This window comes from Giraffa tippelskirchi, chromosome 7, assembly GCF_054371585.1.
Source record: "Giraffa tippelskirchi isolate mGirTip1 chromosome 7, T2T-mGirTip1v1.2.pri, whole genome shotgun sequence".
Taxonomy (NCBI): domain Eukaryota; kingdom Metazoa; phylum Chordata; class Mammalia; order Artiodactyla; family Giraffidae; genus Giraffa; species Giraffa tippelskirchi.
In genome coordinates this window covers 15,786,332-16,039,577 of record NC_137281.1, presented here as the reverse complement: position 1 = coordinate 16,039,577, position 253,246 = coordinate 15,786,332, and the positions used below count along the sequence as shown (strand labels likewise).

General features: G+C 50.5%; 16 protein-coding genes, 2 long non-coding RNA genes, 2 other non-coding genes and 3 pseudogenes across 47 annotated transcripts; 13 read left to right on the top strand and 10 right to left on the bottom strand.

Annotated features, from left to right (window-relative positions):
• Positions 1–629: 629 nt before the first annotated feature.
• Positions 630–19,512, bottom strand: NPHS1 (NPHS1 adhesion molecule, nephrin). The gene is made up of 29 exons (XM_081516685.1): positions 19,455–19,512; positions 19,132–19,347; positions 18,933–19,055; positions 18,635–18,763; positions 18,054–18,135; positions 17,570–17,673; positions 17,255–17,382; positions 16,996–17,167; positions 16,651–16,808; positions 16,243–16,387; positions 16,017–16,141; positions 14,324–14,510; positions 13,971–14,100; positions 13,647–13,819; positions 13,067–13,207; positions 12,829–12,969; positions 12,216–12,337; positions 11,069–11,237; positions 10,817–10,973; positions 10,570–10,721; positions 8,913–9,024; positions 8,648–8,829; positions 6,857–6,913; positions 4,529–4,648; positions 4,368–4,392; positions 4,184–4,259; positions 3,929–4,022; positions 3,713–3,828; positions 630–1,285 (listed from the first exon to the last, which is right to left on the bottom strand). Exons 1-29 carry the CDS (start codon positions 19,510–19,512, stop codon positions 1,154–1,156), a joined length of 3,726 nt encoding a protein of 1,241 aa, XP_081372811.1. The 3' UTR covers positions 630–1,153.
• LOC145515920 (U6 spliceosomal RNA) lies at positions 1,638–1,739 on the bottom strand. The gene has a single exon (XR_014061126.1). It is a non-coding gene; the product is annotated as a U6 spliceosomal RNA (small nuclear RNA).
• A 3,681-nt stretch (positions 19,513–23,193) lies between the features above and the next one.
• Positions 23,194–32,325, top strand: KIRREL2 (kirre like nephrin family adhesion molecule 2). Its single transcript, XM_081517200.1, has 15 exons — positions 23,194–23,693; positions 23,919–24,068; positions 24,657–24,806; positions 24,975–25,135; positions 25,752–25,902; positions 26,174–26,279; positions 26,400–26,548; positions 26,880–27,007; positions 27,105–27,237; positions 27,523–27,623; positions 27,782–28,001; positions 28,490–28,594; positions 28,914–29,014; positions 29,356–29,421; positions 31,346–32,325. The coding sequence occupies exons 1-15, from the start codon at positions 23,642–23,644 to the stop codon at positions 31,679–31,681; spliced, it is 2,109 nt and encodes a 702-aa protein (XP_081373326.1). The 5' UTR covers positions 23,194–23,641; the 3' UTR covers positions 31,682–32,325.
• A 1,188-nt stretch (positions 32,326–33,513) lies between these two features.
• APLP1 (amyloid beta precursor like protein 1) lies at positions 33,514–43,163 on the top strand. Of its 6 annotated transcripts, none has more exons than XM_081517197.1 (17): positions 33,514–33,759; positions 34,604–34,747; positions 35,561–35,693; positions 35,924–36,036; positions 36,239–36,372; positions 36,485–36,669; positions 37,128–37,258; positions 37,631–37,705; positions 38,581–38,739; positions 38,834–38,962; positions 40,365–40,464; positions 41,399–41,506; positions 41,768–41,791; positions 41,989–42,050; positions 42,280–42,342; positions 42,474–42,617; positions 42,708–43,163. In XM_081517197.1, exons 1-17 carry the CDS (start codon positions 33,631–33,633, stop codon positions 42,804–42,806), a joined length of 1,932 nt encoding a protein of 643 aa, XP_081373323.1. In that variant the 5' UTR covers positions 33,514–33,630; the 3' UTR covers positions 42,807–43,163. The 6 variants fall into 6 exon arrangements, 5 of the variants coding, with proteins under 5 accessions (XP_081373323.1, XP_081373321.1, XP_081373322.1 ...); XM_081517195.1 differs by having other exon boundaries at positions 41,768–41,795; positions 41,966–42,050; XM_081517196.1 differs by having other exon boundaries at positions 41,765–41,791.
• A 3,564-nt stretch (positions 43,164–46,727) lies between these two features.
• On the bottom strand, positions 46,728–54,555 carry NFKBID (NFKB inhibitor delta). Of its 4 annotated transcripts, none has more exons than XM_081505780.1 (12): positions 54,458–54,555; positions 52,959–53,059; positions 52,702–52,762; positions 52,110–52,327; positions 51,666–51,856; positions 51,479–51,584; positions 51,213–51,359; positions 51,047–51,098; positions 50,806–50,954; positions 48,558–48,674; positions 48,103–48,267; positions 46,728–47,389 (listed from the first exon to the last, which is right to left on the bottom strand). In XM_081505780.1, the coding sequence occupies exons 4-12, from the start codon at positions 52,113–52,115 to the stop codon at positions 47,336–47,338; spliced, it is 987 nt and encodes a 328-aa protein (XP_081361906.1). In that variant the 5' UTR covers positions 52,116–52,327; positions 52,702–52,762; positions 52,959–53,059; positions 54,458–54,555; the 3' UTR covers positions 46,728–47,335. The 4 variants fall into 4 exon arrangements, with proteins under 4 accessions (XP_081361906.1, XP_081361905.1, XP_081361907.1 ...); XM_081505779.1 differs by lacking the exon at positions 54,458–54,555 and adding an exon at positions 53,172–53,766; XM_081505781.1 differs by lacking the exon at positions 54,458–54,555 and adding an exon at positions 53,443–53,766.
• A 115-nt stretch (positions 54,556–54,670) lies between these two features.
• Positions 54,671–57,518, top strand: HCST (hematopoietic cell signal transducer). The gene is made up of 6 exons (XM_081505788.1): positions 54,671–54,833; positions 55,028–55,213; positions 56,004–56,180; positions 56,570–56,593; positions 57,008–57,139; positions 57,369–57,518. Exons 3-6 carry the CDS (start codon positions 56,138–56,140, stop codon positions 57,407–57,409), a joined length of 240 nt encoding a protein of 79 aa, XP_081361914.1. The 5' UTR covers positions 54,671–54,833; positions 55,028–55,213; positions 56,004–56,137; the 3' UTR covers positions 57,410–57,518.
• A 140-nt stretch (positions 57,519–57,658) lies between these two features.
• TYROBP (transmembrane immune signaling adaptor TYROBP) lies at positions 57,659–60,574 on the bottom strand. Of its 4 annotated transcripts, none has more exons than XM_081505783.1 (5): positions 60,450–60,574; positions 60,034–60,060; positions 59,737–59,871; positions 59,536–59,582; positions 57,659–57,891 (listed from the first exon to the last, which is right to left on the bottom strand). In XM_081505783.1, the coding sequence occupies exons 1-5, from the start codon at positions 60,502–60,504 to the stop codon at positions 57,826–57,828; spliced, it is 330 nt and encodes a 109-aa protein (XP_081361909.1). In that variant the 5' UTR covers positions 60,505–60,574; the 3' UTR covers positions 57,659–57,825. The 4 variants fall into 4 exon arrangements, with proteins under 4 accessions (XP_081361909.1, XP_081361911.1, XP_081361912.1 ...); XM_081505785.1 differs by having other exon boundaries at positions 59,536–59,579; positions 60,450–60,570; XM_081505786.1 differs by lacking the exon at positions 60,034–60,060 and having other exon boundaries at positions 60,450–60,531.
• Positions 60,575–77,333: 16,759 nt separating this feature from the next.
• Positions 77,334–77,406, top strand: TRNAG-CCC (transfer RNA glycine (anticodon CCC)). Its single transcript has one exon. It is a non-coding gene; the product is annotated as a tRNA-Gly (tRNA).
• Positions 77,407–78,072: 666 nt separating this feature from the next.
• On the top strand, positions 78,073–80,131 carry LOC145513718 (ubiquinol-cytochrome c reductase complex assembly factor 2 pseudogene; annotated as a pseudogene).
• A 5,955-nt stretch (positions 80,132–86,086) lies between these two features.
• On the top strand, positions 86,087–86,190 carry LOC145516026 (U2 spliceosomal RNA; annotated as a pseudogene).
• Positions 86,191–96,407: 10,217 nt separating this feature from the next.
• Positions 96,408–106,576, bottom strand: LOC145512261 (uncharacterized). Its single transcript, XR_014058436.1, has 3 exons — positions 105,827–106,576; positions 102,189–105,122; positions 96,408–96,694 (listed from the first exon to the last, which is right to left on the bottom strand). It is a non-coding gene; the product is annotated as an uncharacterized LOC145512261 (long non-coding RNA).
• On the top strand, positions 98,791–106,479 carry LRFN3 (leucine rich repeat and fibronectin type III domain containing 3). 4 transcript variants are annotated; one of them, XM_081505872.1, is made up of 4 exons: positions 98,791–99,945; positions 100,056–100,157; positions 101,461–102,897; positions 105,843–106,479. In XM_081505872.1, exons 2-4 carry the CDS (start codon positions 100,063–100,065, stop codon positions 106,306–106,308), a joined length of 1,998 nt encoding a protein of 665 aa, XP_081361998.1. In that variant the 5' UTR covers positions 98,791–99,945; positions 100,056–100,062; the 3' UTR covers positions 106,309–106,479. The 4 variants fall into 4 exon arrangements, with proteins under 4 accessions (XP_081361998.1, XP_081361997.1, XP_081362000.1 ...); XM_081505871.1 differs by having other exon boundaries at positions 101,458–102,897; XM_081505874.1 differs by lacking the exon at positions 100,056–100,157.
• Positions 106,577–131,567: 24,991 nt separating the features above from the next.
• Positions 131,568–137,927, top strand: SDHAF1 (succinate dehydrogenase complex assembly factor 1). The gene has a single exon (XM_081517127.1). It carries the CDS (start codon positions 136,914–136,916, stop codon positions 137,268–137,270), a length of 357 nt encoding a protein of 118 aa, XP_081373253.1. The 5' UTR covers positions 131,568–136,913; the 3' UTR covers positions 137,271–137,927.
• A 6,213-nt stretch (positions 137,928–144,140) lies between these two features.
• SYNE4 (spectrin repeat containing nuclear envelope family member 4) lies at positions 144,141–149,359 on the bottom strand. Its single transcript, XM_081517046.1, has 8 exons — positions 149,232–149,359; positions 148,704–148,854; positions 147,773–147,916; positions 146,551–146,745; positions 146,221–146,479; positions 145,190–145,293; positions 144,458–144,516; positions 144,141–144,365 (listed from the first exon to the last, which is right to left on the bottom strand). Exons 1-8 carry the CDS (start codon positions 149,357–149,359, stop codon positions 144,185–144,187), a joined length of 1,221 nt encoding a protein of 406 aa, XP_081373172.1. The 3' UTR covers positions 144,141–144,184.
• A 674-nt stretch (positions 149,360–150,033) lies between these two features.
• Positions 150,034–155,832, bottom strand: ALKBH6 (alkB homolog 6, nucleotide demethylase). 8 transcript variants are annotated; one of them, XM_081517084.1, is made up of 7 exons: positions 155,764–155,832; positions 154,887–154,949; positions 154,503–154,571; positions 152,596–152,656; positions 152,039–152,190; positions 151,713–151,829; positions 150,034–150,468 (listed from the first exon to the last, which is right to left on the bottom strand). In XM_081517084.1, exons 2-7 carry the CDS (start codon positions 154,938–154,940, stop codon positions 150,205–150,207), a joined length of 717 nt encoding a protein of 238 aa, XP_081373210.1. In that variant the 5' UTR covers positions 154,941–154,949; positions 155,764–155,832; the 3' UTR covers positions 150,034–150,204. The 8 variants fall into 8 exon arrangements, with proteins under 8 accessions (XP_081373210.1, XP_081373209.1, XP_081373208.1 ...); XM_081517083.1 differs by having other exon boundaries at positions 154,887–154,956; positions 155,771–155,832; XM_081517082.1 differs by having other exon boundaries at positions 152,596–152,736; positions 154,887–154,969; positions 155,780–155,832.
• A 175-nt stretch (positions 155,833–156,007) lies between these two features.
• On the top strand, positions 156,008–159,993 carry LOC145515791 (uncharacterized). Its single transcript, XR_014061013.1, has 3 exons — positions 156,008–156,145; positions 158,302–158,494; positions 159,836–159,993. It is a non-coding gene; the product is annotated as an uncharacterized LOC145515791 (long non-coding RNA).
• Positions 156,275–173,681, bottom strand: CLIP3 (CAP-Gly domain containing linker protein 3). Of its 3 annotated transcripts, none has more exons than XM_081516977.1 (15): positions 173,428–173,681; positions 169,492–169,557; positions 168,952–169,131; positions 165,075–165,214; positions 164,897–164,990; positions 164,531–164,692; positions 164,030–164,148; positions 163,304–163,540; positions 160,597–160,732; positions 160,341–160,469; positions 159,305–159,448; positions 159,113–159,236; positions 158,841–158,905; positions 158,398–158,470; positions 156,275–157,818 (listed from the first exon to the last, which is right to left on the bottom strand). In XM_081516977.1, the coding sequence occupies exons 3-15, from the start codon at positions 169,115–169,117 to the stop codon at positions 157,764–157,766; spliced, it is 1,644 nt and encodes a 547-aa protein (XP_081373103.1). In that variant the 5' UTR covers positions 169,118–169,131; positions 169,492–169,557; positions 173,428–173,681; the 3' UTR covers positions 156,275–157,763. The 3 variants fall into 3 exon arrangements, with proteins under 3 accessions (XP_081373103.1, XP_081373104.1, XP_081373102.1); XM_081516978.1 differs by having other exon boundaries at positions 168,952–169,121; positions 173,428–173,601; XM_081516976.1 differs by lacking the exon at positions 173,428–173,681 and having other exon boundaries at positions 168,952–169,175; positions 169,492–169,842.
• THAP8 (THAP domain containing 8) lies at positions 171,155–188,666 on the bottom strand. Of its 2 annotated transcripts, none has more exons than XM_081517085.1 (4): positions 188,448–188,666; positions 173,917–174,109; positions 173,422–173,805; positions 171,155–171,746 (listed from the first exon to the last, which is right to left on the bottom strand). In XM_081517085.1, the coding sequence occupies exons 1-4, from the start codon at positions 188,528–188,530 to the stop codon at positions 171,606–171,608; spliced, it is 801 nt and encodes a 266-aa protein (XP_081373211.1). In that variant the 5' UTR covers positions 188,531–188,666; the 3' UTR covers positions 171,155–171,605. The 2 variants fall into 2 exon arrangements, with proteins under 2 accessions (XP_081373211.1, XP_081373212.1); XM_081517086.1 differs by having other exon boundaries at positions 171,155–171,756; positions 173,534–173,805.
• On the top strand, positions 175,096–183,693 carry LOC145515760 (large ribosomal subunit protein uL10m pseudogene; annotated as a pseudogene). Its single transcript, XR_014060994.1, has one exon. The product of XR_014060994.1 is annotated as a large ribosomal subunit protein uL10m pseudogene (transcript).
• A 536-nt stretch (positions 188,667–189,202) lies between the features above and the next one.
• Positions 189,203–233,801, top strand: WDR62 (WD repeat domain 62). Of its 3 annotated transcripts, none has more exons than XM_081516673.1 (32): positions 189,203–189,414; positions 196,005–196,096; positions 197,733–197,795; positions 200,163–200,220; positions 200,472–200,642; positions 201,801–201,938; positions 202,342–202,524; positions 204,886–205,046; positions 206,541–206,715; positions 209,132–209,269; positions 210,751–210,929; positions 212,820–212,911; positions 214,956–215,081; positions 218,479–218,546; positions 218,628–218,749; positions 219,483–219,558; positions 220,853–220,964; positions 221,225–221,288; positions 222,006–222,128; positions 223,663–223,796; positions 226,087–226,139; positions 227,347–227,565; positions 229,346–229,473; positions 229,771–229,874; positions 230,232–230,339; positions 230,613–230,747; positions 231,125–231,239; positions 231,348–231,474; positions 231,557–231,608; positions 231,768–232,388; positions 233,175–233,332; positions 233,427–233,801. In XM_081516673.1, exons 1-32 carry the CDS (start codon positions 189,238–189,240, stop codon positions 233,688–233,690), a joined length of 4,536 nt encoding a protein of 1,511 aa, XP_081372799.1. In that variant the 5' UTR covers positions 189,203–189,237; the 3' UTR covers positions 233,691–233,801. The 3 variants fall into 3 exon arrangements, with proteins under 3 accessions (XP_081372799.1, XP_081372798.1, XP_081372800.1); XM_081516672.1 differs by having other exon boundaries at positions 206,526–206,715; XM_081516674.1 differs by lacking the exons at positions 204,886–205,046; positions 206,541–206,715.
• A 5,149-nt stretch (positions 233,802–238,950) lies between these two features.
• OVOL3 (ovo like zinc finger 3) lies at positions 238,951–240,878 on the top strand. Its single transcript, XM_081517102.1, has 4 exons — positions 238,951–239,044; positions 239,119–239,181; positions 239,917–240,123; positions 240,618–240,878. Exons 1-4 carry the CDS (start codon positions 238,951–238,953, stop codon positions 240,824–240,826), a joined length of 573 nt encoding a protein of 190 aa, XP_081373228.1. The 3' UTR covers positions 240,827–240,878.
• A 1-nt stretch (position 240,879) lies between these two features.
• Positions 240,880–242,111, bottom strand: POLR2I (RNA polymerase II subunit I). The gene is made up of 6 exons (XM_081517125.1): positions 242,034–242,111; positions 241,900–241,954; positions 241,533–241,606; positions 241,372–241,446; positions 241,217–241,268; positions 240,880–240,982 (listed from the first exon to the last, which is right to left on the bottom strand). The coding sequence occupies exons 1-6, from the start codon at positions 242,090–242,092 to the stop codon at positions 240,920–240,922; spliced, it is 378 nt and encodes a 125-aa protein (XP_081373251.1). The 5' UTR covers positions 242,093–242,111; the 3' UTR covers positions 240,880–240,919.
• Positions 242,112–242,698: 587 nt separating this feature from the next.
• Positions 242,699–250,928, top strand: TBCB (tubulin folding cofactor B). The gene is made up of 6 exons (XM_081517098.1): positions 242,699–242,884; positions 243,289–243,432; positions 246,647–246,743; positions 247,426–247,617; positions 250,426–250,498; positions 250,654–250,928. The coding sequence occupies exons 1-6, from the start codon at positions 242,771–242,773 to the stop codon at positions 250,766–250,768; spliced, it is 735 nt and encodes a 244-aa protein (XP_081373224.1). The 5' UTR covers positions 242,699–242,770; the 3' UTR covers positions 250,769–250,928.
• The last annotated feature ends 2,318 nt before the right edge of the window (positions 250,929–253,246 follow it).

The following is a 253,246-nucleotide window of genomic DNA, read 5'->3' as shown; positions in this document are numbered from 1 at the left end:
GTCTAACTCAATGAAACTATGAGCCATGCCGTGTAGGGCCACCCAAGACAGACGGGTCATGGTGGAGCGTTCTGACAAAACGTGGTCCACTGGAGAAGGAAATGGGAAACCACTTCAGTATTCTTGTCTTGAGAATCCCATGAACAGTATGAACAGTATGAAAAGGCTTTATTATAGTGCATTTTAAAAAGTATTTATTTATTTGACTGCACTGGGTCTGGGACATAGGATTTTTGATCTTCATTGCAGCATGTGGGATCTTTAATTGTGGCCTTGTGGAGTGTCCTTCCATGACCAGGGATCGAACCCGGGCCCGCTGCATTGGGAGCACAGAGTCTTAGCCACCGAACCACCAGGAAAGACCCTATGGTGCCTGTTTTTAAGGTCATTTTTGTTGAGGTAAATTTATGTACCATAAAACGCACCCATCTTAAGCATAGAGCTCAGTGAGTTTTGACCACCACAGTGATCATATAGAACATTTCTATCACGCCCTCAAAAGTTTCCTCATACTGTTTTGTAGTCAGTTCCTTCTCATAGCCCCAGGCAAACCACTAATTGCTCTATCACTGTAGATTAGCTTTGCCTGTTCTAGAATTTCTATGACCAAAACCATACAGTATGAGTTCTTTTGTGTACATCCTTTTCAATAAAGTCTGTTTATTTTCTATAGAGTCTATTTATGTATACATGTGGGTCATAGTTTATACATTGTGTTGTAGATAACTGTGGAAAAGCATAAAACAAGTAGGATATAATAATGGTTCATAAATTCCACTTATTAGCTTCTTCAGATTTAGTTGAACTCAAAATGAATGGAGTTTTTAGTATGTCTTTTCCTGCTTCTAAAATTTTTACTTTAAAAAGCATAAAGACACCCAGAGTAGCTTTTCATTATTGAGATGTCTTTTACAATTCACCGTGTCTCTACAGAGAACTCTAAAACCAAGCCTAAGAGGAGCCTTGTTGATACTTGAACCAGCTTGAACCATCTTCTTTCACTTACACACACCCCTTCACCTCTCCTCCTGAAAAAGTCTAGTCCTTTTGTGTCCAATGGAGCTCACTTAACAAGCTCAGCCTAGCCCAGAATAAAAAGGACAGTGGGCATATTGTGTCTTGCAGCTGTAGGAAAAGGGTGTTGAGGAGGTTCTCACACCAGATGTCCCCTCAGCTCAAAGGGTATAGCATCAGGTTCCATAGGGTCCAGATCTCCTGCCACCTGATCATAGATTCCTCTTGCATCCTCATATCTGTTCTCAGGCCAGTGGAAATCACAGGAGTCCTGACAAGCAAAGGTGGAGTTAGAACCACAGAGAGATGCTATGGGTGAGTCATGATTGCAGCTCTGGGGGATACACCTTCCTGCTCTACTTCACAGGAAAGAAAAATCTTTTAGCTTCTAATTATAGAGGCAATTCCAACATATACAAAGAGGACAGTGATTATAATAAACCCCCGTGAGCCTATCACCTAATTTCAGCAGTATCAACCTTTGGTCAATCTTGATTTATCTTTATCTATATCTTCTCATCCCTTTCCCCCACTAACTGGAATTCTTTTAAAGCAAATACAAGATAGCTCGTGATTTCATGTCAAAAAGCAATTTAAATGTCAGACATGTGAAACTTTTCTTTTTGAATATGGAACGCATCACAAATTTGCATGTCATCCTCACACAGGGCCATGCTAATCTTCTCTGTATCATTCCAATTTTAGTATATGTGCTGCTGAAGCAAGTATGTGAAACTTTTAATCAGCCCACGATATCATCCTAAAGGAAATCAACACTAAATATTCACTGGAAGGACTGATTCTGAGGCTGAAGCTCCAATACGTTGGCCACCTGATGTGAAGAGCCAACTCATTGGAAAAGACCCTGATGCTGGGAAATATTGACAGCAGGAGGAGAAGACAGAGACAGAGGATGAGATGTTTGAATGGCATCATCAACTCAATGGACATGAGTTTGAGCAAACCCCGGGAGATGGTGACAGACAGGGAAGCCTGGCGTGCTGCAGTCCATGGGGTCTCAAAGACTCAGACACAACTTAGCGACTGAACAACAACATTAGTTATGGGAATTGTGGCATGTGAGTCTTGATTCTGTTGGTCTTATGAATGTCCAAAACACTACCTCATCAAAATGGAAGAGATAAAAGACCATGTTGTGTGGCCCTTACTGAGGATGTGCTTTGCCTTAGATTTGGGAGAAAATGGTTGTTTTTGATCAGCAAACTTTAGAGCAAGGGGCCAAATATGGCCCGTTGCATGTTTTTGTATTGCCCAAGAATATTTTTTACATTTTTTAATTGCTGAGAAATATTTTTAATAAAAGAGTGATACTTGTGACATGTGAGAATAATATGAAATTCAAATTTCAGTGTCCAAAAATAAGTTTTATTGGAAGTTGGTCATAATTATTTGTGTATTCTCTATGGCTATTTTTATGGCAGAGTTGAGTAGTTTTTAGGAAGATACTATATCCTGCAAAGCCCAAAATATTTACTATCTAGCCCTTTACAGAAAAAGTATGCAGGCTCTATCTTTGCTTTAGAGGGCATGTATGGTTCAGCACCATGGACAGCATCGCGTTCTTTCCACAGTGGTGGGGAGGACGGTGCCCCATTGGGAACCAAGTTACAGAGGGAAGTCTTTGGCTCACAGGTGCCAGAGCATTAGTCAAGGCCACAGATAAAGTCAGGGGTTCTGCCCTATCTCTTTCTGTGAACCAGTAGGTGGGGCTTAGTTAGTGGTCAATGCGCCTGTTTGCTGTTTGTGCCTGCCCAGCCAGCATCTTCACTTCCCTCTGGGTTCTCCATCTCTCTCCCACTCTCAGTTCAGTGGATTGAATGGGGCTCTAATCTCAGATGCCATGCGTGGACACTGCCCCAGGTTTGTCCAATTAGTATATATTCTATCTCCTGCCTCAGTGAACCAGCAACATTCAGCAACAACTATGTGAACCAAGCTAAACTACTAAGTGTCCGAGTTGGGGCTTTGGAGCAATTGGATAAGAGGCATTCTCTTCCTCTGAAGGTTTCTAATCTAATAAGATAGAAACCTGGATTTGCTAGGGATTGTCTTTAGAGAGGAAATTCTGGGTGGGCCTGAAGACAGTTCTATCCCTTGACTTTTCCACTGAGTAGGTCAAAAAAGTATTTCTCCCTATCTCTCTGCTTTAACCAGTATAGTGGAGATGGCTAGTTATCCAATCAAATACACACTCTCCTTCTTCCACAGTAACAGAATCTTAGTAGGGCAAAGAGCTGCCAAGTAGACTGCATTTCTCAACCTCCTTTGCAGTTAAGGTGTGGCCATGTCCATATTCTCACCAGTGTGGTAAGAGCAGTGTGTACATTTCTGGGCCTGGACCATAAGTCAGGGTCGTGCCTCTACCATGCTGTCTTTTTCTCTTTCCCACAAGCTGAAACCCCCAGTGGACTGGCCCATCCATGTAAACTTGTTAAACTCACTAGAGGATAGCAGAGGAACACAATGGAAAGAACATGGGTTGCAGAATAACCATGTGCAGCACGGCCCTCATCTCTGACTGCTACGTGAGAAAGAAATAGACTGTCTTGTTTTGGCCACTGGATTATAGCCAGGCCTCTTTGCTACAGTGGCTAGCTTACCTGAACTAATACAGGCAGTAGGAGGGGGATCTCTGGCACTAACTAGGAAATATTTCTGTGGATATAAATCTCCTCACCATCTGTACTTCATCGTAGAGGGGTCCCCAGGCTCGAGATGGAGCATACACTCTTTCCACCTCATCATACAGGTGCCCAGGAAAGGCCATATTCTCCTCCTCAAGAGCCTTGAGACCTAGAATTGGAGTTGGGGGAAGTGATGATCAGACAGCTAGGTCCAGATGTCAGGAGTATCAAAGTGGGGGAGGGGGTGTTCCACCGTGCACACCACTCACCTCGGGGATAAGACACCTCCTCCATCGTGGGAGGCAGCTGGGGGCTGAAGTCCCTCATGGAATGGTAATATGGCTCCACATCTGTTGTGCTAACCTGTTCACACACACAGACCCCCAAATAAAAACAAATTAAGTGTTTTCCATCCTCTGACTCCATCATTGCTGGAAAGGACAATGATTAACCTAAAGCTAATGGTGGGATTTTAGTCACAGTCAGTTCCCTGTCAGTGGGGTGTCAGGACCACCCCCACTTACCGTGGAGCTTCGAGTGTCCCTATCTCCAGTCCACTGGCTCTCCTCATATTCATTCTTGACTCGGTCCTCCTCCGACCTTCCAGGATGGAGGCATGGGGAGGCAGTTGGGCGTTGACCCTCTGACAGCTGTCACCCTCAAACCTTCACCCCAGACTCTTCCTTACAGACAAATATCCCCACTTACCCTGTCTCTGTCTTCTCTGAAATGCCTGAGGGAAGTAGGGGAAAACAGGTCAGAGATACACCCCTTGAGCCCACTTGGCCCTGGGAGACCTTCAGTATGCAGCAAACCCAGGGTTCCCATCACCCTTGGACCTCTGTCCCAGGAGAAGGGTCTCTTCTCACCCTCAGCAAGATGCTTCAGTCTCCGCTGCCAGAGGAATCCCCCAACACAGGAGGCATTAGAAAGCAGCAAAAGACCTCCAACTGCAAGCAGCACAGGCAGCAAGGGCATCTCCCAGGGTCCTGGGGGGTGGAAGTTACCCCTTAATGAGCCCAAACAATTGGTTTCAGTCTTCAATTGAGGTTGTCTGAAAAAGCCTGTCCCTGACCAAGCAAAGCCCTCTTCTAGGTCAGGGAAGCAGATGGGCAGGGGTTTCTATGTCCACTCCTTTTTTTTTTTTTTAGTTTTCACTGCAGGGCATGTGGGTTCATAGTTCCCTGACCAGGGATCGAACCCACACCCCTTGCATTGGAAACACAGAGTCTTAACCACTGGACCACCATAAAGATCCCATGTTCACTCCTTTTGCCACCCCAGGGCAGGTGGCTCCTTTCTCAAATTAAGCCATTAGCAGTGCATCCTACCTTTGTCCAAGCCCCATGTATGGACTCAAGCAGGAACTTCAGGTCCTTAGCTGGGCATTCAAGATCTTCTATGATCTGGCTTCTTCCCACATCTTCACTCTTGCCCACCAACTATTGACCCTCCAGCCACAGAAAAACTAACCACTGGCTGTTTCCAGAATCACTGAGGCAAACATACACATCTAAGTCTTTGAACAGTAGAGTGTCTGTCTTTAAATGTCCTTTCATCTCAAGCAAGCTTCTACTCTTTCAAACTTCATCTCGAATGACTTCCTCTTTGCACAAACTTCCATCTCAGACAACATCAGAATCCTCTGCTATATCCCTGAGGACAAGACTAAGTACCTCTCAGCAGCCATCTGCTCAGGACCCATTTCCCCACCTCCTGCTAACAGGACTCATTTTCCTTTGCCAGTCGTTACTCCCTGTTCTCAGTCTGGTTGGCTCCACAGGACTTTGTGGAGGACACATGGCCTGACTAGGCCATTAAGAGTTCCCATCCCCATTCCCACGGTGATCAGTTCAGAGACTGGCATTTGACCCAAGGTAGATTTTTGGCAGAACACCTAGGACACGCTTCTGCTAGTTCCTAAGAAGTGAAATATAAGTTTAAGGTGTGGGAGGACTTCTTTGCCTTCTTAAGAGAAAGATCTGAGAAAGAAGTCATCAGAGTTGAAGGCAAAGTTGAGAGAGTGAGAAACTCATCCTTGGTGAACATTTTGAGTGCCTGAATCCAGCCACGATTGGAGGTTTCAATTTCATGAGTCAAGCCATTCTTTTTCTTGTCAACAGCAACTGAATTTCTGTCATTTACAACTTTCTCAGACTCTAAAGGGGATTGATTATTTGCAAAATGGTCATGATCGTCTCACTATATGCATAGTCTGAGGGCTTTCCTGGTGGGCCAGATGGTAAAGAATCCACCTGCAATACAAGAGACCCGGGTTCAATCCCTGGATCAGGAAGATCCCTTGGAGAAGGGAATGGTTATCTACTCCAGTATTCTTGCCTGGAGAATCCCATGGACAAAGGGGCCTGATGATGTACTGTCCATGGGGGTCACAAATAGTTGGACATAACTGAGCAACTAACATGCATAGTCTTAACACTTCCCCTCTACACTAACTCTGAGTTGAGCCATATCACTTGCTTCAGCCAATAAGACACAATGAGAAGCTCAAGGGGAAATCCCTCATGGTCCAATGGTTAAGACACCACACTTGAAATGCAGAGGGTATGGGTTCAATCCCTGACCGAGGAGCTAAAATCCCACATGCCACATCGTCTGGCCCAGGTTTTTTTTGATAATTAATTTAAAAATTAAAAAAAGAATCTGAAGCTTGAAAGGTGCCTATAAATTGGAACTTGTGCTCTCTTGCTGCCTTTAGGACTCCAGTGACTACCTCCATGTGAACGAGCCAAGGAGACACATGTGACCCAGTGATCTCCAATGTCCCAACTATGAGTCAGATTGCCAGATGAATGAGAAGAGGCCATCCTAGATCAACAGGTCCCAGCATAGCTGCCAGCGGACCACAGCCCAGAGCAGAACTGTTCACCCACTCATAGAATCATGAGGAATCATGTTTGTTGCTATAAGTGCCCATGTTTGGGATAGTTTGTTATGCAGCAAAAGCCGATTGACACAGGCTCTGCACAGGGAAGAGAGAAATTTTATCGCATCCAGGTAAATTAGGAAGAAAGAAAATTTGTCACACTCAAGAGGAAGAGCTAAGGATATGAGTGAGGGCCTATGGGGCTGACTTAAGTCTTAAGGGACTATTGTCACAAGACAGGGGAGGTAGGGTTAGAGACCAGAAAGTTGTTTTCAAGAAGGAGAGGGCTATTTGGGGATTGAGGACTTACCTGCAGGCTGCTCTGTGGGTAGCTGGTAGTCGGGTTCTCGAGAAGGTTGGTCTAGACCTGGGAGGTGGAGATAGAAAATGAAAATTAACACCAACAAACTGAGATAAGCCTTAAATATTTCTATGTCTCCTATTAGGCTTTGCAACCCAGTTTTGAGACTTATAGGAACTAATTACTGACTTTAGGAATATTTCAAAGAGAACTGGAAATTGCTGATGATAATGATGATACTATAAATAGCCATTCTAAAGCTAATGCTAATAATAAAATAATAATAATATGTTGTTGATGAGTGCTTTATGGTGTGGAAGGCTCCTTTAACTTGAATTGTCAATTTGGGGGATTAATTTTTAAAAATGCAGGGTTCTCTGGATGCCTTAATATAGGTATAAGTTTTAGAGCAAGGGAGGTGAATATAGTACTACTTTATGCTTTAGTGCTTAAAGGGAAAACTGGAACAGGGAAAGAGAAGGCAACATTGTAGGGATGGGAAAGAGTCCTTATTTCCATGAGGAAAAAGTCTGCCCAATCAGAAAGAAAAAGGGGGAAAAAAGCAGGAGGAGAAGGGGACGACAGAGGTTGAGATGGTTGGATGGCATCACCGACTCGATGGACATGAGTTTGAGCAAGCTCCAGGAGTTGCTATGGATAGGGAAGCCTGGCATGCTGCTGTCCATGGGGTCGCAGAGTCGGACATGACTGAGCAACTGAACTGAACTGATCAGAAAGGAAAAGATAGAAAAAGGGAACTTTTATGGGGCAAAGTAAACAAAAAGTGAGTGGGGGCATTTCTTTAAATTAGCATCTACATAGCACTTGCTTTGTACAGGGCTCTGTTCTAAGAGCTTTAAATATATTAATTTATCTATTTCTTACAATTGTCTAAATTAGACCTTACTTTCAGAAACTGAGGTACAGAGACTGGAGACACACTTTATCTTTACAGACTGAGGCTCAAACTTGCCTAAGGTCTCACACCTAGGAAGTTGCAGAGCTGGGACTTGAACCCAGGTTTGTTGGAACCAGGCTCTGTGTGATTGACCACTGCACCACAGTAGTCTACCAGAATCCAGATGTTCTCGTTCATAGTCAAGGAATTTATCCGTGTCATCAAAGTTGCTGAATTTATTGACATAAAGTTATTTGTAATACTTCCTAATTTCCCCTTAATATCTGTAGGATCAGTAGTAATGTTCCCTTTTTCATCCCTTATATTGGTTAAGAGTGGTGTCTTCTCTCTCTTTTGTCTTGATTAGCTCTATAAACATTGATCTTTTCAAAGAATCAGCTTTTAATTTCATTATTTTCTTCTATTGTTTTTCAATTTTCTAGTTCATTAATTTCTGTTCTTTATTATTTCCTTCCTTTTATCTACTTTGGGTATAATTTGCCCTTCTTTTTCTAGTCTTTTTAGGATAGAAACCTAGAGAGTCAATTTGAAGACTTAAAAAATCTAATATGAGAACTTAATGCTATAAATTTCTTGCTAAGCACTGCTGTAGCTGCACCTCACAATTTTCATTTTCATTCAATTCAAATCTCTTCTAATTTCCCTTGTGTCACTAATCACATTCAGACAGTATAGTCTAGTGGCAAAAACTAATCTCTGGACTTCATCTGCCTGAGTTTAAATTTCATCTGTAGCTCCTTCTACCTGTGTGAGCTTTAACAAGTTGATTACCCTCTCTGGACCTCAGTTTCTCCATCTGCAAAAAGGGAATAACAGTATCGACTCCACCCTATAAGTCCTCTGAGTAATTCTGCAAACTGTGCAAGGATGTCCCTTCCCACCTGGGGTGGTGATCGAGATCTGGGACCCTTTGTCAGCTAGTCCGCTGTCACCCAGGGCATTGCTGGCCAGCACCCAGACCCTGTATCGAGTAGAAGGCTGCAGCCCCGTCACTGTGAAGGTGGTGGCCTGGGGTGGTAGGACATCCATGTAGAGGAACCCTGGAGTCCCCAGAGCCTCATACCTGCATAAAAGGGATGGCAGCCATTCAGGAAGGTACCCCAGCCCTATTGGCTACAACCCTTTTCTTTCATAATAGAGACCTACCTGATTTGGAACCTTTGTGGCAAGCCCCCATCAAATCCAGGCTTCCACTCCAACCCCACTGAATATGGGGTCATGCTCACAGCCTTCAGTCCCGATGGTGGATCAGGGCGGCCTTTGAGGTAAGAGATGGGGACATAGAAGATTCAGAAAGATTCTGGAAGATTCCTTCCAGATTCTTGCTAAGAATGATTTCGAATATACAGTTGAGTCTCATTATTCATGGTGGTTATGTTCTCTAACATCACTGAGAACATTCAATTAGCAAATACCAAGCCATTGCTTCCAAGGGAAATGCAGGCTTAGACTCCCACGAGCCTCCAGTCACAACATTTTCATCAACCAATTAATGCATGATATTGTATTATGCATGTTTCTGCAATATACCTTGTTGATTCATTAACATCGAATGAATTGCTGGAACTCAACACCTGTACGAAGCTTACCAAACACAAGTATTTTCTCCAAATGGAAATCTCAGCCTTCCTGAGCTTAGGAACACCAGACAGCACTTTAGCACTGTGCTTGAGGGCCATTTTATATAGCAAAACGATTAACAAAAAGCACAAAGGTGCAAAAAATGAGAGCTGTAAGAAGGCAGAGAGTCGCCTTGTTCCACCTCTGCTGAGAATGTACTCATTGGGTGACTCAAATTTTTCATCCACTCTTACCAGTCCCCTGAATGTCTGAGAAAGCAGAATGAATATTGATTTGGGAGTTATGAATAAATTCTAACAAGAAGGCAAAATTGCAAATACAGACTCTGCCAATGATGAGGATTGACTGTATGACACATGTTTCTTATAGTGGACTTTTGTGTCAATCTCATATCCATTTCCTTCATTTCTTCTGGTTACAGAACACTCAATACCCACTGGAGAGTCACTTGCCCACATTCTCAGGCCACGTGCATCTGATGGAAGTGACTCCACTCCTTGTAGGATGGATACATGACTGGGTCTGGCCAACAAGAACAACAATCAAGTTGTCTTCCTTTCACCACCTGATTGGTTCAGAAACGGGCTGGGAGTCAAGGGGAGCCAGTGGATCTTAATTCTAGTACTTTCATACCACTGTTAGGAAGTCTTATTTTATTGTAAGGCTTCTTACAGTTGTCTGTTAGACATCTAACAGTCCACTATGAGAAGCCTTACAAGAAAGCCAACACAGAGAAAAGTAGTCCAGAGAGATGGAGAGTTTTTGGATGCAGCGACTCCTGAAAATCTACTTTTCAGCTGCATTGCATTCAGTCACTCAGTCATGTCTGACTCTTTGCAACCCCATGGACTGTAGCATGCCAGGCTCTTCTGTCCATGGGGTTCTCCAGGCAAGAATACTGGAGTAGGTTTTCATTTCCTTCTCCAAGCGTTCTTCCCAGACCAGGGTTTGAACCTGTGTCTCCTGCACTGGCAAGTGGGTTCTTTACCACTGAGCCACCAGGCTTGGGGCAATAAGAAATCCCTTCCATTTTTTCCTTTGTTGTCAGTTTCTCTAAAAATCCAGTCTCCATTGGGACTTTTGGAGCAGGCAAAAACTCCATCCTCATTCAAAAACACTTCTCAGGTTTCAGGAACATTGTCATTCTGGGACCAACCAGAGACTGGGGGATTGACCTAGGGGATTACCCTCTCAGCAACCTCCCAGCCCTCTCCCACCGTACTGATGCTGACGAGCTGAATGTTGGTGTGGTCGGAGCCGAGTGGGTTGGTGGCTATGCACGTGAAGAGAGCATAGTCCTGGGCTGCAGATACGTTGGTAATGGTCAGAAGGCTGCTGTGGACGCCACCCTGGTGGTATGTGTGCTCTGTGTACCTGGAGAGGAGATGCAGCATGGACTCAGGTAGGATGACTGGGGCTGAGGGATCAAAGTTAGGGCTGGAGTGCTACCTGGTTGGGCCTGGGCTCACCTGGGATCCTGGAGATCCAGAGGGACCCCATTTTTGGTCCAAGTGAAGACGATGTTGGGGACGCCTCGGGCACGACAGTGAAGGGTGGCAGAACTAGTGCTGTCCCCGGCTGCAGCCACTTTCGTTAGGGGAGCGGGATGCTCCACGTGGGGGGCAACTAGAGGGGTTGGAGGTCAACATGAGGTGTATGGAAGGACATGATATGTGGATTTAGTGGCAGGCCTTGAAGTTAGGGCTTTGGTTGTTACTCACATCTGACAACAAGACGAACCAGCCCTCGGGCTGGAGGTGCCACCCCATTGTCCACAATGCATTGGTAAGCACCAGCCTGGGTCAGCTTGGCATGGTGAATACGAAGACGCCCTGTGGATCCCTTTGACATCTTCTCCATATCATCCAGACTCTGGTCCTCCTCTTCTCCCTGGAGTTCCAAGACTCAGGATATGGTCCCCAGGTCCAGCCCCAGCTCCATTAGCCCTCAAACTGGGTCCCCATCTGTAGCCTCTATCTCCCAGCCACAATCACCCTTCCTAGCAAAGAAAAAATTCCCCTGTCATTCCACCCAATCATTCATTTATTTATCCAACCATTCATGCATGGATCCATCCATTCAGCCACCAATCCAGTCAACTACTCATCCATCCATTTACTCAACCACTCTTGCTTGGAACCTTCTATCCACTCATCCATCAATGTATTTAACCATCCACCAATCCATCAATTCATTCATTTATCCATATATCCATCAATCTCCCCTTCCATTCATTCATCCATTCACCCATTCATTCATCCAACTATTTGCTTCCTTCCACCTATCCATTCACCCTTCTATTTCTCTACTTATCCACTCCATCTTTTCACTCAAACACATGCACATCAATACATACATGCATCTGTTCATCAATTCATCTAGCTGCCTATTTATCCATCTCTCCATTGGCCTGTGCACCCACCCGTCCATCCATCCATTTATCCATTTTCCTTCCATAGACATCTTTTCCACTGATGGTGTATCTACCCATCCATCTACTCTCCAATCTAATCAATCTACTCATTTCTCTCATTCAATCATCTAATTGCCCATTTACTGATCCATTTATCCACTCATTCACTTGCTCATTTGTCCATCTGTTCTTCCATCCACTCATTCATCCATCTACTTACTCATCCACCCATTTACGTATCCATCCATATATCCACCCATGTACCCGCCACTCACCTGGTTATCTATTCACCCATTCACCTATCCATCTACCATTCAACAGTTCCTGGAGCATGTCCTGACAACTACAAAGTTATATAGGGTCCTAAAAATTTGACCCCTCCTCCCAAGGAGCTCACAATCAAGAAATCACATCTCCCAGCCCACACCTCTATTAACTAAAGGTTAGATCCTCACCAGCCTTTCCCAGCTGAACATCCCAGGAAGCATGGGATTGGCATCCACAGTGCAGACTATGTCCACAGAATCCCCAACATTCACCTCAGTGGGGTCTTGGAGAGCTCGGATGGTGGGAGCATCTAGGGAAGGCAGGAGCTTGGGGAAGGCATTTGGGCCCAGACAGGTCATGGGGGAAGAGGGCCCCAGGTGGGAGAGGTGTCTTAGAGGTGCCCAGGAAAGTTATGGGTGTGATCAAGTCTGCCTTTAGAATAAAGTTCTCGATGTTAGTGAGGTTGTCCCCACGGTCTCCTATGCCACTGTAGTGACAAGAGTAGGTCGGATGGACTTCCAGAATTGTGTGGAGTGGGCTTGGCTTCCTGACCGGAGTAGGTGGGCAGAGATTCTACAAAGGGTCTCTCTAATGGGCACGTTTCCCAAAGTGGGCGTGGCTCCGTCACGGTAGGGTCTCCCAGAATGGGGAGGTTTCCAGGATGGGTATATCCCTTGGGTGAGCGGAGCTTCCACAATGAGGAAACTGCGCAGCCGGCAAGATTCCCTGGGTGGGCGGGGCTTCCGTGATGGGCGGGGCTCCCAGAGCTCCTTAGTTTCCTACAGTGATGAGGGGGCTCACAGTGTACATCCAGTCTCACGAGAGCTTCCGCCGTGCCCTCCGAGTTCTGACAGTGCAACTGGTAGAGGCCATCGTCAGCGCGGGTCACATTCCATAGCTGCAGCGCTCCACCAGACAGGATACGATGCCGAGGGCCGCCGGCTGTGGGAAGTAAAGGTGAGGAGCTTGTCAAATTCGTCCTCAACCCCGTCTGGGAGTCCTGGAGACCTGCGCCCCTCTCCATGCCCCCTCCGTGCACCTGGGCTGAGTCGGTAGCCGCGGAAGGTCCAGTTGAAGGCCTCCGGGGCGGGGTTGGCAGACACGGAGACGGGCAGCAGTGCCTCGCCCTGCTCCACCGCGGTCACCACAAGCACCTGCTCCCCCAGGAACTCTGGAGGGTCTGTAGACGAGGAGGCCCCGCGGGGAGTCAAGATTGTTAAGGTTCGGGCCCGGGGGTGGATTTGCGATCAGGTGCAGGTATAAAGGGTCTCGCCGAAATTTTAAGCTTGTGGACAAGGCAGCAATTAAGTTCAGAGCTGAGATGGGGGATTGGGTTCAGAGAGACCAGAGTCAGACTGAAGGATGGAAACAAGGTTCGGGATACGGGTCAAGGTCAGGGGTTAGGATATAGGACAAAAAAGGGAGATGGGGGATGGGCAGGATAGGAATCGGTGCAGGGTCGAGTGTCAGGATAAAGAGCAGGGAAGTTTCTGAAGTTAAGAATGGAAGTCAAAGACAGTATCCAGGTATTGTAGTATATTGTATTGTATATTGTAACCCAAGTATTGTAGTATAGGGTCAAATAGGAATCAAGAGGGATGCCAGGCCTGCGCACATACACAGCACGTTGAGGCGGTAGAAGGCGCTCACGGTTTCCAGCAGCTCGGTGCTGTGGGCGCTACAGGTCACGCGATGGCCGTGGTCGCGGGATGAGAGTCTCAGAAGGACGCTCCTAGCGGCGGCGGAACCTTTGAATGGAGCCCGGCGGGGCTGGGCGGCCACATCTTCCAGCCTGCGGACCGGGCGGGGAGCCGGACCAGAGCTAGAGTCTGGGTACTGGGTGCCGGGCACCGGGCAGGACGGCAAGTCGGGAGGGGGCAGGTTTCTGACTGTAAAGGAATGCGATCAGAACCGGGGAGGGACGGGTGTTGTCGCACTCTCACCTCTCCCCCTCCTTGTCCCACGACAAGTTGACTGGAGGGTTGCTGCTAACACTGACGCACGTCAAGTTTAAGGCATCCCCGGGGCGTAGCGTCGACGCGTTGGCCAGGATTGTCACATTAGTCGGGGGGACTTCGGGAACGGGGGGGAGGAGCGAGGCTCAGGTGAAGAGGAGACCCGGCCGGCTCCCGCCCCGCTGGGACCCAGGCCCCGCGCAGCCGCGAGCCCTCCCGGGGCTCTTCGGCATCCACCCCTCCCCCAGCCGCTCCCACCCCCACCCCACCAGCCAAGGCTTCCGCTCAGTTCCCCGCAGCAGCCAAGTCCTCCTTCCCAGCCCCGCAGCGCGCCCCCTCACACTGCACCACGAGCTGCGTGGACGCGCTGAGCTGGCCAGCTTTGCACGTGAACTTGGCCTGGTTGTCCGACGGACCCGTGATCAGCACCAGCTCTCGGGAGAAGATACTCCCTGACTTCTCCACACTTCCCAGCTGCACCCGCCGTGGTTCCTGGGGCGGCCGCGGTTCGGTCACGGTGCGCGAGTCCTGAGGGCCGAGACTGGCTGGGGGACCACGGGGAGCCCTGCCATCCCCGCCCCCCGAGACGTCCCCAGTAGGTGGGCTGCCGCCAGCCCAGATAAATAAAACCGTTGTTTGATGAGGAAAAGGCGCCCCCTTCGGCGAGCATCGGCTAAGGCAGAGGAATGGGGACTGGAATTGAGCAGCCCCGCCCGGCATCTCTCCCGCCTACTGGGCCCCTGGAGCCCCGATATTTTGCAGTCTGAACCCGCCTCCACTCCCACGCTTTACCCCCCACTCCCGCCCCGCTCCTCTGCTCTCTGGAGGCCTACAATTGTCAGTGCCCTCGGCCGATCCTCAGCCCCACTCCTCGAAATTCATTCCAGCTATATTTACCAAACCTCCTACACCGGGAAACTCCCTTGGAAATCCCAAACCTTTCCCAGAATCCCTTCATTTTTGCCTCTTCTTAACTCTTCTTCTTAAAATCCCCACCTTCCTCAAAGATTTCCTTTGATCTTTCCCTTAATTCCATTCCCTGGTCACAGATTTCTGAATCCCCTAATGGCCTCTTATTATCCTAGTCCTTTACTAGAATCCTTTGTGTTGCCCCAATTCTTGGCATTTCCCCATCCAATCAAATGAGAGTCCCTTGGACAGAGATCAAACCAGTCAATCCTAAAGGAAATCAACCTTGAATGTTCAGTGGAAGGACTGATGCTGAAGCTCCAATACTTTGGCCACCAGATGCAAAAAGCCAGCTCATTGGAAAAGACTCTGATAATGGGAAAGATTGAGGGCAGGAGGAGAAGGGGGTGACAAAGGATGAAGTGGCTGGATGGCATCACCGACTCAATGGACATGAGTTTTCACAAACTCTGGGAGATAATGAAGGACAGGGAAGCTTGGTGTGCTGCCATCCATGGAGTTGCAAAGAGTCAGACACAACTGAGCGGCTGAACAACAACAAAATGAAATTGAATTTCATTCCAAAATTCCTAGTCTTTCCCCTAGAATTTCCACTAGATTCCTACTTTCCCAAGATTCTCCAAGAATTCAGTCAGAATTCTTATATTTTAATGAAATTTCATTTTCTTACTCCCAATCCCAAGAATTCAACTTAATATTAGTGATTTTTCAAATGTTCTGTAGAATTACTAGTCTTTCCCTCCCTAATTTCTAGCCTTTATCCACCTTTGTCTTTGTTTCGATCCAGCCATTTTATCTGAATTCCAAGGTTTCGCCAGAATTTCCTTTAATTGTAATGAAATTTATTGCCTTTTCTCTAGAATTCCCATTTCTGATCCAGAATTCTTTAATTCTAGAATTCTTACTGTTTTCCCAGAATTTCCTAGTTTTCCTAAGATTGCATTTAATTTTCACGGCATTTGTCTTTTCAATTCCCTGCTGAAACTCAAAATCTCCAGTATTTTTCAAGAAACTCAGGTTTCCCTAGACTCTGGAGGAGAGAAGGAGCTTCATCTTTCCCCCATGTTCCTGACCACTCCACAACCCTTCTTGCTGGGCACCAACCTTGTACCAGGTGAGAGAAGGGTCTGGGTTGCCTCCAATGGCCAAACACACCAGTCTCACCCGGTTCCCAGCCCGGAGGCGCTGCCCCTCTGGGGGGCCCTCAATCCACAGCTTCTGGGCAGGATCTGTGGGGAAAGCCGGGTAGAGTGACTTTTCTCTCTGGGCTAGGGCCTGAGGTTGAGGGTCTCGAAGGCTTGGGGTACCCCGGACAAGGGTGGAGGCTCACATTTCACATTTAGGGTGAGCGACTTCTTGAAGGTCTCTTTGGTGAAGGCCTCGCTAAAGGCCTCACAGGTGAGGGTCAGACCGTTGTCCTCCCGTCGTACCAGGAATGTCAGGTTAGACATGGAGATGTGGCCACCATGCAGGCCCTGGCAGGAATCGGGCTTCAGATTTGGGGGACTAGGGCACGCCCATCCATGATACCAGTGACCTGGGTCCACCCCAGACCACAACAGGGACCCATGAATCATCTCCACCGTCTTGTCTGTTAGACCCAGGGGGCCCCGGACCCCAGTCCAGGCTCCCCAGGGATCAGAGCATCCCAGATGCCAGACCTCTCCTCTGCCAGATCCAGGAGATGTGCCCTCAATTCCCTCCACCCTCAGACCCAGGAGCCTGACCCCTGCCTCACATCCATGACCGTCTCCTCACTGGGCTGCAGCTGCCGCCAGCCCAGCCACCATCGCAGGAGGACCCGCGGGCGACTAGACTTGGTGATGCATGAGAGTGTCACGTTCTTGTTCTCAGACTGGGACGCAGATCCCAGGATGGTAATGGCGCTGGGGGGAACTGCAGGGATGAGCAGAGGAGAGACACTCAGCTGGGCTGGACGGCTCCCAGGTCAGCCCAGACAGACAGGAGACTGGGGACAGATGATGAGGTCTTTGGCATCCAACTGGCATGGTTTGGGGGCACAAACAGATGGTTCCCGGGGGCACAGACTGACGACAGATGGGCAGCTGGCACCAGGACTCACAGGTGACCTGCAGCGTGACCCCGCGTTCCTGGATCCCTGAAGATACGCTGTTGTAGGCCTCGCAGCTGAGCCTCGCCCCATGGTCTTCCGGCCTCACGATCATCACTAAAAGGCTGCGGGCCACCGCCTGAGCATGTTCTGTGCCCCACGCTGTGGACACGGGCTGGCCATTCTGGAGACAAGAACAGGCCTGGGCCAGCTCAGGGCCAGCTCCTGGCCCCCACCCTTCCCCCCACCTCCATGCCGCCTCTTCCCTCACCTTCAGCCACTGCAGTGTGGCTAGCGGATTCCCCCCTCGGGCCGTGCACAACAGCTCCAAGCTCTGCCCTGCCCGCACCTGCCCCTCGTCCAGGCCTGGCCATTCGATGACAGGGGGCCCTGGGGGGACTGGGGAGCAACTGTCACTCAGTAGGCCTGGGGAGTCCATCCATCCTTTCCAAGCCCCACAACCTGCCTCTGAACCCCCATGTTTCCCCCTTGAGAACCTGAGCCTTCCATATCCCTGTGCTGCCCGGGCCCCCCATTTCCTATTCCCCATCCCTAGTGCCAACAGCCGACTCAGTTCTCCACTTACACAGAACATTCATGGTGACTGAAGCCTTGATAGGGGTATCCAAAGCTGGACTGGATCCCTCACAGACCAGTAACTGCCCATTATCCGAGCTCTGGGGTGTCACCCTAAGGTGGGAAGTTGGGGTTCTTAAGTCAGTTATCATCTGAAATTTGGGGAGTCAAGGTAGAGAGGTGGGGATCCCAGGTTCCCACACCTAGTTTAAGTCTCTATGGTGATTTCCTTTAGGATTTAGAGCTCCATGGAAGAGAGCTGAGGGTCAGCAGTGAGAATGGAGGTCCCAGAGACCCACACCTGGCCAAAACCTTTGTACTTGATACTCTGGAACTAGGGTTCCATGAAGAAGTTTTAGAGCATCCAGGTGGGGAATTGGGTCCCAGATGTACCTACCTGACCCAAGTTCCCATGCATGAATCCCTGGGATATGGGGTTTTCATGGAGAAACTTGGGGGATCAGGCTGAGCGGGGGGCATCCCAGTTTCCATACCTGGCTGTGGCCTCCGTGGTGAAGAGTTTCTGCTGGGACCCCTCATTCACATTAGCAGAGATACCGGAAATTGTTTGTCCACCTTGGGGTTAACAAGAAGGCTGGAGGAGTGGCAGGTTTCCCCCAGGGTAGATCCTGGAGGCCTGGCCTGAAAGCCTGCAGGATGGACATACAGCCCCCTCCCTCCTGGTTCTGGAGGAGAAACACCAGCTTTGTTCCCTCTGCACATTCTGGCTTCCTTGAATCCTGGAGGCCCCAGGACTGGGTCCTGGGCCTCTCCTGTCCCCTCCCCTCCTTGCCAGGTTGTATCACCCACCCCTAGCTTCTCGTGTCTGCACCAAAAAGACACACATATCTCTGTCCGGAGCCTCAGCCTCTTCCCTGAGTCATGGTCCAGCAATTACACAAAATTCTCAGTGCCTTTCCCTGGATGTCCCCTCCCACTCACTGGGTCCCACACCAGCCTCAGCATCTCCCCACGTCTGCTCCTGCATCCCATCTCAGGAGGGCCCTGGGCAGGGATACACCCCCTCCCCACTCCAGGGGCTTCACGCTGCCCCCACCAGTTCACCCACACTCACTCAAGAGGAAGGTGATGTCAGGTGCTGGCTTGGCGTCCCCAGACACACAGCTGACCGTGTACTCCTGCCCAGCTACCCATGTGACTGTGCTCCCTGCCTCAGGGGTCAGCTGAAGCACCTTGGGGGGCACTGGTGAGAAAGGGTCTGAGGTGAGCTGGAACCACCCAGAGGGATATGAGGATTTGGGCTTTGAGTCTGAGGAAGGGGGGTGGGGTTGGGGGCTTGGACTCCCCTACTTTGGAGATGGTGAGGGCGGAAGTCCAGACTCATGGGTCCCGGGGGGGTCTCTCATTCATACCCAGGATGGAGAGGATCACTCTGGGAGACACGAGCTCAGGGCCTGTCTCTGAGCGGCCGACCTGACACTCATACTCTGCATCGTCGCTGAGGTCACATGCTTCAATACGCAGGTGGAATTCACCTGTAGGTAGGACCCAAGGTCAGGGCTGAGGTCAGCCTCGGCTGGTGGCTCAGGATCTCACGATCTGTTCCCTTACCTTTAGCAGGGTCTCCCTCTAGGCGATACCGCGGGAAACTGGGGATCCTAGGATCGGGGCCGAGGAGCAGCCCATCTTTGGCCCATTGCACCGCGCTGCCAGGGGCGCGGACCCCGCACCGCAGTTCAGCAACAGCCCCCTCCACCACCGTCAAGTTTTCGGGCAGAGCCCAGAAGCCTCGGGGAGCTGAGGTCGGTATTGGCACCTGGGTCAGGCCTGGGGACACAGAGGTGTCAGTAGGAGAGGGCAGAGGGTCTGTCTGGAGAAGGAGCCATGGGAATGAGGGCCACCTGGCTCTGGTCACAGCCCAGGACCCCACTCACCTGTTGTCAGAAGCCCCAGGAGCAGTAGTGCAGCCTTGATGCGGGTCCTCAGGGCCATCCCAGGTCCTCTGTCTTTGGAGTCCGCGGTGTCCACGCCCACCTCCTGTGTCTGCCTGCCTTTCTCTGGGTCCCTCTTTCTGTCTGCCCTTTACTTTTCTCTTTGTTTCTCTTTTTCTATTTGTCTCCTTCTTTTTCTCTTTTTCTATTTCTCTCTTCCTGCCCTAGGTCCCCTCTGCTCTCCCTCCTGTATCCTATCTCACGCTCCTTCCTGCTCTGTTTCTCTTTCTCTCTCTCAGTCTCTATCTCCTTCCCCAAAGTCAGTCTCTGTTGCTCTTTTTTTCTCATGCCACTCTCACCCCTGGTCTCCACTCACAGCCCCTCAGGGAGGACCCACTGCTGAACCTGGCAGGCCCCGTGAGCCCAGGAGAGCGATGATGCAGTTAGTGGCAGAACTGGGCCCGTTCTCAGTCGATCTCGTCCTCACACTGCTCGTCCTCACCTCCCCCAGGCACACTCTTGAGTCTCCAGCTTCAGGCCTCTGCCCAAGGGCTCCTCCCGACACAGCTGGAGCAAGAAATCCCCTGTCAGCACATGCCAGGCACATTCCTCGGTCCCTCCCCAGCCCCCATGACCCCAGGGGCCTCTGTTGGCCAGGGGTAAATGGGAGCAGGTCAGACTTAGGAGGTCCCAACAAAGCGTGGGGAGCAGAGAGCTGGGCCCAGCCTGGGGGTAAGACTCCCCCACTTTTCCTACCCTGGTACCTGACCTTCAAGTCCCTTCCTTCCTTTTTTTTTAATTAAAAAACTGTAAAAAATAATTTTATTTGTATATTTTTTGGCTGTGCTGGGTCTTCGTTACTGGACAGCTTTTTTCTAGTTGCAGACAGTGGGGGCTACTCTCTAGTTATGGCTTCTCATTATGGTGGCTTCTCTTGTTGTGGAGCACAGGCACTAGGGCATTCAGGCTTCAGTAGTTGTGGCCTGTGGGCTCGGTAGTTGCCTCTCCCGGGCTCTAGAGCACAGGCTCAGTAGTTGTGGCACAGGGGCTTAGTTGCTCCGAAGTATGTGGGATATTCCTGGATCAGGGATCAAACTTGTGTCTCCTGCATCGGCAGGTGGATTCTTTACCACTGAGTCACCAGGGAAGCCCCTCTTCCTTCCTTGAATAGACATCTCCCTCTCAATGAGATCATGAATCTCTGCTGAGGAGTGTGCAAGTGTGTGTGTGAGAGACTGGGAGAGTGCATATATCTGTGTACACACATGTGTGAAATGCACGTAAGTGAACATGCCTGGGGAAGTTGATAATGAACTGTGATCTGTGAAAATCTGTGCAGTGTGTGTGTGTGTGTGTGTGTGTGTGTGTGTGTGTGTGAATGTCTCAGGTGTAAATGTGCTGGGCAATCAGAGTGGGTGGGAATGAAAGGTAGGGTCCAAGCCCACCAGCACTGAGCCCAATGTGCAAACGCTTTGGCAAGGGTCTTGTGAGTTCTAGTTCACATAGCTTCCCTCGGTCTCTTTCTGTCTCTTCTTTCCTTCTGGAAGTCTCTGTCTCTCTCCCTCCCTCAGTTCATCTCCAGTTATTTTCTTTTCTCCACCACTTTGAGACTGTCCCTCTCTGACTCGGTGTCTTTCTCCCCATCTCTCTCCGTTAGGTGGTTACCTCTCAGTCAGCCTTTAACTCTGTCACTGTCTGTGCCTGTACACGTCTCCGTTTTTCTCTTAAATATTAATTTATTTGGCTGTACTGGGTCTTAGTTGTGGCGGGCAGGATCTTTAGTTGTGGCATATAAGCTCTAGTTCCCTGACCAGGAATCAAACCCAGGCCCCCTGCATTGGGAGCAAAGAGTCCCAGTCACTGGACCACCAGGAAGTACCGTTGTTTTTCTCTTTCTGTTCTCATCTCTACCTCTCTCCCACCCGATGCTCTGTCTCTCTCACACACCAGGAGCTCAATAAATATTTGTTCTCAGTCACCCTTGGACTATGCCTCTTTCTTTTATTTGTTTCTCCATCTTTGAGTCTTCCTGATTGTCACGTATTTGAATTTTATAACCATATGCTGGTTGGCCTACCCTCCCCACCCCAGTGTGTGCCTATACACCCACATGGGATAAGCTTCTTCTGCTTGCTGATCTCCTGCAGGAATTGGATCTGCTCGCTTTCTCTCTCTCTCTCTCCCCTCCTCGACCCCCATCTGGTCCTTCTCCCTACCCAAGATGAAGCATCTGGGCTGAGCCCCCACAGCTCCATCCTTGACTCTAGTCTGTTTTCTTCCCTCCATTATTAACTCCTTGCCCTCCTCCCACATTTCGTCTCCCAACTGGCCCCACGCCTCCTGGGGAATGGGCTGGGTGCACAGCTGGAGGTTCTGTCATAGGGCCATCACCAGATGGTGTCCCTCAGGGCCCGGGCATAGGGCTGTCCATTGCTGGGACCTTTAATTACCACAAACCTTCCACCCACCACCTAGGATGTTTTCCTTCTCTAGATGCTCCTGGGACCTCAAACTCTTCATCTTTCCATGCCTGTGGCCCCCAGAGAGCCAGGAAGGGGAAGTGATATCAGGTGCCTGGAAAAACAGCCCTTCTACCTGACTTCCACCCCAAGACTCAGGAGTCCTGGCCACAAACCCATCCTATTTCAAAATCCAGGGGCTGAATCCCCAAAACAGAAGCCACTCAGACTCCAGAGTCCAGGTCCCTCCTTCCCAAGGACCTGGGGGTTCAGGCTTCTAGTCTTTCCCCCCAACCCCATACACACACATACAGGACTTAGGGCAGATGTTCACTGTCGGCTGATTTTCAAATCCTCCTGGGCCTGTGAGGGGGTGGGAGAGAGATTTGGTGGTTAAATCCACTGACTCTAAGACTTAAGACCAGATTTTCTGACCTCAGGTCATCCTTTCCCAACTGCACTCTGCTTCAGGCAGGGGCCCTAGTTGAGTCCCCAACGCCTCAGAAACTCGGGGTTCGGACCATTAACTTCTCGGTCATCAGAGGTCTGAACCCCTAGTCTTAGTATTGGGAAGGGGGGGCGTCCACGTCCCTGCTATTTAGGGACACAAGAATCTGAGCTCAGAACAACGGAGTGTAGATCCCCAGTCCCTACAGGTTTAAGAATGTCATACCCAGGGTCCCAGGCCCCCAGTCCCCGCTCTGTCGGCTTCGGGTTCCACCCACCTGCCCCGCCAGCTGCGCAGCGCACCGCCGGCCGGCAGCGTGGGAACGCCCCAGCTGGGCGACATGCAGCCGTCAGGACAAGCTGCGCGGTTCCCAGCCTCCCTGCCTGACTCAGCCCGGGCACCGCCGCCTCCCAGCCGTCGCCCGGCAACCACTGCTGAGTGGGGCGAGGGGGTGGTCCCGAACTGCAGGGTCCTGGGAAAGGAGGGGCCCGCGGGGGGGGGGGCCTGGATTCCTGGATCTTAGGACGAGCTGTGATTTGCAGCAGTAAAAAGGCAGGCATTGAAGGCGTTTTGAGGTGGGGAGAACTGAACCCCCTCTTCTCGAGGGTCCCAGCAGCCCTCCAGGCAAACATGGTGCCCTCTTCTTGACCCACAGGCCCAGAGGAGCCCCGGGCCCCGCCTCCCCAGGGCGCGGAAACTAGCGAGTCCCCAAGGGTTCCCATTTATAGCTGCGTTTCCACTCAGCGCGGTCCCTCCAGGACCCGCGTCGAACAAGTTTCTTCCACTCCCTCCCCTCCCTCCTCACCCCGAGCCAGGCCCCAACCCCGGCAGGGTGCAGGTGTCCAACCTGGCCGGTACCCCCGCCTTCGCCCCAGGTGTTCCAGCTCCCAGATCGTAAGGGGGCTGGAGTGTCCACCCGCTGGCGGGGACGCCGCCCTGCGTGCCCCCATTCAACAGCGTCGGGGCCGCGGAAGTTTCTCAATGGAAAGAGGGCGGGTCTCCCAGGGGGCGGGCCGGGGCGTGGCGAGTGGGAACCGGCCCTCCGGGGTCTCTCCGAGACCTGGCGCGCCAAACTGGCCGGCGTTTCAGAGCGGCGGAGCCTGCGGCGGAGCAGACTAGGGAACCTCCAGGTCAGAGAGAGGGGAGCTTCTAGCCTGGGGCGAAGAGTCAGGAGCGGAGGGGACTCTAGGCCAGAGTGGTGGGAAGTGTGCTCCGAGAAAGGAACTGGCAGGGAAGCCAGTGCAACAGCAAGTCTGCTGGATCTTGGAGGACGCACGCTCAGGATGCTCGTGACCGTATTCCTCCTCGTCCTCTTCTGCCTCAGGGGGCGTGCAGGTACCGCGAGGGGCCGGGGCAGATACATACAGGGCAGGGTCGTTTGCCAGCTGTCGCTTTGCTGGGATAGATGGGGCTGAGGGTCCAGACTCCTGGGTCTGACAGAAGAGAATTCTGGAAGCCTGGGCTTCTGGGTCTGAGGGCAGAGGGGATTGGGGACTGGATTCCATCAGGAGCTCCTGAATATGCTAAGCTCGGCTCTGCTCCCTCGCCCCACTCTCCTAGGCCTGGCACCCCACTTCCTGCAACAGCCAGAGGACCTGGTAGTTCTGTTGGGAGATGAGGCCCGGCTGCCCTGTGCCCTGGGCGCCTACCGGGGACTGGTTCAGTGGACTAAGGACGGGCTGGCTCTAGGGGGCGAAAGGGACCTGCCAGGTGAGGTTTTACTATCTCTTCAGGGAGGGGCTGGCTCCAGGGTGAGGATGCTGGGCTTGAGCTATAACTGAAGTTTCTAGTTTGACATTTTCAAGTTTAGGATATTAATGGGCTTAGGGAAACATTTGGGGGTCCTGAATTTTCAGGATCTTCTTTGGAGGTGACCCATAGGGTTTGGAAATTTTTATTTTGATTGTAAAATAATGCATAAGTGCCGAGAAGCATATAAAACATAAATGGAAGATTTGTCAAATAATTCTAAAATAGATATCCATGTAACGAATACCCAGCCCCGTTGCCAGCTCCTCAGAAGCCCTCCTTATTTCCTTCTCTCATAGCCCACTCCCTTCCTACTACTTACAGGTAGTTTCTACTCTGATTTTTATGGCAATTGTTTTCTTGCTTTTTCTCCCCCTGAATTTATCATCCCCCCAAGTCTGTAGCAACTCTGGACTGGGAAAGGATTAGTGTCTCTCTGGCCCAGCACCCACTTTTGGTAGTGTCTTTCCTGTGTGAGATGCCTGGGGATGGAGGCCTGGGACCAGGAACTCAGAACCATGGTGTGGCTGCCTCTGTCCCTGACTCCAGGCTGGTCCCGGTACTGGATATCAGGGAATGCAGCAAGTGGTCAGCACGACCTCCACATTAGGCCTGTGGAGCTAGAGGATCAAGCCTCCTATGAATGTCAAGCGACACAAGCCGGCCTCCGCTCTCGACCAGCCCAACTGCATGTGCTGGGTGAGGATTCAGCCCACTTGTCCCTGGGGAGCCGGTGGGGAGGGGGGTCCACCAGTTCAAGCCGGGAATATCAGATTCCGGGGAGAACGGAGGAGAGGGCAGTTAGAGCTGGGAAGATCAGGGTCTTTAGGACCCAGATCCAGCTCTGACCCCAGATCCACCCTACAGTGCCTCCAGAACCCCCCCAGGTGCTGGGCGGCCCCTCTGTGTCTCTGGTTGCTGGGGTTCCTGCGAATCTGACCTGTCGTAGCCGTGGTGATGCCCACCCCACCCCTGAGCTGCTGTGGTTTCGAGATGGAGTCCGGCTGGATGGGGCCATCTTCCGCCAGGTTAGGTCCAAGTCTCTGTGCAGACCTTCCTTGCTTATTCAGGGAAATTCGGGGGTCCACTGAGGCCACAGGCTCATGCAGAGGAGAAGGGCATGAGAAGGCAGAGATTCAAGGCTTGGGATCCTTGGTATGTACTTAAGCATTAGGGACTCTAAGGCTAGACTGTGGGTGTGTGCTAAGTCGCTTCAGTCGTTTCTGACTCTTTGTGACCTCATGGTCTGCCAGGCCGCTCTATCCATGGGATTCTCCAGGCAAGAATACTGGAGTAGGTTGCCATGCCCTCCTCCAGCGGATCTTTCTGACCCAGAAATCAAATCTGCATCTCTTATGTCTCTTGCATTGGCAGGCGGATTCTTTACCACTAGCGCCACCTGGGAAGCCCTCATAGGGCTAGACTACCTAGGTTCAAACCCTGGCTCAGTCACTTGTTAGTTGATTGATCTTAACCTCTCTGCCCTTAATTTACTTATCTGTACAGTGGAGTTAATAGTAGTATGCACGTCTGGGATTATTGGAAGATTAAATAAAGCAATATTTATAAATGCCTGGAAGAGTGACTGACATTAAGTACTACCTAAGGGTAGATGAACTCATCATTATTATTCACAACCTACAGACCCCACTGAAGGAAGGATCCACTGGGTCAGTGGAGAGCATCTTATCTTTGACCCCTTCCAGCCATGATGATGGAGCCACCTTGGTTTGCCGGGCCCGGAGCCAGGCCCTGCCTGCAGGGAAGGACACAGCGGTCACACTGAGCCTGCAGTGTGAGTGCAATCAGACACTGGGCTTTGAGCCTGAAGTCCTTGGAGAAAGAAGAGCCTGAGATCTGGATTTCAGGGCATGATAAAGGAGGGGGCTGTGTACTTCAGTTCCCTGGGGGAATTGGGAACTGGAAGCCTAGACTGCTAGCTGAAAGGGAAGAGGGGACTGGGGATTAGACTCCTGAGGTGGAGGAGCTGAGAACTGGACTCCTAGGTCATCACTGGAGGTGTTCCATGTCCTTGCCCACCACTGACCATTGACTCACCTCTACAGACCCCCCAGTGGTGACTCTGTCTGCAGAACCACAGACAGTGCAGGAGGGAGAGAAGGTCACTTTCCTATGCCAGGCCACAGCCCAGCCTCCTGTCACCGGCTATAGGTGAGGACCCAGGTCATTTCTCCCCAGCCTGGAGGACCAGCTTGGGGAGGACTGTGGCTAGGACCTGAGTAGGTGTGCCTGAGGAGCAAGGACAACACTAACACCCCACTATCTTCGCAGATGGGCAAAGGGGGGCTCCCCGGTGCTCGGGGCCCGCGGGCCAATGTTGGAGGTAGTAGCCGACGCTTCATACCTGACTGCGCCGGTGTCCTGCGAGGTCAGCAACGCAGTGGGTAGCGCCAACCGCAGCACCGCGCTGGACGTGCAGTGTGAGCTGGGGCGGGGCCGTGGGTGGGGCCAAAGTGGGGCGAGCAGAATGGGGCAGGGGCTACCGTGAGGCGTGGCCACCGGACGGGCTGCGGGGGATGGGGGGGCCCACTGTAGAATTTAGGCGGGATTTGGCTGTGCTGGATCAGTGCCAAAGTGGAGCAGAGGCGGGGCGAGAGTGGGGTTGAGGCTTGTGGGCCGGACGTGTGCCCCGAGTTGAGAACTGGGGCTCCAACCCAATGGGTCCTTGTGGGTGTCGTTTCTGAGTGTCTGCTCCGGAGTCAGAAGTTGCATCCCTCCCTGGTCATGTGGTCCCTCTTCGGTCTCCTCCAGTCGGGCCGATTCTGCAGGCAAAGCCGAAACCCTTGTCGGTGGACGTAGGAGAAGACGCCTCCTTCAGCTGTGTCTGGCGCGGGAATCCGCTCCCACGGGTAACCTGGACCCGCCGCGGGGACGCACAGGTGAAGCCAGATCTGGGGCTTATGGCCGCGGCTGGCAGTTGGAGGAGAGGGGGCTTCCTCCCAAGGTCGTGTCCTTGACGGCCCTTCCCTTTCTCAGGTGCTGGCCTCCGGGTCCACGCTGCGTCTTCCCGCGGTGAGGCCCGAGGATGCCGGCGACTATGTGTGCAGGGCCGAGCCGGGGCTCTCGGGCCGGGGCGGTGGCGCTGCGGAAGCTAGGCTGACTGTGAACGGTGAGAAAGAGGTGCTTCCTAGTGGACCCGGCAGGTTCTGGGATAAGAAGTGGACAGAGGGAGAAGGCGTGGCCATTAGAAGGGGAACTCAACAGATGGCAGGAGCCTGGGGATTGCAGCGGGACCTACAAAAGGCTAGCCTCAGTAGGGTTCACGTTTGTTGAGAGGAGTGGGATGGTAGGTTGAGATTAGTAGGGAGAGCCCAGGCCTGACCCCGCCAGCTTGAGAATGGACTTTGGGGAGGGCGAGGCCTCTTCTCTGACTGACCCACAATCTCCAAACCAGCTCCCCCAGTAGTGACCGCTCTTCACTCTGCGCCCGCCTTCCTGAGGGGCCCAGCCCGCCTCCAGTGTCGAGTCTTCGCTTCCCCCGCCCCAGAAGCCGTGGTAAGGAAAGTCCCCGTTCTCATGACCCATCCGGCCACCCGGACTTCCTAGACAGACTCCCCAAACCTCTGTGATTACCTCTGACTTTCCCCGCACCCTGCCCACACCTTCCTGCCCTGCCGAGTCTCCTCAGTGACCTTCCTCTTTCGTGCCCCCAGGTCTGGTCTTGGAATGAGGGCTTCCTGACGGCGGGGTCACGGGGTAGGTTCCTGGTGGAGACCTTCCCAGCTCCAGAGGGCCTCGGGGGACAGGGTCCAGGCCTGATCTCTGTGCTACACATTTCGGGGACCCAGGAGTCCGACTTTCACCAGGGCTTCAACTGTAGTGCCCGGAACCGACTGGGCGAGGGAGGCACCCAGGTCAGCCTGGGCCGTAGAGGTGAGAGTCTGGGCCTGAAGACCCCAAATCTGAGGTTTTCAAGCCCTCAAAATGCCACAATTTCCAAACAGAAGACCTTCAAAGGCAGAGCCCTCAAACCTTGGGAGTCTCAAAACTAGGAGTCCCTTGAATCCTGAGACACCCCCCCACCCCCCGCCAACAATAATTTCTGTCAAAGACAGAATCCTAAACTGAAAGACCTCTCACACTTAGGGACTCCAAAGAAGGCAATCTCCAAATATAGAGAATTGCAAAGTAAAATACCTTCAAACTTTATGCCTTCTTAAAGTCAGGGAATCTAAACTTATGAAACCCCTGGTTCATGTGCTCTTAAACCCAGAGACCCCAAGCTAGGGGACTACAAAACTTGGCAATCCCCAAACTTGATGAATTTTGACCAGAGGTTCCCTTACTCAAGCCCTGTTCCCCAGTTCCTGCTCAGTCAGCTGCTCAGCCTCCTCAGGAACCCCCTCCCCTTCTTCCCACAGACTTGCTGCCCACTGTGAGGATTGTGGCCGGAGTGGCCACCATGGCCATGACTCTCCTCATGATCTTCACTGGGGTGGCCCTCTGCTGCTGGCGCCACAGCAAGGGTCAGTGTCTGAGCCCCACCCCAGACCCCCACACAGGGCCTGTACACTGGCTGCTCTGGCCTTGGGGCTTGTCCCAGTCCTGCCTCTCCAGACCCTCTTTGGGCTTGGCTCCCATTCAAAGCCTGGTTCCCAGCTCAAGCTCTAGCTCCATCTCCTCAGGGTCACACCCCTTGCCCTCCTAGGCCAATGGTCTCTTTGATTCCCAGCCTTCCAGCCTGATTTGCCCCAGTCCTCTCTCCTCCTGCTCACTGGTCTCCACAAACCGTGACCCAGCCCCATCACTTACCTTTGCCCCCACCTCTAATGTCCCTGGCCTCAGCCTCTTTCTCCCAGCAAAAGAACCTGGTGCGAATCCCAGGGAGCGGTGATGGCTCCAGTTCCAGGGGCCCTGAGGAGGAGACAGGCAGCAGCAAAGACCAGGTAGGATGTGAGGGTCCCCAGACCTGATGGTACCTCAAAACCCAAATAGTAACCCAGTCCCAGTTGTGATCCCTGTCCCAATCAGGCCCCCCAAACTCAAATAGAGCCCTAGTCCCAACAGTAACCCCCAGATCCAAATGTCCCCCAAATTCAAGTATGCCCCATCCCAGTTATTCCCTAGCCCTGTCCCTAGGGCTCCTTGTTGTCCTGTGTCCAGGACCCAGCTCCCATGTGCCCTTCGTCCTTCCTCCCTGGCCTCAGATGTTCAACCAAGGGTCTCTGGGGTCTGACATCCCCTGCAGTGTAGTCTACACTCCCTCTCACTAAGTACTCTACTCCAGGGCCCCATTGTGCACACGGACCACAGCGACCTGGTTCTGGATGAGGAGGGGGCTCTGGAGACCAAGGTGAGTGTTGGGAAAAGAGGGGCTCTCTTCACTGTGTCTCCAACTCTCTCTCCACTTCTATTCCCTCCTTTTTCATTCTGGCCCCTAGGTCCCTCCACCCACTTCTTTTTTTTAATATTATCTATTTATTTGGTTGTCCCAGGTCTTAGTTGTGGCACGCAGGATCTTCGATCTTTGCTGCCATATGCAGGATTTTTTTTTAGTTGTGACATGTGAGATCTAGTTCTCTGATCAGGGATCTAACACTGCATTAGAACTCTGCCTTGGCCTGCATCGGGAATAGGGAGTCTTAGCCCCTGGACCAGCAGGGAAGTCCCCCTCCACCCATTTCTTCCTGCCTCCTGAACTGTCTCACCCACCTCCATAGTCTTAGTTGGTTTGTCTGCTGACTATGCCCACATATCTGCCCCAGCCTTGGCCTGCATCTTGAGCCCCAGATCAAGGTTCACCCTGTCTGTGCTTTCCCCATCAGAGGCCCACAATCCCACATCAGGCCTCCTAGATGCCTCTCCCTGGTTGCTTCACCCAGGCCCCTTCTGCCTACCAGGTTCCACACTGGCTTCACATTTCCCCAAACTTGTCCCTCCTTTGGGGCCCCATTTTTTTGGGGGCCCACTGACCCCAGTCCCCAGTCCAGAGCCCTTCTCTCTCTCTACCTAGCAGATGCTAGTCTCTTGGCCTGAAACACTCTTTTCTTCATGTGTGCATCCATGCTAAGTGGCTTCAGTCCTGTCCAACTCTTTGCGACCCTATGGACTGCAGCCTGCCAGGCTCCTCTGTCCATGGGATTCTCCAGGCAAGAATACTGAAATGGGTTGCATGCCCTCCTCCAAGGGATCTTCCTGATCCAGGGATCGAACCCACATCTCTTATGTCTCCTGCATTAGCATGCAGGTTCTTTACCTCTACCACTACTTGGGAAGCCTCTTTTCTTCACATACCTACCTAATTCTCTCCATTATTCCTCTGATGTCAGTTCAAACATTTCTTCTTCTTTTGTTTTTAAGATTTATTTATTTATTTATTGGCTGTGATGGGCCTTTTGTTGCTTCCTGCAGGCTTTTCTCTAGTTGCAGAGAGCAGAGGCTACTCTTTAGTTGTGGTGTGTGGGCTTCGCATCTCGGTGGCTTCTTATATTGCAAAGTACGGGCTCTAGGGTGCATTGCAACACATGGATCCATGTGTTGTGAAGCACGGGCTTGGTTGCTTCATGACATGTGGGATCTTCCTGGACCAGGGATCAAACCAGTGTCCCTTGCACTGACAGGCAGATTCTTAACCACTGGACCACCAGGAAAGCCCTCAAACATTTTTTGTGCTGGAAAACTTTTGCTTCTTTCCTCCTAGCCCTGATCATTCTGTGTTTCATCTGTCACAGCCATGACCACTGTGATCTAGGCTTTCCCACCACAGTCTGAAGGTTCTCCCATCACTGTTACAGTCACTCTGCCTGAATTTCCTCCATCAGATTCCTGACCCTTCCTGGTTCTGTCTGGTAACTCATCATTTCTCCTTTGACCTGCAATCTCCATGAAGATGGAACTAGGTCTATCCTAGAGAGGGATGTCTCCAGCCGCAGCACAGGGCATGACATAGAATCAAAGCCTCGGGGCTGTTGGGCAAATGCATGAATGGATGTCTTCATCTCTATTTCTCTCTCTTGTTCCCTCTGCCTCTTCTTCCATACCACCATCCCTGGGCAGACCTCTGTCTCTGCCTTTCTCTGTCCATCCTTTCTGTCCTTTCATCTCTTGTTAAGGTTTTTCTGTCTCACTTTGCCCTTCTACCAGTCTATATGTCTCTGGATTCTCTGCCTTCTCCTCCTTCTATCTTTTCATCTCTCCCTAGGTCTGGTTCTACCTCAGTGTGTCTCTCTATTCACTTACCCTCACATACCTTACCAAGTCCCATTTTGTCCCCTCAGGACCCAACCAATGGTTACTACAAGGTCCGAGGAGTCAGCGTGAGCCTGAGCCTTGGAGAAGCCCCTGGAGGAGGTCTCTTCCTGCCACCCTCCTCCCCTCTTGGCCCTCCGGGAACCCCTACCTTCTATGACTTCAATCCACATCTAGGCATGGTCCCCCCCTGCAGACTATATAGAGCCCGGGCAGGCTATCTCACCACACCCCATCCTCGAGCTTTTACCAGCTACATCAAACCCACATCCTTTGGACCCCCAGATCTGGCCCCCAGCACTCCCTCCTTCCCATATGCTGCCTTCCCCACGCCCAGCCACCCACGTCTCCAGACTCATGTGTGACATCTCTCCAGCTGAAGAGTCCTGGGATCTTCAATTTGCATAATGGATTGTCCTGATTTCTGAGTAACCAGAACAAACTGACAACTCTACCCTTCCAAAATTGAACCATGAGGGGAGGGAAAGATCATTACAATTGCCTGGGTCATTGATGTACAGTCAACTCAGCCAAAGGGGATGCCCCGAGTGGAAGCAAGGCCACTGGGCCTGCCTCTTGCTCTGTATAAAAGAGATTCAAGAGGGCAGATGGGTCCTTTGTAGAGGGATGGGGACGGGGTGATGGGAATTAGGGACAGAGAAGGAAATTCTTCCAAACGTTGAAAGAAGAGATTTCAAGATGGCCACCCACATTAAGAAGAAAGGCAACATAAAGCAGATCAAGATAGAGGACCTGTCCTTGCTATCCCCGAGTGGTACTTTGCTTCACCCATGGAATTGCTGCCAAAATGGCCACTCAGTCCCTGGGGATCCAAGATGGCCACCATTTTGATTCTTTCTACCTTCCTTAAAGGCCCTGGAAGAACCGGACCCAAGGAGTAAGGACAGGGTGAGAGCTGTTGTGGTGGTGGGAAGAGGGGAAGGAGTGGTGTTGGAATCTGGGAATGAGAATATTTATGCTCAATTAAAAAAAAAAGTTGCAAAGTGAATATCTTAGAAATCCCCTGGCATTATTACTGTCTATCAAGGAAGGGATCCATCGAACCTGCCCCAACACCCTTCCTTTTACCCTAGACTACAAAGTGGCTGTAGAAAAAAAGCATGAGCCACCCCACAGCCCTTTACTATCCACTGAGCACTCATGCTGCAGTCTATGGGGTTGTAAAGAGTTGGACATGATTGAGTGACTGAACTGAACTGAACTAAGCACTCTAAGCTCTTTTAAGATACACCTAGACAAACAAACGTGTGCAGATGCACACACATGACGACTGCCCCAGTGTGTTTGGGGAAGACAATTCTATACTGTATTTTGGGAAGAGAAGGACGTGAACCCTGAAGGGGAGGCAGTGAAGGAGAGGCTAGGGGTGGGAAAATAGAACTGTCCTGATCCTCAGAGCAAGAATGGGAGTTGACCCTTATCTTTGAGATGACGGGTACCTGACTCGGTTCATCCTTAAAGAAAGGGTCTGGGGGCTTTGGTTCATGCATCCTTGATCTAGGAATTAAAGGTCTATGTGACTAGGGCCCCTGGAAAGCAGAGCAGAAGGCCTGGACTCATTGATCTTAGGGAGAAAGGGCCGAGGGCTTGGTCTCTGGTTCAGAGAGGGAAGGTACCTGGGACCCAGACTCTTGGATCTGAGGGAGAAGAGGACTGGGTGTCAACTGCTGTGGGGATTTGTTTGACTGTTTGTTTTTTTAAATCAAGCCATTTTATTGAAGGGCTTCAGAGGAGGGTCGAAAGGCTGGGAGAACAATGAGATCCGACCTCCTTTTCCTGGCCAGAATCTCCCCAGCTTCACAGTCGTTTAAAGCTCAACTGCTGTGTTCTTGACTGGGGAAATTTTGAGGCCTGGGGCCTCAAGAGGGGACCTCAAGAGGATTTGGGGGTGGAGTCCCTGAAAGAGAAGGAAGACATTTAGTGAGGGTCTGGGTCCGAGGGAGGAGAAAACTGGAGGTGATGGTCTTGGAGAACTCAAAATCCACAACTACGAAGCCTGTGACCCATACTCTTGGGTAGGCCCTTCCATAGGTGGGCCGCCTGGAATCTCAAGGGGGCGGGGGCCTGGTGCAGGCTCCCACCCGGGGGTTCCAGGTTGCTCAGCTGTGCGCAAAGCTGCCACGCTATTGTCCCGGCCGGGAAGGCGGAGCCGGCGCGGGGCGGGGCTGGCGGCGCCGGCGCAGCTCGGGGGCGTCGGCGGAGGAGGCGGCGGCCGTGGCGCTGGGAGCTCCTGTCACCGCTGGGGCCCGGCTGGGCGGGAGTGCTGGAGACGTGAGGGCGCGAGGGCCCGGACATGGGGCCCGCCAGCCCCACCGCTCGTGGTCTGGGCCCGCTCCTGCGGTTGCTGCCACTGTTGCTGCTGCTTCTGCGTGTGCAGCTCGCCGAAGGGAACCTGGCCGGTGGGAGCCCCAGCGCGGCCGAGGTGAGCCCCGGCTGGGCCCTAGGGGGTGGGGGAAGGGGCGGGACCGGGCCTCTGGACCCCGGGGCGGATAGGTCCGGAGCAGAAAGCGCAGACTTTTCAGCCAGGTGGCCAGCCGCCAGGCGCCCCTAATAGCACTAGGCATTCAGAAACCCTTAAGTCCAGGCCCCAGCGTCGTCCCGAAGTCTAGCCCCTTCAGACCCTCTCGACCTAGGTGACTCAGCCCCAGCCCCTGCCCATCTGAATAGGACCCGCCGGGCAGCAAGGCACCTAGAGCCAAGAATCTGGGCCCCTTTTATCCTCGGGACCCATATGAAGGCTCCCGCAAGGCTCCCAGAACGCAGGAGGCTAGACCTCCAGCCACCGCCCCCCCAACCCAGGATGTAGCTCTCCATCCCCCAAGGACTTAGTGTCCAGGCCTGCAGGGCCCTGAAGCCAGGCCTTGTGGTCTTTCCACTCGAGAATGCGAGCGTGAGCTAGGGACGGAGGGAGGAGGGGGCAGAACGCCTGGGTTCTGGCCTCCTCCCCCGCCATTCAAGTTTAACCCCTTCGAGCTCCAGTGCGGCTGCGCTGGGGTGGGGGGCGGGGCTTGCCTCCGCGGCAACAAGGCCTTGAGAATCCCGGGAGACCCCGAGTCGCCATAGCAACGACAGAGCTGGGGCGGCCCCCGGCCCAGTGGGAGCTGTTTCCCAGGGAACCGAACCTCCACAGAGGCGGGTGCGCCGTGGTTGATGGAGGGGGCTGGTACTGGGGATGTGACCATCTGGGTCCTAGGGAGCAAAGGACCGGAGGACTCACATGTCAGCGTCCCCTGTACACTCGCTGACCCCTCCGCCCCCACCCCCAGGCCCCAGGGTCTGCCCAGGTGGCTGGACTATGCGGGCGCCCAACCCTTCACCGGGACCTGCGCACCGGCCGCTGGGAACCAGACCCACAGCTCTCACGACGCTGTCTCCGGGACCCGCAGCGCGTGCTGGAGTACTGCAGACAGGTAGGCGGGACCGACTGGGAGGGGCGTGGCCAGCAAAAAAGCGGGTCCAAGTTGGGGCCAGGTTGCCCTTAAGAAGCTAGCCGTGCAAAGCAAGGTACGGGGAGGTTGAGGGGTTCAAGAAGGCATGGGAAGCTAGGGGACATGGCCAACAAAGAGGGGAAGTTAGGATAGGACAGGACCTGTTTTTGAGAAACTAGGTCAAGAAAAGGGAAGAACCGTGCAAACACGGCCAGCTGAGGACAGTGTCCAATGATGAGATGGAATTTAACAATGTGGTGGACACTTTAAAGAGCAGGTGTAGGTGGGCGTGGCAAAGAAGAGGCGGGGCTAAGACAAAAAGACCTCGTGGATTCGAGTGACTGGGAAAGGGGTGGAACCCAGTGGGAGAGTGGAAAGCTAGGAGGTGTGGCTGTGAAAAAGCAGGTCTAACACAAAGAGAAAGGATCCTGAGAGGCCAGAGGCGAGGCTTAAAAAAGGGTGGAATCTATGGGGAGATGAACTTGATTGGGGGAAGGGGCAGAGGCTACTAGAAAAGAGGTGGGCTTAAAGGGACAGCTTTGGGGTAATGGAGGGACCTTCGTAAAGAAACACGACAGGCAAAGGGGCGGAGCCTAAGGATGGCAGGGAGAGGTACTAAGGGGCGTGGCCAATGGCTTGTGGAGCTTAGATATCTAAGTCCTGTTCTACAGAGAAGCCCACCTAGGGAAGAAAAGTTCTTTCGAATACTAGAGCCTTGAAAAGGGACATGCCAGCGCAGGAACGCACCTGGCAGGGGCGGGGCAGAGGGCTGATTGCCCGACTTGGTGCCCCCAGATGTACCCGGAGCTGCAGATTGCACGTGTGGAGCAGGCGACGCAGGCCATCCCCATGGAACAATGGTGCGGGGGTGCCCGGGGAGGCCACTGTGCCCACCCCCACCACCAAGTTGTGCCTTTCCACTGCCTGCGTGAGTCACAGGCTGGGGGGTTGGGGAACGGAAGGTGGGGGGTTGGGTGGTAGTCTCCAAGGGGTGAGAGTCTGGCCCTGGTCTCAGGTTCACATTAGGGAGCTAGGTGCCTGGATCCACAGTGGGACAGAAGCCTCTGAGGATAAAAGATCTGGATTCTGGGGTGGGGGGGAGTGGGTAGGGCTAGTGGCTGTGGGAGTGTCTCACACCGATGCCCTCCGATTTTCCAGCCGGTGAATTCGTGAGCGAGGCCCTGCTGGTGCCTGAAGGCTGCCGGTTCTTGCACCAGGAGCGCATGGACCAGTGCGAGAGTTCAACCCGGAGGCAGCAGGAGGCGCAGGAGGTAAGTCCTCACCACCCCTCCCCAAGAACCCAGAATTCCAATCCCCTAACACCCTCCTCCTCCACAACCCCCTCTTCCCAGTGGGACAGAACCAGGAATCCAGGCTCCAAGCCCCATCAGCTCCTAAGACTCAGGCATCCAGGCTCCCCCTCTACCCTTCCTTACCCCTTAGTCCTGGTATCTGTGCCCACTCTTCCCACAGGCCTGCAGCTCCCAGGGCCTCATCCTGCATGGCTCAGGCATGCTTTTGCCCTGTGGCGCGGATCGGTTCCGAGGTGTGGAATATGTGTGCTGCCCGCCTCCAGCAACCCCCAACCCATCTGGGACAGCAGTCGGGTGAGTGAGAGGGAACCTTCCAGGCCTAACCCTCCAGGCTCCTGAGGCAGGAGATGGAAGCCTGGGGGCCTGGGCCCAGGTTCTTATTTCCTTGCATCTTCTGCTCCCTCAGTGACCCCTCCACCCGGTCCTGGCCCCCGGGAGGCAGAGTTGAGAGGGGCGATGACGAGGAAGAGGAGGAATCCTTCCTGCAGCCAGTAGATGATTACTTTGTGGAGCCCCCACGGGCTGACGAGGAAGAGGAGGAGGAGAGAGTCCCATCCTCAAGCTCCCAGACCCCTGCAGGGGTCAGCAAAGGTGAAGCCATCTCTAAACCCCACCCTCTCCACCCTAGAAAGAGGAAGATTTAAGAGAGCTTTGGTGTAGGGGCATTTGAGGAGGGACCTGCTGGGGAGAAGCCCTGTAGGGGGAAATGGGAGGGATGGTAATGGCTTTGGATAAAGTAGAGGTGGAAGGGCTACCCTGTGAGGAATGCAAAGAGTAAGGGTGGTTTGGGGGTACCCAGAAGTGGAGGAGCCATTTGGTAGGTCTGAAGGATTATTTGGAGGAAAGCTTGATTGTTAGTGTGATAGATTCCTAAGCTTTGCAAGAACAGGTCCAATTCAGAACCACATCTTGTGTGATGCCAGGCAGCAGCTGTGGTTGAAGTGAACACACAGGGGTCTCCACTGCACTCTAGGAAATGCAGTTCTCTGGAAAGGGAAGCTGACCTGGAGCTAGGCTTCAGGCTGACTCCCAGATTCCCGGCCTTGCAGTGACTCCCACCCCAAGGCCCACAGATGGTGTGGACGTGTACTTTGGCATGCCTGGAGAAATCAGTGAGCATGAAGGCTTCCTGAGGGCCAAGATGGACCTGGAGGAGCGCAGGATGCGCCAGATTAATGAGGTGATGGTACTGGTGGCCCCAGGATCCCCCATAACACAGAGCTCCCTAATTACCAGGGAATTCCTCAGAAACACATTGAGACTACCTCTCAAGGCTCCCCAAGCCTCCATCATCCCCTAGCCCTCAACCCACCCCTAAGATGACCAAGGATCCCCAACCCACCTAGAGTCCCACTGAGACACCACCAGATTCCATGGCAACTCTGAAGCATGGTACTCTTCCACCTTAAATTCCTTCTGAATCCTCTCTCTCGGCGATCCAAGAGGCCATGGGACTCAAGGGATCTGGCGACTCTGAGGAAGGATGGGATGTGGGGACTTACTGGGTACAGCAGAGTGGCTTCTAGGATCCTGAAGCTCCCCTTGTCCCCAGGTGATGCGTGAGTGGGCCATGGCAGACAACCAGTCCAAGAACCTGCCTAAAGCTGACAGACAGGCCCTGAATGAGGTAGGACAGCCTCCAGAGTGTCCTACTTGGGTACTTGGGCCTGTCCACTACCTGGGGCATAATGGGCTTCAGCTTGGCTTAGGCTTTTTCTGACTTCATCCAGTTTCACCCCTTCCTACTGATATGGGCTTCTCCTGGTCCCACCCCTACACTTGGCTCCGCCCCTCTTGGCCTACATCCAATCTGACTTTGCTTTCCTCTTCTTCCTCCTCCCACTGGCCATATTTTACCTTGTCTTAACTTGATCCTAACCTCTGAGGGCTGACTCTGGAGGCCTCTCCCAAGCCAGGACACTGCAGACACAGCCAAGTCCTTCTCAGCCTCTCTTTGATGCTCAGCCCTGCCCCCCCCACTCTGGTCCTGCCACTCTCATTTCACTTTTACCCAATCCCTCCTCAGTAGACCCAGCCTCATCACTCTCCCACCCACCTCTCTCAGCCTCACCTTGGCACAGCCCTACCCTGTGTAGACCTGGCTCAGCTTAGCCCCATTCCCTGACTCCCGCTTCCACCCTACTCAGGCTTATTTAGGTATAGCCTGTCTCCAGTGGGCCCTGCCCAGGCCTAAGCCCCACCTTTCCTGCAATACTTGGTCCCTTTCAGCTTCACACAGGCCAGCACTCTTCACTCTTCCTACCCATTCAGTGGACACCTTCACCTGGGCTCCCAGTAGAGCTGATCCTGCCCCTACTCTACCCGGCCCCTCCAGCCAGTCTCTTGTCTTCTAGTCCCACCCCAGGTCAACTCTGTCCAGGCCTGGATCCATGGTGCCCCACCCTGCTTGTGGTCCAATAGCCCTCCCTTTCCAGACTCTCTTTGACCTGGGTTTCATCTGGCTATGCCTCTCTCCTGACCCTGTGCCCACCCCGTCACCAGCATTTCCAGTCCATCCTGCAGACCCTGGAGGAGCAGGTGTCTGGTGAGCGACAGCGCCTGGTGGAGACCCATGCCACCCGAGTCATCGCCCTGATCAATGACCAGCGCCGCGCCGCCTTGGAAGGTTTCCTGGCGGCGCTGCAGGGGGATCCGCCTCAGGTACAGGAGCCATGGGGGGCGGGGGGGGGGCGCGCAGAGGGTAGAGGGTGGAGAGGGCTGGGACGGGCCTGGGCAGCATCCATCCCTTCCACAGCCAGAGCGGGTCCTGCTGGCCCTGCGGCGCTACCTGCGAGCTGAGCAGAAGGAGCAGAGGCACACACTGAGACATTACCAGCATGTGGCTGCCGTGGACCCCGAGAAGGCCCAGCAGATGCGCTTCCAGGTGCTCAGTTCTTCCAGCTCCCAAATACTCTGCCATCCCTCGGACCTTGGTCTCTCAGACCCCGTCCCTCAGACTCTTCTCTTGCCCCTCAGATCCTCTTTCTTTTTTTAACAATTCATTTATTTATCTATTTCTTTGGGGCTGCACTGGGTCTTTGTTGCTGTGCAAGGGCTTTCTCTGGTTGCGGCAAGTGGGGGCTGCTCTTCCTCGTGGTGCTCGGGCTTCTCACGGCAGTGGTTTCTCTTGTGGAGCACAGGCTCTAGGCATACAGGCTTCAGTAATTATAGCCCGGGGGCTCAGTAGTTGTGGTGCATCAGCCCAGTTCCCTCGTGGCATGTGGGATCTTCCCGGACCAGGGATCAAACCTGTGTCCCCTGCATGAGCAGATGGATTCTTAACCACTGGACCACTGGGAAATCCCTCAGACCTTCTATCTGCCCTGTGGACCTCCTTCCTCTCCCTCGATCCCCCCTTCGGTGCCTGGGATCCATTCTGATCCCTCAGATCCTTACTTCCTGACCCTGGAACACTGCCTCCATCACCCGCTGTGCCTCTGACCCCTTTCTTGTTCTTGAATTCCCACTTCCTGTCCTTTGGATTCTTATTTCCTGTCCTAGAATCCCCCTCCTGTGCCTGGAACCCTGTTCCTGTCCCTCAACGCTCCTTCTTCCATAACCTTGCTTGTTTCTCCCCAAAACCCTTGTTCAGTGCCTTTAGACCCTAATTCTTATTTTTTGGATGCTCTCTTCCTGTCCAAGAATACTGATTCTGTGCTCTTGAGCTCCAAACCTTGCCCTTGAACCACATCGTTTCCAACGTTTTTAACAAGCTATATTTATTTATTTTTAATTTTTGGCCACACTCTGTAGCACATGGGGTCTTAGTTTCCTAACCAGGGATTGAACCCACACCTCCTGCATTGGAAGGCAGAGTTTAACCATTCGACCACCAAGAAAGTCCCCACATGACTCTCCAATTCTACTTCCTTCTCCAGAACCCCCTCAAACCTTGCTTCCTACTCCTCAGACCCTACTTTCTACCTCTTCCCCGACTCATCTACATTTCCTGACTTCTATACTATAGTCCTTGTACCCTAGACTTACCTTACTTCCTGTGCCCAACTTTTCCTAGCAGCTACTCCTTTTCCTTCTTCCTTACTTTCCTTCCGAAGACTCTCACATCCTGTCTTCCATACATCTTTTCCTTTTCATTGTATTTTGCTTCTCCTCCTCTAGTTTCCTGCCCTCCATGGCCCAATTCCTGGCCCCTGTACCCTCCTTCCTGTCCATTGTAGGTGCTACTTGTCCTGGGACCCTCCTAACCTTCCTCCTTCACCCTGCCTCAGTTTCCCCTTCTGTAGCCCACATGGCTCAGTTCATCCCTCACACTCACTCCCCAACAGGTGCAGACCCACCTTCAAGTAATTGAGGAAAGGATGAATCAGAGCCTGGGGCTGCTTGACCAGAACCCCCGCCTGGCTCAGGAGTTGCGGCCCCAGATCCGTGAGTGCCCGACCATGACCCCCCAACCTTTGACTCCCCTGCCATTTCAGTTATCTATTCCTATGTAACAACACCACCCACCCACCCACACACACAAACTTAGTGGCTTAAATCAATCATTTTCACTGCTCGTGATTCCACCATCTGGGTTTTGCTGGATGCTTCTTCTGCAGGTCTTGTCAGTAGGCAAGCGTGTAGCTACCTTGGACTAACAGGTCAGCTAGAGGCTGGAACTCTGGCACGAATGAGCCTCTCCCCCTCCAGAGAGGTCTCTCTTCTCCATGGAACCCCTCCATGCAGTCTCTCTAGCAAGGCACGTGGACTTCCGTGGTGGTTCAAGCTCCCCAAAGCACCAAAGTAGAAACTGCCAGGTCTTCTTAAGACCTGGGCCCACTTGGTTAAAGCAAGTCACACCCAACCCAGATTTACACTGTGAGGTCTATTCAAAAGCATGAGTATCAGGAAGTGTAACACACCCCCCCACCCCAGAGCCCCCAGATCGATTGTAACTTCCTCCTGGATGTCGCATGCCTAACCCTTATTCTTCTGCTCTGTAAGGAGGCCATTCTCTTATTTATCTATTTGGCTACACCCTGTCTTTAGTTGCGGCATGCAGGATCTTTAGTTACGGCATGTGGGCTCTTGGTTGCGGCTTGTGGATTTTAGTTCTCTGACCAAGGATCGAAACTGGGCTCCTGCATTGGGAGTGTAGAGTCTTAGCCCCAAACCACCAGCGAAGTCCTGAGGAGGCCATTCTCTTGAACTTCAATCTCCCTCCTCCAACATTCAGCTCGCTACTTTCCCACATCTCATGTACGGCTCCCCCCCATCATGCTTATTGTTAGGGTGCCATTCATTCACCCTAACAGGCACCATCCTGTTCTGTGAATCCCTGTGCTCATGAAATCACCCCCTTTCTGCATGTTCCACTCAGAGGAACTCCTTCACTCTGAACACCTGGGCCCCAGTGAGCTGGAAGCCCCTGCCCCAGGGGGCAGCAGTGAGGACAAGAGTGGGCTACAGCCCCTGGATTCCAAGGATGGTGAGTTAACCCAAATATACATAATCCCAGACTTTGGGGGACAGGCCCTCAACCTCAATTCTCATCCCCTAAAGTCTGGAGGTGTCTTAGCCACTGGGTGAGCGGTAGAGGGTGGGAAGGAGTGTCTGGGTTGTGGAGGCCTCTGGAGGGTCCTCGATCCTCCTACCTCGGCCCCTGGGAGGGGGTGTCCCCACACTTTCTTCAGTGATGCTCTCCTCTCTTCACGGTTCCACCTGTCTTGTCTCCTCTGGCTGCCAGCAGACACCCCCATGGGCCTTCCCAAAGGTGAGTAGCTCGCAGAGTAGCCCCTGGTCACCACATCCCTCTGAGTCCTTGAGCCCAGAGTGGAAGAGGGCCCACACACTGGGAACCCCAGGCCTCCTGGGGTGGGATCTTGTGCCCCTCCGACCCTTCCTCAGGCGGGGTTATCACCATTCTGGACTCTCAGGAATGAGATAGGATTTGGGGGTTATGGTCCACAGAACAAGATGCCGCGTCCTCTGGGAAAGACAAGGTGACCCCCCTGGAGCAGTATGAACGGAAGGTAAGCCAGTCAGACCTGTGGGCACCTGAGGCAGGGTAGGAGGGGGCCTGGACTCTTAGGTCTGCAGGAGGAACGCGCGGGGGGCTTGGATTCCTTGGCCTCGGAGGGAAGAAGGGGCTGAGGACATGGACTCAGGGTCCTAGGGGAGAAGAGGGCTGGGGGATGCCCTCCTGGGCCCAGGGGAGGAGGGGGGTGGAGCCCAGACTCCTGACACCTCCTACTCCCCCAGGTGAATGCGTCTCTTCCAAGGGGCTTTCCTTTCCACTCATCGGAGATTCAGAGGGACGAGCTGGTAAGAGGAGGAATATTCAGGGCACTTAGGGGGAGAGATCAGAGGTCAGTGGCTAGACTGTGACTCCCAAAGGCACACAGGGCCCTGGTCAGCCTCAAAGATGACCCTGGTGCCCTCTCCTCCCACTGCAGGCCCCAGCTGGCACAGGTGTGTCCCGAGAGGCCGTGTCCGGTCTGCTGATCATGGGAGTCGGCGGGGGCTCCCTCATCATCCTCTCCCTGCTGCTCTTGCGCCGGAAGAAGCCCTACGGGGCTATCAGTCACGGAGTGGTGGAGGTAAGGGGCACAAAGACCTGGAGTGGGGAGGAGCCCCAGAGCCCAGATCTGTCCCTACGGCCCATTCTCCCACCCCTGCCCCCGTTGCAGGTGGACCCCATGCTGACCCTGGAGGAGCAGCAGCTCCGTGAACTGCAGCGTCATGGCTATGAGAACCCCACCTACCGCTTCCTGGAGGAACGACCCTGAACCAACCCCCTTCACCCCTTCAGCTGAGCCCAGGCCTTCCCCCTTCCTGGAACCCCTGAACCCTAACTCCCAGCCTGGGGGAGAGGGTGAGAAAGTTCATTTCAGACCCTTTGTGAGGGGGTTGGAAATTCTTATTTCCCCTTTCCAATTCCAAATTCCATCCCTAAGAAATCCCTGGGTATTCCCAGCTGCCCTCCCCGCCTCCTTGAGACCTCCTCACTTTAATTTATTTTGTACATTAATTTATTGTTCCTTAAGGTGACCAGCAGCTTGGTCCTAGTGTCTGTTGTTCCCTGAAACTCATCCTCCCATGTGTCCTCCACTAATATCCCAATAAAGTCCTCTTCCCCACCAGGCCATCTTTTGTCTTTCTGGGGGAATCAGGGTGTAATCAGTTCTGGACATTGGTGCAACCCCGCCCAGACCTCCTTCACATTTTTAAACAGTGTGTGCTCAGTTGCTCAGTCATGTTGAACTCTTTGCAACCCCATGGACTGCAGCCTGCCAGGCTCCTCTGTCCATGGGATTTTTTAGGCAAGAATAGTGGAGTAGGTAGCCATTTCCTCCTCCAGTGGATCTTCCCAACCCAGGAATGAAACCTGCCTCTCCTGTGTCTCCTGCATTGGCAGGTGGATTCATTACCAAAGCTTTAAATCCGGGTGGGACCTTGGAAGAGGGCGGGGTCCAGAGATCTAGGATAGGCTCTCCCGCCCACCCAGGAGCTTTCCGTGGTACTGAACGGACTGCCCTTTCTAGGCCAGTATCAGCTAGGTTTCAGGCTGGACTCCAAGGAGACTTTGCAAATTCCCCCTGCCTTCTACTCATACACAGTCACATACAACATCCATCCCTGACCTGTGAGCTCAATGAGGGACAGGGAATCTTGAGCCATACTTCCTATCCCTGAGTCTTCATCCCTTCTTGGGGAGGTGATAGGAATCCCCGTGGGATGTGGAAATTCACCCACGTGTCCCAGTAAGGGTTATGTGTTGTCTGCAACTGCATCCCATTTTGTAATGTGCCAGAGCTATCCCTCCATACATTACTTGTTTCAGGAGGGTTGTTATGAGGATTAAAAGGAGTAATATTTATTGAGACATTGGAATTGTGCCTGGCATTTCATATTTGTTGAATAAATTCTAAAATGACATGGGAGCAAACTCATATAGCACCCCGTGGCAGGCACTGATCCAAGGGCTTTACATGCAATGGCACACTTAATCACCCCATGAAGTAGGTACTACAACTATCCTCATTAATAGATTAGGAAATGGAGGCAAAGAGACGTTTCATCACATTCTCAAGGTTGCCATCTAGGAAGCGTTGGAGCTAGAAATTCAACCCAGAAAACCTGGCTCCAGTGCCCACACTCTTGGCCATTTTGCTAACCTCCTGGCTAATAACCCATGGATGTCCCATATGGTGTTCAGGTTGCTCACTGCAAAATTTCATCTCCTAGACATTGCAGATCGCATTTTTACCACAGCTTCCCAGCAGATGGCAGTAATGTGTTGTGTCCCAGTATCAGGCTAGCACAATTTTCTGACAGACTACTAAGGGAGGGAGCTGCTGCTGCTGCTGCTAAGCCGCTTCAGGGAGCAACATTTCTATTTTTGCCGAAGGACCAGTGAGCTCACCGTGGTGAGCTCTACATAATATATACATATAAATATAGGTCATGTATGTTAAATATAGACATGATAAGTATTGGGAGAAAGATGTCTACATGATGCAAGTTGGATACAATGTTACAGTTTTATTAAGAACCCAGTTTCTGGGACTTCCCTGGCGGCCCAGTAGTTAAGACACCACGCTTCAACTTCTGGGGGCACGAGTTCGATCCCTGGTTGAAGAACTAAGATCCCACATTCCTTGCAGTGTGGTCAAAAAAAAGAACCCAGTTAGTGACATCATTCTGATCTGGTTTTAACATCAGTTCAGAAATATGTAACTAGCACTACAAGCAGGGGAAAACCTGCCTTTCTATTTACACAGCCAAGGGTGATTAACAGGCTAACAATCGGTAAGGAGCTCTGAGCAGGTGGGATAGAAAATGAAAGGCCATTTTGCTCAATATGCTCAGTGCATGATTCCTTAAGAATATTTGCATTTTAATGGCCATACTTAGAGTAATTAGTTTAAAAACACTGTTTTATTGAAATTCCAGCAGGAAAAATAACTTTACTACTGCTTATTTGATGTTCTTGTGCCCCTAAGCCACTCTTATTTTCCCACTGAAAGCAATTTAATTATTCTTTTAGCAAAGCAGTTTTTCAGAGATATGTTGGGCTTCCCAGGTGGCTCAGTGGTAAAGAATCTGCCTGCCAATGCAGGTGACTCAAGAGAGGTGGGTTCAATCCTTGGGTCAGAAAGATTCCCTGGAGAAGAAAATGGCAACCCAGTCCAGTATTCTTGACTGGAAAATTCCATGGACTGAGGAACCTGGTGGGCCAGAGTCCATAGGGTCATGAAGTCGGACACAACAGAGCGCACACAAACACACATGCAGACATATTATCATGTTAGTGGTGTGTGTGTGAATGTGTGTGTTTTGATACACGTTGGGATACACATATGTCAACAGAATCTAAGATACTATCAAAAATAAATACCATTATTTTGTGTACCACAAAGGAAAAATATGCTGACATTAAACTAGGTCACATAATTGACTGTAAGATGAATTCCTATTAAGTTCTTCCTAGAATTGATGAAATATGACATATTTCCATGAATTTTTCATGGGTCGGCTGCCAGTATGTGAGTACACACAGAGGAGCACACACGTGCTGGTCCAAGGCAGCTGATGTGGGAGACTTGCGCTGGTACCACCAGTGACCCCACCTCCCAGCCTTCTTGTCCTTGGGTAGTACCCTCCTCCCCACAGATTCTGGGCTTGGCCACATGACGGACTTTGACCAATGTGGTGTCAGCAAGCATAATGTGAGCAAGGGCTTGTTCTCTTGAAGCTACCACGTGAAGGGATCCTCCTTCCCTCCTGGAGGGACCAGAGAGGGATGTTTGGTTCACTCTCGGGGGTTTCAGCCATCTTGACCGAACTCTCAGACATGTGAATGCCATCGTCTAGCCCAAGCAGGCCTCCAGCTGACTGCAGCCACAGGAGTGACCAAAGCAAGACAGCAGAACTGCCCAGCTCAGCCCAGCCCAGATTGCAAAATCATGACCAAAAAAAGTGGTGGTTGTTTTAAGCCTTAGTTCTTGAGGTAGAGACACTGGTTTGCACCCTCAAGTGTGCTTAGTTTGCTGTCCGTGAGAGGCTCCAAGCAGTGGGGGCTGACACGGCTCAGAGGGCTTTCTGGAGGGATGAGATTGGAATGGAGGCCAGAACAGAGGCTGTGGGGCAGATATGAGAAGGGGGCATTGCGGAGGCCTTCTGTCTTTAGTTAAGGTTTCTCCAGAAGCAGAGGCTGAGGCAGGGATTTGAGGACATGATTACCTGGAAGGGGTGGAAAACACTGGTGGGGGAAGCAAGAAGTGACACAGAAAAGGGAAAAAGCTGCCACGAAAGGGCATGTTAGCAAGCCAGAACCTCTGGGTAGAGAGCTGGAGGTTCATTCCGTCGGGGAACTTTGAGAGCCTGTGTAGAACAGCACAGTCATCCCCACTGATGGCGTGGGCCTGGAGCATTTACATACCATCTCCCTTCAGTCAATCACTGGTTGAGGGCTACTGGAGTGGGAAGAGGCAAAGTGGGCACCAGTGGTCTGAGAAGGCCCACAGGCAAAGACTCACATGCTGGCCCTGGCAGTTAGACCACCAGGTGTTGAGCGCGGAGGGTGACAGGATGTGGACTTGGCCCCCCAACAATGTCTGCTACAACACCCCACCCAGACACATTCACCCAAACACAGCTCCTCAGTCGCTTCCCTGCACCAATGATGAGCGATTAGATAGTAACGGTTCCAGTCCAGGTTGAGTTTAATTGGGAGTTTCAGAGAGGGGAGGGGATTCACTGGAAATACCGAGGTCTGGGACAGGGGCCTGGTTGAGTTCTGACTTAAAAAGACCTAGGGGACTCTAACTTAGGAGAGTCCTTCCTATGTCTCAGGGTTAGGGACCTGAAGGGGGTGGGTCCCAGGGAGGTCACTGGGTCATCTTGGAGCTCTACTGGGATGGTACCAGAAGCTGTTTTGGGGGGTTCCAAGTACCATGTAAGGGAGTTATAACTGCGGTTCCAGGTGTAAAGAGCTGAGTTAGCGGAAGGGACCCCGAAAGATCCTGCAGGGGAAAAGGTTGGGGGGTCTACGGTGTTTCACAGAAACAATCAAGGGGCCTCGATTTCACAGAAATCATCAAGGGGGCTCCTTGTGGGTGGGGGAGGGGTATCATACCACCCCAAATATTGGGGACTGTTTACCCCCTAGCAGCCATTTTGGGGTTTTAATGTAAGACCCCAAAGGCTGGACACTGTCCACATACATTATCACGGATTTGCAACATTAGCATACGCTGGTTGTCCCACAGGACGGTGGGGACTGGAAAATCAGTCCAGGTTCTGGGTTTGCGTCCTAAGAGGACAGGCCTGGGGGTGCCACTCGGCTCCTCTTCAATAGCTGCCGGAGCTGTGGACAAGACAAGACAGGAGAGAAGTTTGAGAGGCTGCAAGGAGAGATGGGGCAAGCGCACCCTGTGAAGTTGGGGGTTAGAGAGAAGTGAATCGAGTCAGATGGGTTTGAAGGTCAAACGTGTGGGAATGGGGGTGAAGCCTTGTGCACACAATGAATCAAGGCTCCTGAGCAAAGGTGTTGCTGGCTGGGAGTTCCCACCTTGGGATTAGCATTGAGGACTGGGAGTCCAAGGGGAGAAGCTAGGAGTCAGAGTCACATTTGAGGGTCAGAAGTCCCACTCTGGGGTCAGGACTAAAAGTCAGGGGGCCAGAGGTCATCCTGGGGATCAAAGGTCACACCTTAAGGTCAGGATTCAGGGTTAAAAGTAGAGGTCATACTGAGGTCAAGGTTGAAATAGAGGTCAGGAGGCGTCACCCTTATCAGGCAAGGGAGCAGACACTGAGGTCCAAGGTCACTTTTGTTTTTTGGCTGTGCTGCGTGGCATGTGGGATCTTAGTTCCCAGACCAGGGATCAAACCCATGCCCCTTGCAGTGGAATTGGGAAGTATTAACCATTGGACTGCCAGGGAAGTCCCTCAAGGTCACATTTTGAAGTCAGGGTCGGAGAAGGGTCAAGGTCACCTTCTGAGACTACAAGTCACCCTCTAAAGTCAGGAATGGATGGAGTCAGAGGTTCTCCCTGCAGTCAGGGATAGCTCAGTGCTCACCCCCTCGGGGCCCGGCCCAGGCCGTAGCAGGTGGACAGGCTGCTCATTCTCCAGATTGCGCAGTGTTGGATCCGCTCCAGCTGCGAGCAGGCGCCGCACAATGGCCTCCTGGGCTGGCCCAGGGGGCAGGGCGGCCGCCATGTGGAGGGCAGTGTTCCCATGGGCCTGGAGACAGTGAGGGGAGGACTGCTAAGGAAGCAGACTCAGCTGGCCTGGGCTCTCGACCTCATACTCTATTCTGCCACATTCACGTCCCACATGTCCCCTCTCACGTCCCAGAGCCCTGCTCCACACCACATCCCACACAGCCCTCTATGCCCAACACATGCCCCAGGTCTAGGTCCACATCCTATACATCGTCCCCTCCACAGCCACAGCCCACAGAACCCCCAGCATCCAGCTGCCCATCTCTGCCACATCTCACCCAATCTGCACATTCCAGCCCAGGCCCCTACCTTCAGGTTGACAAAGGCCCGCAGGTCTCCCCGTGGCAGCGACAGTAGCAGCTGAACCAGGGTCGGGTTGGCGGCCTGCACAGCCAAGTGCAGAACAGTCTTGTTGCTCTTGATCTCCTGTGGAGAGGGGAACGGCAGAGGTCAGGCCGGTCCTCATACCCAGGCCTCCACCCATGGAACCCAAGAGCCTTTAGAGACTCTGCTCCTCTTTTGCAAGCACCCATATGTGCATTATACAGTTGTATGCACTGTGCACTCTACAAGAATACCAAATTTAAGGGGTGCCATTCAGATCATGGAGCAGTGGTAAAGACTTTGCCTGCCAATGCAGGAGACACAAGAGACATGGTTTCGAGCCCTGGGTTGGGAAGATCCCCTGGAGGAGGAAATGGCAACCCACTCCAGTATTCTTGCCGGGAAAATCCCACAGACAGAGGAGCCTTGCGGGCTACAGCCCATTGGGTTGTAGAGTCGGACACAACTGAGCAATTGAGTGAACACAAGCACACATTCAGATCATAAGCACCACTGAACTGTATATTCATGAAGACAGTTTTCCAGCCCAGGTATCATTGAGAAAAAGACTCCTGTTCTAGTCCTCCAACGGAGCTCTCTGGATCTCTGGACTAGCAGCTGCCCTGGCCAGCCCATGTTCTATTGAACACAGTAAAATGCACCCACATCCCACATGGACTATTTTATCTACAAGGATGGGAGCTGAGAAGCATTTATCAGTGGACTACCTAACCCTGTATCTACTTCCATATTAAGTAGCTCTCTTCATGTTTTGAAGCAAATAAAGACATTTTCCACAATGAAACTTTATTATGTGCCTTCAAAGAATCCCTAATGATAATAAACATGAAAAATTGTGTGTTTAGACATAGGAAACATACTTACTAAAAGGGAAAGGGGGTGGGGGAGGATAAATTAGGAGTTTGGGATTAGCAGAAACAAACTACTACATATAAAATAGACAAACAAGGTCCTACTATGTAGCACAGGGAACTAGACTTAATATCCTGTAATAAACCATAATGGAAAAGAATATGAAATATAATATGTATATATATGTACAAATAAATCACTGTTGTATACCCGAAATTAACACAATGTTGTAAATCAACTATACTTTAATAAAAATTTTTTTAAAAAGGACATATCATTGCAATGTGTGAGCTTTATTTGGATCATAGTTTTTTTGGTTTTTTTTTAATGAAAAAAATAAATGTATGTTACTGTGCTTGCATGCTCAGTCACTAAGTTATGTCCGACTCTTTGTGACCCCATGGACTACAGCCTCCCAGGCTCCTTTGTCCATGGGATTTTCCAGGCAAGAATACTGGAGTGGGTTGCCATTTCCTTCTTGAGGGGATCTTCCCAACCCAGGGATTGAACCCTCGTCTCCTGCTTAGCAGGCAGATTCTCTACTGCTGCGCCACCTGGGAAGCTCGTATGTTACTTTAGAGCCAAAAAAAAATTTGAACACAAGATATTTGATATTATGAGATTGTTAAATTTTTTAAGGTGGAATAATGGTACTGAGGTTAGAAAGAATTCTTATCTTTTAAGACAAATATTTATGGGTATAATTTTACCCATAAAATTATAAGCTTGGATTTACTTAAAAATAATACAGGGAAGTGGAGAAACGAATGGGATAGGACTAGCTATGAGTTACTGGTTATTTATATTGGGTAGGTGGAGTTTATTATATCAATATTATTTTCTGTACTTTATCTGTGTTCAAAGTTCTTTAACTAAAACAAAAAAAATCCAAAACAATGAGTGGATGTGTAATTCTTTCAGCCAGCCTTTGAAGGAGCTACTGTCAGGAAGGAGGAGAATATATGTATTAAGAGCTGGATTCTAGGGTCAGGCCACCTGGGCTTGAATCCCCTCTCTGACACTTACAAGGTACAAGATTTTTGAGCCCTTGAGCCTCAGTTTCATTACCATTAAAATGGAGAAGGCAATAACGGCACACACATCAAAGCATGTTTGTGAGGATTCAATTAGCTAATTGGTGAAACTCAGTGTTTAATAATAGTTAAGTGCTTGATAAATATAAGCTAAGATCATTAATATTATTCCCAGTTGACAACTGGGGCACAGAGAAGTGAAGTAACACGTTTAAGTTCATGCCACTGACAAGGGGCAAGTCAGCATTTATTTAGCCTTCTTGAACATTCAACAACTCCCATGACACATGCCCTCCTTGGGGCTAGCTGTCCATTGCCCAGCTCACCTGGCTGGTGTGATCAGCACCCATGTGCAGCAACATCTTGACGCAAGCCAGCCTGTCCTGGGCCTGGGTACTCAGTACTGGGGGATATAGGTCAGGTGGGTGCATAGCCACGTTGAGGGCCAGGATGGCTGTGTGGAGTGGGGTGAGACCTGCAGAGCAGAGACAGTGAGGACTCTACATCTGGAGCACTCCCCCGGCCCAGCCCCACCTGCCACAACACCCTGCTCACCATTCAACTTACCCTCAAAGTCTCTGGCTTCTATGTCAACTCGAACCCCTGAGTTAATTACAGCCTGGAGGAGAAGGCAGAGAGCTGGCTTAGAGTCTCTCCAGGCCATGTAGCCCTGAAAGTCAGGATCTAGGCAACTTAGTCCATCCCACTCATCCCACCTGCCAAACGGACATACCAAGAGGACTCTTGGGAGCCCATACGTAGCGGCCACGTGTAAGACGGAACGTCCTTGATGGTCAGTGGCGTTGGGTTCCGCTCCTAGGTTCAGCAGATCCTCCACAATCAGGGGTTGGTTGGCAGCAGCAGCCACCAGAAGAGGGGTCTGCAGGTGTCAGGAAAGGTCAGGCTGGGTACCCCCGTCCCCTACCCTCTGAAAACCAGGGACCCAGGCCCCCAGCCCTTTTGTCCTCAGATCCAGGAGACCAAGCCTCTAGCCCTCACCTTGCCCTTATGCTCACGAATGTCCAGATGTCTGTACGCTTGGAGCATCTCAGCTGCGGCGTATGCTGCCCAGCGCAACCCCCGTGCCGCAAACAGGTGCAGGAGCCTGGGGACAGGTGGGGGGCAGCAATGAGCACAGCACCCCAGCTCAGCAGGCAGCCCGCAGACTCCACTCCCCGGTACTCACGTGTCTCCCTCCTCATCCTGTGCCAGCAGCTTCTGGGGCCCCAGAGCCAGCATGTGAGCACGGGCAGCGTCCAGGGATGGTCCAGTGACCACAGGAGGCAACTGTGGAGGTCCTGAGGGGGGCCCAGAAGCCCTCCAGGATCCTGCCTGTGGCAGGGAAGGGTCTGCATAGAGCCGAGTGTCCAGGGGGTCCTGAAGGGTACAGGGGGTGGGGAGAGCCAGTCAGCTGAGAATTCCCTCTTTCCACCACACACATATACATACAGAGTGCTAGGCAGAATGGCTGGGTGTTCCATCTGCGGCCAGAACCCTGGACCTTTGGGCCTCAGTTTTGCCCATCTGAGGAATGGGCTCCTAACTCAGGCATCTCAGAATGCTGTGCTGCATACGGGCAACTGGGCATCTCAGGGACCCTTCAGCATTCAGTTCCCGTTGTCGGTCTCACCTCCATCCCCAGGGGAAACGAACACGGCCGCCCGGGGTCCGAGGGTGAGTAGAAGTCAGGAGTCAGAAAACTTTCAGCAGCAGAAGCAGGATAAGAGTAGAGGCTGTCTGTGCAGGCAGCATGCGTGTTGGAGTCCCAGTCTACAAAGCCAGTGGGGGGCGCCAGGCTGCCAAGTCCAGAACCCACAGTCTCCTGGTGTGCTGGGAAGTGAGTATGGCCTGTGTGTGAGAGGAGGAGCAGGGGCAGGCCCGGTTACCAGAGTCAGGGAAGTAGCAGCCCAGACAGGAGCTGTATGAGGGCCAGCGTCCCCAGGATACAGAAAGCTAGTATTTCTGGGGCACTAAAGGGCTGGAAGTTTGTACTTTGGGGGCCTAAATGCCTGAACACTGAGTGGGTGAGGGCCTAGACTCCAGGCTGGGAGCCTGGGCCCCTGAAGGACTACATGCATAAACTACTGAGCTCCAGAGAATCTGGGAGATCAAACTTCTACCAGGTCTCAGCAAGAATGAGGGCCTAACACCTGAGTTCTGGAAAGTTCTAAGAGCGGGGATGTCTGAGTCCCTGAGGGAACCAAGTGAGATTCCAGACTTACCAGCTTCACCCTCATTCACAGATGGAGTCAGGGGCTGGGCCAGGGGAGGTGGGAACTGTCCCTGTAGAGGCCGAAACAAAAAGAAACGAGGGGGAATTTATCCAGCAGACTTCTCGGCACCCATTCCCCACCTACAGGGCACCTAAGTCAGGACTACATCTCTCATCAGCCCTGAGGGCCCAGCAAGGCAGCAAGTCCTTGCCCACCAGGACACGGCCTCATGGGAGTTGTAGTTTACAGGGCTTTCTGGGGCTCACCGGTAGCCCACCGGCGTCTGGCTGCTGCTGGCGGCGCCTCTGTTCTTCTAGCAGTTTCTTCACCGTCTGTGACGGACAATGGCTGCGCTCATTCCGGCTCACTGCGGGGTGAGGAGGGAGGGAAGTTATCAGGGGTCTTTAAATCACCCAAGGGCGCGGGGGAGTGGATCTGAGCATCCTCCTCGCCCTCCCGCGCGGAAAAAAATGGCATACTGCTGTCGCCTGAGAACTCCAAAGCCAATCTAAGATTTCGGGTGCGGCGCCGCCGCCGCCTCCGCCGTTTCCTTCCTTTTGCTCCGCACTTCCCCTCTGACCCAACTTTCCACCAGCGTCGTGGAAACTAAGGAAGGGGGTGGAGGGCGCCTCTGCAGCCCCCCTCCCCCTGCCCGCCACTTCCGTGAAAAATTCCACCGCACCCCACCCCCAGATCTCCCAGTCCTGAGGAATTCGGGGCGATGCCGGGCTTCCCTCCACAGAGACGCACATCCAGGTTCCCAAATCTCTCTGCCCTAGAAGCTGCCCTGATACTTTTCCTCGGGAAACCAGATATCCGAGTCCCCAGCCCCTCTCCCTGAGGAACCACGAAGTCAACAGCCCGCTGGCTCTTCAAGGATCCAAAAGTTCGGTCCTTGCCCACTTCTTCAGACCCAGGAGTCCAAGCCCCACCCCACAGGAGTCTGGGAGACTCGCAACCGCTATCCCAGGACCCAGGAGTCCGGGCCTCAGCCTACTCCCCTCTAGGACCTAGGAGTCCCAGTTTCCAGACTCCTTGTTCGCAGGACCCTAGAAGACTGAGCCCTCAGCCCTCACCCGGTTCGGGCGGAGAAAGGGTTAAGCGCGGGAGGGCGGACTCGGAAACAGCCCAGACGCGACGCGCTGACGTCACGGCGCTCACGCAAGGGAATCTTCCACCTCCCTCTTCCTCTCTGCCCTATACACCAGGTGTCCGACCCCGAAACGCGATGCGTGGCCAAGCGTGGCGCTCGTGGAATCCCCGCACATGGGGAATTCCTGCTCAGCCCGAGGACCCGGGCCGGGTGGCGACTCGGGAAATCCCAGGGTGGGGGCACGGTCACGGGCAGAGAGCATCCCTGCGGCCAAGCCTCGGACCTTGCCTATCCAGACCTTGGCCAATTTCAAACGCCCCCAAGAACTCAATCCAGCCTCTTTCTAGAGTAGGGCGGCTGGGTCGCCAGACCCTCCTCCTAGGACCCAGGCAGGGCTCTGGGTTTCCCAGCACTTTCACCTCCAGGACCTAAGACTCCGGATCCCCAGTACTTTGGCTCTCCGGACTCGGCGCCCAGAATCCCAGCCGCTCCGGCATCACGACCCAGGACTCTGCACCCTCTGCCCCCTGCACACATGGGGTTCTCACGCTCAGCTTGATGCTAGACCCCTCACTCTTGATGTCCATCTCCGTCCCTCAGAACTTCAGGAGTCCGTCCCCCAGCCCCTCTCTTAGGGGCCGAGCGTACCTCACCTCCCCGTCTCCCAGTTACCTCGGGGATTCCGTGGTGCTGATTGCGGGCCCCCAGGGCCCCGGCCTCGGCGCTGCGCCAGCCTCGCTGCTTTCCCGCGGAGCCGCCGCCGGGTCCCCGATCTTGGACCGGGTCCCCCCGCGAGATTTTAAACGGAGATTCTGCCCCCGCCCAGTCCTGGGCAGGGCCCCGCCCACAAGCCCGGGAGTCCCCGCGGTGCGCTCGAGCGAATCTGGTGTCTGAATGGGCGGAGCTTATTTTGAAGGCCCGACTCCGAGGTCTCCTGGGAAAGAGGAATTGGGAACCCTAACTTTGGTCTGAGGGAGAAGGTGCCTGGGGTGGCGGACTCTTGAAGAAGGAGGGAACTGGGGACCCGAATTTCTGGATCTTTATCCAAGTGGGTGTTGGAGGCCTTGACTTCAAGGCCCTGGGCTGGCAGAGGGTGGGAGGACCCTGCCAGTAATACCAGGTCCAAGGAGAAGGGGGCTGGGGTTCTGGACTCCCTGGTCTCAAGGGAGGAAAGGTCTGTAGGTAAGAGTGATATAGGTGGACTCAAATTTCCCCTCTTCCCCACATCACCTTCTTTTTCAGAGGCCAGTTCTCATTTGTTCATTCGTCATTAAAAAGAATTTATTACTGCAAGGGAGGCACTTTGCTGGGTGCTGTGGTGTAGCTGTGAACTACTGGGAATACTGGGAAGTCGCTCAGTCGTGTCCGACTCTTTGCGACCCCGTGGACTGTAGCCTACCAGGCTCCTCCGTCCATGGGATTCTCCAGGCAAGAATACTGGAGTGGGTTGCCATTTCCTTCTCCAGTGGAACTTCCCGACCCAGGGATCGAACCCAGGCAGGAATTCCCAGCCCTCAAGCAGACTGTCATTCCAGTGGGAGGCTCATTTCTCAGTTCCCATCTTGGTGACCATGTAAATCACATTTCTCCCCTGCTTTCAAGACTGTGCTCTCCTGGTTCTTCTCCCTCGCTTGCTGCTCCTTCCGTTTTCCTGCCTGTTTACTCCTCTTCACCCTTTCTTGGTGTTGGGGGATGTGGTGTTGCTCCTCTGTCTCTACTCACTTCCTTGATGATCTCATCCAGTCTTATGGCTTTAAATAACATCCATGAGCCATCAGTCCCCAAATTTACATCTCCAGACCAGACATCCCATGAACTCAAAAGAGGCCGCTGTGGTCATTCAGCTTCTCCACAGGGAGCTCTATCAGGCATTTCCAACGCAGTTTGCCAAACCTGGGCACTTTTTCCCCTAAACCTGCTTCCCCTCCTTCTCCATCCTGTCAAAGGATTCTCTGTCCTTCTTCTTAGTTGCTCAGACCAGAATCTTTGGTCATCCTAGATCCCTCTCTCTCATACACACTCATATCCACTCTATCACCAAATTTTGTCGTCTCTACTTTAAAAATCTTGCCAAAATCTCCCCAGTGCCCGCACCCTGGTCTACCTGTTATGTCTCACCTAGACAATCATAGCAGCCTCCCTGGTCTCTCTGACCCTCCCCCTGGTTTGTCCCTGAAGGCAGTCAGAGAGATCCATCACCTCTCCCCCTCCCACACAGACACACAGGAAGCAGGTGGCCTTGTCACCAGCAGGGTGACATCCGCTATTGCTGCCTCTCCACTCCCCCATTGTTCCTCAAGACTTCTCTGGACCAAAGCCCTTTGAGAGGTCCCTTCCAGCCCCCAGCCCACCATGGTCCCACCAGGCAACCTCCTGTTCCTGCTTTTGCTCCCAGGTGAAGCCAGTGTTTACGGGGGCTGGGGGGGGGATGTTAGAGTTTTGTGAACAGGACAGTTTGGGGTGGCATCTGAAGGGAGGGGTGCTGAGGGCGGGTCCTTCTCTCAGTGCCCTTTCCTTTCCAGAAATAAACTTCTGGGCCGCTTCTTTGGGAAGGGAAGCTGAATTTGGATGGCTGCCTGTCCATCCCCTTCTACTGCTGGGTCTCTGCCTCTACTTCTGATTTCCTGTCTCTCTCTGGGTCTTTAGGCACTCCCCTCCCACTTGGCCCCTCTTCTCATTTGATCTCTCCGGAATGGAGGTTATTTCTCAGGGCATCTCCTTTCCCTGCACCTTGTTTTGAGAATCACCTCTGCCCACTGATCTGCCTTCCCTCTCCTTCCACAGTGGCTGCAGCTCAGATGACCCCAGGTGAGAAACCAACACCCCCTCCCCTTCGCAGCATCACTTCAGGTCCTGCTTCCATTCCTAAAGTGTGGCCTGTGAGTCCTGAATCTCACTTCTCATCCTCGAGTTGGAGCCGCCAGAGGATCTGCAGCCCTCTCTGGGTCCCCACGTCACCATCTTCATCACCAAACTGAAGGCCCAACAATGCGCCAACCCCCTGACCTGTCTTCAGGGGTACTCACTGTGCCCAAAGCACAGTCCTGGGAGCCCTAGGACATCCCCAGCTTCTCTCCGAATCTCCATCACCCCTCTCCTTCCCCAGGAATTCTGGGACACCCACCACCAAAGTGATTTCCTTTGCATCATATGCCTGAAGCCCAGCCCTGAGTGTCTGGAACCCCCCTCAGCCGCCTTCTTGTCTTGGTCCCCACCCTTCAGGTTCCTGTTCCGGATGTGGGCCCCTCTCTCTGCCACTCCTGGCAGGCCTTGTGGCTGCGGATGCTGTTGTGTCACTGCTAATTGTGGTGGTGGTGTTTGTGTGTGCGCGCCTACGCAGCAGGCCCACCCAAGGTGAGAACAGGGACAGGGCTGGGTCTAAAGGGACAAGATGTCCCCAGAGAGGGGGGTCCCCAGGGCGGGGACCCCCCTTGGGCAAGCCCTCGAGGTTCTGGGGAAACCCTGGGGGCGGTGCTTGGGGGAACTCCTGAGAAAACCCCTGAGGCTGGGGGCCCCCAAGGGGGTGGAGGTGTGGGTGGGAGGTGGGTGGTCAGGCCTCATGCTTTCTCTCCCCCACCCCCAGAAGATGGCAAAATCTACATCAACATGCCTGGCAGGGGTTGACTTCCCTGTAACTGCGAGTTTTGACTTCTGACCCTCTCATCCTGCATGTGGGTGGTGGCACAAGAAAATCCACCCTGCTTTGGGGCTGGAATAAAGCCATTGAAATACCTCTTGTTCTAATTCTTTCTCAAAGAACCTAGGTTCCCCAAAGGCTCTTTCTCATTTATCTGTTTTCTGGGTCCTTGATCCCCCCAGGACCCCATATATCCCCACCCCATCAGCCCAGGGATCTGGAATAACTCAGCATTGTTTGTGTGCTCCAATGTTTACTTGGGGGCAGTAGTAGGGAGAGGTCTGACACCTCATGGAGGCCACATTGTGGATCCATGTCTTGATGGGATTAGGAGTAGAGTGCTGAGCAGGTATCAAGAATGACTGGATCCAGGCATCAGGTTGTTCACTGCCCTGCTTTGGACTCATTTGTAATACGGCCTCTGTGTGTTGAGGTCGCTGTAGACATCTGTCCTCTGGCCTTGGAGCTCCTAAGGGATGGACAGGGTGTGGACCATCAGTGAAAGGACCACCAGGGTATGGACCAGATAAACTGAAAATCTAGCTTTCTCCCAGGGGCTGGCAGGGCCCCTGGCAGCTTCTTCAACTTTGTAGCCATGAAAGAGATCTGGATTTTATTCAAGGGCATTCAAGGTTCCCCTCTTCCCTCTGCCTCACCATTATGCCCCAGGCAAGGGGCCTTTGGGTGCGCTTTTCACTCTGCCTGGAACACCATTCCCCCAGATATTCCCATGGGAGATTCCTTCTCCCCCTTCTAGTCTTAGCTCATGGCATTTTCTCAGAGAGGCATTTCTTTTTTCCTTTGACCACATGGCATGTGGAATCCTAGTTCCCTGAGACCAGAGATCAAACCTGGGCCCCCTGCATTGGAAGCACAGAGTCTTAACCACTGGACCACCAGGGAATTCCCTGAGAGGCATTTCTTGATTTCCTCATCTCTAGTTTCTCCTCCCCACACCCCAGTCATTGTCACATCAACCTGCTTTATTTTCTTCATACTGCCTCCCCAAGTGATCTTGTTAATTTGCTTCAAGTCTGTCTCCCCAACTAGGATGTAAGCTCACCAGCATCCAGCCTATACAGGCCCTCAACAAATTTCACCAAAGGAATGAATAAATTGGGGCTTTGCCCTAAAATGTCACTACCTCCCAGTAACTGGAAATCTCCCTGAGTCTTCTGGTCCTCATGGAGCCAAACTTGAGATTCTTATACTTTACAGAGAGACTTTCAAGCCACAAGTAAGGCAAACCAGAGCTGGTTGCAGACAAGTAAAACAGACTTCACAGAGCAGGGTTCACAGTGGGGGTGGAGTAAGGGTCTGTGGCTCCAAGATGCCTGCCTCAGATAGAATACCTAAAATCACAGACAAATGCCTGGTCTGGGAGTTCATCTTTCTGGAGAGGATCTGTTTGTCTTCCATTAGATTCTCAGAGGAACTCATGACCCCATAAAGGGTTAAGAATAACACTGACAGGAGGTGGGAGATGGAAAGAGGACATTTGCATCGTGATTCTTAGTTGTGGCATGCGGGATCTAGTTCCCTGACCAGGGATCGAACCTGAGCTCCCTGCATTGGGAGTGCAGAGTCTCAGCCACTGGACCACCAGGGAAGTCTCTATATCATGGTTCTTAAGGAGAGTTTCAAGGATACTTGCACCGCCCGTAGATTATATGCACAATTTTGTATTTTTCATATGGATTTTTCTGAGGAGTCTCTGGCTTTTGTCAGTTTCTCAAAAGGAGACAAAATCCGCTCCCTGCCCCCCACTATTAATTCTAAAACTCCTCATTTTAAAGTTAGCAAATTAGGGTTGAATTATATCCTCTGCTCTTCGGAGGACTTCTCTGAGAAATCAGCATGTCCTGGGCTGGGCTTTTCCTGCCTTCTGGCTGAGGCAAACCATTCCTGAATTTCCCCTCTGTACATTTTAAGCTGAGCGTAAGGTCATGATTGATCACTGAAAGCAGTTTTGGATGCTTCATCTTCAATGTTTGAGGAGCTCTTGAGAAAGTGGCTTCAGGGTCTGGGTTCTGCGGGGACTGGGGGAGGGGCATTTCGGACAGACAGCCACAGGGCCGGAGTGAGAGATGAAGCAAGAACTTGGTTTCCTTACCTGATAAGGCGACTCTGTCTCCGTGATGTGCTGTTTCCGGGTCACTGCTTGGGGGTGAGGTTAGAATTGGGGCTATTTTCTTGTTCCAAAGTCAGCCCCTCCATCACCTCCCTTTGGGTGGTTATGACTTGGGAGCTTACCCTTCCCTTGCCAGGCAAGTCCTCAGAGGGTCCCAACCCATCCCCAGCCAGCCCCACTCACCGTCTGCAGCCCCTCGCCCCCGAGGGACTAGCCGACCCAGGTAGTACACGGCCAGGGCGATGAGGAGGGTCAGCATCAGGTCCCCCAGCACGATCCCTGCCAGCACACCAGGGCTCACCGAGGAGCAGTTGCATTCTGGGAATGGATGTGGTACAGGAGTCAGGGGAGACCAGTGGGAGTGGGAATTGGGAGGAGGTGTCAGTCATCCGGGGGGGAGGTGTGGAGAGACTGGGAGAGGGTCCAGAGGTGGGGTGGTCTTTGGGATGTAGGGTGGGGGATTGCAGGGTCTAGACTTACCACTCTGGGCCTGGACGAGGCTGAGACCTGAGGAGAGGAAAAAAAGGTAAACTGAGACACGGGGCTGTGACTGCAGAGTGGGCATAGAAGCTGGGGAGGGTGTCTCCTGATCCCCGGCGGGCACGAGTGGGACCTGTGGGCCGTCATCAAGGCCTCTGGACTGTGTTCCTTCTACATGACTTGTCCTGTCGCAACACCCTTAGAGTCCCCTTCCTCTGCTTCTCCCTGAGGCTAAATCTTGGGCGGGGGTGGTGGGGGTGGTGGTGGCGCAGGCTCTGGGAGAGACTCATAGGGTTTGGGGGCTGGGGATCTGCTGCGGTCCCAACACTCCCCCACCCCACTTCGATTCTCTCTTCCGCCCAGCTCCCTGCCCTGCCCCGTGCTGAGCCCAGAAGCTGCAGAAGCCCCCAACTCACCACCCACAGTCAGAAGGAGAGATAGGAGCCTGTCAGAGGGTCTAAGGCCCCCCATGATGCAGGCAACGCTGCTGGACACCAAGACAGTCCAAGGCGGATGGGATGTGGCGTAGTGTCCAACCAAGTAAAGGAGGAAGTCTGAGGTGGGTGGTGGCAGGAGGGAGGAGGGGACATGGGGAGGAGGAACAGAGACAGACAACACCAAAGAAAGTCAGGCCCAGACACCCCAGGCTGCAGCCTCCATTGGTTAGAATGAAGGGCAACGGAGGATGTGTCAATTCAACCTTCACCCCCAGACAGAGGTCCGCCATCATTGTCACAGGAGGATCTCTGGCTGTGATTGGACCTGATCTCTGCCTTTTCCTGGCTGGACAACCTTGAGCAAGTCACTCAACCTCTCTGGGCCTCAATTTCCTCACCTGTAAAACAAGGAGTAAAATAGTACCTACTTTGAAGGGTGTTGTAGGGGTTGAATGAATTTGTATCTCTAGAACTGGGTCTGACCCTTGTCAGCTTTTTATAAGCACCAGTTATATTTATTTGACAATCAGAACCTTGTAGTGTTCGTAGGATATTAAAAGAGACCACCAGGATATGGGTTTTAGTAATGTACAGGCACCCTGTCCAAGTGTTAATGCATTTAAACCCAAGCACACCATTCTGAGGCGGATTCCCTGGTAGCTCAGTAAAGAATCCGCCTGTAATTCAGGAGACCCTGGTTCAATTCCTGGGCTGGGAAGATCCCCTGGAGAAGGGATAGGCTATCCACTCCAGTATTCTTGGGCTTCCCTGGTGGCTCAGACGGTAAAGAATCCACCTGGAATGTGGGAGACCTGGGTTTGATCCCTGGGTTGGAAAGATCCCCTGGAGGAAGGATAGGCTACCCACTCCAGTATTCTTGCCTGGAGAATCTGCATGGACAGAGGAGCCTGGTGGGCTACAGTCCATGGGGTCGCGAAGAGTCAGATATGACTGAATGATGAAGCACAGCACACCCTTCTGAGGTAGATGCTTTTATCCCATTTTCGAGAAGGATAAAGACACTCGCCCAAAGTGACACAGCAAATAAAGGTGGACATAGAACCCAGGACCCAAAGACCGATATCTGACCCTTAGAGAAAAAGAGAGAAGAACCAAGATGGAGGCGAGGGAAGGAGAAAATGGTGATCAGGCAGAGAAAGAGGGAGAAGACTAGGCAGTCACACAGATGCACACAGCACAGACCCAGGCCTAGGGCTTTGGGGTGAGGCAGGTGGGGGGCGATGGGTGACACTGGGCCAGGCTGGGCTGCCCCCACCAAATGAGGAAGTGGCTGGAAGCCCACACTGAGGGAGGCCACCCAGGAGATGACAAGGACTTTTAGCCCCAACAGGAGAGGAGCCAGAGCTGGGGAAGGAGGAACCTGAGGTTAGGGGCTATAGGGGGATGGGCCAGTGACAGGAAGCTCCGTCCAGGCGGCACTCCCACAGCTCCCTGGGCCTGGGCTCACGAGAGAAAAAGGGGAAACTGGATGCCAGTCATGGGACAGAGCCTGAGGGACCTGTTGGAGTCGGGGGTGGGTATTTGGAGTCTGGAAGAGGGTCACAGCCAAGCTCCAGGCGGCACTGGCTATTAAACACTGCCACTGCCCAGGCCTGGCCGAGTCCTGTCACGGAAGAAGCAACATGCCGCCGCCACCACCATGCCTGGAGTGAGCAGGGCCTGCCTGCTCAGGCGTCTCAAGGTGGTTGAAGCCCAGTGAGCCAGGGGCAATCAGAGACCAGAGGAAGCTCTGAGCCAGGAGGGCCCTGATCTGACTCAGGAGTCAACAGGCTCCCTCTGGCTGGGCGTGGGGACCTGACTGTTGGAGGCAGGGGTGGGAGCAGGGGGCCAGGATGCGGCAGCAGTGGTCCAGTTCTTGTGAGGATTTTGTGAGGTCCGTGAGAATCAGGCCTGCCTGGCACACAGTAAATGCTCAGTGAATGTTAATCATTATCAATATCACTGTTATTGTTACTAGCATTTCAAGGCTTCCCAGGTGACTCAGTGGTAAAGAATCCGCAGACACGGGTTCAATCCCTGGGTCAGGAAGATCCCCTGGAGAAGCAAATGACAACCCACTCCAGTATTCTTGCCTTGAGAACCCCATGGACAGAGGAGACTGGCGGGCTATAGTCCATGGAGTCGCTAAAGAGTCGGACACGCCATAGTGACTAAACAACAACTCATGTCTCCAGTTCTGGGCTCCCCTTCAGAAAAAAGTCCTCCTCCTACCTCTCAGCCTCAGCCTCCTGATCTGATTCTTCCAATTCCAGCCAGGCCTGGACTGTCCCCAGTCTAACAGCCCACACCCAAGCACCCTCCAATCAGATGCGGCCACAGGGCTGGGTCTGAGTTTCGGGGTCCCCCTTTGCTGCTGAGATGTGGGGAAGTCCGAGGTGTTCCAAGGGAATGGGCCGAGGTGGTGGCAATGTGAAGCATTCCAATATTTTAGCCACGGGTACAGCTGTACTCCCCGGAAATGGAAATGGCAGCCCACTCCAGTGTTCTTGCCTGGAGAATTCCATGGACAGAGAAGCCTGGTGGGCTGCAGTCCATACAGCCCCATGGGGTCGCAAAGAGTTGGACACAACTGAGCGACTAAGCACAAGCATAGCTGTACTGGTACAGACCCTAATATGCCAGCTGGTCTCCAGTCCAGGGTCTCCATCCCACTGGGTGAAGGAAGAGACAGAAATGGAGGGCAGACCCCTCCCCCCAGTGCCTGACTCCAGGAAGCAGGGCTGCCCCGAACCCCACGAGATCTGTAAAGTGTCTCAGACTCTCTTGGTAGCAGCCCAAGCATTGGGGAAGGTCAAAGTTGACTTTCCCAGAAAACAGGCCATGGGTTGAGTCTGTGACAAGCTTGCCTCTCTGGAAGCTACAGTCCCTTCCCCCACTCCCTGCTTCCATTCCCCCGACCCTCACCAGCGTTCACCCTCCCCCCAGCAGCCAGGCAAATCACTGACTTTTTTTAATGGCAGAAGGTTTTGAACAGACACGTCAGCAAAGAAGAGATGTGACTAGCCGAATAACACGTGAAAAAGCGTTCAACATCATTAGTCATGAGGGAAATACAAGCTAAAACCACAGTGAAACACCACTACACGCCCACTAGAGTGACGAAAATTAAAAAGACTGACCCTGTCAAGTGTCAGCAGAGATGAGGGGCAATTGGAAATGTGGAATAGAACCACCACCTCGGAAAAGAGCTTGGTAGTTTCTTATAAATTTAAGTAGTCACCGAGACTTCTATGCTGGCCCAGTGGTTAAGAATCTGCCCTGCAGTGCAAGGGACGTGCGTTCAGTCCCTGACTGGGGAACTAGGATTCCACATGCCTCGGAGCAACTAAGCTGGTGCAACTGCCATAGAATATCCTGAGTGCTGCAACTAAGACCTGACATTGCCAAAAAAATAAATACATATATTTTTTAAATTTAAATAGTCACCTACACATAGATCCAGCAATTCCACAAAGAAGGCATTTACTGCAGAGAACTGCAAACACACATTCAGGGACTTGCCTGGTGGTCCAGTAGATAACACTCTGCACTCTCAACGCGACCAGGCTGGTGGGGATGTGGCACCCGGGTTCAATCCCTGGTTGGGGAACCCAGGGTTTGAGCTCCCAGATACTGCAACTAAGCCTACAAGCGTCAACTAAAGAACCCTACATGTCCCAACTAAGGGCCCACATGCCTTGGTGAGCACCCAGTGCAGCCAAAATAACTAATGAAATTTTAAAAATTAAAAAAGAAAATGTATGTTCATATAAAGACCTGTCCATCTCTCTGTCTTCCCCTCCTTCCTCTCTTCCCCTCACTTCCCCTACTGGAGCTGCACTGGTCTTGCTGTTTCTTGAGTAAGTCAAGCTCATTCTCACCTCAGGACCTTTATACCTGCTGTCCCCCATGTAGAATTTTCCTCTGGGCCTCTGGGCACTAGACTAAAGACTGTTATCTCCTGGCTTCATTTGCATTTAAAAGGCTATATGACTTCACTCTGGCTGATGGGCCACGTTGGAAGTGAATGAGCAACATATAGGCCATGGCTTTCATGGAAGAGTATACTCTATCCTTCTTCAATTTTCTCATTTGCTGGAATTTCAATAAGGGAGGGATCACATTAAAACAAGTAGATAAGGGCAACATAATAAGCACAAAAGAGCAATAGGATAGGAGGAGCCTCTGTACCCATCACACTGGAGGAGCCCTGGACTCATGAGAGAGAGAAACTTCTACCTCATTTAAGCCACCCATGGTAGGTAGTCTCCAAAAACAGTCACCAAGATTTTCTTCATCTCAATATGCACATACTATCCCTCTCATCAAGAATTATAGAGGGGGAACTTCTCTGGTGGTCCAGTAGTTGGGACTCCACGCTTCCACTGCAGGGGTGGTGAGAGGCACAGGTTCGATCCCTGGTCAGGGAACTAAGATCTCACATGCCGTGTGGCATGGCCAAAAATAAATAAATTGAAAAAAAAAAAAAAACTTCCCTGGTAGGGAACTCAAACCAGGGCTCTGTGACAATCTAGAAGGGTGGTATAGGGAGGGAGGCAGCAGGAAGGTTCAAGAGGGAGGGGACATATGTACCCCTATGGCTGATTCATGTTGATGTATGGCAGAAATCAACATAATATTGTAAAGCAATTATTCTTCAATTAATATAAATAAATAAATTTTAAAAAAACCTTCTGCGGTGGTCTAGTGACTAAGTCTCCATGCTCCCAATGCAGGGGGCCCAGGTTTGATCCCTGGTCAGGGAACTACATCCCACATGCCACAACTGAAAGTTCCTTTGGGCCACAACTAAGACCAATCACAGCCAAATACACACACACACACGCACACACATATTTAAATTCAGTTCAGTTCAGTCGCTCAGTCATGTCCGACTCTTTGCAATCCCATGAACCGCAGCACGCCAGGCCTCCCTGTCCATCACCAACTCCCTGAGTCCACCCAAACCCATGTCCATCGAGTCGATGATGCCATCCAACCATCTCATCCTCTGTCGTCACCTTCTCATCCTGCCCTCAATCTTTCCCAGCATCAGGGTCTTTTCCAATGAGTCAGCTCTTCGCATCAGGTGGCCAAAGTATCGGAGTTTCAGCTTCAACATCCGTCCTTCCAATGAACACCCAGGACTGATCTCCTTTAGGATGGACTGGTTGGAACTCCTTGCAGTCCAAGGGACTATCAAGAGTCTTCTCCAACACCACAGTTCAAAAGCATCAATTCTTTGGCGCTCAGCTTTCTTTATAGTCCAACGCTGATATCCATACATGACCACTGGAAAAACCATAGCCTTGACTAGACGGACCTTTGTTGGCAGAGTAATGTCTCTGCTTTTTAATATGCTGTCTAGGTTGGTCATAACTTTCCTTCCAAGGAGTAAGCGTCTTTTAATTTCATGGCTGCAGTCACCATCTGCAGTGATTTTGGAGCCCAGAAAAATAAAGTCAGCCACTATTGCCACTGTTTCCCCATCTATCTGCCATGAAGTGATGGGACCGGATGCCATGATCTTAGTTTTCCGAATGTTGAGCTTTAAGCCAACTTTTTGACTCTCCTCTTTCACTTTCATCAAGAGGCTCTTTAGTTCTTCTTCACTTTCTGCCGTAAGGGTGGTGTCATCTGCATATCTGAGGTTATTGATATTTCTCCCGGCAATCTTGATTCCAGCTTGTGTTTTTTCCAGCCCAGCGTTTCTCATGATATACTCTGCATATAAGATAAATAAGCAGGGTGACAATATACAGCCTTAACATACTCCTTTTCCTATTTGGAACCAGTCTGTTGTTCCATGTCCAGTTCTAACTGTTGCTTCTTGACCTGCATACAGGTTTCTCAAGAGGCAGGTCAGGTGGTCTGGTATTCCCATCTCTTTCAGAATTTTCCACAGTTTATTGTGATCCACACAGTCAAAGACTTTGGCATAGTCAATAAAGTAGAAGTAGACGTTTTTCTGGAACTCTCTTGCTTTTTCGATGATCCAGCAGATGTTGGCAATTTGATCTCTGGTTCCTCTGCCTTTTCTAAAACCAGCTTGAACATCTGCAAGTTCACGGTTCACGTATTGCTGAAACCTGGCTTGGAGAATTTTAAGCATTATCTTACTAGTGTGTGAGATGACTTGAATTACAGAGTCCATTTTCCCTTCCCTTGAATCTGAGCCAAATTCATGATTTGCTTTGACTTAGAACACAGTGAAAGTGATGCTGTGCCCGTCTGAGCCTGGGCTGTAAGAAACCTTACAGCTTTTGCTCTTACTCTCTTGGAACCCAGCTGGCATGCTGTAAGGAAGTCCAAGCTCCCTTCCTGGAGAGTGAAGTCATACAAAGAGGCCCTAGAGGATGAGATACCATGAGGAGAGAGAGGCCACATGGATAAGATCCAAGACACCCTGGCCGACAGGAAGTGCCCAGGGCCCCAGAAGATCCAGTCATCTTGGATCTTCTTTGCCCTTCCAGACACCAGCTAAATGCAAAGCCCCTTGAATGACCCCCAGGCAACAGCACTTGAAGCAGAAGAATCATCCGGTCAGCTCACAGAATAGAATCATGAGAAACAATGTTGTTTTAAGCCACTACATGTTGGGATGGTGTGTTACAAAGCAGACAATGGAAACAGCCCTGTTACTTTGGGGGACCTTGTTCATGTGTGTGCATTAAGTCCCTTCAGTTGTGTCCGACTCTGTGACCCCACGGACTGTAGCCTGCCAGGCTCCTCAGTCCACGGGATTCTCCAGGCAAGAATACTGGAGTGGGTTGCCATGCCCTCCTCCAGGGATTCTTCCCTACCCAGGAATCAAACCAGTGTCTCTTATGTCTCTGGCATTGGCAGGCGAGTTCTTTACCACTAGCACCACCTAGGAAGCCCGGGGGGCAGGGGACCATGCAATAACAGCCAAGTCTGTAGTTTCAAATGCTCTGCTTGAACTAGCGGAGTTTACAGGGTGAAGTTTGTGAAGATTTGGAGGTTAGTGCACCCATGATCTAAGGGGAAAGCTGAGCACCCAAACATCAGAGGGACGGAAGTGATGGAATTTTGGATGAATCTGGATGGACACACCGCTGTATCACAGCTGCAAGGAAAAGTGGGAAAATGGATTTCTGAGGAGGTTGAATTCATAAGGTAAGAAATTCCTAAAAAGTAGAAGACAGACCAAAAAAAAAAAAAAATAGAGATGATGTTCAGAGGGCTCTGGACGTCTGGGATAGAAAGCATGAGAACTGTCCAAAATACCAGGAGAACCAATCCATCCAGCCTGCCTTACTCTTCCTAGGTAAGATAATAGTTTGATTCTTTGGTTAAAACAAAAAGAAAAACCATAATGAGATACCACTACACGTCTATTAGAATGGCAAACAACAACAATAAATTGACAATATCTAGAGCTGCCAAGGGTGTGAACGGTTGGAACCCTCATGCATTGTTGATGGGAGTGCAAAACAGTACAGATACTTTAGAAAACAGTTCAGTTGTTTCTTATAAAGTTAAACATATTCTTACTGTATGATCAACAATCCCAGTCCTAGGTATTTATCCAAGAGAAATGAAAACAATTTACATAAAAAGCAGTTTGCGGTAGGAATAGTGGCTTTAGTCATAATGTCCAAACTAGAAACAACCCAAGTGTTCTTCAACAGATGAATGGACAAACTGTGGTACATCCATGCAATGGAATACTATTTGGGATGCATGCTAAATTGCTTCAGTTGTGTCTGACTCTTTGTGAGTCGGACACAACTTAGCGACTGAACAACAACAGTGCATTTGTCAGACCCATAGAGCAATACACTAAAAAGGATGAATTTTGCTCTATGTAAGTTCTATGTGCATTCATGCTTGGTTGCTCAGTCGTGTCTGACTCTTTGAGACCCCTTGGACTGTAGCCCCACCAGGCTCCTCTGTCCATGGGATTTCCCAGGCAAGAATACTAGAGGGAGTTACCATCCCCTCCTCCAGGGGATTTTCCCGACCCAGGGATTGAATTTGAGTCTCCTGCATTGGCAGGAGGATTCTTTACCACTGAGCCACCAGGGAAGCAAGGTTGAATGCCCCTGATCAGCAGACTTTGTTCTTTCCCCTTCTACTGGAATAGCATTTGGAATCAGACATCTGGTCCCCTGGCCAAGACTATGTTTCTCAGTCTCTTTGGAGCCAGATGAGGCCTCATAACTGTCTTCTGGATGATGGAATGAGGGGAGAAACAAAGCAGGCAACTTCAGGTTGTGTTTCTAAAGGGAAAAGTATGCCCTCCCTGTCTCTGCCCTTCCTCTTGTCCGGAATGTGGCCCTGATGCTGGCAGTAGGCATGCATCTTAGACCACAGTGGCTGAGTTTTCATTCATAAAATGAAGGTCTTTTAAATATAATTAAGATAATGCTTGATGGATTTATCAATTGTGGTTCACCCATATCATCAATGCAGTCATTACGAATGAATTAGAACTCTACAAGCTGATTTGAATGGATTTTAACTGAGAAAAGCAAGATGCAGAGAAGTGATTCTATTGGTGGTACGATTGCAAACAATGACTAAAATGAATCCCTTATAAATATATATATATATATATGTTTGCATATTTGAGTGACAGTGGAGAAAACTACCGAAGGATACACTCAGGCTATACGTTGGCAACACTGGTGACCTTGGTCAGGATAGGAGATGGGGAAGGGTAAACACAAAATAGGGTTGAACGTAAAGGAACTATATGAAAACAACAGTGTGTATAACATGATGCCGTTATATAAAGCGATATATGTAAAACTGTGTATATCTGAATAGAAAGAAGCATGAATGTGTAGTCAAGTGAATGTCAACAGTGATATCTCTGGGCAATGGGATTTAGATCATTTATATTTTCTTATTTTTAAAAATTTGGTTGTCTTTTTTTTATAGGGGATTTTTTAGTATATATAATTGGGGGAAAAGATATTTTAATTTCAGAAAGCATGACAAATAAATTCAATTTTGCAGAAGAAAAAATAACAGGACTTCTTCTGCCAGGAATGGTGTTCTAAAGAAACCAAAAACCATCTCCACTGAAGAACAGATAAAAATGCAGGATGAAATCTATGGGGAAAAAAATTATTAAAAGCAGCAAAACACTAGTTAGAGGGAGGGCTTCCTAGGTGGTGCAGTGGTAAAGAATCCATCTGCCAATACAGGAGACGCAAGAGACTCGGGTTTGACACCTGTGTTGGGAAGATCACCTGGAGAAGAAGATGGCAACTCACTCCAGTATTCTTGCCTGGGAAATCCCATGGACAGAGGAGCCTGGCGGGTTACAGTCCATGGGGTCACAAAGAGTCGGACACGGCTGAGCACACACACTAAGAAGAGGGTAAGGAAATAGTATTGAAAACTCTGAATAAAACAAGAGAGGAGTTCAAAACTCAAATGCCTTTGGGACAAATGCCTTCTTCCATGCAAAAGATGGTTTGAGCAAAAGTAAAGGCCCAGATCCACCCGGACTGGAGAGTCTGAACCTCAGCTCTTCATTTTAAGCTGATACCTGAAGGTCATCAAGGTAAGAATGAACCAGGAAGGACTTCCCTGGTGGTCCAGTGGCTAAGACTCTGCACTCCCAATGCACAGGGCCCGGATTCAATTCCTGGTCAGGAAACTAGATCCTACATGCCACAACTAAGAGTTCGTATACTGCAGCTAAAGACCCTGCAGGACAGAACTAAGACTGATGATCCCAAGTGTCACAACTAAGACCTGGTGCAGCCAAATAAATATTTCAAAAAATCACCTGATAAAGAGCACTACCGAAAAACCTACAGCTAACATCATTTATGGTGAAGTACTAAAGTATTTGGGCTTCCCAAGTGGCACTAGCGGTAAAGAACCTGCCTGCCAATGCAGGAGACTTAAGGGACGTGGGTTCAAGACTTAAGAGATGTGGGTTTGATCCCTGGGTCGGGAAGATCCCCTGGATGAGGGCATGGTAACCCACTCCAGTATTCTTGCCTGTAGAATTCCATGGACAGAGGAGCCTGGCAGGCTATAGTCCATAGGGTCACAAAGAGTCAGACATGACTGAAGCAACTTAGCACACATGCATTTAAATATTTAATGGTTAAATATTAAAAGTTTTCCTTCTAAGTGTGGAATAAGACAAAGAAAGATGCCTGTTGTTATTGCTTCTGTTCAATTTTGTCCTGGAGATCTTAACTGTGAAGTAAAGCAGGAAAATGAATAAAAAGTTATTGGCGTCATTATTAATAGATTATGTGATTCTGGCTAAAGAATGTTCAGAAGACTCTACAGACTAATTTATTAGAATTCATAACAGAACTTAGCTAGGAAACTGGATATAAAATCAATGTGTAAAAATCAATTTTATTGCCACATACCAGTCATAAACCAAACAAAGTTGGAGAAAAGTAACCATCTATATTAATGTAAATGATCAAGTGACTGGTAATAAATCTAACAAACTGTATGAAAAGCCTGTATAAGGAAACTTTGTAAAAGACTTTTTAAAAAATCTAGATAATGGTTTGATATACCATGTTATTGGATTTGGATAGCAGTTTCCCTTGAATTTACCTATATGTTCCATCCATTCATAATCTAGATTTTAAAAGCTTTTTTCTGTGGAACTTGCAGGTGGGTTCTAAATTTTATACTAAAATACAAAGAGCCAATTATAACAAAGATACTCTTAGTGAAAAACAAAGTGATAGTTTCCACCTTAGCTCATATCAAGACTTTTTATAAAGCCAGACTTCTCTGGTGGTCCGGTGGCTAAGACTCCGTGCTCCCAGTGCAGGGGCCAGGGTTCGATCCTTGGCCAGGGAACAAGATCCCAAATGCTACAACTAAAGATCCCACTGCTGCAACTGAGACTCAGTGCAGCCAAATAAATAAATAAAAATAAATATTTTTAAAAAGACTTGTTGTAAAGCTATGGAAATTAATTCAGTGACTGGTGAACTAGAGCAGAGATTCTAGAAGTATACCTATGTACATATGGCCCCCTGACTTGTGATAGAGGTTTTTACTGCAAAAAAAAAGAAAAAGATGATCTTTTCAATAAGTATACTGAGTTTGCTATCTAACTGGATGAAAATTACATTAGACTCCTACCTTATACTAAGCACAATAATCAACTTTAGGTAGATCACAGACCCAAGTTGAAAAACAAAACAAAAAGGTTTTTAAAAGATAATGTAGCATAACTGCAAGGAAGAGAAAAGATTTCTCCATTTTTAATTTTCAAAAATTGGAGTATCGTTGTTTTGAAATGCGTTAATTTCTGCTGCACAGCTAAGTTATTCAGTTATACATATACATATATATATACTTTTAAAATATTCTTTTCCATTATGGTTTATCACAAGATATCAAATACAGTTTCCTGTGCTATACAGTAGGACATTGTTGTTTATCCATTCTATATATAATAGCTAACATCTGCTAAGATTTCTTAATCAAGACTCAAAAAGCACTAACTACAAAAGACGAGATTGTTACATTTGGCTAATCAATGTTAATAATTTGTATTCATCAAAAGATGTCTTAGAGTGATATGGTTATATATTTATATTTTATAAAGGCTTTATTGCTTGGAGATACATACTTACTAAATTTTTTCGGATAAAATAATAAGATTTTTAGAATTTGTATAAAATAATCCAAGGGGGAAGAAGTGTAGGTAGAGAGGAAATGAGATTGGCTCTACACTGACAGGCTTCTCTGGTAGCTCAGTTGCAAAGAATCTGCCTGCCAATGCAGAGGCGCAGATTCGATCCCTGGATCGGAAAGATCCCTGGGAGAAGGAAATGGCAACTTACTCCAGTATTCTTGCCTAGGAAATCCCATGGACAGAGGAGCCTGGCAGGCTATAGTTCATGAGGTCACAAAAAAGTCAGACATGACTCAGCAACTAAACAACAACAAATACACTGACAATTGTTGAAGCTGGTGATAAGTCTATGGGAATTCATTACACTGTTCTCTCCACTTTTGTGTATGTTTTGAGATTTTCCATTAAAAAGATACCATTACCAAATGGTCAGAGTGGGAGAAGATATTTCCAACATATAATGTAGACTAAGGATTTGAGTAGGGCATATAGAAGTAACTCCTTCAAAAACAAACAGCCAACCTCAAAAGAAAGATGAGCAAAACTCTTAAGCAGACCCTTTACACAGGAGGAAATCCAAATGGCAGTAAAGGTATCAACAGGTTCTGAAGTTCAGTGGGAAATGTGAATTAAAACTCCTTCCCCTCAGGACTTTCTGAGCGGTCCAGAGGTTAAGACTCTGCACTTTCAAAGTAGGGGATACAGGTTTGATCCCTGGTAAGGGAACTAAGATCCCACATACCATGCGGTGAGGCCAAAAAAGGACACTTTCCCCTCTATACCTAGAAATGACAAAAATGGCAAAATCTGACAATACCAGGTGTGGGTGGTAAAAGATAGGGAGCAACCAAAACTCCCACACACTGCGGAAGGGGTGAGTGGCAGTGGTTTAACCACTTTGAGAACAATTTGGCATTGTTATTCCCAGTGACTCAGAACTTCTGCCTCTCTATCTGTATCGTAAAGAGACTGGTGGATGGACACCAGGAAGCCTGTGTAAACCTCTTTGAAGCTGCCCTACTTGCAAAGCCCTTCAAGGGAATCAACACAAATGTCCATCAGAGGAAGATGGATACGTACTTTGTAGTAGATTCACACCATGGGACACTATGTGATAAAGAGAATAAATATCCTGACTTCGTAGAATAAACACAGAAGGTACTAATACTTGTCACAACATGGATTTATTTCACAAACAGAATGTTGAGTGAAAGGAAAAAACCATATACGTAAGAGTATATGCAATATGGTTCCCATTTACGTAGAGTTTTAAAATGGTCCGGATTAGACTATAGTGTTTAAGAAGCACATGTCGGTGGCAAGACTACTAAGAAAAGCAAAGAAAGCCCTGGAGAAGGAAATGGCAACCCGCTCCAGTACTCTTGCCTGGAAAATCCCATGGATGAAGGAGCCTGGTAGGCTACAGTCAATGGGGTCACAAAGAGTTGGACATGACTGAGTGACTTCACATTTAATTCATTGGAAGGATTGATGCTGAAGCTGAAGCTCCAATACTTTGGCTACCTGTTGGGAAGAACTAACTCACTGGAAAAGACCCTAACGCTGGGGAAGATTGAAAGCAGGAGGAGAAGGGGACGACAGAGGATGAGATGGTGGGATGGCATCACCGATTTGATGGACATGAGTTTGAGCAAGCTCCGGGAGTTGGTGATAGACAGGGAAGCCTGGCATGCTGCAGTCCATTGGGTCGCAAAGAGTCAGACATGACTGAGTGACTGAACTGCAACGATGACAAATCTATGTTTAACTTTTGGAGAAATTTCCAAATGTCATTGCTTAAGTGGCTGCTCCATTTTTCATTTCCACCAGCAGTAAGCGAGTGGTCTAATTTTTGTACATCCTTGCAAGTACTTACTATTTCTTGTTTACACTATTGTCATCCTAGAGAGTGTTTATTTTAATCTCCTTATGAAGAGTATAATAAATGAGAGTAGCTGTAGAAAGTTGAGTTATGTTCATCGAGCTTAGTTGCTCAGTTAAAGTGTTTTTAAATTGTAGATAGCTTTCAATTATGTGCTCCCAGTTTGCTCTGGAGAATAGAAATTACTTTGATAAAAGTTGTAAGAAAAGTTATAACCATACAAATGTCTGAGCTGTAACGATCGCAATAGTGACAAAATGTGTACACAGATTCGTTTTGTCCTAAGTGAAGTGCCAGATTGTCCCAGAATATGTAAGAGTACAGTTAAGGTTAAAATGTGAGGAAAATAATTTATTTTTCTTTCTTTATGGTATTTATACATAAGAAAAAATTATGAAAGTTATAAACATTTTGGCAAATTTTACTTTTATTGTTAAATTTTTATGTTATTAATGTTTTTGCTAAACTGTGAAAGTTTAATGTAATTTGCCACAGAAAATTTTATGTCTCACCAGAATAGTTTTTTTGTGCTTTAGGTCGACTAATCATATGCTTTATGCCAAAAAAAAACACAACAAAATGTTTTAATTTATGAAAGATCTAAGTTTTCCTAAAAACACAGTGCCTTCTATATTTATTTTAAACATGCTTATTATCATAGGTAAAAATTATAAATATATATGTTTTCAAGCCGTCTGATCCTATCTTAATCAAGCATTTAAACCTCCTCTATTTTTTTTTATTTTCTCTCATAAAAATCTTAAATCTATAAAAAATAACCTAAAAAAAAAAGAAAAGCAAAGAAAGGATTCCATCAAGTCAAAATGGTGGTAACCTGTCAGAAAGGAGGAAGTTTTATGAATAAAATAGGACAAAACATTTTCTAGGATGCATCAATGACATCTATTTTTTTTTTTCATGTGGATGTGTATGACTGAGTGTTCACTCAGTGATTCATTATCCTGTGCTTTTGCTTTTTGTTTGGGGGTTTTATGGGCTTTTTTTTGATAGGTGTTCAATATGTCACAATAAATAAAATTTATTTATCAAATTTATCAAATTTATCATTATGAAACTTTTGAAAAATACAGCAAGATATAAAAGGAAAAATGAAAAAAAACACTTCACCTACATCTGAGAGACAACCTCATTACAATATTCTGTTGTATTTCCTTCCTGTCATTTTACTGAATATATTTTTATATATTTCTGACCATATCATATATGCAAATCTGCATCCTGCCCATCTTTGCAAACAGCTTGTATTAACCAGAAACAAGGAGCTATATTCTCTTTGACTGCTCATTAGGGACCTGACCTCGCTGTTACACATCTGCTCTTTGCCCTGGGAAAAGAGCAAAGAGATGACCCTCAATAAATTAGACACCAAAGCTAAGATTTTACTTCTCAATTCACCTATGCTTAAGAAGAACCATAGGATGAGTCTCCATTCTCCCTTTCCCCTTCCCACAGCACAGAACATGGATGTGATGGGAGCAACCTCGGACCACTCAGGCCAGGGCACTCCCCTAGGAATGGGAGAGCCATTGGTCAAAGTAGCTTGCCTCTCTGATGCCATGAAGCCTCCATACTGACACCATGAAGCCTTGGACTGTTTATGCTTGGTCTATTGGTTCAGTTCAGTTCAGTTCAGTCACTCAGTCGTGTCTGACTCTTTGCGACCCCATGGACCACAGCACGCCAGGCCTCCCTGTCCATCAGCAACTCCCAGAGTTTACCCAAATTCATGTCCATCGAATTGGTGATGCCATCCAACCATCTCATCCTCTGTCGTCACCTTCTCATCCTGCCCTCAATCTTTCTCAGCATCAGGGTCTTTTCCAATGAGTCAGCTCTTCGCATCAGGTGGCCAAAGTATCGGAGTTTCAGCTTCAACATCCGTCCTTCCAAAGAACACCCAGGACTGATCTCCTTTAGGATGGACTGGTTGGACCTCCTTGCACTCCAAGGGACTATCAAGAGTCTTCTCCAACACCACAGTTCAAAAGCATCAATTCTTTGGCACTCAGCTTTCTTTATAGTACAACTCTCACATCCATACATGACCACTGGAAAAACCATAGCCTTGACTAGATGGACTTTTGTTGGCAAAGTAATGTCTCTGCTTTTTAATATGCTGTCTAGGTTGGTCATAACTTTCCTTCCAAGAAGCAAGTGTCTTTTAATTTCATGGCTGCAGTCACCATCAGCAGTGATTTTGGAGCCCAGAAAAATGAAGTCAGCCACTGTTGCCACTGTTTTCCCATCTATCTGCCGTAAAGGGATGGGACCGGATGCCATGATCTTAGTTTTCTGAATGTTGAGCTTTAAGCCAACATTTTCACTCTCCTCTTTCACTTTCTTCAAGAGGCTCTTTAGTTCTTCTTCACTTTCTGCCTTAAGGGTGGTGTCATCTGCATATCTGAGGTTATTGATATTTCTATTGGAAAGTTCTCCTTTGTTTAAGCTACTGCTATATTGTGTTCTGTTACGGATTCGTATCCTACCTAACCTGAGAGTGAAAGTGTGAGTCCCTCAGTCATGTCAGACTCTTTGCGACCCCCTGGACTGTAGCCATCCAGGCTCCTCTGTCCAAGGAATTCTCCAGGCAAACATACTGGAGTGGGTTGCCATTTCCTCCTGCAGGGGGTCTATCATACCTAACCTAGACCCTACCTAAATGTTCACATGTAAAAAATTTTTCGTGTTCCCCAAATCTTAGACGTATCAGTCTTAATTGGTTCATAATATTGTATTATGTGAAGTTGCTGAATTTTTCATTCACTCATGCATTCATTCATTTATTCCACATATATTTGTTGAGTGCTTACTGGGCCCCTAGTTGATGAAACGGTGAACAAAACTGCCCTCCTGGAGCTTACAACCTAGAGGAGGAAGACAGATGATATACATGAAAACAAATAAATAAACACAATAACCCTTCTCTACTTTCAGATACAGCATGTTCCCAAACACGTTGCAGAGACTAATTGTTCACTAACACTACTCTCCTTTGCCTCTTTGGGACTGGACTACATTTCCCATCCTCCCTTGCAATCGGAAATGTGAACCAAAGAGCTAGTGGAGCAGATGTGTGTCTGACCTCCAGATGTGATCCCCAAAACCTCCCACTTATGCCCCTCCTCTCTTTCAACACTCACTGATGGAGAGGATGAGGGGCAGGAGCAGGGGAGCTAAAGGAGCCCAGAGCTGCCAGATGGGAGAAGCCTGAGTCCCCAAGTGACTCTGAGAAGTCGAGCTACCCCACTGAATGCATAATGCTATCCTGTGGGGGGCAGGGGGGTGGGGAGAAAGGTTGTATCAAGCCACTGAGACTTGGGGATTCTTCAAGTAAAAACTGCTGTTAATTTGGACTTCCCTGGTGGTCCAGTGGCTAAGACTCTGTGCTCCCAACCCAGGGGGCCCAGGTTTGATTCCTGGTCAGGGAACTATATTCCACATGCTGAAACTAAGACCTGGTACACTCAAATAAGTATATTTTTTAACTGCTAGTAATTTACCTTTCCTCATGCACATGAAGAAAGGGCTCCGGTAGACTGCAAAAATGGCTCCAGTTTTTCACCCCTTCCTGTCTCCTTGCCCTTTGCCATCTGATTCCACAGCAACTTCCATCAAGGGGAGGAATCTATTTCCCCACCCCTTGATCTGAGTAGGTCTTGGGCCATGAGGTGATTAATAGAATGAGGTGGAAGAGATGACTTGATAGTTGACAACAACTGCTGAAAAAACTGAAAATAAAGTGATACATAAATTTGTTTAGAAAAAAATACCTAGGAGGGCCCTTCTTATTACAGTTATCATGGACACTAGCGTGTTAATTAAAGCTCCTGCATCTCACTTAGCTTCATTCAAGTCAGCATTTCCCACATTCATTTTATCAAGGAGACTTTTATTCTCAAATACCAATTAATCTCCCATGGACCTTTGTCAAATGCTAGTAGGTCATAGTCAAATTATTCCCAATTTAGTTTTGTTTGTTTTGCTTTATTAAAAAATGGTGCCATGGAGACTTCCCTGGTGGTCCAGTGGTTAAGAATCCACCTTGCGATGCAGCGAATGCAGGTTCAATTCCTGGTCTGGGAACTAAGATCCCCATGCCACAGGGTAACTGAGCCCCCCGCACCACAATGACTCAAGCCCATGCACCCTAGAACCCATGTTCCACAAAAAGTGAAGCCACTGCAAGGAGAAGTCAAAGATCCAGCATAGCCAAAAATAAATATATAAATAAATTAAAAAAAATTTTTTTAATGATGCCATAAAAATCCTTGGGGTGAAATCCTTTTCCACTTTCCAGATTCTTTCCAGTAGTGTAAATAATGAATTAACAGATATGAGCATTTTCCAGCTTTAGTCTTGGGGCCTAATCCTTCTCTATAAAAGTCACTCCCCTTCACATCCCAATCATGGTGAATGTGAACAGGGTCTCCCATTTCCCCAAACTCTCCTCACCAAAGGGAACCACATTTCAAACATCATTGCTGATTTGACAGGCAAAGGGCTGTCTCTCAGTATTTCAAAGGGCAAATTATTTGAATATTACCAGGGATAAATTTGGCTTTTATCTTTTTTAGCTCTTTGTATTTCTTCTTTAAATTGTCATTTCATATTAATTGCCCATCTTTCTTTTGGGTATTGGCTTTTCCTGTTAATTCCACATTAATTTATTAATATGTTTATTATGTTTATCACTTTTCTATTATACCTGTTGCAAATACTTTACTAGTTCACTTCAACTTTAGTAATGCCCTTTTTAAAATAATTATTTTTGTTTGTTTTTAGTCAGTATGTGGGGTCTTAGTTCCATAACAGGGATTGAACCAGCACCCACTGCATTAGGGAGCAAGGAGCCTTTACCACTGGAATGCCAGGAAAGTTCCTAGTCATGCCCTTTTCAAACATATGGGATATTCAACTTTTTATACAGTCAAATCTATCAATCTTTTCCTTTATGATTTATTCTCTCTCTCTCTCTTTTTTAAACAGGATTTTTTCTCAGCCAGGCATGTGGGATCTCCAGGGATCAAACTCACGCCTCCTGCAGTAGGAGCATGGAGTCTTAACCACAGGACCACCAGGGAAGTCCCTGTGATTTGCTCTCTTAAAGTTCAGAAAGTCTTTCTCATCCCAGAGGTTATTAAATATTTATTGCATCTTCAAGATTTTTATTGTGTAATTTTCTTCCCACATTTTACTCTAGTCCATCTGGAATTTATTTTCATTTATCATGCAAGATGAGGCTCCAAATTGATATTTTCCCCCAAATGGCTGAGACATAAACCCAACTGGTGTGACATTATGCTTCTGTTCAATAATAGTCTTGCTTTCTCTACTCTGTCTTTAGCCAGTCATTCTGGTACATTACCCAGGATGATTGCTCTTACACTGACATCATACTTCATATTATATGAGTTCTATTATTTTGTCAATCTTGTCACCGGTGTATCCACAGCACCTAGAACAGAGCTTGGCACATGGCAGGATCTCCATAAATATCTAGTGAAAGAATAAATGAGTGAATGAATGAATGAGTGAGTGAGCAAATAAATGAATGTATACAATACACCAGCCCGAATCTGGGCAGTGAGTGTATTTATGTTGGTGATAACATTCTGCCCCTTCCTCTGTGAGGCCCAAGGAGGAATAGAAAACAGTTTACTCAGCCTGTATCAGGTAGCCATTGCTGCATAATGAAATTCCTCACAACTAATGGCTTAAAACCACAACCAAGGGCCAACTGTTTCCTTGGGGGCAGAGTCAAGCGGGGGCCTAAAACGGCAGCCAGCAGCTAAGGGCGTTTTCTTAAGCTCTGTGAGGAATGGCTAGGGACGAGACCAAACAGACAGGAACTTGCGCGCTTATTTATGGCAGTGGGTAGCACAGGCCTTTCAGGAGGGAGAGAACACCCAGATTGCAGAGCCTGAGGCCTGTCATCAGGTGTACAAGAGCTTAGCCTGGCTCCATTCAAACTACTGCAAATACAAGTACCCTCACCCCAGAGACACAAGCTTCAGTCGCCTGTCCTTGGAAGAGTACAAACTGATCCTGTCCACAGATACGTTGGACGAGTTTAAGGAGATGAATAAAGGCATGTGGAAGAAACTTTAGGAGAAGTTTGTCCCCAGGAAGCCCAAGGAGAAGCACAAAGCTTAGGCTCAGGCCCTATAGCCCCGCCTACCTAACCATGAGGTCATGTACATTACCATTATCAATAAAACACCCTGATTTCCCCATTAAAAAAAGAAGAAGAAGAACAGCAACTTTATTTGCTCACTGTCCTGCGTTTCAAGAATCTGAAAAGGACACAGCAGAGATAGTTTGTCTCTGTTCCACATGATGTCAGCTCTGGTTAGGACACCCAAGGGGAAAAAGAACATCCAAGGGGCTTCTTCACTTGTGAGCCTGGTGCTTTGGGAAAAGCTCGAACGGTTAAGGGATAACACAAACAGCCGCACTGGGGTCATACATCAGGGGCATCTATTCTCACTGCCACCTGGCTTCCTTAGGTCTCCACGTGGCCTTTCCATGTGGTCTCCCCAGTGTGGAGCTCAGAGCTCCTGAGTACACAAAAGCAAAAGCTCCCAGTCTTAAGGTTTAGGCCAGCACTGGGTAGCGGGGGCGGTGACTTCTGTCATACTCCATTAGTTAAAGCAAGTCACATGTCCAAGGCAGGTTCAAAGGGAGAGGATTACATGAGTATGAATAGGGAGGTATAGCTCTTTGGGAATCTTCGTATAAAACTGCCTTCCACTATCCAGTAAATGGCTCCTTATTGACCATTCACAAGGGCCAGGCTGGAAGCAGGTGCTACTGACAGGCCTCACAGATACAGGCTCCTGAAATGCAGTGAATGTGGGGGCCCAGGCCATTACTGGGCCCTTAGGCAGGTACCTCTCCCAGTCTGAGAGAGGGAGTGGACTCCATTGGACATAATCGCAGGGATGTATCTTAAAAGTGAGGAGGTCACCTAAGGTACCTAGGAGAGAAACCACTTAGAGACTGTCTTGGTGAATCCCTAAAATCTAAAGGCAGAGAGATGAGGCTGAGGCCAAATCAGAACCTATACAACGGGAGGTGATGGGGTTCCTGGGTGTCACTGTAAGAAATCTAACATTCATCTTTGGAAATATTTGTTTATTATTTATTTGGCTGCATGTGGTCTTAGTTGCCTCTTGGCATGTAGGATTTTAGTTCCCTGACCAGGGATCGAACCTGCATCCCCTGCACTGCAGGGCAGATTCTTAACCACTGGACCACCAGGGAAGTTTTTAGCACCCATCTTGACGAATAGTGATTCCCAACCAGCAATTGGGTATCAGAATTACCTGAGTTTAGCTATTTTGAGGTATTTAAACAACACCTCTAGGTATCTCTTGACTTCCTACTTTTGTATTTCGGTCTCCTGTAATGAAAATTACTTCTTTTCAGGGTGTTAGTTCTAGAAGGTCTTGTAGGTCTTGTAGGTCTTCATAGAACTGTTCAACTTCAGCTTCTTCAGCATTACTGGTTGGGGCATAGACTTGGATTACTGTGATATTGAATGGCTTGCCTTGGAAATGAACAGAGATCATTCTGTCATTTTTGAGATTGCATCCAAGTGCTACATTTTGGACTTTTGTTTACTATGATGGCTACTCCATTTCTTCTAAGGGATTCTTGCCCACAGTAGTAGATATAATGGTCATCTGAGTTAAATTCACCCATTCCAGTCCAGTTTAGTTCTCTGATACCTAAAATGTCGACGTTCACTCTTGCCATCTCCTGTTTGACCACTTCCAATTTGCCTTGATTCATGGACCTAACATTCCAGGTTCCTATGCAATATTGCTGTTTACAGCATTGGACTTGACTTCCATCACCAGTCACATCCACAACTGGGCATTGTTTTTGCTTTGGCTCTGTCTCTTCATTCTTTCTGGAGCTATTTCTCCATTGATCTCCAGTAGCATATTGGGCACCTACCAACCTGGGGAGTTCATCTTTCAGTATTCTATCTTTCCGCCTTTTCATACTATCCACGGGGTTCTTAAGGCAAGAATACTGAAGTGGTCTGTCATTTCCTTCTCCAGTCTATCACATTTTGTCAGAACTCTCCACCATGACCTGTCCATCTTGCAAAAGTAGGAAGTCAAGAGATACCTGGAGTAACAGGCAAATTTGGCGTTGGAGTACAATATGAAGCAGGTCAGAGGCTAACAGAGTTTTGCCAAGAGAATGCACTGGTCATAGCAAACACCCTCTTCCAACAACACAAGAAAAGACTCTACACATAGACATCACCAGATGGTCAATACTGAAATCAGATTGATTATATTCTTTGCAGCCAAAGATGGAGAAGCTATACACAGTCAGCAAAAACAAGACCAGGCGCTGACTGTGGCTCAGATCATGAACTCCTTAGTGCCAAATTCAGACTTAAATTGAAGAAAGTAGGGAAAAACACTAGACCATTCAGGTATGACCTAAATCAAATCCCTTACGATTATCAGTGGAAATGACAAATAGATTCAAGGGATTAGATCTGATAGACAAAGAGTGCTTGACGAACTATGGACAGAGGTTCATGGCAGTGATCAAAACCATCCCCAAGAAAAAGAAACGTAAAAAGGCAAAATGGTTGTTCGAGGAGGTCTTACAAATAGCTGAGAAAAGAAAAAACGCAAAAGGCAAAGGAGAAAACGAAAGATATACCCATTCGAATGCAGAGTTCCAAAGAATAGCAAGGAGAGATAAGAAAGCCTTCCTCAGTGATCAATGCAAAGAAATAGAGGAAAACCATGGAATGGGAAAGGCTAGAGATCTCTTCAAGAAAATTAGAGGTACTAAGGGAACATTTCATGCACAGATGGGCACAATAAAGGACAGAAACGGTATGGACTTAACAGAAGCAGAAGATATTAAGAAGAGGTGGCAAGAATACACAGAAGAACTATACAAAAAAGATCTTCACGACCCAGATAATCATGATGGTGTGATCCCTCACCTAGAGCCAGACATCCTGGAATGTGAAGTCAAGTGGCCTGCAGGAAGCATCACTATGAACAAAGCTAGAGGAGGTGATGGAATTCCAGTTGAGCTATTTCAAATCCTAAAAGATGATGCTGTGAAAGTGCTGCACTCAATATGCCAGCAAACTGGGAAAACTCAGCAGTGGCCACAGGACTGGAAGAGGTCAGTTTTCATTCCAATCCCAAAGAAAGGCAATGCCAAAGAATGCTCAAACTACCACATAATTGCACTCATCTCACACACTAGCAAAGTAATGCTCAAAATTCTCCAAGCCAGGATTCAGCAATACGTGAACCATCAACTTCCAGATGTTCAAGCTGGATTTATAAAAGGCAGAAGAACCAGAGATCAAATTGCCGACATCTGCTGGATCATAGAAAAAGCAAAAGAGTTCCAGAAAAATGTCTGCTTCTGCTTTATTGACTATGCCAAAGCCTTTGACTGTGTGGATCACAACAAACTGAGGAAAACTCTTCAAGAGATGGGAATACCAGACCACCTGACATGCCTCCTAAGAAATCTGTATGCAGGTCAAGAAGCAACAGTTAGAACTGGACGTGGAACAACAGACTGGTTCCAAACTGGGAAAGGAGTACATTAAGGCTGTATATTGTCACCCTGCTTATTTAACTTACATGCAGAGCACATCATGAGAAACGCTGGGCTAGAGGAAGCACAAACTGGAATCAAGACTGCTGGGAGAAATATCAATAAACTGAGATATGCAGATGACACCATCCTTACGGCAGAAAATGAAGAAGAACTAAAAAGCCTCTTGATGAAAGTGAGAGAGGAGAGTGAAAAAGTTGGCTTAAAGCTCTCAACATTGAGAAAACTAAGATCATGGCATCCAGTCTCATCACTTCATGGGAAATAGATGGGGAAACAGTGGAAACAGTGTCAGACTTTATTTTGGGGGGCTCCAAAATCACTGCAGATGGTGACTGCAGCCATGAAATTAAAAGATTCTTACTCCTTGGGAGAAAAGTTATGACCAACCTAGACAGCATATTAAAAAGCAGAGACATTACTTTGCCAACAAAGGTCCATCCAGTCAAAGCTATGGTTTTTCCAGTAGTCATGTATGGATGTGAGAGTTGGACTGTAAAGAAAGCTGAGTGCCGAAGAATTGATGCTTTTGAGCTGTGGTGTTGGAGAAGACTCTTGAGAGTCCCTTGGACTGCAAGGAGGTCCAATCAGTCCATCCTAAAGGAAATCAGTCCTGAATATTCATCGAAAGGACTGATGCTGAAGCTGAAACTCCAATACTTTGGCCACCTCCTGAGAAGAACTGACTTCTTCAAAAAGACCCTGATGCTGGGAAGGATTGGGGGCAGGAGAAGAAGGGGACAACAGAGGATGAGATGGCTGGATGGCATCACCAATTCGATGGACATGAGTTGGGTAAACTCCGGGAGTTGGTGATGGACAGGGAGGCCTGGCGTGCTGCAGTCCATGGAGTCACAAAGAGTCGGACTCGACTGAGCAACTGAACTGAACTGAAACAACACGTGGGGGGAGGGATGTCCAGTTAGGACCCATTCTGTAGATCAAGAGAGGGGCTGGGCTGCATCTAAGGCTTGGAAACGTAGCCATGTAGTTAGTCATCAAAACCCCCAGAATATAATGAAGATGTTCATCTGAGGAGACTGTCTAGAGTCAGGACAGAAAAGAACTCATATCAGTGCCTCAAATAACATTCTTTGGAGCAAGATGTGGCCATCAATTCCTTACATCAAAATTGAGCAAACTTCGGGAGATAGTGAAGGACAAGGAAGCCTGACATGCTGCAGTCCATGGGGTTGCAAAGAGTGGGATACGACTTAGCGACTGAACACAACAATGCAAGGCCTAGTGTGGGATGACCAGGTGGGCTCTTTGGTGCACAGAGGAAACCATGCTGTGCTGCTTTGGGCTGTGTTTGCCCCGATCTGTTCCTCGCCCTCCCCTTTCTGCTGCATCCCAGGCCACAGTTCATCTCCCCTTCATCTGGATTTACCTTGGGTTCTGCCAATGGAAAGCAGTGTCAGGAGCCTGGAGGGGAGGAGGAAGAGGCCAGGGCAATTCTCCCCTTGCATGGTAAGCTCGCCTCTCTCCCTGTGGCTGTGCCCTCTCCACCACTCCAGCCAGCTAGACAATCCTACTGGGTTTCCAACTTCCATCAGGTGACTTTGTCTCCAGGCCCTGGTGACCCCACCTCCTCGCTTCATTCCTCCAGCCTGGAGCAGTGGTGGCTTCCCACTGCTGTTAATTTCCACTGGCTTTACTGGCTTTTGTCGGCCCCTCAGCTCCTCTATCTGCTGCATAACCACCCCAGTGTGTTAACATCCCTCTGTTCTAATACTGGAGTGGTTTCTGTATCCTCATCAAGCCCTCACAGGCATAGCAGCTCCAGCCTGCCGATTCCAAATCAGAAAGTGGGCTCTGTGTTGTCAGATATCCCAGCGTGGCAGAAGCCAGAGATGAGGAGGTCATGGGGAAGGTTCCGAGAGTTCAAACACCATGGATGACAATGGTCCTCTGACTTCAGAGTGGATAGAGGCAGCGAGAGAGACTGAAGAGGAGCAGCTGCAGCAGTTCACATGCTGGGTCAATGAACAGACTTTTTAAAAGCACCTACTGTGTGCAGGCACTGTGGGAGGAGCTGGGGTCAAAGTGGTGAGCTAGAGAGATGAGTTCCTGCCCTTGTAGGCATACCTGATAGTGGCAGAGACAGACAAATGACAAGGAGAACAGTGGATGTTATGTATGTACCATGCAGAGAATGAAAGGTGGTTGACATTGTGTGAATATGGATATGGGCTTGGCTTTAGTGACAATTGAGGTGGGGGCATCTAAGCTGAGGCCCAAAGGAAAAGAGAAAGCCAGTCCTACAAAGAATCACATTCTTAGAAGGGGGAATGGCTATCACAAAGTCCCCGAGGCAGGGACGAGCTGGGAGTGTGTGAGCAAAGCAAGAAGGATGGCAAGGCTGGGGCAGAAAGAGTGAAGGTGGAGGCAGGGGACTATGTGAAGATGGGGATGCTGCAAGAGCCACAGGAAGGGGTTCAGATTTTACACTAAGTGCAATATGAAGGCATTGGAAGTTTTTAAGAAAAAATCGCTTCTCGGCCTTTTGGCTAAGATCAAGTGTAGTATCTGTTCTTATCAGTTTAAGAAAGAAAGTAATATGATCTGATTTATGTTTTTGGAGGAGGCCCAAAATGAGTGTGAGGGATACAAGTGGGGCACAAGATTAGATGCTGGGAAACCAGTTTGTAAGCGACTGCAGCGGTCCAGGTAGGACCAAGAGATGCTCAGACCAAGGTGTTAACAGTGAAGGGGTGAGAAGTAGGTGGGTTTGGGAGGGTACTGTGTCACACAAACAGGGAAGGGAGTTTTCAGACAGGAATGATCTGGAGGACATAATCAAATGCAGACTGCTGGGCCCCAATCCCCTGGGACTTGGGTTCAGTAAGCCCAGGGCAACATAGAATTTGCATTTCTAACATGTTGTCATATGATGTTGATGCTGATGCTGATGCTGCTGGTCCGGAGATCACACTTTGAAAACCACTGTTCTGGAACAACACCTTCTGCTAGAAATATAACTCGGAGCCACATATGTGATTTTAACATTTCTAGTAGCCACATTTAAAAGGTAAAAAGCAACAGTTCAGTTCAGTCACTCAGTCGTGTCCAACTCTTTGCGACCCCATGAATCACAGCACGCCAGGCCTCCCTGTCCATCACCAGCTTCCGGAGTTTACCCAACTCATGTCCATCGAATCGGTGATGCCATCCAGCCATCTCATCCTCTGTCGTCCCCTTCTCCTCCCGCCCCCAATCCTTCCCAGCATCAGGGTCTTTTCCAATGGGTCAACTCTTCGTATGAGGTGGCCAAAGTATTGGAGTTTCAGCTTCAACATCAGTCCTTCCAATGAACACCCAGGGCTGATCTCCTTTAGGATGGACTGGTTGGACCTCCTTGCAGTCCAAGGGACTCTCAAGAGTCTTCTCCAACACCACAGTTCAAAAGCATCAATTCTTCGGCGCTCAGCTTTCTTCACAGTCCAACTCTCACATCCATATATGACTACTAGAAAAACCATAGCCTTGACTACATGGACATTTGTGGGCAAAGTAATGTCTCTGCTTTTAAATATGATATCTAGGCTGGCCATAACTTTTCTTCCAAGGAGTAAACATCTTTTAATTTCGTGGTTGCAATCACCATGAGCAGTGATTTTGGAGCCCCCAAAAATAAAGGCTGACACTGTTTCCACTGTTTCCACTGTTTCCCCATCTATTTCCCATGAAGAGATGGGACCAGATGCCATGATCTTAGTTTTCTGAATGTTGAGCTTTAAGCCAACTTTTCACTCTCCTCTCTCACTTTCATCAAGAGGCTTTTTAGTTCTTCTTCGTTTTCTGCCATAAGTGTGGTGTCATCTGCATATCTGAGGTTATTGATATTTCTCCCGGCAATCTTGATTCCAGCTTGTGCTTCCTCTAGCCCAAAGTTTCTCATGATGTACTCTGCATATAAGTTAAATAAGCAGAGTGACAATATACAGCCTTGACATACTCATTTTTTTATTTGGAACCAGTCTGTTGTTCCATGTCCAGTTCTAACTGTTGCTTCCTGATCTGCATACAGGTTTCTCAAGAGGCAGGTCAGGTGGTCTGGTATTCCCATCTCTTTCAGAATTTTCCACAGTTTATTGTGATCCACACAGTCAAAGGCTTTGGCATAGTCAATAAAGCAGAAATAGATGTTTTTCTGGAGCTCTCTTGCTTTTTTGATGATCCAGCGGGTGTTGGCAATTTGATCTCTGGTTCCTCTGCCTTTTCTAAAACCAGCTTGAACATCTGGAAGTTCACGGTTCACGTAATGCTGAAGCCTGGCTTGGAGAATTTTGAGCATTACTTTACTAGCATGTGAGATGAGTGCAATTGTGCAGTAGTTTGAGCATTCTTTGGCATTGCCTTTCTTTGGGATTGGGATGAAAACTGACCTCTTCCAGTCCTGTGGCCACTGCTGAGTTTTCCAAATTTGCTGGCATATTGAGTGCAGCACTTTCACAGCATCATCTTTTAGGATTTGAAATAGCTCAACTGGAATTCCTCAAAGGTGATGCTGTGAAAGTGCTGCACTTGATATGCCAGCAAATTTGGAAAACTCAGCAGTGGCCACAGGACTGGAAGAGGTCAGTTTTCGTTCCAATCCCAAAGAAAGGCAATGCCAAAGAATGCTCAAACTACCACACAATTGCACTCATCTCACATGCTAGTAAAGTAATGCTGAAAATTCTCCAAGCCAGGCTTCAGCAATACGTGAACCATCAACTTCCAGATGTTCAAGCTGGTTTTAGAAAAGGCAGAGGAACCAGAGATCAAATTGCCAATATCCGCTGGATCATCGAAAAAGCAAGAGAGCTCCAGAAAAACATCTATTTCTGCTTTATTGACTATGCCAAAGCCTTTGACTGTGTGGAACACAATAAACTGTGGAAAATTCTGAAAGAGATGGGAATACCAGACCACCTGACCTGCCTCTTGAGAAACCTGTATGCAGGTCAGGAAGCAACAGTTAGAACTGGACATGGAACAACAGACTGGTTCCAAATAGGACAAGGAGTACGTCAAGGCTCTATATTGTCACCCTGCTTATTTAACTTACATGCAGAGTACATCATGAGAAACGCTGGGCTGGAAAAAACACAAGCTGGAATCAAGATTGCCGGGAGAAATATCAATAACCTCAGATATGCGGATGACACCACCCTTATGGCAGAAAGTGAAGAAGAACTAAAGAGCCTCTTGATGAAGGTGAAAGAGGAGAGGGAAAAAGTTGGCTTAAAGCTCAACGTTCAGAAAACTAAGATCATGGCATCTGGTCCCATCTCTTCATGGGAAATAGATGGGGAAACAGTGGAAACAGTGTCAGACTTTACTTTTTTGGGCTCCGGAATCACTGCTGATGGTGACTGCTGCCATGAAATTAAAAGACACTTACTCCTTGCAAGGAAGGTTATGGCCAACCTAGATAGCATATTGAAAAGCAGAGACATTACTTTGCCAACAAAAGTCCGTCTAGTCAAGGCTATGGTTTTTCCAGTGGTCATGTATGGATGTGAGAGTTGGATGGTGAAGAAAGCTGAGCGCTGAAGAATTGATGCTTTTGAACTATGGTGCTGGAGAAGACTCTTGAGAGTCCCTTGGACTGCAAGGAGATCCAAGCAATCCATCCTAAAAGAGATCAATCCTGGGTGTTCATTGGAAGGACTGATGTTGAAGCTGAAACTCCAATACTTTGGCCACCTCATGCGAAGAGTTGACTCATTGGAAAAGACCCTAATGCTGGGTAGGACTGGGGGCGGGAGGAGAAGGGGACGACAGAGGATGAGATGGTTGGATGGCAATACCGACTCGATGGACATGGGTTTGGGTAGACTCCGGGAGTTGGTGATGGACAGAGGGGCCTGGCGTGCTGCAATTCATGGGGTCGCAAAGACTCGGACACGACTGAGCGACTGAACTGAACTGAACTGGAATTCCATCACCTCCACTAGCTTTGTTCGTGGTGATGCTTCCTAAGGCCCACTTGACTTCACATTCCAGGATGTCTGGCTCTAGGTGAGTGATCACACCATCATGATTATCTGGGTCGTGAAGATCTTTTTTGTACAGCTCTTCTGTGTATTCTTGCCACCTCTTCTTAATATCTTCTGCTTCTGTTAAGTCCATACCATTTCTGTCCTTTATCAAGCCCATCTTTGCACGAAATGTTCCCTTGGTATCTCTAATTTTCTTGAACAGGTGAAAGTAATTTTAATAAGGTAGCACATGCATGTATTTTATTGTTACTATCTACCAAAGACAATCATTTCAATGTTATCCATGTTTTTTAATGTCTTGAGTTACTTCACACTCTTTTTTTAAAAAATTATTTACTTATTTATTTTGGTTGCACCGGGTCTTCAGTGCTGCACATAGGCTTTCTCTGCTTGTTGTGAGCAGGCCCTACTCTTTGTTGCAGAGCACGGGCTTCTCATCATTAAATTCTTTTTTTTTTGGTACTCTTTGAAATCCCAGTGTGTATTTTATACTTACAGCACACATCTTCATTAGGACTAGTTAAGCTCTCAAAAGGGCTTCCCAGGTGGTGCTAGCGGTAAAGAACCTGCATAGGAGACACATAAGAGGTGTGGGTTCGAGCCCTAGATCAAAAAGAGCCCCTGGAGGAGAGTATGATAACCCACCCCAGTATTCTAGCCTGGAGAATCCCATGGGTAGAGGAACCTGGCGGAAAGAGTTGAACACGACTGTAGTGACTTATTGTGTGCCCCGAATGCTCACAGGCACAAGCTCTCAGTAGCCACTTGTGTGGCCAGTGGCTACCCTATTGAACAGCACAGGACAGGCCTGTTAGTACAGGACCAGCGAGCTGAGGATGGAGGATTGCTTCCTGAGTTTAGCAACAAGGAAGAGCTGTAGCAATAGGCCACACTTGTGAAACAGGGGGAGAGAGCTGGAAGGGAGAGCATGGACACACTTCCTTCCTGAAGTTTGGCCGGGCTTTTATAATGGATGAATTAGGGTGATAGCACTCAGCCCCAACAGTGAAGATTAACATCACACACAAAAAAGAAGCAACTGGGCATTATCACATGCTAAATGATGGAAGAAGGGGACATCATCCATGAAGTGGAGTTGAGCTTGGTTGCTCAGTCGTGTCCGACTCTTTGCAACCCCGTGGATTGTAGCCTGCCAGGTTCTTCTGTCCATAGAATTCTCTGGGCAAGAATACTGAGTGGGTTGCCATTTCCTTCTGCATAGGATCTTCCCAACCCAGGGATCAAACCCAGGTCTCCTGCACTGCAGGTGGATTCTTTACCATCTGAGCCACCAGGGAAGCCATGAAGTATCAGTTCAGTTCAGTTCAGTCGCTGTCGTGTCCGAGTCTTTGCGACCCCATGAATTGCAGCACACCAGGCCTCTCTGTCCATCACCAACTCCCGGAGTCTACCCAAACCCATGTCCATTGAGTCGGTGATGCCATCCAACCATCTCATCCTCTGTCGTCCCCTTCTCCTCCCGCCCCCAATCCTATCCAGCATTAGGGTCTTTTCCAATGAGTCAACCCTTCGCATGAGGTGGCCAAAGTATTGGAGTTTCAGCTTCAACATCAGACCTTCCAATGAACACCCATGAAGTATACTTACCCCTAAATTGAATCTGAATCTGACCCAGCCTCTAGATTTACCAGTTTACAGGGCATACATGCGACAGAACATATTAAAGGACACCAAGAAGCACAACCTGCCAGATCAGACTGTGAAACAAATGAGAGTAAGAGGGAACTGTCATCAAATGAGCCTTAAAGAGGTGTCAACAAAATGGAATACACTACCTTGTTTGGAGTCTGATTTGAACAAGCCAACAGTTAGAAGACACTTACAAGATGATCAGGAAAACTTGGAGATGGGTTGGATATTAGATAACATTATGGAATTATTATTCATTTTTAGGTGTTATAAAAGTATTATGTTTTTTAAGAACCTTCTATTTTAGAGATACATACAGAAGTGTTTATGGATGAAATCATATGTCTGAGATTTGCTTTAAATGAATTCGCCTGGGGAGGGAAGCGGAAAAAATAAAATAAGATCATATGTTGATAACTATTGAAGAAAGGTGATGAGTAGCTGGAGGATCATTATACTATTCTATATTTGTGCTTGGTTGAACATTACCATAAGGGGTTTGTGTGTTTTAAGGGGGTGTGTGCCTGTGAAGAAAAGAAAAAAGAAGGGAAAGGATTTTATTTTTTTTTTTTCCTCTTAAGACTGGAGCGCCAAGAAAATACTAGGGACAGTGGAGATGCAGGAGAGTAGGAAGGCGGGAGAGCAGGCTGCAGTGCACACAACGGGCGTAAGGGTAGAGGGGAGGGTATTAAGTTCTTCCACGAGCCAGGGACTACGTAGAAGCCTGGCGTGCTGCAGTCCATGGGGTCGCAAAGAGTCGGACACGATTTAGCGACTGAAAACAAGCCTCCACAGCTGCTTCAACTTCGGCTCCGGCGTCTGAGGCTCCAGGGTCACCGGCCTCCTATTCCAGACACAGGCTGCCCGCGCCTGCGCAGCAACCCCACCTCTAGGCGCCGGGCTGTCCCTACACCCCAGGATCCCCCGCGCCGCTCTAGAGGCGCGCTCTCTGCGAAGGGCGAGATCTCCGCCTACGGTTTAAGCAAGGTGAGGCATCGTGTATCGCATGGCCTTCTGGGAAATGCAGTTCGCATGCCAGGCCGAAGCTACCGCTTAATCCGCCCCAAAGACTACGCGCCTCACAATGCACCGCGCGCAGCGGCTGAACGGTGTGTTGCTGCCCTCAAGTGGCGATTGAGCGGTGACGTCCCGACCTGGGAAGGGTGCTGAAAGGGATAGGAGCGGGGGCGCGACTGGGGACTCCCAGGTCCCTGGGAAGCCTTTCCAGAGGGTGAAGCCCTCAGACCTGGGCTTAGGAGAGTGGTGAAGAGGTTGGAGGTGGGGCCTGCTATGAAGAATTAAATGAAATCAGAACAATAACTGTTGCCTGTGTATTATTATTGTTACAGCTAGTACTTACAAGAGTAAGCACTTAGGTGCCAGGCATTGCTCCCAGCGCTTTACTTGTATTAACTCATTTAATCCTCCCAAAAGACATTTGGAGTTCTATCAGCCCCCTCTTTACAGGAAGGGAATTTGAACCCAGACTGTCAGGCTTCAGAGTCTGTGCTCTTCTTCGATATGAATTGGACACCCTCTGATCATTCTATTAAACTGTCCCAAGATTGTAATTAACACATGAATCAACTCTAGATGGCCATTAGCAACGCAGATCTCTTTGAGTTGATGATTATCAGCAGGAGTTCCTGCCCAAGTTTGTGATTTAGTTCCTGCTCCAGGACAGAGTTTACAATCAGCTTAGATTTATAATTAGCACACGAATCAGCACAGGTTTGCTTTCACAGGGATAAGATTTCTGATTAGCACTTGAATCAGGAATGGTTTGTGTTACAGCTGGAATTACAGGTTTCTGATTAGCCCACGAGTCTGCACATAGAGATTCTATTCACACCTAGAAAGCCCTCCCCATCCCTTTTGATCCAGGTGACCTCCACCCTCAAATGTTGTCCCCATCCTTTCCCTGAACCCCACCCCCTCTATCACCAACAGGCAGACAGACTTGATGATTTCCTTGCCCCTCCCCTCTCTCCCATGTTGTTCATAGAGAAATATCCCAGCGACAAGCACAGGTTCAGAAATCATCTGTTCTCTTTCTGCCTGAGAAAGAGGAGATGCAATTCCAAAGCCTTAACTGTCTCATTCACGGGCATGTTCCCAGCATCGTGCCTGGCACACAGTAACAGCTCAATAAATGCTTGTAGAAAGAGCGTCAGATTCTCACCATTATCCTTCTGCAGTGATCTAAACATTTATCAAATCAAGCCAGATTCTCTTCACTCTTAAGAGTCAAATTTGTGGTCACCCACCCCAAAGGCAGAGGACCAGAGTAGGTGGGTTGGAGGGTAGTCAGGGTGGGGCTGGGAACATCCTCTGGAGCAGGATTCGTTGTAGTGGATGGAAGAAGATTCCACAGCCCCCTGAAGTTGTGGATCTGGTTGTGGTTGATGTTGGGCCCATTATAATCCATAGTCTTTGTATAACTGTGACTGGGTGGGGGAGGAGCTATCCAGCCTGGAAATATGTTCCCAGCCCCACTTGCATCTCTCGATTAAAATATGGGCAAGAGGGAAGTTCGTGGAAGGTCACTTCTGGACCAAGGTTTTTAAAGAAGCTCACCACCTTCTCCACCCTGTCTCCTCCCATTCACCATGTGCGTGCATGCATGCTAAGTCACTTCAGTGCTGTCTGACTCTTTGCGACCCCATGGACTATAGCCACCAGGCTCCTCTGTCCATGGGATTCTCCAGGCAAGAATACTAGAGTAGGTTGCCATTTCCTTCTCCAGAGGATCTTCCTGATCCAGGGATGGAACCTACGTCTTCTGCATTGGCAGGTGGGTTCTTTACCACTAGTGCCACCTGGTGAAAGCAGATAATTCTGAGCCCCAGGAAATAACAGAGGTGCAAGATAAACAACTGGTTTGTTTATCAGCAGATGAAGGGTGGAGGAGAAGAGGACAACAGAGAATGAGGTGGTTGGATGGCACCACCGACTCAATGGACATGAATTTGAGTAAACTCCGGGAGTTGGTGATGGACAGGGTGGCCTGGCGTGCTGCAGTCCATGGGGTCACAAATAGTCAGACACGACTGAGCAACTGAACTGACTGTCTGACTAGAGGATAGCTGGCTACCTGTGGCAAGACACCTCTGGCCAGAAATAAACTATTGTATGAAGTAACTGAAATGCAGGGGGTTATTTGTTACTGCAGTTGGCATTACATTCACTAATACACTGCTCCTTCCTTTCTGGTCTCTGGATATCAGTAAAGCTTGAGCCCTCCTATCATTCTGTAAAGTGAGCCCCAAATCCCTAACTGTGGTTTTCAGGATTTCACAGAACAGGTCTCTACAATGGCCCTGAGTCTCTACGTTTGCTGGTTAAAAGTTTTCAACATATTTCCCTCGATTCTTTGCACAAATGTAAACTTTCCCCCATGTTCTTACAGAAGTCTTTTTCCATGTTGATAGCTGGAAGTCATTAAAACAGTCCCTGAAAGTTTTATTCTGTCTTCTACCATAGTTCAGCAGAACGTCAGTACAGGGTCTCATGGTTGCCATGTAGAAGTTGGTGCTTGCCTGGGACCCATCAGTCTGATTTAGGGTGGTTAGTGTGTATGTACAGGGGGTGGGTGGAGAAGATATGCTCATCTCCTGGCCCCTCTCCATTTGGGGGTGCACATTCAGACATGATCTTTTTAAAGTGAGTCCCTAGTCCTCAGCACTGATTCATGTGCTAATTACAAAGCTGAGCTAATTTCAATGAATCCCCATTGGCTGGACTTGGGTTGTACGAGGAGTTGGTAGGTACTAGTTGAGGATAAGGAGATATACCACTTCCATCCCTTCTTGCTCTAACAACCCCCTGACTTGGAAGGGGCCTCAGTTTATTTAAAAAACCACCTTTTTTTTGGCAGACAGACTCTATCTGTTGATTTGAATGTACATGTATGTGCACGTGTGTGTGTCCATCCTGTGTAGATGTCTGATGTGACTCTCAGAATGTTCCTTGTGTCTATGTGTGGGAATGTGGCTCACACATGTGTACAAGAGAGAATCTGTGTGCCAAGTGTGTTTTTGCACATGTGACTTCTCACATGTCTGAATGTGAATCTATGTGTGTTTTGGAAGTGTGTCTAAGTATGTTTTTGTGTGCCCCCCCAACCCCCCTGCATGCGTGCGTCCCCATTCGTGTCTGACTCTTTGAGACTCCAAGGATTATAGCCTGTCAGGCTCCTCTGTCCATGGAATTTTCCAAGCAAGAATACTGGAGCAGGTTGCTATTTCCTTCTCCAGGGGATCTTCCCAACCCAGTGATCGAACCTGCGGCTCCTGTGTCTCCTGCATTGGCAGATGGGGGTTTTTTTTTGGTCTGTTTTTTTTTTTACCAGCTGAGCCACTGGGGAAGCCCAACTTGTATAAGTCTCTCTATTTGGATGTGATGTGTGTTCGGTGTGCCTTCTGTATCTGTGTATGTTCTGGTGAGCCTCTGAGGATGTGATGTGCATTGTGAGTATGGATGTGTATTTTTGGATAGACTGTGTGTGTGGATATGAGCAGTTCCCTTCCTCCCAAGGCTCCCTCAGCTCTCAGGCAGTTTAACCTCATTCTTCCTGCTGTGGCTCTTTCCGATGCTTCGGTCCCCTTCTCCAGATGTTGCAATTAAGTAAATGCAGCAATTAAGTGGAGTCCCCTAAACAACCATCCCACCAGGATCTCCTTCCAGGAGCTAATGAGGGATTACAGCACATGCAGACACACGCACGGAACTATTCAGAAACTAACTCCCCTCAGCCTGCACACGCTATGGCATAAAGGCATACAAACAGCATAGGGGTCCCTTTGCCCACTTGCTTCATTTGTTACTTATCCTTCAATCACAGTATAAAGGTCTCCTCCTCCAGGAAGTCTTCCTGACTCCTGGAGGGTGGGAAGGTGGAGGGAAAGGCTGGACTCTGCCTCTGAGATGCACACCCTCTGTTTCCTCCATCAGAACCCTCCATCAGAATACCCTCCAGTTCCTCCATCCAGCCCTGTACTTTGTCATCAAAGCCCTTATTATTTTGCCCTGTGCTTCTGTCGTACTCTGACCACTCTGTCATGCCAGTCCCAATCTTTCTAGCCCAAGCTTCTCCCATCCCAGCCCCGAACACCCCGGGCTGTCCTTCTCCCTTTTAGAATGTGAGCTCAGTGAAGCAGGACCTGACACTGTCTTGGTAGCACTTTTACTGCAGTGTCATCTAGTGCACAACCATGTCCAGAAATCCAAAGTAAATGTTGAACCAGCATCTTTGCCTCTGCCTTTCTCTGTTGCCAAGTCTCTCTTTATGTCTCTAAACATGTTAGCTTCTTTGGCAGGCACTTGGGGTGCTATGTCCCCTCAATCCACCAGGTTTTGGCACAGTATGGTGGCCAGGACCACACACATTGCAGATGTTCCTGGCTTAGCCCAGTGGTTCTCGGAGTATGGTACCTGGGCCAGCAGCGTTACCATCAGCCTGGAAGGTAGAAATGCAAATCAGAAACTCTAGAACTGGGGCCTGAATATCTCTGGTTAACACATCCTCTGGGTGATTCTGATAAGGCTGAAGTGTGAGGACCTCGGATCTAGATCATGCAAGCCTCTGATCTCAGATGGCTCTCAATACCACCCCCTCTCACCAAGGAACAGTCATCAACAAAGAAGGCAAGACTGTGGATAAATGCCCCAGGCCCTCTGAACTCTGCATCAGGGAAGGAAGGGAAGGAACAACACTTCTGATGTGTTCCATAAGGTTTCTTAATGTTCCCCAGCAGAATCAGTTGCCCCAGTTGCCCAAAAGGGTAACCTACTCCTCGTGAGCACCTTCTATTAACTTTGTCCCTCCTCTGTCTCACTCTTTGCCTCCCCACTTGCGCATTTCCCGGGGCCACATCCCAAATCAGCCAGTTCCACTGAATTCTAATCCCAGTCTGTTTCGGATTGTCTCCAGGTATTTTCAGGCTTCCCTGGTGGCTCAGTTGGTAAAGAATCCGCCTGCAATGCAAGGGACCTTGGTTTGATCCCTAGGTCGGGAAGATCACTTTCACGTTCCAGGTATTTTCCTCTACCTCCACCACTGCTGTAGCATCTCTGAAACTTCTCATCCCTTTCCTGAGTGTCTGAGAAACCAGCATCTGTTGTACTGGGCCAGGAGCACTGATGAACTTTGCTAATGATCAGGAAAGGCGGGCCCTAGAGTTGAGTTAATTTTAGCTGCAGTTTTTCAATACACACAAGTGAAAGGAGCCAAACGTCTGTTCTGAAACCTTCAGCAGAGCTAGTGATGCCAGGGTGGATGTGCATTCATGCCCCCGCCCCCAACAGGGTTACTTTACTCCTCTACTCAGATGGGGGATCCTGGGGTGGGGGGGAGGGTTTGTGATCAGGTTCCCCCAGGGTAGAGCAATGACCATGAGCCAAGGGTGTGTCCTCTTTGGACCAGGGCTCCCAAAAGATTAGGTCCCCCAGGTTGCTATAACCAAGTCCCGAGGCCAGGCTTGTAGACCACGGCCCACATCCCTCTTCCCGCAACACCATCTGCCAGGAAACACGTGGGATCCCCCTCCCATCCTCTCCTCCACTATCCTCCGCGAGCATCAGAACAGGCAGACACCACTCCTGGTGAGTCATGTGTTAGTACGATTCTAGTAGGATATTCTGCGGGGCAGTGGACCTGAGTTGAGGAGAGGGGGAGGCAGTGGATATACTTTTCTGGGTCAACCTTGCCAGCCCCCTGCCTCTGTTCCAATTCCTATCTTCTCCTTCCTCCATGTATCTGGCCAGTGTGACTTGACATCTAGCTCTATTTCCAGAGGGCACAGGGCCTTGGAGCCAAGTTTTCCCCTTGCAGCCAGTGCAAAGAGCCTTGGGACAGAGCCGAGTCTCCACGCTGGCCTGAAAGATCAGGCTTGATACAGACAGGGCCCAAGCAAGGAAATTCCACCTAAAGGACATCCCAGAGAGGTGATGCTGAGACAGGAAGGCAGAAGGGAACAGGCTTGGGGGGCAGAGGGCTCTGGGATGGAGAATCACATTCAAGGCTGCGAATGAGAGCTGGACACACACAGATGTGCACACACACACACACACACACACACATACCCATCTTCACAGCTGAGTTGCCCAGCTCAGTCTGTCGCTGTCTTTCTCCCTCAGTCTCTGTCTCTTTGACTATCTCTGTGTCTCTTTGTCTATCTCTAACTTGTACTGTCTCTCGTCTTTTTCTTTCTGGGTCTCTCACTGTCTCTGTATCTCCATCTCTCCTTGAATATGTATGTCTTTTCCTATCTCTCTGTCTCTGCCTCTCTGATTCTGCTTCTCTCTGTCCCTCAATCTAAGCCTGCCTGTCTTTCTGTCTCTGTCTATCTCTGTGCGTCTCTTGGTTTCAGTCTCTGTGTCCCTCTCTGTCTTCCTGACTCTTTATCCAAGGATTCTCTCTCCCAAGGAAAGCCAGGACGACTCCATGAAAGGTGGGGCTAGGGGCGCGCCTTTGAGAGAGGGGACCTGCCTACACCTTTAAGCGCGGGCGCGCGCGGGGCCTGCGCCTTTAAGCGCGGGCGCGCGCACGGCCCTGGGTTCCCGGCGAGGAGGCCGCGGGAGCGCCCGGACCCGGCCCGCCTGCCCGGCCCCCGCCCGGCCCCCGCCCCGGCCCCGGCGGGGGAGGGGTCTCTGAGCGCGGCCCCTCCCCCTGCGTCCCGGCCGTGCTGCGGTGCCCCCACCCCGCGTGTCCCTGTCTGTCCGTCTGTCCGCGCCCAGGCCTCGCCCCACCCCGGCCCCTGGGGCTGCCTGTCCGCCCCCCTCCCCTACCGCAGCCGCCCCGCTCCCTCTAGACCGGCCCCCGCTGCATCCCGCGAAGCGAGTGGAGACGTCGCCGCCCCACAACCAGGACCTGCACCCCGAAATCGGGGAGCCTGCACCCCGAGATTGGATCCAGAGATCTGGAAACCTGAGCCTTGGAGCCTGATTTGGGGCTGGGACCCCAAGACCTGGAGCCTGAATAGCAGTATTTGGGGCTGAAATAGCAACATCAGTCCCTGGAACCCCAAGATTTGGAGCTGGAACCCCAATAATTGGAATATGCACCCCAAGATTTAGAGCCTGAGCCTCGAGATTTGGCATCTGAATCCCCATATTTGGAGTTGAGCTCTGAGTTCTATGCCTGGGACCTTCAAATCTGGGACTGGATTCTCATTTCTACACCCTGGAGCCCACTATGTGAGACTCGAACTCTGAAATTTAGGCCTCAGAGTCCAAGATCTGAACCCTGGCGTTGCAAAGGGCCTAAACCTGAGTTTGGGCCTGAAATCCTTGCTGCTAAGCCGAGTGCTGAAATTTGGGGCGAATCTTGACTCAGTGCCCCAGTATCTAAACCCAGAACCCTAGCATCAAATCCCAAGATTGGGCTTGGGACTCAGATCTTAAACTCTCCATTTGTCTGTTTGGCATCCCAAGACTGGAGCTGGGAGACGGTGACTCTGGGCAACCCAAATTGGGGCCTGGGTCTCTAAAACTGGGCCCTTAAGAGGCCCAATATTTGGAGATCTAAGACCCTATGTATCAAGGTCTAGAGACTCTTTGGCCACAAATCTGAGCGGAGACACAACAGACAGTTCCTCGACAGAGGCTTTGGGAGCAGAGAAGGCATGACCAGGCACCCCCTCCAGAGCCCTGACCCCTGACCCCTCGGAGCTTGAGGATTCTTGCTCCCTGGGGCGGCTTCCAGCTCAGGTAAGGCTACTGGGAGATCCTGTGGTGGGGAGGGACTGGGAGGAACTTCCTCACTGGGGATGGAGGTAAGGAGGACCATGTCCCCCTGGGCATCCTTGGAATTTCCCCAGGGAACAGATGTCCCTTCACAAGAGTCTGCCTCGAACACTGTGGACATTTGGCCAGCCCTGCCCCTCTCTGACCTCCTCATCCCCAGCTGATGGCATCTCCAGGTCTGTGACTGCCCCCCTCCCCCCGCCCCACCCGGGCTCTCCAGCTTCTTTCTACCCTCTGTCTTATTTGATCATCTCCAGCTGCCTCTCGGGTCCACTCTCCAGTCTCCTTTCTCCATCTCTTCCTCTTACTGACCATCTCAATTCACCTCTTCTCTCTCTGATCATCTTTGACACTTATGTCCACTGGCTCTTCTCCCTGGCTACCTCTGGCCCCCACTCCTCTCAGTGACCATTTCTGTCTGCCACTGCTGTCTTTGATCATTGTCTTTAACACCCCTGTCCACAGCATCTCTCTCCGGCCCCCTCTGTCTACTGTTTCACTCAATGACCACCCTTGACATCTCTGTCTGTAGTACCTCTCTCTAACCATCTTTCAGCCACTCTCTTACCCGTGTCTACCCCTGACTCTAAGCCTTGACCCGTGACTGTCTCTGACCATCTTTCACCATCTCTCTCTACCGTTCTTCTGTCTCTCCTCTCTGACTTCCTCTATCCACCTCTTCCTCTGTCTAACCATCTTTCACTGTCTCTCTTGCCCTCTACCCACTCCTGACTCCAACTGCCAGTCTCCGACCATCCTGGCCCTTACTGCCACCTCTCTTCTCTCAGTCTCTCTTGCTCATTGATGCTCTCTGATCATTTCTAACATCTCTGACTGCCTTTCCTCTCTCTGGTGCCCTCTCTCCACACCCATCAATCTCACCAGCTGTCCCATCTCCAGCTGTCTCTGATAAGTCTGTCCCCTCCTCCCCTCTCTGACCACCTCTCTGCCTTTTGACCATTTCAGACCATCTTTGACCATCTCTCCTGGATCTGGCCACCCCTGCCATTTCCCCTCTCTTTGGCCACTCCTCATCTTCGTGACCATCTCTAACCACCTCTCTTGTCTGGTCCTGTCTGGCTACTTCTAATCATTCCCACCGCCCTGACCACCTCTTCTCTCTTTGGCCATCTCTGGGTATGTCTCTTTGACCACATCTAAAGCTCTCTGGCTTACCTTCTCCCCACCCTGATCACTGCTCCTGTACTCTGCCTGTCTCATTTCTAATCACCTCCCTTCCCTCTGACTTTCTTTGTTCATTTCTTTTCCCTCTCTTTCCTCCTGACACATCTCTCTGAGTCTTTAACCATCTTCTCTGGCTTCTGGTCTGTCTGACCACTCACCTCTGACCATCATTGACCAAGTTCTCTGCTCTCAGCCCACTGTGACCCTCTCTTCCGGTCTCAGACCACCCCGACCCCCTCCAGCACCCCTCTTCTGGCCTCAGCCTGCCCTAACGCCCCCTCCTCTTCCCAGCAGGCCGCCCCTGCCCGCAATGGCCATCCTCCCGCTGCTCCTCTGCCTGCTGCCGCTGGCCCCCGCCTCATCTCCACCCCAGCCAGCCTCACCCAGCCCGTGTCCCCGGCGCTGCCGCTGCCAGACACAATCCCTGCCCCTAAGCGTGCTGTGCCCGGGGGCAGGCCTCCTGTTCGTGCCACCCTCACTGGACCGTCGGGCGGCCGAGCTGCGCCTGGCAGACAACTTCATCGCGACCGTGCGGCGCCGGGACCTGGCCAACATGACGGGCCTGCTGCACCTGAGCTTGTCCCGCAACACTATCCGCCACGTGGCTGCCGGCGCCTTTGCAGACCTGCGCGCCCTGCGCGCGCTGCACCTGGATGGCAACCGGCTGACCTCGCTGGGCGAGGGGCAGCTTCGCGGCCTGGTCAACCTGCGCCACCTCATCCTGAGCAACAACCAGCTGGCTGCCCTGGCGGCCGGGGCCCTGGACGACTGCGCCGAGACGCTGGAGGACCTCGACCTCTCCTACAACAACCTGGAGCAGCTGCCCTGGGAGGCGCTGGGCCGCCTGGGCAATGTTAACACGCTGGGCCTCGACCACAACCTGCTGGCTTCCGTGCCCGCCGGCGCCTTTTCCCGCTTGCACAAGCTGGCGCGGCTGGACATGACCTCCAACCGCCTGACCACCATCCCGCCGGACCCACTCTTCTCCCGCCTGCCGCTGCTGGCCCGGCCCCGCGGCTCACCCGCATCCGCCCTGGTGCTGGCCTTCGGCGGCAACCCCCTGCACTGCAACTGCGAGCTGGTGTGGCTGCGGCGGCTGGCGCGGGAGGACGACCTGGAGGCCTGCGCCTCCCCGCCGGCCCTGGGCGGCCGCTACTTCTGGGCAGTGGGCGAGGAGGAGTTTGTGTGTGAGCCCCCCGTGGTGACCCACCGCTCACCACCCCTGGCTGTGCCTGCCGGTCAGCCGGCAGCCCTGCGCTGCCGGGCGGTGGGGGACCCCGAGCCCCGCGTGCGGTGGGTGTCACCCCAGGGCCGGCTGCTAGGCAACTCCAGCCGCGCACGCGCCTTCCCCAATGGGACGCTGGAGCTGCTGGTCACCGAGCCGGGAGATGGCGGCATCTTCACGTGCATCGCGGCCAACGCAGCTGGGGAGGCCACGGCCGCTGTTGAGCTGACCGTGGGTCCCCCGCCGCCCCCTCAGCTAGCCAACAGCACCAGCTGTGACCCCCCGCGGGACGGGGAGCCTGATGCCCTCACCCCGCCCTCTGCTGCTTCTGCCTCCGCCTCTGCCAAGGCCGCTGAGGCCGGGCCCCCTACTGACCGTGGTGTCCAGGTGACGGAGCATGGCGCCACAGCGGCTCTCGTCCAGTGGCCAGATCAGCGGCCTATCCCGGGCATCCGCATGTACCAGATCCAGTACAACAGCTCAGCCGACGACATCCTCGTGTACAGGTGCAGGGTCCAGGCAGCGGGCAGCTCGGGTCGGGGAGCAAGGTGGAGGGAGGGCTGGAGGAACACCTACTGATATCCCAGGCTGCAGCACCGGAAGTGAAGCTGCAGGGTTACAAAGGAGATCAGGCAGAGAAGGCAAAAGGAATGTGGCAGCAGTGGTAAAAAGAAAGCAGCAAAAGTAAACACTAACAGACAGAAAAAGGAAATCTGGCACCAAGAATAAAACATAATCAGGACTTCCCTGGTGGCCCAGTGGTTAGGATGCTGTGCTTCCACTGCATGGAGCATGGGTTCCATCCCTGGTTGGGGAACTAAAATAGATCCTGCCTGCTGCAGGGTGTGTCCAGAAAAAAAAAAAAAAAATAGAAGGTTAACTGGGCAGCCGGGGAGGCAAGGTTGAAGGGAGAGGAGCAGATTTAAGTAGTAAAGAGAACTAAGTATTTCCAGATGACAGCTAGATTCAAGTCAGGCTGCAGGAAGAAAAAGAGATCAAGCAGGAGGGTCCAGGGATCATGGGGAAAATGGAGTGAGGCAGCTCAGCTGCAAAGGAGCTCAGTGCATGCTTAATCACTTCAGTCATATCTGACTCTTTGCAGCCCTATGGACTGTAGCCCGCCAGGCTCCTCTGTCCACGGGATTTTCCAGGAAAGAATACTGGAATAGATTTCCATGCCCTCCTCCAAGGGATCTTCTCGATGCAGGGCTCGAACCCACATCTCCTGCATTGCAGGTGGATTCTTTACCCACTGAGCCACCTGGAAAGCCTGCAAAGGAACTCAGACCAGAAGTTAAAAAGAAAATGGGGGAGGAAGTTATATAGAGATTAAGCTTTGGGTTTGTACAATGTGACCTGCTCCATAGGTTTGGAGTTCTAACATGGTGACATCTCAGCTTTTGGGGTTTTTTTTCCGAATCAAATTCAAGCTAGTTCAAGCTCCACCACTGCTAGGTGAACAGGACTGTTCAGTCTGCCATTGCTGGGGACTCCCTACTCCCTTCTCCCTTCTCTTGCTGCAAACAAAACCTGGGGCTTACACACTCCAAGAGTGGGTTACCATGACAGTCATCCAGGCAAGGCTGGAACATCTGCTGTGGCCACATGTGGTCACTGATGGTGGCTGTAACCCAGGTGCTGCTGACACGTCTCACCCAAGTCCAGCCTTGCATGGATGGCTGGGGACGGTTCCCTGTCCTCACTGTCAGGCTGGCCCAGGGGTACCGCCCCTGACACCCGGCTGCGGAGGAGTGGGCCTCCCAAGGTCTGGGGTCCATGCCTTGTAAACCCAATATCTGGGTTCCCTTTGCCTCCCCACAAGCCAAAACCTCCAAAGGTAATCACTTGATTTCTTTCTCAGTCCTGGAAATCCAACAAGCTTTTTTCCATTCCATTTCGAAGACAGCCATCCTCAGTCGATTCCACAGAGGCCCCACACCTGAAAAGCACACAGGTCCCATCCACCTTGCTGGGCAGGGCAGGGAGGATGAGACAAATGCCCTCCTAGGTCGTCACCCTCCTAGAGACAATCACGGAGTTCCCTCATTAAAGCCGCTGAAGAATAAAACAGGGATTATAAAACAAGTTAAATCTCCAACAGTGCGCCCTGCTACAAAAGGAAATATAGTGAAATTGAGTACTAAAGATAAAAGGAAATGGGAAAGATAAGGATAAATTGAAACCAGGCCAGAGAGATAAAAGAGAATCAGGAGACAGAACTGGAACGAAATAAGGCAACAGGGAGGAAAAGAACTCAGCAGCGATGACTGAGGCACATCAGTTTAATGAAACCGGAGTCAGATGACAGAGCTCTCTGGCAAGCAGGCTACGGCTACAGCCGTAATAATACGGCAGCGGGGCTCGGGGGACCTTCATTGGCAGGTTAGAAGGAAATCGGGCATCAGCACAATGGGGGATTCAGGCGGTTAGATTAGAGAGAATTCTAGCTTTCCACTAGAGGAAAGTCAAGCAGCTGGGAAAGTACAACCAAGCCCCGGATGGAGGAAAGTCAGGGGGACACAGGGAAATTAGGTGAAGGCCTAGAGGGAGATGCGGAGGTGGGATTAGAGGGAAATTGGATGGGGTGGGGGGATGGTAGAAAGAAATGGGCATCAGGTTAGAGGAGTACCAGGCAGCCTCTTCCCTGGCGGTCCAGTGGTTAAGACTTCACCTTCCCAAGCAAGGGATGCAAGTTAGATTCCTGGTCTGCCAGCTGAGATCCCACATGCCTCTGGGCCAAAAAAACAAAACAAAGAAACAGTATTGTAACGAATTCAGTAAAGACTTTTAAAATGGTCCACATCAAAAAAAAAAAAAAAAAAGAACAAAACTGGGCACTGAGTTGGAGAGATGTCCGGCTGGAGGGAACTCAGTGGTGGGCTGGCAGGAGATGGGGTGATAGACTTGGGGGACTCAGGCAGTGAGCTAGGGGAGAGGAGGGTGGGGGGACCAGAGGGAAGTCAGGCAGGGGAGTGGAACAAAATTGGGCAGTAACGCTAGAGGCAACTTGGGCTGCAGGCTCGGGGAAAATGCTGGAAGGGTGGCAGTGCAGGAGGGGAACCAGGCAACGGGATATAAAATGAAACCACACTTGGGAGGCAGTGGGGCTCACGGCAAACTGGGCAGCAGAGTGGATGGGAAGCGGGCACTGGTGAGAATTTAGGCACTGAGGCCAGAGGGAGATCAAAGGGACATCTGAGCAGCAGGAAAATGAGAAGGTGGACTGGGGTAAAACTGACTAACAGAATGGAGGGATGTCAGGTGACTAAAGGGTATCAAACCAAAGGGAATTCAGGCAGTGGTTACAGGGACCTCAGGGCCTAGGGTGAAATGAGGCAGTGGCCTCGGGTAGGGGGTGGGGGGGGATCTTCCAGACTGGAAGGTTAGGGCAGGGTGCAGGGTGGGTGCCGGGCAGCCAGCGACCTGACCCCCCACCTGCCTGTCCCTCCAGAATGATCCCGGCCGAGAGCAGCTCCTTCCTGTTGACGGACCTGGCGTCAGGCCGCACCTACGATCTGTGCGTGCTCGCCGTGTACGAGGACGGCGCCACGGGGCTGACCGCCACACGGCCGGTGGGCTGCAACCGCTTCTCCACTGAGCCGGCGCTGCGGCCCTGCGGGGCCCCGCACGCACCCTTCCTGGGCGGCACCATGATCATCGCGCTGGGTGGGGTCATTGTGGCCTCCGTCCTGGTCTTCATCTTCGTGTTGCTCATGCGCTACAAGGTGCACGGCGGCCAACCCCCCGGCAAGACCAAGGCTTCCGCGCCTGTCAGCAGCGTGTGCTCCCAGACCAACGGCGCCCTGGGCCCCACGCCGGCCCCGCCGGCCCCTGAGCCCACCGCACCCAGGGCCCACACCGTGGTCCAGCTGGACTGTGAGCCCTGGGGGCCCAGTCACGAACCCACGGGACCCTAGCTTCGCGCCCACCTCTACGGCCCAGAAGGGCCCCCCCACCTCCGCGGGGTGGCAGGACCCAGACACCCCGTGGGACCTGGCCTCGGACTCACCAAATTGCTCACGGTTTTTAAAACTCTGACGGGGAGGGTGTCGGGGGCACCAGGGCACAACAAGAAAGTCCTATTTTTGTAAGCTTGGGCCTGGGCCCTTGCCCTTGTCTCTGTCTGTTGGGGGTGGGGGTTCTTCAGGGGTCCGGAGTCGGATGCCTCCACTGGGGAGAGAACCCCGCTCCCCGCCCCTTTCTGTCTGAGGTCCCCGGATGAGCCTGAGGACAGTCATCTCTTCACCCTGCAGACTTCCCCTGAGTGTCCTCTCTGGGCCTGCCCTGTGCTGGGTGACGCTGTGGTGATCCAGGCAGCCCCCAGCCCTGCCCCTCAGACAGTGATATCTCAGAGCGATGAGAGACCTGGTGAGGAGAGAAGCCTCGGAGACGGCAGGAGCCCAAAAAACGGTGTCAGACTCAGCCTAGGGTGGGGTCAGGGAGCGGGGCTTCGTGAAGGAGACGTGAGCTGAGAATGACATCTGAAGGAGACAATCGGGAAAAGAGCAGAAGGAAAGGTGTTCCGGGCAGAGGGCCAACACAAGCAAGGGCTTAGGACGTTCTGGGCACTGGCAGCGCTGCGGTAGAAGTGAGGCAGGAGGCATGCGCAGGGTTCAGGACCCTCAGGCTGAGGAACTCAGACTCTGGCCCGATAGTACTGGGAGTCACGGAGGAGTCTATGCAAGGGAGGGAGAGGGTCAGGTTTGGGTTTTAGGAAGATCCTTCTAGCTGTCAGGACGGTGGATCAGAGACAAAGACTGAGGCTGGGAGCCTGGGGGAAACCAGGGCAGGAACCTGGGTGGGTGAGGACAAGGCTGGACCAGGGCCAGCCTGGGGGAAAGCAGCAGAGAGTGGGTGAGAACAAGAGGAAGCTGAGTGGATTGGTTTTGGAGCTGAAGGGCTGTGGGGGAGGGAAGTGTCCAGGGGAAGGCCCAGGGCTCTGACCAGGGGAGGGACAGTGGATCTGCCCTGATACAGGACCAGGGAGAAGGGGCAGGTTTGAGGAAGATACTGAGGCCAGTGTGGGACTTGGTGGACATGGAAGGCAGCCATGCTCACCGCTGTCCCACCGATGCCACTGGGACTTGTTGAATATGGGAGTGGGGGCCCCAGAGGGTGGGCATGCCATCAAGGGGTAGCAGCCAGGAGGCTGCTAGACCCCTACTGTAAGATCAGAGCTAGGGAAAGAAATGGGGGCTCTGTCAGCGAGAATGGGTCATCAGACTCAAGAGGTCATCAGACTCTCCATATTTAAGGGACGGGAAAATAAATACCTGGACTGAAAAACAAAGACTGAACAGCAGCAGGTGGAGGGATGGAGTGAAGCAAACCAGGCAAATCAGAGCCAAGGACTCTTGTGTTTAATGATCTCAAGGCTGCAGTGACCTCAGCGAGAGTCGTGTTAGGGGATTGGCCGGGCAGCTGCCAAAGCCAGCTGATTTGACAGTAGGAGGTAAGAAACTATAGACAGGGAGTGTAGACCCTGTGATCCTGTGGGCCCTGAGCCTGGTTCAGGTTGATCGGGGCCTTTCTGCCCCTACGTCTCTCCAGGGTTTATCCTCATTCAGTCTAGATCTGCCCTAGGCCTCCCCTTGGATACCAGGCCTGGAGGTTTGCAGGACCAAACCCAGGATCTTGGAAGTGTCACTGGAGGCCCAGGAATGGATCAGCAGTAGGAGGACCAGTGCTCCCTGACCTCAGACCACCACTGGTATCACCTCCAGAGGCAAGATATGGAGGGAACTCGGGTCCTGTCTCTTTTCCCGGCTGTGTGAGGGGTTTGATGAAGAGAACCCAAGACTGGAGTGGCCATGCTCATGATCTGGTGCACATGACTTGTCCTCGTGGAATAACATCCTAGATCCTGGCACACCTTCCTTGGTTCGGTGTAGGCCTTGGAAATGATCCTCCATTGACCAAGGGAACAGCCTGAGTCCCAAGAACCTGACCTGATCCCCCAAGTCCTCAAGCAGCATCACGAGGTCCTTCTTCTTGTTGTTACCCTCAGTGGCTGAGGTCAGGTGACGCCTTCAGGGAGAGTGAGGTGTTGTGGGGAAAGGGACCTAGGGAGTGGGAGGATGGGGTGGATACCTAGTGCCTGCTACAAAATACCACTTGCTGCCATAAGGGGGAGCCAGAGCTTACCATCCTGCAACCTTCCTTTTAAAATTTGAACAATTAATGTGTGCCCCCTGAATGCAACGTACTAGGGTTTCCCTGGTGGCTCAGCGGTAGAGAATCCCTCTGCCAATGCAGGAGACACAGGTTCGATACTTAGGTCCAGAAGATTCCCCTAGAGGAGGAAATGGCAACCCACTCCAATAGTCTTGCCTGGAGAACCCCATGGACAGAGGAGCACTGTGGGGCTACAGTTCATGGGGTCACAAAGAGTCTGGCATGACTTAGCAACTAAACAACAGCAACAAAAAGGGATTCGATACTGAACAAATATAGGCCCATCCTGCCCTCCCATATCTCACCATTTGGTGAGGGAAACAAGCGTCAAATAAGCAAGCAGAGAGCATGTATGGTGACAAGGTGGGTCACGCAGGAGAGACCCTTGGAACATGAGATCCTATAACCAGGGGACTTGACCCAGGAAGAGAGTTTGAGGAGGCTTCCTGGAGGAAGTAACACCTGCTGAGATGCTCAAGCTAACTACTCAGTGGGTGGAAAGGATATTCCATACAGATGAAACAGAACTGCAGGAGGCTGCAGGGCTGGCGTGGGTTGGAGGGGAGGAAAAAAAGAGTGATCTTGTGTTTAGGCTGGAGAGCCGAAAGGGGGCAGATGATGAAGGACCCTGTGGGCAACTGGGAGAATCCTGGATTTTATTCTCAGTGGCATGAGAAGTCATTGGAGGATTTTGAGCCGTAAGGAGAAGAGTCCTCCCTGATGTCTAGGAAGATCCAGGGGGGTTTCTGTTTGCATGTTCATGACAAAGGTGACTCAGGGAGACCAAGGAGGAGGCTACCACGATGGTGCAGGCAGAAAAACTGGCCAGATGAGGTTGGGAGCTGAAGTGAGTGGATTGAGAGATCGGAAATACCTCACCCAAGGCCTCCATCCCCTACACAGAAGGGGACAGTGGGGACCACTGTCCAGCTGTACCATTCTCAGGCAAGACTGCAGAGACTAGGGAAGAAGAGTTGTGGGGCCTCGGTCTCTGATACCTGGGATCCATCCTTTAGATGAAGAAGGTGACTTCTCTATAGTACAGGAATTAAGGACCTCTTCCAGGTTCAAGTGCTAAGACAGGCTGTGGCTTGTGGGGCAGGGGAGAGGGGGATGTGGAAATTCAGTCCCAGAGACAGACGCACACCCACACATGCAGAAGTAGAGAGGTGGGAGGAGGCACGCGGGGGCAGGCTGGCTCCTCTAGCGTGGTCCCCTTCTGCCTCCCCAACAAGATATGTGGACCATCCCCCAACCCCATGCAGAAACAATCCAACTCTGGACAAATGATCACGTGTGTCTGTAGCTGAAAGTTAAAATGCAGCTTGTCCAACATTGCCTAGCTGAGTCCACCAGTTTTCTGAGCTCAGGGAGTGTTACTCTTTCCACTATCCGTCCCCCATCTGGCTTGGAGGATCCCCTGCACGTTTTTGAGACCGGCTTTCTTGGCACCAAAGCTCCAGGCTTCTGGAGGATTTTCTTGAAGACACTGTAGTTCTGATACCAGGACTCTGTCCCCTGTCTGCCTCCTGCCAGATCCTGGGTGTGGCTAACCCACAGTTCCTGAGTGTCTGGACATAACTGTGATCCCATGAGAGTCTTCAGCTAATGCCAAGACTTCACAACGCTACCTGGACACATATGTGGGAGAATTAGATGAAGGGTCCTCTGAAAGGGGGTGTTTCTTTCCTAGACTAAACTTGGGCATGGTTCCTCCCTGATCACACCTCACAAAAGCAAGGATAGGTATCAATGCTCGGTGTTGCTCTGACCTGTGCAGAATGATAGGGGCCTCCCTGGTGGCTCAGATGGTAAAGAATCTGCCTGCAGTGCAGGAGACCCGGGTTCAATCCCTGGGTCAGGAAAATTTCCCCTGGAGAAGGGAATGGCTACCCACTCCAGTATTCTTGCCTGGAAAATTCTGTGGACAGAGGAGCCTGGCAGGCTACGGTCCATGGGGTGGCAAAGAGTCAGACATGACTGGGCAACTAACACTTTCACTTTTTCATGCACAGCAATACTGGAAACAGAGTGGTAACCAACAGCCCCAGACCCTTCCCTCATAGAGTTAAAGTCCAGTGGAGCAAATAAACACTCACCAAACAATGGCAGCCCAGAATGGTCAAGGCTGGGATGAGAGAAGCACAGGTAAGAATGATTAGGGCCTGTTTAAGCCCAGGAGACTCTGGGAGCCCAGAACTGAGCCTAAGATGGGAGGTGGGGAGAGGCCAAGATTCCCTGAAGGCAGGGCCAGCTTCATGGCAGTGTGATCTGCATGGATGCCCAGTGCCCCTTGTTTAAAAGGACCCCGTGCTGGCTGATGCCCCTCTGTCACCATCGTGAAATTCTTAATGATTTTTGAACAAAGGACTCCACATTTTCATTTTGCACTGGGACCCCCACCCCCACCCCCACACACTTGAAGGATATACAGAGAAAGCTGAGAGAAGAGAGTTCTCCCAAAAACGAAGAACACTGTATGCAAGAGAGAAGCAGCAAAGAGAGAGGATGGGCACTTGGAGAGCTGGCCAAAGTTTCCTGTAGCTGGAGCACAGAATGGGAGAAGGGGGAGGGTGATAGGGAAACTTAAGAAGTGGGTGGATGCCTGCTGCCAGGCTGAGGAAGTCTGACTGCACGCCAGGGGCACCGGAGCCATGGGAGGGGCAGGGTCTGGCATGGACTTTAGAAAGATCCAAGGTGAGGAGGGTGACTAGGGGCACAGAGCAAAGAACAAGGTCAGGGGCGGGGGCTCATTTGCCTTAGGAGGGCTTGAGACTGACAGCTGTGGGCAGGCTTAGGAAGAGCCTTGAATGCATGGGTGACTGACACTCCGGTGTACCGGAAAACTGATCAGGGAGATTCCACAGCTGAATCCAGAGAAGCTGAACCCATTTTCACTGTTGAAGGTGGAAGGGGAGTACACAAGGGTAGGTTCAAGGGTGTTCCTGGTAAGTATTTGAAAATCATTTTATATGAGAACTCACACGGGTAAACTGATGGAGGTGAATGCAAAATTGACGAGACTTAAAGAGTATAAAATGTGACATCACAGGACTTTATTCTGGGTATATTCTGGCTTCAACTCGGTATAGAATCCCTGGGGTACACTTGACTCTGGATGAAACATCAGTCCTTTAGGAACTTGCTCTTCATCCACAGCCCTGAATGCTGTGTCCTCACCGCCCTCCTGCTTCTCCACTCACCTCTTTCTGGCGCATCATCCCCAGCACCCCCCAAAGCTTCTGTTTTCCCTCTCTGCTGAGGGCCTCCACACCTCTGTCCCGGCCCTGGCCCCTCCCCTGAACCCTGGGCCTGGCTTTCCTTGGCTTCCCGAACATCCCCCCGGGGCCCTTCACACCCACTGGGTCCCACCCTGGCCTCAGCTTCTTCCTCAAACTGCCCCTGTTCCTGAGTCCTGTCTCAGGGCAACCCCCACTCAGCCTCCTGAGCAGCGCCCCCCCTCCACCTTCCTCTGTTCTCTGGCCCCCCCTGTTCTAACTCTGGCCTCACTCACGTGGGTCCCTGTACATCCTCCCCCTGGGCTTCTGGCCTCAGGTTCACCCTCTGGTCCAGGAAATCTTCCTAAAGCCAAACCCGACCCTCCTCTGAGTTTCCCAAGTGGCTCAGTGGTAAAGAATCCACCTGCCAATGTAGGAGACACTGGTTCGATCCCTGGGTCAGGAAGATTCTCCTGGAGGAGGAAATGGCAACCCACTCCAGTCCCATTCCAATATTCTTGCCTGGAGAATCCACACTGACAGAGGAGCCTGGAGGGCTATAGTCCATGGAGTCACAAAGAGTTGGACGTGACTGAGTGACCCATGCACCCTCCTCTGCATAGAACCTTCCATGGCTCTCCAGGGACCAGGGGACAGAGTCCCAGTTCCTCAGCCTGGCAGCAGAGGCCTTGCTCCCTCCCTTGTTCCCAGGCCCAGCTCCATCTCTAGCATGTATGTTCCCCACCTCAGTCTGGAGGGAAGTCACTGCTCCCTGAAAGATCCTCACCTTTACACTCCCACACCTCTCCTCACTTTGTTCCCTGTGCCCTCGGTGGAGCCTCCCTCACCTCCTCAGCTTGTGATGAAGAGCCCGGGAGGGATCTTAAGCAGGTGAGAAATGAAGCTACTGAAAGTCGGTTCCTTCTTGAATTCTCGCCCTCCTCCTCCCACCCAAAGCAAGGGTTCTGGGAGGAAAGAGGCTAGGGGTGCACGCTCCTTGGACCTGGGAGAACGGAGGGGCTGGAGACTATATCCAAGGTCCCTTGCTTCTCTCTGTCTAGAGCCCCAGCCTTGTCCTTCCTCCGAGATCCTCCATGGACAGTGAGGCTCCACTGTTCTCTGGCTCAGGACATTCTAGGAGGATGGGAGTGACTGGAAGCCATTGTCTTCCCTTGGGAGCTCCACCATCAGCTCCTCCAGACCTCCACATGGGGCGTGTGTTGCCCTCTCCCACCTGCTCCAGTCACTTCCACGACCTGGAGTCCCGCCTCCACCTTCCCCAGGAGTTCAGGTCCCCGGTCCTCCTCCCACAGACTCAGGAAATCCAGTCTCCATGCCCCTTATTCTGCAGAATCCAGGTGTCCAGGCACCCAGTGCCCTCCTTTCCAAGATCCCAAAAGTTCAAGCCTGAAGCCGCTCCTTCCTCACTCCTCAGCAGGCTCAGGAACCCTGACCCTGTTTTCTTAGGAACCATGATATTCTCTCTCTCTCTCTCTTTTTTTTTTTTTTTGGCTGTACTGCATGCTAGTTCCATGACCAGGGGTTGAACCCATGCCCCCTGCAGTGTAATTGCAGAGTCTTAACCACTGCACCACCAGGGAAGTCCCAACCATGGTATTCTAGTTTTGCCCACTTCTATCCCCTGATTTGTAATTTTCTGTCTTAAACTTGGACACTTCATCTTTCCAAACACAACCACTCCTTCCACACTTGAGGACCCTCTGAAAGAATATCTTTCTTGTCTCTCTTTGGGTCTTCATATCTCTCCACCACTCAGCTCTCTCTACCTCTCTGATTCTGCCTGTCTCTCTCCCCACACCCATCTCTCCATCTCACTGCAATTGTCCTGTATGTTTTCCTCTCCCTCTTTCAGTGTCTCTGCTCAGCTCAGTCTCCCCCCTCTCCCCTCCCTGTCCTTTCCCCTCCCTTCTCTGTCCATCTGCCCCTTTTCCTTGACTCTGCCCACATAATGAGGCCTCATTACTATCAACAGCAACAGGTCAGGCTGGAGCCAGTGCTAATGGGGACCTCAGTGTGCTGACCCAGGGAGACTGCTGAGGGCCAGGCCCAAGCACATGTGTGTTAGTTGCTCAGTCGTGTCTGACTCTTTGAGACCCCATGGACCATAACCCACAAGCTCCTCTGTCCATGGAATTCTCCAGGCAAGAATACTGGAGCAGGTTGCCATTTCCTTCTCCAGGGGATCTTCCCAACCCAGGGACTGAACCTGAGTCTCCTGCATTGCAGGCAGATTCTTTACTATCTGAGTCACCAGGGAAGCCCAGGCATTTGGGACCATAAATGCCCCCACAATGTGCCTGGCCTCATTCCAGCTCCTTGCAGGTAAGCCCCCATCTTACATTATTCCCTGGGCTCCAAGGCCTGCGTTCTTCTCTGGGATTCCTCTTACATCCCCTCTGTGTCTGCGGTAGGAGGCCTGGAGGGCAGAGACTGGCAAGAGAGACTGCACTGACTAACCAGGATCCACCCAGTCCCTCTCCAGCCACGGGCGCCCTCTCACCTGCCCCACTATACCGCGGCACCCTGAGCTTCCTGTGGGGTGAGTGACCCATGGGAGACACAGAAGGTGGGTCTGGATCAGCAGCAGGGGACTGGCAGTGCCAGTTGGGGCTCCTGGGCTGCCTGGCAAGTTCTGTGACAGGGGATTGACCACAGTGGAGCTTTTTAGGGGCAGGGCCCTGGCCAAATGGGGCAAAGGACTATTTGGGCAGAGTTTGTAGTAAGGGATTTGGCCAAACTGCTTGTGAGAAGGGGACCAGTCAGGCCTTTCTGGGATGACCGCCCAGTGGAAGCAACTTTATTCTAAGTTAATGTTTATGTACCAGACATTGTTTTGCGACCTTTACATACATTATCTCATGTAATCTTCCCATATCCCTGGGCTAACACCCTCTCTTACATATGAGGCAACTGAGGGCCAAAGAAGTGAAATACCTTGCCCATGCTCACATGGACAGGGATTAGATGGTGACAGGATTAGAACATTATGTGTTTGGCCTGGAAATCCACCAGATTATACTGACTCCTTCCTGTCCCCTCCCAGTTCCCTCCGGCCTGTGACTGCATGTGTGGGTTTCCAGGGATGTTACTACATCAGGATTTCTTGGAGGACTGATGCTGAGAAGCCCAGTTTCCAGCTGTACCTGTCGCCACCGTCCAAGGGGCCTCTGACCACAGTGCTGGTGAGGGCGCAGCCGGTGGACACTGTGGGCGCGCCTGTGTTTCACTGTGTAGCTGCGGGGCCCTCGAAGGGCGGTGGGTGGCGAGGTGAACCTAGAGGCGTCCAGGCCGGTGGGAGTGACAGTAGTGACCCCAGGTGGGCACGCCTCCCTGGAGCCGGCGCTGGCTCTGTTGCGCCACCTGCTGGGTACTCGCTCCTCGGTGGTCTCGCCGTCGCCGCAGCCCCACGACCCGCACGAGGAGTTTGCCGCGGTGGCCCGAGCCTCACGCCTCCGGGGCCAGTCCTGCTGGACTGCGTCGAGCACGCGCCGGCCCCTCCTCGCACACCTTGAGCCTTTCCAGGTATTGCATGTGCAGAGCTCAGGAGACCTGTCGGTCACCGGCGTGGTGGCCACTCATCCCGTCCTGCATGCGGGAGATAAGGCCTGCAACCACGTGTCCAAAATGCTGTCCCAGGGTCTCTGAGGTCCTGTCTACGCCGTGCCTCCGTTCGTGCTGGCGGAACCCTGGCACCGAGACCTCGTGTACTTAGCGGCAGGCAGCACCAGCGGCCGACGCTTGTAGGAGAGGCGGCGCCAAAAGGGTGAGGCAGGCTGTGCGCCCCGGGGTCTGGCTGCGCTTTGACGCGAACCTGGGGGGCCCGCTTGTGCTGCGCTCTGCCCGCCTGCAGGTGCTTTTTCTGGTCAGGGCCGCGGCCCGGGGGGGACGGAGGCGGGGGCGTCTTCTATGATCCTTTCTTTTCTCTTGTGCTGCCAGTGGGCGCGTTCAGCCTAGCTTAGCGCCCGTGGAGCTGCCAGGCCTTTCCAACCCGCGGCCACTGCTCAACTTGCGCTGGAGCCTCAGCCCCTCCGGTCCTGGGCCGCATCGCTAGCAGCATTCTGACCAAAGCCAAGCCCCTGCCCAGGGCTTCACCTGGACGGAGCTGGCCTGTGGACCCCGGCGCTGTGCAGGCCACAGTCTGGAGATGCTCCACGCCTCCTGGACCTGAGCACAATCCCTGGGTTGGGAGGACCCTCTGAAGAAGGGAATGGCAACCCACTCCAGTATTCTTGCCTGGAGAATTCCATGAACAGAGGAGCCTGGCGGGCTACATACACTCCATAGGGTCACAAAGAGTCACACACAACTGAGTGACTAACATTTGTTTTAAAAATGTAATCCTCATAGCTACCGTGGAGGCAGATCTTTTTATTATCCTTATTTTATAGAGGAAGCAGTTGAAGGTTGAAGTCAAGAAATCACCACCCAAATCTGCACATGGAACAGGTGGCAGCTGTGACCCTACTATCTGCTCAGACCACTAGGGAAGAGGCCTGTTGCCACCAACTGTGAGTCCTCCGCGCAGACTCAGTGTAAACTGGACGCTGACTATAGTCCTAAATTATGTTATGGGACTGATTTCCCAAAACCCTGGAATAAGGGGCTCCCATTCAGTCTCTGTGCTTCCCTGGTGGCTCAGTGGTAAAGAATCTGCCAGCCAAGCAGGATACCCAGGTTTGATCCCTGAGTTGGGAAGATCCCCAGGAGAAGGAAATGACAACCCACGCCAGTATTCTTGCCTGGAAAATCCCATGGACAGAGGACCCTGGAGGTCTACAGTCCACGGGGTTGCAAAGAGTCGGACGCAACTGACTGTATGTGCTGTATGTGCACAGCATGCACATACGCACTGCTGTTTTTAGATGAAGTTTGTGTTCACCAGCTCATCAAAGTCCTATTCTATACCCAGGCTTTGCTGATCGTTTCTGTATTGTCCCTCAGCCCCACCATTCTCTTTCGGCTGATATGGGCCCCAATTCATTTTATTTTTTCCTGGATTTTTTTTTTTTTTTGGCTGCACTGGGTCTTTGTTGCTGCAAGAGGGCTTTCTCTAGTTGCAGCAATCAGGGGCTACTCTAGTTACAGTGCGTGGGCTTCTCACTGTGGCACTCAAACTCTAGGCATACAGGCTTCAGTAGTTGTGGCACACAGGCTTAGTTGCTCTGTGGCATGTGGAATCTTCCCGGACCAAGGACCGAACCCATGTCCTCTGCATTGGCAGGTGAATTCCCTAGTGCACCACTAGGGAAGTCCTTCAATTCATTTTATACTGGGAACCCTGTTAGCTTCTGAATGCTGACTCTTCAATACCAGAGACCCTGGGTGCCTAGGATGTGGAGGGATGAGATTAATGTCAGGATTCAGTTCTGTTGCATCCTCTCCTCATCTCATCTCCAGATGTTCTGACTGAGGAAGCTGTGGGCCCTCCCATGGAATCTCATTCCCTCCTAGCATCTTCCTTGATGATGCCGCTCCAGTTCCCAGTCTCCTGTAATGACTTCGCTTCCTTTAACAGGACCACATGTCACCTTTGCAAAGCACAAGACTGTGTATGCCCAGCACACAAGCCACGTTTGAGTCCAAGACCATGTCCAGTTCCAAAATGGTACCTCTGAGGGACTCCAAAGCAGTGTCCAGCTCTCAAACTATGGTATCGGCCAATCCAGGATCAGAAAGCACACCTGAAACTGAACCAAGGCTTTTACCTGTGGCCGCAGCTGGGGTTTGCCAAGGGGCTGTGAAAAGACCCTGGCCTGAATCTGTACCTGTGGTTGAATCGACACCTGCACCAGTGTCCCTGCTGATGCTCGTAGCTGACCCGGAGTCCAGATCCAATGACAGTGTCATGGTCTGGGTCAGCAACTGCCTTAGTGGCCAAGCCAGGGTCCCAGGTGGTGGCAGTACTGAACCAAGCTTAGAGGCTGTGACTGGGGAAACCAGAACTTGAAACTGTGTCTGAGTCCAAAACAATGTCTGTGACCAAATCAGAGATTGAAGCTGTCTCTGGTAATGGGCAGGGGGCCATCACAGAGGGCACTGCTGTGCCTCTGGGTTACCACACATCTATACTTTTTGGCCGCAATATGCACCATATAGGATCCTAGCTCCCCAACCAGGGATCGAACCATGCCCCCTCCATGGAAGATGAGTTTTAACCACTAGACTGCCATGGAAGTTCCTATACATTTGATGGTTATGCTTTCCCCACGCCTGGGAGCTGCCACCTACATGCTGAGCCTTTGCCCTCAGATGCTACACAGAGGCCTCCCTTCCTTTCAATTGTGGGTCACCTGCTCTGGGGGGAGACAGTCCATGCTTGTTACAATACACATCTTTGGCATCATCATCACTGCTGTCAAACATGAGTTCAGCTTTGTTCAGGTAAGAATCACACTGTATGGAATACTGGGGAACTCCATCCTTCTCCACTCCCCATTTTTGTCATCTCTAAAATGGAGGCAATTAGACAGGTCCACAGTCCCTTATCTAAAATGATTAGGGGGACTTCCCTGGTGGTCCAGGGGTTAAGATCTCGCTTTCCAATGCAGGTGGTGCAGCTTCAATCCTTGGTTGGGGAGCTAAGATCTCACATGCCTATTGACCAAAAAAACCATAAAAGATGGAAGCACTTTCATGACAAATTCAATAAAGACTTGAAAAATGATCAACATCAAAAAAAACCTTTAAAAAAAGTAACATTTTAAAGAATATGTTTTTATTTATTTGGCTGTCGGATCTCAGTTGAGGCATGCAAGATCTTCATTGCATCACGTGGAATCTTGTGTAGGGGCACAGACTTTAGTTATGGCACACAGCTCTGCAATATGTGGGACCATAGTTCCCTGACCAGGGATCAAACCCACATCACCTGCCTTGCAAGGCAGATTCTAAACCACTGGACCACCAGGAAAGTACCAAGAGTAACAATTTTTTTAAAATAAATAAATAAATAATAGGGCTTCCCTGGTAGCTCAATGTAAAGAATCCATCTGTCAAGGCAGGAGAGTTGGGTTCAATCCCTGATCTGGGAAGACCCCATGTACCACGGAGCAGCTAAGCCTGTGGACCCCAACTACTAAAGCCCGTGTGCCCTAGAGCCTATGCTCCACAACCGTTGAGGCCACTGAAATGAGAAGCCCGCATACAACTAGAGAAAAGCCTGCACAGCAATGAAGACCCAGCACAGACAAAAATAAATAAATTAAATAAATAATTTTTTAAAATAATAAATAAGTAAATAAAATGACTATGGTCTAGTGCATTTCAGATTTTAGAATTTCAAAGGGTCATCCCATGCAAATGTCACATATCATATAATATTCCTAGTGGGTGTTACAAAACCACAAATATGAATGTTTCTGCAGTGACATGTCTGAATATGCATACCAATTGGGATAAATTACAACTGTAAGCAGCCACACGTGAGTTCAGGTCAGCTTTTGCTGCTGATTTAGTTTTAACATCAAATACACAACACATCTTTCAGTCTTCAGACCACATTTGCATCAGGGAATTGTAGATAAGGGACTGTGGACCTCTAGCAGCTACTTCATCAGCCTCTTGTGAAGTGAGAACAAGTTAACGTAGGGAAAGCACTTGGAACTAAGTCCAGCTCATGCTAAGTGTCATTGAGGAATGTTTCAGCTATTTTTATTTTCCTCTAACACTGGCATCTGGAACCTCCAAATTCTCTGAACTTCGGACATATCCCAGGGCCACATGCAGCCACTGGCATGTCCCAAATTTTTCCTCAGGGAAGGTTTCCAGACATTTCTATGGTTGGAAAGTTGTGGGGGCTAGACTATATATTTAATCAGGGGCAAACTGATGGATGTTGTGGATGTACAAAGCTACCTTTCAGCACTATAGAGAGACAATGGACTCTGGAGCCAGACGGTCTGGATGCAAATCCCAACTTGACCACTTGTTATTTATATGACCTTGGGCAAATTATTTAACCTCTCTGGGTCTCTGCTTCTTCTTCTGTGAAATTGGGATGATATAAAGATCAAACCAGTCAATCCTAAAGGAAATCAACCCTGAATATTCATTGGAAGGACTGATGCAGAAGCTCCAATGCTTTGGTCACCTGATGCGAAGAGGCAACTCATTGGAAAAGACCCTGATGCTGGGAAAGATTGAGGGCACACAGGAGGAGAAGGAGGTGACAGAGGATGAGATGGTTGGATGGCATCATCGACTCAATGGACATGAGTCTGAGCAAACTGCAGGCGATAGTGAGGGACAGGGAAGCCTGGTGTGCTGCAGTCCATGGGGTCACAAAGAGTCAGACACAACTTAACAACAGCAAGTGAACAACAACAACAGCCCACAGGGCTGTAGTGAGGATTAAATGAGATAATATAAGGAAAGCTCAGAAAGTGTATGATGCTAAGACCTGATATGTGAACCCATGATGGTCCATACTCCCCTCCACACCCCTTGAGAGCTCACCCTGCCCCCCAGGAGTCAGGAGTTCCCCTAGTACCCTCATGGCTCCCCAGCATCCAGCAGTCTCCATTCCAGGTATCCAGAACCCTCAAATTCTCAGAGATCCAGAGGTTTACTCTCACCACTTGAGCCCTCATCTCCCAGGGACCTGACTCCTGAGTTCCTTCTTTGATTAAGGAATGTTTTATTATTAGGTACAAGACCTTGTTCAAGAAACGGAGGACATATCAGCAACCAAGAGAGAAAAAACCCTTATTCTTGGGACTTCCCTGGTGGTCCAGTGTCTAAGACTCTGTGCTCCCAATGCAGGGAGCCTGGGTTTGATCCCTGGTCAGTGAACTAGAACCCGCATACCACAATGAAGAGTTTGCATGCTGCAATGAAGATCAAAGATAACACACACCACAACTAAGACCCAGCACAGCCAAATAAATAATTAAAAAAAACACAACCTTGTTCTCATGGTGCTTATATTCTACTGGAGAGATATAAACAATAACTGTTTAGTTAATAATAGAGTATGTTAGAAGACGTGTGTGTGTGCGTGTGCAGTGTGTGTGCATGTGCAGTGTGTGTGCATGTGCAGTGTGTGTGCTCAGTCGTGTCTGACTCTTTGCGGCCCCATGGACTGTAGTCTGCCAGGCTCCTCTGTCCACAGAATTTTCCAGGCAAGAATACTGGAGTGGGTTGCCGTTCCCTTCTCCAGGGGATCTTCCTGACCCAGGGATCAAACCTTTGTCTCCTGCATCTCCTGCATTGGCAGGCAGATTCTTTACCACTGAGCCACCTGGGAAGCCCATGTTAGGAGATGATACATGTTAAAGAGAAAAAATAGAGCAACGAAAGTGTGATCAGGATTTCTGAGAGTACAGTTTTAAATAGGAGGGATGTAACTTAAGCCAAGTCTCAAAGGAAGTGAGGGAGAGAGCCATGTGGATATCTGAGAAAAGAGCATTCCAAGCAGAGGGAACAGCAAGTGCCTAAAGTGAAAATCTGCCACCCATGTGAGAGGAACAGCAAGAAGTCCAGGCTGAAGTAGAGGGATCATGGTATCCAGTAAAGGAGGAGATTATGGGAGTTGGATTGTGGACGGCCACGTGGGCTCTTGCAGTAACTTTGGCTTTTATACTGTGTAAGGTCAGGGTCAAGGACAGATTTTGTGCAGAGGAGGGTTGAGACATCCCTTGCATGGTAAATAAGATCCTTGTGGCACCATGTAAGGAACAGACTATGGGGCTGATGGAGGACTTGCTGGGAGAGCAGTGAGGAGGTTGTTCCAGTTGTCAGGTAAGAGATGATGAGGGCTGGACCAGAAAGGAGGCAGTGAAGGAGAGTACAAGGTGAGCTGGGAACCTTCTGGGGGATGAGGTGGGGGACAAAAAAAAAAGAGGGAAATCACAGATTGGAAGGGAGACATTTTGATCTGGAAGGTCTTGGTGGAGGCTCTTGGTAATTGGAGGAAAGACATTTGGGTCCTGGCTGAAGGCTCTCCTATTGACTGGAGAAGGTGGGTACTCCTAGCTCCTTAGTGAAACAACTTACCTGGTTTCCTCAGAGGAGGGCTTCTGAGTTTTGCATGAGGATGGAACTGGGTATTGGAAATAAGACTCCTGGTTAGTGGATGAGGGTGAGACCTCCCAAAGCCCCAGTACCCCAACATTCAACCCCTCCACCCTTCCTCAGATGCTTGGGAATGCAGCCGTTCTGGTGACCCTACGCTTGGGTCACCTTGCAAGTGGACCAGCAGCAGCTGTGATTGCCTTGACCCTCAGTATCAGGAAGCTTGATTGTATTCCCGCAGCTCCTGACTAGGGGCAGAGGCAGGTCTGGAGCAGGAGCTGCCTGCACTGCGCCTCCTCGTGCAATTGGGCCCTGCAGCCATCTGATGCCCTGCGCCAAGGCTGTTGCCCTGAGCCAGGCCTGGGTCCCTACTGGAGCCCCCGGAACCCTGTCCTGCCCAGGGGGCTCAAAACGGGCCCTCTACCCACTGCCACGACCTGATGCTGCCTCAACACTTTGAGACCAGTGGCAGTGCTTGGAACTGTCTCTTCTCCAATTACCCATTTGCGCCTTGCATGGCCCTCCTTGTCTGTGGGCCAGCCGGTCAGTGCCTGGGTGTCAGTGTCAACCTGTCAAGATTTCAGGTTGGCTGCAGTGAGAGAACCTTAGGAAGGAAAGGGTTCTGGAATTTAAAGGCAACACTCCTTGATACTGGGGGCTTTCCTGGTGGCTTAGATGGTAAAGAATCTGCCTGCAATGCACGAGATCCAGATTCAATCCTTGGGTCAGGAAGATCCCCTGGAGAATGGAATGGCTACCCACTTCAGATTTCTTGCCTGGAGAATTTCACGGACAGACGAGCCTGGTGGACTACAGTCCATGGGGTCGCAAAGGCTCGGACATGACTGAATGACTAACCTTCTCCTTGATACTGGAGTCAGTTGCTGGGGCAAGACTCCAGGGTTCCAGGGGTGGGACAGCCTCTGGGTCCTAGGGGTGGGACTGCTGAGGCTCTGGAGGCTGAGATCCTTGGATCTGAGATGGAGACTCCTCCACACTAGGGGCACTGGACTTCTGGGTTCTGAGGGCTGAAACACTAGGTCTTTGGGTTGGCGTCTGTGGGTCCTGAGGGTGAAGACTTCTGGTTCCTGGGGTCCAGAACTATTCAGTTCTAAAAGGCAAGACTCCTGGATTTGGTGAATGGAAAGGTCCTCTAGGCAGCTGAAGTGAGAGTTCTGTATCCCATGGCCTGAATTTTACGTTCTGACCCTCTGGTTTCTAAAGATCGAAACTTGACCTGGTGGGGTGATTACCAGAGTTGGGGGCTGGAAAGCCTCCATTCTAGGGGGCATCAAGCTGCCTGAGGATGCACTGGCCTGGGCCTTCAGCCATAGCTTCTGGGTGGGTTCCCTGGCTGGGTGCCTGGATGCTGCTAGCAAGATGCTGCCGCCATCCTGTGTCACCCTGCCAACCGCCAGCACCCCAGCCCACTTTGTGCACACATGTGAAATCCTCTTGGCCCCTCTGGGGCCCTTCCATCCAGGCCATGAGCTTCCTACACCAAACCCAAGATTGTACCTTGGATGTATGCCTGGGCACTGGACCCTGCCCAGTGCTAAGTGTCTACTGTGAAACTGGCCCCTTGCTGGGTGGCCAAGACTTCCCCTGGCAGGAACTGGGTCTATGCAATGAGGGTCCAAAGGCCTCAGCCCAGCCACTTCATCTTTCCTCATCGGCAGGGCTTGGCCCCACTCCTGACCCTTGCAGGGCAACTTCAGCTCCTTGTTGCCCATCTCAGGATGCCAGCCCCTCCCTGAACAATGTAGTCCCGGAGACCTTGCACTTCCCACTGCCAGCTTCCAACCACCCCTCCTCTCCATCATGATCCAGACCCGCAACCTTGCCCATCCTAAAGTGTCAGCCCTCAGCTCTCATCCTTCTCACTTCTCAGCCCTGATCATGGTCCAGTTACTCAACTCTTACCTCTTCAGGAACTCGGACCTGGTCATAGTCCAGCCCCAAGGCATATCCCATCCTAAGCTCTTACTGACCAGCTATGCCTCTGATCCATGGATGGTCCATGGATGGTTCCCTTCAGCTCTGCCCAAGTCACATTTTCCAGCCCTTACCTCCGCAGGGCCCCAGATGCCCTATTCCAGCCCCAGAAGTTGGGAGTGAGACTCCAGCAGCCACTTGCCACCAAGTAACCCTCCATTGCTACTCTTTCCCCAGACTCGCTGTACCTGCACACTCACACTATTCCTGTGCACTCAGGACACTTGCGCAGGGCTGGAGCTGCAGCTGCATGGCAGGCCTGTGTCCCTGCCCAGACTCCAGCAGCCACCGAGGACAGGGGCGCAGACATAGCACCTGCAGCCTCCTGTATGATCCCAGAGGTCTGCTGGCACCCTGCCACCCATACTTGCCACCAGAGTTCTTCCTGGCCTCTGTGGCTGACAAGGGTTGTGGCTGACAAGGGTTGTGGCTGACAAGGGTCATGCCCATGGGAACCACCACGTGCTCCGTGCCTGCCCACAAGCCTCCATGGCCACTTGCCAAATGATTGGTGTCTGTGTGTGGCCCTGAAAGACATTTGGCCTTTGCTGTGAGCCATCACCAGGGGGGTTGGCGGTGCAAGACCAGGTCTGGTCTTCCATCATCCTGCAGGTGGTAGTGAGAGCCACCATGTGCCAGGCCCACGAATGAGATACAGTGCCAAACAGGACAGAATTCTGCCCACACTCTCCTTGGGAAAACGGGTCTGATTTTCTCTCATGGCTGCATTTACAAAGCACCCGTTCTGGTTCTCAAATTATTGTCCCTAGACCAGCAGCAGCAGCAACACAGGGCTTGTCTACAATGCAGACTGCTCCAGACTTACTGACTCAGAAATGCTAGGATGGGACCCAGCATCCTTTTGTAACAAGCCCTTCAGGAGATCAGAACTTCTGTTTAACCTGTTCCAAATCAGCTCACTGCACCTTTGAACTGCACTAGGAGATAAGGTCAATCATCATCTCCTTTCTCTGGTGAGGAAACTGAGGCACAGAGAAGCTAAGTGCTTCCCCAGATCTCAGCTGTAAGCAGCAGAACTGGCCTTTCAGCCTGACTCCAGAAACCTCCTGAACCCTCTATGCTTTAGTATCTTTCTAACAATAATGTAAAAATAGTTCCAGTAGTAACATGAAAAGGGGACTGAATTTATAGAGTGCTTGCTCAGCGCTAAGCCTTCAATTGGGCTTCCATGGTGGTTCAGATAGTAAAGAATCCACCTGCCAGTGCAGGAGATGAAGGTTCCAGCACTGAGTCAGGAAGACCCCCTGGATAAGAGAATGACAACCCACTCCAGTATTACTGTTTGGAGAATCCCATGGACAGAGGAGCTTCGAGGGCTAAGGTTCACGGGGTCACAAAGAGTCAGATACGACTAAGCCACTAAAACACACACACACAAGCCTTCTGTTACCTTAATTAATTCTCCCAACAGTCCCATCAGGCAGGTTCATGTTATGGATGAGGGAAACCAAGGCATTGATGGTTAAGGAATTTGCCCAGTGTCCTACACCTAGAAAATGACTTAGCTGGGCTTCCCTGGTGGTTCAGTGGTAAAGAATCTGCCTGCCAATGCAGAAGACATGGGTTCGATCCCTGGTCAGGGAAGGTCCCACGTGCCACAGAGCAAATAAGCCCGTGCACCACAATTATTGAGACTGTGCTCTGCAGCCCGGGAGCTGCAACTACTGAAACCCTCATGCTCTAGAGCCAGTGCTCCACAAAAAGAGAAACCTGAGCACTGCAACCGGAGAATAGAATAGCCACTACTCACCACAACTAGAGAAAAGCCCAGAAGCAACAGAGGCCCAGGGTGGCCAAAAATACATAAATAAATCTTTTTTTTTTTTTTGAGAAAATGAGTTAGCTGGCATCTGAACATTTGTTCACTTATTGAACAGACTTTCATCAACTTTGAGTCTTTATGTCCACGTTTCTTCTCCACGTTCCTCATGGTCTCTTGGCTCCATCCTGACTTTCTGTGTCAGAGTCCATCCCTGTCTGACCCCTTCCTGCCTCTAGTTCAAATGCACCCCAGGGGAAACTTGTTTGGCTTGCTTTGTAGTTATAGACTGATGACCATCCCTACCTCTGTCGGCCATGGTCATTTGTCCAGCCTTGGCCCAACCAGCTGTGGCAGAGGTGGAGTCACAGGGACACGGTGTGGCCAATATGTCAGGCAGACCTCTTACTGGCAGTGTCAGAGTCCTAAATTGGGGAAATTTAAATTGAAAAAAAAAAGGATTTGAAGCACATATAGCTGCAAAGACAGAAGGTATTTCTATCTTCAGGCTTAGCTAGATTAAGAATTTTCGATTGCAGTTAGAAGAAATCTGTTTCTCTCTTTCTCTCTCTCCTTTGTCCTGGTTTTCCCTTCCTTCCTCTCTCTGTGTTAGTCACTCAGTTGTGTCCGACTCTTTGCGACCCCATGGACTATAGCCCGCCAGGCTCCTTTGTCCATGGAATTTTCCAGGCAAGGATACTGGAGTGGGTTACCATTTCCTTCTCCAGGGGATCTTCCCAACCCAGGGATCGAACCTGGGTCTCCTGCATTGCAGGCGGATTCTTTACTGTCTGAGCTACTAGGGGAGCCCTCCTCTCTCTGTGTTAGCTTTATTCTCAAGCAGATTCTTCCCCTGTGGTAGCAGCAAGGCTTCTGCAACAACAGGAGGACAATTCTAACAGCTTTATAGCCCTCTCCCAAAGTGTAACACCTTTTTCCCACTAGTTGCCAAAGTCCTTGAGTCCCCACCCATAGATTTTGCTTGACCAACTATTGGGGCCCAGAGGAGGGAGGAATAGTCTGATTAGCCAGCCCTGATTCCAGTACCCATCTGTGGAGCCTGGATGTGGAGTCATCTCAATCTGCATGTTGGAAATAAGGATGGGTGACTGTCAAAAAGGAGGTAGAGATAACATTGTCAGAAGGGTGAGAGGGGACTTCCCTGGTGGTCCAGTAGCTAACAATCTGCACTCCCAATGCAGGAGGCCCAGGTTCGATGTCTGGCCAGGGGACTAAATACCACGTGCTGCAACTAAGACTTCACATGCTCAAACTAAAGATCCTGCATGCAACAATGGAGATCAAAGATCCTGAGTGCTGCAACTAAGACCCGCTGCAGCCAAATAAATAGATGCTTTCATTTGGGGTTTTTTTTTTGTATTTTTTTTTTAAGGGTGGGAGGACAGAAAAGACAGCCACCACTAAGGTCTACTGCCAGGTTCCCCACAGGCCCAAACAGGCAGATAAGAGGTAGAATCATTTGATGATTCAAGGGATGGTCACCTCTTTCAGTAGGGACTGGGGATGAGTGGTGGGCCAAAAATCCCCAAAGACAAAGAATAGAGAAGCCATGTCAGTCATATCTAGGACCCATTAAAGTAGCTAGCACAGGGCAGGGTATGTAGACACTGCTTAGTCATTGATGGTTATTTTTGCTGTTATGATGAATCCAAGGGGAGTTCCCAACAGAATAATGCAGCCTTGGGGTGCTGGTTGGATGGAGGGTAGGCCTCTGGCTTGTCTAAGCCTGACAAGCATGTCTCCCTAGCCATGCAGCCTCCCCCACCCCCGCCCCACCCTCAAAGAGCCTCTACATCTTGTATGGAACCCCTGCCCTGTGGCCTGGCCGAGTGTTCAGGAGGCAGTGCAGCTTCCCACTCCCTGGGATGAGGGCTCTGAGTGTGAGGATGGATTCTTCCAGGTAGGGGGTGACTGCATCCCTGTGGACCACTGTTCTTGCCTCCACAATGGCCAGAACTTCCCTGTGAGCATCCTTTTGGGTCCTTGTGAGAGTTTCGCTTGGAGCCTTCCACTGTGCCTCTAATCTCCATGCATTTTCTTGAATGGGTCTCATGTCAGAAACTCTAGGCATACCCTCCCTTTAGTACCACCTCCCCTTTCACTCTCCTCCCTTCCTCCACAGCCTGGCCAGACTGTGCTGTTAAAGAATTGCTCTTCTTAGAGGAATTCCTTGGAGGTCTAGTGGTTAGGACTCCACACGCCTACTGCAGGGGGCATGGGTTCGATCCCTGGTTGGAGAACTGGGATCCTGCAAGCTGCATGTGTTGCCAAAAAACAACAACAATAAAACTATGTTGGAACTGAATTTGGGGACTTCCCTGATGGTCCAGTGGTTAAGACTTCACCTTCCAATGCAGTGGGTAAGGGTTGGATCCCTGGTCAGGGAGCTGAAATCCCACTTGCCTCCTGGCCAAAAAAACAAAACATCAAACAGAAGCAATATTGTAACAAGTTCAATGAAGACTTTAAAAATGGTCCACATCAAAAAAAAAAAAAGGATCTTTAGGACTTCCCTGGTGGTACAGTGGTTAAGAATCTGCCTGCCAACACAGAGGACACAGGTTCGATCCCTGGTTGGGGAAGATTTCACATGCCTTGGTGAGCTAAGCCTATGTACCACAAGTACAACTACTGAGGCCGTGCTCTACAGCCTGTGCTCTGCAACAAGAGAAACAACTGCAACAAGAAGCCTGTGCACCACGACTACTGAGTGGTCTCCACTCTCTGTAACTAGCGAAAGCCTGTGCACAGCAATGAAGACCCAGCGCAGCCAAACATAAATAAATTTAAATAATTTTTTTAAATTAAAAAAAAAAAGGAAGAGTTGCTCCTCCTATACCTGACAACTAGGAGAAGGTGTGACCTGGGACCCCTGCAGCTGCCCTACGAAGGAGGTCGGTGGCATCACAGATGGACTCTTAGGCTGTCAATTGCAAGGTGACCAGGGCTGTGGCCTGAGGGGTCAGAGATTAGCGTATGACTTCCGGGTGTTGGGAAGGAGTGGACTGTGACTCAGACTCCTGGGACTCATGGGTCCCTAACCTCCACATCCACTTGGCTCTTGCTCTGAGCCCCATGGCCTCACTGCTTATTTCCCCACCATTGCTCCCCAGCCCACCTAACACCAGATTTGTGCCATGTGGCACTGTCTAACCAACCATATGCACCAGCCCCTCAGCCGCAGAGCACTGGAGCTGCCCCCATGCTCCTATCTGCCAGTGCCCATTTGGTCATCTTCTGCTGGAGGGCTGACGCATGCCCCGTGCCCACTGCTCCTGCTTCCTCTGCCAAGGTTGCGCTTTCTGGACAGATAACTATATTCAGCGTGGTTACCACCTGGCCACTGGTGCCCTGTGAGCAGCATGCCCCAGTGCTGGCCTGAGAAGTGCTGTGATCACTGCAAGGCTGCCACAGGTGGCTGGCACCACTGCCTGTTAGCCTAGTCCCCACCCGGCCCCACTGTCCTGGAGGAGCCACTGGTCTGCCCTGCCATGGGAGACTTCCACTTCCACACATTCGAAGGAGCCCACTGTGAATTCCCTGGCTCCTCTGTCTACTGCCTGGTGTGTCTCTGTGGCACAGCCCATGACAACTTCAGTCTGGGTTTGATGCCACTTCTGCAGCCACGTGGCTGCACCAAGGGCCTGACCCTCTTAGCCTGTGTTCTGACACCAGACATGAGTCTGAAAGATCTCAACCACAGCGGGGTGAGGTTCCAAAGGTCCACAGTGACCCCCATCTCCTACTGTCCCCACTACCCCAAAATCCATAGTGACCCCTGTTTTCCTGCTGTTGTCCCTTTATTGACTCTCCTCCTAGTCTTCAAAGATGTCCACTCTGATTCCCCAGGGGCCCCATTCACTGCCCCCACACCAATGGCTACTGACCCCGCTCCTCACTGACTTGCGTGTGGACTCCTTCCCACTGACTCTCACTTGTCTTTATTTACTACCCTTGAGACTATCACTCTCTAATTAACTCTCTTTTGAGTCTTTAACTGATCATTTACACCCCTGTGGATCTTCCCATTGATCTTCCTACTGATATTGACTCTTGCATTGAATTCTCACGCCTTTCTGGTATCCTAATTGAGCCTCTTTGATGCAGTATCTTATTCACTGAAGGCTTGCCTGTGGTGCTAGTGGTAAAGAACATAGCTGTCAATGCAAGAGACATAAGAGATGGGGGTTGGATCCCTGGGTTGGGAAGATCCCCTGGAGAAAAGCCTGGCAGCCCGCTCCAGTATTCTTGCTTGGAGAATCCCCACGGAAGAAGAGCCTTTCATAGTGTCACATTAATTCATCGGTTTACTTTCTGAATCTACCCCAATGTACCCACGAGCTAAGTCCTCCCATTGCCACCCAAAGCCACCTAAGTCTTCTCCTGATCCTCAGTGATGCATGGCTCTGTCCTTCCACTGCCTCTATTTGTCCTCTCTGTGATCCTCTCCTTGCTCCCTCACTGACCCCTCCCCACCAACTCCTTAATTATTCTTTTTCCCCCTCATTGGTCTTCCATTGATCCCTCATTAATTCTGACCACTCTACCATTCATCTCCTATTGGATCCTTTATTGACTCTCCATTTCACCTCCAACTGACCTCCCATTGAATTCTCCTTTGATTCCTAATGACTAAATGCCCCTTAACGAGCCACCAATGTTCTCCTTGATCCCTCTCTGATCCTTCAGTGACATTTCCAGGAGAGTCTGCTGACCGCCACTACCCCCTTCCATGGCTGCTCTCCCCTCCCGCGTTCCCTCCCTGTAGGTGAAGGGAATTCTGGAATCACCGCCCTTCATTCAGGACTGCAGCCTCCTCACCTACTGCCAGGCTGCCTGCTCTGCATGGACACCCACTTCAGCTTCTCTCTGACCTAAGATTGGGACACCCTGGTGCACGGGACACTGCTGAGGCCCTACAGGATCCTACCTATGCTGACCTCATGACCCAGGCAGCCCAAGCGGCCCCTCAGTGCCCTTGCTCAACACCTGGAAGTTGGCAGAGATGCCAGGCTGTGGCCTGGTCTGCAGGCTCCTCTGCCCCAGCCTGTGTGGCCACGCGCATGCAATGAAGTTTAGGCTTTGGTGGGCGGGGCCAGGTGAAGAAGGGTGGGACTTGGAAAAGAGCAATGACTAGATTTGGAGAAGTGGCCAGACCTGGAGGGACAGCAGTTTGACAAGGTCTTTATGGGTGTTTCTGTTACTGTTTTGTTTTTAGTATTTATTTGGCTGTGCCAGGTCTTAGTTGAGGCAACAAAGTTCCATCTTTGTTGCTGCATGCAAAATCTTTAGTTGGGGCATAGGGGCTCTTAGTTGTGCCATGTGGAATCTAGTTCCCTGACCAAGGATGGAACCTGGGCCCCCTGTATTGGGAGCACAGTCTTAGCCACTGGACCGCCAACAAAGCCCCAAGGTCTTTCTTTGTTTTGTGCCTGTCTCTTTTCTTCACCATCTGTCTGCTCTTTACATCACAGCCTACACTGAAGGGTCACCAGGAGGCTGGGATTTCCATGATGTCCTGAAGGCACCCCCAACTTTGCTGTGAGTGCTCTGGCTGGGCCTGGGATGCATGCTAGGTAAGTTGTGGGCCAGCAGGAAGAGTCTCCTCTCCTGATGGGGATCAGAGATGACCTGATATAGATGGAACTGGCTGAGGAGAGTGTGTAGGAGGGACATGCAAGGGAAAGGGAATCATAATTGCTAAGTTGTGGAGGTTGGAAAACATCACTAGGAAGCTAGCCTGACTCGGGGTAGGAGGCAATAGGATTGGAAAAGGAAACTTGAGAGTCCAAGCACTCACTTTTGCTATCCGCCTGCAGTCCTCACTTGTCCACATGAAGCCACTGTGCATGGACCTGTCATGGGGTCCATGTCCTGCCTCTCAGCCTGTTACCAAGCCCAAGCTCACTCTGCTTGCTGCACAACAGGCCAATGAATCCGAGAGATGAGGTGTTGAGACAAGGAATGTGACTTTATTCGGAAAGCCAGCTGACCAAAAAGATGGCAGACTAGTGTCTCAGAGTAACCATCTTGTTGGGATCAGGATGCCAGGTTCTTTTACAGAGCCAGAAAGAGGGGCGATGAGGAATGAAAGTCAAAAGGCAGAATAGAGAGGGAGAGGCAGTGGGGAAGTAAAGTGAAACATTCTTTAGTCTTGCAAAACATCTCCAGGAATGGCCAGCCTTTGGAAAGGGTGTGTTCTCTTCTTTTTATAGTAGCTATTCACAGGTGGGTAAGGGCAGATTATCTCTCTATAAGCTGAACAAAAGCACTTTAGTTTACAGTCAGGGAGAGGGGCAGGGTCTTCTGAGGTAGGCTTGTTGTTGTTGCTCAGTCATGTGGCTCAGTCGTGTCTAACTCTTTGCCACTCCACGGACTGTAGCATGCCAGGCTTCCCTGTCCTTCACTATCTCCTCCCAGAGTTGGCAAAATAACAAAAGCAACAAAAAGCAGGTCAAAGAAACAGTTTCCAATATGGAGTCAAAATTGGCTTCTTCTCGGCAACAAGCCCTGCTCACTGTTCTGATGCCATGAGGGCTGTGAGTGTGACCCTGGTATCATCTTTGATGGCACAGATTGTGTGTCCCAAGACCACTGGGGCTGCTTCCACAATGGATGTGACATCCCTATAAGAGAGGTCCCCAGGCCTGGGTGGGTGGGCACAGAGTCTCCCATATCTTATCAAAATATTCCCTTCAGGACACCTTATCAATTAGACTTTCAGTTGTAACTGACAGAAAATGATGCCAACTATCTTAAATACAACAGAAAATATATCTACTTTTCTTTGGATAAAGTTGAGGCTTTCAGATAGGGCTGGATTTGGGGATCAAATGATGCCACTAGGACTCAAGTTTCCATCTTTCATCCCTGCCTTTTCCTTTTTCTGTGTTAGCATAACAGGAGGGAAAGGCGCAGGACACAACTTTTGAAAGAAAGACATAGCCCAAGGACACAACACAAACTGATTAGAATCAAATGGGACCAAGGTGGCAGATAAGACTAGACCACATCCTCAATCAGCATGTGAAATGACACACCCAGAGGCACCATGACAGTTCCAAGCCACTGTCCAAAGACCAAGAAATTGGGCCACTGCAGGGAACTGGGCATTAGAATAGTAAGCAGTGGAAATCTCCACCCCTTCTCCAAAATAGATGGAATAATCCTCCCACTCATTAGCATATGAAATCACCCAACCTATAAAAACGAATCATGCCACATTTCACAGGCGCACTCACTGGCCCTCTACCATGTCCCGTACTCTGTGGAGGGTGCTTCTCCCTGAATCTGAATAAATCCACTTCTTACCTATCACTTTGTTTCTCACTGAATTCTTTCCGTGATGAGGCATCAAGAACCTGAGCTTCATTAGGTCCTGGAACTGGGTACCATGGGTTTTGGCTGGGTTCAAGTCCCAGCACAGGGGTTCAAGTGCCAATCTGAGGTAAACGGTTTCATTAGCATCTATATTAATTAGACTTTTGGGGCCAAGAGCTGTAACAGAGGTTCAACATTACAGTGACCTAAACTTGATAAAAGTTTATTGCTCTCTCATGAACAGCCCAAGTAAAACCAGCTCATTTCCTCCAAGTCAGAAACACAGGCTCCTTCTATCACACAACACAGCAGGAGGCAGCTCTTGGACTGCAGGGTTGAGGGATGAGACAGCTGGAGATAGCAAGCATAGACACCTCTCTTGACAAGGTATCCATGCAGAACGGGGAGAATAAAGATCAGCTAGGGGACTTCCCTTGAGCTCCAGTGGGTTAAGATTCCACACTCCCAATGCAGGAGGCACAGATGTGATCCTTGTTTGGGCAACTAAGATCCTGCATGCCCCACGGCATGGACCAAATAATAATAATAATAATATCAGCTAGGAAGAGCCAGAGGGCAAGGATATCTTAGAACTAATTTTTATAAGTATTATTCTGAGATGGGAGAAACTCAGGGATGTTTCAGTGCTGATGGGTAGAAGCCAGACAAGGAGAGGTTGGAAATCCAGCAGGAAGAGACGCCAGGGTAGAGGATGCGTGGCTCCCTTGAAAGCAGGAGAGCTGGAATCTGGGAAGGCAAAATGGATAGTTTTGGGAGTTCTTTTGTTTGTTGTTTTTATTTATTTTTTTGGCCACACCTCTCAGCATATGGGATCTTAGGTCCCCGACCAGGGATCAAACCCAAGTCCCCCTGCATTGGAAGGTGATTCCTAACCACTGGACCGCCAGTGAAGTCCCCAGAATGCTATTTATTAGTAATGGGGAAACAAACCTGAAATCTCATGATGAGAAATAGAATCACCTGTGAGTTCAGGGTTACCTGTAGGGGTGGGAGGATGGGAGAGAACAGCTTGGACATCTACAGCAACTGGCAGGTAAGCTAAGCCAGACAGGTAAGCCTGACCCTTTGGTTCAAGGGTCAAGAGACTCCTGCCTGCGTCTCCTAAACTTCTAGTGTAGCTTTGGGTAAGTGACTCAGCCTCTCTCTATGCTTGTTTGCTCATCCACAAAAAGTAGTAAGAACAGTACCCACCATACATGGTAGCTGTGAAGATATATATAAAGCGCTTGGCATAAGTGCTCAATAAGTAGGAGCTGTGATTGCTCTTGTAACCATTTTTATATTATCTTTGGAGAGGCAGTCTGTATATGCATGCTAAGTTGCTTCAGTTGTGTCTGACTCTTTGCAACCCTCTGGACCATAGCCCGCCAAGCTCTTCTGTCCATGGGATTCTCCAGACAAGAATACTGGAGTGGGCTGCCATTCCCTCCTCCATGGGATCCTCCTGACCGAGGAACTGAACTCACGTCTCCTGTGTCTCTTGCACTGGCAGATGGATTCCTTCCCTCTGGCACCAGCTGGGAAGGCTTCAGTGTGTATAGCAGAGTTGTTAAAACCAGAGGTCATGAAATCTGATCCCTGGGATTCAAAACCTGACTCTGCCACTTATGTGAAGCTGGGTAGGCTATGTTACTTCTCTGGCCCCAGTTTCACAAGAGTCATATGGTGCTGCAGGTCTGTCTCATCAGAGTGTTGATGAGTATTTAATATCACTTAAAACATTAAATGTTTAATAAACTGTTTTAAATATTCACTATTTTCAAATAAGTGGATCACATAAAATAATATAAATTAGGTGACAATATATTAAAATACCAATTGCATCATATTATATTACACACTTTATTAACCTACTCTGTTATACATTATCTTATAAGTAAAATATTAAAGTACTTGAAAGAGTGCCTGGCACAAAGTATGTGCTCGGTAAACAGTTACTAGATTATGAAGACACAGATGAGAGATGTGACAGGTTCCAGAGGCTTTTTTTTTCTCTCTAAAGTTCCCTTCTGAGAGTGTTTATTATGGAAAATTTCAAGAATCACAAAAGAATAGTGTTATGAAACCCCATTACAGTTACAAATATTTTGCCATGCTTGCTTTCATCTTTTCCTCCCACTCTTTCTGTTTTGTTTGTGCTGTAGGATTTTAAAGCAAATCCCAGACCTTATTCCTCTAGCAAAGACCTGGTATGTGTTTATGACAGAGACATCAGCAGGAATCATGGTTTCAGATCTCCCTATCGACTCCCAGGGCTTGCCTTATGGCTCAGCTGGTAAAGAATCTGCCCGCAATGCGGGAGACCTGGGTTTGATCTCCAGGTTAGGAAGATCCCCTGGAGAAGGGAATGGCAATCCATTCCAGTATTCTGCCCTGGAGAATTCCATGGACTTGGCTCCAAAATCACTGCAGATGGTGACTGCAGCCATGAAATTAAAAGACGCTTGCTCCTTGGAAGAACAGCTATGACCAATCTAGACAGCATAGTAAGCAGAGGCATTACTTTGCTGACAAAGGTCCACCTAACCAAAGCTATGCTTTTTCCAGTAGTCATGTATGGATGTGAGAGTTGCATTATAAAGAAAGCTGAGCGCCAAAGAATTGATGCTTTTGAACTGTGGTGTTGGAGAAGACTCTTGAGAGTCCCTTGGACTGCAAGGAGATCCAACCAGTCCATCCTAAAGGAAATCAGTCCTGAATAGTCATTGGAAGGATTGATGCTGAAGTTGAAACTCCAATACTTTGGCCACCTGATGTGAAGAACTGACTCCTTAGAAAAGACCCTGATGCTGGGAAAGATTGAAGGCAGGAGGAGACAGGGAGGACAGAGGATGAGATGGTTGGATGGCATCACCTACTTGATGGACATGAGTTTGAGCAAGCTCCGGGAGCTGGTGATGGACAGGGAAGCCTGGTGTGCCGCAGTCCATGGGTGGCCAAGAGTCAGACACTACTGAGTGACTGAACCGAACTGAACTGATTGACTCCCAGACCCAGGCCCTCTCCCCAGCCCCTGACCCTCCTAGCCTCTTGCGGAAGAACGCAAGTCCAGCGCAATTCGCGGCCCAGATGTGCGGCGGCGTGGTCGCACGCTGGGCGGAGGGATCCCAGGTTATCGTCTGCCGGTCCCCCACGCTCCGGATGCTGGTAGGTGCTGGTAGGTGCTGGTAGGGTGCTGAGGGGGTCGTGGCCTTGCGGGCCTCCCAGCGCCACGAGGACGCCTCCGAATAGCCTGAGGGAACTATACCGGAATTGCGGCTGACTACCTGATACTTCCTTGGAGGACTGCGGGGTGCCAGCATAGTCGAAGAGTTCGTGTGGGCTGGAATCGGCTTCAGCAGCTAGGGAGGCCCCTCCCTCTCCTACCCTCAGATCCGACTCACATCGGCAGAGGGCGCTACCGGCCCAAACTGGCTGCGTTTGGGGGCTTACAGCCCACGGCATCTTCTCAGCACCGAGAGGCTTGTTCTGCCGGCTGTGACCCAACACTTTACCGCGTAATCCTGTCCTGCTCTGGGAGTAGGGCCGCACGGAGCTTCCCATGGTTGCTTTAATAAATGAGGATAAACCTACGTGTGTGCCCGTCTTCTCTCTGCCAGTGCCCCCAGCGCTCTGAGGAATACAAGGACCCTAACATCTAGCTCTCTCCACTCGCCGGACCCAAGAGTCAGGTCAGGATCCCTTGGTCCCTTCCGACCCCAAACCTAAGAGTCTCAGAGTCTAGCACCCTCCTCCTCCAGGCCCTGAGGAGTACCGTCCTCTCAAGGACATTGATGTCCAGTGGGGCGGGCCAGTGAACCATTAGCTCCGCCCCTTACGCACAACATTGTGACGTAGCAGCAGCGAGAACCTTTGAGGCGCGACGGCGCCGCAAAGCTGGGAGCAGGAGGCGGAAGTGCCTGTGCCGCTTCTCCCGACTGTGTTCGCGCGCCGCTCAGTGCCCCGCGGCCCAGCTGCTACCATGAGCCGGCACAGCCGGTTGCAGAGGCAAGTTCTGAGCCTGTACCGCGAGCTGTTGCGCGCCGGGCGCGGGAAGCCGGGCGCCGAGTCACGGGTGCGGACCGAGTTCCGGCAGCACGCCTGCCTGCCACGCTCCGACGTACTGCGCATCGAGTACCTGTACCGCCGCGGTCGGCGCCAGCTCCAGATGCTACGCTCGGGCCACGCCACGGCCATGGGTGCCTTCGTGCGTACGCGGGGCCCGACCGAGGAGTCCAGCGGCGCTGGGGCCCCAGGGTCCCCGTCTGATGAAGGTGACGACCCAAGGAGACCGCTAGACAGCATGAGGACACCGAAGACCCCGCTGGATGGACGGTGACCGACTGAAGGGCTCGGCCGATGGCTCGGCGACTGGAGGCCCGCCTGATTGCGTGGGGGGACCGGGGAGCCCCCCAGTGGAAAGTGAGTGGTCTTGAGAAACTAGATCGGACAGATTGAGGGAGTTGAAGAGCCGTCCTGGGACGTGAGGTGCGATGGCGAAAAGAGCCCGGCTTTACTTGCTGTGTGGTACCGGGTCAAACTTAACCAATGAGGCTTGGGGCGGACTGTCAAACTGAGAGCTACTTACCCTAAGGCCTGGGGAGCCAAGACGCCCCGCTGTTGGACAGAAAGAGACTGACATGCCCTTGTCTAGAACCCTGAGAAGTACCACTGCTGGGTCCTCAAAGAGACTCCCCTCTCCTGTATTTAACTCTGAGAAGAGCAGACTTTTTCGTTGAGGAGTTTGGGAAGATGCCCTGATGGACGATGAGAAGCCTGGAAACCCCCTCAGAAAAATCTTTCCTCCATTGAGACCAACTGGGATTGGTGAGGAAGGGGGTAAGGGGTCTCTCACCCCCGCTAATCAGTTAAAGACTTCCTCAAGACCTCTGCATGATGGTTCTGAGAGGGAAATCTACCCACCCCCCACCGCAATTCCTGCCCCTTCCCCTGCTCAGGATTGTTGGACAAAAAGGCAATAAAATGGGGGTGTGCTTACTTCCCTGTTGGTGGTGGTAAGGATTTAATGTGTTTGAGGATTTTGAGGGTTATCAAGAAATGACCCTCTGGCAAGGGATGGGTGTGGGGAACCCTCTAGAATGGCAGATTGGTTGGAGCAGCATAGTTCTTTCTCCTGGGCAGATCCATGGAGGGAACCCACCCTGGTTTGACCCCCAAGGAACCCCCTGTTGGCCCCTTAATGGAAGGTAGTGAGGCGGAAGAGGAATGGTGGAACTGAGGAGGCCCGGCTGGTAACCCCTGCGGTAGTAGTGGGACCCTCAAACCTGGCTAAAGAGTCCAGCCTCAGCTACAAGCTGGAATTGTTGTTAGCAAGGCCTAGGAGTGGAAAAGGAGAGGTGGACCCATAGGCCACAGACATACCTCTTCCCATGTCCCCACAGGGACGTGCCCTAGACATTCCCTGGGGTGCTGCATTTTGTAGCCCTCAGCTGTATTTGCACCCATTAAATAAGTGGAAAGCAGTTGAGAGGAGGAGGACCTCAGGAAAGGAACTCAGAACTCAGATCAAAGGTAGGATGCCATGGCATGCCTGCTGCTTAGTCGCGTCTGACTCATTGTAACCCCATGGACTGGAGCCTGCAAGGCTCCTTTGTCCATATAATTTTTTCCAGGCAGGAATACTGGAATGGGTTGCTATTTCCTACTCCAGGGATCTTCTCAACCCAGGGATTGAAACCACGTCTCGGGTCTCTCGCATTGGCAGGCAGGTTCTTTACCCCTGCACCACCTGGGAAGCCCCTAAGGTAGGATGGACCAAAGAGAAACACAGTCTCTGCCCCAATCCCAGTGGGGGAGGCAGATACTCAAATAGTTATAAAATGAGGTTGAAATCTGAAGAATTATGAGGTGTTTGCCAGAATGTAGGGATAGGCTTCTAAGCAGGGGTCCATGTGGGTAAAGGCCTGGAGAAGGTGAAGGGGAGATGCTGGGGCCTGGAGTGCCCCAGGGCACAGGCTGTGTGGTTCATGCAAGTGGCTTCTACTTCAGCTTTGTCTCTGGTTGGTACTCAGCCTCCATGTCCATGTTCATCTGTCCACCTCAGTTTCTTCCACTCATCTCCATTGTGTTGGTGATGCCATCCAACCATCTCATCCTCTGTCACCCCCTTCTCCTCCTGCCTTCAGTCTTTCCTAGCATCAGGGTCTTTTCCAATGAATTGACTCTTTGCATCAGGTGGCCAAAGTATTGGAGCTTCAGCATCTGTCCTTCCAATGAATATTGAGGATTGATTTTCTTTAGGATTGACTGGTTTGATCTCCTTGCTGTCCAAGAGACTCTCAAGAGTCTTCTCCAACATCACACTTTGAAAACATCCATTCTTTGACGCTCAGCCTTTTTTAAACTCTCACGTGACTACTGGAAAAACCATAGCTTTGACTATGTAGACGTTTGTCGACAAAGTGATGTCTCTGCTTTTGAATACACTGTCTAGGTTGGTCATAGCATTTCTTCCAAGGTGCAAGCATCTTTTAATTTCATGGTGCAGTCACCATTATGATATAGTGAATTAAATACCTGGGGCAGCGGAGGGTGATGTCCCAACCCCATAACCCTCCTGTCTACTTGAGTTCACTTGTAGCTGCAGAGGGGGTTCCAAAAGAGACTGCCAGCTTCCTGCTCTGAGCCCCTGCATCTCTGCTCTTCTGCTTGAGGGCTTTCTAGGAATTATGAGAGGTGTGTTAATGCCCTCGGGAGCAAACTGCAGCCTGTGGGGGGCAACAGTCACTGGATAAGTGCCCCAGTTGCCTGTTGTCTGGTGGGACTGAGCCCCAGGTACTCACAGTGGCTCCTGCACCATGAGCATCTGTTTTGATTTTGCCCTGTTCACTCTGTCTCTCCCCATTCCCTAACTCCTGCCTCCTGGGATCACATCGCAAATAAACCACCTCACTCAAGCCCTTATCTCAGAAAGTACTGATGTTAAAGCACCCTCATTGGTCCTGTCTGTGTCTGCTGCTGTGTTTTCACTCTTCTAAGGGACAGGGTCACTGCTTCTCAACCTGTCAAAGAATCTCCTAATCTAAGAAAATTGCTATAAAGGACTTAGGGGGTTAGAATAATTTGGAATATGGATTGTAGGTTAATAACAGAATGGAACTGAGTGTTGAAATTTCCTGAATCCAGTAACTGTACTCTAGTTGTGTAAGACAGTGTCCATGGACATTAAAAACTATACACTGAAGTATTTAGGAGTAAAGAGCATCATGTCTACAACTTACTCTCAAATGGTTCCAAAATATGTGATAGATATATTACTGAGAGTGTGAATGGTGAAGCCCATGGGGTTAAATGTTAACAATTGATGAAGGTGGGTAAAGGGTATGTGAGAGTTTCTTGTTACTAGTCTTAAAGCTTTACAGGAATTTGAAACAAAACAAAAAGTTACCAAAAAGACAATGGTCATATCAGTGTCTTACTGGTCATTTGTCTTTGGACACCAGATATCTTCACACACAGGGTACATTTTTACAAGAGATTTGAGAAAAGCAAAGCCTGTATTTTCTGTGACTTGGATAGATCTCTCATGTATAACTTTCTCAGAGATTTAGCAATCAATTTAAATTCCTGACCTTCAAAATAGTAACATCTGCTCTCCCTCACAGGTTCTGATCTCCACCCTGTCGGGAATGACAGGTTACTAGAATATGTTCTTGTCTTGGGTCACAAACTCCACTGTCCCAAAAGGGCAACCAGGTGCATGAGGTGGTCCAGGGGACCCTGGGGAATTCTGGGAGACTCATCATACTGGAAGAGGAGCCACAGGCCACACCTGCAAGTTCCCAGCGATCCCGTTCATCTCTCTCTCCCTAGAATGTCAGCTCCACAGGGACCAGGATTTTAGCCTGTCTTGTTCACAGTCATAATCCTGCTCTTTGACCTGGTTCATAGCAGACACTCAGTGAGTAGTAAATGAATGAGTGAATGCCATGGATTTGCTCCATTACTCAATTGGTTGGGACAATACTGCCAAGACTCTGCCCATCCATCCAATTTGCTGGTGACCCCAGGGACACCATGCCTCCTCCTCAGCTGGGGACAGGACCTGGTCTGGCAGTTGAAAGAGAACAGACCCAGGTTTGCACAGACTTCTCCCTGAAAGTGGACTTACTCTGAGAATCTGCTGCTTCCTGCCCCCCACCCCCCAGGCTCCATTCCCCCTTCTGGTAACAGCTCCCTGATTTTTTTTTTTTTTGGAGAACTACTCCCCTCTACCCATTTCAGTACAAGCAAGGCTGACTGCAGCCCCCAGTGAAGCATGTGACACTAGCCAGAGGAGCTGGCTTCAGGACTTAAGATGGTAAAGAATCCGCCTGCAATGCAGGAGACCTGGGTTTGAACCCTGGGTTGGGAAGATCCCCTGGAGAAGGGAATGGCTACCCACTCCAGTATTCTTGCCTGGAGAATCCCATGGACAGAGGAAACTGGTGGGCTGCAGTCCATAGGGTCGCACACACACACAACTCTCTGCTGCTGCTGCTGCTGCTGCTAAGTCGCTTCAGTCGTGTCCGACTCTGTGCGACCCCATAGACGGCAGCCCACCAGGCTCCGCCATCCCTGGGATTCTCCAGGCAAGAATACTGGAGTGGGTTGCCATTTCCTTCTCCAGTGCATGAAAGGGTAAAGTGAAAGTGAAGTCGCTCAGTCGTGTCCGACTCTTAGCGACCCCATGGACTGTAGCCTACTAGGCTCCTCCGTCCATGGGATTTTCCAGGCAAGAGTACTGGAGTGGGGTGCCATTGCCTTCTCCACAACTCTCTATTGACTGCTAAATTGGTGGGATGTAGGCTTGGTGGTTTCGAGGGGCACTCCCCACCATTTGGATAAGACTGAAGCCAGAATAGGAAAGAACTGAGCCCCTGGATCCAGCTGTGCTTGGAGTCCTGAACTTGTGAGTTGCCCACAAAAATGAATTATGAATTCCCTTTTTTTTTTAAGAAATTACTGTTGTTTTTGTTTGCTTTAGATATTTATTTATTTGGCTGCGCCGGGTCTTAGTTGTGGCATGCAGAATCTTTAGTTGCATCATGCGGGCTCTTTTTATATTTTTAGTTGTGGCATTCGAACTCTTAGTTTTAGCATATGAGAGCTTCAGTCTGCATTGCAGCATGTGGGATCTTTAGTTGCAGCATTCAAACTCTTAGTTGCGGCATGTGGGATCTAGTTCCCTAACCAGGGGTGGAACCTGGGCCCCCTGCATAGGGTGCTCACTGTCTTAGCCTTAAATCAGTGGAGACTGGGTTTCACTCACTTGCTCTGTGTGTGGCCTCAGGCTAGTGGCTTCCCCTCTAGAGCCTCAGTTTCCCATTTCTGATAAGCAGGGACACATCATTGGGTGGTTGTGTCGCAAAGGAAGTGTCTGTCTTAAGTGCACATCCAGGAGACTAGCATGGGGCTCTTGCCTCTGTTCTAGCGTCTGGTTCTGCTCCACCTCTTGTCCTGATACTTTAAGCTCTGGGAGAGGATAAGCTTAGACAACTGAGGCTGGGGACTGGACTCCAGGACTGACCCCTGGCAGTTCAGCTTGGTGACCTGGGAGAAGAGGGCTCTCACAGTCCAGTCAGTGATGGCCAGCCTGGGCACCCACCATGTAGAGTGTTTGAACAGAGCACCTGGATGAATGCAGGTCAGGGGCTAAAGCAAGTGCTGTCAGCAACCCACCAACATCCCTCTACCCCTCCTGTACACCTGCACCCCTCTAATAGCCTGTGGCAAGCACCTGTGCCTCTTTGCCTGAGGGTCTTTACAAGTAGGAGAGGCTGGAAGTGCTGGGGAGTTAACATCTCCAGGATTAATCCTGAATCAATGAGAGATGAGAGCTGGTACATATATGCCACAAGTCCTTCACCTCTTGTATGTCCCACAGTCTCCCAGAGGTCCCTAGGGGGATGGCACACCAATGCTCAGAGAAGCAACCAGCTCATTGACTCCCTTCCCTGGCTCACTTCCCACCCCTCTATCAATTTGCCTAGGATCACCCCCCCGCCCCCCCCAAAAAAACTACCTGTGCTTGAGGGACTTCCCTTGTGGTCAAGTAGCTAAGACCCTGCTCTCCCAATGCAGGGGGCCCAGGTTTGATCCCTAGTCAGGGAACTAGATCCCACATGACACAACTAAGAGTTCGAATGACACAACTCAAGATCCCTCATGCTGCAACTAAGACCCAGCACAGACAAATAAATAATAATTAAATAAAAATATATTAAAATATATATATATATATACACACACACACACCATGTTTTTAAAAACAAAAACCTACCTGTGCTTGAACCTTTGTCTTATGGTCTGGGGGAACCCAACCCAAGATGGGCTGATTCAATTCTATATTCTGTGCTCAAGGCAAAGGGCTCTGTGGAGGGGTTTGTCTAGATGTACCAGGGTCATACCAAAGATTCTCAATATTCAAGCATCCAGTATCCTCACACATCCTGCTATAGAATGAAGGTTTGTGTCCCCTCAACACTCATAACCCTCAATGTGATGGTATTAGGAGGTGTGGGGCCTTTGGGAGGTGATCAGGTCATGAGGGTGGAGGCCTCATGAAAGGGATTAGTGCCCTTCTAAATCAGTCCTGGGTGTTTATTGGAAGGACTGATGTTGAAGCTGAAACTCCAATATTTTGGCCACCTGATGCGAAGAGCTGACTCATTTGAAAAGACCCTGATGTTGGGAAGGATTGAAGGCAGGAGGAGAAGGGGACGACAGAGGATGAGATGGTTAGATGGTATCACTGACTCAATGGACATGAGTTTGGGTTAACTCCGGGAGTTGGTGATGGACAGGGAGGCCTGGCATGCTGCAGTCCATGGGGTCGCAAAAAGTTGGACACGACTGAGCGACTGAACTAACTAAGAGACTCCAAAGAGGGACTTCCCTAGTAGTCCAATGGTTGACTCCATGTTTCCAATGCAGGGGGTGTGAGTAAGATCCCACATGCCACATGGCCAAAAAAAAAAAAAAAAATGAGAGAGAACTCAGAGTTCCCTGTCCCCTCTTTGATGTGAGGACACAGGAAGAAGATGGCTATTGATGAACCAGGAAGTGGATCCTCATTAGACACCGAATCTATCAGCACCTTGATCTTGGACTTTTCAGCACCCAGAACTGTAAGAAACCAATTTCTGTTGTTTCTAAGCCATCCAGTCTATGTTATTTGGTTATAGCAGCCCAAACAGACTAAGACATATCCTTTAACAGTGACTATTTATTACATATGTCTGGACTGCATTCTCACATTGGAGGGGGACCATTGACATAGCTGAGCTCCAGGTAAGGTGTCCTGATCAGTTGGGCAGGAGAGCAGCAGGAGCCCCCTGACGTGGGCAGGAGCACTGTGATACCCACCAGGAAAAGGAAGAGGAGGAGGAGATGGAAGAAGGTCAGAAGTCGCCTGGATGCAGGAGTAGGCACTCTGTGAAGGGAAATACAGTGTTAAATGTACCAGTGGGTGCCACCATGAGCCCTGTCCCCCAAGCTCCCGCACTCATCTCCCAGACGTCTTACTCAGGGTCCGCCTTCAGCATCACATCCTGGAGACGGGGAGATGCTTGCCTCATCCTGTCCTAAAGGTAGAGAGGCACCAGCAGCAGAATGGATGGAAGTGACATGTAATGTGCTCTTTACCTCACTACCATAGACGGGCAGAAATGGGCTTATTTGTCCTCCTTTCCTAGCACCCCTTCCATCCTCAAGCCCCCATGGGGACTTGGAATAGCTCCAAGTGTAGTGGAGGTCTGTCTGTGCCTGCCCTCCATGCAGTCCCCCTTTTCCTGGTAACAGTGGTTCAACTTGGAGAAGAAAGTATCATAACTTCCCACTTCCTGAATTCACAATTCTACCGCCATGACTAGGCATGTGACCAGATCTGGCCAATCAGAGCCCTCCGTCAGCTTGGCTACTGTGATTGGTGGGGAAGCAGGAGTCCGACCTAGAACTTTTGCTGCCTGTAAGTGGGCAGCATTCTCTCCTGGGGTGGGTGAGCCAGTGGGAAGTGAATGTGTAGCGGCTGGGCAGCCATGTTGCTGAGAAGAAATCCACCGTGAAGTAGAGCCCAAGACAGGGAGGGACTGCGCCCTGGCAGTATTTGAAGTCTGACATTCAACAGCACCTGGACTTTTCAGTTAAGTGGATAAAAAAAAAAGCATCCCCCTTTTTGGTGTAATTCAGTCTGGGTTGGGTTGTTGTCCCTTGCCATCGAGATTCCTGAGTGATACACCTGGCTGAGGACCAACTCACCCGAGGCTTCCGGAGCAGGGGTTGTCTTCGGTGACCTGCTATGTGTTTCCGGTGGCTGAGGCCCGACATGAGCATGTCCTGTGGGGAGAGACAGGTGTGGGGTCCTTGGAGAATCAGTGACAGACGCAAACTTGAGGAAGGGCCACGATGGGGGCGTGATGTCATATAGATGAGATTCTGGGGGAAGAGAGAGATCTCAGGGAGAGATGAAGAGAGGGCCAGAGCCCAAAAACAACAACAACAACCCCAAGAGAAAAGAGACATTATTTATTCATTCACTCAACAAATATTTAATGAGTGTCTGTTACATGCCAGGTACTGTTCTAGGAGTTGAGGACACAGTGGGCAGAGAAACAGGCAAAATCCTGGTGTACATGGAGTTTATATTCTAGCAGGAGAGAAAGAGACTATAATTTAATAAATGTATAATGTCAAGATGTGGTAAGTACTGTTAGGTGCTAATTTTCAATTAGTCGTGTCCGACTCTTTGTGACCCCATGGACTACACAGTCCATGGAATTCTCCAGGCCAGAATTCTAGAATGGGTAGACACTCCCTTCTCCAGAGGATCTTCCCAACCCAGGAATCAAACCTGGGTCTCCTGCATTGCAGGCAGATTCTTTACCAGCTGAGCCACCAGGGAAGCCTAAGTAAGAGGATAAGGAGTGATAATGTTCTGAGGCCAGGGCAGGTCTCTCTGAAGAGGTGACATTTGAGGAGAGACTGGAGTGAAGGAGGAGGTGAGCTGGGCATGCATCTGGGGGCTTGGAGATGGGAGCGTATTTGAAATGTCTGAAGAGCCAGCAGGGTAGTGTGGTTGTGGTGCAGTGAGTGAGGGGGAGAGTGAGAGGAAATGAGGGAATGTATATACAACAGAGAGACCCAGAAGGAGAACATTGAGACACCAAAAGAGAAAGAGACAACTGGGACAGACAGAGCCGGAGGTTGGAAGGCCTTCTCGAAAGGCAAGGACCCTGCTAGGACACACACAGAGGGTCCCATGGGTGCATGTGGGGAGGAGTTCACCCCACCTGCTCTCACCTCCAGGCTCTGTCCCCTGCTCTGGGGGCCCCTGTGGCCACACAGCTCACATGGAGCCCCTGGCGTCCGGGCTGTCCTTCGCCCCAAAGGCCCAAGGTCCCCAACGTCCCCCGCCGGGTCCCATTCCAACTCTGCTGGCGTGGGGAGGCTACTGGGTGCCCAGGGCCCCCAGACCCCACCAGGGCCCGGCCCATCTGAGTCCCCCTCGAACTCCAAGTCCTGTTCCAGTGTGCTGGCCTCCTCCAACACCTGCTCAGAGGACAGAGGTCATGAAGGTTGAGACTGGCACCCACGCCAGGGACCGCCAGGGTGGGCCATACCAGGCTGGTGCTGACCAGCTGGGCCTGCAGCCGCCACAGCTGCCGGAGGATGCTGTCTTGGTGGGCTCTGAAGGCCCTCAGGACCTGCTCCAGGGCTGCCCGGGCCTGAGGCTCACTGCGCTGTGCCAGCCCCTCACCGAATGCCAGCAGTGCATCTAAACGCTCAGCTGCCCCACGTAGGTCTGCCTGTAGCGCCTGGGTACACATGGTTGGACATCATCAATACACCCCACCCCGCCGCCTACACACACACACACACACACACACACACACACACACACACACACACACACACACACACACACACACACACACACACACACACACACACACACACACACTGGGTACACATGGTTGGACATCATCAATACACCCCACCCCGCCGCCTACACACACACACACACACACACACACACACACACACACACACACACACACACACACACACACACACACACTGGGTACACATGGTTGGACATCATCAATACACCCCACCCCGCCGCCTACACACACACACACACACACACACACACACACACACACACACACACACACACACACACACACACACACACACTGGGTACACATGGTTGGACATCATCAATACACCCCACCCCGCCGCCTACACACACACACACACACACACACACACACACACACACACACACACACACACACACACACACACACACTGGGTACACATGGTTGGACATCATCAATACACCCCACCCCGCCGCCTACACACACACACACACACACACACACACACACACACACACACACACACTGGGTACACATGGTTGGACATCATCAATACACCCCACCCCGCCGCCTACACACACACACACACACACACACACACACACACACACACACACACACACACACACACACACACACTGGGTACACATGGTTGGACATCATCAATACACCCCACCCCGCCGCCTACACACACACACACACACACACACACGCCTACACACACACACACGCCTACACACACACACACACTGGGTACACATGGTTGGACATCATCAATGCACCCCACACCACACCACCCCGCTGCCTACACACAAACACACAGACACACACACACCACAGGGGCACCAGAGACCTAGGACTGGAGTTACCGCCCCCACCCTTTTCCCATCCAGACATGGGGAACATGGAACAGATCCATTTCCAAGGGAAGCTGGCCTCCACTCCTGAGGCCCTTACCCACCTGCAGCTGGACCATCCTGCTCTGGGCTGACCCGCAGGGCCCCAGGCCTCGCTCCAAGTCCTGCAGCCAGAGGCCCAGCCCCAGAAGACAAAGATGCAGACTGTCCTGCTCAGCCTCCAATACCTCCCGGCCAGAGGTGGGGTGCTGGGGAACACAGGGCTGAGTCAGGGCCAGTAAGCCAACCCGGACCTTGCTCCCACTCCCATTGCACCCAGGCTCTTGCCTTCTGGATACTTCTCTGCAGCAGAGTCCATCTGTGGGTGTGCCCCAAGGCTGCTCCCACCTAGAGGAACTTCCCAGTGGATTCAGGCCTGAGAACGTCTAGTTCAAATTCTCCAGGTTTTCAGGGCTCCTAGAAACTTGTCCATATAGGGCCTGGGGTTCTGGAGAGGGAGGGGTAATGGAACTGAATTACTCCCACAGGGAATGGGGCTGCACCAGGGCCAATGATGAGATAATTCTTGGACTTCCCTGGTGGTCCAGTGGTAGGAACCCACCTGCCAATGCAGGGGACATGAGTTCGATCCCTGGTCTGAAGACTCTACATGCTGTGTGGCAACTAAGCCCTCGCCGCACCTCAACTACTGAGCCCATGCACCGCGTCAAGAAAGCAGCCCCATTATGAAGAATCAGACACGCTGGAGCAACTGAACAACAATAACAACTCTCTGCAGCTAAAGAAAGCCCACATGCAGCAATGAAGACCCAGCACAGCCATAAATAAATAAATAAAATATTAACATATAATTCTCTCTCAGTTGATAAAATATGAAGTAGTAGGTCAAGAATCATTGACTAGGGCATCCCACCCCCCACACAGTTGGCCAACACTTTTCCTGAAGCATTGCCTCATCCCAGGTGTGGAGACCAGACTCTGGGAGACAGACAGGAGGTGGGGGCTGGCCCAGGGGCCCAGGTCACCTCAGCTCACCTCTAGGTGTTTGGCTCCAGCTGACTCCTCAAGAGAAGAGGGCGCTGGCAACCTGGGGAGGCCAGCAACCGGCTCGGGGCCCCTCAGCCCACCCTGGAAATGCTCCGGAGGGTCGAAGGAGTCCTGCCCCAGCTTCTGGGCCTGTTCTGACCTGGGAGGTGGAGGACAGTGATAGGCCCCTGGGTGAGTCTTAAGTGAAAGTGTCCGACTCTTTGCAACACCATGGACTGTAGCCTACCAGGCTCCTCTGCCCATGGGATTTTCCAGGCAAGGGTACTGGAGTGGGTTGCCATTTCCTTCTCCAGGGGACCTTCCCAACCCGGGGATGGAACCCGGGTCTCCTGCATTGCAGGCAGATACTTTACCATCTGAGCCACCAGGTCAGTCTAGGTGCCCATTATTCACTCTACCCCACCCCTGCCCCGGGTTACCTCGCCCATGTCCCCAGAGGGTCTTAGCCACAATACCTCCTGCCCTGCTAATGATCCCACCACTTTGGACCCCGGTTTCTAAAGCCCCAGCCCCTACCTGATGCTCTCCTCTCCAGATGCAACGCAGATTATGTCTCCAGTATTGTCTGGTTCCCTAGGGGCTCCAGGGGGGTGACTGAAGGGCTCTGAGGGGGATCTAAGGCCCAGAGGTGGGGGCTGGGCCATATTTGGGAGCCTGGAGACAGACAGTCGGTGAGGACCCCCAGCAGGAGCCCTTTTCCTAGCCCCAGTCTCCTTGAAGATTTCCTCAGTAGAACTTACCCAGGCCTGAGGCAGCCAGAAGCCCAGGGGCAGGTTCAGCTCCACCTCCTTCCAGGTGGAACCTGGACCCAGGTAATTTGATGCCCAGCTCAGGTGACCCTAGCTCCACTTAACTCCTTCCTCCCTGGTATACCAGTAGCTGACTCTCAAGCTCACCCCACCCAGCTAAGGGGTTTCCAGATATGACCCTGCCCCCTCAAAAGCCCCAAGTTCTGAGCCACTTTGAGACCCAGACCTCTCACCCTGGGAGCCCATGTCTGCTTGTGCACGCACTTTCGGTCGTGTGGGAGTCTTGGCCAACCCCATGGACTGTGGCCCACCAGGATCCTCTGTCCACGGGATTTCCCAGGCAAGAATACTGGAGTGGGTTGCCATTTCCTACTTTAGGGGATATTCCCCACTCAGGGATTGAACCTGTGTCTCCTGCATTAGCAGGTGGACTCTTTATCACAGAGCCACCTGGGAAGACCCCCTGGGAGCTCACACCATTCATCCAAGGTCGCAGATGTAGCACCCCTCAGGAACCCAAATATCTGCCCTCCTCCCCCAACACCTCTAAATGTCCAAAACCAGAGAAAGACTTTTGGTTTTGGTTTATTGGAATGGGGCCTTTTCCTGTGGTTTCCACACAGGTACTGGAAAATAATCCGAGAGGAGCCGCCTCTGCCCCAGAGATCCAAGGTCACAGGGCAGTAGCAGTCCAGAGCGGGAGCAAGCTCGGGAATCTGAGCGGGTCCTGGATCCTGGTGTCACTTGCTGAGCAAAAGCCCAGCGCGCAGCACGCGGGGGACGCGGCGGATGGTCAGCGAGACGCGGGTGCCGCGCACCAGGCGAGCTCCCGGCTGCGCCGAGGGGCAGGCGGCGGCGTTGGGCGGCAGGGAGGCAGCCTCGAGCGCGTCTACGCTGGCTGTCGCGATGCCGTGGAGGAGGCGCGTGTAGGCGGTGCCACGGAGCACCAGCAGGCTGCGCGGTTCGAGCAGCAGAGAGGTGGCAGGCCGGGGCGGCGGCCGGGGCTGCGGGGAGGGTTGAAGGTTAGCGGGTCCCCAGAAATCGGTGGCGGGGGCAGACGAGAGATCAGCAGGTTTGGGGGTTCACGGGGAGAGGGTTAGCGAGCCCCAGGGGCAAAGGCTGAGGGGCAAGTGTGCTCCTAAGGATCGAGGCTTTGGAATGAAAATCCCAAGGGCCTGGGCGAGGGGGGGAGGGGCAGGAGGAGGAAGGGGGGTGGTGGGCAGTCTTTTGGTAAACGGTAGGAACTAGGCTGCAGATGGGGGCGTCTATGCATCTAAGGAATCTGCAAGGGGCTGGGACTGAGGGATCAGCGGTCCCAGTAAACTGGGCTGAAGACTTGGCTGAAGCCAGGAAGTGAGAGAGAAAGGAGCAGGTGTGGTCTAGGGGGATGTGGAGGATCTCAGGATGCTTTGAGGACCCCAGCAGAGTGGGAGGGGCAGCAGCATGTAGGATTGACAAAGGGAGCCCCTGGACTTCCCTGGAGGTCCAGTGGTTAACTCTGTGGTTCTACTGCAAGAGATGAAGGTTCCATTCCTGGCCAGGGAACTAAGGTCCTACATTGTGGGTGGTGTGGCCAAATAAATAAAAGTTGGTGTGTTCTTTTTAAGGGAGAACCCTAAGGAGCAGCTGTGACCAGAGTGTTCAGGGGAGTTTCTATGAACACTGGGGTGTCAGACATGCATCAGAGAGAGAGGTCAGGGAAACTGTTGTCATGAGTAACCCTCACAGAAGGAAGGGGGCTTGAGCAACGAGTCCTGGGTTGAGGTGCCAAGGAGAATCTGGAGGTGTCCTGTGTGACAGATCACATTATTGGAGTGGGAGGGAGGAGGTCAGTATTGGGGTGGCTGTGCAGTGGCCACTGAGAGTCAGGGTGTCTGGGAGGATGTCAGAGACACCTCTCAGAGGATGGTGTAGGGGTATCAGAGTATCAGTGTCTGTTGGAGAACTGGGGAGCCCTGCCTGCGGTATTGGAGCACTCACTCTAATTATGTGGAGCCAGGACATCTGTAGGGTGTCAGGATAGTCACTCAACAGGTGGGGGTACTGGGGTATCTGTGGAGATCATGATTTCTAGGGCACCCTTCAGGCAGATGGGTGGGGTCTCTGGGAGGCTGTGGGTGCCCCCCATGAAGGGGCAGAGGTAAATGGGTATCACAGGTACCTTGTAGGTGGGTGAGACTGGGGCCTCTTGGAGGATATGGGAGGTCGGAGCGCCCACAAGTGGCTGGGGCAGCATCTCAGGGCCCACCTGCTCTGTTGGGTCATCGTCCTCTGGCTGTCGAGGCTCGTAGAGGTCCAGCACGGTGTGAGAGCCCAAGCTGATAGTGCTGACGGTCGGGTAGTACAGTGGCCCGTCCTCGTGGGGCTGAGGAGTGGGTACCAGGGCTGGACGGGGCAGGAGTCCATACCCCCCCCAACCCTCCGGGGTGAAAGGGGGTCTCCCCAGCTGGGGACAGGGAGGCAAATGCTTGGTTGGGCTATGTGAACTGCTTAATGAGAGTGGACGTGGGTCAACATGATGCCTTGCCCCGTGGTGGGTCTGAGGTCTGGGGGGCGGGGTCAGAGTGTGGTTACCATGATGCCCTCCCCAGGCAGATACTGGTTTACAAGGACGTGGTTGGCTGGGAGACCCCCAAAAAGGCTGAGGTCAGACACTTTGTCCACGTAGCGCTGGAGCCACGGTGGCAGTCGCTCAGGAACCATCCCCCTGGGATGGGGGAGCCCACCTGGGGGAAGGTAATGGGGCACTGAGGGCACCCAACCAAGGAGCTCTGGCACATGGAGCCCCCATTAGGGGGATGGGATACCCATTAGGGGTATCCCAGTGGTTGGTAGCACTCTGATCTCCTCAGGGACCCCTAACTCTTTGGAGATTCCCAGTCCACTCTTCAAAGCTTTCCTGCTTCTCCAAACCCTAGAGATACCCCCCCCCAACCCATCAGGAAATTCAAACCCCTCAAGACCTCTACTGACCTCTCAGAATCCTCCTGGCCCTTGGGATCCCTTGAACCCTCAGGGACCCCCCACCTTGCCCTCAATGTCCTGAGACTATCCAACCTGACATGCCTACCCCAGCCCAGATCCCTAAATCACCTATGCTAACAGTCAGGGACTGTAAGTCAGGGACTTACCCCAGTTCTGTAACTTCCTCCCGGAGAGCTGGGTCCACTTTGGCTTTGGGGCATTGAAGACCTGGGATGGAAGGGTGTCAGTCCTTTTTCAAGGACCACCCTCTCTGATTCTCCCACCCAGGCCAACAAAGGGGTTTTTACCTGGGGTGGAAATGGATCATCTCAGTGTTTGTGCGATCATTCTCTGGGATAGTGTTCCCAGGATTTTGTTGTTTGCCCTTTCCCCTTGTGGAGGCCAGAAGCCTCAAAACTGACCCATGTCTACCAGGATTGAGGAGGGGCTACACAATCAGGTTCTGAATCTACCCAGAGCTCCGGGCTGGATTGGGCTCTTTCAGCCCAGCAAACAGTCCACATTCTAATTTTCTGATCCCTAGGCTATCTCAGGACAGTCTGAGTTCTGGAACCTCCTTGTTCCTATTGCCTGGGGGAGAAAATGTGCTAAACTGGGTTATTCAGTACAGTCAAGAGAGTACTTTGAAAATTCTCTACTGCCAAGACCCCAAGGGTCTAGAAAGGGTTGTCTCAAAGAAGTCTAAGAAGGGACTTCCTGGATGGTTCAGTGGCTGATTCCACACTCCCAGTGCAGGGAGCCTGGGTTTAATCCCTGGTCAGGGAACTATTAATAGATCCCACATGCTGCAACTAAGAACCCACACACCACAACTAAGACCTGGCACAGCCAAATAAATACTAAAAAGTAAAAAGAAGAAGTCATACTTCCTTGGTGGTCCAATGGTTAAGAATACACCTGCCAATGCAGGGGACACGGGTTCGATCCCTGATTTGGGAAGATCCCACATGCTGCAGGGGACACTAAACCTGTGTACACAACTACTGAGCCCACACACCCTACAGCCTGTGCTCTAAAACAAAAGAAGCCACTTCAATAAGAAACCCGTGCACCATGACAGAGGGTAGCCCCTACTCTCCGCAACTAGAGAGAGCTTGTGCACAGCAAGGAAGACCCAGAGCAGCCAAAAATTAATTAATTAATTAAAAAGCATCTTAAAAAAAAAGAAACCTAAAAAATCTTCTTATTTCCTTCATGGTAATGGAGCTGGGATGGATTGTCTCAGTAGGAAAGTCTGAGCTCTCAAGCTAACTCATTCCTGGGACTCAAACAAGATAGGAGTAGTTGAGACTGCACAGGGCAGGTTCAGGATCTATAACCAAGGCTCTGGGGCTGCAAAGGGCTATCCCAGTGCATGGATTCTGAACTTTGTAAAACTCTTCTTTCCCCAAACCTTAAGAATAGAATACAGACTGTACTATCTAACACAGGTGGTCTGGGCTTGGTAACCTTGTTCCCAAGGCTCTGGGTCTATACTGAGCTATCAGCGGAGGGAAGCATTTACTCTTAACATTCTGAGGCCTGAACTATCTCAGCACAGAAATCTGAACACTGTAAATTCTTCATTCCCCAAATCTCAAAGGCCTGAACTGGGCTCTTTCAGCCTATGTTGTAACCTCCTTTTCCCTATAACAGTAGGAGGATTGGGTTGTCTTAGCACAGGGAGCCTAAACTCCATAATAACCACCACCTTTCTAGGAATCAGTTTGGGAAGTTCCCTGGTGGTTTAGTGGTTAGGATTCAGCGCTTTTATTGCTGTGGCCTGGGTTCAGTCCCTGGTCGGGGAATGAGATCCTGCAAGACATATGACTTGGCAAAAAAAAAAAAAAAAAAAATCAGTTTGGTTTCCCCTAAGCCTCCTGGGAAAAGCTCTTTCACCAGGCCCCAGCAAGTGTTGAGAAAGGAATAGGGAAGGTGAGGGATGGGTGCTGGGTGGCACTCTCCTTTCTGCCAGGATCTTCACTGTGGCCTTGTGGGCTCTCACATGAGAGCTGGGGATTGGAGAGGGATCTGGGAAGAGGAGAAAAACAGACCAGCAGGGTGTTGAGGTCACCTGTCGAAGCAAATACTCCTCCTCTTCCTTGGAGATGAAGTCAGGGATGTAGTAGATTACAGGTGGTGCCTAGGACAGAGAGATCCCCCTGAAGGTGTGGCCCTTCCACCCGCAGACTAGTGCTAGCACCCATGCGCAGCCCCTCCTCTGGAGAGTAGCTCAGGATGTCCCCAGACAGGCCAGTGCCTTAAGTCAAGGGTCCAATGACTATTTGGGGGATGAGGAGGTGGGGGTGAGGGTAGGGCTGGACCCTGAGGATAAGAATGGAGAGGGAGGGGGCAGTCCCAGCCCACAAACCCAGGAGTTAGCCTCTCTATCCATCTCCACTCGATCTCCTGCCCTCTAGTCCCCACCTTCACCCTCTGCGCCCCCAGTCCTGACAACCTGCTCCACCCTGAATGGTTCCAGGGCTGGGACCCTGGCATCCTGATCCTCCATCGACAGCAACTCCAGGTACCCGGTCAGACCTGTGGGGAGGGGAGAACATGCTGAAGTAACCAAGCCTGCCACCCTCAGACTACAATCCAGCTTTCTGCTCTTACCATGGGCCACAGCCTCAGCTCAGACCTCTAGGGAAACTCTCTTGGTTTCTAAAACCTAAGTCCTCAGTATCTCAAAAGCCACTCAGTGCACAGCTCCCACACTTGCCCGGACACAATGGGCACCCAGAATACTCCCCCAAACTCCATCCATCAAAGGTCCATCAAACTACACATTTCCTTTCTCAAGCTCCCACAGAGAACAGCCTCTGACTCCATCCGCCGCCTTTGCCAAGAGCTCCCCACATATCCCCCAAGGCTACACACTAGAGTCCCTTTAAACACCTTGATTTCAGACCTCATCCTAAAAACTGCCGTGCCCTGACAAAGCACAGCACAGCATGCATGCCTAAAAACTGCAATCCTGGTTCTCTAACAGTGTTCAAGGTCTTCATAGATTCTCCTCCCTCCTCAAGCCCTTTCAGACGCTCCATTCTGAGCACCCTTGTACCCCCAATCTAAGCCTCCTCAGACATACTCATTTTCAGTCTCCTCGGATCCCCCTACTCTAGACTCCCTTCAGATTTCTCTTCCGGAGGGCCCCTTCACTGCAGTACCCCTGGACCTGTGACCCTGAGTCTGATTCCTTTCACGCCCTGAATCCCCTGGATCCCCCGACTCTGTCTTCTAGAACCCCACATTCTGAGCTTCCTCAGACTCCCATATGCGCTTCCCTGGGTCCCCACTCTCAGCTCTCTTGGACCGCCATCTCCACCCTCGACCACCCCTCAAACTGACCGTCCACCAGTGACCCCTCCAACATCCAAATTCAACATCCCAATTCCTTTGCCAGCCACTTCCGCCCCACATGCCCGACGCAGGCATCTCCAGACCAATGGGAATTCTCAAAGGCTCTAAAGCTCCGCCTTCCACCCAATAGGCGCTCTCACACAGTGTCGCCCCGCCCCCACCACCCTCGTTCGGTGATAGGCTATGGCTCCTGGCCTTTGAGCCACTGGACCCTTCAGAGACCGAGCTTCGTCTGGACCGACCAATCAGAGCTTCAGAACGGAACCCGTCAACACAGCGGAGCGAGCCCAGAGTGGAGGGGCAGCCTTGGACGCCCACAGGGAAAACGCGAGTGTTGGAAGGATACCTCCACAGGTTAGGCCACCCTATATACGAGCCGTAGGGAGACGAGATTGAGGGAAGGACTTCCTCTGCCATGCTCCCCTAGTAAAGGTATAGAAGCACGGCCGTTAACTCCCTAAACACCGACCCCACACACAGAAAGCCATAGAAACGTCTTTATTGAAGAGGATAGGAGTCATGCTGAGTTTGGGGACATGCAGTGAAGGGGCAGTCGTGAGCTGTCCTTGGTTTTCAGGGCCCCAGGTCTGCTCTGGACACCCTGGGCCTTCAGGGTCTCCGTAGGCTTCTGCTGGTCTGTCCAGGGTGCTCTGAGGTCCTTCAGGGCCAGTAACTTAGATTTGGCGTTTTGGACCTGTGACCAGAACGTAGATTGAAATGGGGGCTCCAGGATTTGGGATCCCCTCAAAGCCTCGATGCCCCTCGTCTATTAGAGAGGGAGGCTTGAGGATTTGGGGTTCCCTTGGGACTGGGGCTCTTAGAATTTGGGTATCTTGAGACCCATGGACTCAGCGCATTGAAGTCCTCTGGTTTCCAGGGATGAGAATTTCTGTTTGGGGGTCTCCTGGTGCCTATGAATAGGGTTTGACATGCCCTGGGTGCCTAGGATGCATATCCTGACTACAGTCTCCTCCATCTCAGGCATAGGGACTTCCATGGTTGGGGGTTTCCTGGGGGCTTGAAATCGGATTTTTTAAATTTGGGATTCCCTGGGGATTTGGGGTTCCATGATTTGGGGGTCCTGGGAGTTAGGGTTTTGGGCTCTCCTAGGGGCTATAGGAATTAGGGGCAGAGGGAAGTTTGGGACATGTACTCTGGGGGTTGGGATCCTGAGTCCCAGAATGGGGCCTCCAAATTTTGGGGTCCCCCAAAGGGGGAAATCATTACTTAAAAAATAGAATTTTCTGGGAGCCTGGCCAGCACAGGTGCTGTGGGCCACATGGGGTGGGCTTCATACAAGGCACTGGGGGTTTCTTGAGGGTGCAGAGGATAGGAAGACTTGGGGGTCCTGTAATTAGCACTTCCAGGACTGTTTTGGCATCTGTAAATTGGGGGTGACAGTGGGCTGGTTAATGTGGGTCTCTTCTTGAGGGGTAAGAGTAGAGGCTTTTGTTAATGGAGGGAGTCTCCGATTGCAGTCTAAGGGTTTTGGGGTGACCATGGGAGTCACAACATCTTGACAGGACTGATATTAAATGTGGGTCTGTTACTCTTCTCTGGAGATGTTTCTTTCAAGGGGGTTTGATGTGGGGAGGGTCTTTGTTAATAGGGAATGGTTCTGCTCCAGTGACTAGTGACTCAGGAATGTTCTACTGTGGAGCACTATGTAGAGAAAGTCACCATCATTTGGGGTGAGATGGAAATCTGTTAACTTGGGGGTCTGATCTGAGGGGTGGGACTAGCCTGAAGGTACTACACTCAGGGAATCTCTTTCTGGGTAACACAGGGTCTGTATTTGGGGGGTCATCATGGGGGAATCTGTTAATAGGGCCTCAGTGATCAAGGGCTGGCTAATGGGGGTCTCTATTCTGGATGTGTTACTGGGAATCTCTATCTCAGGGTGACTCTGGGGCTCCTTGTGTCAGGAGACGCTAGAGGGGGGCTCTGTGTCTCCGTCGGATGTCCAGAGCCTCTAAGACTGCATCTCTGCCCTCAGCATCCAAGGAAACCAGCAGCAGAAGAGCAACCTGGGGAAAAGAACTGTGTCACACCCCAGTGCAGGGTGTGGGAACATCTGGATCCATCCCCACCCAGCTCCTCCCCAAGCATCTGGGATTTGGCCTTTCCGGGTTCTGCCTCCACCTCTCTGGTTCTCTCAGGCTCCTCTGGAGCAGAGGGTATTCTGTCTCCCTTGTTTTTGTTTAGTCACTCAGTTGTGTCTGACTCTTTGAAATCCCAAGGACTGTAGCCCACTCCTCTGTCCATGGGATTTCCCAGGCAAGAATATTGGAGTGGGTTGCCATTTCTTTCTCTAGGGGATCTTTCTGACCCAGGGATTGAACCCGTCTCCTGCTTGGCAGGCAGATTCTTTACCACTGAGCCACCAGGGAAGCTCTTACCTGCCTCTTAAAAATTGAATTCACCAGAATTCATGGTGGGGCCTCATTCTCTAAAGACTGTTTCCGGGTAAGCTAACTTAAGTCCTAAGTTTTCCTAACCTCTATTTCCAGCCCCAACCAGAACTCCAGACCGTTCTGTCCGGTGGCCTGGTGGATGCCTTTGCCTGAATTATCCCACAGAAGAGGGGACCAAGGGTTGCTATGCACCTGGAGATGGAGTTCTCTGATGCGATGTCCTTTGGGGTCCGGACTGTTGTGAAAGTGCGTTTGGGCTGCGTCACTGAAGAGAAGGGCAAGGTCTCAGGTGATGGGATGACAGACCCACTTCTGTCCTCAATATCCACCCAGACTCCTTGTCATTAATATTTATCTACATCCCCAATATCCTACACTCCCAACAGCCATCTAGACTCTCTTGTCAATAATATTCCCTGTGTCCTCTGAGATCTACCCATGGCCCCAGTTCCTGCTCAGAGCCTTGTTAACATCCTCCTCTCCATAACACCCATCCTTTTGGGGGTCCAACTCATCATTTTCCTGGATCCCCAATTAAATACTGGAGATTCTGTCACCAGCATATACCTAAGGACCCATAACCTTACTGCCAACCCCCAAACCACATTCCTCCTCACATCCAGCTCGCAACTCACTCGTCACTTGATGCACTTTTTTGGCTCCAACATTGTCCCCAGGGTGGTCAGTGGATCCACCAATCCTGCGGAGACACGAGAAGTGGGAGGAGTCAGAGCCACAAGTGGCCAGGGTCTGACAGGAGCTGAGCCGCAGGGGGCCTATGAGGAAAGCGCTAGGGTATGGGGGTAGGTGTCCACTCTGTCCTCCTGGTCCAAGAGGAGGAGACATCTAAGGTGGGTATCAGGGCTCTGGGTAGTACCCTGGGTGATGATCAGAGTCTGGGGCTCACCTCTGAATTCGAGATGCTGGTGCAAAGACGCCATGCTTCGGGGGGCAGGTGAAGTACCGGACACCAAAGACAGAGCCATCGTGCTTGCCGGTGGGCTGGTCTAGCTCGATGCCATACCAGTACCCTGCAACAGGAGGGTGTCAGGATGCCTTGAGGCCCTACCTGCCCCCCGGCCCAGAGAGCGATCCTTACCTGGGGCGAAGTCTGTCTTCCCGTAGAAGCGCACAATCCCTTGCTTCTGGCCAGCGACAAGGACTTGGTCTCCAACCTCAGCCTTGGCTCCTTCGCGTTGCTGCAGGCTGCCCAGAGATGGGGATGATGAGGGCTTCTTCTTACCTGGGGGTGGAGGGGGCAAGGGGTGAGGGTGAGGCTTCCAGATGCCAGCCCAGGGGACGCCGTGCTGCCCAGAAAGCTACAAGGTAGGAACTCTGTCCTGGCTCAAATGACATGAACTGCAGAACCTTCCTCTGAAATAGGAGTGGGGGAGGTGGGGGGCTTGAAAGAAAACAACCCCAGCTGCCAGAGAACTGGGGTTGGGGGCTTTAGGCCTGAGAGAGAAAACTGAGTCAAGAACCTAAGAACCCCAAAACTTTCTCAAAGTTAAGGATGTTGAGACCAAAGGAAAAACTGAGTGTCAAAAGTCAGAAACTATCCTTTTAAAATGAAGGAGGGGAGGAACTTTCCTGGTGGTCAAGTGGCTAAGACTCCACACTCCCATTGCAGGGGGCCCACATTTAATCCCCAGTCAGGGAACGAGATTCTGCACGCCACAACTAAAGATCCCGCACGCTGCAAGGAAGATGGAAGATCCCACGTGCCACAACTAACACCCAGCACAGCAAATAAATAAGCAAATAAATAAAATATTTTTAAAATAAAAATATGAAGAGGGGAAAATAAATAAATAAAATGAGGGAGTTGGGTCTGAGGATAAATCAAGTCACTAAAGCCAGGAACCCCACAGATTCTTCCCTAAAACTGGGAGAAAGCCTTTGGGTCTAAGGGAAAGCTAAGTCACAGGGGGTGGGGAGCATGTACAGGTCCTTCCAAGAACTGGGTGGGACCAGTACTGAATCAAAGGAGAAACTCAGGTACAGAAGTCAGGGACTCAAGAGTTTGTCCTCTAAAATGGGAGTTTGGGCCTGAGGAGAAACTGAGTCACAGAAGCTGGGCTACCCACAGAATATCCTCAAGACTGGCTCCTGTCACCCCATGGGCTCTGCCTGACCTTTGTGTTCCCTGCGGCCCTTGCCAGTGACACGGGAGAAGTCCATTCGGGGAGTCCGAGGTGTAGAGGTGACGGATGAAGGAGGTGCGTCCACTGCCTTGGAGATCTTGGACACAGAGGCAAAAAGACCTGGGGGGACAGAGCCTGGGCTGGGAGTTGTCCAAGCCTCTGCCCCCTGCCCCCTGCCCCATCATCACCCCTGACCCCACCACTCAGTCAGCAGCATCACTACTGAGTGGACCCCAGTGGGACTGACCCTGCTTGGGAGGGCAGATGAAGTACCGGACACCCCCAACACTGCCATCATTCTTGCCCTCGGGTTCATCCAGCTCCACGCCCACCCACTGGCCACTGGCGAACTCCGTGGTCCCGCAGAACCGCAGCGTGCCCGTCTGGAGAAAACAAGGGAGAATATGGCTTGGGCGGGCCTTGGGAGGCCATGATAAGATCACTGGCACAGGGAATTCCCTGGCAGTCCAGTGGTCAAGAGTCAGCACTTTCACTGCTGAGGGCTCATGTTCAGTCCCTGGAGATCTTGCAAGCTGCACAGAGTGGCCAAAAAAAAAGAAAAAGATCACTGGCACACAAGCATCATGGTGGAGTGGATGAGGGAGCCCCAAACTCAAATCTCAGCATCTCAGCTTGGACATCACCATTCACTGGCTATGTGATTTAACCATAGCCTCAGTGTCCTCATCTGCGAAATGGGAGCAGAAATTGCACCCACCTTACAGGGTTGTTACAGAGCTGCCCTGTCCAATGCAGTAAATAGCCACTAGCCACATAATGACAATTTAACTGAAATCAGGACCTCCCCCATGGTCCAGTGGTTAAGATTCCATGCTTCCACTGCAGGGGCTATGGGTTTGATCCCTGGTCAGGAAAGTTCCAGATGCTGAGCCAGGTGACCAAAAAAAAAAAAAATTAGCTAAAATTAAAATATTTCCCCAATTGCAGTAGCCACATTCCAAGTTCTTAATAACCACATGTGGCTTGTGGCTACTTCACTGGACTATAAATACACAGAACATTTCCAATCTCACAAAGTCTATTGGACATGAATGCTACAGAGACAGGAAAGCCCTCAGTACAGGGCTTGGTGCTGAGTAAGGGATCAGTAAGTGCTGACTATTAGTATACTGTCACTTTGGTAAAGGGACGGCATGTGCCTCAGTGTTACCTCTAAAATGGGGATAACAGTCCACCTCAGAGGCTAGTTATCTGGTGGAAATATTTTTAATATATGTGACATTGCTTAGCTGCAGTGAGTGTGGTTACTATCATTTGTGTGAGGTTCCTTCACTGCTCTAAGCCTCAGTTCCTTGTCTATAAAATGGGCTCAATAATAGTGCCTCCTTGGGAGAATTGGTGTGGGGATCAGAACAATGGCTGGCACACAAAGGGCACTTGGTGTTCGCCAAGCCCTGTTCTAAGGGCTTTACTCATTTTAACTAACTTAAACCTGGGAAAGAATCTAAAAGAGAATGGATATGTGTGTATGTGTAACTGATTCACTTTGCTGTACAGTAAAGCAAACTAACACGACATTGTAAAATACAAATTCATTTTTAAAATAAACCTCATACAACCCCCTGAAATGGGTATTATTAGCTTCATTTTACAGATGAAGAAACTGATGCCCAGAGAGGTGAAATCACTGGCCCCACAGCTGGCAAGTGGCAAAGCTGAGATGTGTCTGAGCAAATCCTAAGTCTGACTTTGTAACCACTGTGCTATGCTGCTTCTATCCAGGCAGAGACTGTTATTACATGTCTCCAGACAAAGGTTTCACCACTCTGGACTTCTTACAGTCTTCTATGTTGTAAAATGGAGAGAGTCAACCCCTCCTGCTTTCAAAGCTGGCACACTGATTTGATTAGATCATGTACAAGAACTTTCCAAAGGGGGCTAATGCATGCAAAACTCTTGATTAGGAAACAATGTGTGACTTTATGGCTTCTCACTGTACAAAGAAACAAAATTCAAAGTCACTGCAGTGGCCTGCAGGTCTAGTGTAACCCAGCCCCTGCTAACCTTGCCACTTCACTCTCCCTAGATAACTCTCCTCCATGCATACTCCTCTGGGCCTTTGTACCTGCGGTTTCCTTTGTCTTACATTTTTGCAAGGTGAGCTCCTTCCCATCTCAGCCCATATATCACCTCCTCAGAGACGCCTTCTCAGAAGACCCTAGCTAAAACCACCTCTGCCCTCAGCCAGGGCCAATTTATTAGATACTTGCAGTTAATAAATGTTTTCAAAGCCCTTGCTGCTGCTACTGGAAATTATCTTAACTGTGAGTTGACTTTATTGACTGTCTCTTCTTCAATAGAAATGGAGTTCTATGAGAGCAAGGCTGGGGCTGATGCAGGCCTTTACCCCCAAGGACAGGCTGGATCCAGCATGGAGCTTGAGGGACACCAGGTAAATGAATTCAATTTGGAATGCCTGGATGAATGAGGATGTTCTCTGTCCTCTGGGACTTTATCCCTGCTTCCCCTCCCTAAGAACCCCCTTTCTCCTTTTCTTCTCCTGGCTCACTCCTCCACATCTTCAAGTGGGTGCATTCCCCATCACAGCCCTGATCGCTCTGACCAGTACTTTTTTCCCAAGCAAAGGAGTGATCACTCTGGGAGCACAGGTGGCCCCTGAATGGGGACCACAAGGCCCAGGGGGACTCAAATGGGGCCAACCCGTGCTGATCACTCTGCCCGTGCTTCCTCATGACAGCCACAACTGCTCTGGGCTGTCACTGCCAGGAGATGGATCTGTTGTCCCCCTTGGACTAAGAGCTCAGCCCAGGGTGGGGCATAAAGGAGGCATTAGCAGAACAACTGTTGGATGAATAAACACTGTGCGCATACCTGGGAGGGTGGACAGACAGAGGGGGCGAGTCTGGACTCTGCCCAAGGCCCCAGCTTTAAGCGCTAAGTCCTGCCCTCCCCTCCCTGCTCCAGTTCCTGACCTTCTGGCCATCCAGCAGCACGCGGTCTCCCAGGCGCAGGCCCAGTGCACTGAGCATGAGATTGCCTGGGACGTTGTCATAGTTGGGTAGTGTGACCTTGGGGAGGGCGCAGGAGAGTGGCACTGCCTCCTCCAGTAGTGTCCTCAGCTCCTTCGCCACCAATGCTGCCTCTGCCTTGTCCAGGGACATGTCCATGGGGTCTGGGACCACCTCTGCTGGCACCTGTCCCTTCCGGTTCTGCGGACCAACAGGAAGAGAGGGGGAGAAAACTCAGTGGTGGTAGGCTGCCCTCCCACTGAGGCCACGCCCCCAGGGACCCTGGGTCAAGGTGAAGCAGAGGTGGGAGTAAAGTCATGCCCTGAGCCAACATGGAAACAGGACGGGATGGGGCATTAAGGTTCAGACCACGGTCCCCAGGGAAGTCAACCCCTGAGACCTCAGCCTGGGGATGTCAAGTATGGAGCCAACGGGGAATGAAGGTCCCACTTCAGTGCTGTAGGTCATGCCTTCAGGGCCAAGATCCCAAGCCCAGAACTGGGGCCATGGAAAGACAAACACAGAAAATGGGCTGTTGTGGTACCAGGTCAAGGGTCTGACTGGGCCAATGGGGAATGAGAGCTTCAAGAAAGCCAAATGGTCCTGCCCCCCTCCCATCCTCTGCAGAGGCCTGATGGCTGGAAAGGGATTGAGAAGGAAGGTAACAGGACTGGGCCAGGGTGGCAGTACCCGAAGCGCCGGGTTGGCGCCGTGTTCCAGCAAACATTTGGCCGCGCCCAGGCACAGGTTGGAGGCAGCGATGTGCAGGGCTGAACCGTGGTTGAAGTCACTGCACGTGGAGTTCACCACTGGGAAGTGGGTGAGAGGAGAGTTCCGAGTGAGCGCCCTCGGCACCCAGCCCTTTGGCTGCTGCCTTCCAGTCTCCGGAAGTCCATCTTTTCATCTCTCTCTTAACCCGCAGACTCCAGTGCCTCCCGCAGCCTAGGACAGAGCCCCGCCCCTCCTCGGCCACACCCCTCCCGACTAGCTCCTGCCAGGTCCCAGTGGCGTTAAGGATCACTGAGCCCCATATCCCGAGCCTCCCGACTCCCATCCTGGCTTCCCAAGCGAGGCCCATTAGTCGTCTTCCCACCCTTCTTCACTCCCTACATCTGAGCACCCTCCTCCTGCTTCCAGACCTCCTTCCTCATCTGGGCCCTGCCCGCTCCCAGTCCGGCCCCTCCTCCTCACCTCGTGGCCGCGCACCCTTCAGCAGCACCCGCACGAGATCGGGCACGTCGAAATAAGCGGCGTAGTGAAGCGCGTTCATGTTAGTCCAGCGGCTACGCAGGGTCACGTCTGCACCCAGAGCCAGCAACTGCTGCGAGAGGCGCACCGCCGCCGCGGGGTCCCCTGCGCGACAGCCCAGGTCAGCTTGGATTCCCTCCTCCAGAGAGGGGGGCCAGGGCCAAGGGGCAGACCCTGGGCCTCAGGAACTGCACTTTGGGATCCTAGGCTGTGGGCTCAGGATGGAGGTCGGAGGGCTGGAGTTCTGAGAGTGTCGGGCGTGGGAGCCTAGGTTTGGGGGTTCATGGTTTGGGGGCTTAGGACCCTCACCGACTCCGTGGGCCCCAGCCTTGCACGCATAATGGAGCAGTGTCATGTCGGTCAGCCCATCGCGATCATTCACATGGCAGCCTCGACGCAGAATCTAAGAGTACCGGGTACCAGGGAGGGTTACCCAAACACGTGAGGGACCCCTTCCTCTCCTCCAGCGCATCACCAGTGTCCTTACCTCATTGCCAATGACGTCGATCTTGTGTTGGACTTGGGGCACCCACTGACGCACGATGGCGAACAGCTCAGGGATGGTGGTCTGGGGGTCAAACAGAATCTCCTGGCAGGCAGGGTCGTTGGGGTCGAAGAAGGTGAAGGCTGGGGTGGTGAGAGGTCCAAGGTCACCCCCAGGCAACCTGACCCCCCCTCCTTCCACCCTGAGATAGAGTAGCCCTAGGTCTTTGTCTTTAAGACCTCCTAAGGCAGGGTCTCACACTGGTGGCCTGTGGGCCCTGGGCATTTTCTGTGTGGCCAGCATGAAGTTTCAAAATGAAGAGGTTTCACATAAAAATTAGGATACCCTCTGTGTTTTGAAAAATTAAAGATCAGGCAATTCCTATATAACAGCCAACTCTACTTCATGAAACAAGAGTGTGACAAGGAGTCTGCATGCCCAAGGGGATTGCTACTGTTCTGGCCCATGGTACCCTGTCAGTCTGGGCATGATTAGGCCAAATCTCCAGAGTAAAGAAAAAATTTTTTAATATTGATTTATTTATTTGGCTGCACCGGGTCTTAGCTGCGGCATGTGGGATCTCTGTTGTAGCAGGGGGTATCTAGATCTAGTTCCCTGACCAAGGATCGAACCCAGGCACCCAGCATTGGGAGCATAAAGTCTTAGCCACTGGATGACTAGGGAAGTCCCAGAGTAAGGAAAACTTAAAAGCCAGAAATCAGCTTTTAAGAAAAATCTCCCCAATTTTTCAGTTACTGTGCAGTCCACATGAAATGTATCCACGGGCAGGATCCAACCTGTGGCCAGCCAGGGGGAAACCCAGAGGAACTTCCATCTCCCTGCTTTAGACTCTGAGGATTGCCCTCTAGTTACGTTCAGCACCCAGCACAGGGCTGGCATGTGGCAGGAACTCAGTGTGTGTTGAATGGATGAGCACATGAATGACCAGATGATACAGAGCTCAGGGAAGTACTGTACAGAGTCTCCAGCAGGCAGCCTGTGTGCTTCTTTAAAACCCCAGCCCTTCTTGGCTGAGATCCCTGCCCTGGCTCCCATCACACTCGAGTACAGATCCAAATTCTCCCTCTGGCCCACAGGCTCTGCACCAACTGGCCTTGTCTGTGCTTTGCTCTCCCCCCTCACTCATTCCCCTGCTTCCGTCCTTTCTATTTGCAGGCAAACTGCTGTCTCAGGGCTTTGTGCTTGGTGTTTTTCTTGCCAGGGCTAGTCTTCCCTCAGATCTTCTTAAGGCTCCAGAGAGGCCTCCCCAGACCACCCTGGCTAAGTGAGTACCTCTGCCTTTCTCCATCTCTTGCCCTTTTTTAAAAAATTTGGCTGCACCACAGGGAATGTGGGATCTTAGTTCCCCAACCAGGGGTCAAACCCACACCCCCTTCACTGGAAGCACGGAGTCTTAACCGTTGGACCGCCAGGGAAGTCCCTCTTGCCTTTTTAAAAATTTCTTTAAGAATATCACTACTTCGGTACTTCCCCAGCCATCTGCTGGTTAAGACTGCAGAGACCCGGGTTCAATCCCTGGTCAAGGAGCTAAGACCCTGCATGCCTCATGGTGCGGCCAAAAAAAAAAAAAACCACTACTTGTTTACTCCTTTCTCCCTCCTCTTTTCCTCTCTTTCTCTTCTTCCCTCTTTTTCCTTTTTCTCTCTTTCTCACTTGTCCCCCTCACTAGGATATTTCTGTTCTCCCTTATCCCCAAGGCCCTGGCATCCAGGAGATGCTCAGTCTCTGCTGAATTAATGTACACATTTAATGAACACATACATGAGTTTCTCTTGGAGCCCACCTTAGCCCTCTCTCTGGCCTCAACCACATTTTCAGATTCCTTCACCTTCTATGACCAAACCCTCCTTGTTTTACAAGCAGCAGGATTCCTGGGGGTGGGGAACAGACACCCTAGGCTCTTTGACATCCCAGCAGGCCACAGGCCCCAGCCACATTTCCAAAGGAAATTTTCCAGTTTTCCGGGATGGATATCCCGCCCTGGACACCCAGATAATGTTATTTTTCTATCAGACTGAGGGCAACCTGTAGCCTCTCTGAGCCCCCTCTAGTGAGTGACACATGTCCACAGAGGCTATCCCTCTTGCCCTATCCTGCTGGTGCCTACTCTCTGAACTTGGAACCTAGTTGAACGTACAGCTACTGAGGATTCCCAGCCAACATCTAAAAGCCTCCTCCTATACCCAGTTCTGGCTGAGCTCCACTCTCTCTATGCAGTAACCAGAGGGAGCTTTTAAAATTATAAATCAGACCTGCCACTCCCCTGCTTTTAAATACCCATGCCCCCGCCGCCAACTGCTCTCCCCACCATCACATTTAGAATATACCCGAAGTCCTCACAGTAGCCTTGAAGGCCCTTCCCAGATCTAGCCTTTGCCAACCTCTCACTTCAACTCTGATCATACTGCAGCACCATGATTTTCTTTTTGTTCCAAGCTCAGTGCTGCTTCAGGGCTTTTGCATTTGCTGGTTACAGCCTGGAACTCTCTTTTTCCAGCTCTCCTATGGTTGATTCCTCCTCTTGCTCAGTTGTTGCTGTTTAGTCACTCAGTCGTGTCCCAACTCTTTGTGACCCCATGGACTGTAGCCAGCCAGGCTCCTTTGTCCATGGGATTTCCCAGGCAAGAATACTGGGGTGAGTGAGTGACAGTCGCTCAGTCGTGTCCAACTCTTTGCGACCCCATGGACTGGAGCCCACCAGGCTCCCCTGTCCATGGAATTCTTCAGATAAGAATACTGGAGTGGGCTGCCATTTCCTTCTCCAGGAGATCTCCCTGACCCAGGGATTGAACCCACATCTCCTAATTGGCAGGCGGATTCTTTACCACTGAGCCACCAGGGAAGCCGCCTCATGCTCAGGTTTTCCACCTAAATGCTTCCTTGTCAGAAAGACCCATCCTGAATGGTCTATCTCAACGTGCTGCCCCCTAGCCATTCTCTATTACTACATCTCCATCTTTATTTCTTTCATAGCATTCACTCCAATCTGAACTTATCTGATTATTTTTTTTTCTGACCATGCCTCATGGCATGTGAGAGTTACCGGACCAGGGACTGAACTCATGCCCTCTGAAGTAGAAGCGCAAAGTCCTAACCACTGGACCCCCAGGGAAGTCCCTGAACTTATGTGATTTATATATCTGTTACTTGTTTAGTCTCGCCTTCTCTCCTGAGAGCAGAGATCATGCCTGGACTGCTCACCATTAAATCTCCATCTCCCAGCACAAGGTTTGTCACCGAGTATAGTAGTGCTGGTGAATGAGTAGACACTTTCTATTTATCTAAGAGGCCACCTCCCTCTCAGCTCCACAGCTTCCTACCTCAGAACCTTCACTCCTGTGGCCACCTCTCATGGGAGCCCCTTCCCCTTGTTAACCCTCAATCCATCCTTGGGTCTCCCTTGAACGTTATTTCTTCAGGAAAACTGTATCTTAAAAGGCTCTTGCACACTCCTATTCTTGGCAAACACGATTCTCTTCATGTCTTTAATTATGTACTTGTATTTTTGTACTTATTTGTGTGACTATTATTGAGGCCTGGGAATTTTCTTAAGCAAAGACTAGATATGTCTGCCCCCACCTCCTAGGTCCATAGCAGGCTTTCAAAAAATGCTTGTTGAATGACTAAAGGACTGAATGATGTGTCGTGAATCAAATATTAGGTTTATCCCAATTCCATTCTCCAGTGGGTGAATGAATGAATGAATGAAGGGGCGCGGGGATGCAAGGGCCATGACTCCTCCAGACCACCTTCAAATCCTCGGGAGTCCTCCCACCATCTCCACCAGCGGAGTTTTCAGCCAGACCTCCCTGGCCACCCAAGGCTCCAAGCCATATTGCAGGATGGGGAGGGGTGTTACCGTAGTCCTTGGGGAGGGGAGCTGGTGCCGAGGGGTGCACAACAGGCTTCTGCCGGCGCTCCTGGGTGGGGCTGGGGGGCTCTGGGACAGGCTCATCCTCCTCCTCCTCTTCTTCTTCCTCCGCCCTGAGCGGCGGGGCCATGGGGGCAGGATCTGTCTTAGTCATGGTCCTCGGTGGCCCTCGGGGGGCAGGTGCAGAGTTAGGGGTGGGCTTCAGGCAAATCCTGGGGGCAGAGGTCAACTAGAGAGGGTGCCCCACAGTCTCCAGAATCTGAGCCCCCCAAACGCTCCCAGGGCTCCGAGTGGCTCTCACGCCCCCAGCACTGGATTTTGGGCAACCATAGAGATGTCAGCCACCCATCAGAAGACCCTGGTTTGTGGGCCTACGCTCTACCATTTCCCCCAGCCCAGTCCCCCATTCTTCTCCTCCCGCGTCAGGCCCCAGAGTCTAGGCCGCCCCCTCCCCGGGTTTGTTTATCTCAGGATGCAGGATGCTTTGCCCCTCCCCTTCTCCGCGGACCTCCCCTCTACCCGTCTTACCTCGGGTGGATGGGGGTGAAGACCAAAGCTGAAACCGGGGAAACTGGAGTAATGGGGTGTCAGTGTCTGGAGAAGTGATGGGGGAGAAGGAGACAGAGAGAAGGGGATGAGGCCCAGACGCCGACGGGGGGATGGGGGTGGAGAGGGAGGGGCGCTAGCGGCGCATGCGCCTTGTCACCCCCAACCAGGCGCGGGGGCGGAGACCGCGCGAGGCTGTTTGCATTGATGAAAAGGCTGCAGGCAGCAATGGGAAGGGAAGAGACACCGAGAATGGGAAGAAGAAATGGCCACCAAGAAAATGTGAAGCTTGAAGACAGAAGGAGAGAGATGAAGCAATTTTTCAGTTGCTAAGTCCTGGGAAAACGAGCACAGTCCTTCCCGCTGTGACAGCGCCTTCCCCGCAGGCCTGCAAACCAGACCAATTACGGCAGGTCTCTGTGGTAGTGACAGGTGTTTTCTCTCTTTGATGTATCAGACCTGACCTCTTCTCCATGTTTGCCCTAGACAAGTGATGTCTCAGAGGGATGGTTTTGTAGACTCCTATAGTCATTGTCATGGTAATTGTCACAGAGTGCTCCCACTGCACTTACCAGGCCCAGAGAAGTTAAGCCACTTGCCTAAGGGCATAGGGCAAGTAGGTAAAATGGAGCTAAGACTTGAATCCAAGTAGCCCGGCTTAATCACCATGCTACCTGACTTTGGCAGTGTAGGGTTCACATCTGCCAATAGACCCCTCCCCAGAAACGCCTCCAGGAGCCAGCCCAGGATGGCTCCAATCACAGTGGCTTGGCTGTCACACATGACTAGGGCCTGCCCTGTCCACTATGATCTGAACAGAACTGGCTGACTTTTTGCTTTCCACCCCTCATCCTTCTAATGGGCAGGCCCAGTAGCTCCATTCAAGGTATTTCCAAGGTATTTCATCTCTCACCCTCATCCCAGGCCCTGACCCTGGTCCATCCTTCATCCTCTCCCACCTGGACTATGGCAGCAGCCTCTTCCCTGTTCTCTCTGCTCCCCCTAACACCCCAATATGCTGCCACAGGGACCTATTAATACCTATCACATCAGGACCTTCCTAAAGGCATCTGCTTATTGCACCTCACCCCAGATAAAAGCCAATGTCTCAACCTTAGCCCACAAGTCCCATCATCTCGCCAGTCTCCCCTCCTCTCACTCTCCCCGTCACTCACTCCAGTCTAACCACACTGACCTCCTTGTCCCTCCTCACCCCTGGACCTTTGCACTAGCTGTTCCTTCTGCCTGGAATGCTCCTCCCCCAAGTACCTGATCTCCTTTCTCCTCTTTTAGGCTTTCACTTATTGGTGAAAATAAGTGAATAAAATAAGGTCTCTTTTCAATGAGACCTTTTCGGCTCTATCTAACGTTGCCTCCCAACCCCGCCTGCCTTACACACGCACTCACTCCCTTCCCTGCTTCACCATAGCAACACTGCCCTCCTCCAGCTTACACCTTAAATGATGCTGTTAGAATAGGGGCTGTTCTCCCTGGAACATCCAGTCCGCAAGCCTTCCAGGCCAGCTCCTTTTCATCATCCAGGTCTCTGCTCAAACATCATCCAGGTCCCTCCCTCTGCCTGCACCCCGCCCCCCCTACCCCAGCTGCAGCCCATTACATTTTCATTCAGTCTTTATAGCACTTATCACAGTCTGAAATTATATTGTTTATTAGTTCACTATTTCATCTTCTACTCAAGCAGAATTGGAGCACCATGAGGATAGGACTTTTGTCAGCTGTGTTCACTGCTGTATCCCCAGCTTGGCACCAGGCTTGGTAAAGGGTATGAGGGGCTCTTCAGTACCAGTTACAACTCTTCCCCAAGCAAACAATGCTTGTCCTGCTCTGAGAATATTTTACTGACCACAAAGACTGAAGGTGGGTTTGGGACCTGGTACCCAGGGTCATCACTACTGACAGAGTTCTTGGGCCCAGGTCGGTCCTAAAGTTCAAGGAGTTCCTAGCAGGAGGTGGTGGGAGCAGGCCTTTGAGGGAGGCAGTGCTATGCCCCAGGCATGTGGGCCAAGCCCATGTGTGATGTGTCTCTCTTCCTCTGTCTTCTGTCATCTGTCCCACGACATTATCTGTCCTGGTCCTTACGCACTGGGAGTCTGAGTGTCCAGGAGCTCAGGCTTGGCGTCCAGCGTGGGAGGTGCAGGACCGTGGGCAAGGACCACAGCAATGTCAGGCCCTCCACAGATGATGGTGAAGGCTTGGGATTCCTCAGGTCGAGGGAGCTGGGCCATCCCAGGGAAAGAAGTAGTAGAGATGGAGGACACAGGAAGTGAGAGGAGGGGAGGAGGGAAGGAAGTGGGGGCAGGGGGAGAAACCATGAGGAACAGGGAAGTTGAGAGGGGAGGGGGGTGTCAGGAGACAGACAGAGACATGGGCAGAGAGAGGTGAGAACAAGAGAGACATTCAGGAGGGAATGAAGCGGTATGGGAAAAGAGGGACAGAAATGAGGGGGGGACAGAGACATGGAGAGACAGATATGGGGGGGTGGGAGAAATGCAGGGACAGAGAGACAGGGACATGGGTATGGGGCATAGACAAAGAGGCAGATGAAGAGAGACACAGGGAAATGGGGAGATAAATGGGATGACAGAGAGATTGGGGCGGGGGCAGAAAGAAAAAGATGAATGTAGGAGAGAGAAGAAGAGATTGAGAAACAGGGATGGAAGAGGGGCAGGGAAGGCAGAGAGAGACACACTGTCAGCCCAGGGGCCCTGGCAGGCTCCATGAAGAGCCTCAGGCCTGAGTCTGAGTCCTGTGCATGTCCCTCTCCCCTCCCCCACCAGCATGTCCCTCTGGTGCATGGCTGGTTCAGGCCACAGTCTCAAACACAGAGCCTCCAGGGACGGCCACTGCAGCTCTAGCTGACTGCTACCGTCTGGGGGATATGAACCCAGTGCTGCTAGATCTGCTGAGCCCTCGGGAAAGGCCAGAAAATATGTTAAAGCATTACTGAGGCCAAACGAATGGTATCTGTGGGCCAGGTCCCCCCCACTGGCTGTCAGGTGAGGACACCTCAGCTACAGAGGCACCTCAGGGGCTTTCTGAAACTTCTCCCCACCTCCCTTTTCCAATCAGGAACAAGAGCCCTGGGACCTCAAGTTTGCCCCTGGGGTTTTAAGTAGGAAAAAGGCCTGGTCAATTTTTGATTTTTAAAGACATGATCCTCTCCACTTCCCACCCCAGAAAATACTCAGCAGTAAAATACAGGGGCAAAGGGCCTTAGATAGGGTTTGGGAAACTCTAGTATAGAGCTGCAAACCCAAGCTCTATAGGGGCCACGCCCAGAGGTCTCCAACAGGAGCGCACAGGCCTCCTCTGGGGCGGGACAGCTGAGTTTGGATCCTGGCTCTGCAACTTACTGGCTGCCTGGCTTTGGGCAAGTTACACTGTACTTCAATTTTTTCATATGGAAAATAGGGACTGTCAACATCAAGGTCAAGTGAGTTTTCATTAAGTTATTAACTGTGTCTAAAAGAGAGTATGTGTGTATGCTAAGTCGCTTCAGTCCTGTCCAACTGTGTGCCACCCTATGGACTGCAGCCTGCCAGGCTGCCTTGGCCATGGGATTCTCCAGGCAAGAATACTGGAATGTGTTGCCGTCCTGTCCTCCAGGGGATCTTCCCGACCCAGGGATCCAACCCACATCTCTTACTTCTCCTGCATTGGCAGGCAGGTTCTTTACCTCTAGTGCCACTTGGGAAACCCCCTAGAAGAGAACAGGGGCTGCTTAATTATTATTAATAAAGGGAGAAGCCACTACTCAGCTCCCGCCCATAGTTGCTTGGCATTGCCAGATTGATGTTTTTCACGGCAGCGATTTGGAAACCTGGGTGAAATGTGACTTTTCAACTCTGGACTCTAGACGGAAACCCTGGGGCTGTGTGGGCCAGGCGGGGCACTCACCGCACACAGCCGGCCCCAGTGCGCCCGCGCCTGCAGCTGCCGCGCCAGCTGTTCCAGGGCCCGCAGCCGCGCCTGGTGCCGCTCGTGGCGCCGCTGGAGCCTCCGCACCCGCCGCTGCAGCGCGCCCAGCGCCGCGCCCAACCCGGCCCAGGGGTGCTGGGCCGATGCTCCAGGGTGCGGCCCCGCGGGAGCCAGCGGAAGCGACAGAGGCGTCAGGAACACGGTGGCTGGAGCCTCGGGGGCCCCGGAGGCTGGGCCCAGCACCAGGAGCTGTATGGGCCCAGGGGCCGGGACGGCAGGGCCTGGGGCCAAGGATGGGGTCGCCTGCAGAGGCGGAGGCACGACAGGTTTCTCCGTGCTTCGGGAACTCTGCTGCCTCTGGAAAACAAGGCGCGGGGTGGAGGACATCAGGGCCAAACTCCAAGGGAAAATTCCTCAGGGAGGGAAGGCTGGGGATCCGACTCCAGCTACCGGGCTTCCCCAGCTCACCTGGGCGGGCGGCGCTCTGGAGAAGATGGAGGGCACGGCGTCCGGCCGCAGGTAGCGCACGCCCCAGCGCCACTGGAAGCAAGAGGGGGCGAAGTGCTCGCTGCACAGGTGCTGGTGGCAGCTGGGCACCCAGTGCTCACGGCCCATGTGTCTCAGCCAGGCCTGCAGCCGGGGGCCATCCTTCAGCGGGAACCTGCCAGCGGGGCGAGGTCTGCGATATCAGGTCCAACCCCCGCCCCCGGCAACCGCCAGCAGGCGCACACCCAGAGAGCCCTGAGCGCCAAACCTCTGCCTCCCCGGGCCAGAGTCTGGCCCTGCCTCCCAACCGGGGGTGTGGGGGTGGTGGTGGGGTGTGTGTGTGTGTGTGGTGTGTGTGTGTGTGTGTGTGTGTGTGTGTGTGGTGTGTGTGTGTGTGTGTGTGTGTGTGTGTGTGTGTGTGTGTTAGTCGCTCAGTCCCCTCCGACTCTTACAGAGTGTGTGTGTGTTTTGCTCTGTCCTGTCCGACTCTTTGCCCTCTGGCCAGGATTGTAGCCCTCCGGCCAGGCTCCTCTGTCCATGGGATTCTCCAGGCAATACTGGAGTGGGTAGCCACGCCCTCCTCTAGGGACCTTCCCCACCAGAGATGGAACCTGGGTTTCCAGACTCTTTACCATCTGAATCACTAGGGAAGCCCATCTCTGCCTCTACCCATATCTAATTTTTTGGCTCCATCTTGTGGTTCAGCTGGTAAAGAATCCGCCTGCAATGTGGCAGACCTGGGTTCGATCCCTGGGTTGGGAAGATCCCCTGGAGAAGGGAAAGGCTACCCATTGCAGTATTCTGGTCTGGAGAATTCCATGGACTATATAGTTCATGGGGTCGCAAAGAGTCTGACACAACTAAGCGACTTTCACTTTCATCTTTTAAACATCCAGCATCAGCCCACCTCTCCCACATCCGTTGTCTATCCCCCAAAGCCTCCGATATCCCTCCTGGTCTCTCTTCCATGGCCATTCTCCCTTTCCCACTAACCTGTTCCTCCACAGGAATCCAAGGGAGCAGTTAACAAAATCGGACAAATCTAGAATGTGGGAGAGCCTATGTTCATGGGGCTAGGGGGTGGGGTTATAGATTAAAGGGGATTTAAGAAACATCAACACAAAGGCAGATCCGGGCTTCCTCTGCAACCAACCATTCTGTAAAAAGACATTTTAATCCAGTTTGGGGAAACTAAACATGAATTGGTTATTAGATAATTGTAAGAAGTTAATTTTGCTAGGTGTGATCATTACACTGACTTAAGCTTCTAAAATAGTCATCTGTTGGAAAAATACTCTGAAATATTTATGAATAAAAGACTGGAATTTACTTTAAAATACTGCATTAAAGATGTACGTGGGAGGAAGGTAGAAGAAAAAGATTAGTGAAATGTTGACTACTGGTGTAACTGAGTGATAGATACATGAGGATTCATTTAAACAAACACTATTTTTTGTGTATGCTTGAAAACATGTCAAAAAGTTTTTAAATAACAACAAAAAATTACCTGATTAAAAAATGGGCAAAGGGCTTGAATAGACTCTAAAGAAGATACAAATGGCAACCAGCATATGAAAAGATGTTCAACATCATTTATCATTAGGAAAATGCCAATCGAAACCACAAGATATTGCCTCATAACCATTAGAATGACTACTATATTAAAAAAAAAGAAGAAAATAACAAGTGTTGACAAGGATATAAAGAATCTGGAACCCTGTGCGCTGTTGGGAATGTAAAGTGGAGCAGCCTCTATGAAAAGCAGTATGGTAGTTCCTCAAAAAACTGAAAACCGTACCACCATATGATCCAAATCCCACTTCTGGATATAGACCCCCGAAAAAACTTCAAAGCAGGGTCTCAAAGAGATATTTGCACACTCATGTTCATAACAGCATTATTTAAAATAGCCAGGAGGTGGAAGAATCCCAAGGGTCCATCAGCAAATGAATATATTAACAAAAGGTGGAATATATATATACACACACATAAACACACACATATACATACACAATATATATATATATACAGTGTGTGTGTGTGTATATATACACACACACACACACAATGAAATATTACTCAGCCTTAAAAAGGAAAGAAATTCTGGGACTTTCCTGGCAGCCCAGTGGTTAAAACTCTACGCTTCCACTGCAGGGGGCATGGGTTCTATCTCTAGTCAGGGAACTAAGATCCCACATGCTGGGCAGTGCAGTCAAAGAAAAAAGAAGGAAAGAAATTCTGACACATGCTATATAACATGGATGAACCTTGAGTACATTATGGTAAGTGAAATAAACCAGTCACAAAAAAAAAATCCTAATACTATATGATTCCACAATACTTTCTAGAACCAACATCAAAACAGATGTCCTTTTCATCATAGCGGAATGGAATGCAAAAGTAGGAAGTCAAGAGATACCTGGAGTAACTGGCAAGTTTGACCTTGGAGTACAAAATGAAGCAGGCCAAAGGCTAACAGAGTTTTGCCAAGAGAACACACTGGTCATAGCAAACACCCTCTTCCAACAACACAAGAGATGACTCTAGACATGGACATCACCAGATGGTCAATACCAAAATCAGACTGACTATATTCTTTGCAGCTGAAGATGGAAAAGCTCTTATACAGTCAGCAAAAACAAAATCGGGAGCTGACTGTGGCTCAGATCATGAGCCCTTGATTGCAAAATTAAGACTTAAATGAAGGAAGTAGGGAAAACCACTAGGCCATTCCTGTATGACCTAAGTCAAATCCCTTATGATTATTCGGGCTTCCCTGATAGCTCAGTTGGTAAAGAATCCACCTGCAATGCAGGAGACCCCAGTTGGATTCCTGGGTCGGGAAGATCTGCTGGAGAAGGGATAGGCTACCCACTCCAATATTGTTGGGCTTCCCTTGTGGCTCACCTGCTAAAGAATCTGCCTGCAATGCAGGAGATCTGAGTTCGATCCCTGGGTTGGGAAGATCCGCTGGAGAAGGGAACGGCTACTCAGGGAACGGCTACCCACTCCAGTATTCTGGCTTGGAGAATTCCATGGACTGTATAGTCCATGGGGTCACAAAGAGTCAGACACACTGAGAGACTTTCACTTTCACTATGATTATTCAGTGGAAGTGATAAATAGATTCAAGGGGTTAGATCTGATAGAGTGCCTGAAGAACTATGGATATGGATGGAGGTTCGTAACACTGTACAGGAGGCAGTGACCAAAACCACCCCCAAGAAAAAGAAAAGCAAGGAGGCAAAATGGTTGTCTGAGGAGGCCTTACAAATAGCTGAGAAAAGAAGAGAAGTGAAAGGCAAAGGAGAAAGGAAAAGATATACCTATTTGAATGCAGAGCTCCAAAGAATAGCAAGGAGAGATAAGAAAGTCTTAAGTGAACCATGCAAAGAAATAAGAGGAAAACAATACAATGGGAAAGACTAGAGATCTCTTCAAGAAAATTAGATATATCAAGGGAATATTTCATGCAAAGATGGGCACAATAAAAGACAGAAACAGCAAGGACTTAACAGAATGAAATGATATTAAGAAGAGGTGGTAAGAATACACAGAAGAACTGTACATAAAAGGTCTTAATGACCCAGATAACCACGATGTTGTGGTGACTCACCTAAAGCCAGACATCCTGGAATGTGAAGTCAAGTGGGCCTTAGGAAGCATTACTATGAACAAAGCTACAGGAGGTGATGGAATTCCAGATGAGCTATTTCAAATCCTAAAAGATGATGCTGTTAAAGTGCTGCACTCCATATGCCAGCAAACTTGGAAAACTCAGCAGTGACCACAGCACTGGAAAAGGTCAGTTTTCATTCCAATCCCAAAGAAGGGCAATACCAAAGAATGTTCAAACAATGGCACAATTGTGTTCATTTCGCATGCTAGAAAAGTAATGCTCAAGATCCTTCAAGCTAGGCTTCAATGGTACGTGAACCAGGAACTTCCAGATGTACAAGCTGGATCTAGAAAAGGGAGAGGAACCAGAGATCAAATTGTCAACATCTGCTGGATCATCGAAAAAGCAAGAGAGTTCCAGACAAACATCTACTTCTGCTTCACTGACTACACTATAGCCTTTGACTGTGTGGAAAATTCTTCAAGAGATGGAATACCATAGTGAAGGACAGGCCTGGCGTGTTGTAGTCCATTGGGTCGCCAAGAGTTGGATACAACTAAGCAACTAAACAACAACTTATCTGTCTCCTGAGAAACCTGTATGCAGGTCAAGAAGTAACAGTTAGAACCAGACCTGGAACAATGGACTACTTCAAAATTGAGACAGGAGTACAACAAGGCTGTATACTGTCACCTTGCTTATTTAACTTATATGCAGAGTGCATCATGCGAAATGCTGGACGAGATGAATCATAAGCTGGAATCAAGATTGCTGAGAGAAATATCAACGACCTCAGATATGCAGATGATACCACTCTAATAAGAGAAAGGGATAAAGGTTAAAGAGAACAGTGAAAAAGCTGGCTTACAACGCAACATTCGGCCTTAGCTCTTTCCGTCGCGCCAGTCTCCCGGTCATTCTTCTGGTGGCGATAGCTGCGGCCATGGCTGGGATGTTGCGAGGGGGTCTCCTACCCCAGGCGGGCCGGCTGCCCACCCACCAGATTATCCGCTATGGCTCCAAGGCTGTTACCCGCCACCGTTGTGTGATGCACTTTGAGCGGCAGAAGCTGATGGCTGTGACTGAGTATATTGCCCCCAAACCTCTTGTCAACCAAAGATGCCTGCCGCCCCCTCCCAGCCCCCCGCAGGAGGAGACAGGCCTCATCCGGCTCCTCTGTCGGGAGATAGCCGCAGTTTTCTGAGACAACTGAATGATAGCTGTCTGCCAGAACGTGGCTATGAGCGCGGAGGACAAGCTTCTCCTGCGGCACCAGCTGCAGAAGCACAAGATCCTGATTAAGGTCTTCCCCAATCAGATCCGAAAGCCCTTCCTGGAGGATTCCAAATACCAAAACCTGCTGCCCCTTTTCGTGGGGCACAACTTGCTGCTGGTCAGTGAAGAACCCAAGGTCAAGCAGATGGTGCGAATCTTTAAGAGTATGCCTTTCCTGCCGCTGCTGGGTGGCTGCATTGACGACACCATCCTCAGCAGGCAGGGCTTCATCAACTACTCCAAGCTCCCTAGCCTAGCCCTGGCACTGGGGGAGCTGGTAGGAGGGCTCGCCCTCCTCACAGCCCGGACCCACTCCCTGCTTCAGCACCACCCCCTCCAGCTGACTGCCCTGCTGGATCAGTACACCAGACAGCAGCACGAGGGGGACCCCGTCGTGCCAGCCAGCGCGCAGCCGGATCCTCCCAACCCTGTTCAGGACTCATAGCCAGCCTCCTGTACCCAGCCTGCCCATAAATACACTCTGCCCTGTTGGCTGTCGGAGACATGGGGAACTTAGGGTGGGGAGCGGCGTTGTTACCTGGCTTTTACTGACAGTGATCTCAGTACATGGCCACCCAGAGATGTAGGGGAATTCCATTTCAGAATGGAGGCTTGTAATCACTATCTTTGTTCCTAGTTTTCCTAACTTGGGACCTGATAGGAGCCATCTCTTTCCGTTTTCCAGGTCCAAAGCGGAGAAGTCCTGTCTTCTGTGTTCACTGCGCCTTGCTGCACATGCCTCCCAGCCTAGCCCCTTGTGGCTCCTACGTGCCAGAAGAGCTCAACTGAGTAGTTAATTGTGCTGAGAGTGGCATCTGTTGAGAGCCTGCTGTGCCAGGCTCACTGCTAACCACTTTACATGTGCTAGTTCCTTGATTTCTCACACATTATCTCCATTTCGCAGAGAGGAAGACTGTGGGGAAAAGAAGTTAAATAGCCTGTGAAAGGTCATGCTGTTAGTAAGAGGCACACAGGGCCTGAACCAGGCTCTTTGCAGCTGTAAAGATGCTCCCCTGGTTTTCTACATTAGAGCTTTCTCATTAGGGTCCCAAGAGTGCTTTGAGTGTTAATTCTGTACCCTCAGGGTGTGTCATGTCATGGGAAGGTTGGGAGCACTGCTTTATGATAAAGTGAAATACATTTAAAAAAAAACACGCAACATTCAAAAAATTAAGATCATGGCATCTGGTCCCATCACTTCATGGCAAATAGAAGGGGGAAAAGTGAAAGTAGTGGCAGATTTTATTTTCCTGGGCTCCAACATCACTGCAGACAGTGGCTTCAGCCATGATATTAAAAGGCGCTTGCTCCTTGGAAGGAAGGCTATGACAAACCCTAGACAGCATATTAAAAAGCAAAGACATCACTTTGCTGACAAATGTCTACATAGTCAAAGCTATGGTTTTTCCAGTAGTCATGTATGGATGTGAGAGTTGGACCATAAAGAATGCTGAGTGCTGAAGAATTGATACTTTCGAATTGTGGTGCTGGAGAAGACTCTTGAGAATCCCTTGGACAGCAAGGAGATCAAACCAGTCAGTCCTAAAGGAAATCAACCCTGAATATTCACTGGAAGGACTGACGCTGAAGCTCCAATACTTTGGCCACTGACGTGAAGAGCCAGAACTCTTCCAACTCTTTTTACAACTCACTGGAAAAGACCCTGATGCTGGGAAAGGTTGAAGGCAAAAGGAGGAGGGTGCAGCAGAGGATGAGATGGTTAGATAGCTTCACCAGTGCAATAAACACAAATCTAAGCAAACTCCAGGAGATAGTGAAGGAGAGAGACGCCTGTTGTGCCACCATCCATAGGGTCACCAAGAGTCCAACACGACTTAGAGACTGAACAACAACAAATATGATTCCACTTATATGGGGTATCTAAAGTAATCAAACTCATAGCAACAGAAAGTAGAATGGTGTTGCCAGGGGCTGGGAGAGGAGTAGGGAAATTGGCAGTTCTCATTCAATGGGTTTCAGTTTTGCAAGATCAAAGAATCTGGAGATTGGCTGCCCAACGATGTGAATATGTTTCATATTAATACTACTGAACTTAAAAATGGTTAAGATGGTAGATTTTATGTGTATTTTACCACAATTAAAACTTTAAGCAATTTTAATTTTTTTTTAATGAACTAAATTAAAAATGAACTAAATAAAACTCCCAGTGGGAGTGGGTGGGGATTATCTGATAAGGCACCCATTACAGGCCCTACTACTTGTGTCTTTTAAAAGTAGTGCCACCTGTCAACTGGTGTCATAGTCCCCAATGTCTCCTTCTGTCCTCTTTTATAGTGATACACTCTATTTAGACCTGGGCTCAAGACTGTCCACAATAAAGACCTCATTTCCCAGCTTCATTTGCAGCTGGGGTGGCCCCATCTTTAAGCTCTGGCCAGCTGATCCCATGGCAGCTGCCAGAAATTATGAGGTTTAAAATAAAAGGTTTATTTTAAGCTGCTAAATGTTATGAAGCATTAGATAACTAATAGTCATCTACATCTCCCCTTCACAAAGTCTTCCACAAGGTGACATTATTTACTTAATATTTTTCTTAAAACTGAACAGTTTTATAAGTTAGAGGAGAAATATCATATGACATCCCTTATATGTGGAATCTAAAAAGAAATGATACAAAATGAACTTACTCACAAAACAGAAAGAGAATGAACTTATGGTTGCCTGTACACACTGCTATATTTAAAATGGATAACCAACAAGAATTTACTGCATAGCCCAGGGAACTCTGCTCAATGTTATGTGACAGCCTGGATGGGAGGGGAGTTTGGGGGAGGATGGATACATGGATAGGTGTGGCTGAGCCCCTTAACTGTTCACCTGAAACAATCACAACATTGTTAATTGGTGACACCCCAATACAAAATAACAAGTTTTTAAAAAGTTGACCAATTTTAATTATTAAACAAAGATACCTAAAAGAACTTTTAGGTATCTTTAAACCACAATTGAAGATGGAAAATCAGTATCAATTCCATAAATAGGAGTTAACCATAAAAACACCTGGATATCTTTACAGGCTGAGGGCTATAAGGTCTGTACCCTCTTTCTTAAAAAGGAAGAGTAAGGAGTGTTAGAAAGTAGGGGACAGTACCATCCATAGGAGACAAGATAAATAAACTCAAACACATGCACACAAAAAAACACTATGAGTTCTAAAATAAGCTGGAGGCACTGTATGAACTGATGGGCTACTTTTAGCCATATATTATGTGAAAAAAAGGTTTCAAATGGAGTACACCAGCTTTCAGTAATTGTGGTAGGCTGAATAATAGTCCCACAAAAGACATCCTTATCCCAATCCCGGATGCTGTGAATACTGCATTTCATGACAAAAGATGTGATTAAGGATGCTGAGACGGGGAAATTATCGGAGATCATCTGGGTTGGTCCTCCATGCAATCACAAGTGGTTTTTTTTGTTTTTAATTTTTTGGCATAACACATGGCATGTGGGATCTTAGTTCCCTGACTAGGGATCGAACCCCTGTCCCCTGCAGTGGAAGCACAGAGTCTTAACCACTGGACTGCCAGGGAAGTCCTGCAAGTATTCTTCTAAGAGGGAAGTGGAAGAATATATTATTACCACAGACAAAAGAGGAGAAGGCAGTGTCACCACAGAGGCAGAGACTGGGGTGGGTGGCCACAAGCCAAGAAATGCCTGTGGACACCAGAAACTGGAAGATCGAGGAACAGATTTTCTCCTAGAGCTTCCTGGGGAATGCAGCCTTGCTGACACCTTGATTTTGGCCCAGTAAAACCGACCTGGATTGTGAGAGCATAATTCCTATTGTTTTAAGCCACCAGGAGTTTGAAACAGCAGCCACAGGAAACTAACCAACATACACTGTATTTGCATAAGGAAACACTGGGAAAGCCACATAAGAAGCTAAAGAGGCCACCTGTGGGGAGGAGGTGGACTGGATGGACAGAGGTTGGTGGTGGGGTGCAGAGCAAGACTCCTCAGGCAAAAGGCAGACAGTGCTGGGTAGCTGGTGAAAGAGGACTAAGGGCTGACTCAGAGGGGAGCCATGGCAGCCAGAGAGAAGAACCCCAGGGCACAGAGCCAGGAACTCTGGCTGCTGCACTCCCCTCAGCCTCCATCTGAGATCCAGCTGCTCTCACCAGCCTCATTCTGCCTGGACATGAAATCCCCCAGTAATAGCACAACCCACCTGCTCCTGGGCGGAGACTGCCAAAGGATTATTCCATATCCACTCTCTGCTTCTTCCTTACTAACAAACTCCAACTTTTTTGAGGCCATAATGTGCCCTGTTAAATGACTGTTTCCTGGGTTCCTTTGCCATAGTGGGGCCATGCAATTAAGTCCTGGCCAATGAATATTTTCATGTTGGGTGAGACACCTGAGATGGTACCTTAAAGTGGAAGCAATCTCAAATGGAATCAGAAGCAGCTAAAGGGGCAAAGGAGGAAAAGAATATCATTAAAAAACCTCTTCCTAATTTGGTCTTATATTTATTCTCTTTTGTCCCCTCTGGATAGCAACATCTATAATAGGAAATGTCCCTCTCTAAAAATCTACCGTAAGTGGACAGCCCATCTTTTTTTATATATAGAAATATTTTAGTCTTGTTAGCCATTCTATCTAGAGCACTGCTAGTTCTTTTTTTCCTTACTAACAGAATTCAAAATGTCATCATGGTGGTTAAAGGTCTATCAAAAAGACTACATTTCCCAGCAACCTTTGCAGTTGCAATGCCCAATGATGAAGAATCATTGGGCGGGATTTCTGGGAAGGCTTTGTGAAGTGGACCAGCTTGGTTTAGAGTTGAGTCCCTTTTACTCTTCCCCCTTGCCCTTTTCTCCCTACCAGAAATGGTAGGGCATGATGGCTGGGGCACTTGGCAGCTGGAGGATGGATATGAAAGACAGGACCTTCATCCCTGAGGACTGTGGAGCTGCCACATCAGTGCTGGTCTGCCAACCTACCTACTTGCTTTATATGAGAGAAAAACAAACCTTGTGTAAACTGTATTATTGTTCTAAACATTTGCTACCATTCCCCACACAGAGACACATTTCCACTCCACTGACCTGATGCTTGCTATGGACTTGCCAAAGCAGTTAAAGTGACATGGGCCACTTCAAAGTACACAAGTTACCAGGAGCCACTGGGTGACTTCTCCCCACTTTCTCTTTTTCCCCCTCCCACAAGATCAGCAACATTCCACCTAGGGGCAGCTCCTCCAGCCCGAGCCCCTAATTAAGATACAGTAGAGAAATGCCATCAATGGCTTGCCAAGGACATTAGTCTGAGTGAGAAATAAACCTTTGTTGTGGTAAGCTACTGAGTTTCAGTGAGTTTGTTACTGTAGCATAACTTAGCCAGATTGATTCCTACAGACCCCATAATTTGGTTAAGCCACTATTATTTCAGGACTTTGTTAACTGCTAGACAGATGCAATTCATACCTGATAGACATCCCACCCCCATGAGATGACTGTCATTTGTTCCTGTGTGCTGAAAGGGTTGAAAACACAACTAATGAATGTTTCCTTTGGCACAGGAATTTCAAGTTATTTCCCAGTACTTGGCTCATTGTTTCACCTTGTTCCTTCTAGCATCCATGCCCTCTAGAATCTGCTTTGGAGCCTACTTCTCATCAAACTCTTAGCTAAATGGCTTCTGCAAGAGTGATTCAGGGTTGGACCTCGAGGTGGGAATGGGTCAGCCTGTGTGAGGAACAGCCTGGCAGCCACTGGTGGAGATTTCAACAACACAGATGTGAACTGATTTTTTTTTTTTCCCCACACCAAGCAGCTTGTGGAATCTTAATTGCCCAAGCAGGGGTTGATCCCGGGCCCCTGGCAGTGAAAGTGTTGAGTCCTAACCAGTAGACAACCAGGGAATTCCCTGAACTGATTTCTATATGGTCACCTGGCTACTGTGTACAGTCGTTATTGTTCTCATTATTATGTGTGAAGAACTTGGAACAGTACCTGGCCTATAGTAAGTGCTCTCTAAATAAGTTATTACTGTTGTTGCTGTAAGGGAAGCAAGAGTGGAAGTAGGGAGACCAGCAAGCAACTATAACAGCATCTCATTAAGAGACAATGACAGGGACTTCCCTGGTGGTCCAATGGTTGAGACTTCACCTTCCAATCCAAGGGACTTGGGCATGATCCCTGCTCGGGGAGCTGAGCTAAGATCCCACATGCCTCAAAAACAAATCAGAAGCAATATTGTAACAAATTCAATAAAGACTTTACAATGTTCCACATTAAAAAAAAAATCTTAAAAGAGAATGACAGCCTGGACTACACTGTGATCGCAGAGGTGATAAGAAGTAGTCAGACTGGGAACAGTGGTGGGTTTTTTTCCTTTCCTTATTTCCTAATAGTTTAGTGAGGATTCTGTCATCGGCATTTGTAACCGTATTTCCAAACAGTTAGGGGTTTTGTTGTGATTGTTGCAGGATGGGGAGCGTCGGAGGGTAGAGTTGAAGCATGGATTAACTGTATAGACTGGAGGCAGTGGTGCTGAAGAAAAGAGGATCAATTTGTGTCCTCAGTTCGTCCATGACTGACCCTGCACCTTTCCATGAGCTTGGTCAGGGCAGGAACAAGATGTGTCAGTGTCCCTTGTGTCCAGCAGGGGCTTGCTTACTACAGGAGACACTCAAAGTTATTGAATTAATAAATGGTGTCAAGTGGCACCAGTGGTAAAGAGCCCACCTGCCAATGCAGGAGACATAAGAGATGTGGATTGGGCCCTGGGTCAGGAAGATCCTCTGGAGGAGGGCACACAACCCACTCCAGTATTTGTGCCTGGAGAATCCCATGGACAGAGGAGCCTCGCAGGCTACAGTCCATAAATAAGGTCACAAGAGTCTGACACAACTGAAGCAACTTAGCACACACATGCACGTCAGAGTATACATTTTAAAAAGCAAGTCTGGACATATTGATTCAGTTCCAAAGACCACTCTACTCTCCTCCTACCCTGAAACAGGGACCCTCAAAGGATAGCTGGGATGTGGAGTTCCGGGCTTCCTGGGAAGCTCATATGAGACACATTCACCTAATTAACCCAACAAATATTTACTGAGCACCCACTTTGCGCCAGGAACTGTTCGAGCTGATAGAGACACAACAGGGAATACAACAGACAAAAATCCCTGCCTTCATGAAGCTGACGTTTTAATGGAGGAGACAATAAACGGATATATTTGGTTGACCAAAAAGTTTGTTTGGCTTTTTCTATACAATCTTGTGGAAAAACCCAAATGAACTTTTTGGCCAACCCAATATTAAACATGTGGTATGCCAGATAGTGTTAAGGTTCAAGGGAAAAATAAAGCAGGAAGTGAGTAAAGAAAATGCGTACGTACTGTGAGACGGTTATCATTTTACAAAGTAGTGGTCATAAAGGGAAGAACTTTCCATGCAAAGGCCCCGGGGCAACAAAGTGCCTGGCGTGCTAGAGGAACATCAAACAGGCAGTGACACCGGCATGGAGTGAGTAAGGGGCAGGAGAGAAGAGATAAGGCCAGACAGTGGGGATCCAGTGCCTGTAGGGCTTCGTAGGCCTGCTTTCTGCCTGCTCCAGCCTCACCTTCTTGTCTTTTATACAGTCAGGTAGGAGCCAGGGGAGGCATCTAAGCCCTGATCTGACTCAGGGGGTTACCAGTCCCCTGTGACTGCAAGTGGAAAACAGACTGTGAGACAGTCTGTGGGACAAGTCTTTGCAGCTTGTCAAATGGACAGCCTACTAAAATAGTCCAGTAAGGAGGTGTCCAATGCCAGGGTGGGGGCAAAGATGGGGGACAGAAGTGGTCAATTCTGGATAGACTTTAAAGGAAGAGCCTGGACTTCCCTGGTGATCCAATGGTTAAGAATCCACTTGCCAATGCAGAGGATATGGGTTCAACACCTGGTCTGGGAAGATTTCACATGCTTCAGAGCAACTAAGCCTGTGGACCACAACTACTGAGCCCACTCACACAACTACTAAAGCTCCCACACCCTGGCACCTGTGCTCTGCAACAAGAGAAGCCACCACAATGAGAAGCTTGGGTACCACAACTAGAGAGTAGCCCCCACTCACCTCAACTAGGGAAAGCCTGTGTGCAGCAATGAAGGCCCAGTGCAGCCAAAAATAAAAATAAATTAAAAAAAATTTATTTAAAAAGGGAATACCAACAGGATTTGCTGATGGACCAGATGAGGAATGTGTCCTAGCCCATTTAGACTAAGGCCACCAGGGACAAACCTGGAATCTAATAAAGTCAGGTTTATTTACCATGACAATAAGTGAACTGCACACCAGAGGTACTGTGGGGAATTTCATCAAACACAGGAAAATAATTATTATCGGGGTTTGCATGCTAAGTCAGTTCAGTCATATCCAACTCTGCAACGCTAAAGGACTGTAGCCCGCCAGCCTCCTCTGTCCATGGGATTCTCCAGGCAAGAATACGGGAGTGGACTGCTGTGCCCTCCTCCAGGGGATCTTCCTGATCCGGGGATCGAACCCAGGTCTCTTACATATCCTGCATTGACAGTTGGGTTCTTTACCACTAGCACCACCTGGAAAGCCTCATTATTGGGGTTTGAGGGATGGGTAAAGTTTAGATGAAATGTAAGTGAAACAGTGTTTGGATAAGATCAAAGCAGAGCAGAACTGTGCGTAAATGGATCAATATCAGACTTGGATTGCAAAGTGGGCCCAGGGTCTGTCTCCTTGGAAGCAATAAAGTTTGTATAGATGTGAACTACTGTGTCCAGAAATCCCTCACCTGAAGCTCTGAACCTGAACAGTAAATCAAGGCTGCTTCTCTGTGTCACAGCAACCTAACTTCTCCAGGCTTTAAGTAAGATGTTTCATTCCTACTGATGTAATTTCAAACAGCAAAGTTTGTGATAGCCTATGATTTTAGAGAACAAAGCTTCCTAGTAAAAAAGCAGTAGTCGCTTAAACAAGGGAAGTTTTGCTACTTCACATTTGCAGCACGTCCCTGAGAAAATTTTTTTCCTATTAACCCTTCAGCCAGCCTTTTCCATCTCTGTTATCCCACCTAAATAAATTAGAAGGCAGTTTTTTGGGGGTTTGTTTTGTTTTAAAAATTCAAGCTAAGTTTTACTTTCTCAGATGTGAGAAAAAAGAAGTAAAGTTGGTTCTAAGCATTTCTAGCCTGAAAGACAGTAAAGGATGGAAAGCTCTCAGATAGGAAAGCTTATGGTTGGTTCTGGGAGAGACAGTCAGGAGGTCAGTTTCGGATGTTTTGAGTTTGAGGTGCCTCAAGTTCGAGGGGATGGCGAGTGGGCAACGGTAAGCTCTTTCTGAGCCTGGACCAACCTCATTCCTCTACACAGCCCTCCCTTTCCTCCGTTCGCCCCGTTCACTACCTGCAGGTAATCGTCTATCCTTGCTGTATCATACCTTTGCACGTTTAATGAACCGTGTTTAGTGCAAGTGAAACGCGGGGAACACGGTGTCTTCAGCCAGCTAACCCTGCTTCCAAATACCTGCAAGCTGGACCAGGAGCCCAGCGCCGCTGCATTACCCTCGGGCCCCGCCCCACATTGCCCCGCCCCTGGGCCCGCCTCCCTGTAAAGCCCCGCCCCTCGCTTGCGCTCGCTTGTAGAAGCTCACCGGGCGGTTGTCCGCGCCCAGCTGGCCCGCAGTGTTGGAGCAGTTCGGAGCCCGGCAGTACTTGGGCATGGCTGTCCAGCCAGCTGGGTTTTGCCCGGTCTGCAGCCGCACTTTGGTCCTCCTCGCCAGGCGCCGCCGAACCCCGCCCCACCCGCGCGCTGGCCGCCTGCCTCACATGACGGCCCTTGGGTCCCCGTCACACGCTGAGGGAAGAAGGCTGCGCCTGCGTATTAAGCGCCAGACGGCGTTGCCACAGCTACGCCCTCATCACGTGGCAAGTGGATAAAGCAAAACCGGCTCTGAGCCGCCGGGACTTCATCATGTGTTGGGGGAAGAGGTGGCGTCAAGACCTTTCTGAGTCTGCGCCAACTGTTGAGTCTTTTTTTCGGCTCCACCGTAGCTTACATCCGGGCAACTGCTACTGCGAGGATAGTCGGCCTGGGGTGGAGGTAGGGGGCTTTGGCACTAGCCTCGTAAAAGTTCAAAACTGACGTTCAGTGAATGATGAAAACACAGACGGGATAAAAAAAATCCACAACTCTCGATCAAACATCTAGCGAAGAAGCCGTGGCTCCACCCAGCCAGAACCCCCACTCCGCCTCTTGGCCCTCATTGGTCAAAAGCGCCGCCGGGTAACCCTGCGATTGGCTAGACCAGCAGCCCCCCGCGTCCAATGGGCGGCGGCGCCGGCTTTCCCGCGGCCGTTCGCTATTCAAGTGGACCGTGGCGGCGGCGGCGGTTGAGCATTGCAACGGTCGCCGGGCTCCGACGCGACGATGGCGGCCTTGGGGCCCGGAGGCTACGCGCGGAATGATACAGTTGAGAAGCTGCCATCAGTCATGGCGGGAGTTCCGGCGCGGAGGGCCCAGTCTTCCCCGCCCCCGGCTCCACCGCTCTGCCTCCGGCGGCGGACGCGACTCCCGGCGGCTCCCGAGGACACGGTGCAGAATCGGGTGAGGAGTTGCTTGCCTTGTCCATCTCATTTCCAGGTTCCCTGCTCTTCCTTGGTCCCACCCTTAGATCTTTGGCCCCGCCTATCAGCCCCCGGCTGGTACCCCTCCGGCTGCTCTCTGGCCTGCCGGGTTCCCTAGGCCCCGCCCCTAGATGAGGCTCCTCCCACTGCCGCGTCTCCTCCTCTCTCGGGTACTGCCCATCACCCCTAGTCCCACCTCTCAACCCCTGGCCCCGCCCTCAGCCTTTTAAAAAAAATTTTTATTGAATGATCATTGCTTTACAGAATTTGGTTTTCTGTCAAACCGCAATATGAATCAACCATAGGTATACATATATCCCCTCCCTTTTGAACCTCCCATCTCCTGCCGCATCCCACCCCACTAAGTTGATACAGAGCCCCTGTTTGAGCTTCCTGAGCCATACAGCAAATTCCCCTTGGTTATCTTTTTTACATATGGTAATGTAAGTTTTCATGTTACTCTTTCCATACATCTCACCCTCTCCTTCCCTCTCCCCATGTCCCTAAGTCTGTTCTCTATGTCTGTTTCTCCATTGCTGCCCTGTAAATAAATTTTTCAGAACCATTTTTCTAGATTCCATATATATGCGTCAGAATATGATATTTATCGTTCTCTTTCTGACTCACTTCACTCTGTATAATAGGTCCTAGGTTCATCCACCTCATCAGAACTGACTCAAATGTGTTCTTTTTTATGGCTGAATAATATTCTATTGTGTATATATGTACCACTACTTCTTTATCCGTTCATCTGTCAATGGACGTCTAGGTTGCTTCCATGTTCTAGCTGTTGTAAATAGTGCTGCAATGAACAATGGGATACATGTGTCTTTTTCAATTTTGGTTTCCTCGGGGTATATGCCTAGGAGTGGGATTGCTGGGTCATATGGTGGTTTTATTCCTAGTATTTTAAGGAATTTCCATACCGTCTTCCATAATGGCTGTATCGATTTACATTCCCACCAACAATGCAAGAGCATTCCCTTTTCTCCACATCGTCTCCAGCATTTATTGTTCGTAGACTTTTTGATGATGGCCATTCTGACCCATGTGAGGTAATATATCATTGTAGTTTTGATTTGCATTTCTCTAATAATGAGTGATGGTGAGCATCTTTTCATGTGTTTGTTAGCCATCTGTATGTCTTTGGAGAAATGTTTTAAGTCTTTTTCCCACTTTTTGATTGGGTTGTTTGTTTTTCTGGCATTGAGTTGTATGAGCAGCTTGTATATTTTGAAAGTTAATCCTTTGTCAATTGTTTCATTTGCTTTTATTTTCTCCCATTGTGAGGGTTGTCTTTTCACCTTGCTTATAGTTTCCTTTGCTGTGCAAAAGCTTTTAAGTTTAATCAGGTCCCACTTGTTTACTTTTGTTTTTATTTCCATTACTCTAGGAGGTGGGTCATAAAGGATCTTGTTTTCCTCTAAGAGCTTTATAGTTTCTGGTCTTACATTTAGGTCTTTAATCCGTTTTGAGTTTATCTTTGTGTATGGTGTTACACATACTGTACACAAGTGTTGGTATGTGTTCGAATTTCATTCTTTTACATGTAGCTGTCCAGTTTTCCCAGCACCATTTATTGAAGAGGCTGTCTTTGCCCCATTGTATATTCTTGCCTCCTTTGTCAAAAATAAGATACCCATAGGTGCATGGGTTTATTTCTGGGCTTTCTATCTTGTTCCATTGGTCTATATTTCTGTTTGTGTGCCAGTACCATATTGTCTTGATGACTGTAGCTTTGTACTATAATCTGAAGTCAGGAAGGTTGATTCCTCCAGCTTCATTCTTCTTTCTCAAGACTGCTTTGGCTATTTGGAGTCTTTTGTGTTTCTATATAAATTGTGACATTTTTTGTTCTAGTTCTGTGAAAAATGCCATTGGTAATTTGATAGGGATCACACTGAATCTATAGATTGCATTTGGTAGTATAGTCATTTTCACAATATTGATTCTTCCTACCCAGGAACATGGAATATCTCTCCATCTGTTTATATCATCTTTGATTTCTTTCATTAGTGTCTTATAATTTTCTGTGTACAGTTCTTTTGTCTGCTTAGGTAAGTTTATTCCTAGATATTTAATTCTTTTTGTTGCAGTAAATATATTTTTGCATCCTCTCACTTTCAGTCTATATGTGTCTTTAGGTCTGAAGTGAGTTTCTTGTGGACAGCATATATATGGGTCTTGTTTTTGTATCCATTCAGCCAGTCTGTGTCTTTTGGTTGGAGCATTTAATCCTTTTACATGTTAAGTAATTATTGATATATATGTTGCAGTGATGAATGGGATTGATTCCTTAATTTCTCTTTCTGATTTTTCATTGTTAGTATATAGAAATGCAAGTGATTTCTGTGTGTTGATTTTGTATCCTGCAACTTTGCTAAATATATTTTCTCTTCAGAAGTTATTTTCACCATTTTATCTTCCAGCTCACTGATTCATTCTTCTGCTTCAGATATTCTGCTATTGATTCCTTCTAGAGTATTTTTAATTTCAGTAATTGTGTTGTTTGTCTCTCTATGTTTATTCTTTATTTCTTCTAGGTCTTTGTTAATTGATTCTTGCATTTTCACCATTTTGTTATCAAGGTTTTTGATCATCTTTACTATCATTATTCTGAATTCTTTCTCAGGTAGTTTGCCTGTTTCCTCTTCATTTATTTGGACTTCTGTGTTTCTAGTTTGTTCCTTCATTTGTGTGGTATTTCTCTGCCTTTTCATTATTTTATTTTAACTTACTGTGCTTGAGGTCTCCTTTTCCCAGGCTTCAAGGATGAATTCTTTCTTCCTTTTGGTTTCTGCCCTCCTAAGGTTGGTCCAGTGTAAGCTTTGTATAGGGTGAGATTTGTACTGAGTTTTTGTTTGTTTGTTTTTCCTCTGATGGGCAAGGCTGAGGGAGATGGTAATCCTATCTGCTGATGATTGGGTTAGTATTTGTTTTGTTTGTTGTTTAGACAGGCATCTTGCACAGGATGCTACTGGTGGTTGGGTGATGCCAGGTCTTGTATTCAAGCGGTTTCCTTTGTGTGAGTTCTCACTATATGATACTCCCTAGGGTTAGTTCTCTGGTTGTCTAGGGTCTTAGAGTCTGTGCCCCGACTCCAAAAGCTCAGGGCTAGATCTCTAGTCAGGAACAAAAATTCTACAAGTGGTTTGTTATGGCATTAAATGAGATTAAAACAAATATCCAAAAATGAGAAACCAAAGATAAACCCCAGACAAATGGCAGTTACAAAATCAGGCAAATAATAATAAAATAACAGAATATACACATATACATATACACCCACGAGCAAAGAGAAAACAGTCCAACAAAAATAGGGTACAGTAGATTGACCCAGCGAACAAGGTAAATCAAAAATTATATTTACCAGTTAAGAACAAAACTAACTAAAGCACAAACTGGAAAACAAAACTAAAGCAAGGTGCCAAGTAGGGAATAAAGCAATGAAAAAAAAAACTAACACATATGTTGAGAGGAAAGGAAAGAAAGAAAAGAAAGAGAGAATAGATATGCAGAGTTAAATAGAGGTAGATGAAGAAGATTTATATACATTAAAGATTAACTGCAAGGGGAAAAGAACAGTAGGAAAGGCAAACAAAGGCGCCCTTAGCCTTTGGATCGTTCCAGGGTTCCTACCTGATTTTATCCTTTGGAATACATTGTAGTTTTGCTAGTCACCTCCTAGTCCTGCTTTCCTGCTTGTCTCCTCAGTCACCTTTAGAAGTCTCTCTGGGCCCTGACAGTTTTGCTGACCTCATCCCCCGCTGGGTCCTTAGGGTCCCTACCAGGGTTCAGCCCCCAGTGCTACTTGTTCCAACTCTCCCTGGGCTCTAGCCTGCCTTCCCTCATCCCCCCTTCTCTTTCCTCTCCCTTACCACTGTGGGATGCTTATTCCATATTGCCGCCTTAAATTTTGGAGAGGATGTGAGTAATATTTAGAATCTCAGCAGCCCTGCAGGGGGCGGGCAGAGGGGCATGGGTGTAGACCAGTTCTCTAAATCCTGAGATGCAAAACTTTAGAGTAGGTAGAAGAAATTCCAATAGTACAGCAGCAACTTTTTAAAATATGTTTATTTGTTCTTATTTATTTTGACTGTGCCCGTTCTTCATTGCTGTGTTACAGACTTTTCTGTAGTTGTGGCAAGGGGTGGCGACTACTTGTGGTGCACAGGCTTCTCATTGTGGTGGCTTCTCTTTTGTAGAGCACAGGCTCTACAGGGCAGGCTCAATAGCTGTGGAGCAGGGGCTTAATTGCCCCAAGAAATATAGAATCTTCCCAAACCAGGGATTGAACCTGTGTCCGCTGCATTGGCAGGGAGATTCTTAACCACTGGATCACCAGGAAAGTCCACACAGCAGCAATTTAAAAAATTATTCTCCAATTTGCAGGGCTCCAAAGTTTGTTTTTATAAAATGGTGGCAACAGTAGCCATGGTGTTGCAGGGAGATGAAAGGAAATTGTGAATATGCCAGATAAAGGGTCGATACACAATACCTGTGGGTGGATCTTGTTCCTGCTCCATGGCTTCCTGGCTGCAAGTTGCTGGGCACGTGCCTGCTCCTCACCTCTCTGGCCACACTTCCCTTGTCCTTCCTTTCACAAAGGTCCTGTCACACTGGCCTGCTTTCTGTTTTCTTGAGACTCCAAGCTCTTTTCTGCCTCTTAGCCTTTGCGTTTGGTGAGTCCTCTGGGCTTTTTGCTGCAGTCTACCTGGCTGGCACCTACCCCTCGAGTCTTAGCCTGAATATCTCTACCCTGAAAGGCCACCTTCTTTTTTATTCCTCTGAGAGGCCTTCTTGAACCCCAGCCTAAAGCAGTCACCCACCTCAGTCTCTCACCCAGCACCTTATACTTCATAGCTTTTATCTCTTATGTTTCTGAAAGTGCCTTGTGAGCTCTAAAGTATATGAAGGAGAGGAATAACAATCAATTTCAGAGAGGTGGTATGTGTGTGCTAAGTCGCCTCAGTTGTGTCCAACTCCTTGCGACCCTGTGGACTGGTTCCTCTGTCCATGGGATATTCTAGGCAAGAATATTGGAGTGGGTTGCCATTTCCTTCTCCAGGGGATCTTCTCAACCCAAGGATCGAACCCGCATCTGTTAGTCTCTTGACTGGCAGGCAGGTTCTTTACCATTAGCACCAGAGAGGTGGTATAGCAAGGTGGTTAGGAGCACCACCTCTGGACCCAGACTGCCTGGGCTTTAACCTGAATTCTTCTTTGTTTCTTGAACTTTTCTGTGCCTCAGTTTCCTCATTTGTAAAATGAGGATAATAATATAAATGTTCCCTTATAGCGTATTTGTGAGGATTAAGTAAGTTCACGTATCTTAAGTGCTTAGAAAAACATTTGGCACATTGTAAGTACTCTACTGCTGTTAGTTACTACTGCTGTGATTGTGTATTTTGGGTGACTGATGTCATGTATTTTTCCTGTTTGGTGGTGCAGAGTCCATCCAGCTTGCAAAAGACCTGGTCTAAAAATGACCAGCTATGCTAATGCCCAGTAATGCTGATTAACAGATTAAAAAAACAACATGAGTTCCATTGCCTGGGTTAGTCCTGCTAACTTCCAGATGGGTTACCCTTCTAGGCCTCTTTCCTCATCTATAAGGAGATGATGATGATAGTGACTATATCACAGGGTTATTGTGAGCATTAAATAAGTTAATACAGTTGTATAAACTGTGCCTGTCTCCTGATCAGATGCTCAATAAATATTGACCTTTACTTTCCTCTCTCTGCCTCTCATTTCTGAAGCCCAACACCTTGTTTGAGAGTGTTTTACTTTATAATAATTAGAAACTAATCTCTTAAGAATATGAAAATATCATGATTTGTTAGTCCATACTCTGTAAATGTCTGATCAACCATTATGGGGACTGGCTCATTTGACTTCTTTAGCTTAGAGAATTTTTAAATTTTAAGTGTGATTGTTCCAGTTCACTAGTTTCTTTACTCATTGAACCTCTAGACTAGAGCAAACGGACAGTGTCCTCTTCTGTTCACTGCTGTGAGCACAGTGCTGGCTTTGAAACCAGAGACTGCCCGAGTTTGTATCCCAGCCTTGCTACTCCACAGATGTGGGACCTTGGCCCTCCATGTTCTCATCTGTAAAATAGGGGTGATAACAGTGCCTTCTTCCCTGGGTTGTTGTGGGCTCTCGAGTCTTTCATCCCTATAAGACGCTTAGAGACTTACTCGTCTCAGCAAGGCCTTCTCCCCTTCCTCTGTCCTCTCAATTTCCTTCCCTGCTTAGTTTTTCTCTAATGCTGTCATCATCACCTGATATGTATTTTACATATTCATTCTGTTCACTCTCTGTGTCTACCATCCCATCACCACTAGAATGTGAACTCTAAGAAGACAGGGATTTGTCTACATTCCTCACTGTTCTATGCCCTGGCACAGTATTTGTCAAAGCAGTACTGAAGAGAATAAGCATTAGCTGCTGGTGGATGACCCTAGAAGCTCAGTGGACATGTTGAAAGTAACAGACTGAATGGGTGGCTGAGGGATGTGGGGCCTGCTGGGGCAGGCGCTTCTGATTTGGGTCTTTTCCCTGCAGGTGTCACTCGAGAAGGTGCTTGGCATCACAGCCCAGAACAGCAGTGGCCTAACCTGTGACCCCAGCACAGGCCACCTGGCCTACCTAGCAGGGTGAGTGAGTCGGTTGGGCCTCGGCCTCTAATCACTGATCCTGAATTCAGAGCCTGAAGTCTTCAATGAACCTCTCTGGGCCTTGGCTGTTCCCTCTGTGGAATGCAGATAATGCTCCCTGCCTCTGAAGGCTGTGGGAAAGATTGCACAGGCCCCTCTATGTCTAGAACGGTACCTGGCATGCATGCGTGCTAAGAAAGCCTTATTGTGACTGCAGGCAGGAGGTGGCAGCGATTCTGGGAAAGACAGGAGGTTAAGATCAAAGCCACAGTTGGTGTCAGGCAGTCTGCATTAGTGTCCTAACTCCACCTCACATGCCCCTGTCCTAGCCTCTGCTTTGGTAAAACAGAACTAGTGATATCCTCCTCCTGGTAGTTAGAGAGGACTGAAGGTCATCTGCAAACATTTATGCCACAAATACTGGTCTAACCAGTACTGTTGTAGGCACTGAAGGGACCCCTCACCCCCGCAGGGCAGGGCAGGGCCATAGTAATTCCTAATGAACAGCATCTATTACTGAGTCTTTGGGAAGGAGCCAGAATACAGGACAAGGGGGGCTCTTGAATCTGACAGGTGTGGATTCACATCCCTATTCGTTCCCTGATCTGCTGGGGAGCCCTGGGCAAAGAACTACTCTCTCTGGGCTTCAGTTTCATCATCTATGAAAAGCAGCTAAGACTGCTGACCTCACTTGGCAGTTGTGAGGATTTAAAGATGTTGTACACAGTAAGTCTTTTGTGGGCTTCCCTGGTGGCTCAGTGATAAAGAACCTGCTTGCCAATGCAGGAGACACAGATTCAATACCTGGGTGGGAAAGATCCCTTGGAGAAGGAAATGGTAACCCATTCCAATATTCTTGCCTGGAAAATCCCATGGCAAAGGATCCTGGTGGGCTACAGTCCATGGGGTCACAAAGAGTCAGAAGCAACTTAGTGACCGAACAACAACAATAAGTATTAGACCAGAGCCTGACGGTATAATTACTACAGAGGGAGTGTTGGCTTCATTTTAAGAATTTGTTGATATTAGTAATAATGTTAAGTGCCCTAGAATTCTCAGCATAGATAATGGGGGATGAGGAGACTGAAGAGAGAAGCATCTGAACAGAAAGAGCCTTGTCTATCAATTCAGTTCAGTTCAGTAGCTCAGTCATGTCCGACTCTTTGCGACCCATGGACTGCACCACGCCAGGCCTCCCTGTCCATCACCAACTCCCGGAGTTTACCCAAACTCATGTCCATTGAGTTGGTGATGCCATCCAGCCATCTCATCCTCTGTCATCTCCTTCTCTTCCTGCCCTCAATCTTTCCCAGCATCAGGGTCTTTTCCAATGAGTCAGCTCTTCGCATCAGGTGGCCAAAGTATTGGAGTTTCAGCTTCAGCATCAGTCCTTCCAGTGAACACTCAGGACTGATTTCCTTTAGGATGGACTGGTTGGATCTCCCTGCAGTCCAAGGGACTCTCAAGAGTCTTCTCCAACACCACAGATCAAAAGCATCAATTCTTCGGCACTCAACTTTCTTTATAGTCCAACTTTCACATAGCCTTGTCTGTGTGTGGGCTATGTTGGGAGTGCAGTCATCCCTGGACCCCAACACTCCCCTCAGTTTGGGCACATTTTCCTCTTTCTCCACAGCTGTGTGGTGGTGATTTTGAACCCCAAAGAGAACAAGCAGCAGCACATTCTTAATACTGCCAGGTAAGCTGGGGCCTGGGCAAGGGGTAAAGGTGGGATCAAGATCCTTACACATCCCTCCTTCCCCACACTGCCTGGAGGTGCTTGTGGGTGACTCATTCATTCACTCACTCGGTTCAGTGACACTCACTAAAGGTCTGCTCTGTGCTAGGCACTGTTCCAGGTGTTGGGAACACAGCCACGAACAAAGGAGATAAGAAGCTGCTCTCCATAGAGCTGACAGCTTGCAGGGGAGACAGACTAAACTAGTTAGCAAGTTACTAGCCAACCATCAGACCTTGACTGTGGCTATGGAGGAAATGATGAGGATGTGTTCGGGCAGGTTGGCAAGCAGAGGACCTTTATCAGAGTCTTATCAGAGCCCTCCTGGGGCTGAGCCAGGAGAAAGTGAGGGAGTGACTCATGTGAAGGTGTGGGGAGAGCATTGCAGGTAGAGGGAACAGCAAGAGCAAAGTCATTTTTGAATCTCAGGTTGAATAGTTAAGAATCTCAAGTTGTTTGAGGAGCAGTCAGGGTTCCGTGGATGAGGCTGGAGCCCCAGAAGTCAGATCACCTTGGGGAGTGGTTTGCTATCATGCTGATTGCAAAGAGAAGCCACTAGAGGGCGTTTGCAGGCTGAGGCTATGCTTAGCCACCCCAGCCCTCTAGCATGCTCTATTTCCCTTCCCTACTTTCCTTTTTCCCACAAAATATACTCCTTTTTGATGTACTTTCTAATTTCCTCAATGATGATATTTACTGTCTCTCTCTACAAGATGAGCTGTCTGGGGTGGGTAGGGACTTTCTCTTAGTTAATTTCTGTGTCCCTATACCTTAGGTCAGTGTCTAGGACATTGACAGCACTTCTTGTTTCCTGAATGAATGAATGTAATTTGGGTTTTAGAAAGATCCCTCCAGCTGCCAGTTTACTGGGGAAGACTCTTGGCCCTGAGCAGGCCCAAGTTGGTACCTGGGGTCTGCCTGGGGTCCCGTTGATCACTGTGTCATCCTTGGGCTTTGGTCCCCACTGAGTTGTGACCTTAGGAAGGCACTCCACTGCAACTTTTTATTTTTTTGGCTTGTGGGATCTTAGTTCCCCTACCAGAAATCGAACCTGAGACCTTGGCTGTAAGAGCGCAGAGTCCTAACCACTGGACCACCAGTCCTTCCCCTCATTGCAACTTTTTATTCCACAAATATTGCACAAATAGCTCAAGCTTAGCTCCTTTGGCCCAGCTCTCCAGGTGGACAGAGAAGATGTGGGTTTTCTTTTTCCTTTACGATCCCTAAGGCAGGGTCCCTGAGATATGGTTTGGCAGATACAGATTCTCTCTCGGAAGGGGCTTCTTGGACCCTTGGCTCTGACTGTGGGTTCTGTCACTGGTGATGAGGGCAGAGGTGGGTCCCCATCCAAGCGTGTTTATTCAGTATGTGATCTCAAATGAAATACTTCTTGTATATATGTCTTAAATACTGGACTTACTCGACAACCTTCAAAGTTTTCTACACAAAAATCCAGATGCCCTCTCATTGTTGGGAACCTCAAGTGAGAGGTTCCCATCTCTGGGGCCCACATTCTCCATATCAGGAATTGGCTGGAGCTTGGTGGCATTTGTCAGAATCTCCATTGGCCAATTCTCGTCCTCCCAGTTTCCTTCCCAATGCCCACAGGTAGTAGAGTAGGTGACCTTGATCTGAAACACATAGCTGAGAAGAGTCCACTCTCAGTCACTGGTGGGTCTGTCTTAGGAGGCGGTGTGGCCAGAGTGGAGGTTTCCATCCTGGCTGCATTTCAGAGTCACGTGATCCCAGGCTTCACCCTCAGAGAAGGCGGAATCAGTCTGGAATAAAGCGTAAGCACTGGCAATTTTTAAACTTTTTACATTGAAATAATTTCAGACTACAAGAATAGTACAGAGAGCACCTGTACACCTTTCACCTATGTTTCCCAAATGCTAACATTTTACCAACATTTGCTTTATCATTCTCTATCTTTGGGAATTTTTTGCTGGTCAGGTGGTTAGGACTCTGCACTTTCACTGCCGAGGACCCAGGTTCAGTCCCTGGTCGGGGAACTACGATCCCATGAGCTGTGGAGTAGCCACTCCATCAGGGCTTGAGGTTTGGGGGAGGAAAGGGCCTTTGCTTTTACAAAACCTCACTTCTCTGTGCACTGCCCCTGCTTCTGCCGGCTGCGGGGAGTGCTGGGAACGCTCTGGGTGCTGTGCCGGGCTGGCTTGCAGCCCTGACTCCAGGGAGCTGTCTGTGGTCGCTCACCTCTCCTGGCCTCTTGGGAGCGAGGAGCTCACCAGGTGCTGTGAGCACAGCCAGGCTGGGGTGTGGCCACCCGCCCTCCGTGGAGCCGGTGATCAGCCCTTTCCTTGTCCCCAGGAAGTCTCTGAGCGCCCTGGCCTTCTCCCCCGATGGGAAGTACATAGTGACGGGGGAGGTGAGTGTGATCATGGTGGAGTCGGTGGGGAGGGGTGGTGGGACCATTCCTCTGGCCCCAGCAGGCCTGAGGAATCCCTGGGATAGCTCCTTTCTGGACCAGAAAAGCCTCATGGCAGATGCGGCAAGGGGCGGCGGGGGGGTGGCGGCTTTCAGGCACACCCTGGGGCAGTACCAGCTTCAGCTCTGACAGCCCCTCCAGCCTTGCCCGGTGCAGAACCCAGCAGCAGTAAATGGCGCCATCTTCCCCAGAATGGGCACAGGCCTGCTGTACGTATCTGGGACGTGGAAGAGAAGAGTCAGGTGGCGGAAATGCTGGGCCACAAGTACGGCGTGGCCTGCGTGGCCTTCTCCCCCAACATGAAGCACATTGTGTCCATGGGCTACCAGCACGACATGATGCTCAACGTCTGGGACTGGAAGGTAAGAGCTGGTGGGTGGGTGGCAGACAGCCAGCCGCCAGAACATCCTGAGTCTCAGGCATGGGGAGAACTAAATGAGATAACTTGGTAAAGCGTTTATCCAACACACTTTTTGTTTGTTTAATGATTTTTACTTTTGGCTGGGTCTTTGTTGTGCAGGCTTTTCCCTAGTTGCAGCGCTTGTGCTTCTCATTATGGTGGTTTCTCTGGTTGCAGAGCACAGGGTTCTAGGGTGTTTGGGCTTCGGTAGTTGTGGCTTATGACTCTAGAGCACAGGCTCATGTGATGCATGGGCTTAGTTGCTCTGCAGCATGTGGGATCTTCCCGGACCAGGGATTGAACCCGTGTCTCCTGCATTGGCAGGCAGATTCTTTGCCACTGAGCCACCAGGGAAGCCCTATCCAGCAAATATTTCTTGAGCACCTACTGCATGCCAATCCCTATTCTAGGCACTTGTTGTAGGGCATGTGACAAGCTCTCAACTAGTGGAACGTATCATTCTTTTTATACTGACCAGCTGTGATCTTGAGCAAGTGACCTAACCTCTCTGTGAGTCTGTTTCCTCATCTGTAAAATGGATGTAATAGTATCTACTTTGTTGAGTTGGGAGAACTCAGGGCTATTATGTTGGAAGGCTGGGCTTGGGAACAGCTGGGGGAGGACTTAAAGTTGGCAGAAGTGGGTGTCAATCCTGGCTCTGTTCATCACCTGCTGTGTGACCTTGAGCATGTGACAGTGTTCCCTGAGCATGACAGGGTAGGGGGAGAAGCACCTCCCTCATAGGACTATTGAGGGGTTTCCTGAGCTGTCCTGTGAAGGGCTCAGTGGGGCCCAGAGTGAGAGCCCAATCTCCAGCAACATGGGTTGCATTGTCCTTCGCTTCTAGCTGTGGCCATCCTCAACACCACATGTGGGCTGCAGGGCTTGGACTCCTGAGGAGAGTTCTGGAACTTCCTCTCATGTGGAAGCCCTTCCAGGCCTCAGTCTCCTCTGTGTTAGGAATGATAAGAGGGTCACATGTAGGTTTCCCCAAAAAGAAGGGCCTAGGAAAACAACCTTGGAGCCAGGCGAGGGCAGGGAGACACAGGGCTGAGAGAAGCGGCTGAAAGAGTCTGGTGAGGTGGGTGCTGGGGTGACCGTCTCTGCACTGATCTTCCAGAAAGACATCCTGGTGGCCTCCAACAAGGTATCGTGCCGGGTCATTGCCCTCTCCTTCTCAGAAGACAGCAGCTATTTTGTCACTGTCGGGAACCGGCATGTGAGGTTCTGGTTCTTGGAAGTGTCCACCGAAGCAAAGGTGAGTTTTCATCCCCACCCCCTCAGCCAGGCCTAAGGGAGAACCGTCAGGGTAGCAGGGACTCCTGGTTCTACCATGATTTGGGGGCAGTGGCCGTCTTGCCTCTCAGTGGGGTGGCCTTCTGTCTCCGGGACTGCTCTTCAGGTGCTGACTGACTGACAGACCTGCCGGGAAGCCTCTTCTCCCCTGCTGGGCCCTGGGGCACCCCTCATTCCGGGCCTGTGGCCTCCAGCCACTCTGCCTGGAAGCGTGCATGTTCTGTTCCTCCTTCTCCACTTGGAGGTGTTTCTGAGAGTTCTCCCATTTAGCTGTGTCCTGTCCACTGGTCAGGAGAGCCCGTCGTGACCTGGCTGGGGACTAGGCCATCTGTTCAGGGTCTCACTGTGCCCCGCTCTCCCTCCAGGTGACAGGCACAGTGCCCCTGGTGGGGCGCTCAGGCATCCTGGGTGAGCTGCATGACAACGTCTTCTGTGGTGTGGCTTGTGGCCGGGGCCAGATGGCAGGCAATACCTTCTGTGTGTCCTACTCGGGCCTCCTCTGCCAGTTCAACGAGAAGAGGGTGCTGGAGAAGTGGATCAACCTGAAGGTACCCCAACCCCTCTCTCCGCTGTCAGTGCGGGAAACACTCTTCCCATGACATGTGTCTCCGGAGACACACAGCAGCACCCCTGCATCATAGCTGGTCATGCCAGCTCAGGGTCTGATTGCTAGTTCCGCTTATTTGATTCTGGGAGAGGCTCTCTGAGCCTCGGTTTTCTCATCTGTAAGATGGGACTACTGCTGTCTGCCTCACCAAGTTGATAGGGGTATCCTGTGAGATGGTATATGTAAGGCACTTAGCACATTGCCTGGCCCCTATAACGGGTCAGGGTTACAATTGCTTCCCCATCACTGTGTGATCTAGTTCACATTTGTTTTCTTTACTGGGCACTCTTGGCTGGTGGGAGGACTGCTTTTTTTTCCTTGTTTAATTTACAGTATCATGGACTTAATAATTTTTATATTATTTTTACAATCAAAGACTATATAAAATATGTAAAAATTTAGGGTGCATGTGTATGTATGGCTGAGTCCCTCTGCTGTTCACCTGAAACTATCACAATATTGTTAATCGGCTATACCCCAATACAAAATAAAAAGTTCAAAAAAAAAAAAATAAAATTTTAAACTAAAAAATGGTGTATCAGTGAATTGCAGAACCACTTTTCTTCAGGATCTGAGGGTTTGCGTCCAAGCTGTCTTTCCATCCTGGGATTGGGTGCCTGTTTAGCTATTAGCAGAAGCATCAAAGTTTTCCTACTTGTCCTATTCCTGCTGTTGCGATTCTCCTCCAGACCTCAGCTTCAGGGTTAATGGCCTGGCAAGAGGCATGTAGAGAATCCTGAGCCTTTTCTGTCTTTCCTAGTTGGTTAAACATCATTCATTTTTTTTTTATAATTTTTTTTTATTTTTAATTTTTACAGCGTTGTGTTGTTTCTACCATACAACATCACGAATCAGCCGTAATTATACATACATCTCCTCCCTCCTGAGCCTCTCTCCCCTCCCCCACCCCACCCCTCATCACAGAGCACCAGACTGAGCTCCCTGTGGTATACAGCAGCTCTTTTCCAGCTACCCACTTTACACCAGATAGTGTACATATGTTGATGCTATCTTCTCCATTCGTCCGTCCCTCCCCCACTTTTGTGTCCTCAAGTTCATTCTCTATATCTCCAATCCTGCCCTGCAGATAGTTTCATCAATACTATTTTTCTAGATTCCATATATGTGCATTAATATGCGGTATTTATTTTTCTCTTTCTGACTTACTTCACTCTGTATAACAGGCTCTAGGTTCACCCACCTCACTAGAACTGACGCAAATGTGTTCTTTTTTATGGCTGGGTAATAGTCCATTGTATATATGTACCACATCTTCTTTATCCATTCATCTGTCGATGGACATCTAGGTTACTTCCATGTCCTGGTTATTGTAAACAGTGCTGCAGTGAACATTATTTATTTTTCTCATTTGAATCCTCTTGCTAGAACTACTGAAGCTTTTAAGCAAGTCAGAAGTTTTGATAGATAGATGCTTAGTCCCTGAGTAGTCGCCTTAGATGACTCAAACTGAGTCTCTCTAGATTTGGCATAACTACTGTAAGCTGTATCTAGAAGTTTGGCATGTCCTACCCCTTTATGTGCATGCCCTGGTTGAATGGACAGTCCTTCCTAAAAGACAGTAACTTTTTTCTATGCTGCTTTGAAGTATATACCCTCTATTAAGTTATTTTTAAGCAATATGGAATCAAATTTAAGCTTAAAATTGAACACTTCTAGTGCAGGTGACCTCAGAGGTCACAATCAGCTAAGGAGATATTTTCCATACACAGCTGAGTTCCTCTATAGCAATGACAGCTCTGCCCCAATTTATGCCTTTGTGTGCCTGCTGCCACCTTTTCTTCCACAGTGACTGTACATTATATCTTGATTTCAAAAATCTTAAAATCTGCAAAAAATGGATTTCTTTTTTAAAAAAATATTGTTTATTTTGTATTGGGTTATAGTTGATTAACAATGTCATGATGGTTTCAGGTAGACAGCAAAGGAATTCAGCCACACATACTCATGTATCCATTCTCCCCCAAACTCCCCTCCCATCCAGGCTGCCACATAACATTGAGCAGAGTTCCCTGTGCTGTACAGTAGGTCCTTGATGGTTATGCATTTTAAATATAGCAGTGTGGACCTGTCCATCCCAAATTCCCTATCTCTTCCCCCTAACCTGCCTCCTGGCAACCATAAGTTCGTTTTCTAAGTGTGAGCCTCTTTCTGTCGTGTAAGTAAGTTCAAAAAATGGGCTTCTTAAATCCAAAAACTATAAAGCTTTTCTGGAGGCCCAAGGCTGACCTGATCTGGGCCACGTGAAGCACCAAGTCCATTTGGATACCCTTTGCCCCCACAGGTCTCCCTGTCTTCCTGCCTCTGTGTCAGCCAGGAGTTCATCTTCTGTGGCTGCACTGATGGGATAGTCCGCATCTTCCAAGCCCACAGCCTGCAGTACCTCACCAACCTGCCCAAGCCGCACTACCTTGGGGTGGATGTGGCCCAGGGCCTGGAGCCCAGGTACTGCCCGGCACGGGGAGGGAGAGGGGCCCACCTAGAGTCTGTCTGCTGGTATCTACCCATGCTTCCTGACAGCCCTGGGCTAGAAGCAGGATACAGACCCTAAGGAGGCAGCAGAATCTCGTGACATCTGCAGTCTAATGCGTACATGCTCAGTCACTCAGTTGTGTCCAGCTCTTTGCGACCCTATGGACTGTAGCCCGCCAGGCTCCTCTGTCCATGGAATTCTCTAAGCAAGAATACTGGAGTGGGTTGCCATGCCCTCCTCCAGGGGATCTTCCACACCCAGGGATTGAACCCGAGTCTTGTATGTCTCCTGCGTTAGCAAGTGGGTTCTTAACCACAAGTACCACCTGGGAAGCCCCAAGGGGCTGGATGATGGATGAGTACATAAACATTTGAAAAATAAAAAAGATCATTTCAGATAGTCGTAAATGCTTCGCTGAAATCAAGCAGGGACTCCAGGAGAGGGTCTTGGGATGGGGCTCTGTTGATTGGGTGTCTAGGGGAGGCCTTTCTGGGGAGATGAAGCCAGCTGTGTGGAGAACTGGGTCCTGACAGCAAATGCAAAGGCCTTACAGGGACAGCACACTGGGCTCAGTGTGTCATGGGGACGGCAGGAGGCTGTGTCGCTGGAGCCCAGTGTGCCGGGTGGGGGAAGGATAACAAGTGAGAGCATTGATGGAAGCTGCTGAGAGGAGCTTGGAGCCTATCCTGAAGTCAGTGGGCAGCCACTGGGACCTCAGGCATTGATGTTACTTGGTGAGGCCTCGAGTAGTAGATCCTCTGGCTGCCATGTTGAGAAAGAGTGGAGGGGCTGAGTTGTGGTATATCTTCCTTCTTTGTTGTCAGTCTGTGGGGGTGCTGGGTGCCTGGGACTGCCTCCTGGGTGTGCTCTTTCTGAGCGCTTGGAGAGGGTACCCAGATGTCACAAAGGAAGGAGAAGATGGACGACAGTGTGTTGTAGTGGTCGGCTCTGCCACTTTCCGCTGTGAGTTCTGTGGCCTCAGGCAGGTCACTGTACATATAATATAGTATCTCCCTTTCCTGGAGGTTGTGGGAATTCAACACAGCTAGAGCTCTCAGCTCAGCACCCAGTGAATGCTCAGTAAACTGTAGCTGTGAAACAGGGAATTTTGATCATGTGTTGAGGCCGAGAGAGAAGGCCATGATACTGTGCTCAGAGAGGATGGATCTTGAGCCGAGTAAAATAAGGGGAGAGAAATGTTGACAGAAGTCAAAAACTCAAACACTCTCAGGGGCCAGACAGAAGCTTCCAGTTTACAGCCTGTGGATTAGAAGCAAAGCGAAGGAAGAAGATGGAGGCGTGAGCAGTGAAGTCAGAGTGGGAGAGATGGGTTAACACAGAGATCATCAGGGATGGCACTGCCAGGCAGGAGGCTGCTCGGGTGTCACCAGAGGCAGCTGTCACTACTCAGTGACATTGGTGGTGACTGATGACTCACGTGGCCCTGTCAGCTTCCTCTTCCACAGGAAGGCAGAGGCCATCTACCCGGATACAGTGGCGCTGACCTTTGACCCCATGCACCAGTGGCTGTCCTGCGTGTACAAGGACCACAGCATCTACATCTGGGATGTCAGAGACATCAACCAAGTAGGCAAGGTGTGGTCGGAGCTCTTCCACAGCTCCTACGTCTGGAATGTGGAGGTGAGCTCCTCTCTCCCTCCCCCTACCCCTGCTCAGCCCCCGCCTGGGGGCTCAGCTGAGAAAGCTTCTGCAGAGTTTGGGAAGCTCGTTCAGCCATACCTGCCAAAGATATTCCTGGACCCCGACTATGTGCCAGGTGCCGTTCTGGGTGCTGGGGACACATCTGAGCAGGAAGCTGACGTGAGTCCTCATCTGGAGCTCACAGCCAGGCGGTAGAGTTCACCTATAAACAAATCAGTCTAGAACATGCCGAGTACAATACCTCTCTGAAGAAAAACAAAGCTACCTAGCAGGGAATGGGGTCAAAGGTGCTATTTTAGAAAGGAGAGTGGTCAGGGAAAGCCTCTCTGAGGGTGTGACCACTGCGGGTATGGCAGGTGCAAAGACCCCACAGCAGGAGCATGTGTACCTCGGGGAGCTTTCTGTCAAGGGCATTTGTGTACTTTATTGCTTTTTTTTGTTTTTATTATTTTATTTTTGGCTGTGCTGGCTCTTTGTTGCTGCATGGACTTGTCCCTAGTTACAGAGAACAGGGGCTACTCTCTAGTTGCAGTCTGCGGGCTTCTCTTGTTGAGGAGCATGGGCTCTAGGGCTTCAGTAGTTGCAGTTTGCGGGCTCTAGAGCACAGGCTCAATAGTTGTGGTGCGTGGGCTTAGTTGCTCCACAGTATGTGGGGTCTTCCCAGACCAGGGATCGAACCTGAGTCTCCTGCATGGGCAGGCAGATTCTTTACCACTGAGCCACCAGGGAAGCTTGCTTTTTTTGTTTTTTTAAGTATTAAAGAAGTCTTTATTTTCTGAGAATGAATCTGCGGGACTTTTTCATTCTCTGAAGGTATTCTAAGTACTTCTTGCAGATAAAGCAACTCTTGGAGAAAGAATTGTATCCAATATTTTTTTTTTTCTGAAAATGTTTGTGCTAGATAAATAAATGATGTTTTCAGTGGCCCAATTCAAGACTGTGAGAAATAACTTCATCCTTTTGAATAGGCGTTATCCAGCTCTTGCTTGAATGTATCTGCCTTCATGGATCTGACATTTCTGTTGCTCGTACTTTTCTCACTTAACAAGAATATTTTTTAAAAATAATTTTCAAAATTTATGTATAAAAACATTCTTCTTGGAAAAAAACATGAAATATTACAGGTAAAGCTAAAATCTGTTTTGATCTTTTAATAACTTTTTACTCAAAGTCTATTTTATCTAACATTACTATAGACATGCAAAGCTCCCTTTTAGTTACTATTTGTATGGAGTATTTTTTTCTCTACCTTCACTTTCAACTTGTATGTATCTTTGAGTATAAAGTCAATCTCTCTCTTTCTTGTTTTGGCCACACCACGTGGCATGCAGGATCTTACTTTTCCAACCAAAGATCAAACCCACGGCCCCCTGCAGTGGAAGCACAGTCTTATCCATTGGACCTCCAGGGAAGTCCCAAATGAACCGCTTGTGGACAACATATAGTTGGATCTTTAATCATTCTGCTATTTATTTCCTTTTGATTGGACAGTTTAACTCATTTACATTTAAAGTAATTCTTCATAAAGTAGGTCTTACTCTTACTATGTCACATAAGAGAACTTACGTTGTTGTTCAGTCACCAAGTAATGTCTGACTGTTTGCGACCCCATGAACTGTAGCACATCAAGCTCCTCTGTCCTCCACCATCTCCCGGAATTTGCTCAAGTTCATGTTCATTGAGGTGGTGGTGATGCTCTCTAGGATTTACTCTTGCCATTTTGCTATTTGCTTTCTTATATCTTTGATGTTTCTTAATTCTTTTATCACTACCTTCTTTTGTGTTTAATTGATTTTTTTTGTATTGTTCCATTTTGATTTGCTTCTCATTTCTTCTTTTGTATATTATAAAGTTACCTTCTTACTAGAAGATTATAAGTAACATGTTACATTTTTAACAAACTAGTTTGAAATAATAGCAATTTAGGTTCAATAGTATGCAAACACTCTGCTCTTTGCGTAGTTCTCTCCCTCCCCCTCTATGTTGTTATTGTCATAAATTATTCAATGTCTTCATCATTGTATTTTCATCAACACTGATTTTATTTTGTTATTTATTTGTTTGTTTATTTTTGGTTGCACTGGATCTTCGTTGCTCCCTGCGGGCTTTCTCTAGTTGTGGTGAAAGGGCTTCGCTTGTTGCAGAGCATGAGCTCTGGGCCCTCAGGCTCAGTAGCTGTGGTACATGGGCTTAGTTGCCCCGAGGCATGTGGAACCTTCCCAGACCAGGGATCAAACCTGTATCCCCTGCATTGCCTGTCAGATTCTTAACCACTGGACCACCAGGCTAGCCCTGCAACTTACTTTTTTTCACAAAAATCCAATAGTAGGTCATAGTGTTGTCATCAAAGTGGTTGTACTGAATCGCCCTTTGCCTTGTTCTCTGGGGACTATAGGTGTATCCTGAGTTTGAAGATCAGAGAGCTTGTCTACCATCAGGATCTTTTCTGACTTGTTCCTCAGACAATACCATCCGCTTCTGGAACATGGACAGCAACCCTGACTCTCACTGGCAGAAGAACATCTTCAGTAATGTGAGTGGCTTCATTATGATCTGTCTGTTAGGAGGAACAAAGGCCTACTTGAAGCTAAATATGGGGGCAGGAGAGAGTTTTATGGAACCTGGGTGTTCGACTTCACTAGAGGCAGGAACCAGGAACCAAGGAAGGTGGCTTTCTGTCTCCTCTCTTGGTTTTCTTTTTCTCCCTCTCTAAGTGGCGTGGTCTTTCCTCTTTGCTTCCCTTTGAGTCAGCTCTTACTCTCTTAAGTGTATGTGAACACAGCCACTCCAGGCAATCCAATATACTCAACAAAGAAGAAATTGTTCCCCAAGTCTTGGGTGAGAACCCCCCTGGGGAGCACTTGATGGACCGAACCAGGCAGAGGTGTCCCCTGTCTAGCAATGACTGAGGCTGGAGATGGGGGTGCTGGCACGATGAGAGGATGGGGAGAAAACACTGCTGAAGAAATGTTGGGTGTTGCTAGGTCAGTGAGAGAGCTTCTCCGGGGAGCTGAGGCCTAAATCGTGCATTCATTGATTCTGCGGATACTACCAAGATCAGTGTTAGGTGCTGTGTTGCATGCTGGGGACACATCACTAACTAAGACACATTCTTCTCCTGCTCTCATAGCACCTCCAGTCTAGTTGAGGAGGCAGACAATGAGCCAGTAACCACACATGCTATGATATAATTCCAAGTATAATAAGTGAGTTAGTTATAAGAAAGTTGTGAGGTATGAGTAGGATATATGAATAGTCATCTGATTCTATCTGTGGCACTAGGGGCAGCCTCTAGAGGAAGAGATAACTGAGATGGGAGGATTGGGAGGCGTAAAGAGGGGAAGGGAGAGTGTTCTACACCAAGGGACAAAGGCCTTGAGATTGGAAAGAGCTTGGTGAATTGGAAAACCAACGAGAAAGGCCCTTGATGCAGGATGTGTAGCAAGTGCTCCCTCACTGCTACCCTCACTAGCTCCTCTTCTCCCCCAACCATCTTCTCTTCTGCACCTGTGATATATGTGTGGTATTTGGTTGTACACAATAGAAAAAGCCCAAACAAGAGGTAAATGTTTGATTTTCTGGCTCATAAAGATAGTCTAGTGGTAACAAGTCCAGGCTGTTTTGGCAGCTTTAGGAAGCACTTAGAGATCTAAGAACCATCCGTTTTGAAGGAGTGGCTCTCTGCCATTTTGAAGGAGTGGCCCTTGTCCTCATGACCCAAGATGCCTACTGGAGCACCAGTCATCACATCCAAGTTCCAGGCAGCTGGACAGTGGGAAGGAAGAAGAGTTTTCACTGGCTTTACATCTCATTGACCAGAATTTATTCACACAACTTCATCTAGATGCAAAGGAGTCTGGGAGGGATAGTAATTATTCTGAGTGATGAAGCTTCCAAGTCAGAATTGGAGTTCTCTTGCTAATGAAGAATGAGAGACTGGTTGTAAGGAAACACAATAGCAGCGGTGCTTCAGAGCTTCTCATACCACTGACCTCAGCCCTTGCCTCTCTGCAGACCCTGCTGAAGGTCGTTTATGTGGAGAACGACATCCAGCACCTGCAGGACATGTCACACTTCCCAGACCGAGGGAGCGAGAATGCGATGCCCATGGACGTGAAAGCCGGGGTTCGAGTCATGCAGGTCAGTCCTGATGGCCAACACTTGGCTTCAGGCGACCGAAGTGGAAATCTGAGGCAAGTGAGCCCTGGCGGTGTCTAGTGCACACCTCCCAGCTTGGGCTCGGGTGCTCAGGGCAGTGGGGAGGAGCCCTGGCCTTGGCACCTCCAGCTGCCCATTGGGAATGAGGGAGTGTGGGAGCAGTAACCAGCCCCCTCTGGGAACATAAGTAGAGAAGGGGCTTCCAGAAGAGCTGGCTCCCAGTATATCGGGATAGCTACCTAGGGACTGGGCCATGTGAACTTTGGCTGCCGAGTGGACAGGCACACTTGCATGACTCCAGGACAAGGTGACAGCTTTTTGGCCACATGATACCACTGCTGAACCCTCAGAGAAGATGCCAGCTGGAGCTGGGGGTCCTAAGAGAGGGGCTGGAGGATGGGACATCTAAGGGCTCAGGGTGTTTACCACCCTGCAGAGGTTTTTCAAGATGTGACAGGCCCAGTAGATGCTGACAGAATATGAGCCCTGTCGCAGGAATCAGGTGTAATGTGAAAGGGTGCAGCAGTGACCACCTGGGTGCTGGGTGTCTGGTGGGATGGGAGGGACCAGGGGCACTGGAGACCATCTGCCCCATGAAAGGGCAGCCGCCACACAGCACCAGCAGCACAGCCTCCACGTTGTTACATATTCCCATCATCCGAGAAGAACAGAAAGAAATGTTCTATGCAGATTTTTTTCTATGAAATTCTATGGTTTTTAAATGTTAGCAGCTGTTTTGATGTCAGTCACTGATGAGGCAAACCGAGCAGGTCAGGGGGCTGCTCTGGTTGACAGCATCCTGCTGTGAATGGCGGAAAACAGTAAGGAGAGCTAACAGGGTCTTCTCCCAAGCCAGCCGCTGGCCTGAGCACCATGGGTATAGACTGATTTAATCCTCTCAGCTACCCTCTGGTGTCAGTGCTGTTATTCACACCACTTTCAGATGGGTTCGCTGAGGGAAGAGGGGCCGAGTGGCCAGGCTAAGATCACACAGGTGGAGAATGGAGGAGCTGGGATGACCATTTCTTATTTCAGTCCCGGATGACCCGTTGTCTGATTTCATTTGGCAAGAGTGTGAGGAAAGTGGATTTAAGACCCTTTAAGAATGAGAGGGAGTTCCCTGGTGGTTCAGTGGTTAGGACCAGGCTTTCACTGCCAAGGGGCTGGATTCAATTCCTGGTCAGGGAACTAAGATCCTGCAAGCCCTGTGGCATGGCCAAAATAATTAAAATCAAATGGTCCCACCTAGAGGACTTCTCTGGTAGGCCAGTGGCTAAGACTGTTTTTCCAATGCAGGGGGCTTGGGTTTAGTCCCTAGTCAGAGAACTAGATTCCACATCTACAGCTAAGAGTTTGTGTGCCGCAAGGAAGACCAGGCACACCCAAATAAACAAATATATATGTTTTAAATGTTCCCACCCAGGACTTCCATGGCAGTCCAGTGGTTAGGACCTTGTGCTTTCACTGCCAAAGGCCTAGGTTTGATCCCTGGTCAGGTAACTTAAGATCCCACAAGCCACACAACGTGGCCAAAAACCAAAAGCAAAACAAACAACAAAAATGTTCCCACCCATAGGGCCTATCTTTGAGTATGACCTCTGACCCCTGCCCCACCCCCAGTGATCACCTCTGTGTGATCACCTCTCTAATGTGTTAGCCCTCCCCTAACCCTTGTTCCCCCAGGGACCATCCTAGATGTTAACCCATGGATCCATAAGGGGCAGGGTGCCTGCTGAGGTGCTCCCAGGCTTGGGAGCTTTCTGGGTGCTGAGAAGGGTCAGGCATCTGTAGACTAGTTGGCCAGGGTAGGGTATTCTCTATGTTCCCCACCTGGCTGCTCTGACCTTTTTTAGTAGGAGCAGAGCATCTGGGGCTGAGGGCTGGGGGCGGTGGACAGGGTACAGCAGGCAGTGTGTGTCTCCCAGGATCCACGAACTGCACTTCATGGACGAGCTGGTCAAGGTGGAGGCCCATGATGCTGAGGTGCTGTGCCTGGAGTACTCCAAGCCGGAGACAGGTGAGCCTGTGGTGGGGGCACGGCCTGTCTGGCAGAGCCACCAGGATGAGCAGTTGGTGTCTGGTGGGACTGCAAATGACAGCGAGGGCTCCTGCATTTAATAAGAGTTCCTGTTGCCAGGCCCCGGGGCCAGGGTGGCTGGGACTCCTGAAAGCAAGACCCAGCAGGCAGGACTTGACCTGCTTACCCTGGTCCCCAGCACCCCCAAACAGTGGTCAGGCTAAAGAGGTGAAGGTTAATGAGTAAATGTATGAATGAGCTCCTTCTCTGCTGGAAAAGATAGATCAGTAGTGAAACATATTCTTTTGAAAAACTTCAATGCTTACAGAAAATTTACGAGAATATTATCATGAACACCTGTAGATTCTTCACAGCTCCCCAAGTTTTTGCTTTAAATCCTATCTGACCCTGTGACTATACATAGGACGTTATTTGCTTCCCCTTTCTCCTTTTCTCTGGATTTGTGCATGTGTGTGTATATACACATTCATAATAAAATAATACCACGTAAGTAATTTTTTAAAATAATTTTATTTATTTATTTTTGGTTGTGCTGGGTCTTCATTGCTGCTTGAGCTTTTCTCTAATTTTGGTGAAGGGGGCTACTCTCTAGCTGTGGCACATGGGCTCAGTAGTTGCAGCTCCCAAGCTCTAGAGCAAGGGCTCAGTAGTTGTGGTGCGTGGGCTTAGTTGCTCCATAGCATGTAGGATCTTCTCAGACCAGGGATCGAACCCATGTCTCTTGCATTGGCAGGCAGGTTCTTTACTACTGAGCCACCAGGGAAGCTCTGTTTTTTGTTTTTTTTTTTTCTTTTGCTAAACCACTTGAGAGGAAGTTAAAACTACTTGAGAGGAAGCCATGCTGTCCTTTCACTCTTAAATGCTTCTGTGAGCATTTCCTAGCAACGGGAACATCTGTCTACCTAACCACAGTGCACTTACCCAATGTGCATCTTATCAAATCTGTCATCTCTCTTGGGCTGTTTTTTCTTTTGGCCGTGCTGGGTCTTTGTTGCAGAGCACTGGTTTCTCTAATTGCTTTTCTAGTTGCAGCACTCAAGGCATGTGGGATCTTAGCTCCCTGACCAGGAATCAAACTCTTGTTCCCTTGTTCCTTTGTTCCCTGCATTGGAAGGCAGATTCTTAACCACTGACTCACCAGAGAAGTCCCTGTCTTGGGTTCTTATCCCCATTTTGCCAATTTTCCCAATGTTGTCCTTTATAGCACCTTTGTCTTTCCAGTCTTTAGCTCTTGTGACTCTTTTGTCACCTTTGTTCTGGTGCTGACTTGAGGCGTATTTCCACAGCCTTATTTAGTTTGTCTTTATAACTGCCTTTCTGCAGAATATAGACCTTACAAATTTTACAGAATTTCCTTCCATTTGGATTTGTTTGTTTTCCTTGTGACTTGATTCTGATGATACCTTTTTAAAAGGCAGGAATATAACGCTGGTGAAGTTGTATACTAATGAGGTTAATATTCTTTCCCATGCTCTTCTTTTCTCCTTCTTTCTCCCGTACTCTCTGTTCTACCAAATTTCCTCTGCATTTCTTTTTACCCAGTACACCTCTTCTGAGCTCCCCTCCACCTCAGATCATGTGTTAGGCCTTAGACCTAGCAGGGCAGGGTAGGCACCATTCTAGGGGGCCAGCATGAAGGTCCAGTGTCTGAAGGAAGGGTGGCAGCAGATGGTCAGTAGGGCCTCCATGAGGCTCGTGTAGCCAGAGCACAGAGAGTGAGGGGGTGGGTGGAGTTTTGTGGACGTTGAGAAGTCGGGCTGGACTGGGTAGGAAGGCGTGCCGGGCTTTGCTGGAGTGTCTGGTGTGGGCACAGGTGGAGGAGTGTCCACGTATACATCAAGATTCATCCTGCACGACCCAGTGACGAGGGATATAGAATGCCAGGGTCTGGGGCAAGTTGGCTGCGTTTAGGAAACCAGAGATCCCCTTCCTCAAGGCCAGGGAAGCTCAGTCACGCTGCTCTCTAGGAGACCAAGCTATCAAGCAGCCCCCCGGGAACCCAGGACCTCCCTCTCACCCATAGGGCTGACTTTGCTGGCCTCGGCCAGTCGGGACCGACTGATCCACGTGCTGAACGTGGAGAAGAACTACAACCTGGAGCAGACCTTGGACGACCACTCCTCATCCATCACCGCCATCAAGTTCACGGGTAAGCCCCTGCCTTCTACATCCTGAACCTCATTCAGTGGATTCCTTTGGCTGCACGTAACAGCAAAACCCCCTTTAGCTTAGAGAAAAAAGGGAGCAGCAACATCGGATTCATGCCCAGCTGGATCCAAAGGTTGAATGTTTTTTTAAATGTATTATTTATTTAGTAGACTGTGCTGGGTCTTAGTTGTGGTACTCAGGATCGTCCATCTTCGTTGCAGCATGCAGGATCTTTAGTTGTGGCATGAGAACTCTTAGTGTAGGCTCTAGTTCCCAGACCAGGGATCGAATCTGGGCCCCTTGTATTGGGAACACAGAGTCTTAACCATTGGACCACCAGGGAAGTCCCCCAAAGGTTGAATTTTTTTAAGTTATCCAGACTGTCTCTCTCTGTCAGCTGTGCCTCTCTTGGGTGGGCAAGGTCTCAGTGATTCCTATGCTGCTGGAAAGACATTTCCCCTCTTCCCGTCACTTTGGCAGAAATTGGGAGCTGACTTTCCTGGTGCTGACTTGAGGCGCCACCCCTTTCCAGAACAGTTATTGGTGCCAGAGCTTTGGAGTGTCCTCTTAGGCTGGGTCTGACTCCTGTTTCTCCAGCTCCCATCTGCCTCCACCTCTGATCCAGGAGAACTGACATTAGGCGAGTGCCCCAAAAGGAAGTCAGAATGTCAATCCAGGATGGGATGGGTGCTGGGGACCTTGGCAGAAAAATGGGTGACAGCGACAATTACTGGAGGCTAATTCTGTGCTGGCTGATGACCCTTGTGCTGTCCCAGCAGTTACCCTACTTGACAGCCTGAGTCACACAGCCAGTATTTTGCAGAAGACTGTCTTCCTTCAAAGCCCTCGCTCAAACAGGCAATTGAAGGGATCCCTCCAAGACTGGAAAGATTCAGTTTGGAGATCCCTGGCCCTAAGGGATTCCAACAGGAGGAGAAGCAGGCCCTTGTAGGAGTGTAACTGATCAGAACCCAAGAACGTATTCAAAACTATATTCAAGAAGAATCCATTTATGGAGAGAATACATCCCTGTGGTCCATGTTCTTGACTAGGAAGAGTTTTGTACGTATAATCTTGTGGCTGAGAATGTATTAATGTCCCTTGGTCTTCCCCACTTTCTGCCCTGTCTCTGTCTAAGGTGGTTGGGAGCTGAGCAAAAACAGGTTAACAGTGTTTGCTATGTTGTGATGTGGGTGTGGGTGTGTGTATCTGTGTGTATACACAGCCGCTCAGTCATGTCCAGCTCTTTGCGACCCCATGGATTATAGCCTGCCAGGCTTCTCTGTCCATGGAATTTTCCAGGCAAGAATACTGGAGTGGGTTGCCATTTCCTACTCCAGGGGATCTTCCTGACCCAGGGATCAAACCCACGTCTCTTTGTAAGGACCTAACAAAAGCTGATCAGCTCAACTTTCTCAGACAGCCTTAAAAAACTGTTCAGACCATCCCATTCCACAGGGGAGAGGTAGGTAGAATAGATCAGTAAATCTTGCGCTGTGCGCAGCAGTGACCTTACCTTTAACGAATGGTCTAGATCCAGGAGAGGTGATGACTGGCCAAGGAGGTGACCCACGAGTCGGACCTCTGAAGGTGTGGACCTCTGTTAAAGCCCTAGGCGGTGTGAGAAGATGGGCATCCTAAACCCAGCTCCGGTGAGCCCTGCTCTGGCTGGGCTGGCTCACGTGGGCGTTGTGCTCGAAACATTGATGATTTGTATAAACTGGGCACCAGCCATCTGGAAACTGTCTGAAGCTACCCAGCTAAAGAATGTCAGTCTTTGGACTCTTCTCTTTGAAACATATATTCCAAAAAGTGAACAGAAAATCTGTGAATAGTCTACAGCATAATACAATGAATATCCACATCAAAGTTCGCAGTCAGTAGGCCTGAACTAGACACACCCCTTGTTTTTAGCTAGAGACTGTTCTGATTGATCCTGGTCCTAATCTTCCTAAACACATTGAGTCTCCATCCCAGGTTAGGAAGTAAAACATTACCAGTAACTTGCAGGCCCTCTCTGGGTCTCTCCCACACAAAGGGCTCTCTTCCTTCTAGGACCAGTAACTCCCACTTGAGTAACATCTTAGCTTGTAATGTCAGGCCTGGGAGCTTGCAAATGTCCTGTCATGAAGGAGCAGCATCCACTGTACCAAGGCTCTGCGTGTTTTATATTCATTCTGTCTTTTCATCGTCACCACAACTCTAAGGTGCTTGTGCTCTGATTATTCCTATTCTATAAAGAGAGAAGCCTAAAAGCAAGAACATAGATAGTACCTACTAGGTGGCAGCCACTGTCCCAGGGGCTTCAATGCCACTCCATGGGGCAGTGGCTGATACAGGCTCATTGAACAGACAGGAAGCTGAGGCTCAGAGAGAAAGCTTGGCTTCCGAGCACAGTGTTTAATAACCAGAGGATGCCTGAGTCAGCCCTGGCCTGGTCCTGACTCTCTGCACCCTGGGACAAGGACTGTGTGACTCTGAGCCCCTGGATTCACATTTGGAAGAATGTGGCTGGTGACAGTTAGGGAGGCTCAAGTGGCATAGGGCCTGGCCTGGGATCTGTGTGGATTTTTTTTCTTTTTTGGCTGTGCCACGCGGCTTGTGGGATCTTAGTTCCCTGACCAGGGACTGAACCTAAGCCCCCTGCAGTGGAAGCATGGAGTCCTAACCACTGGACCGCCAAGGAAGTCCCTGTACAGATATTCTGATCATTCTTTTTTATATTATTATTTGTGGCTGAGCTGGCTCTTCATTGCTATGCAGGCTTTCTCTAGTTGCAGCGATTGGTGGCTACTCTTCCTCGTGGTACACAGCCTTCTTACTGTGGTGGCTTCTCTTGGTGTGGAGCATGGGCTCTAGAGTGCATGGGCATCATTAGTTGTGACACACGGGCATCAGTAGTTGTGGCACATGGGCTTAGTTGCATGTGAAATCTTCCTGGACCAGGAATCAAACCCGTGTCCCCTGCATTGGCAGGCAGATTCTTATCCACTGGACCACCGGGGAAGTCCCTCTGATCGTTCTCGATAGTGTGAGCCTCCCAGCAGTCTGCCTGTCTCCTCTCGCTGTCTGCTTCAGTCACGTCTCCACTCTGGCCTGAGTCACTTTTCCGAATCCCAGGTTAAGCCTAGTGCCCCTGCTATACCCTGGCCTGTTTCCTTGTATGCTCTTGTTCTGCAGAGGCCTGCCTTGCCTACTGCGCCGTCCGTACCCCTTCATGCACATGGCTCACAGCTTACAGAGTCCTCCCACCTGCCAGCATTCCCGTCACCTCCTCCAGGAAGCCCTCTGTGATGCCCAGCAGAGTTCCTTTATGTTAGGGTTCCCTAGCTAGGATCCCTAGCCCTAGTTGGGCTCATAGGGGCTCAGCCCTACCTCATGATGGCCTCTTCCTCCAGGCAACAGAGACATCCAGATGATCAGCTGTGGCGCCGACAAGAGCATCTACTTCCGCAGTGCCCAGCGGGTAGAGTGGGGTGGCCTCCTTGGGGGCTGGATGTGGGGGCTCCTCGGGGGTGTCCTCTGAAAACCCCATCTGCCCTGCTAGGCCTCAGATGGACTGCACTTTGTCCGTACCCACCACGTGGCTGAGAAGACTACCTTGTATGACATGGACATCGACATTACCCAGAAGTACGTGGCTGTGGCCTGCCAGGACCGCAATGTGAGGTGAGGAGCTGCCCTGGGCGGCTCGGTCGGCCTGGCCTCGGCTGGTCTCTGAGCAGGGCCTGTGTGGATCTGTCTTCTCATGAGCTTTCCTCCCCTGCCCATCAGTCCCTGAGAAGCTAGGTGGAGTAGAGGGACCCAGTGGGTGTTTCTAAGGAGCTGTGCTCACCCAGGCCTTGTCTCCAGGTAAACAGCGGGTTCCCTGGCTCTCAGGAGCCTGCAAGGGGTAGCCAAGAGGTGCTGACGTGGCTCATAAACCATTCACTCTCGTTTCTTGAGTACCTGTCTGCGGGGAAGAGAGAGGGAGTCCCCACCTCTGCCTCCGTGGAGTGCAGGGGAGGACAGACAGATAGTGACAGCATGGAGTGGTCAGGGCTGGGAGGAGGACAGCCCAGAGGCTTTGGGGGACCCTGGGAGGACATCCACCCCACCTGGGGCTCAAGCAGGGCTCACAGGAAGGGATATCTGAGCTTAGACTGGGAAAGATGTGGGGGAATGAGCATGTCCAAAGAGTTTCTCCGTCTCCTACATTTGCTTATTCAAATTGGGTGCCAGACATAACCTCCGTGACCTCAGCCTGAGACAGGGTCCCATTCCCTGATACAAGGTTTCAATCCAGGCAGCGGAGGGAAAGAGGTATTGGGGGCTTCCCAGGGAGAGGAGGGCAGCAGGTAAGGTTGAAACAAGAAGGGGTGTGGGTGGGGCCATGTTAGCCACTCCTGCCCTCACCTTCCAGAGTCTACAACACCATGAATGGGAAGCAGAAGAAGTGCTACAAGGGCTCCCAGGGTGACGATGGGTCCCTGCTGAAGGTGAGGAACTGGGGCCCTGGCTGAAACCACACCCAGACACACACACCCGAGGCCCCCCTGTCTGTTTCCTGCCCTGTTGGGCCATCTTAAATATGGGTCCTCCTTGGCACGGGATCAAAGTATCACATGCTGGCCAGCATCCAGTCAGGCCTGGCTGACGAAGGATGCTTGGGAGCTGGGAGTGGCCCCAACGGCTCTACATTTATTTACTGAACCCTTCCCCAAGTAGGGGCATCCCTGGTAGCTCAGCTGATAAATAATCTGCCTGCAATACAGGACACCCTGCTTTGATTCCTGGGTTGGGAAGATCCACTGGAGAAGGGATAGGCTACCCATTCCAGTATTCTTGGTCTTCCCTCGTGGCTCAGCTGGTAAAGAATCCTCTTGCAATGCGGAAGACCTGGGTTCAATCCCTAGGTTGGGAAGATCCTCTGGAGAAGGGAATGGCTACCCACTCCAGTATTCAGGCCTGGAGAATACCATGGACTGTATAGTCCATGGGGTCGTAAAGAGTCAGACACAACTGAGCCACTTTCACTTTCCCCAAGTGGGGACATTTAAGTGGTTTCCATTTGAGTGGCAATAGAGTGTGGTGGGAAGAATCAGAGAGGCCTGGGGTCCCTCTTCAAATTTGCCCCCCTGCCTGTGTTATCCAGGATGAGGTGGGAACCTTCTCAAGAGTCTCTAGACTAGGGGAGTTGTTATAACGCTCCAGAGTCAGATCCTCTTAAAGTTCTGCCTCAGGCTGTCTGTGACCCTGGGCAAATGTCATCTCCTCTCAGTCCTGTTTCATCATCTCTAAAATGCAAATAAAAAAAGCCTCTGTAGGAACCTCCCCAGAGGTCCAACAGCTAAGACTTCGCCTTCCAGTGCAGGGGGGCAGGTTCGATCCCTGGTTAGAGAGCTAAGATCCTACATGTCTCATGGCCAAAAAACCAAAACATAAAACAGAAGCAATATTGTAACAAATTTACTTAAGATTTAAAAAAAAAAAACTTTTTTAAAGCCTCTATCACAGGGGTCTTTGGGGGAAATAAATCCACACATGTACAATACTTAGCATAGGGCCTTGCCACCATTAATACCATTGTAGTGGTTAATTTCTTTACCTGTGAAATGGGGACAGGAGCTGTTACCTACCATGGGATGTGTCGTGAGGCTAACCTGGGATGAATCCACGTACCTAGTGCCCAGCAAAAGGGGGGTCCTTGGTCAGTGGGGCTGTGATATTGAGACCCCGGCCTCTGGGAAGGAGGAGGCCACCCCAGTGTCACATGGGCGCTCTTCTTGGCAGGTCCATGTGGACCCCTCTGGCACCTTCCTGGCCACAAGCTGCTCTGACAAAAGCATCTCAGTGATTGACTTCTACTCAGGCGAGTGTGTTGCCAAGATGTTTGGCCATTCAGGTGGGTGTGCCTCTCTGCTTGGGACCCCTTCCCACCTTCCCCCACCCAGCCTTCTAACTCAGAAGGCCAGTGCAGGACTTCCTTGGTGGTCCAGTAGTTAAGACTCCCTACTCCCAATGCTGAGGACCTGGGTTCGATCCCTGGTCGGGGAGCTAGATCCCACAGTGAAGATTAAAGATCCCACGTGCTGCAGCTAAGACCCAGTGCAGTCAAATAAATAAATGAAAAAGACCAGTGCAGCTTCTCTGCTCTATTTGCAGAAATTGTCACCGGCATGAAGTTCACCTATGATTGCCGTCACTTGATCACCGTGTCCGGAGACAGGTGGGAAAGGCCTGGAGGCTGCCCGACAGGGCCTCCCTCTGGGAGTGGGTGAGACCTATCCTATGGGGAGAGCCAGGGCTCAGACACTAGAGCCCGGTGCCCACAGCTGGAACTCTGAGCATGCCAGCTTACTCTCACCGGACAGTATGCCCAGCCCTGAGTTCAAATCTAGATCTGCCAGTTACTTGTGACCCTAAGCAGGTCATTTCCCCTTTCTGAACCTCTGTAAAAGAGAGATGAGCCCGAAGACTTCCCTGGTGGTCCAGTGGTTAAGACTTCAAGCTTCCATGGCAGGGGACAGAGGGTTCGACCCCTATTCAGAGAACTAATATCCTGCATGCTGCATGGTGGGGCCAAAAAAATAGAGAGAGATGACCCCATCTATCTTGAGAATCATGTGGTGAGAGTCAAATGAGATGACATGTGTCAGTTCCTTAGCACCTGGTTGGTATCCTAGGACGTCCCTTTTGTCACTCTGTTCGATTTACTACCCTCCCTCACGGCTGTCTTCTATGGGTCTTGAGGTCTTCAGAGCAGCCTTAGTTTACCAGGGGGCCCTGGACCCCACCAGGGTGTAGACCTGCACTAAGCTGATGGGAGCTATTTTCCGGGCCAGGGAATAGGGTCTTGGCTGTGGTGACCCAGGTGGCTCCAGGGTCGGATGACTTCTGTATTCACCATTCCTTCCCCTTCCACATCTCTCCTTGGCCTCTGCAGCTGTGTCTTCATCTGGCACCTGGGCCCTGAGATCACCAACTGCATGAAGCAGCACTTGCTGGAGATAGACCACCGGGAGCAGCAGCGGAACACTAAGGATGGGAAGTGGAGCAGCCACCCCAGGTCCTGGCAGCCTCCTGTCCATCCCCGCCTGTCCGTTCACCAGAGGGGTGTCTTGCCCTGGCCCCTGTAGGGAGTAATGCTGCGGACACAGGCAGGGCTTGGACAGTCCCGGGCCCCAGACCCGGCCCCTTGTGCCCTCCGGGCCTAGAAGAGGAGATGAACTTTGTGGAGTTCTGGTTTTTGTTTTCATTTATTGCGGTATAGTTGTTTTACCGTGTGCGTTAGTTTCTGTTATACAGTGGAAGTGAAGCAGCTGTATTTTTCATGTATTCTCTGGGAAATGGACTTTGAATACGAAGTTACAGTAACACACATGAGAAAGGCTTTGAAGTGTAAAAGCAAAAGTGCTAGGAGAGCCTGTGAGCACTCTGGTGAGGAGCCCTCAGGGGGCTGTGGGGACTAGAGGAGGCCCCCAACCCAGCCCTTGGTGAGGAGGGAGGAGGTCAGGGAAGGGTCCAGGGGAGCAGAGATGTCTTCTTAATCTTTAAATGGAAGTTGTTTTTTCACTTATATCCCTGAGTTTCCTAAATCTATTTCTTAAGTCTTTAAGTTCCAAGACCAGTTTTATTTGGAGTGAATTCCTATTCTGGTCTTTGATTTGGGATTTTGGTTTGGAAGTTTCAATTGGAGTGGGAGGTTTTAAATTTTCTTCTCTCCTGTTCCTGGAGCTGTCCCTGTCTCTCTGTCTTTTTTTTTTTTTTATTTATTTTTGGCTGCTCTGGGTCTTCATTGTTGCACATGGGCTTTCTCTAGTTGTGGTGAATGGGGGGGTGCTCTTCCTTGAGGTACACACGGCTTCTTGTTGCAGTGGCATCTCTTGTTGCAGAGCACAGGCTCTAGGTGCATGGGCTTCAGTAGTTGTGGTGCACAGCATAGGGGATCTTTCCAGACTAGAACCCCTGTTCCCTGCATTGGCAGGTGGATTCTTAACCACTGGACCACCAGGGAGGTCCTCTCTCTCTGTCTTGAGGATTTGCCATTGCCTCCCCCTGGGAACTAGGCCTGACATGGCCTTATTTTCTGCAGTCATCTTGAGGTGATATAGATCTAGGCACCAAAGGAGTGGACAACTCTTTGGCCCTTGAAACTAAAATCTCATTGCTAACCCTGCTTCCTAGAACAGAAGCCAGCAGCTCAGGACTCATGCCCCACCATCTGCTTTGCTTTCTATTCTGGGCCTTGAAGAGTTTGTGTTGTTTTTTGAGCCCAACCTTTGTTGTTGTTTAGTTGCTAAGTCATGTCCAACTCTTTTGCGACCCCATGGACTGTAATCCACCAGTCTCCTCTGTCCATGGAATTTTCCTGGCAAGAATACTGGAGTGGGTTGCCATTTCCTTCTCCAGGCCAGCCTTTGTTATGTGTCATTTAGTGTGACAGTGTGTTTCTAGCAGAGGGGTTGTAGCAGGTGAGATCTCCCAGCCCCATGATGGCCAGAAGCCAAGAGTGTGTTCTTATGGACCCAGCCCTAGGCATGTCCCCTCTCCCACCCCATTTACCTGTGTTTCTCTCCTGCCATCCTTTTTTCTGTCTTCAGGCAGGAGATATATGCATCCGCGCCTAGTGAGATTTGCTCCCTGAGCCCTGGAGAGCAGACGGAGGATGAACTGGAGGAAGAATGTGAATCTGAAGAGTTGCTGAAGACCCCATCCAAGGAGAGCTTGGATCCAGGTTGGGAAAGGGGCCCTGTTTTGAACTCTCAGCAGAGGGATCATTGCTGGGTTTTGGCTACTACTTTGTTTTCACAGCCTGACACATATTGAAACTCAGTGATCACATCAGTCAGGACTCTTTCAGGGTCATAGCAGCTAGACCGTCACCGGCTTAATTTGGAAAGAGGATTTATTGGTTCCTGTAAAGGAAACTTTGAGAGTACGGGTTCAGGCATAGCTGGATCCTGGTAGTCAGGTGACGTTAAAGAAATAGATGTTTCTCCATCTCTTGGCTCTGCTTTTCTCCATGTTGACTTTGCTCTCAGGCACTCTCCCTATTAAAGGGGCAGAGTATCCCTGGCAGCTCAAGGTTATAATACTGTAGAGAAGAGAGCACCTCTTCCCCAGCAGTTTGGAGTCCTCTGCTCATGACTTATGTTCCTGCTGTAAGTCACCCACCCGTTTCTGATCCAGCCACTGTGATTGGCCAGCCCTGAGTCATGTGGTCATCCGTGAGGGCAGAGACTTTAGTCAGCTCCACTTGAACCACGTGATCAAAGGCCAGGGGTGAGTGTAAGGGGCTGTCCTAGGGGAAAAACAGGGTGATGTTAACCAGAAGACAAACCAGATTCTCTTGTTCAGGCAGAAGGGAGAGAAGTGGCTCAGCAACTTTATGAGAGGTCAGGCCCTCCATGAATTCCTGCCTCCTTGCATATTGCCTTGGCTTCAGCCCTTATGTTTCAAGATGGCTGCTGAAGTTCCACCCATCAGAGACATGATCGAAGAGGACATTCCCTCCTGGAATCACCTTTATGGGGCTACTTCTTTCCCAGAAGCCCCTGCAGGCTTCTTGCCGGTCATGTTGGACATGATTGCTCCAGCTGTGAGAGAGGTTGGGAATGGTGGCTAGCCTGTGTGCTCTTAGTGAAGCTGGTGGGCTCTGCCAACAGGGAGGAAACAGGCAGGGGCCCCCTGGATGGCTGATTGGTAGGCAGCAGCCATGTAAGAATTCAACCTGGGGAAAAAACTAGAGAGTAAGCTCATTTTCTTTGTCACCACCTTCACATCCAGTCCAACGTCTCTTCCAAGGTGGCCAGTCTTAGGATTTTGGTGTGGATCCTTACAGGCCTTTTTCTGAACATTAATATAACACAGGGAACATCTGTGTCTATAAATTATATTAGACTGCAAATACTCTTCTGTATCTTTTTTTCTCTCAAAACTATCTCACTGACTACAAAGCAGAGGCCTCCCTCTTTTAACCAGTAGCATCACTACTGACTGTGCTCCAGGGGGACACCTAGATATTTTCTTTTTAGCTTTATTTATTTACTTTTAATTGGAGTATAATTACTTTACTACATTGTGTTAGTTTCTGCTGTACAACACCATGAATCAGCTATATGTATACATATACCCCCTCTTGAGCCTCTTCCCCCATTTGGGTGTTTTCTGACTTTACACTGTTGTGAACAAGGCTGTGCTGACCACCCCCCCAGCCCAATGCCGCCTCCTTGGCCATGTGTGAGGGTATTTCTCTAGGACATAGTTCAAGAACAGGCACTGCTGAATCCCAGGATTAACACACTTCTTATTTTAAAAGATAACCCCAAGGGCCCTCCAAATCCAGTGACTGCCCCAGCCAGCAGTCAGTATTAAGCCTGCTGTTTCCCCATACTTTTGCCAATACTTGATAGTTTGAAGCCTTTTAATTTTGGTCAATCTTAAGCTAGTGGTAAAGAACCCGCCTGCCAGTGCAGAAGACGTAAGAGATACGGGTTCGATCCCTGGGTCAGGAAGATCCCCTGGAGGAGGAAATGACAACCCACTCCAGTATTCATGCCTGGAGAATCCCACCGTAGAGGAGCTATGGTCATAGGGTCGCAAAAAGTTGGACACGACTGAAGCGATTTAGTGTGCGTGGGGAAAACATATCCCATTATTTAAATTTGCATTTCCCATGAGATTTCCCCGGTGGTCCAGTGGTGAAGACTTCGCCTCCCAAGGCAGGGAATGTGGATTTGATCCCTGCTTGGGGACTTAAGATCCCACGTGCCTCACATCCAAAAAGAAACTGAACGTAGACAGCAGAAGCAATATTGTTAACAAAGTCAGTAAAGACTTTAGAAATGGTCCACATCAAAAAAAGAAATCTTTAAAACAAATTTGCATTTCCCTGACAGCTAGCAAGGCCAACCATCTTTGGATGTGTTGTTGCCTGTGTGGTCTCTGGAGAACTGCATCTTTATGTTGACGGTGGTCTCTTGAGTTTTGTATTCTCTTTTCATGGATGTTCTGTGTCTCTTCAGATCCTCAGTGCCTGCTGACCAATGGCAAGCTGCCGCTCTGGGCGAAGCGGCTGGTGAGTCTACTGGGGGAGCAGGACACCTAAAGGCTAACAAAGTACCGGTGCCCTTTCCCCCTTCATATCTTTACTTTCTGTGGAGAATCCTTATCATGGTTTCAGTCTCTGTTTAGACAGCCCTTCAGTCATGCCACAGGTATTTACTGCATGCCTACCCTGGTGGCTCAGTGGTAAAGAATCCACCTGCCAAAGCAGGACACCCAGGTTTGATCCCTGGGTTGGGAAATCCCCTGGAGAGGGAAATGGCAACCTACTCCAATATTCTTGCCTGGGAAATCCCATGGACAGAAGAGCCTGGTGGATTACAGTCCATGGGGTCACAAAGAGTTAGACACAACTTAGCGACTAAAACAATAACAATTATTCACAGCACACTTGCTCTGTACAGGTTCTGTTTAGTCTTTTATATGTATTATTTAATCATCATTGATGTCTGGGCTTTTCATACCCCGTTATTTCACAGATAGGAAACTGAGGCCCAAAGTGGTTAAGTAACTTCCCCAGGGTCACACAGCTAGGAATTAGAGAAGGTGGGATTGACACTAGAAGGCTGGCTCCAGAGCCCAGGTTCTCAAGTACCCACCCTTCCACTGTCTGCCAAGCAAGTCTTAGTAGGAGGCAGTGGTAAGCAGGATCAGGGAAGTGGCAGAGAAGAGAAGTGTCCATATCTTGGGTGTGTTTGACTGGCAGAGTTGCAGTAATGTGAAGTGTGAGGGACAGAATAAGAGGAATGAAGGAGGACCTGAAGGTTTGGGGCCTGAGTAGCTGGGAAGAATTACTGAGACGGAAGACTTTAGGTTGAGTTGGTTTAGGGGGAAGGGTCAGTTGTTGTCTTCAACATGTTGGCTTTGAAAGATTGCTAAACATATATGTGGAGATGTGGAGCAGTAGCATGAGGACTTCTGAAGTTTAGAGCTAGGTTCAGGACTTTCTGAGCAGTCCAGTGGTTAAGACTCCTCTGCCACCACTGCGAGGGGTGCAGGTTCGATCCCTGGTCAGGGAACTAAAATCCCACAAGCCACGTGACATGGCAAAAAAATAATAATAATAATAGCAAGGTTCTGCTGGAGACAAATACCTGCAAGTTTTTTCTGAGTGAGGTTTAAAGCCACAGGGCTGGAAGAGGGTCTGTGCAGTGTTCCTCGCCCTCACTGGAGTTGGCGAGCCCTTGGCCAGCTGCCTGAGCATCCCCTTGTCCCCTCAGCTAGGAGATGACGATGCCGCAGACAGCACGGCCTTCCATGCCAAGCGCAGCTACCAGCCGCATGGCCGCTGGGCAGAGCGGGCTGACCAGGAGCCTCTTAAGACCATCCTGGATGCCAGGGACCTGGACTGCTACTTCACCCCCATGAAGCCTGAGAGCCTGGAGGATTCCGTCCTGGATGCGATGGAGTCGCAGAGACTGGCAGGCCTGCTGAGCAAGGTATGGACTGCTGGCCCCAGCCCCACCCACAGCACATGCCCCACGACTGCCGGTGGAGGACCTGGGGCCTCAGCACACATGCATTTTGAAAATAAGGTTGACTGTCCCACTCCAGGAGAAGGGCACGGCAACCCACTCCAGTATTCTTGCCTGGAGAATCCCTTGGACAGAGGAGCCTGGTGGGCTACAGTCCATAGGATTACAAAGAGTTGGACATGACTGAAGCAGCTTAGCAGGCAGGTGCCACTCCAGGGATGTGAGAGGGTAACGAGGTAGCAGTGAGCAGGAGGATGAGCCCTGGGCCTGGTGCACAGGGAAACTTCCCAGAACAGACTAGGAGTCAGGGAGGCGCTCGCTTGGGGGTGAGAGCTTGGGCCCCAGGGCAGGCCTGTACCTGAGTGGAGTGCATTTGAGCAGATGGTGCCCTGGGCCTACCCACTCCTGGCTGTGTAACTTGCAGCAAGGCTTGATTCTCGATTCTATGGTCTTTGGTTTTCAAAAATATGGTCATTTCAAAAAAAGATGACCAAGAAAAAAGATACCAAAAAGTCATTTTTTAAAATGGTCATAGGGACTTTCCTGGTGGTCCAGTGGTTAAGACTCCACACTTCAAGGGACTTCCCTGGTGGTCCAGTAACTTAAGACGTCTTTTGGGCTCACAATGCAAGGGATAAGGGTTCGATCCCTGGTCAGAGAACTAAATCCCACATGTTGCAATTAAGGATCTCTCACACTGCAGCAAAGACCTGGCACAGCCAAATAAATAAAATTAAAAACAAATCAATATCTAAGAAAAGACCACACTTCCAAGGCAGGGGGCACAGGTGAGGCAAGACCAAAATAAAAAAAAATTTTCTTAAGTTAAAAATGGTCATTAAAAAAAGAAGCGCTCAGAGGGTTTTTACAGTTATCCAGGGCCATAAACAGAGTCTGGGCCCTAAAAAGGTGCTAACACAACTTTAGATCTTATTCTATTATTTTCCAAACAAAATTCTTTTTCATTCTATGATATAAGTTTTCTTATGTAAGTTTTCTGATGCTGAAGCTAAAGCTTCAGTACTTTGGCCACCTAATGCAAAGAGCCAACTCATTGGAAAAGACCCTGATGCTGGGAAAGATTGAGAGCAGGAGGAAAAGGGGGGCAGCAGAGGAAGAGATGTTTAGATAGCATCACTGACTCAACAGATGTGAGTTTGAGGAAGCTCCAGGAGACAGTGAAGGACAGAGGAGCCTGGTGGGCTGCAGTCCATGGGGTCACAAAGAGTTGGACGCGACTTAGCGACTTAACAACAACAAAAGTTTTCTTATGTGGCATAATATAAGTACAGTTAGGTGCACAGATGATAAAATCACAGTTTGCTGAATACCTGTGTACACACTTAGGTATCCACCCCCTAAGTCAAAGTATACAGAGCATTTTCTGCCTCTTGATCTTGGAGGACCCCTGTGCCCCTTCCAGTCAGTACCCTCAACGAGGTAACCAGCATGCTGACCCCTGTCACCATAGATTGGTTTGCCTGTTCTTGAACTTCATATGAATAGACTCTTACACGGTGGGAGCCATACCTATTCCTTATCTGTCAAGGGGCCAATGAAATGGAGGGGCAGCACAGAAAGTGAGCTCATGATGGCCCCGCCCAGCCCTTGCCTCACAGGGAGCATCCGACAGTGAGGCCTGCCATCCTTCCTGTCACCATCGGTGTGAGCGGAACACCTAGCTGCTCACATGGGCCCTGGGGGTCACGGCTGCCTCTGACAGCTGTGCTGTCTTCACCCACAGTCCGAGAGTCCCCAGGAGAACGGCTGCGGGCACCCTTCCTTGTCACCCCCACAGCAGGAGTCTTCTGAGGCCAGCGAGCTCATCACCTGCCCCCCGGAGACAGAGGTGACAGTCACAGGGATGGACAGGTGAGTTCCTTAGTTGGAGAGAGGAAGCCTCAACTAGTAGGCACACCCTGGAAGAACTGTGCTCTGCTCTCCCAGTGGGCCTGAGGGAGGGAGGCAGAGGGGTGAGGCTGCAACCTGTTTCCCTGGTTCCAAGAGGAGGTGCATGGAGGGCGCCTTTGGTGAAGGCAGGAGAGGCGAGGCTGTGCTCCCAGCAAGAGCAGGTACAGATGCCCAGGGCTTCTTGGTAGGGGCCAGGTGTTTACTAACCAGTGTGTCATTTTTCCCTCTCCCTACCCATCCCTCACCCCCGGCATGCAGTGAGTACTGTGCGGAGGAGGTAGTGGAGGCACGCAGAGACCAGCAAGGCGACTCCTTCCTCCGGGTCCCCTCAATCGGCTCGAAGGACCAGAGTCCACTTGAGGGTGAGTGAGCACCCGGCAGGACACCTTGCAGTTAGCTCTTCGTCTGGCCGGACCCGTTTCTGGGCACTGATGGTGACTGTGACCCAGTCTTCCTGAAGCTCAGAGTCTGTCATAGAGACAGACATCATCCCTGCTGTCTTCACCCTAGACTTCTGGAGCCCAGCTGCCCACCAGTGGGAGCCCAGCTCTGCATCTCCCTTGAAGTGTAGCCTTGCTGGTCCATAAAATAGGGCATGGGTCCTATGGTTCCCCTTCTTCAGATGAGGGAACTGAAGCCCTGAAACCCGGAGCCTCCTTACCTGACTCACCCAGTCAAGGCCCAGCTTTGGGCCCCTGACCCCACCCACTCTCTTCCAGACTCAGGGGAGTCAGAGGCTGACTTGGAGTGCAGCTTCACCACCATCCATTCCTCCGCTCCACAGCCAGACCCAGAACCTCAGTTTGACACGATGCCCCCCATACCAGGTAAGCAGAGGCCACATGCAGAAAAGGGCGGTGTGTGGGCCTGGCCAGGTGATGGCTGTGATATATAACCACTGGCCGTACATCAGTCCTGCACCCCCAATTCCCTCCCCTAGAAGACAGAGCCATTAGCCCCTCCTTCTCTGCCTGGTGGCCACAGGGTGTGTGGTGGGCGAGTCCAGCTTCCTCCATTGTTAAGCGGCTGGCGGCTCTCTTAGGGCGTCTTCCATGATTCATTGTGTTGACAGTTCTCTCCTGCCCACGCCCTCTGCCCAGGATGCCCAGGGACTGCAGGAGAGTTGCCCCGGCCCGAGGTACCAGGCATATCCAACAGCTCCCTGCCCCAGACCCCTGAGCAAGAGAAGTTCCTCCGCCACCACTTCGAGACCCTTACTGATGCCCACCCTGAGGGTAAGTCCTGCCCCTCTCTGACACCTGTCTGGGCGCACCCAGGGCTGGGCTCAGTGTGGACGTCCCCAGAGTGGGGCTTTCCCTGGCAGGGCTGGCGAGGGTGGTGGGAGGGCATGCATTTTACTTAGGGGCTGAGCAGCATGGTATTCTCTGCCAGCTCAATTTGCTCCCGAGGTGTGTGTTGTTTGCTTTTTATTTTTTACTGCATCGGGTCTCAGTTGCGTCACCTGGGATCTTTTCCTGAACCAGCAGGGAAGCCCTGTGTTATCTGTTGTTGAGGGTCTCTGAGGATCTCTCTGCTGGTCTGTGGTGTCTGCCTGGGCCCAGGGCTGGCTGGATGGATGGTTTCTGAGGGCTCCCTTGGCATCTTGCCCTAGAGCTCTTCCTTGGATCCCTGAGAGACCTGAAAGCCCCTGAGACCAAGGACGACTTCTTCAACCCCCGACTGAGCATCTCAGCCCAGTTCCTCTCCCGCCTTCAGAAGACATCCAGGTAGGAGCAGGTGAACTAGTGAACACCCACTCACTGTCTCCCTGCAGGGTGGGGCTGTGTGCCCCTGAGCACCCTCAGGGCAGCCACTGCCACCTGTTTTCCTAACAGGTTCCCCCACACCTTCCCTTCTCGGCTGCCCCAGCACCTCGTGAAGTCCTCAGAGGTCAGATTTACGGACCTCGGGGGCGAGCCCCCAAGAGTGGGTGCTGGCTCCACCTCCCCAGGCAGGACCAACGTGAGTACTGGGGTCACCTCCCTCAAGACACGGGGCTTGGGAGCCGGGAGGCCTTGTCCTCACTGCAAGGCTGTATTTGCAGGTCGTCTCTGGAGGAAAGGCTGAGGAGACGCTGGAGGTGTGGTCCCCCCTGTGTGAGTGTCCCCGACCCCCAGTGGAAAGCCTGGGTAGCTCACTGAGCCATGGTGGGGATGGCCAGGGGCTACTCAGACCATGCAGCCACGCCGGGTGGGGGGCCCTGTCCATCAGCCCTGAGCTGGGCTGTGAGAGCAAGCCGCCTGCTTCCTTTCCAGCCCCCTGCCTCACGGGCCTGGCGCCCTGCATCCCCTCCTCCTCCGCGCTGCCCACAGACAAGAAGCCACCAGCACCCACAGCCCTACCCGCTGCAGGCCTGTCTCAGGGTGTCCACACCCCCACCACCCGCTCCAACATGGAGGCCACTGCCAGTTCCCATGCCAAGATGTCCCGCAGCATTTCCCTGGAGGAGCTGGCCTCCCTGAGCCAGGAGCTCCAGGCTGTCACCACCACAGTGACACCTAGTTCTGACGGTGAGGGCCGAGAACCTGCCCTGCCCTCCCGGGGCAACCATGAGGCCCGTGCCAGCCTGAAACTCAGCCTGTCAAGCATCTGTGACAGGCTCTTGCTGCCCCCACCCCAACTGGAGCCTCCCACCACGTGTGTCTGGTCCCAGGAACCTGTGGACACTGAGCACGATGTCACTGTCACAACAGTTGACTTCCCAGTCCCCAGCCCTGCAGATGGGATTGCTTCGAGGCTCCACAAGTCCGCCTGTCTCCCAAGGTTCCTGGCCCCTGTGCGCCTTGATACCTCTGTCGTCCCCAACAGTACCCCACTCCCAGAGGCCAGGCCTAGGGTCCTTGGCAGCATCGCCTCTCTCCAGGAGCCCACCCCTGGTGAGTACCATCCTTGGGACGAGGGATTGTCCCCTAAGCTCATCCCATATAACAGCTGGCTCAGGTCCAAAGGCCACAGGCACTGTGCCATTCATTCATTCATTTCCTTACATATTTAGTGAGTACTTGTATATATTGGGCTTTGTTCTGGGCCCTGGGGACATGGGTGTGCTAAGTCGCTTCAGTCGTGTCCAACTCTTTGCAACCCCATGGACTGATGCCTGCCAGGCTCCTCTGTCCATGTAATTCTCCAGGCAAGAATACTGGAGTGGGTTGCCATGCCCTTCTCCAGGAGATCTTCCTGATCCATGGGAGCTGGTGGTAAATGAGACTACAGAAATTAACACCTTAACTGGGGGAGATGGCCAGTTAATGTAGGAGAGGGAAAGAGTGGCTTTATTACTTTGCCAGGCAAACAAAGGGGAAACACAGTAGGCTAGCGCCTCAAGAACTGTGCCCCCCTCCCTGACCAGACTAAATCGATAAGGAAAGGGTTAAGTGTATCATGAAGCGAGGTGGGCTCTGGAGAGAAGGAAGAGAAAGAAAGGGTTTAGGGAGTGACAGGTGGATGCAGTGGCTGATGGATGGTGAATGATGAGAAAAGGTTTCAGGGAGAAGGTGGCATTTGAGCAGAGACCTGAAGGAGGGTTGGGAAGGGAGCCTTGGGAACTGAGGGAAGTGACCCAGGAAAGGGGACAACAGCTGGGATCGGCTCAGCCACCCTGGCCTCTTCAGATCTTCTGGAAAGTAGAAGTGTCTTTCTTATTTCCTCCCTTCCACCCCTAGAAGCGCCCAGTCCAGTCCAGGACTGCCCTGGACACTGGGGGGACCCAAGGGCACCAGCCAGCTTCCTGCCCCCAGACCCCCTGGAGCTGAGCAATGTGGGGACTGTTGTGCACAGACTGCAGGCTGCCTTCCAGGAAGCCCTGGACCTTTACCACCTGGTAAGCCAAGCCCCAGGGTCAGGGGAAAGGGCTTAGGGGCTCCCTGGCAATGCCTGGCCCGGGTGGCCCCTAACAAGGTGGGCCTCCCTTGCAGATGGTCTCCAGTGATGAGGTGAGCGCTGAACAGCGGCAGGCACGGACTGAGCTGGCCTCCACTTTCCTCTGGATCCACAGCCAGTTAGAGGCCCGCGACTGGCTGGTGGGGACAGATGAGGCCACAGCCCAGGCCCCGCCCAGCCCAGTTGCCCCCTCCCCACCTACCCTGTGCCCCTTGGCCAGCCCAGATTTGCATGCCCTGCTGGAACACTACTCAGAGCTGCTGGTGCAGGCCGTGCGGAGGAAGGCCCGGGGGGACTGAGGGCCAGCAGCCCCTCTACTGCAGCCCTGTGCTTCTGAGGAAATAGGTGTTTTAAGCAAATAAACAGCTTGCAGGAGTGGCGCCTGGTGCCTGTCCTGGCACATCCACAAAGCCCTGTTCAGATGGATGTGGGGAGAGAGGGGAGGAGGACAGCCCAGGGAACTCACAGGGCACACAGGACTGTTTGGACACTGCAGGAGTGATGACCCCAGTGCCTAGCTCCCACGTCGCCTGTCCCCAGCCCACTGAGCTGCTGGCCCCTAGAGAGGGGCCAGCCCTTCTTCCCTGCCCCCTGCCAATGCCCAAGAACCCACTGGAGCCGCTATGACCACCATGTGCCAGACGCTGGCCACCAATTCACATATCCCCACAACACTGTCTCACGGCCCCTGGGCCAGGCCCATGCTGGATCCTATGAGCTCCAGGCTTTTGTTCCTGTTTGCAGCAGGGGAAAGTGAGGAGGGACAGACAGGCTCAGCTACTGGACAATCCAGCCCAGGCCACCCAGCAGCTGGAGCCAGTAATTCCTTCACAAGCAGGACTGTGTCCAGCCCCAACGTCCCATGGGCTCCCAGCTCTGGGACCAGCCTCCCCAGGCAGCAGGCATCTAGCCACGTGGTGTATCTGTTGAGAAGACACAACTGGGACCACAAAAGCCCTCACTGTCCTGAGTCTATAAAAAGGAAGTGCAGCAGGAGCAGGGCTTTCCCTTAAAGCCCAGCCCTATCACGTGTTCTGCGGGGCCCAAACCCCCACTTGCCTGTTGAGTTCCTCCGGGCCCTGCTGTGATCATGGCTCACCAGAAACAGGCTCAGAGAGATATCCAGGGTCATGCCTAGGGCCCCACAGAGCTGAGACTGAAACCCAGGCTTGCCTGGTGGTAGAGCCAGGCCCTTCGGCCTGAGGACGTGGCCCTCTGTTGCCCCTGTAAACACTGAACTAATTATGCAGTTGTTGAAAAGTCTTCCCAGCCCCCAGGGATTCCTGGTCCCATCTCTCATCACTGTTCTACACATTAGGAGTAGAGCAAGGAACAGGACAAGCAGAGCATCATGCATTCACCTTCTAGAGAGCAAAAGATAGGAATTAATATAACTGTAACTGCAGGTCAACGGAGGGAACTCACTGTGCTGGTTAAAGGCCTTTCTTAGGTGACATTGGAGCAGAGGCTTGATAGAGAGCACAGGGCATGTGGACAGTTGGGCAAGTATCCAGGCAGAGAGAATTGGCAGTGCAAAGGCCCATGGCAAGCTCAGATGTGAGGATGAAAGGAATAGCAATGAAGCCAGGAGGCTGGAATGGAGTGGGCTCAAGGAGACGGTAGGAGAGGAGGTGGGAGGAAAAATGGGCCCCACCAGGCAGGGCCTTGATGTTTTAAGTCATTTTAATTTGGGACTTCCCTGATAGTCCAGTGGTTAAGAATCTGCCTGCCAATGCAGAGGACAAGGGTTCCATCCCTAGTCTGGGAAGATCCCACATGCCACAGAGCCTGTGCTCTAAAGAGCCCTCGAGCCATGACTGCTGAAGTCCATGTGTTCAGAACCTGTGCTCCACGACAAAAAGAAGCCACCACAATGAGAAGCCCATGCACCACAATGAAGCCCCTGCTTGCCACCATTAGAGAAAGCTCTTACAGAGCAGCAAAGACCCAGTGCAACCAAAATTAAATTTAAAAAAGGAAAAAAAAAAAAAGACATTTAAATCCAAGACACATTCACAATACAGGTTTTTCTCCAAATAAAATCCCTAAGCTTGGTGTTTGTGAGATGCCCAGTGTTGCTTATTTCACAAGGTTCCCTTCCTTCTTTCTGCCTTAGGGAGCTCAGGCAGCCCAGGACATATAGGTGGGCCGCATTTCTGTCCAGAGGCTCCCTACCTGGGTTCACAGGCCAGCCCTGAAGACTGGAGACCACTCTCCCCGCCCTGGCCTGGCTCAGCCAAAGCTGTAAAATATTTGAGGCGACTGGACACCAAGAGGACCACCTTGAGCCTCTGTTCCTCATGGATGTTACCCCTCCTTCCACCTTGTATCATAGTTAAGGTCTTCAACTCCAGGAAGCAAACACCTGGCTTAAGGGGCCCCAAGTTATAGGGACATTTGTTACTCTTGATTCTGTTACTGCTCTATTCCACCCTCTGTGAGTCCGAGTTTCACTCCCTGGCTTAGGCCCTCATGGTGGCAACACAGCTGCCATGGTTCCCAGTGTACACCCTCACCTAACTAGGAGCAAAGGCACAAAGCTGGGCACCTGCCAAAGTTGTAGGGGAAAAGTGCCAAACCTTCTTAGACGCCCTTCCCTTTCAGGGCAGTTGCAGGCAACAGAAATGGAAATGGCTTTAATTTGCTTGGACCAGCCATTCTCCTGTCCTGGGCATGTTACTGTTTCAACAAAATTGGGTTCTCTCAGCACAAAAGGAGGGTGGGCTGGCAGTGTGTCTGCCAGTCTCCACCTTCGCCAAGCTCTTCAGTCCTGGAAGGACAAGACTTTCCTTACACAACCAACTGGTTAAGAAACCACTGCTGGAGCTTCCCTGGTGGTCTAATAGGTAGGACTTTGCACTGCTAATGTGGGGGACCCAGGTTCGATCCCACATGCCGCAACTCAAGAGTTTGCATGCCTCAACTAGAAGATTCAGAGTGCCACAACTGAGACCCAGCACAGCCAAGTAAATATTTTTAAAAAAGAAACCACTGCTGGTGAATGTTGTCTGCATGCAGCAGCGTCCCAGCAGGAAGCATGCTTATGTGGGATATTTCAAAGAGAGTTCAGCAGAGGGATCATTTGTAAAGCGGACAGGAAAACCTCAGGGCCAGTACAGTACCCTAGGATGGTACCAGAGCAGAGCTATTCCTCGCTGCTCAGGCCAGAAGGCACAGGGAGCAAAGTGGAACCCAGAGGAGAGGGGGCTGCCCTGTGGGGAGCTGTGACCCTGGCAACAAGGGCTCCATCTTGTGGGGCCCCCCATTACCAAACCCTACCGGAAGCCAGCAGGCACAGGGGTCCAGGTGATGTTTCCCACCCTGGTCAGCCTCCAGGACACAAGACAGAAAGGGGACCTGGGGACAAGTGATGACGCCTGGGCCCAGAGTTCTTCCCTAATGTGTTTTCAGCAACAACTCAGGAACCAGTTGTCCCAAGAGACTTGGTGTTGGGCATGGAAAACTATAGACACCAGAGAGCAACAAAATGGCTCCCATAACCCATTCACTGGCTCGTTCTTCAGTGCCTCTGGGCCCTGCACTCCACAACCGACAGGTCCTAGATACTGGGCCCCTAGACCTGGGCCAGGCATGCTGCGTGAAGTCCAGCGATTGAGAAATGGAGACACCTAAAATCACATTTCACATGGGCTGATTGAAACTCAGATGCTTGCCTAGCCACCCCACCCTTCAAGACTTTGAAACACGGCTTCCCTCGTGGTCCAGTGGTTAAGACTCCTGAGTTTCCACTGCAGGGGGGGCAGGTTCAATCCCTGGCTGGGGAACTCAGATCCTGCATCATGATTGCTATGTGGCCAAAAAAAAACAAACAGACTTTCAAACAACCCCCATTTATCTCTGTCACATGTCAGATTCTATTCAAAGCATTCCTGCCTGGTGCTCTACATGGATTTTCAACACGAATCAGTGGTAGGAAGACTCATCAGTCCCATTTCCAGATGAAGAAACTGAGGCTCAACGAGACATGGCTTGGCCCAGGTTCCGTGGAGATAAAATGCCAAAGCTCTGGGCCCGCAGACTTCCAGCGCTACACGCCCTTGTTTCTGCAAATGCATTAGCAGGACTGACTCTCCAGGAATGTGAAGAAATGAATAAATATTGCTTCTTTCACCACCAAGCCTTTTACAGACTATTCTTCTGCCTGGAGAGCCCTCCCTGTTTATCAGAAACCTCTTCCATCAAGTTTCACACCTGGAAAGTCATCCCTGAACCCTTAGACTGAATCAGGAGCCTCTTCTGGGGTCCCCTGAGCTCCCTGGCTTTTCCCCACTGAAGCTAGGTCCGTCTGCCTGTGCTCCATAGCCTTGGTCATTCTGGGTGTCTCCTCCATGGACTAGTTTATGTCTTCATTTTCAGTGCTAAGGTAGGCCTGGCCTGTTGTTGGGTCTCAGGAAAACGTAGGTGAATAAGTGAAAAAAAAGTTAACTGCAGGGGAATATTCAAAATCCTTAACCCCTAAGAAACCAATGATCAATCTAGATCAGAGCCTGGCTGGAGTGCAGGGGTTAGAATCTTGGGAGCCTCTGGCTGTGTCACGTGACCCCTCCTTTAGTTCCTGAACCATAGGAGGGTAGGGGAGTGGTGTCCCAGTTACTAGGAGCTGGACTAGTGTGTGTGCATGTGTGTGTGTGCACGCGCAGGTGCAAGTTCAGTCGCTCAGTCATGTCCAACTCTTTGTGACCCCATGGACTGTAGCCTGCCAGGCTCCTCTGTCCATGGGATTCTCCAGGCAAGAATACTGGAGTGGGTTGCCATTTCCTTCTCCAGGGGATCTTCCCGACTCAGGAATTGAACCCAAGTCTCCTGTGTCTCCTGAATTGGCAGGCAGTTTCTTTACAACTAGCACCACCTGGGAAGCCCCTGAACTAATAATAAACCAGTATTGTATGTCCCTTACACTTGAACAGTGCTTCTGGCTGACCGTCAGCTCTGGTCCTCTGAAGATCTGAGAGGTAGAGCTTCTTGACGATGCTCAGCATGGACTCTCACTTTGATCTTACCAAGTAGACCCTGCTGTCCCTCCATCCTCTGGAGCAATCACAGTCACCCCCTCCCCTGATTCCTCATACAGCTGCTGTGATTTGAATAACCAAGCAGGCTGGTGGATGTCCGGTAGTGACTAATTTGCTTAGCAAACAGACCTTCTGGTCCTGGGCCCTGCTGGTACTATGGAAAGACACTCAGCTTCCCTGGGGTCTCTGTTTCCTCTCCCCACACCACCAAGAGCCACCTAGGTTCCATCTTGCCCTGCTGGACCTCCTCAGAGGACTTAGGGCTTGTCTTCCCCTGGAGGCTGGAGAGTGCCCTGGGAAACTTGGCAGAGGAGAAGGGGGAGGAATGGCAGGACCCAAGGCAGAGGTAACTAGAGCCGGCTAAGTCTGCCCCCAGGGCCTGTCAGGAAATTTGCATGGAGAGAACAAGGCTTCTCTGGGGCTTCCCCCTCCCTTCCCACCTGGAAAGTCATCCTGGACCTGAGGTCTGACAGCAGGTGAAGGAGGCAGCCGCGTGTGTGGAGCTGTCGCCCTATTCCCAGAGGTGATGCCCCGTGCCTTTCTGGTCAGGAGTCGACGTCCACAGCCACCCAACTGGGACCACCTGCCTGACCAGCTCCGGGGAGACGCCTATGTCCCAGGTGGGCCCCTCCCTGGGCTTGGAGGTGAGGGGCAGGGGAGACATAGAGCATGACCACCTGGTTTCTCTCCTCAGACTGCAGCAACCTGGGGGGGCCACCGGCACACCAGACTCCTGGCCTCAGGGCCTCTTGGGTAGTGGTGAGTCTGCGGCTGGTACCCAAGACCCTGCTGTTTCACCCCTGCCCGCTCTCAGCCTTGAGAGACCCTGACTGCCCCTTACTCCCACAGACCCCTCCAGCCTCGGGACCTGCCCACCCACTGCCCTCTCTGCTGGGAATGCCTTTCCTTTCTGAGTAGCGGGCTCACTGTTAGGCCTCCCCCTAAGCACTATTTCCCCAGGGATTCTGTGCGCCAAGGGACAGAAGAACAGATTCAAGCCCATAAATGGATAGTGATCTATGTCAGAGAGTCGGACAAGGTGACAGGAGCAGGATGGGGGGTCAGGGAGGAGCTTGGGGCCTCTCAGAAGAAATACTCAGGCGTGAGTACGCTGGAAGAAGGAAAGCCCTAGGTGGGATGTGAACATGCTGTAGTTTTATTTCAATTTTTACTGGGAGCCAGGACTGTTCTAGGCTATGGGTGTTTAAGACAAAAATTCATTCCTTCCTGAAGCTTATCATCTGGTGGGGGTTACAGGTATAGATAATAAAATTAGGGGAAAAAAATACGTTGGAAGATGGTATGTACTATGGAAAAATATAAAACAAAGTAAGGGAGATGGGGGCCGGGAGACCAGGGAAGGCTTCGTGGGGTGGCGTTTGCTCACACACACTGCAGTTTCTGGCCTTATCAGACCTCTGTGGTTCCCGGTTCCAGGCACTTCATTCCATCCAGTGGAGGGGGGTTGGGGTCCTAACCCCCCTGTCCCTCCCACAGCCCTCCCAGGGCACTCTGACCACCACCCCTAGTAGCCCTGGGACCCTTGGCTGCCCGCTGTGCCCCAAGGCCTTCCCGTTGCAGCGCATGCTAACCCGGCACCTCAAGTGCCACAGCCCTACACGCCGCCACGTATGCCACTGCTGTGGCAAGGGCTTCCATGACGCCTTCGACCTCAAGCGCCATATGAGGACACACACAGGTGAACCGTGGCAGGGACTGGGAGGGGCTGCTGGTGGGAGATGGGAGGAAATGGAGGGAGGTGCAAGGGACTCAGAGACTCCGAGCGCCTGAGTTCTGTGCACAAGTGGTGCTTGTGTTTGTGGAGCAGGACTCAGGCTTCAGTGGGCTAGGAACACCATGCACCTCAGCTCCCAGCCAGTGGTTGTCAGGCAGTCCCAAGGTGGGAGCCTGCTGAGGGATATGGGGAGAAAACAGATACTGGTTACAGGGTTCAGGTCCCAGATTGCAGGGTGCAAAAGGGAACATCATAGTGAGGAGCGTGGGGACAGATGTCTGGTCCATGTTTGCGCTGGGAGCAGAGAGGGAGCAGATGGTGGGATGCAGGCCAAGGTCTGGCGAATTTGGAGCAAGAATGTGTGTGGGGAGGATGCTCATGGAGGGTGAGGGTGGGGAGGCTCTGGTCTGGGGGTCATTGCCCTGTCTGTCCTCTCTCCCTCTGGCCCACCTGCGCAGGGATCCGGCCATTCCGCTGCGGAGCTTGTGGAAAAGCATTTACGCAGCGCTGCTCACTTGAAGCACACCTCGCCAAGGTGCACGGGCAGCCGGCCAGCTACGCTTACCGCGAGCGCCGTGAAAAGCTGCATGTGTGCGAGGACTGCGGCTTCACCAGCTCGCAGCCCGACACCTTCGCGCGGCACCGCGCTCTCCACCGCGCTGCCTAGACTGTGTACCCAGCGTCCAACCCATGAGATGGAAATAAACAGTGAAAAGGCACTCACAGAACACAGCATTTATTACACAAGGGAGAGAGAGGGTCACTCAGTCCAACGATGGCCGCAATGCGGGGCCGTGCACACGTAGTACAAGCGCATGGCATCCTGGCAGAAAAGATACATGGTTAGGAAGGCTCTCGACCCACAGTGGGATACAACACGCAACCTCCATCCTGAGAAGCCTCACCCCAAAAGAACAGACTATAGAGGGCTTTCCCCACTGCTAAAGGTCCATCTCAGGATACCCGGAAGGGCAGGGTCTTCCCCAATATTGGTATCCCCACTCCCCGGGAAGGACCAGACCAAGATCACGCAGGAAGTTTTGCTCGCGCCACTCACCTCGGCCCGAGCACTGTGTGACTGGAAGAACACCGCCTCCTTGTGGCCGCACCTGAGGGGACAGTCAGAGCCTGCCGTACCCTCCCCTCCCCGCTTCTCGGTCTGGTGAGGATAAGCCAGCCACCTCCCCTCCCCAATACCAGCTGCGCACTCACTTTTGGCACGGGTGGTCTTCGGTTCGCGGCAACGTGGGGTCCTGGGACACGTCAGCGATGATCTGGGTCAGCTCGCTAAGGAAATAGAGGGTGAATAATTACGCTTGGTCCGGCCTCCCAAGCCGACAACCCCGTCCCCGAGCTCCGGTCCTGCCACTCACTCCACTTCGTGCGTGATTTTGTTGACGTAGATGCAGCTGTTGTCGGCTTCCTGCTGGTAATCACAGTTCCGGCACTGCGAGAGGGAGTGTGCGGAGGGAAGGGGGTCAAGGGGTGATACCCGAAGGGAGTGGAAGGAAGGGCAAGGTCTTCTTCCCCGGAGGGCATGACTAGGGGACGGAGTCTCGGAACTGGGATCATGCAGTGTAATCGAGGATCACCTCGAGGATGCGCAAAACAAAGTCTAGTTCATTTGGGGGATAGTCTGGAGTTTAGACCAGGAGGAGTCGGGGCGGCACCGGGAGTAGGGCGGGGGCCCGTTGGGTACCAGGGGGTCGGTCGCGGAATACCCTGCGGGCTCGCGCTCACCGCGTAGAGCAGAATGCGGTTCTCCTTGTCCTCCTTGGGGTAAAGCATGTTGTTACTGTGAACAGATGAAGAGGGGAATCAGAAGTCAGTACTGGGGCCATTACTTGCTGCCCTTCCACAGTGCTGGGACTCACCATTCCTGGCAGAATCGAATACCCACGAAGCCAGGCTCGTAGGTCCCGTCGGGTTCCATAGCGACTCCCTGCCGGTCCAACTTCCGCGCTTGCTCCGCCGTGCGACAGGTCGCAGGAAGGGTCAGAACTCCTAGCTTCGCCAAACTAAGGGAGCTGGGCACGTGTACTGGTGCCCAGTGGCTTTGTGCTTGCCTGTCTGCCCTGAGGTTTGATTAATCACTTGCTTCCGTCTCTTGATACCCTAGAATAATTCCTTCCAACTTCTGGGCCGTGCTTCCTTAGTGCACACAGTGTAGTACGAGTGCCAGCAAAACGATGCCTCACGTAACGCGCAAAGAGCTTAGCATTAATGAAAACGCCCCGGCTCTTTGTAGGCTGAAGGCCAGTGCACATGCGCGAGTTTACCCTTCGCGGACTGGGCTAGCTTTTGCCAGTTCTTCCTCTCGGCTTCAGCCTTCGCCCGCCAGGCCGTCTCCCGGGCCGCTATTGGAGGAACTGTGCACCATGAAAGGCCGTGGAAGGCCTCTCAGGATTGGCTGTGCCTACCCAAGCCTACCCGAGAGCCTTCTTTCTGCCGACAGCGAAGAGACGCGGCGATTGGCGGACTCTCCTGACGGGAGGGCGTGGATTGGCCAGGCCCGGAGCAGGGGCGGGGCTGATATCCCAGAAGCGGTGGCGGCTGCGGAGCCGGTGTGAGGCGGCTGACTAGGCTGCGGGCCGCCACAGGGCGCGGCGAGATGGAGGTGACGGGGTTGTCGGCGCCCATAGTGAACGTGTTCATCAGCAGCTCTCTCAACAGCTTTCGCTCCCAGAAGCGGTACAGTCGCAGCCTCACCGTAGCTGAGTTCAAGGTGTGGCCATGGGGGCGGGGTCCGGAGAGGCGGGGCGTAGAGTTGAGGGGGCGGGACCAAGAAGAAATGGTGGGTCTTCTACAACGCAGGAAAAGGGCCAGGAATGAACCCAGGTTGCAGAGGTTGGGAACTAGACCTCAGTGGGGCGGGGCCAGATGGAACCTTAGGTTCCAGAGAATGGGTACGGGGCCAGGAAAAATCAAAGGTTACAGGGAGTTGGGTGCAAGACCCGAACGGGGTGGGGCCAGGAATACCTGGTGGGTCCCAAATGGTAGGTCTCTTGGAGGAACTGGGAAGGGATGGTGGTTATTGATACAAAGGACGGAGCCTCAGGGCAGAGGGTGGGGCCACTGACAGCCTTCAGGCCACCTCTTCCCCGCCTCCCCCATCTTGTATCCTCACAGTGTAAACTACAGCTTGTTGTGGGCAGCCCTGCTTCTTGCATGGAATTGGAGCTATATGGACCTGACGACAAGTTCTACAGCAAGCTGGATCAGGATGATGCGCTGCTGGGCTCCTACCCCGTAGACGACGGCTGTCGCATCCATGTGAGGCCTCCCTGCCTAGGATCCCTCCCTTCCATTCATTTATTTATTCAACAGATGTTTGCTGTGCTTTGCGCTGGGTTATAACCAAGATAGCCCCTAACCTCATAAAGTTCCCAGTCCAGCAGAGAGAGAGACAGACCCATCCCCAGACATTGGCACTCAGCGATCTGGACTGGGCTGAGAAAAGCCTAGGGGACTGGAAGCATCCAGCAGAGGTGCCTGACTCCACCCAGGGGTATATGAAGGGGATTCTTGAAGGGCGGGTTGCCTGAGTTGAAATCTGAAGGATGAGGAAAGGGCCTCCTAAGAGAAGAGGTGGGAGGGACACGGCAGGCGGAGGGAACAGAGGGTCACATGGGTCAGGGTGAACAAAGAGGCTGATGTGTCAGGAGAAGCCGGAACACAGAGGACCTCTGCATGCGTCAGCTCAATGCCTCCATGGCTTGCTTCTTCCTTCCGGTCTTGACATAAATGTCACTGGGTGTGAGGGCTTCACGGCCTTCAGTATAAAATTTAAACCTCCTCCATTTCCTACTTTATTTGATTTTCCTTCTTCTTATTAATCACCCTGTGACATACTGTGGAGTTTTCTTCAGTACCTGGAACAGAGCCTGGCACACAGAGGATGCTCAGTGATTCATTGTTGAATGATAAATTGACCAGAAAATAAGACTTGGAAAATGGTATAATTAACACTGTTTTGCAGAGAGAAAACTTATCTTCAGGATGGAATTGACTTTCCTAAGGAGGAGCATGGGTAGATTATCTCTTTCACTTATTCGTAACTATTCATTGAGCATACATGATGTGCCAGGGGGATAGCCATGAATCAAGTTTGAGAAGGTCTCTGTTTTGGCTTTGTCCAGTATGTGAGGTAGTTGTTAGCTAAACGTTCACAGAAACAAATGGGAAGGGTTAGTGAGATGAGGGCCATGCAGGAGGACATCACAGAGCTGGAAGATCATATACTGCAGAGTCTGACCCATCAGCAAGATCCAGGAGGACTTCCTGGAGGAGGTGCTGCCTGAGCAGAGACCTGAAGAATAGGAAGAATTAACTAAAGAGAAAAGCATGCTCCAAGAGGAGGGCACAGCATGTGCACTCTGAGGTGGGAGGGAGCAGAGTGGGAATAGGGGCTGAAGAGTGACCTCTTCTGTTGTGGAGGGAAGTGGCAGCCAGGGGAGTACTCGAGCTGGGAGAGTCCTGGTGTGAGTCAGGTGTTAACAGGTGCCCTCTGACTGCCTGTGGAGAAATGACTGGAGGACAGAAAAGTAGGGAGACCAAGGAGGAGGATGCTTCCATAGTCCAGTTGAAGTGATGGGTCCTGGACCATAGTGGGAGTCGGGTCAGGACTATGTTGGGCTCATAGTCCTGGGAGCCCCTAGAACTGACTGGGCTGACCTAGGCAGTCTCACCCTAGGGATGCTGGGTGGATCACGCAGGGCAGTGACATGTCCAACAGGAGGGTTTTACACATGGATTCAGGTACAGGCCGCCTGCTGACTGATGTGGCCACACAAGGAAAGTTTCCTAGAGGTGGAGCCTCTGGAGAATTTGTATTTTTTTTAATTGGTTAATTTACTTTAATTGGAGAATAATTACAATATTGTGATGGTTTTTGCCATACATTAGCATGAATAGGTCACAGGTATACATGTGTCCCCCTTATCCTGAATCCCCCTCCCACCTGCCTCCCCTGTATTTTTTCTAAAATTCTTTTTCTGTTTCTAAATATCACCCCTATTTCTTATAGTAGTGAACAACAGCAATTTCAAAACTTACAAAAACCCCTAATGTAGAAACTAGACATTCTTAGTGATCCTTGGCCAGAGAGAAGGGCCATTTCTATTTTGCCCAGCGACTCCAGCTGAACATTTTAGGATGTTCCTGACTGCTGTCTTTCCCACATATCCACATCTGATCTCTCTGCAGCCCCTGTTGGCTCCACCCACAAAATCTATCCAGAATCTAAACTCTGCTCCCCCATGCCCCCATCCTGGCCCCACCTCCATCCTTCCCTTCCACACACCCCCCACCCCACGCCCCACCCCACCGCAGGGCCATCACATAGCCTCTCCCTGCCCACATCCTGGTGCCTCTCCATCTGCCTCCCACACTCAGCTGAGGGAGCCTGTGAGCCCGAGTCAGATCAGAGCCCTCCTAGTGAAGCCTCTCCTCAGCTGCATCTCGTTGTGGGTAAAAGCCAAAATCCTCAGTGGTCTTTTTTGTCTCCCACTTTCCCTCTGGCTCATTCCACTCCTACCACGCTGGCCCTACTGTTCCTCAAAGGAGCTAAAGACATTTATACAGCTAGGACTTTGTGCCCGTTGTTCCTCCTGGCTTTGTCTCAGACATCCCTTCCTACCAGAAGCCTCTTCAAGTTATATTTGTCTGCATAGAACCTTGTTGTTGTCTGGTGTTTAATACGCATCTCTGTGCGTTTGTTTCCCGTTGGCCTCCCAACAGAATGGTCACTTCTTGAGGGCAGGGATTGATCTGATTTTGCCCCATGGCCCTAGTACCCAGCACAGGCTTCTCAGGTGGCGCTAGTGGTAAAGAACCCACCTGCCAATGCAGAAGACATAAGAGACATGAGTTCAATCCCTGGGTCAGGAAGATTCCCTGGAGGAGGGCGTGGCAACCATTCCAATATTCTTCCCTGGAGAGTCCCATGGACAGAGGAGCCTGGCAGGCTACAGTCCATGGGGTTGTACACAGCTGAAGCAACTCAGCACTAGTACCCAGCCCAGGGCCCAGCAGGGCACCCTGGAGGAGCAAGTGAATGGATGTTAGGGGCAGTACAGAAAGAGATGCTCCAAGACATGGAAGCTGGGGTCAGTGTAGGAGGGTCCCAGGGTCCAGAGAGGACAGACATGCTGCCCAGAGGGTGAGCAAGGCCTGAGCTTTGCCCTTGGGTTCCAGTGGCCTGGGGCCATCAATCATGTATAGGGTAGATGGGAGGCAGATGCAGCCTCCAGGGCCTCAGATGAAGTGCAGAGGGGGAGACACCTATTGTAGACACCTGCTGTCACCCCTTTGGCTGGGCTCCGGGGAGGCCAGAAGGCTGGGATAAAGGTGAAGGTAGGGGAATGTGGTTTTTCAGAGGCAGGAGAGACTTAAATTTGCAGAATATGCAGCCACACTCACCCCCACAGTGTCCTAGGTCTCCGTGCCCACACCCTGATCCCCACTGACCTCCCTCTCCTCATTCCAGGTCATTGACCACAGCGGTGCCCGCCTTGGGGAGTATGAGGACATGTCCAAGGTGGAGAAATACGAGATCTCACAAGAAGCCTATGAACAGAGGCAAAGTACGGGATGCCCAGTGATGGATGGGGGCCTGTGGGGGCTAGAGGAAGTGTGTGGGGGTGAGCAGAAGTGTGGGGGTGCACACAGGATAGATAGGGACACAGAGGGGAAGTTGGCGGTGTGTGGGGTGAGGTAAGGTTGGCATGGGGACAGATGGGTCATGGGAGAGCAGTCAGGGTGGACAGGCATGAGGTATGAATGGAAGCTGGGAGGTGTGGGGAGTGTGGGCAAATAAACAGGGCCACAGGAAAGGTTCAGGGTGTGAGGGCCTGGTCAGGGGCACAGTGTGGAGGGCAGAGCATGGTAGAATATGTGGACCAGTCAGAACAGTGTGGAGACCAGTGTGGTGACAGATCAGAATGTGGGGGGAGGGATGAGGAAGGTTTCAGCGGTCGAATGGAGGGAAGTATGAAGTTGAAGGGCCAGAGAAGATGGGGTAACGTGAAAGGCTGCAGGCAAGCACTTTCTATTTATTTTCAGGATTATGGGGAAGCCCAGGGGTTCTGTGGAGAGGTCAGGGCTCTGGTGGGAGACCTGGGGGGGCTTGATGACAGCCCTTCAACACCCAGAACGGGAGAGTTTGTCTCTGGATGTTGGCCCTGTGGGGATGGCAGGTTATCTCCTCAGGCCAGAGGTCTCCCAGGTGTCTCAGGTCTGACTCCCTGCCACCCGCTCCACCCACAGACTCAGTCCGCTCCTTCCTGAAGCGCAACAAGCTAGGTCGATTCAATGAAGAAGAGCGGGCCCAGCAAGAGGCCGAGAGCTCCCAGCGCCTTATTGAGGAGGAGGCCCAGGCCAGCACCATCCCCGTGGGCAGCCGCTGTGAGGTGCGGGCACCCGGGCAGCCCCCTCGCAGGGGCACCGTCATGTATGTAGGTACGTGGCCCACAGAGGCCTCATGCCCTGCCCTGCGGTGGACAGTGCTGGCGACTCAGCCTTCAAAGGGATCTCAGTCCAGGAGGGGAGATGGCTCCAGGGGTGACTGACAGCCCATTATGTTCACAGCAGGGAAGTGAGAAGCAGAGGCCGTTATGACCTGGGATGTGACAGAGGAAGCAGAGGCCAGAGGGATCGATTCTAAGATGAAAGCCTGGGGTGCAGTGATCAGAGCTGAGATGGGGAGACAAGCAGAATTATTAGGGCTGTGATGGGGGAAGCTCAGGCTGAAGTGATCAGAGCAGAGAGGAGGGAAACTGAGGGGGCTTGTGTGAGCCCTGAGGGGAAGTACCAGACCCTTGAGAGTAACGAAGGCTTCCTGAGGGAAGGGCTATCTGAAGGAAAGGGATGAGTGAAGGTGGAAAGGGATGAGTGAAGGCGGAAAGGGGGAAGAGGGAGCCGGGGGAGTAGTGAGTGCAAAGGCCATGAAAGGGCTTGGTCTGTGAGCAGGAACAGGCTTGACTTGTTTGAGGCAGAGAAAGGAAGTCAGCATGGCTAGTTGGGGGGTGACTGAGGGGAAAGATGAGAGGCGAGACCGGAGACCCGAGACCCGGGGCATGGGCAAGGCTGGACCGTGCTAGGCCTCAGGGACAGGAGAGAGCAGTGTGGGTTATGTTTGTTTTTATAATAGCTTTATTGAGCTATAATTTATATACCATATAAAATTCACTCAGAGTACCATTCAGGAATTCCTTGGCAGCCCAGTGTTTAGCACTTCTACAGAGGGCACAGGTTCACTCCCTGGTCAGAGAACTAAGGTCACACAAACCAAGCAGCATGGCTAAAAAAAAATAAAAATGAAAAAAGAGTACCATTCATTATTTTTTAGTGTGTTCATGGAATTGTGCAACCACACCACAGTCAGTTTTACATTTTCATCACCCCCAAAAGAAATGCTATAACCATTAGCAGCTATTCCCCATTTATGAAACTCCAGCTTCCCTAGTCTACATGGGTGGCCACTAATCCATGTTCTGTCTCTATAGATTTGCCTATTCTGGAAGTTTCATATAAATGGAATGTCTTTTGTGACTGGCTTTCTTTTTTTTTTTTTTTGGCTTTCTTTACTAGAAGCATAATTTCAAGGATCATCCATGTTGTAGCATGTAGCAGTGTTGTATTTTTTTTAATATTTGTCTGTGGCAGGTCTTAGTGGGAAGACCCTCATGAAGCATGTGGGATCTAGTTCCCTGACCAGGAATTGAACCTTGGCCCACTGCATTGAGTATGTGGAGACTTAGCCTCCAGACCACCAGAGAAGTTCCAGCATTATGGTTTTGGTTTGCATTTCTGCATAGCTGATGATACTGAGCCTCTTTTCAGGTGCTTAAAGCCTTGTGTATGTCTTCTTTAGAAACAGATTATTCGGCTCTTTTACCCATTTTTTAGTTGGGTGGTTTGTCTTTTTGGTTTTTGAGTGGTATGTTAGGGCTACCATATCAAAGTACCACACACCCTGGGTGGCTTAAACAACAGAAATTTGTTTCTCATGGTTCTAGAAGCGGGAAGTCCTAGATTAACGTCTTAGCAGATTTGATTTCTTCTTAGGCCTCTCTCTGGCTTATAGACGGCCCTTTCCTCTCTTTGTCCTCACATGTTCTTTCCTCTGTGTCTGGTACATCCCTGGAGTCTTTGTCCAGATAATCTTTATGAGGATGTCAGTCAGCCTGGATTAGATCCCACCCTAATGGCCTCCTTTTAACTTAATTATCTCTTTAAAGCCCTGTCTCCAGCACAGTCACATTCTGAACTACTAGGGATTAGGGCTTCAACATTTAAACTTGGGGGAACACAATAAAGCCCATAACAAGTTGTTCTTTGTATATTTTAGGTACAGTTCCCTTATCAGATATATGATTTACAAATATATATCTCCCATTCTGTGGGTTGGTTGTCTTTTTTTTTTTTTTAGTATTTATTTATTTGGCTGCATCAGGTCTTAGTTGTGGCATGCAGGATCTTTCGCTGTGCACGGACTCTCTGGTTGTGGTGCACAGGCTTCTGTAATTGCAGCGTGCAGGCTCAGTTGCTCTGCAGCATGTGGGATCTCAGTCCCCTGACCAGGGATTAAAGCCATGTCTGCATTGCAAGGGGGATTCTAAGAAACCAGTGCCTTAGACAAAGCCACAAAGAGTTTTTCCTGTATTTTCCTCTAAGGGTTTCTAGTGTTATAACTTACATTTAGGTCTTGGACCCATTTTGAATTAATTTTTGTGTATGGTGTGAGGTGGGAGTCTAATTTAATTCTCTTACATGTGGATATCTAGTCGTCCCAATACAATTTGATGAAAAGTCTATTCCTTCCTCATTAAACTGTCTTGGCTCCCTTGTCAGAAATCATTTGGCCATAAACATTGTGGATTTTTTGCTGAGTGGGATAGGCAGCCTTTGAGGAATTTGGGGCAAGGTCAGGATAATCCCATGGACAGAGGAGCCTGGCGGGCTGCAGTTCACAGGGTTGTAAAGAGTCGGACACAACTGAGGGGCTAAGAACCCCAGTAGTGCTACTTCCCTTTGATTTTTACAAAGCCCCCTATGACTGGGGCTGTTGAGTGAACAATGGATCAGAGGTAGGAACAACGGAGACCAGTGAAGGGACTACCATATTTGAGTGGGCTGGAGATGGTGGTTGTCCTGGGTGGTAGCAAGGAGTGGTTTTTGCCTGGACAGGCTTTACAGTCAGTGGCCAGGCACAAATCGGGGGTGAGCTGCAAAGGGAGGCTTCATTGGGATTTCTCCCCTGGGCAGGACTGACAGATTTCAAACCTGGCTACTGGATTGGCGTCCGCTATGATGAACCATTAGGGAAAAACGATGGCAGGTAAAGATCCTCACTCTAGTGTCTGTGTATGTGCCTGTGCACACACATGTGTGCATTTATGTATAAGTGCATGCGTGTACTACTGGGGGAGCCCACCCACACTAGCATCTGGAGTAGGAGCCCTCTGACACTGCCTCCCGCATCATGTCCTGCAGCGTGAATGGGAAACGCTACTTTGAATGCCAGGCCAAGTACGGCGCCTTCGTCAAGCCATCAGTCGTGACAGTGGGGGACTTCCCTGAAGAGGACTACGGTTTGGATGAGATGTGATGGCCAAGGAAGGGCAGCCCCATGCTCCGGCTAACTCGCCTACTCATTGCCCTTCCCTGTGTGTGCCCATGGCCCTCTCCCCATGAGCCTGTTTTTATTTTATTGACTACCCTCACCATTGACTTTTGAGACACATGTATTAAATTTGCCGGAAACCTGGGAAGTGTTTGGAGGACTCAGTGATTATAGGAGGGGCTGTGGACAGCTGGATGGGTGAGGGTAAAACAGGAGGCTGGGCAAAATCCAAGTTGGGCATGGTGAGACTTTAGGTATGTGACGTGTGCATGCAGCCCATGCATTCTAGGAAGCCTGGTCCACCCTGTTTCTGTCTGCATGTTCAGTAATCCCTCATTAGCTCCTTGAAGGGATTCCTGATGGGTGACTATATTATTTGAGAGATTCTACTTGATTGTTCCAATTAATTATAACTTCTGGAGCAGAAGTTGGCAGTGGTAGGAGCAACCACAGTAAGGAGAATGAGGTTGAAATGCTTAGGAGCTGAAGGGGTCTTGGGAGAAGGTGCTCACATGTACCTACAGGCTGATCGATACATTCTCCAATGCCTACTGTAATGTACACAGACTCACTCAGATACTCCGAATATTCTTACACCTGGACTGACTTCTGGAGGCACCCACAGAACACAGACACTACAGATCACAGGTAGAGAAATGCAGTCAGTGCACAAAGATTCTCTCCTCCACATAGGAGAGTGAAGCACGCAGGATACACTCAAACACCTGTGTGGGGTAGACATACACCTACACACCCGTGCGCGCATACATGCAAATCAATGAAGTTGTCAATCTATAAAACAAAACTGGCTATTCTTTATTTTTATTTATTTGTTTTGGCTGCACTGGGTTTAAGTTGCAGCTCCCAGGATCCTCATTGCAGTATGCAGACTCTTAGCTGCAGCATGCAGGATCTAGTTCCCTGACCGTGGGCCCCCTGCATTCAAATCGAGGAGTCTTACCCAATGAACCACCAGGGAAGTCCCCTCACTGGTTACTTTAGAAAGGGACCCCAAGGCTTAGGTCCCTTCCACATGAGGGAGTTGTCAGAGCAAGGAGCATTGGGGGGTGTCCCCAAATTCTCAAACAAACTACCAAAGTTCAGCCAGAGTTAGCATAATGGGTTGGCATTTGAGAACTTGGGCCCATTTTAAAATCAGGCTCACTATGCACCTCCATGTGATGAGGCCAAAGAACAGAGACAGGAAGATCATGCGCTTTCCTGGACACACTGATCACCCAAAATCATACCTTTGAGCTCCAAGCACTGGTCACAGCATCAGTGAATATGAGGATCTGTCCAACTGCAGTGGAAGATCTCAGCACAAACTTCCAGGGTGTGCTTTAATGCCTTCCAGCTGTCAGCATGGAAGAACTGTCCCCATCAGAGGACAATGGAAGGGCTCATGCTGGTAATTTCTAAATAGAAAACACTTGCCATGGGCTTCCCTGGTGACTCAGACGGTAAAGAATCTGCCTGTAATGCAGGAGACCTGGGCTTAATCCCTGGGTTGGGAAGGTCCCCTGGAGAAGGGAATGGCAACCCACTCCGGCATTCTTGCCTGGAGAATTCCATGGACAGAGGAGCCTGGTGGGCTACAGTCCACGGGGTCCCAAAGAGTTGGACATGACTGTGCGACCAACACTTCTGTGTGAAAGTCAACCACAGTTAGGGATTGGGGAGACACACTTTACAGAATAACCTGGTGCTTAAGCTTTCAGCGGGGGGCCAGAAAGGAAGGGGGACAGTGGTCAATGTGTTAGGGTAATACCAGCTGCTGTAACCAATATCCCCCTACACACAGTTCAGTGCAGAGATTCTGGTTAATTGGCAGCAGTCTCCATGATTCACACACCCAGACTCCATATTGGGGCTCCATCATTTTCTTGTGTTCAGAATTACCAGCTTCCAGGTGGCAAATAGGGGACGTTTCACCATTTTCTTTAAAAATCTACATGTTCCATTTCTGCTTCTATTGGTGAGAACTTGTCAGTCACGCAGCCACTCTGATGCAGAGTGAGCTTTGGAACATACTCCTGGGCTGAGCAGCTCCCTCCCAGCCACTAACTATGAAAACCGACTGTGAACGTTGGTGGCTCTAGCAGTGACCACCCTTTTTACAGGGTCACTAGATCCACAATCTCAGGGGAAGCAGCAGGAAAGGGCTGTGGGCTCTACCAGACCCATTAAATCCACAACTGCCCATGCCCAACCTGCACCATCCACCACCCTCCCCTTAATCCTCAGGTAAATGCAGGTGGGAGACAGTAGATGTCCAGCACTCTTTCTGCACATTTTCAAGCCCTCCCCACCCCCACGGTGTCAGGCTTGATGCTGGTTGCAGGCTCATGAACACCATACAGGCCTGGGAGTTGAAGGCAGACAAACATATAATTACCAAGTGTTTTCTCTTTATTATTTTTTTGACTGTGATATTTCATATGAAAAGGTTTACTGACCGTA

Bases quoted from the DNA above. Each gene is read 5' to 3' on its own strand.
- CLIP3 (XM_081516977.1), bottom strand. From the start codon at position 169,117: ATGACTAAGACAGATCCTGCCCCCATGGCCCCGCCGCTCAGGGCGGAG. The intron at 163,541-164,029 runs GTACTGCCACCC...GTTGGTCCGCAG, and splicing joins GCGCCAACCCGGCGCTTCGG to AACCGGAAGGGACAGGTGCC. The intron at 159,449-160,340 runs GTCAGGCAGAGC...CTCCACCCCCAG, and splicing joins GGGCCGCAGGGAACACAAAG to GTAAGAAGAAGCCCTCATCA.
- ALKBH6 (XM_081517077.1), bottom strand. From the start codon at position 155,804: ATGTTGGAGGGGTCACTGGTGGACG. The intron at 154,970-155,779 runs GTCAGTTTGAGG...CCCTCCCCACAG, and splicing joins GGAGGGGTCACTGGTGGACG to GTCTGACCGGGTACCTGGAG. The intron at 152,657-154,502 runs GTGACCTCAACA...CTTCCATCCCAG, and splicing joins AGGAGTATTTGCTTCGACAG to GTCTTCAATGCCCCAAAGCC.
- THAP8 (XM_081517085.1), bottom strand. From the start codon at position 188,530: ATGCCCAAGTACTGCCGGGCTCCGAACTGCTCCAACACTGCGGGCCAG. The intron at 173,806-173,916 runs GTGAGCTGGGGA...CTTGTTTTCCAG, and splicing joins CCAGAGCGCCGCCCGCCCAG to AGGCAGCAGAGTTCCCGAAG. The intron at 171,747-173,421 runs GCCCCGCCTGGC...GGGATGGCCCAG, and splicing joins GCCGGCTGTGTGCGGTGAGT to CTCCCTCGACCTGAGGAATC.
- OVOL3 (XM_081517102.1), top strand. From the start codon at position 238,951: ATGCCCCGTGCCTTTCTGGTCAGGAGTCGACGTCCACAGCCACCCAAC. The intron at 239,045-239,118 runs GTGGGCCCCTCC...TTCTCTCCTCAG, and splicing joins GGGAGACGCCTATGTCCCAG to ACTGCAGCAACCTGGGGGGG. The intron at 240,124-240,617 runs GTGAACCGTGGC...CCACCTGCGCAG, and splicing joins CCATATGAGGACACACACAG to GGATCCGGCCATTCCGCTGC.
- KIRREL2 (XM_081517200.1), top strand. From the start codon at position 23,642: ATGCTCGTGACCGTATTCCTCCTCGTCCTCTTCTGCCTCAGGGGGCGT. The intron at 23,694-23,918 runs GTACCGCGAGGG...CCACTCTCCTAG, and splicing joins CTGCCTCAGGGGGCGTGCAG to GCCTGGCACCCCACTTCCTG. The intron at 29,015-29,355 runs GTAGGATGTGAG...ACTCTACTCCAG, and splicing joins CAGGCAGCAGCAAAGACCAG to GGCCCCATTGTGCACACGGA.
- HCST (XM_081505788.1), top strand. From the start codon at position 56,138: ATGGTCCCACCAGGCAACCTCCTGTTCCTGCTTTTGCTCCCAG. The intron at 56,594-57,007 runs GTGAGAAACCAA...CCCACCCTTCAG, and splicing joins TGCAGCTCAGATGACCCCAG to GTTCCTGTTCCGGATGTGGG. The intron at 57,140-57,368 runs GTGAGAACAGGG...CCCCACCCCCAG, and splicing joins ACGCAGCAGGCCCACCCAAG to AAGATGGCAAAATCTACATC.
- LRFN3 (XM_081505871.1), top strand. From the start codon at position 100,063: ATGTCCCTTCACAAGAGTCTGCCTCGAACACTGTGGACATTTGGCCAG. The intron at 100,158-101,457 runs GTCTGTGACTGC...TCCTCTTCCCAG, and splicing joins CCAGCTGATGGCATCTCCAG to CAGGCCGCCCCTGCCCGCAA. The intron at 102,898-105,842 runs GTGCAGGGTCCA...CTGTCCCTCCAG, and splicing joins GACGACATCCTCGTGTACAG to AATGATCCCGGCCGAGAGCA.
- WDR62 (XM_081516672.1), top strand. From the start codon at position 189,238: ATGGCGGCCTTGGGGCCCGGAGGCTACGCGCGGAATGATACAGTTGAG. The intron at 218,547-218,627 runs GTAGAGTGGGGT...CTGCCCTGCTAG, and splicing joins ACTTCCGCAGTGCCCAGCGG to GCCTCAGATGGACTGCACTT. The intron at 218,750-219,482 runs GTGAGGAGCTGC...CTCACCTTCCAG, and splicing joins TGCCAGGACCGCAATGTGAG to AGTCTACAACACCATGAATG.
- POLR2I (XM_081517125.1), bottom strand. From the start codon at position 242,092: ATGGAACCCGACGGGACCTACGAGCCTGGCTTCGTGGGTATTCGATTC. The intron at 241,955-242,033 runs GTGAGTCCCAGC...ATCTGTTCACAG, and splicing joins ATTCGATTCTGCCAGGAATG to TAACAACATGCTTTACCCCA. The intron at 241,269-241,371 runs GTGAGTGCGCAG...CTGTCCCCTCAG, and splicing joins GAAGACCACCCGTGCCAAAA to GTGCGGCCACAAGGAGGCGG.
- TYROBP (XM_081505783.1), bottom strand. From the start codon at position 60,504: ATGGGGGGCCTTAGACCCTCTGACAGGCTCCTATCTCTCCTTCTGACT. The intron at 60,061-60,449 runs GTGAGTTGGGGG...TCCTCTCCTCAG, and splicing joins TCTCCTTCTGACTGTGGGTG to GTCTCAGCCTCGTCCAGGCC. The intron at 59,583-59,736 runs GTGAGTGGGGCT...CTCACCCCCAAG, and splicing joins GGGGCGAGGGGCTGCAGACG to CAGTGACCCGGAAACAGCAC.
- NPHS1 (XM_081516685.1), bottom strand. From the start codon at position 19,512: ATGGCCCTGAGGACCCGCATCAAGGCTGCACTACTGCTCCTGGGGCTT. The intron at 16,388-16,650 runs GTGAGGCAGGGG...GATTCCTGCCAG, and splicing joins GTGAGGAGACGGTCATGGAT to GGCCTGCATGGTGGCCACAT. The intron at 8,830-8,912 runs GTAGGTCTCTAT...CCTTTTATGCAG, and splicing joins CCACAAAGGTTCCAAATCAG to GTATGAGGCTCTGGGGACTC.
- APLP1 (XM_081517194.1), top strand. From the start codon at position 33,631: ATGGGGCCCGCCAGCCCCACCGCTCGTGGTCTGGGCCCGCTCCTGCGG. The intron at 36,670-37,127 runs GTGAAGCCATCT...CCGGCCTTGCAG, and splicing joins CCCTGCAGGGGTCAGCAAAG to TGACTCCCACCCCAAGGCCC. The intron at 42,051-42,279 runs GTAAGCCAGTCA...CTACTCCCCCAG, and splicing joins TGGAGCAGTATGAACGGAAG to GTGAATGCGTCTCTTCCAAG.
- SDHAF1 (XM_081517127.1), top strand. From the start codon at position 136,914: ATGAGCCGGCACAGCCGGTTGCAGAGGCAAGTTCTGAGCCTGTACCGC.
- TBCB (XM_081517098.1), top strand. From the start codon at position 242,771: ATGGAGGTGACGGGGTTGTCGGCGCCCATAGTGAACGTGTTCATCAGC. The intron at 243,433-246,646 runs GTGAGGCCTCCC...TCCTCATTCCAG, and splicing joins ACGACGGCTGTCGCATCCAT to GTCATTGACCACAGCGGTGC. The intron at 247,618-250,425 runs GTACGTGGCCCA...TCCCCTGGGCAG, and splicing joins GGGCACCGTCATGTATGTAG to GACTGACAGATTTCAAACCT.
- NFKBID (XM_081505779.1), bottom strand. The intron at 51,857-52,109 runs GTGAGACCGACA...TGTACCCTTCAG, and splicing joins CGTTTCCCCTGGGGATGGAG to GACCCCCTGGACACTCGGCT. The intron at 51,585-51,665 runs GTGAGTACCGGG...ACCTGTCCCCAG, and splicing joins CAGGATGAGGAGGGAGACAC to GCTCCTGCACCTGTTTGCGG.
- SYNE4 (XM_081517046.1), bottom strand. From the start codon at position 149,359: ATGGCCCAGCCCCCACCTCTGGGCCTTAGATCCCCCTCAGAGCCCTTC. The intron at 145,294-146,220 runs GTGGGGTGAACT...TGATTCTCCAAG, and splicing joins GAGCCTGGAGGTGAGAGCAG to GACCCCACACCTGTCTCTCC. The intron at 144,366-144,457 runs GTAAGACGTCTG...TTCCCTTCACAG, and splicing joins ATGCTGAAGGCGGACCCTGA to AGTGCCTACTCCTGCATCCA.